General features: G+C 45.9%; 5 protein-coding genes and 3 long non-coding RNA genes across 10 annotated transcripts; 3 read left to right on the forward strand and 5 right to left on the reverse strand.

The window, feature by feature from the left end:
- The first annotated feature begins 5,063 nt into the window (after nt 1-5,063).
- On the forward strand, nt 5,064-7,468 carry LOC150053732 (uncharacterized). 2 transcript variants are annotated; one of them, XR_016537894.1, is made up of 4 exons: nt 5,064-5,249; nt 5,505-5,649; nt 6,239-6,254; nt 7,120-7,468. It is a non-coding gene; the product is annotated as an uncharacterized LOC150053732 (long non-coding RNA). The 2 variants fall into 2 exon arrangements; XR_016537895.1 differs by lacking the exon at nt 6,239-6,254.
- Nucleotides 7,469-10,183: 2,715 nt separating this feature from the next.
- Cuzd1 (CUB and zona pellucida like domains 1) lies at nt 10,184-19,943 on the forward strand. The gene is made up of 9 exons (XM_090345506.1): nt 10,184-10,265; nt 11,727-11,877; nt 12,638-12,852; nt 14,376-14,526; nt 15,127-15,344; nt 15,815-15,987; nt 16,841-17,232; nt 18,661-18,929; nt 19,632-19,943. Exons 1-9 carry the CDS (start codon nt 10,184-10,186, stop codon nt 19,799-19,801), a joined length of 1,821 nt encoding a protein of 606 aa, XP_090201632.1. The 3' UTR covers nt 19,802-19,943.
- Nucleotides 19,944-22,643: 2,700 nt separating this feature from the next.
- Nucleotides 22,644-183,101, reverse strand: LOC150053734 (scavenger receptor cysteine-rich domain-containing protein DMBT1-like). Its single transcript, XM_090345507.1, has 45 exons — nt 183,041-183,101; nt 178,606-178,950; nt 178,411-178,433; nt 176,334-176,694; nt 175,231-175,260; nt 174,493-174,528; nt 173,528-173,884; nt 171,719-172,042; nt 171,309-171,338; nt 170,380-170,409; nt 167,727-167,880; nt 167,271-167,473; nt 166,033-166,182; nt 165,010-165,033; nt 83,297-83,350; nt 81,250-81,315; nt 78,920-78,988; nt 77,803-78,120; nt 75,693-75,767; nt 75,134-75,246; nt 74,819-75,092; nt 74,252-74,569; nt 73,867-73,896; nt 71,611-71,665; nt 71,156-71,346; nt 70,100-70,129; nt 66,198-66,515; nt 64,703-64,732; nt 64,120-64,266; nt 63,949-64,077; nt 58,359-58,676; nt 55,260-55,413; nt 52,325-52,542; nt 51,461-51,674; nt 50,618-50,650; nt 40,599-40,816; nt 39,446-39,757; nt 36,161-36,472; nt 35,500-35,523; nt 30,600-31,382; nt 28,259-28,573; nt 26,573-26,605; nt 25,847-26,022; nt 25,177-25,559; nt 22,644-22,935 (listed from the first exon to the last, which is right to left on the reverse strand). The coding sequence occupies exons 1-45, from the start codon at nt 183,099-183,101 to the stop codon at nt 22,644-22,646; spliced, it is 8,130 nt and encodes a 2,709-aa protein (XP_090201633.1).
- On the reverse strand, nt 31,420-33,910 carry LOC150053735 (uncharacterized). Its single transcript, XR_016537784.1, has 4 exons — nt 33,873-33,910; nt 32,115-32,147; nt 31,906-31,950; nt 31,420-31,646 (listed from the first exon to the last, which is right to left on the reverse strand). It is a non-coding gene; the product is annotated as an uncharacterized LOC150053735 (long non-coding RNA).
- C15H10orf120 (chromosome 15 C10orf120 homolog) lies at nt 105,203-106,888 on the forward strand. The gene is made up of 3 exons (XM_090345686.1): nt 105,203-105,449; nt 105,576-105,651; nt 106,127-106,888. The coding sequence occupies exons 1-3, from the start codon at nt 105,250-105,252 to the stop codon at nt 106,820-106,822; spliced, it is 972 nt and encodes a 323-aa protein (XP_090201812.1). The 5' UTR covers nt 105,203-105,249; the 3' UTR covers nt 106,823-106,888.
- On the reverse strand, nt 118,261-122,585 carry LOC150053737 (uncharacterized). Its single transcript, XR_016537785.1, has 3 exons — nt 122,462-122,585; nt 120,471-120,660; nt 118,261-118,450 (listed from the first exon to the last, which is right to left on the reverse strand). It is a non-coding gene; the product is annotated as an uncharacterized LOC150053737 (long non-coding RNA).
- Nucleotides 152,789-164,692, reverse strand: LOC150053738 (scavenger receptor cysteine-rich domain-containing protein DMBT1-like). Its single transcript, XM_090346817.1, has 7 exons — nt 164,650-164,692; nt 163,623-163,773; nt 161,741-161,949; nt 160,778-160,962; nt 157,795-158,183; nt 154,856-155,131; nt 152,789-152,954 (listed from the first exon to the last, which is right to left on the reverse strand). The coding sequence occupies exons 1-7, from the start codon at nt 164,690-164,692 to the stop codon at nt 152,789-152,791; spliced, it is 1,419 nt and encodes a 472-aa protein (XP_090202943.1).
- A 36,509-nt stretch (nt 183,102-219,610) lies between the features above and the next one.
- On the reverse strand, nt 219,611-267,625 carry Htra1 (HtrA serine peptidase 1). Of its 2 annotated transcripts, XM_090345687.1 has the most exons (10): nt 267,033-267,625; nt 242,411-242,510; nt 241,511-241,715; nt 227,502-227,696; nt 226,629-226,661; nt 225,045-225,159; nt 224,407-224,433; nt 223,201-223,258; nt 221,502-221,597; nt 219,611-220,324 (listed from the first exon to the last, which is right to left on the reverse strand). In XM_090345687.1, the coding sequence occupies exons 1-10, from the start codon at nt 267,607-267,609 to the stop codon at nt 220,156-220,158; spliced, it is 1,575 nt and encodes a 524-aa protein (XP_090201813.1). In that variant the 5' UTR covers nt 267,610-267,625; the 3' UTR covers nt 219,611-220,155. The 2 variants fall into 2 exon arrangements, with proteins under 2 accessions (XP_090201813.1, XP_090201814.1); XM_090345688.1 differs by lacking the exon at nt 224,407-224,433 and having other exon boundaries at nt 267,033-267,624.
- Between the last annotated feature and the right edge of the window lie 13,860 nt (nt 267,626-281,485).

Here is a 281,485-nt window from a genome sequence, read left to right on the forward strand (position 1 = left end):
CATCAGGCCTTGTCTTACATGTGCAGTGCAATGCTACATTACCCACCTTCACCCAGGTACGCCTTTTGACTTATACACACATGTCTTCTTTGTGCTTTTGGAGAAGGAAAGAGGTGTAAGTAGGCAAGATCACACTACTTATGATATAAATAAATGCAGGGCAATTATTCCACATGTGATAGATTACTCTCCACCAGTGAAGAAAATTTCAACACTGGCAATCAATTTGTGAGTGAGTGTTATAAAGGTAACACATTCTCTTTTGAAGTTACTGCTAATAAAGCAGTCACACAGCTGTTGTATTCCCACACAAATCTATGTCTAGCTGGAATTGACCAGTTTCCATGGAGGCCAGCAGGAAACATTTGCCAGATGGTTTTGACAGATTAAAAGTGTCAAGGACAGCTAGTCCTCAATATTGCCCAGCCGTTTGGCAAGATAGAGAGACCATGTTTTTCATGCTTACTGTGTTTCAGGAGAGAGAGAGAGCAAAAGTGTAGGAAGAGAGGACATGATGCCAGTTCTTTATTCCAGGCAGATTGACACATCATTCAGGAAAGTCAAAGATAATTTGAGTCATAGTAGGCACAATGGCCATACTTTATTCTTAAGTTTTCCATCCACATAGTCGTCGTCGTCGTCGTCGTCATCATCTTCATCATCATCATTTCTGTTGTGAGCAGCAGCAGCAGCACATTCTCCAGTGGTGATGTCTGTTTACATACTCATTCGATAAAAGTGGCCTCTGACCAAGTGTGGCTTCAAGGTTAGAAGAATATGATTTACCAACTGAATGCCAGTTTTCAGAAAGTGTAGACCCACAGTCCGCTAGACACTATGGTGAGGGAGCCTGACTTACCCCCTTTTCCTTCAGAGGGGAAGAGTTTTGAGTGGACATTTCCTGTGGGCCAGGAGTATGGCAGGTTCTTCCTGTTCAGAACATTATGAACCTTACCACAGAAGGATGTGGCCCTTTATAACTCCATTTTATAGACCAGAACACAGAAGGTGCCATTTTTGATTTTCATGCTTCAGTTTTTGTATCAGTCACACAGGCTTTTGTGCCCTATTTCCTTGCAACTCAGAATATTAAGATGTTGGAGGTAGTAAGGTCATTTAGTTAGATACTAATGACTTTATACATAGTAATGTATAAAATATCTTTAATGTATAAAATATAGATCACAATTTACTGCTCTGAGTTACTGCTCATTCTGAGAGGGGCTTGGTGAATTGTTACCACAATGACAAAGTTCAGATGGGAGTAATTTTCCATACCATATGCTAACACCTAATGGATTCTAAGTCCTTGTGATTTTGAGGAACCCACAGTTCCTGTCTTCTTGGAACCCATGAACACCTTGGAGAAAAAGTAACCTTTTGATATATAAAACCACAGACAATTAACTAGAGCAACTGAGCAATCAAGGGCAGGAACACTGGGAGAGGGCTTGGCACACTTAGCTTCTTAACAGTGACATGAAGCTATTAAGGCATGGCCCTCTGAGTGTCACTGATTCAATAAGAAGGAATTTAAAATTTGGAACAAAGGAAACCTTTTAGAGAGAGATAATGGGAGAAACACAAAACTCATGGTTATTTCAAATCAGAACACAGGGTTCAGTGAGTTTCAGTAGGTTTCTGTACTCAGTGTCTAGTCAACAAAGGAGAACACAAGTCAGAATTTGGATAAACAGATTTTCATATAGCTATATCAATGTGTATGAATTCATAAGAAAAGCAATGGGGAGAGGCAGGAATCAGTGGTGATTTTTACAAAAGTGGTGACATTGAAGCCTCATTCACAAGGTTAGAAGATGAGTAGACAAGGGAGGAGAGAGCCTGGGAGAACCATCTAACTAAAGCTCAGAAGCAGAAAAATGATGAATGCAGTGTACAGAAAGATGGGGGAGATGATGAGCTGGAAAGAGGATGTTGCGATTATATTGGGATTTATGTGGGAAAGCATCTTATATTTGGTGAGGCACTCATTCTCAGATCTGGACAAAGTTTTAGGGCTGCTTGACACAATGCAGTGGCCACTAAACATTATGTATTTTTTTAATCCACATATAGAGTTTTCTTTTTTGGCAATATGTACTTTCTTTATTCTAAGGACACTGAAACCAAGGGACATTGCATATAAAACAAGTAGAGAGTAAGTCTACTAGCTGGGGACTTTGGGATCCAAGGAATGCCTTGTTGGTGAGTTTTCTGGGTAATATTTTTGCTTTCTACTCCTAGATTTAGAGCTCACAATTCTTGCAACCTGGAAATACTGAGGGTGTCAGGTGAGAATATCTAAATAAAATCATACTTTGTCTAACAAAAGTATGGACCAGGATATGGACAAACTAGCAACACAGAAAACTTGTAGACAATATCTGTAGCAGTTCATCCAACCAATACAGGAAATCCTGGGGTACTCCGGTTATCCTACCATCAAAGATGAGAGCTTGGCCCTCCACTCTTAAAACTGTACAGAGGTATTAGATTACCCCTCCATTCTGAGGTAGTGTGAGAGAAGACTGAATACAGCCAAAAGTCAACACTAGGTAGTATTCTTCTCCCAATTCCTGTAGTGTCATTGGACACCACATGGGGAGTCTAGATACCCAATCTAATGCTGTGGTGATGAGCTACACTTCCACATACTCGGGGGATGGGATAGGGTGGCATCAGAAGAGGCCTGGTGGGAAATGGCAACATTAGTGTGTCCCTGCAGTAACAAGGCATCTGTACAGTAGTCTTCAGAAAACAGACTGGTGGTGGCTTCTGCTCCTGAAACTCAATCATTCTCTTTTTTCATCTTTCTATCCCCTTTTGCTGGTGGTTGTTGGTTTTCAGTTTGCTCAGCTTTGCTTCTTGCTGTGAGCATAAGAGTGACGACTCACAAGCTCTTTACACATTGGAGCAGAAACAGAAAGACTTGTGTTCATGAGGTCTATACATTCTTTTCTTTTTCCTCTTCCTTAATTTGGGTATTCTGTCCGGGACCTTCTGAGACTCACAGTTTTATTTTCTTCTGTCTGCTCACATCTGCTGCTCAGTCTCGCTAGGGAATCATTTTAATTAGCTACATTATTTTTCTTTTTAATAGACTTTGCCCTCACTGATAATCTCTACAAGGAGATAATAAGATAATCTTACTCTTTTTTTTTTTTTTGGTCAGTCATGGGCTTCAACTATGGGTTTGTGCTGTCCCTGAGCTTTTCAGCTCAAGGTTATTACTCTACCACTTGAGCCACAGCGCCAATTCTTGTTTTCTGGTGGTTAATTGGAGATAAGAGTTTCACAGACTTTTGTGCCTGGGCTGGCTTTGAATAGAGATCCTCAGATCTCCTGAGTAGTCAAGATTACAGGCGTGAGCCACTGTGCCCAGTAGCAGCTGGTTTCTTACTCTTTTAGCTCTTTAGAAAAGCTTTAAAAATATTTGAAATGTTTGTATTTCTCAGGAAAAGTTTTTGTTGTTTCCTATGACTTTTGTGAGTTATACTTTTTTGTTTATAGTTTTCCTGTTTTTTTTTTTGAGGGGGCAGATTAGACATTTAAAATAATATAACATGGCATCTTTGGAAACAGATTCCTTCATCTTCCAGGGATTGACTGTTGTTTCTGCTTCTTTAGAATCGTGTTAGTTTGTTGATTGACTTCCCTCAACTATTTCAGTAATGTCTATATTCTTTGTAGCATGTAGATACTGAAAATTTTGATTTGTGGCAGTAAACAAAGCTATCCTTAAATTCTTGGAAAAAATAAATATACTATTCTTTACTGAGGGCTCTGTGGGTATGTGAAGTGTGCCTCAACACTCTGCTAACCGTTTATCTTCTTGCTTTAAGAAGAGTCTCAAGATAAGCTAGAGGTGAGAGCTTAGCGCTATCTCACTTCTGAGCACGATTATAACTCCAGTCAGGCCTATAGGCTTACATGTATGTGGTTTTCTACACTTCCGGGAATTTGTCAGCTTTTCAAAATCCAAGTTTTGGGGAATTGGGGACATATTTCCTCAGCTATTCCTTCCAGCTTTTGACAAGTCTACCATTTACCCCAAATGTCCTCCACCTTTGACAGCCAGGGTGTTAAAATAACTGCTCCACTTGTTTCCACCGAAGCTCCTGAAGACATGAATTATTGTACTGGATGATCTCCAAATACAAGTGAGGTCTTCCAGGGAACGAATAGACAGTTCAGATACTTTGAAATTCTGCATCTCTGGTGGTGGCTGCTCTGGAATGTGAGCAGTTATTTTTAAGGCTACAATGGAGCTGAAGGGCAAACAAGTGGTACAGAAGCACAAAACTTGCTATATACCCTGATGCCTGGTTGCCTTCCTTGAAGAAATGCTGCTTAGGTGCTGCTAAGTTCCAAAGTTCTGGAAAGGTCTGATCCTGATTTTTTTTTTGGTTTGGTGAATTTTTCATTGTTTTTATGAAGAGACTTTTCAGAATGTACTATTTCTGTCGATATCTCTTCTGGTGCTCTCAATTAAGTCTTGACCAAAACATCCAGGAAATTTTTTTTTAAAAAACCTGTGATAATTAAATTCCTTCATGGCTGTTCAAATGTCTTGAAATCATGGAAATCCAGCCCAAACTGGTGTCCTTATAAGTAGCTTTTGAATTATTCATTTTAGCCACAAAGTATGATCTGGTGCCAGATGAATCTGTATTCGAATTCTCTTAAATACTTTTATATTATTTCACCATTCGGCTATAATGCTAAGTCTTAAATATTATTGACCTTACAATTGACATTTAAAGTATCGAAGTGGTTTTAGGTATCAGCCTCACCACACTACTGCCATTTCGTTTTATAGAAACTCCAAATTTGCTTTTCTTGAGCTGTCAAACCTTGTTTTGTTTTTGTTTTTGTTTGTTTTTTGCTTTTGAAGGACAAAAATATCTGAAAAGGGAAGACTGGAAATTACATGACTTATAGCAGCATTTGGGAATTCCTGTTTCTATTGGTGCTAAGATATCTGAGAATGGAATTCAGAACTCCATGAAACAGGGTTGCTGTCTGAGGAGCTGATGTCACACAGCATGTGTCGTGGCTAGAAAGATGCTAGAAGCTTAGGGTCTATCTGTTCCACCAGCTCAGTTGGAAGAGTGTATGAGATTGAGTTCTTCAACCTTTTCATCTTAATGAATAAGATTTTGTGTCTCAAAGGTCTGGGAAATTCCTGATATGTAATTACTATTTTTTAAACCCTCAGCCTTCAACTAGCAATGAAGACTGAGAAGGAAGTAAGTATGTGTTGGCAGTCAGATTGTTTCTTTACTCACCGGTCTCTTTTTCTTCCTATACAGTCAGAGAGTTAAAGAAATTGGTTATTCCAAATTGGATTTCCTGGGAGTATTTATGAACTTAGAATGCAAATGGGTGATTTTGAGTAGAAGAACTGAAAACTATGTTTCCCAGAAATATGCCTCAAGAATGAAATGTGTTGGCTGATTCTGTTTCCTTGGGACAATAACGTGTCAAACCAGTCATTTCCATAGGAGACTTCAGAGACTGATGAGGTATGCAGCAAGGGACTATTCTGAATGTGGGCATAGTTCAGGAGGCCCAGGCATCTGGAAATCAAGTCACTACCTCCAGTGAAGACCTGTTCATAATTTAAGTGTGCATCACCACCTGTGACAAGTAAGAATCCTTTCCATTTTCTGTCTTCATCTCCTGATCTCTGGATTTCCTAGAGAAATCTTTTTATTTTTTATTTTTGACTGGTCCTGGGGCTTGAACTCTGGGCCTGGGTGCTGTCCCTGGGCCTCTTTGTGCTTGCAGCTAGTTCTCTACCACTTGAGTCACAGTGCCACTTCTAGCTTTTTCCGAGTAGTTTGAACTGTGTTCCTCAAATCTTCAGCCTCCTGAGTAGCTAGGATTATAAGTGTGAGCCACCAGCACCCAGCTTGAGAAATCTTTTTTTTTTTTTCAAATCTGAGAACCCATTTGCCTCCCTTGGCCACTTTAGCCCTCTTTGGGAAGAGTGTTTCATGTGTTCCATGGATGAGGATCCATGTGTGGGGTTCCTTCCTCCTCCACTGAGGAAGCTTGTGGAGGCTGTTACTAGCTGTGTGGGGAGGGAGGCCACCTTCCCTGTTGAATGCTCTTCTCTGCCCAGGTATGAGTAGGCATATGGACCTCCGGATGGTGATGATTATCGTCATTGGTGGTGGGATCCTGGCAGCCATGCTGCTGCTGATAAGCGTTATCTTCTGCCTTTACTTCAAAGTATCCAAGACCATCAAGTGAGTCACATGGATAAGAGTGCAAAAACCTTGTCACATGGGAGTCTGGGGCTGTTGACTTGAGCAGACACATTCCTGATCCAAGTGGCCACATCACGGGGAAGTGCAGACTCACGGGCTGGCATGGGAAGCCAAGGCATTTTCTTTGCCTGCATGCCATGTGTGTCAACATTGCTTTGCTGTCAAACTCACTGGCTTTCAAGTGCTTGGCATCCCCTTCCCTAAACTCCCAGTCCTAGTGCATCCTGCCCCCCAAAGAATCTGTGGGGGATGCTGTGGGAATGAGCTCTGCCTCCTTTTCACACAGGGCAACCAGGACCTCTCACTTGAGTCAGTTCTTAGGATGTTCCCTCATTCATTGCCGTGGCCTTGGGAACAGTGAGGTAGACCAGTAGGACAGAGGCTCCACCCAGGACAGGTGGCAAGGGATTGTGGGTGATGCTTGAGTTTGTGGAGGAAAGCTTTAACTATGGGAGAAACTGGATGTTGGCAGCAGTGGTGTCTTGGGTGTAAGGAAGTTGGATGGTGGGTGGACCCCAGAGCCTGCACACAGTTAACTGCAGCATATTTCCCATCATTCCTCTATTTGAGGCTGGGCAGTGGCCAGTTGGGAAATCCTGGTTTACAATTCATACTCCCTTACTTTGTAATCTGATCTTACCTGCCTCGAAATTATAGGGAAAAAAATGAGATGAGAGAGGAAGTTGGCATCTGGCAGACAGCTTGACACTAAGGATGGTATCACAGGGGAATGAATAGCTTCAGCCCCGAAGGGCTCAGCTAGCCTTGATAATTAGAAGAAAAACAATGCAAAGAAAAAAAAGTTCTAAGCTCCTGCTCTTTCTCTCTTGTGTCTTTTCTTAAGATGTGCAGAGGAATGTGGTGTTATACCTGTATCCTGTATCAATTCAGCCAAGGTTACCCAGTCAAGGGTGTTCCCAGGCACCTTTGTCTCCACGGACTCTCCTTATCATGCCGTCAAGTGCTGTGATAAGTACAGCGCATATACAGGAGTGGGCAGAGTGCAGCCTTGCCTTTGCAACTCTAACGAAGGAATCTGACATGAGAATGGTGGGCAGAAAAACTTCCAAGAGCACCATTTCTTTCTCAGGACAACGTTTTCTTATTCCACTCAATTTCTATGGTGTCTAATTTATGCTGCTTACTATACATACTTTAAATATGCAATGTTGAAAGTTGTCTTCTTTTTCAGTGTATCTGTTTCATATACTCCTTATTTAAATCTATGTATTGCCTGCTATAAGACTCAAGGAAACAATCATGTAATATTTTACATATAAGAGAGAGGGGGAGAAGAGAGAGAGAGATAGTAGGGGAGTGAGGCAGCTAACACCTTTCTACCGCCAGGAAATATGAATGGATCTCAGGGCTTTTCCAGTTTTAACTACAACTAAACATGCAAAACTGGAATGGTGTGTGTGGCTGTTCTGAGAATCTGGTCGCTCTCAACCCAGCTTGTCCAATGACCTAATAGGGACACAGTACGAACAGCTAAACCTGGCACCTCTGGCTTCCATTGTCTAACTTGTATAGTGAGGAACTTTCAACCTAAGCCTAAGGCTCAGATTCCCTGAGTATCCCATAGAATATGCCTGTTGGACACATCTGTTCTTTCTGTCAGGCCCTCTCTTGGAGCCCATTTCTAATAACAAATAAATATCCCAGCTCTGTCACAGATACTTATGGGTGGCATAGATATCCATAATAAAACAGAAATTAATTAGTAGCAAGCGTGAGAAAACAATTGTAGGAAGCAATGGTGTGACATCTTAGGTATGGAGAAGTCAATGCTGTGACGTTAAATTTAGAAGGAGGCCATCTAATGGCTGATGTCCTGGACAGAGCACTGTCTGGAGCCCTTAGGATGTTCGTGATGGAAAGGCATATGGTGTTGGTAAGGGTTTACCACCCTGCAGGAATCACCTTTGGGTGGAATAGCATTTCCTTGGACAGCATACCCTGCCCCAGTGAGCCTGAAGAAGCCAAGTCAGACCTGCATCGTCTCAGGAGACACTTGAGGTAAATGGTGAGGGTAGGGAGATGGGACAGAACACGTGCAGGGCTTTAGATCCCATTTAGAGTCCATTTGGGCTTTCACTGGGAGAGGTCTCTTGGCTTGTAGTTAAGATGAGGCCATCATAAAAAGCCAGGAAGACACAAAGGGAGAAAGTCTGCCAACCCCACAGCAGCCCACAAGTTGTAGTCAGCAGTTGGAGGCTCACCTCTTTCCTGACTGGATCTCCACTTCCCTGACTCCACTCAGGGGTGACCATGACGTCGCCCCATCCCTGGTGATCGGGGATTGTGGAGGTTAGGAGCTCCTGGAGGCGGGGTAAGGATGAGGAACACACTGTGGCTACATCTCACAGTAAGCAGCCCTTAGTGATAAGAAGGGTGCCCAGCCCCTATCTGTGTCCTCCCTTATGGCCACCCTCATACCAGCTCCCTGCCTCTGTCACTAGACTAACACCCAACAGAGCAGCCCGGGCCTTACAAGTGGCCAAGCTCTGCACAAGTGCTGCTTCCTGGTGTCACCTCAGTGCCAGGCACACCTGGGCCAGTTACCTCCCTTTTCTCTGAGGTCACATCCTCGGCCACCCTGGTCATGCCTCCTTCAGACTGTGGGAGGTTCCCGGCTCTCGGGTCAGGTCCACATCAGGTGTGGACACTCCGCCTCCCACCCCCTTTCTACTAAATTCTAGCCCTACCAAGGGTCAGCCCTCTCCATGGACCTCACTGCAGGACTGCCCAGCAGTTTGCTTTCTTCCTAATAAACCAGGTGGCGGTTTTCTTTGGGTGAACCTGGCATTCTGGGGGCTACTTTGCCACTGTAGCATTTGTTGGGGCCTTGTCTGGTTAGTAGGCCAACTAGGAATAGATCTCTGGGTCACAAAGACTGTGGCTCCCTCGGCAGCCTGCATAAGGGGGCCTTAAAAGGGGGTTCTTTAAATGTACAGCAGCCAGAACAACCTAGAAGGATGGAGGGTGATCAGGAGACAAATAACCCATTCCCATGTCCATAGATCCGGAATGAGTCTTCAAACATGGACCAGGCAGGAGAATCCCCGCCAAAAAGGTCCCTAAGACCTTTCCTCTGTGTCTTTGCTCAGATTTCTTCCCAAGATGCCTTTTCCTCATCTATAATACTCTGTCCTCCCTCCCCCAAGACAGCCACTCTGTCCAAGCTTCCAAGTTGAATGTGAAGTAATTTGTTGGTTATTGTCTTTATTCCCACATAGGGTTACCCGCCCCCCAAAACCAGAGCAGGGTCTGTGTGTCTCTGAGGGATGTCAGGATTCCCAAATGAATGGCGAGTATGCAGTCCCCTCCTTACAAGCTCTTACTCTTCCAGTCTTACCTTGGGCACTGAACTGTGCGCTCAGGGCTGAGGGACTCTAATCCACCTGCTTCTGCCTCTGCAGGCAGACTTATCCAGAGATCCTACAGGGATGCCTTATTCTATCTTTCCTCCTCATTATCTGGTCTCTCTTTCCCCTTCAAGCTTAGCTCCCTACAGGCATCTGAGAGGCTCAGGTGGGCACAGAGTTTACCCAGATGCCACACCATCTCCTGACTTGCTGAGCTTCAGATCCCTGAGCTGCTGCTCCTCTTGAGGAAGAGCTGTGATGCCCTCAGGGGTCACGAATGCCACATCACTCGTGCTCTGCACAGATAGGCCAAGACTCAGGGAGGAGCTGAGCTAGGCCTACCTGCAGTCCTTCCAGGAAGGAGCAGGGGAATGCTGGCAGTGACACAGTCACAGCTGCTCTGTTCTCATGGACACCCACCCTTGTGTGGCCAACCTGACACGTTTCCCTAGGGGTGGCCAGGAAACTTATAAAGCCAGTAGTTACGAAATCCAGGGAAGTATAAAAGCGGAGGGTACTCGGGGTTTGCTTCCTACAAAGATGGAGCGCTTCAGAAGGCTCAGCCTCGTGGTGGTCTTAATTTCCCTCAGTTTGGCAGAGGTGAATTCGACTGAAGTGGAAGGTAAGCACCCAGAACCAGGCTTCTCAACCCAGGCAGGGAAGACTTCCCTTCACCAAACCTCTTCCAGAAATTCCCCAGTTGGCCCCAGAAAAGAGAACAATTCTGGTGATGTTGACTGCTCATCATCGAGGATGATAATGGTGATGGTGGTAATAAAGATGCCTGCATGCCAAGCACAGTATCACCAAGATCCCACGTGGTCCCAGCTGCTTCTGAACAGCCTTTGGTAGCAAACATTATTTAATTTACTCTAATATTCTTGGTGGGATTTTTGGCTTAGAACCAGTATTTTTCAGGCATACTTGAAATAGAAAAGGCATACTGAATTTTACCTGGCAATTATACTACTAGGACTTTTCAGGAAAGGATCCTGAAAGTGTAGAAATTATTCGTATACATATGTGGATATGTATGTAATTTAAAATTAGCCAACAAAAATTTTCCATGATTGGCTTTTTTAGGCAAATCTGTGAGAAAAGAACATTCTTCAGCAAGGTTTAAAAAATATTGATCATTAACAAATGATTAGAAGGAATATGCATTAAATGGAAAACATTAAAAATAATATGAAAATATTTTTGTCTAAAATATATGTGTGGAATTATTTTTGCAATCTGAATGAAGATGAGAAAATGGAAGCATTAATTCTGTGTAGACAGTATTTCAGGATAATACTTTTCTTCTTTGTCTTTGAGCTCTGATGTTTTCCAAATAAGCATTTGAATAGTTATTGTTAGATAAACACAAGTAGAAGGCTATTGTTTTATACACACACACACACACACACACACACACACACATACACACGCACACACACACACACACACACATTCAGCTGCAAATGAAAAAGAAAACAAAACTCTGTATAATTGCAGCTTTCTTTTTTCCTTTTTTTTTTCTTTGTTGGTTATGGACTTGAACTCTGGGCCTGGGTGCTGTCCCTGAGCTCTTTAGCTCAAAGCTACTGCCATACCCCTTTCGCCACAGCACCACTTCTGGTTTTCTGGTGATCAATTGGACAAAAGAGTCTCATGGCCTTTAGTGTCTGGGCTGGCTTTGAACTGGGATTCTCTGATCTCAGCCTCCTGAGTAGCTAGGATTACAGGTGTGAGCCAGTAGCGCCTGGCTAACTCTTGCTTCCCTTTACTTCACACTGTCATTGGAACTGAGGGCCATACACTTGCTAGGCAAGTGCTCTGTCACTTCAGTCTTGCTCCCCTGATCTGTAACTGGATTTTTAAAAATCACTAGATCTCTGGAAAAGTGTGTGTGTGTGTGTGTACCATATTTGGAGAAATTACAAGTATTTCCCCCCAAAGGCTTTAAGAAAGTGAGACCTGTTGCTTGTGGTTTGTTTTGCACACTCTGAAGGATATCATGTGCACACAGTAGAGACACAGACACTGCTGGAGAAGGCAAGTACTGCTCACTTCCTCAGTGCTGTGTGTGGTCTCTTATCAGACAGGTCAAGTTGCACGGCCAGTCTGGATGGGAGCAACATAGGAGAGTCTCACAAGTCCCTGGTCCTGCAACTCAGTGCCAAGGAAAACTGCATCTGGACAATTCTCAGACCGGAAAACAAGAACATCAGACTCATCTTTTCCCACGTCCAGTGAGTAGAGGCTTCAGGATTTTTGGAGGATGCTTGACTTCTGGCCACCTAGGGGGTGTTGGGGGCGAGGCCACTGTGGAAAGAATTCTGACATTACTGGAGATGGGGGTTATCCTGATGAGGATGATGTCTTCTAGTTTCTGATCATGTTCACGATGACGATGATAAGATGGCTGATAGTTTCTGAAATGGCCACCACGGTGATGATGGTGATGGTGATAACGAAGGTAACGGTGATGATACTAATGAGATGATAGTGACGGGAGTTACGACACTGGGGATGAGGATGACAATGGTTCATGATGACAGTGATGAAGATGATTGCTGGCAATAGAGGGCCATCGTCACTGAGGATGGTAACAGTGATGGTGATAAAGATACCTACATGCCCAGCACAGGATCACCAGAGTTCTGCGTGATCACTGAGCTGCTTCTGAACAGCCTTTGATATCCAATGTTTGTGGTGATCAGTTGGAACTTAGAGCTCAGTGGTGTACCCTGTGGGGAGCAGGAGTGACTGATGTGTGTGAGTCCTGGCGCCAGGCCCCTCAGCAGTGACTTCACAGGGGGTGTGGAAATAAGTTCACCTCTCTGAGGCCATGCAGCTTGTAGGCTGATGTTGACGATGGCGGGGAGGGCGAGCTTGGAGAGGTTTAAAGGGAAGCTGGTGCACTCACTTGACACAGTGTGCTAAAATGAGCTATGTGAAACCCACTTTTCTAGTGGCTCTTATCTAGCCACGAGTGTGTTCTATCCACAGGCTGGATCCAGAAGGAACGTGTGAAAATGAGAACATTAAAGTCTTTGATGGAAACTCTACCACTGACCCTCTGCTAGGTCAGGTCTGCAGTAAGAAGGACTTCATTCCTGTCTTTGAGTCAAAATCCAATTCATTGACAGTTCAAATAGTCACCGACTCAACAACAACCCCAAGAACTGTCTTTATTTCCTACTACTTCTTCGATTCCGGTCTGAGTAAGTTGCCGTTGATGTATCCTTTTACCATTCTTCCTGTGCTTACAAGTTGGTACTCACTCCTGCCTGGGTTATTGTGGTATTGAGTCTGAATCTGTTCACTCAGAGACCTCTCTGTTTGACAGAAGAGCAGTACTCTAGTGTGAGTGTGCATAAATCACAGCTGTGGGCCTCAATGGTGAGATTCTGATTTCTTTGTTCTGGCAAGCCCATGACTTTTCTGGTGGAAATTCTGAAGGAGCCCAGAAATTTTCCTCCCTTACCAGCTCCCTGTTGAGGCAGGTGGCTGAAGCTCATTGGGTTGAAGGATGCTCTGTTAAAGATCAAAGCAAAAACTCCATGTTTAGCCTGCTTACCAATAAGTCCATGACCTTTTGCAAGGCCAGGATGACTAAATAGAGGGTTGGTGCCATCAGACATTCTATTCTTTGCATGGCATGCCCAAGCATTGGTGATAATCCACTCTCCTGAGTAGAAACACTAGCTGGTTCCCAGCCAGGGATCAGCCTAGGCCAAATTCTGTGCTACAATTAGTACATTGTACTCTCATGTAACCTCTAGTAATGTCAGCCATTAGTGTCTATCTTAAGGAGGATTCATTGGGTTTGGATTGGGCAGTTGGACTTTTATGGGTATCAGGTTCCGGGGTGGTTCCAACTACTACTTTTCATATGTCAGATGTTACACCATTCCACATAATCTGCACCTACATTTTATTGTACCCCCAAATCAATGCCATGAACTCCAGTGAGCACTTCACAGGAAACGCTTCACTCTGGTTCTTTTCAAGGCCAGAAGTGATCCCAACACAACTTCTGAACGCATTGGTTTCTCGGTGCCACTTCACTCTTAAGTGAAGCACTCATGCTCTTCTAAACTACACCTAGGCCAGCTTTTTACATCTGCCATCTCACACCTACCTGATAGACATCATTTATCCAGCCTATTTAAACCATTTTATGCTTCTACAAAAAGCCCAGCTCCTCTACTTTACTTTGCCCATTGCTTGAATCTGCATTCACTACAGCATAGATGTACCCAAGATGCTTTTTCTGAAGATTGTATCTGAGCTTTGTTTCACATAAAAACATGACTAGAGGAAGTGGAGGAAGTGGTAACAAAGAATTTGATGCTAGAGCCAGAAGGGCATCAGGGAAGAAAAGGCAGACTGAAACAGCAGGTCGTGTTCTCATGGATGATGCAACTGGACAGCTAGGTGGAAGCTGAGTAAGTAGGAGCCTCTAGTACTGGTCTGGAGAGTTGACCTTGTCCTCTATGCAGGAGTAAAAGGTCTACACCTGGGGCAGTTCACTTGAGTTCAGTTCATCTGGCAGCAGCATCCCTCTCTGCCCTGTACTAATGACCGAAAGTCAAGTGGTAGGGAAGGATGGAGTTCACTGTGCTACTCAGAGGCGAGTGAGAGATGCAAAATCAGTGATGTGTTATGACCCAAGTGCAACAGCGAAATTATAAGAAATCTGCATTTTGACTCCGGGTCCTCAGGCACCTCCATATCTTTGCAGCGCTTCCTGACTGTGGTGGTTTCTTGGACACATTACAAGGATCCTTCACAAGCCCTAATTACCCAAAACCACACCCGGAACTGGCTTATTGTGTATGGCACATACAAGTAGAGGAAGGTTACAGGATAAAATTAAACTTCGAAGAGATTTTGTAAGTACTATGATCCACTTCTTTGGGGAAAGAAAATCCAGTGAACTCACATGGCAGTTAGGAGACCCAACTTGGGAAGGAGAAATAGCCACATGTCACCTCCATGTGTGAGCACTCTCCAGAGAAGTGATGCAGACAAGGAAAACATGTAGCAATGCTCTTGCCCTGAAATAAGTTGACTATTTTTCTAAAGGTTCAGCTGGGAGCTAGTGACTCATGCGTGCTTCCCTAGCTCCTTAGGAGACTGAGAACAGAGGATCGAGTTTTTTAGCCTGCCTTAGCAAAAAAGTCCACAAGACTCCATCTCCAATTTAGCAACAAAATGCTAGATAGGAAATTTAGCTCAAGTGGTAGAACACTAGATAGTTAAAAGAAAAAAAAAGGAATGTAAGAGCAAGAGGCCTTGATTTCAAGCCTTGATCCCAAAGCAAAAAACAAAATCAAGCCAAAATTCTAAGGTCCCATCCAGAACTAAAAACACCCTAGGCTTGTCATTATCACTTGACATGCCATTAAAAGGAAAAAAATCCTAATGGGAAGACAGTCACATAAAATTGAATTGATTGGAAAAATCTTTTTCATAGAGATCTTTATTTGTAGCCTAGAAGTAGATGAAGAGTGCAGATTTGATTTTGTCGCCATCTACGATGGCTCCTCCACCACCTCTGGGTTGATCGGACAAGTCTGTGGCCGAGGGAAGCCCACCTTCGAATCTTCCTCGGATGCCTTGACAGTTGTCTTATCTACCGACTATGCCAATTCTTACCGGGGCTTTTCTGCTTCCTACACTTCAATTTATACAGAAATCATCAACACTAGTGAGTTACCCTTTATACTTCTTGGCAAGTTTGAGCTTTCTGAAGAGAGCAAACATAGAAACTGCTCCGTAACGCTAAGTCAATCTGTGCCTATCTCTGTGATTGTAAGCCTGTCACCTATACTTGGAATATAGTGATAACCTAGGCCTTGAGAATTAGTTCTGTACATCGCTTAATACAAGAGGAGACGGGTGGCTTTGTTAACTTCGAAAAAGTTTCTGCAAAACACAGGGATTATTTTTCTTAATGCCTTTGGCAAACATACAACTGAAACTGTTGGATTTACAGATTCTAACTTCAAACAAGGGAGCAGTGAACATGGCAAACAATGTTTCAACTGCCGGTGATCTAGGCTTCTAAGATCACTTAGGGCAAGAAAGGTTTTCGTGTGCACAGGGAAATCTTTAATAGCCAAATTCTTAGCTTGCCCAGAGTCATGTGTCTCCTTTCCACTTTTGTTTTCCTGACAGCATCTTTAATTTGTGCCTCTGACAAGATGAGAGTTTTCATAAGCAAATCCTACTTAGAGTCATTTAACTATCATGAAGATAACTTACAACTAAATGATCCAACTTGCCGGCCAGAGGTGTCAAATGTTGTGGAGTTTTCTATCCCGCTTGATGGATGTGGTACAATTAAAAAGGTACAGTGAGACTCTGCCAGCTGAGTTCTATCAGATGCCAATGCATGCTGGTTATGCATGAGTGTCACTGGCCCTCAGTGGCTGAATGAACAGTTTAGCACCTGTGGACATATACAAATGCACACTTATTCACACACCAATGCTGAATCGTCTCTGTTATTGCAGGGTAAGTGGAGAGTAGCTATTATTTCCACTAGGTAAAGACTTCTGAAGACCATTGGAGAACATCTGGACGTGTATATTTTGTGGGTTTACTAGTCTACCAGGAACACTTGTGCAGAAAATATTTGTAATCCCATATTTAGTAAAAGTAGAACTGGATTTTAAAGTTCTTCTTTCCCAGATCGGCCCTGGGAAATTCTAGTGTGTGTCCTACAAGAACTTCAGGTTGGGAAGGTAAAGATCTTGAATAGTATTTCTAGAATGTATGGAACAAATTACAGATTTACAGTATAGTTCTTTTTCTTTTTCCTGATTTTTTGTCTTTAATGGGAAAGATGATCTTTTTTCTTTTTCTTTCTTTTTTTTTGGGGGGGGGGTTAGTCATGGAACTTGTACTTTGGGTCTGGGTGCTGACCCTGAGCTCTTCAGCTCATAGTCATAGCACCACTTCCGGTTTTCTGGTGGTTAATTGGAGATAGGAATCTCGTGGACTTTTTGTGCCCAGGCTGGCTTTGAAATTCCATCCTCAGATCTCAGCCTCCTGAGCAGCTAGGATTACAGGTGTGAGCCACCGCACTGCCGGCTAGGTGGTTCTTTAATGCAAGTGCCTATCTGGGAAAGATCTTTAAAATCCAGTTTTACTTTACTAAATATGGGATTATAAACATTTGAATTCCATCTGTTTTTGTAGGTTGAAGACCATTCAGTTACATATACCAATACCATTACCTTTACTACATCACCAATCTCTGCCGTGATCACTCGCCAGAAACATCTCCAGATTATTGTGAAGTGTGAAATGGAATATAATTCCACTGTCGAGGTGATGTACATTACTGAAGATGATATAATACAATCTCAAAATGCACTGGGCAAATATAACATAAGCATGTCTCTCTTTGAGTCCAATTCATTTGAAAACCCTATTCTCGACTCTCCCTATTATGTGGATTTGAATCAAACTCTTTTTGTTCAAGTGGGGCTTCATGCCTCAGATCCAGACTTGGTGGTGTTTTTGGATACATGCCGAGCCGCTCCCACAGCTGACTTCGCATCTCCAAACTATGACTTAATCAAGAGTGGGTATGTATTGATGTCATATCTTCCTTCTTGCCAGGAATTATTTTAATAAAGTAGTATGTTCATATATATTTGTGTATAAAATTTTCCTTATGCTGTTACCAAGGAATTTTATTAAATTTATGTTGTTTCATATATACTATATATTAGTTAGAAATAATTTAATAATAATATATGTAGACATACTCCATATCCTCTAGGACTTTAAGTGTATTTACAAAATGTTTGATGGTAGAAAACAAATTTATTTATTTTTGTCAAGGAGGCTCTATTTGTGTTTTTGATACTTGTATATTTTGATTATTTACAATAGAAATTTGTATGTAGGCTGTCTTTAGAAATAATGTTACCTGGAAAATAGATGTAACAGTTTTTTTTCTGGTCCTGGGACTTGAACTCTGGGCCTAGATGCTGTTCCTGAGCTTTTTTGCTCAAGACTCTATCACTTGAGCCACAGTGCCATTCTCAGCCCTTTCTGAGTAGTTTATTGGAGAGAAGAGTCTCACAGATTTTCCTGCCTGGGCTGGCTTTGAACCATAATGCTTAGATCTCAGCCTCTTGAGTAGCTAGGATTACAGGCACGAACCAGTGGTGCCTGGCTGGTAGCTGCCGACTTCCTCTTCTTCCTCTTCCTCTCCTCCTTCCTCTCTTCCTCCTCCTCCTCCTCCTCCTTCTTTGATTTATCATGGGACTTGAATTCTAGGCCTTGAGCTCTTCAGCTCAAGGCTTGCACTCTGCGACTTTGAGCCACAGCGCCACTTCCAGTTTTCTGGTGGTTAACTGGAGATAAGAGTCTCATAGATGTTTGTGCCCAGGATTGTTTTGAACCATGATTCTCGGATCTCAGCCTCCTGAATAGCTAGGATTATAGGTATGAGCCACCAGCGCCTGGCTCTGGCTTGTATCATTTTTTTCCAGTCCTGGAGTTTGTACTCAGGGCCTGAGCACTATCCTTGGGCTTTCTCAAGGCTAGCACTCTGCCACTTGAGCCTCAGCACCACTTCCTGCTTTTTTTCTATGTATATGATACCGTGGAATTGAACCTGGGTCTTCATGAATGCTAGGCAAGCACTCTACCACTAGGCCAAACTCCTGGCCCCATGATTCATAGCATTCTTAAAAGGAAAAGTATAAAGTTCCTCTTTGAAAGGAAAAGTTTACTTGTTTTCCTCATAAGCGAATGGGGTTTTTAGCCAAATCAGCCACCTTTATACATTAACGATAAACATGTAAGGAAAAGGTAGTTGAGTACTTGTATTGAGGTATTGATTTTTCATTAGTTTATATGTAATTTTAGAGCTAGAAGTACCTTCCCCAGGAATCTTTCCATAGATTTAGTTCACTACAGTCTGGCTTCACAATTTAGTTAGACTTAGTTCACAACTTGGACCCTTGTGCATCTTCTGAATATGTTCATGAATTCTGTTGTAGATGTAGTCGAGATGACACTTGTGAGGTGTATCCCTTATTTGGACACTATGGAAGATTCCAGTTTAATGCCTTTAAATTCTTGCAGAGTCTGAGCTCTGTGTATCTGCAGTGCAAAGTTTTGATATGTGATAGCAACGATCCTAATTCTCGCTGCCATCAAGGTTGTGTCTCTAGAAAGAAACGAGACATTTCTTCCTACAAATGGAAGACTGATTCCATCATAGGACCCATCCGTGTGAAAAGGGATCGAAGTGGAAGTGGAAATTCAGGTAACAGAAAAGCTGTTTCATGATCTAAGAATGCTTCATGGTGTGAAAAATGCCACTCAAACCGAGTTCTTCTCAATGTACACTCCAGAGAGTCAGAGCAGAACTTCTAACAAATTAAGTGATGAATAGAACAAATGTTCAGTTCCATTAGTTGATAACACATATGCCACACCTGGTAGAAGCATATGAGACACTGGTAACACCATCATTCCTATGGCTGTTGAATATAAGTGTATTTTTCTCATTTTTACATCTTTCTTTTACCTTAACTCTTTATGATATACATGACATAACTGAAAAAAACCACCTGAAAGAAATAAAAATTAAACATAAATATAAACCAGTTCAAATATTTGGTAGTCATTCCTCTTTGATGGATTGGAACTATACATTATGCATTAACTCATGCATCAGATTCATATAGTAGATAAAGGTGGGTTTTTTTTGGCCAGTCATGGGGCTTGAACTCAGGGCCTGGGCGCTATTTAGCCTTTGCTCAAGGCTAGAGCTCTGCCACTTGAGCCACAGCACTACTTCCAGTTTTTGCTGAATATATGGTCCCGAGGAATTGAACCCAGGGCTTTATGCATGCTAGGTGAGCACTCTTCCACTAGGTTAGGTTCCCAGCCCTAGATAAAGATATTATAAAAGTTACTAACATTGCATACTGCTAATATCTGCAAAATTTATATTCAATTACAGGGCTTCTGCATCAAACCCATGCAGAAACTCCTCACCAGCCTTTCAGTGGTCTGCACCTGTTTTCATTCGTAGTTCTTGCTATGAATGTCATAATTATGACTACGATCACACTGAGGCATTTTGTGAATCGGCGAATGGACTACAAATACGAGAAGCTGCAGCGCTACTAACAACAGCTCCTTGCTTAAGACGGCACCTTATTCTATGCTACAAAGGTTAGGAACAAACTAGGAAGGACCTGAAACAGTAACACAGACAAATTGGATTGTTAGCTCTCCTGTTAGGAACTAAAGGCATTGTATGAATCCAAAACTTGTTGGCTTTGGTTGCATAAAACATTTGAAACAAATATTAGATGGAAAGAAAAAGGCTTTTCTCTTTTTTAAAGAAAAGCAGTCTTTAGTGCTTTATTGTGTATCTATAATCTCATCTACCTGGGAGATCAAGGCAGTAGAACTGAGGAACTGAAGCAAACCTAGGTAAAAAGTTAGCAAACTATCTGAAGAGGCAAAATAAAAACAAAAAGGCTGAAGATGTAGCTTGAGTGGTAGAATGCTTGTCTACCAAGTGCAAGGCTGTAGGGTTAATCATTGTGACCGACCCCCCCCCAGTTCTTCAAAGTTATATGCTTTTATTATTTATATGCTAAGTAAAGCATGTAAATACAAAACATAAACAGTTAGTGGGAAATGCACTACCTCCTGAAGCACCAAAAGCTGCCATTGGATACTGAAGTGAGGAGAGCACACCAGCCTCTCTGCTCATAAGCATTTCTGATGCTCCAGCTCCGAGAAGAGCTTCAGAAGGAACAAGCCAACTGCACGAGGCTGTCAGACAGTTACCAGGTTCATGAAATGTATTTCTTCTCTTCTTTACTGTGAAGCAGAACAAAAACGGTTAGACTCTAAGTTGATCTGAGTTCTCAGCCGACAACTCCATCTGGCCTCCTAATATAAATTGAAATAGGCAATCACGGGAATGCTTATATCTATATCTATACATATAGATAGATAGATAGATATAGATGTTATAGATGTCTATAGATAGACCAATAGATCTATTTCTATAGGTATTTTTACATATCTATCTCTATATGTATATGTATTTTCTCTCTCTATATGACTCTAGCAATAGATTGGTATCTGTAGCTCTCTCTATAGAGATATCTATAGGCATCTATAGTCATATTTCTTCTTCTCTCCCTCTTTCCCTCAGTCCTTCTTTCCCTCTCCTCTTCCCTGCCCTCCTCCTCCCTCTCTTCCTCCACTCTGGTTCTCCTACCTCAGGGGAAGCTGATGAGCTAGGAAGAAGCTGCAGTGAATGGGCCTGCACTGCTAGACTGTTGTCTGGGGAGTCCTGGGGCTGGGCTGGCTTCTCAGCATTGGGGCATGATGCTCAGAGCTTTATGGACCTCTGTGGCCCAGTCCCTGGATGATTTTGGCTGCCAAAATTGTGGCCATGAATTCTGACAAGAACGCGGTCTTGAGCTGAGCGGGTTCCAAGGGAGCTGTGGCTCTGGTAGTGACAGCCACTCACACCCCAGCAGCCAGGGAGGGCGGACTCCCCTGAGGGGCATCTGGGGTCACCCCAGAACACACACTATTTTTACTTACTGGCCACCCAGGGGATATGCACAGTTAGTCAGTAGATGATCTTTTGAAAGAAATAACTCCAGGTGTCCATAATTATTTAGAAAAATCCTTTAATTCTTTGAAGCATTTGAGTGAAATAGATGTCCAATGTCAGCGTCACCGTTTCGGTGGCTGAAGATGAAGCTACTCAGGGACAGATCATTACCACTGGTTTAGAACATTCCATTCATCAAGCCAGCCACTTGTCACATTTCACCACGTTCTAAGTATGCTCATATGTACATGCATACATGCATGTGTTCATGCTTGTGCTTACGTATACATGCATTATACATATACATGTATGCTTATACATAGAACTTCATACAAACAAATCTTAGCATCCTATATTTTTTAGATCAAAGCAGTTATTGAGGAAGGGTATGCGTGCCATGAAATGGAGATGTTTTTAGAAGAAATACCCTCTTGGAATCATTAGTTACAGAGTTTCACTTCTTAGAACCTCAGGGTTACCTCCCAGTTTCTGTCTTCCTCTTTCCTTCACTGCTTGGCAGTACTGTAGTTTCATCTCCTACATGCTGTTTATTGACAAAGACCACAAGAAATTCTTGAAGATGGGGATTCACTTTAGATATTGCTACTGGATATGTTGACAATTGAAAATATCTGACAACTTTGAGGATAGTGAGGCCTCTTCCTGTTGAGTTAATATGCTTCTTTTCCAGAACAATGACAGATCATACAGATCTGCCTTTGTTTGCTTTTCAGATTTCTTACCAAATTCTCAGGTCTCCTGGCTGCTTTGAGACTGGGACTTGGCTGCTCAGATAGCCAGCAAGCTCCTTAGTTTTTACCATGAATTTTGGCTTCTCAATTGCAAGCTTAAACCCAAATTCAAAAATATCAGGCCCTCTGAAGCCATGAAAGCTTGTTTTGATGTATCTGTGACTGTATGACTTAACTGTCTTGTTCTTAGAGTTTAAAGAGAAATGAGCAATGGCTCCCCAACAGACACTAAAGTTTATGTTTATTATTATTGCAAGATCTGGAAATTCTCACAATGCCAGAGGGACAGAAAAGCGTACGCACTTATTAGCATCTGGATAATAAGATAACAACTTAGACACAAGAATAATTAAATTGACTATGGATTTGAGGGAGACAGTCCTACTTTTTCTAACATCTTACTGAAAGACAGTGATCAAATTCTTAAAGTAAGGAATTAGAAAATTAGCATTTTTACCTAAAATGAGAGTAACTACTTTAAAAACTCAGTAATCAGAAGACTTAGTGACAAACTTCAGAAAAGAAAGCTTGGCAGCTTTAGCTGAATAACTTCTGATTTATCAGTCATTAGTTCCCTGAAAGAAATAGATTTGGGTTCCTAATTTCTACCAGATTACATGACAGCTGGAAAACCTCATACAAGGGCCTTGCTGAAACCAGAAGCTCTGGGGACCTCCAGAGGCCCCACCATCTGGAAATGCTCGGTATGCTCCTCTTCGGCCTCCACAGGGCCTGCACCTCTCCTGCTCCGCTCTGTGCAGCCTCGAGAACATCTAGAAGAGTAGTCCCCTTCTCTGCACACGGCAATCTTACACTGCAGATAGACCACTTCGTAGGTGTTGAGAATGCTGAAGGCATTGAACTTGAACTGGGCCGCGTTCTTCTTGGTGGAGTGGAGGTTAGCATAGGTATTGTCTTTGATGCATCTAATGGGGAGAAAATCCCCAAACAATTAAGTATGGCATGAATCACTGAAGCCCAGAAAATGAGGCTTGGCACAAATGTATCATTTTCAATGGTACTGTACCTACTACTCACTGTTTCTTCAACAGGAACTACTAGAACTATCATTCTAGTATGACTATGAGTGGAAACCCCTTATTCCTGGCTTTAAATTGAAGAGGACTGTAAAATACAATGAGAAAAAATTAAAAAAGGTTTTAGCTAGAACTCTTGCCTTCAGAAGGCTGACCCCTTTGTACCAAAAAAAAAAGGTTATATATAGTGGTTCTCTTATGTATTGGTAGACTGAGATTATTTAAAATATGTGTTATAAACCCCAAGGAAACTTCTGAAAAACTTGGAAGAAGATGTGTAAATGGTTCATAAAGAGGGGACACAATAGAATCATGTAAATGCTCAATTATAAGCAGAAAAGGTTGTGGAGATGAAACAAAGTAAATATGTAATGAGTAGATGGTGGGTTTTCATCAGCCTTTATGAACAATCACTTTAAACAGGAATAGTCTAAATATACTATTTTAAAGACAAAAAAAGAGTCGCTAACAATGTGGGAACTATAGGTTGTCAATACAACTTTCTTTTTAAATATAAAGGCACAGAGAGAGCAAGGGGATGGAAAATGATGTACCATCTTAATATGAACCAGATGAGAGTTGCAGATTGCTTTATTAACTTGCTCACTACAAACCTCAGCAACAAATAATTCTCAGGATCAAAGAGGGACATTGTATACGAATAAAGAGGTAACTCTTCCAAGAAAGATAATCCTTAACCAAGATATGGACTAAACTAATCTACTATGATGATCCTGATGACGTAGACCCCTAAAAACCAGACCACCAAAGTGCTTGACAGAGGAGACATAGGCGGAAACTTGACAGGAGGAGACACAGTCAGGTGTGAAGTGCACCACTCGACCCCCCGAACTAGTTGACATTCATGAACCAGTACACCCAACCACAGCAGAAAGCACTTATTCCTCCAGCCCACACAGGATAACATTGGACCACCAGACACATTGGAACAAAAGAACCCTCTTCACAAAAAATACACTCTCATGTACCAATGAGATTACACTAGGACCCAATGATGGAAATAGTTCCCAAATGTTTAGAAAGCAAACAATGCACCTTTCAAGGAATTTGTGGATAAGAGTAATCTCAAGAAAAGTTCTGAAATATTTTTGAACTAAGTGTACGTGAAGGTGCAAGGAATCAGAATTGTGGGATGCAACAAAGGGAAAATTTCAACACGATCCTAATGTATTAGAGAAGAGAGAATGCCAAGGTAATCTAACTCTTAAAGGTAAAGAAGAAGCCTAAAGCAAGCTGAAAAAAAGTGCTGGCTGTTAAATTTGGGCACTAAATTGAACTTCTTGCCTTAAGATGTCCAGAAAAGTGATTGACAGGGAAGAGTTGTTTTATTTCCCCTCTGCTATGGGATACAATTCAGTGACTGCTTGTCTGTGCACCTCTCATTCCATCAGTGGCAGCTGCCATCATGCACCTTCAAGTGGACCTTCTTAAAAACTTTATATTTAGAATGCCTACTTGTAGAAGTGAACAGCTTTTATAGATCACTAGAACAATTCAGTTCTTTTCTCTCTGCAAACATTTGTAACAGGTTAGGAATAATAGATAAAAAATGTTATACATTACAAAACAGTAGCCTGTGACTACCTGTACATTTACTGTGCACTTTAAGGAAAAGAACTTGATAGTGTGCTATACTTGCACTGCAGATAACATACTTTTATTCTATCATACAAAACTGACTAGTGGTAGTGCTTGAACTTATAAATGATCATTAAATGGGATTCATGTGGAACCTTTGTACACAGTTCCAATTTAGGATTTCACATTTAGAAACTACAAGTTTCCTAAGGCATTTCATGAAAACCTCACAGAAAGGTCTTACACTGATAGCTCATGCCTGTAATCCTGGATACTCAGGAAGCTGAGGTCTGAGGATCATGGCTTCATGCAACCCAGGCAGGAATGTCTTGTCTGTGAAACTCTTATCTCCAATTAACCACCAGAAAGCCAGAAGTGTCCCTGTGGCTCAAAGTGGTAGAGAGCTAGTCTTGAGCAAAAGCTCAGGCACAGGTCCAGGCCCAGCGTTCAAGCCCCAGTATGGGGATGTTGGGGGGAGGGGGTGGAAGAAAAGTTAACAGCAGGCTAGGAAGGGCCTTCTATTTTCCTTACCCTTGTCGGATCAGGTCATATGTGTTGGTTGTAAAATCACTGGGATCAGGAGAAGCCACACAGGTGTCCACAAAGAGCCTCAGGTTGGGGTTTGAGCTCTGGAGCGTGGCCTCGAGGAAGACCTCTTCTCCCTGGCTGGCATAATAAGGTGGTATGCCCTTCCCCTGCAGGGGTGCAGGCGATTGGATGAATGAAATGGACACTTCATAGCCAGCATCCTCTGCCTGGGAGCCAGTTCCATGAATAATTTCCACAGTGGATGGGCCATCCACTCTGCAGGTCAGCTTCAGCTGGGGCACCTTGTGTCTCACAATGACTCGGCCAGGGTGACCCCGCACACGGCCTCTGATGGAGTTGGAGTAGCTGAGGGAGCCTTGATGTTCCTGTGAGGATGAGGGCAACACTGGTGGCCAGAGTTTTTTTCCTACCCTGCTTAGCACCAGCTTGTTGTTGAAGGCCCTAGCCAGGCTTTGGTAGTAATTCCCCAAAGGAAGGAAAGTTCTAGACACATGAGTGAGCTACTCTAGATCTTACCAGACTCAGAAACAAGCTCATAGCTTGTGGCCTGCCTTGGTTCCTACAAGGTGTTCAGTGGGTAGTTGAGTTTTCTCCCTCCCAGCCCCACCATAGCCTCCATCCATAGGGTGCCACTTGCTAGTCAGTGTCTTACCTGCTGGGCAGTACCACAGCGGCCATAGGGAATGTTAAAGATCAGGTAGCGTCCAGTGACTCGGGGACGACACGCGTTATCATTTAAGTGAAGATCCCAGGAGGAGTAGCCCAGTCTTCGGAGATAGCCTCGATCAACGACAGCTTGGAAGAGGTGAGGTAAGCAGGAGAGCTGGGCTGCAGGATAGGGAGAGTGGGGCGAGCATTATGAAGAGAAGCCAGTGTCCTGCGCACAGGTTAGGGAATGGGTCTATGTTCACCATCTACATAAAAGCAGTGCTCGATGCTAAGTCTGGCTCCACTCTCTTCACTCTACACCCAAGACTTGACTTCAGTGGACGCTATTTTAGCATCCTCCTTTTCCACAAAGCCTCTGAAGTCTCAGGCTATCCCCAACATACACTCCGTGGGCTGCGAGGTAGAGCTTTGTCCAAGGATTTAAAGGACATTTCATTTCTCATGTTGGAAACACCCATACCCAAACATATGTGTATCTGAACCTTTGGATGGAAGCCAGAAAAGGAGTGAAGACAAAGATGAAAAGAGCCTAGGCACAAATAATCTTTTTTTCCCTAATCTTCTAAAAGCCCAGTATGTGGGAACATGAGAGCTCCCAGCAGGTTCCCTTCAAAGTCTGTTTGTGTGGTGTCTTTTGTATTCCCCACTTGTCTGTTTTTAGCTTCCCACTTCCAGTAAGCTGTGTCCCAGGCAGGAAAGGTGACATTACCATTGTCCTTGGGTACAACAGGGTCAGTTGGACCTGTGGAAGGGTAAACATAAAAAATAAGTCAGTGCTGATAGACCCCTGGAAGCTGGAGACACACCGGGGGCAGACAAACCATCAGAGCTGGAGAACTGTTGCCTGATGGCACCCCAGAGTGTGCAAAGACCTGGGGCCTCCTGGGGGAGCTGCTGGCTAGCTGCATGCTAGCAACATGGCAGGATTGGCTGAAGCAAGAGAGGAAAAATCCAGGGCTTCAGAGTCAGAAAATGCCATCCTATGTGTGAGATCTTGGCTGATGTCCCTTTCCATGCTCATGGCAGGCTTGACACCTCAGGCTGGGATCAGAAAAGACTGCGGCTACAGAGGGTTTCTCAGGCTCAAAATGAAGACAGGGCTTCCAGCTCAGCCCAGGAAACGTGCGGATCAGAGTTCCCCAACTTCTTCAGACACCACAGGCCGTTTGGTCCTTTGGACCCAGAATTGGCTAACAGAAACTTCTTACTGTGCCTTCTTGGACCATGTTGTCTAAGACTAGAAAAAGAAATTTCACTGAATATGGGTACCTGCCCACACTAGGAATGGCTGGAATGGTGGGCAGACAGTGAAAGTGAAGGAGAGTGAACTTGCAGAAGTCAGAATACCAAGAAGGATGTAACAAAATGGAGTCCAGGAAAGGGACAGGTCACGCCTGGCTGGAAAGGACACACACTTATCTGGAGGAAGGTGGGCTGCTTTGTTGATTTCTGAGGGTTGGGTAAAGGTGAGGCAGGGTCCCCCAGGGTGGGTACCTTGGTTATCTCCTCTGAGGTAGAAAGGGAACCTGACAAGTTGTAATGATGGAAAAGAAGCCAGTCTTATGCACTTAACCATTTCAACATTTACGTTTTCTTTGGCTTCATCATCCCTTACCTACATTTCAGAATAAATATTTCACCGAATTGGGATTAGATAAAATGCATGAACAAACTCTTACTTGGGGGGCATTTCTAGTTCTCCATACTAGAACATTATTATTCTATTTTCCATTATAGGGCTCAAGCCAGGATTGGCAAAAACAAAACAAAACAAAACAAAAAACAAACAAACGAAAAACTCAGCCTGGGTAGGAAAGTCCACGGAACTCTTATCTCCAATTAGCCACCTGGAAACCAGAAGTAGAGCTGTGACTCCACAGTGGTAGGTAGAACACTAGCTTTGAGCAAAACAAAACAAAACAAAACAAAAGCTTATGACAGTGCCCAGGCCCCGAGTTCACGCCCAGTGATCGACAAGAAAAACCCACATCACACCATTCTTTATAAAGATGGACAGTTACTGTCTGTCCAGAAAGGGTCATGGGGCTTGATCTCTGGCGTGGGTGCTGTCCCTGAGCTCTTCAGCTTAAGGCTACCACCCTACCCTTGAGCCAAGCCCCACTTCCTGTTTTCTAGAGGTTCATGGAGATAAGAGTCTTAGGTCCTTTTGTGCCAGGCTGGCTTTGAACCTTGATCCTCAGATCTCAGCCTCCTGAGTAGCTAGGATGACAGGCGTGAGCCACCGCGCCCCGGCAGGCAGGCTATCATTATCTGTCAATGATCATCTTACAAATTATTCTCTATCCCGTTATACTAGCATCAGTCAAGACAGGAAAAGCCCACTGTTCTCCGATGGAGGACTGGCCTGCTGGTGGAAGCAGCGAGCGGCTCGTACCTGCGCAGACCACACTGGCATCCTCGTGGTGCTCACAGTTGTGCCGCGTCCACCCGGGGTGCGCGCAGCGCTCCAGCGCGGCCTCGGAGCCGGAGCAGCGCACGTCGTCCAGCAGGATGCGTCCAGCGCCGGGGCCGAAGTGCGCGCGGCCCGGGGCGCGCAGGGCGCGGCCGCAGCCCAGGAGGCGGCACACCACGCGGGCGTTCCTGATGCCCCAGTGGTCGTCGCACACGGTGCCCCACTCGCCCTGGTAGCGCACCTCCAGCCGGCCCTCGCAGCGACTCCGGCCGCCCACCAGGCGCAGCGGCCGCCGGTCTGCAAGCGAAGCGTCACAAGGTCACCGCCAGGGCTTCTCCACCTGGACACCTGCGCTGGCTGGGGTCACTTCCTATTTGCAGCAGGAAAACCCACTCTGGACGGGGTCCTGTTTCTGACTTTGCTTTTCTCACTGCCTGTTACAGCAGGAAAAAAAAATCACACTGGATTGGATCTCATGTCTGATTGTGATTTTTCCACTCTCTTGGTCACACTCCAGGCACTGCACTGATTCCTCATGAAATTACTTTTATTCTTGATGAATGATGACCAATATTTCCACTATCACAATGCTGTCACAGCTGGTGGCTCACACCTGTAATCTGAATTACTCAGGAGGCTGAGATCTGAGTATGGCATTTCGTAACCAGCTCTGCACAAGGAAAGTCCTTGAGCCTCTCATCTTCAGTTAATCACAGAAAAATCCAGAAGTGGCCAGTGGTGCTGTGTCTCAAGTGGTAGAGAGCTAGCCTTGGACAAACGGAGCTCAGGGACGGCACTTAGGCCAAATTCAAGCCCCAGGACCAGCAAACAAAACAAAGAAAATGATATTACATAACCTATCTATTCCACTTCTGCATAATACAAACATGGCCACAGAAAGATTTGCATATGGCACCATTCTCCACAATAGCCCCAATAAATTATAGTATATGATTACAATGGAGCATTACTAAGCAAAAAGAAGGACTGCATTACCAACCCAGGAAGGCAGTGGAAAAATGAGGGTTGGAGGTAGGAAGAGAGGGAGGAAGAGAGGGAGAGGAAGAGAGAAGGTAAAAGGAAGAGAGACCACACAAAATACAAGGGAGAAGAAAGCATAAAAGTTTAGTTCCATTGAACCAAAATATATTTTTATATTTCTATAGTAACTAGGACTTGAGAAAAAAGAAAATAAATAAAATAGAAGAAAGCACCAGAGCTGTGTTCTAGGGATTTGGAAGGATCACAAAAATGGATTCATCCACACAGCCTGGTTGATGAAAGGACTTCAGGATGGGAGTTGGCACAGCTGGTTTTGCCTCAGCTTAGCTCTGTGACCCTGGACAAATGACTTCTTCTCTAGGACGCATTGTACTTCAGTACAAGGATGGTGGTTCAGGTCTCTGCTCCTCTAGTGGAGCCCATGACTGGCAGAATTGGCAACACCTGAGACCCTGCCACAAATGCAGAGTTCAGATCTTACCCAGAGCCAGTGTTCCTGCATTTACCATGTTCTCCAGGCATTTTACATGGCTGAAGACATCTGGTCAAGTCTAGGTCATCTTTGTGCTCCCTCTAGCTCTGTGTGTGAGGCTTGCTCATCCTGTGTATTCTGTCCCCAGCATCATCTGCCTTCAGTGTGTTCAGTTTCACAACTAGTCACTGGGAAAGTGGCCTGGAATATTCTAGAATCTACACGACCACAGAAAGAGGAGGATATACCTGGTGAAGGCTTCTCCATTGACGCAGAAGTTGGATCTGCAAATGGAGAAGAATGTTTGGTTTAAACAAGTACATGGTGGAAAACAGAACTGCAGATTAGTAGAATTGAGCCTCACAGTCCAGTTCTTCTCGTGTGTGTGTGTGTGTGTGTGTGTGTGTGTGTGTGTGTGTGTGTTCTGGTGTGCTGGCTGGGTGGTAAGACATAACGCACACAGCAAGTAGGTGGTAAAGTGTGGACTCTCAGCCCTCCCTTGAGCACATCTGTGATCCAGACCAGAGCAGCAAGCAGAAAGCCTCGCAGCTGGGACAGCACTATGTCCATGTCTATGATTAATCTACACCGACGTCTACATCTAGGCTTCTGCCTATGTCTCTGTCTGTGTCTATAGTCTACATTGTGTCTATGTGTATGTCTATGTCTGTGGCTGAGTAAAGGGATTTGTGAGTTCCATCCCTGTGAAAAGGATGCGGATCTTCCTTTGAACACTGGGATTTGTATCATAGGCAAAGTATTCTGCATCCAAGTTTATTTGCCAAGTAGAGAGAGGAAGCATAGTTGACTGTGTTTCACTTAATAAATATGGCAGGCAGAAAACATTACCAGAGGGACTGTCCTCTTCTGCTGAGGAACTTTCCCCTTTTTCTTTTGCTGCTGAGGCATTGTCCTCATCCCCTTCTGCTGAGGTTTTGTCTTCCTCCTCTTTTACTGCAATATTGTTCTCTTCTGTTGAAGTGTTTTCCTCTTCTGCAGAAGCATTGTCGTTTTCTGCTGGAGTGTTTTTCTCTTCTGCTGAGGTATTGTCCTCTTCTGCAGAAACCATTTCCTCTTCAGCTGAGGTATTGTCCCTGTCGTCCTCTTCCACTGAGGCATTTCCCTCTTCTGCTGAGGCATTTCCCTCTTCTGCTGAGTTGTTTTCCTCTTCTGCTAAGGCATTTTCCTCTTCCGCTGAGACATTTCCCTCTTCCACTGAGACATTTCCCTCTTCTGCTGAGACATTTCCCTCTTCCGCTGAGACATTTTCCTCTTCCGCTGAGACATTTCCCTCTTCCACTGAGACATTTCCCTCTTCTGCTGAGACATTTCCCTCTTCCACTGAGACATTTCCCTCTTCTGCTGAGACCTTTTCCTCTTCTGCTGAGACATTTTCCTCTTCCACTGAGACATTTCCCTCTTCTGCTGAGACATTTCCCTCTTCTGCTGAGACATTTCCCTCTTCTGCTGAGACCTTTTCCTCTTCTGCTGAGACATTTCCCTCTTCTGCTGAGACCTTTTCCTCTTCTGCTGAGACATTTCCCTCTTCTGCTGAGACCTTTTCCTCTTCCACTGAGACCTTTTCCTCTTCCGCTGAGACCTTTTCCTCTTCTGCTGAGACATTTCCCTCTTCTGCTGAGACATTTCCCTCTTCCGCTGAGACATTTCCCTCTTCTGCTGAGGTATTTTCCTCATCCTCTTCTGTGAAATCATTTTCCTCTTCTGCCAAAATGTTTTTCTCTCTTGCTGAAGTATTTCCCTTTTCGGTGGAAGTATTTTCCTTTTTTCCTGAAGTATTTTTCTCTTCTGCTGAGTTGTTGTCCTTGTCCTCTTCTGCTGAAGCATTTTTCTTTCCTGCTGAGGTATTTTCCTCTTCTGTTAAGGATGAAGGTGCATCTAGGTATAAATCGAGAGATTGAGGATATTTGAAATTAAAGAGAAGATTTAGTGGGATAGCTTAGAGATACATTTCTTGGCCAGTGTGTGTGAGGCTCTGGTTAATATCCAACACCACAAAAAGAAATAAGCTAGGTGCCACTGGTCATGTCTTTTCATTGGTTTCTACTCCATGATCTACCCAATCATTAATTAGGTTCATTTTCTACAGAGAATACAACAAGCTCATCTCGTTAAACAGCACCAAGAGAGACTGTACCTGTTGGAGGTGTTGCCTCTGCTGAAGTTGATCTAGGATGTTGATCTACATACAAAGAGAAAAAGTGACTTAAAAATCAGGAGGGACTCCCAGATTGCTATATTTTTTTTAAACCAAGACTGTCGGGGCAAAGTTACATTGCAACAGCCTAGCTTTATATAGGATACCCCAAGAAGAGTTATGCAAGGGGATGGCAGATAGAGCTCTACCTGATATGGAGGTCACTGTGGTGGAGATGGAAGCTGTAGGTGGACAGAAATGACAATGCAGGAATTAGTCACGTCAGACTCATGTCCCTCTATGTGCACAGAGGGCTTCAGGTTGGCAGCATAGATTAGTATGCCTTCCCCCTCTCCAGCCACCTTCAGATCCTCTACTGCTCCAGGCATGCTCCCCACTCCTCAAATTTCCACTCCTGTCCCGCCCTTTCCTTTTTCACCTGAGGCACAGATTACTTGTCTACAGGGAAAGAGCAGCTGGCTAAGTTTCTCAGTCGTACAGTGCTGTTCTAACAATGATTCTGAATGGAGACTGGCTTTCCCAGACTTCCTCCTCCTTTCAGCTGGGCGGGAGCCAATGATTTGGCGAAGGGTCATCCCTGAGGTGGGAACTTTCTCTAGATGGCCTGAGAGTAAGAGGTATGGCTTTGAATTAAGCGTAGCCCTCTGAACCAGCTTTACTGGTAATAAATGCCACATTTTAGTGTTTACGGTAATGACATTTTCCCTAATTGCGTTAGCACCCGAGTGAGGGAAAGCACTCTCTTTATTGCTCCTTACCCAAGCACTCTTCACATTCTTTCTTAATTTGAAGTAAATGTTTTTATAGCTAAAGCATAAAATATTGCAGCTTGTTTAATGTGATAAGTGCATCTTTACTGAAAATATGCCTTGGTGGGGAATCTATAAAAAAGATTATTAACAGATAAATTAAAATTTTGATGAAAGAACAAATAATCAAATTTTCAACAGTATTTATTTCAGGATCTAAATACGATAACAATCTGTGATATAAAATTAATAGCTAAAGACATAAACTTAAATACATTCTTTTCAGATGGAAAATTAAAACAATTGAATATATAAATATATTCATACTTCAAACACTGAGAAAGATTTCCATAATTTAATAAAATTTCTGTAGGTATTCTTTCATATAAAATTGAACAACAATAATGAGAAAGAGAAACAATTTGTACTGTTTCTCATTTCACCAAATTGATTTTACCAACAGAGAAGACATTTGAAAAAAATACTTTCCCTTGTGCTTTACAAGGAAGCATGGCCATTCACACTTTTATTTCAGATCTTCAGCTTTTATGTTGTGATATACCAGTTCTTCACAGTTTGAAGAACCTTCTTATATGAGCTCTTGCAAACTAACTATGGGATGTCAGGACACCCTATATGTCCTGAAAACATTGGTAGAATTAGGTGAAACTCTTCACACTCTAATTTGTCAAGCTTTTGACAGTAAAGTAGGAACTTGATCATTTCTACTGGTATTACTCAAAGTCTATCTGTCCTGTTGTTTAGGTTAATGTTTTCCTCTAACTGCCTTTGCATGGATCTAGCACATGGCTGAATATCAGGTGAGTGTAAAGAGGTCATTGAAAGCTGTGGTTTTGATGTCTCCCTATGCAGGCACTACTACTTGATGGGCAATACTTCTTAGTCTCCATGAGAAACTCCTAGAGTAGGAATAAGGAACTATGCTTGACCACCAGCTGGTCTGTGTATGGCTTAAGTTTTCTTTTTTTCCCTTCTGGCCCATGCATTTAGCTGGACCACCCAGAACTCATTCATCATCAGAGAATCCAGAGATGGCACTCATGAGTCAAACCAGCATAAACATGTTAAAACAGAATTTTACAATATAACTAAAAAAATCAGAGATTTGACCAATTTATCTAATAGGTTCACTGGTGATTAGAATAATCTGTAGCAAGCATATTCAATTTAAATTACCTGTTGAAGTTGTTTTGGCAACATTCAAAGGGTCTAGAAATCAGAAAACACAGTGGTTAACCTTACCAAATGGCAAACAAATACAGCGTTATGATTAACTTTGTTTTGTTTTCTGTTGTTTCATGTCTTTCTTTCTTTTTTCCCATATATTTTTATTCTTTCTTTTTTTTAATGAACACATCTGATCACCCATTCCTGGGTGCCAGGTACTGACCTGATGCTGAAATGAAAAGTCAATAGACCCACATAAGGTTGCTGTGCTCACAAAGAGAAACCAACATGCAGGAAAGACAGCTGAGAAGGAGTGACCTCGCACAGAAAGGTAACATTGCGGTGGTTCTGCTCCCAGAATGGTTTCACTGCCTGTCCATCTTACATTGCTTAAGAACAAAGGTTGAAACCATTGCCAAACCAACTGCTTCAGGGGGCAGCCAGGGCTGTCTTGCGTGCTGGCACCCTGCCTGGTCAGCAGCAGGTCCCAGAAGTCTACATGAACCTCCCAGGTGCTGTCGTGATGGATCTCCACCTCCCCTTCATATCAGCTCTTCCCACGGGCCAGCCTTACCACTGGCAGATCTGCAAGAGCCAAGGACTACCTCGGCTTGAGAAGGGCTCTTTCAGGATTCAGAGACAGCACAGCTAGCTGTGAAATGCCACCACTGTGAGCTAGCAAATACTTGTCCAGATGGGAATGTGCTAAGATGGAAGCCTTCTGTAGGCAGAAAATGCACATGGCTGCTTTCTGTACCTGCGATTTAGTGAGATGCTATGTTGGCCTCTGCACTGGGCGGATCCATCAGAGAATGAAAGACAGTGTCACCTTTGTGAGAGATACTTAAAAAAAAACCGTTTACCCTGCTCAGGATGTCTTCTTTCATGTCTTATTTTTTTTTTCTCATAAAATTGCAACACAATAATGCTAAATGCTTGGAGTTCAGGCTTTGTTTTCCTAAGTCGGGTCTATCAATGAACCTGATGAGTTTTTCAGAATGAAATTAGTTTTGTAAACATTTATTTGAGAATGATGGTGGTGGGGAGAGGTTGACAAAGTCAAACTGAGGAAGTATGGCTTGAAGCCTGCTGCAAGGAAGTGAGGTCACACAAGGAAGTGAGGTCTCTTGAACCCAGAGAAGAGGAAGTTCCTCAGTGTCTGAGCACTCAAGATTGGAGCTGCCTCATGAGGTCTCCTTTCCAGGGGCCTACAAGAGCAGCTGGGTGCAAGGAAGGTTCCTGCAGGAATGGGAACCAGCCTGGCCTTTTACCTTCTCTAAGAATGCTTCATGGCTGGCCGGGAGTTTGGCCTAGTGATAGAGTGTTTGCCTAGTATGCACGAAGACCTGGGTTCGATTCCTCGTACCATTACATAGAAAAAAGCCAGAAGTGGTGCTGTGGCTCAAGTGCTAGAGCACTAGCCTTGAGAAAGTCCAAGGACAGTGCTCAGGCCCTGAGTTCAAGGCCCATCACTGGCAAAAAAAAAAAAAACAAAAAAAACCACGAAAAAACAAGGAATGCTTCAGGGCATTTTCAAGGAGAGTTAAAACTTGCAAGAGAGACCCAACGTGGGAGCCCTGTACTAATACTAGTCACCAGGTAAAAAAAAATGACAGAGATTCAAACTCAAACTTACCTGGACGTTCAGCAGTTACAGAATCTGTGGGGAGAAAGGAAATGGGAGGGTGGTAGGTATCAGAAATTGTAATGGCACACTACTTAAAAGAACGTGTTGTGAAATATGTCTCAAGTAAGGTGGGTGTAAAGACAATTGTTCTTAAGCATCAAGGGTTGAAATATCTGGGGTGAGTTCTTCTATCTGCTTAAAAGCTCCTATATATGATTCTGTCAGAATTTGGCTTAGCAAGTAAACCGATAGCAACAAGAGAATAGCAATATTTATGTGCATTTTGCGTTCGTCAGACATTGATCAACCGCGCAACATGGATTGTCTTGTTTATTCTTTCCAGGAACACTGTAAGGGAAGGTCTAGTATTTTCTTTCTTTCTTTCTTTCTTTTTTACAAGTGATAAACCTCTGTAGAGCCCACCATTGAATAGGATCACCCCACAAGTGTGTGGAAATCTATCTATCTATCTATCTATCTATCTATCTATCTATCTATCTATTTATCTATCTATGCATACACACATTTCCTTTTCAGACTTGGAACAGAAATCTGCTGCCATGGCCATGGTGAAAGGCTCAAGGTAGGGAGCCATGTCCAGACTCCTACGACACATTTTGGGCTTAGCTGGGACAGCTCCATATCTGGTCCTGGATAGACACTTACTCACCTGCACAGATGACCCCAGCGTCCTCCTGGTGCCCACAGTTGTGGGAGAGCCAGCCGCTGTGAGGACACAGCCCCAGGAAAGACTCGCTGCCCATGCAGCTGACATCGTCCAGGAGGATTTTTCCTGACCCAGGGCTGAAGCTGGCCCCTGGGAGGGCAGACAAAGCCGGCCCACAGCCGAGCTGTCTGCAGACCACATGAGCATCCTCAATGGACCAGCCGTCGTCGCACACGGTACCCCAGGTGTTGTCATAGTAGACCTCTACTCGGCCCTCACAGCTGCTCACTCCATCCATCAGCCGCACACTCAGACCTTGGGCGGACATTCCAAAACACAGTTGCTTTGAGATAATCGCCAGAGGTCACCAGAAAAGCCTATATTTCAGGGGACTTGTGTACTAGTAGCCAAGGATGGAAACAACCACTTCCCCCAGTGTCCATTTCATTTCTTACTTTTGTCTTGGGAACCACTTGAAATGTTGCAAATATTTATAACTGCTATTTTTTTAAAGAACAATTGTTCGTTAATCAAGTGGACTAATGACCTGCATCACTGCACAGGTGTCTGTTCTCTGCGGGTGGTGAAGTCTTTATTTTCTGACACTCATTGAGTTTGTTCTATTTTTCATGAGAAGCTAGCAGATACACACATATGTATGTAAATATGTGTGCCTGTGTGTATAAGTACACATGTTAATCAAGAGATAACAGTAGTTCCCACCTATGTTGTTTCCCAGATCCAGTATGGTGGATGCATAATGGTAAGGGGGGGTCACTGCATGTGACACCCGCATTCAAAGGACAGTGTGTCCCAAGGAAGTAGAAGCTTCTTGAGGGGGACTGGGTGGAGATTGGGGGTCAGAAGGATACTCAGTCTTCTTAGGTGCCAACTACCCAACCAGCCTCCTTGTATCTTGTAGCCTTTTTTTCCCTCCCACTTTCCAGCCCTAGATTTTCTGGGTAGTTCCAGACAATCCCTGCCCTTGCCACTGCAGGGCAGCTGAGGCAGACTTCTTCCCACAGAAATGCTGCGTCTATCTAAACTCACAAGGGGAAGGCAGCCAAAGAGACAGCAGGTTACCTGTGGACGGTGGTACCTCAGCCGGCTTCAGAAAAGATGCTAAGGGTAACAGAAAGCAAAAGAAGAAAATCAGACTGTCTGAAGATTTATACAACATCTTGGTTAAGTGTCAGATATATTCAACTCTCAGTCAATCGTCAGTGGCATGTATACCTTCTAGAAGCTGTGCAGACACTTTCTGGTTCTAAATCAGATTCCCTTCTAGTATCCTGTTCCTGTACGGGAGTCCCTTTTTATTCCCCCAATTTGTCTTTGTATAGCAAACAGGGATCAACTTTATAAGCGCAAGAAAACTAAGGTTGGGCATTGATAAAGTTTTATTGTTTTATTTCCCCTAAGTCTTTTCATATATTGGTCTTTACTCTTTGAAGATTTGTGGTGGGAAAACATTTCAACCAAACTTGAAATGCAACAACCTTGGGACCAGAGCCAGGACCAGACTCACAGGTGATGTTCTCTGTTTCATCCTTCTTAATTCTGCATACCAGAAAAATCTCTGTAGAGATAAATCTTCGCAGTGGTCTGGCTTTGGACCAGTCAGAAGTGATAGCTGGTGTCTGTAGTATGCTGCATCATACAGCTAGCTCTGCTCTAGCCACACAGTACAGAAGCAGACAACAGTGCCCAATACAGCCATAGCAGGCAAACTCTTCCACTCTCAGCCTCATCCAGAGAAAAATACTAAGTTGCAAAGTGACTCCAAGACTTGCTGGAGTCCTAACAGCTGGGAAATGATGAAGATGGCATTTGACTTCTAGACCACTACAGTACTGGATGGATGATTCTGCCAAGGCCAGTTACAGACAAGCCATTCAAAGAACAACTGAAATTACCTGAAGTTGCATAATTCACAGCAGCTGATGGTGTTGAATGAGGCAGAGAGGCTATGAAAGACACAAGAAGTGTGGTAAGTCATCTCTTTTCATTCGTAAGCCTGAGAAGTACACTTGCTTATTCAAAGCACATTGTATTATTTGGGAAAGCTCAGACTCGATGTACCTCACCTGGGCATCTAAGAATGGCTCTGAGTTACTATGGCAACAGCCACCTCATATCCTTGACTTATGAGGCCATTTCTGTCTTGTTACTGGACACTCTACTGTGGTCATTGTCATCACCTTGTTCAAAGCACTTATCTTGCCAGTTGGTTTGGTTTTATGATTCTCTTTTTGTGTGTCTCTGTCTCTGTGTGTGTCTCTCTGTTTTTCTCTCTCTGTGTAGGTCTTTCTTCCTCAGTAAATGTTGATTTGTAAAAGGCAGAGCCACATTTGTCTCAAGGCTATAGACAAATAACCTAAGCTCAAGGAGGGAGGTGAGGTAGCAGAGTCAGGTAAGGTCCTCCAGTTGGGGACAGAAGAGATTCACAGCTGTCGCTTGCTGGTCCAGGCTTTTGTGACCCACCTCTGACAGCTAAAGACCTGGTTCCAAGGGTCTTAGCTCTATAAGCCTCTGCTCTATTCTCTGATGTCATATGTAGCCTGTAGATTCAGTTTCTGTGTTACTTAGAATATAATTTTGTTCTTTGACTTCTCTTTTGTCTTCTCAGAACCAATTCATCCTATCCCGTCTAGCTGATAAACTGGTCGACCTCTTTCCAGTCAGGCCTAGTAGGATGCAGAAATAGATAGGGACTTTTGACCATAACACTTGAATTTATTTGCAGAAATTCACTTGAGTTAAGGCCCAGTAAGAGCCTTGGATGTGGATCTGGGCTCTTGGCTTTCTTGTAGGAAAGTTCTCTGGTTATACCTGTACTCTTGGAGTGAATGGAGGGGAGACTCATCACTGATAATTGGAGAGAGTGTATCTTCTGTCTTAAGACTTGCATATTTGTTGCTTTAAAAATTTTAAATGTGCATTTAGTTCTAAATGAGAATGTTTTCAGATACGCGTGGGTGTGAATTGATCGAACTGAGTTCACTGCTATTTTAAAAGCATTTTGAACAGGGTTGTTTGTTTTCAAGTATTGTCTGCTTGTGGCCCTGGCCCTGAACTTAGGATGGCAATGCATGAAGAAGGAAGTATGAGATTGGCACCGTGGGTGGAGGGGGGGTGGTTGTGAGAACCTGATGGCAGAAGTGTGAGATGTAAGGGCCCGGGGCCCCTCCTAGATCCCATCTCCCATCTCCATGTGCACTTGGGCAGGAGGCTCCCCAAGTGAGAAGAAGATCACGAGCCCACCCTTCCCAGCTCCCCCTGGCCCACCTGAGCAGATGACGCTGGCATCTTCATGGTGGCCACAGTTGTGGGAGAACCAGCCCCCATGCAGACATTGCCACAGCCTGGCTTCTGTCCTCACACACTCCACATCGTCCAGGGCGATGGGGCCCACGCCTCGCTCAAAATGTGCCTGTCCAAGGGCCGCCACAGCCGCGCCACAGCCCAGCTGCCTGCACACCACCTGGGCGTCCTGCAGGTCCCAGCCATCATCACACACGCTGCCCCAGCTGCCGTTGAAGTGCAGCTCCACGCGGCCCTCACACTGGTGGCCGCCATTGGTCAGCCTGAGGGCCACAGCTAAAAGGCAGACATGGAGTCACCCCCGTGGGGCTACCCCTGGTCATGGGCTTAGAACACAACAGGGCATGAACCTCGCTGGGCCACCACCACACACCCAATCCCACCTGGAGTGGGGCCTGTGGGCTAAACCTAGCTGTGAAGCATTCAGAGTGTGCTCTCTCATGGCAATGAGTGGAGGGGAGGTTGCTTTGAAATGTGCTTTCCCACACTGCACTAGTAGAGTTCGAAGACTGTGTAAGGTGGCAGTCACCATGCATGGCACAACACTTTTATTTCTGTGGCAGTGTAAGGGACTGAACCCAGGACCTCATGTCTGCTAGGCAGGTAGGTGCTTTACTACTTGAGCCATACCTCCAGCTCCCTTTTGCATTAGTTATGGGTAGTCTTGCCTTATGCCCATACCACCAGGCTGCAGTCCTTCTGCTTTTGTTTCCCCATGTCACTGTGAAAGGTAGGCCTGTACCATCATGCTTAGCAATTGAGATGGAGTCTCACATACTTTTATGCTCAGGCTGCTTTCAAATCAGGACCTCCTGATCTCCACTTCTCAAGTACCTAGGCTTATAGGACTGAGCCACCACTCCTGGCTGGAACCGCAGTCTTTAACACCATTGTGAATGAAACACAGGCCTGGCCAAATCCCTGGTCTCAGTCTAGTGTGTTTCAACTCTAGTCTCAGATGGATGTATGCCAGGCCAGGGCGATGCTCCACCAGTTTCTCCAAATCAAAGCTTCCCAAAAAGCCCAGAAAACCCCTTTTGATCCCTAGTGCCCATGGATCTAAGTGGCCACCCTGATCTATCATCATTGTGGGGGTGCAGACGGCTGAAGCACCTACCTGTGTCATTTTCATCCTGTATCAGAGCTTCATAAGAGGCATGGAAGCCAATGCTGGTGACAATTTCATCGCTATGGAACACCACGGTCATGCGGTTTGATGAGGAAGTAAACGGGGGGGTGGTTCCGGAGCAAAACCGTCCCAGTGAAAAAGATGCACCTTGTGGGCCATCAAAGATTTCAATGAAGTCGTAGGGACAGCCATAGAAATGTTCCATTCTGTGAAGGGAAATGGTGCCATTTAAACCCAGACCATTGGAGTCTTTTCCTTCAGGAAGCAATTGCTCAGATGAACCCAAGGAGAGCTGGGGAAAAGCTGCCAGAAACCAACCTCTCTTCTCACAGGTTGAAGGAAGTGGTCCCTCTCTATTTCTCTTTTTAAATTCTTTAACGTTGTGTATCAAAGGTATTTTATGGATATACATACATGCACATGGAATAGAATTTTAATGGCACCGATAGTTCATAGTAAAAAGTAAAGTGGGAGTGGGCTCTACCATTGTTCAATATCCACAGGGTATGTGACAGCTAAGGCTGTACCAGAGTTAGTCAACTGACCCACAAGGGATGGACAGCTCGATGGTATCTATTACTACTATGTAAAATAGCTATGTCCTGCCATGGCTGTCCTCAGTGCACATGAAACTTTATCTGTAGACAAGACTCCTGGGGCTGGAAATGCTGGATTAAGTGATCTGCACATGTAAAGTTTGCACCAACATTTCAATGAACTTCTAAGCCTTCCTTACCATTTTTGTTTTTGTTTTTGTGCCTGTTCTGAGGTTTGAACTCAGGGTTTAAGTGTTGTCTCTGAGCTATTTTACTTCTAGCTTTTTAGTGGTTAGCTGGATATAAGAGTCTTATGGACTTTCTTACCTAGGCTGGTTTTGAACTGCTATCCTCAGATCCCAGTCTTGTCTGAGTAGCTAAGATTACAGGTGAGAGAAATGGATGCCAAGACTGTAAATATGGAAATTTGTTTTTTTCCTCTTTTTTCATATATTTTTATTGTAATTAATAGAAGGCTTACATTATATTCACCAGATGGTACATTACTTCACATACATTGATACCCTTTCTCATGTCTTGGTCCCCATTTCCCTCCTACCACCCCTGCCCCTCATCTTGTTTTTCCCCCTTCCCTATCCTATTTCAAATAACCAAACAAGCATGTATATAATATATCAGATAACAAGGTAAAATACTGTAACAATATGAGATAACCAAAGGACATCAAAAGAGATGAGAGATAACATAGTACATTAAGTACAACAAGCACTCATTATATGGCTTTTGTTTCTATATCCTGGAGGTCTTTTCATTTAGTGTCATACTATATGGCCTTATGTATCCAGGTTTTGTTCTATTGTAAATCTCCACTAGGACAGCCCAAGGTTTCTACTGATTATGACAAATGAGGGAAACCATTGAGCCTATGTTCCTTTGAGTCTGACTTACTTCACTTAATATGATTTTTTTCTAAGTCTTTCCAGGAAATTTGATTTTTGAAAGGGGTGAGGAGGGAGTTAAGAATGAGGTAAAACAAAACTGGTGTGCATGACAGAGGGAAGGTGATAGTATCAGCAGGAGCTACTCACTTGACCACTTCAAATGTAAGTCTGATGTGAGCTCTTTTGTCCACTTGAATGTCCCAGGCACACACGACATTTGTGGGATATTTTTTGGGATACCAAGGACTGGAGAAAGAGCCAGAACTGTTTGTGAGCAAACCACCACAGTGGAAATCTCCATCTGTAAGAAAGTGAAGCAACATCATCAGAAGAAGATGCCAACTTGAGTGGTTTCTGTTTGTTTGCTTTGTTTTTAAGTGGGATACAATGAGAACAGGGGGAAAACAAGCCAGGCGTGGTGATCTGTGTCTGTAATCCCAGGACATGGGAGGCTGGGAAAGGAGGATCATGAGTTGGAGGCCAGCCTGGGCTTCACAGTGAAACTCTGTCTCATAAAAGCAAAATGAAACTACAAGGAATCAAAGCAACATAGGCTATGTAGTAAAACCCTGTCTTAAAACCCATCCAACAGGTGGGAAGATGGCCCCGAGACAATAGGGACGCTGCCTAGCTCTCTCTCACAAAAAGAGAGAACCAGGGAGTCCCACGAATCAATTACCTTAAGAAATCCACAACAACAAACTCAAGAAGCAATGGAGAAAGACTCAAACCGGAAAAGAAATCCAGATAAAGCTCACATCTAACTTTCTCAAAGAATTCGGAACGCGAGGACCCCTCCCCCACGGCACCATCTCTGAGCCAAGAAAAGAGCTGCGGAGGGGGCGGCGGAGGGAGCCGGAACTTAACTCAGACCCCTCCACCCCGCCTGAGAGGAGCAGGAGCAGGGGGACAAGGAATTTAGAATCCTGTCCCTTCTCTCAACAGCCCCCACCCCCAGGCCAATGACTGGAGATTGACAGGCGGGCGGCGCCAAGACCCAGCACCCCACCAGGGGAGGCGGGGGTGTCCCAGCTCCCACCCGCCCACCTGGTTCCTCTCCCAGGCCACTGGGTCTGGAGAGTAGGGAGCCCTGCCTTACAACAGCGAGTGGGGTGTACGGGACAATAGGAGCCAGCATCTGTCCCCCTCAAATCTTGAGCCGGGCATTCTCCAGCTCGGAATCCTGAGCAAGACAGCACCGAGGGGCCCCCCACAGTCACAGACTCTCTGACAAAGCAGCAGGGAACTGGAGGGCCGACCAGCAGCCAAGCTTGCCTTCTGAGAATCAGAAAGGCGGGGCTCCACCCTTGGAGCGTACGTCCACAGCTGGGCTCCCACCCCTGGGAACAGAGCAGACAGCTGCAGGTCCTGCTGAGAGCCCCTGAAAACTCCCAAACCCCAGACACTTGGCCGGAGACCCACCCCTAGAAACAGCACAGGAAAACCAACCATCCGCCCTGCACGCTGAGACTGAAGCCCGCAGATCCATCCCACGGACCACTGTGAGGCCACTGGCTGGGCTGAGAGCTAGTTGTGCAGCAGCACACAGCCTCTGGGAATCGACAAACACCTACAAAAACTGCAAACTCTGACATAGTCAGCAGAGGAATCAATTTGGCTGAGAACCACAGGTATTCACATAGTCCCAGAACCACGGTTCCAATCCAAGCAAAGACCGCTACCTACTGACCACCTAGTGAACTACAACAACAGTTCTCGATGCCTAGGAGAGCTCAAAGAAGAATCACGACATACATAAATAATCAAAGTCCCATGCAAAGCCCAAAAGGCAACAAGAGCGAAGGGACGAGAGAGATGTCACCATCCCAAGAAATGATACCTGAAGAGACACGAAACATGACCGTATTCAAGGAGATGATTGTGAACATGACTAAAGAGATTAAAACAGAACTCCAAAAACAATTCCAGGAACATAAGCAGGAACTCACCAAAGAGCTCCTCGAATTCAAAAGAGAAATGGAAGAAAAGATTAATACCCTCAGAGCAGACATGATCAGCTCAGTGTCCACACTTCAAGCAAAAATGGAGGCATTAAGCAGCAGATTGACGGAGATGGAGAATAGAACATCAGGAACGGAAGACAAAACCCAAGAGCTGGAACAGAGAATCGCCACTTTGGAAAAATCAGTCAGAATCCACCAGAGAGAGCTCCAGGAACTGGCAGATGCAGCAAAGAAATCTAATCTTTGTATAATAGGGATTGAGGAGGGGGCCGAATTCCAGGACAAAGGTATGCAACCTTTATTCACCAAAATCATAGCAGAGAACTTCCCCAACCTCAAAAGGGAAAATACTCACATTATTGAAGGTTTCAGGACCCCACGCAGGCAAGATCCTAGAAGGAACTCATCTAGACATATCATAGTAAAGACATTAGACCCAAATACCAAGGAATTGATCTTAAATGCTGCAAAAACAAAGAAGGAGCTATATTATAATGGGAAGAACATTCGAATTATAGCAGATCTCTCCACGCAAACCCTAAATGCAAGAAAAGCTTGGAAAAACATCATTGATGTCCTGAAGACCAACAACTGCCAACCCAGACTGATATATCCAGCAAAACTAGCATTTACATTTGAGGGAGAAACAAGAATATTTCACTCCAAAGAGAAGCTTTATGAATACGTGTACACTAAACCAGCATTACAAAGAATACTAATTAATCGAGAACAAATTGTAGAACATCAAGAACCCCATCAAGAAGCAAACATCTATAATTCACTAAACACAAAAGGGGAAAAAGAGGGTGGTGGGTGGGGGGAGGGTAATGGGTACCAAGACATGTGAAAGGGTATCAATGTATGTGAATTAATGCACCTTCTATCTGGCAAATATCATGTAACCCTTTTATTAATTACAATAAAAAATTTAAAAAAACCTTTGGTAAATTTAAAAAAAAGGAGAAAAAGAGAAAGAAACTTAGAAGTAAAAATAAATAACAACAATGGGCACTGACCACTTCTCCATAATCTCCCTAAATGTGAACGGACTGAACAATCCAATCAAAAGACACAGAGCAGCAGGCTGGATTAAGAAACACCACCCATCATATGTTGCCTCCAAGAGACATACCTCACTGCCAAAGACAGAAACAAATTCCAAGTGAAAGGATGGAAACAAATTTTCCACTCCAATGCACCATGCAAAAAAGCAGGAGTAGCAATCTTAATCTCCGATAAAATTAACTTCTCAGTAAAATCAGTACATAAAGATAGAGACGGCCATTTATATTAGTAAAGGGTACAATCCATGCCCATAATATTACAGTTATAAACATCTACTCCCTCAACACGGGAGCACCCAAATTCATCAAACAAACTCTTTTAGAATTACAGAACAAGATAGACTCAAACACAATCATTGTCGGTGACCTCAACACTCCACTCTCAACAAAAGTTAAGCAAAGACACCATCGACTTAAATGACACCATAGCCCAGCTGGGCTTAACAGATATACACAGAGTCTTCCACCCAACGGCGAAACTTTTTACATTTTTCTCAGCAGCACATGGAGCACACTCCAAAATAGATCATATAATAGTTCATACAGAAAACTTAAGCAGATACAAGAGGTCTGATATAATCCCATGCATCCTATCAGACCACAGTGGAGTCAGACTAATTCTGAACAATGCAGTCAAAGTCAAAAAACATTCAATCACATGGAAACTGAACAACACACTTCTGAATAACCCCTGGGTAACAGATCAGATCAGAAATGAAATTAAAAACTTCCTTGAATGTAATGACAATCAAGAAACATCACAAAGGAACTTATGGGACACAGCAAAGGCTGTTCTAAGAGGCAAATTTATCACACTACGAGCGCATATTAAAAAGACAGAAGAAGAGCACATAAATAACCTTAAAAAAAACTGAAACACCTAGAGGAGCAAGAAAAAGTTAATTCTAAAACAGCTAGAAGGACAGAAATAACAAAAATAAAATCAGAAATTTCAGAGATTGAAATAAGATCTATTATACAAAAAATTGATAAATCAAAAAGTTGGTTCTTTGAAAGAGTCAACAAAATTGACAGACCCTTGGCAAGACTAATCATAAAAAGGAAAGGGGAGACTCAAATAAACAAGATTAGAGACCCCACGGGAACAATCACAACTGATTCCCAAGAAATCCAGTCCATAATGAATAGGTACTACCAGGGCCTATATTCAAAGAAACAAGAAAATCTAGTAGAAATGGATGATTTCTTAAATAAATATAGGCTACCCACACTGAACAACAATGAGGTAAACAAATTGAACAGACCAATTTCTTACAATGAAATTGTGGAAGCAATCAGGGAAATGCCAACCAAAAAAAACCCAGGTCCAGATGGTTTCACTGTGGAATTCTACAAGACATTTAAAGATGAAATAACACCTATACTCTTGAAACTCTTCTGAGAAATACAAACAGAAGGAGCAATACCAAACTCATTTTATGAAGCTAATATTACTCTCATCCCCAAACCAGGGAAAGACCCAACAAAAAAAGAAAACTACAGACCTATCTCTCTAATGAACACAGATGCAAAACTCCTCAATAAAATATTAGCCAACAGAATCCAGAAACAAATTAAAAAAATCATACACTATGATCAAGTGGGCTTCATCCCACAAATGCAAGGCTGGTTTAACATTCGCAAATCAATCAATGTAATACATCATATCAATAGAGCTAAGGATAAGAATCATATGATAATTTCTCTGGACGCGGAGAAGGCATTTGACAAAAGGCAACATCCATTCATGTTGAAAGCACTAGAAAAAAAAGGAATAAGAGGTACATTCCTCAAAATAGTGAAAGCCATATATGAAAAACCTACAGCCAGTATTATACTAAACGGTGAAAGACTGGAACCATTCACCTTAAAATCAGGAACTAGACAGGGATGCCCACTCTCTCCACTTCTCTTCAATATAGTGCTGGAACCCTTAGCCAGAGCAATAAGGCAAGAAAAGGACATCAAAGGGATCCACATAGGGAAAGAAGAAATTAAACTATCCCTATTTGCAGACGACATGATCCTCTACTTGAGTGACCCAACAAACTCCACTCCCAAACTACTAGAATTAATAAACCACTTTAGCAAAGTGGCAGGATACAAAAATCAACCTTCAGAAGTCAGTAGCCTTCTTGTACACCAACAATACACAAACAGAAGGCCAAATCAAGAAAATGATCCCATTCGCAATAGCCCCCAAAAGAATAAAATACTTAGGAATATACTTAACCAAAGAAGTAAAGGAATTATTCAATGAAAGTTATAAAAACCTAACGAAAGAAATTAAAGAGGACACTAGGAAATGGAAAGACATCCCATGCTCATGGCTAGGGAGAACCAACATAGTGAAAATGGCTATACTGCCAAAACTGATATACAAATTCAATGCAATCCCCATCAAAATCCCAAAGACATTCTTTATGGAAATTGAAGATATAATCCAAAGATTCATATGGAACAAGAAAAGGCCTAGAATGCCAAAACAATTCTAGGCAAAAAGAGCAATGCTGGTGGTATTACAATACCAGACTTCAAGCTCTACTATAGAGCTATAGTAACAAAAACTGCTTGGTACTGGCACAAAAACAGACCAGAAGATCAGTGGAACAGAATAGAAGACCCAGAAATAGAACCATACAACTATAGGCAACTTGTATTTGACAAAGGAGCCAAAGATATACAATGGAACAAACACAGTCTATTCAATTATTGGTGCTGGCAAAAGTGGGCAGCCACATGCAGAAAACTAAAAATTGACCCTAGCCTTTTGCCATGCACAAGCATTAACTCAAAGTGGATCAAAGACCTCAACGTCAGACCGAAAATCCTGAAACTGCTACATGATAATGTAGGAGAGACACTGGAACTCATAGGCACACGCAACAGATTCCTGTACAGAATCCCAGGGTCACAACAGATTGGAGAGAGACTCGATAAATGGGACTACCTAAAAATAAAAAGTTTCTGTACAGATAAAAACATAGTAGCAAAAGTAGAGAGACAGGAAACCAACTGGGAAAAGATATTCACCAACAATACATCTGACAAATGCTTGATATCCAGTATGTACAGGGAACTCAAGAAACTAATCCCCCGAAAACCCAATAAACCATTCACTAAATGGGCAAGGGAACTAAAGAGAGACCTATCAGAAGAAGAGATTAAAATGGCAGAAAAACATATGAGAAAATGTTCATCATCTATGGTCATAAAGGAAATGCAAATAAAAACAACCCTAAGATACCATCTTACCCCAACAAGAATGGCCAAGATTTTGAACTCAGACAATGACAGTTGCTGGCAGGGTTGTGGAGAAAAAGGAACCCTACTGCACTGCTGGTGGGATTGTAAACTAGTTCAGCCACTCTGGAAAGCAGTGTGAAGGTTCCTTAAAGAACTGAAAATTGACCTTCCCTACGATCCCGCCATACCACTTCTGGGCATCTATCCTGAACAGCATGACCCAGGATATGATAAGGACGCCTGCTCAGCTATGTTCATCTCTGCACTATTCACAATAGCCAGGCGATGGAAACAATCCAGATGCCCTACTGCAGATGAATGGATACAGAAAATGTGGTATATATACACAATGGAATTCTACATAGCCAACAGACAAGATAAAATAATGGCATTCACAGGGAAGTGGATGAATCTAGAGTGAATCATGCTGAGAGAGACAAGTCAAGACCAAAGGAACAAAAGGCACATGGTATCCTTAATATGTGGTTATTAAATCCAAAGTGTACAAGAGCGAGGACTCAATAACTGCATACCCAAAGCAATGGACGTGGTAATGGAAATACAAACATAACTATACAGACAAAAAAACCTATGCCTCCAAAGTTCCTCTGTCAGGCTTCCCCTACAGTTCTCTGAATATTATCCCTAGGATTTTGGTAGCTACTCAGTAGAATTCCAAAACGTTTCAGTTTGGAGTCACTCAATTCCAAATTGCTGCCTGCTCCAATGCATTTATTTAGTTATCTTTACCAGACAGGTTCTCTACTACTTGCACCATGCACCCAATCCCTTCTGCTTGAACTATTTTCTGAATAGGGTCTCTTGATGCCCAGGCAGTCCCGGACCATGGTTCTCTTATTTATGCCTCCCAGATAGCTGGAATGTCAGGTTCATACCAATGTGACCTGATTATTGGTTGAGATGGGAATCTTGCAGATTTTTCACCATGGAAAAGATCTCCAGATATTTGCCTCCTGAGTAGCTGAGATTATAGGCACTGTGCTCAGCTTTAAAATTTAGCATGCCAAAATGTATCTTCTTTTTTGTGTGGGTCATGGGGCTTGAACTTGGCCTGGACACTGTCCCTGAGCTCTTCAGCTCAAGGCTACTGCCCTATCCCTGGGCCTGGGCACTGCTCCTGAGCTCTTCAGCTCAAGGCTACCACCCTACCCTGAGCCAAGCCCCACTTCCCATTTTCTAGAGGTTAATTGGAGATAAGAGTCTCAGGTCCTTTTGTGCCCGAGCTGGCTTTGAACCTTGATCCTCAGATCTCAGCCTCCTGAGTAGCTAGGATTACAGGCACAAGCCACTGCACCAAACCCAAAATTTACCTTCTACCAGACACAAATCTTAGCTGAAATCAAGACCAAGATTACTTAAATTATCCAATTGTAGCTGAAATATTGGGTATATATACACATCCATCTAGATTTAGAAATAGCTAAATGCAAAGTAAAGCACTTGCAAGACCAGAGGAACAGTGGGTACAAAGCTGAAGTACCTTACAATGATATTGTCATCTGAGAAGCCTATGAAAATGCAGAGAGAAAAGCAAAGTATCACGAGCAAAGACTTTTATGTGGAACACTCATTGAAAATACTTAGGAACTTGGAGCCAAGAACTGGTGGCTTCAGCCTGTCATCCTCAAGAGACTACTCAGGAGACTGAGATCTGAGGATTGTGGTTTGAAGCCATCCCTGCTGAGAAGACAAATCTGTGAGACCCTTATCTCCAAGTAACCAGCAAAATGGCAGAAGTGGAGATGTGGCTCAGGTGGTAGAGCACCAACCTTGAGTGAAAAAGCCAGCGTAAGAGCATGAGGCTCTGTGTTCAAGCTCTAACACCAGCACAAAAGTAAAATAAGAAAAATAGAATAGAATAGAATATTCAGGAATGTGTATCTCAAAAGCAGTGATTTTTCTGTGCCCATGAACAGCGGTGAGTGTGATTTCTCACTCTCACTTGGACATTTACATCCCACTTAGGGGTGTGTGTGTGTGTGTGCAGGTGATACATCAGACTACTTTTGTTGAAGGTGACCTTGAGACATCTACATTCTTTCTCTCTCTGGTATCTCACAGCGTAACCCCACTGGTCCTCTCTTTACAGCAGACATGACTTGGGGAGGCCCCTCGCTGAGAGATCACATTTCATGCGAATCTGAATCCCTTTTCTTTTCCACCTCTCTCACTTTCACCTTGGTAGCCCCTCAGCCCCATGGCATGGCCAACCTCATGGGGCTGCCCATACATCAGAGACCTGGCAAATTCAATGAATTATAGGCTGAACAGTACCTGTCGGTCCTCTGCTTGGCCTGGCATCGATACCTATTCAGACAGGGGAGACAATGAGGGGCAGGTAGTGTAAGATGGCCGCATCATTCAAAACATTCATTCTGGCATTTCTTCTACATCAGTGATATTCTACTGGGATCCCTAGAGAAACTAGTATCAAAACTCCTCAAAGCTGGTGAGAGTTCAGTGCCTTCTGAGTAAGTGTGCACACATTTTTCTTAGAGGCTCAAATGGAGCACCTCGCTTATCTGCGTTTTCTCAGTTACTGAGATGACTGAGCTCTTGAACAGAGTTGAGCTCAGCAAGGCGAGACTTTCAGAGTGCATGTGATCTTGGATCTTCCTTCAAGTCACCATACTACTGGCTGACATTATTAGAGGTTACGAAGATTAAATGAGAATGCAGATACACTGGTTGCAGCGCAGAATTTGGCCTGGGGTCAACACTGGCTGGGAACCAGCAACTGTTTCTAACTCAGGAGAATGAACTGTCACTAATGCCTGAGCATGCCACACAAAGAATACAATGTCTGTTGGTCCTAACCCTCGACTAATCAAAAGCTTTTCAGGTGTGACCTTGAGCATTTTATACACGCCACAACTGAAGAGAAAGAAAATGAACCCCTAAAGGTGTTGACCTAAACCGTGCTTGCCGCCCAGAGCTTGTTGCTGACTATCTGTTGGCATGGAGGCAGTGGGTGGGAAGCCTGTCTTCCTCTCCGGGGATCTCTGCCCACAGTGCTCACCTGAGCAGATGGCGCTGGCATCCTCATGGTGCCCGCAGTTGTGGGAGAACCACCCGTTGTGCGTGCATTGCCACACACGTGCTTCATTCCCTGTGCACCTCACATCATCTAGCAGGATGTGGCCAGTTCCGCCATCGAAGTAACTCTGAGTCGGGGCCGACATGGCTTCACCACAGCCAAGCTGCTCACACACTACCTTGGCGTCTTCCAGGTCCCAGCTGTCATCACAGACAGTGCCCCAGGTGCCATTGTAGAACACTTCCACGCGGCCCTCACACCTGTGGCTACCATTCACCAGCCGCAGGGCCACACCTAGGGGGCAGCGAAATGGATTTCTCAGTATGTGGAGCAGTCTTCAAACTCCAGAACTCTCTCCAGGTTGAAAATGTATGTTTGGATTTGTTGGGCCCTAGGTAGAATAGCCCGGTGTCCTGAGTTCCTGCTGAATATTAATGCCTGTTATTTATTTTAGAGTCCTTTTCAACTCTCAAACGTATCCCCATTGGTAGCAACTTCATGTCATTCTAGGAATAAGGAAACGAGTGCTCGGAATTGCTTCCTGTACCTGCTGCAGAACCCAAGAGGTTTGTATGGGTTCTGGAGAGTTTGTACTGAATTCAACCAGGAGCTTATGGGCTGGTAGTAGTAGTTAGAGATGATTTTCTACCTGAACATTTCTTAAAATTGGTTTGCCTTTCCTTTGTGGGAGAAGGCCCTTAATCAGGTTCTCTACCAACACATAATAGACAAGGCAAGACAGGTGAGGTCAGTTTTCTCTCTCCTCAGTGATGACAGAGGGCGGCGGTGGATGGCAGAACAGGAGTGTGAATTGGAGCTGAGAAGTCAAGTGTCAGTATGGGATGACATAAGAGCGGGACAAGTCAGGTGAGATTTATAATCTTTCTCCTAAAGGAGAACATACACTACATATTTCCTTCCGGGGAACGTGTGAGAATACCCACCACTCTGCCTTTCATCTTGCTGAATGGTGTTGTACAGAGCATAAAACCCCGTGTTGGTGATCACAGCGTCACTTCTGAACACTGCAGTCATGATGTTGGAGGAAGAGAGAAAGGTGAGCCCGCTTCCAGCACATATTCTTCCCAGGGAGCGCGAGGCAGCTGGCCGGCCGTCAAACACCTCCACAAAGTCGTACGGGCACCCATAGATGTCCTCCAGTCTGAGAAAACGAAGACAGCATCAGCTTTTCCAGAGGAATCTGAGCAGTAACCCTGCCAGCCCCTTCCACCCTCACCTCCACTCGTGGATCCACCTACCAGTCTCTTGTCTCTGGCTGGTGTGCCTTCCCCAGGGCTGCCCGTCTTCCAGATTCTTTCCCAGCTTGTCTAGTGTGTCAACCTCTCACCTTGAACCCTGACCTTCTCCCACCCACTTCTGTTCTACCTTGAGTGTAACTCTGGGTCTAGATGGGATGACCCTAACCTCGACAGTCAGTCTGTGCTAACCTACAGCTATGCCAGCTACGACTAGCCTCTCCTTTGCTTAAACAAAGCATGGTCATTTCCAATATATTACCTTCATAGCAGCTTAACACTATCTAAAATTGCCCCTTGGGTTAAGGTTTTATTTAAGTATCATTTGTTCTTCCAGATGATTGTAAGCCACATTCCCACACTGGAGCCCACAGAATGGGGGGAAGGGATCAACAGTAAATGTAGGAGACACAGTAATGGTCACCTGCCAGGACAAAATGTTAGGTACGGACGTTTGTACCTAACAGGAAGTAGCCTTTGATGCCCACATGATAACATCTCACCCCGTAAAATATACTCACTCGGTGGACATCATTACATTTGCACACCAACTAAATACTGGATTTGGAAGTTTACTATACAGAACATATTTATTCCAATGTGTGTGTGGGGTGAGAGGAGGGAAGAAGCCACCTACTTAAAAAGAATCCATTTTTAATTGTTAAGAGAAAGTGAATGATAAGATTTGTATGCAGGGCACAATAGTCAGTGGAATTAAAAAGGAGATCAGCCCTAAAGAATCCTGAAGCAGACAAGCCAGGTGGGTGGTGTAAGTGACCTCAGCCCTGCTTAACTTCAAACATAAACAAATGCATTTGTAGTAAAGGAAATAGAAATGCAGCTGCACCAGAAGCCGCCAACAAGACACACAGAGACAGGCAGGCAGGCATGTCTTCCCTCTGTGTGCCCTGTAATGCGCTTTCCTTGGAAGGCAGCCCTGGCCACTGGCCACTAGATGGCAGTGGCGCTCTCCAGTTGTGACAATTAAAAAAACACCTCCAGATCTAGCTAAAAGCCCCATAAGATGGCATAATTAATCACTCCCAGTTGAGAACTACTCTATATATCAAATACATTTTATGTTCTAGGAATCAAAAAGCAAATATCAATAGATCCGGATTTTTAAAAAAACATCACCTCCATTCTATTCAGCAAGTATTCTATGTCCAGGCAAGTCCTTTACTTGCACACGTCAAAACTATCAAAAGAATTTATGCTGGAATATCAACCATTAGATTACAGATGTGGGTCAAACAGCTATTTGGGATAGCTATTTTCCATAACTAATAGACTAGTACTCTGTGTCCCAAAACATTAGAACTGTCACCAACATAGATTTGAAGTATATGGTACCAAAATTCTCATATATATATATATATACATATTCTCACACGAATGAATATTTTTATACTACTCTCCCTGAATTTTTCAGTATATTTTGCTCAGAAAACAGTTTTCCCCTAATACTAGGTTATGTCCTCTTTATCTAAATAGAATTTAGTCACCATAAAATTAGCTGGATCTACCCCCACTCCACTGTCCACTCTTTGTATATATAGCCACGCAGACCCTCGACCACGCTGTGGCCAATACACACAGATGGAAAGCAGGAAAGAGGTTTGGGACACACTGTGAGACAAATGCAAGGAGACCATATGACCCGGATTTGACCTAACAGAGAAAGATGAAACTGGGATTAACCTTACCAGGGAAAGCATCCTTCCCCCATGAAAGGTTACTCATGTGCATGTAGTTGTGTATGAATATATGCAAGTGTATACAATTGGTACTCTATCTGCAGGATTTAAATCTGAGGATTCAAACAACTGCGGATCCAGAATACTAAAGTGCAGAATATGTGCAGATTTTTCTTGCCATCACCTAAATAATATACCAACTATTTACAATGGATTAGGAATTGTAAGTAATCTAAGGTGATTCAAAATATACAAGATGTGTATAGATTCTCCAAAACTACTGTCATATTGCCTATAGGAGACGTGTGCAGCTGTAAATCTGGCAGCTGAGATGGGACCTAAAACCAACCTGCGCTGCATACCAAGGGCTGGTTGTGTATACATGCTTATTTACACACACACAGATAGGATGAACACATTTGAAAACAGTTGATGGTTAGAGAAAGGTTTAGAAGTACAAGAGATGGTGAGAGGAATATGAAGAAACCCTGTCATTTGTAGCAGACAATCCAGTTAGTAATATGCTAAACTTCCTGAAGGGATAGGAGCAAGATATGATTTGTGTAGCACCCAAGGGAAGGATACAGTAAGTATGAGGAAGGGCAGATGTGCACTGAACTGGAAGAAGCTTGTGTCTCTGATGGTGATGGCTGGGGGAATAGGAACGAGGCCACGGGGCGGGGGGGGGGGCAGTGGTCGCTCTAGCTACCGCTCCATGGCTGTCTGGCATCTGTTTGTTTGTTGGCTGGTCTCTCATTGAATATGAGGTTAGCTAAATGTCTGAAAGATTATTATAGCTCAGATGACCAGACCAGTTCTCAGTGGGAATGCATAAGGATTTGTCCAATTGAAAGCTAGCGTGTTTGAGGAGAGCACAGTTCAAATCCAGACTGGCTATTAGACAGGCGAAAGTCAAAGCTGCTTACTGCACAGTGGGGATTGTCAGCTCTATGTGCAACGCCTCGGCCACGTGTATCACCCAGACACACTCCACATCAGTGGGGTAGTTGGTAGGGTACCAGGGGCTGGAGAAGGAGCCCGAGAGACTGGAGATGACTCCTCCGCAGGTGTCACTTCCTTCTGTGGAAGCAGAGGAGACACCCGTGGTTGGTTTCAGTTGTAGAATCAAGAATTTGAAGCCCACGAGTGGACTCACAAAATGAAAAGGGAATGTGCTGTTTTGGGGCTCACTGTGGCTTCGTGATTATACTTTTAAGCAGCAGGGGGGAAGGTGAGATACATACCACCAGCAGGCAAGACTCTAAGATTGATTGTGGGTACCACTGGAAATCAGATTAATAAACATATGTATGTGGCATGTGTGGGTATCTAGGCTGTGCTTCTTTAATACTCCCTTTAGGTTACTGTCATAAAAGCCAGCTGAGCTCAGATGCAGGCAAACCACCCACTGGTGAGCATTCTACCCCAATAATGCCCTCTCCTCACGGCAGACAGGATGGGTGGAAGTCCACACAGCTTCTGTGAATTATCAGAATCATTCTGCACAACACTTTACAAGGCCGATCTTTCAAGGAAGAGTTACCTTGTGGCACAGGATCTTGAGAAACAGTAGCTGCAAAAATCAAAACAAAAAAAAAATCAGTTGGCAGGTTAGCATCATGAGATCCTTCTGCATTGTGCTGGGCGAGCACCTTACTACTCTGGAGTTTGGCTAAATGGTGTGGACCCACACCTTTCTCCTTTCTTCCAGGTCTGGGATGGAGACTCTCCCTTCCTTTTAGCAGATACCACCCACCCCACCTTGCCATATCACAAAGTGTACAGCTACGTCATTTCTTTTTTCTCACATGTTTTCTCCTACCACGCCAAGAGCTGTCCTAAGACCGAGCGGCCAGTCACCCAGGAATTACCCACAGTGACATCACGGGCTCTTGAAAATGCCACTGTGTCTTTAGAAATGTTTCAAGTATTGGGGCTGAGAGTTTGGCCTAGTGGTAGAGAGCTTGCCTAGCATGCACGAAGACCTGAGTTGGATTCCTCAGTACCACATACATAGAAAAAAAAAAGCCGGAAGTGGTGCTGTGGCTCAAGTGGTAGAGCTCTAGCCTTGAGAAAGCTTAACGACAGTGTTCAGGCCCTGAGTTTAAGGCACATGACTGGCAAAAAAGAGAAATGTTTCAAGTGTCAAAATCCAGAAGATAAGAAACTGGAAAGCTTATGGGCCAAGATGGGGAGGGGTAGGTTGGCCAAGATTTCTCCCCGAGAAAGACAGGCATCAATGGGGAGACCCCAGTGGGTATTCATGTCCCTTCCTTGTCCTTCCACGGGTCCTGTTGGCTCTGATTTCTATGTAGAACATACTTCAACATTCACTAATTTATATCCTCAATATCAACCACATGGCCGGCCCAAGGCAAGGTAGTTTTGAAAACTTGTTCATGGCAATACTGGAACTAGCTTGGATTTTATACAAAAGGCTTAATGGGGAAGGAATTTGAAGCAGACAGCCAGATGGCTTTAGATTTGCCCTAATCCCATTGTCTGTTCCTTGGCCAGAAGCAGAGCCACGAAGGAGTTAGACACTCTTCACTTGCCCATCCTTGCCAATTTCCTTTAAGGAGCAATTTTTCTTCTGTTAAAGTGCTTAATATTCAGTACTTCCCTGGGATAACTAAACTGTAAGAGTCTTATTTTTTTAAATCTTCTGTGTGTACCTAAGTGGACATGTCATCTTCTGCCAATAAGTGGGATTACTGACTAGTGGTTAGAGAGAGAGACCGTCACAAATGGCTCCATTTCCCCATACCTCGTCTTATCCCATGACCTTCTTCAGCTAGCCATGCAGCTATGACTCTGATAAAGGGATATTATAGCTGGGTATCAGTGGCTCACACTTGTAATCCTAGCTCCTCAGGAGGTTGAGATCTGAGGAGCAAAGTTCAAAGCAGCCTGGACAGAAAAGTCCCCATAAGACGCTTATCTCCAATTTACCACTCAAAACCAGAAGTGCAGCTGTGCCTCAATATGGTAGAGTGGTAGCTTTGAGCAAAAATAGAGCTCGGGGATGGCACCAGGCCCTGAGTTCAAGCCCCATGACCAAAAGAGGTGTGTGTGTTGGGGGGGGAGTGTGGCTATTACAACAGAGAGAAATGAAAAGTGATTTCCAAAGTCTTTCTGAATGCCAGGAAGACTTGGGCACACCGTTACTTCATGAACTGAAAGCCAAGCCTCCCTCCTCTGCCTTTGATCAAGCTAGAAGCAATTCTTCACTGGAGGAAGAGGAGAGCTAGAGGAATTCGAAGGATGCTTGGCTGCTTGGTAAATCCAGAGACAAGGTCCTGTGTACTTCCTCTCCCCTCTGGGCTAATATATAATTTGTAGATTCCAGTGAAAAACGAAAATGTGAAACGATTGCCTAATTCTACTTGGGAAAGGTGATTCTCAACCTGTGGCTGAGCTGATGTGCTTACCTTTGCCAGCATGCTGGGAATCTCAGAGGGAGCTTAAAATATCATGATTGACTAGCAAAGATTCTCACGTGACTTGTGAGGAGCATCCCTGGCCCTGAGGACTTCAAAATTCCCTGAGTGATTCTCGTGTGCAGGCCTGGCCATGGCCCCTGGTGATTAGGTGAGAACACAGGTCGTATTTCTCTTTAACTTTGCAGAAATGGAAATTCAATGTCACACTTACGTGGGGGTATCTCCCAGTTCCCAGCATCTACAGGCAGGAAAAAGAAGTAAATTCAGAGACTCTAACAAATGAAGACAAAGAAATGGTGGCTTTCTGGCATGAGAAGCTCTTAAGCAGTCAGGCTTGGGGTTTTATAAGCAAGCACAGGGACATGACTTTCCCCTGCAGGAAGCTGATGAACAAGTGACCCTGGTATGTTTGTATGTGAGCAGCCAGCCAGGCTTTCAATGTCCTGTGGCTACTTGACTAAATGGACATTCATCTGTTAGCAACTGACTTTAGACTCCCTGGCCCTGCTTAGTGCATGACCTCCATCCATCTCTAAGATGCTTCGCCGAAGGATGGGAGGAGGGTAGGAGAGGAGGGGATACCTGAGCAGATAACGCCAGCATCCTCATGGTGGCCGCAGTTGTGGTCTGACCAGCTAGAGCTGGGGCACTGCCCAAGGTGGCTCTCACTTCCGGAACACTGAATGTTGTCCAGGAAGATGGGTCCAGAGCCTGGGCCAAAGGAGGCTCTTCCCGGAGCAGCAATGGCGTGTCCACAGCCGAGCTGTCTGCACACAACTGCAGCTTCGTTCAGGTCCCAGAGGTCATCACACACCGTGCCCCACGTCCCCTGATGGAGGATCTCCACACGACCTGAGCACTGGCTATGGCCGCCTGCCAGCCGCAGTGCTGGTTCACTTCCTAACAGAGAAGGAATTGGTATGTGACTTTGAGAAGTTCTGTGTAGAAAGTAACATCTCCCATGCTGGGTCTAAGACAAACACAAGGGAAACCTTTAAAATGGTTCCATTTTAGGCTCAAGCATGCTAGAGAAAGAGAGAGAGAGAGAGTGGGCTTGAATCCCAGGATTACTGTTCCCTGGTTATGTAATATTTGACAACTTATTTTGTCCCCCACTCCTCAGTGTTCCTCATCTATAAAATGGGAACTCTAGCATCCGCCAGTGAGCATGAGAATAAGCACAGCCCAGCAACCAGCATGTCGTGGTTACTGCCAATCTTGTGGTTATTAGGGAAATAGATTCCCAGCCACTTCTTTTGGATGAGTCTGATATATGTGTAGACTTAATCCCTGCAGGGCCTCAGACCACAGACCTAACTATGATTTCATGCAACCCAATGAAAATGCCTCTCCCTGAGTCAAAGGGCCATGGGCAGTTAAAATTACATACTATCTTCTGGAGATACTCAGGGATAGGATCCCCTTTGCATGCCTGCAGGCTCTGCTACTGGAGCCTCCTTTCTGTTGTTCCAACATGTCCAGCTCTTTCCCCATGAAGACCTTTATATGTTGTTTCTGAAATGTCCTTGGAATTTCTCACATGGCTCCTCCCCAGGGAGCCCCTCCTTTCCCACCAGCTCCACTGTAGCCCTTTCCCCAGGGAGCTCCACATGTCATCCTGCATACCCGGGATACAGGATGTCCCGAATAGTAAATAACCTCAGCTGTTTCTTAGCCTTCGTCTTTGTCCTCGTATCCACATCCACACCAGAAAGTGCATGGCATGGGATTATACTGCTTGCTTTGTGTTCTTACACTCCCTGGAGCCTGGCTTGAGCCAATGAATGTCTAGATTTGTAAACTTGGAGCTGACATAGCTTCCCCAAGATAGGATCTCAGACATCCCTCTGAGTGTCATATAAAGGGGAACCTTAATTAGAAACAAAATCACTCAAACTTCATCTAAGGTCAAGACTAGAAGTCCCATAATTTGCCAGCAATGTGCTTACCAGGTGAAAACTGAGCCTGGCTTTACAATGACTGTCTATAGTCAAGAAAACTCTCATTTGGATGGGTCTTGGATAGGTCTAAGAGCCAGTCTATGAAGAGTGTGAAATGGGCCACAAGTGGAGGGCAGCAGAGTCTCCTGAGTGTTGGGCCACTCCATTTCAGCACTCTGGACAGCTCTCAAGATGCCTGCTAGAGCAGATAGCTCTCAAGACTGTAGACAGAAGCTGATGATTATTACCTTATTGCAACTTGTCACATGGTTCCACCAGTGAGAAAATCTAGCAGCTTTGAATCAGGGCTGATAGAGCTTTGTGTGGGGATCTTTTAAACCGGAATCTCTGGCCTCTGCATATGGGGGAATCTCCCTTGTTAACTATCTTCTATATTTGATGCTTCATACCTGTCGCCCCTTCTCCCAGTGGAATCGCGTTAAACAGAGCATAAAAGCCAGTGTTGGTTATCATGTAATCACTTCGGAATACCACTGTCATGATATTTGAAGAGGAGAAAAACATAACAGCTGCCGGCGTACAGAACTTCCCCATGGAGAGCGAGGCAATCCTGGGGCCATCAAAGATCTCTACTGAGTCATAAGGACATCCAAGGATGTCTTCCAGACTGGGAGGAAAGAAAGCAGGGGTGTGGTTAGTGGCAGGTTACAGATTGGTAATCATTGAACCTGAGTATTTGGATTACAGTTTAAATTGCATACTAATACAGAAATTTTAATTAACTTTTTCAGAGGGTGCTTCATCTTTGCTTGAGTGAAGATGATGGTAACAACTGCGAGACAGAAAGTTTGAAATCATTAATGTTTTTGGCCAATCACAATGTGCCCAAGGTTTAGTTAACAAAGGCATTATGGTTTAGGAGCTTGGTTTGCTTGCTTGCTTGCCCACCTGGGGCTAGCCCCATGGCGTGGGGTTAGTCATAACAGAAAAATAATTTGGTGCCCAGCCAAGGCCAGTTTAGCATGGAATCCCACTGTCTTGGTCTGCTGTAACATGATGTGTGTCATGTACAACAAGAAGGGATTTTTGTAAATTTACTCATAGAATTATATGTGCAAAAATATCATAATGAAGTTGATTTTTAAAACAAGTCTTAGATAAGAAGAGATAATCAGCTTTACTAATGAAGACTCAAATTCTCATATTGATGAACAGACATTGGACAGACCAGTGTGGGCTATCCTGGAGCATCTAAGTTTCTTTCTTTCTTTCTTTCTTTCTTTCTTTCTTTCTTTCTTTCTTTCTTTCTTTCATCATCTACGTTTCTTTCTCAGAGTCTCTTCCCCCTCATCTCCAAGGGGGATGGCAAGCACATCTATGACATTAATAATAAGACCTAGCATAAAAGCATGTACTCAGAGTTTGAACATATTGTATACAAAAAATGAAAGTAAAGACATGGCAGTACCTTTGGTATCGCTATTCTCTTCTTTTCAGAGATGAAGCCTATGACTCTTCTGTCCCTTTTCACTTTGTGGAATATTTAGAACATGCAAAACGCAAGGCTGGAATAGTTGTCTAATGTGGGAAGTTGTCTAATGTCTAATATAGGGAAGTCTCTTATTAGTCATTTAAAACTTAGATTAGAAAAAAAACTAAAGTGTAAGAGGACAGATATTAAGACTCAGTGTACCACAGAGACAAATGTGTTGAGTACTTCTGTGATGTTTTAGGGAAAATAGCCAAAAGAAAAGCTATCAAATAGGCTGGTTGTCAACCCAGACTATGAAATTCTAAATTCTTCTATTTTGACCTTTAAATGTTTCCCACTAGAAAATGAACCTTTATAATAATTTTGAAAATGAGTAACTTATTTAGATAAAACCTTCTAAAAATTGCTTTCTTACTTCAAACTTGGAATCGTGAGTTCTATATGAAATTTTTTGTTCACATGGATTTCCCAAACACACTGGATGTCTGTTGGGTAGTTTTCTGGATACCGTGGACTAGAAAATAACCCAGAAAGACTAGAAATGACTCCTCCACAAGAACTGCCTTTTCCTGAAACAACATGGAAAAAAGAACATTAGTTGGTCATTTGTATGACTATAGGAATGATGGTTCATGGCCAGTGGTTAAGCTTGCTGGGAGAAACAAAGAGTAGATCTACATAAAGATTGTGAAGGATGGACAAAGAAGACAGGGAATGCATTCAGAGTTCAGGAGGTGTGGGAAGCAAGAGGTTCTACAACAACCCTACAGATTGATGAGTCAGAGACAAAGAGAAAGCCATGCACCATTGTGGGAAGTTATAACCGGGACTTTCCCTAAGAGCTTGTCCATCTTTTTTCCCTGTGTAGGTCATGCTTCTTTTAACCCATTATGTTCAGATGGAAACTAGCAGGTTTGGGGATTTATAAGGGTTAAAATAAGGTAACAGCAAAACTGAATCCTTTCACATTAGCAAAAATAAATGTACACATGTACAGCTCAGGCAGATGAAAGCAGGCCACAAATTCCTGGGTATGCTTCCTGTTACCAGATAGAGTCTAAGCTTACTCATTTAAGAATAACTGGGCTCTGTGACTGGTTTGAACAAGACAGCAGATGCAGTGCTGTGCTTCAAAGGACAGGTGGGTTTTAATTCCTGTCTTTGAGCCATTCTGGCTTGCTAGGATAGCCCTACACTGCCTTATTGGACTGAAGTCTGCTGCCCTGTTGAAGGAGCTACATAAAGGGATCCTGAGGCCACCAGAAAAGGGGGACAGCCCAGGTGTGAGCCCATCCTCTCAGCTGTCCCCATGAAGCAACCAAGTATGAGCTCTGCTCATGACTGGTGTAGAAGACTCTCACCCAAATTCCTGACCCATTAAACACTGCATCTGTCTAAATGGCCACAAATGGATTTGGATAGCCACTGATCACAAGACATTGTTTTCCACATTTCTCTATAATCCACCCAATTTCCACACAATGAGAAAACTAGGAATGAGCCTTCCTTTGATTATCTGACAGTGAGATACAGCTCCCATCCATCCAGAAGATTATGTGAAGCAGCAAAACCTTGTCAGTGTACCAAACAATGAACTTCAGTAGGGTAGTAGGCATAGGAAATACATTTTTGACTTATGATACTTTTAAGCTTGCCAGTGGGTTTATTTAGACATGACTAAATTATAAGTTGAAGAATAGCTCAGAACACGAAGTGCTCAGAACAGTACTTAGCTCTTAGTATTTATAAACATTTGCTGCTATCATTATTCTTACTGTTATTATTATTGGAAAGCTTCCTAGAAAAAAAATAGGGAGATACCTGGAGGTGTGGATGGCAGTGAGTCTTCCATAGCTGTATACACAAAGAAAGACAACAGGTTACTGTCCTTAATAAGGCCAAAAGGTAGAAGAGAAGATACTCGATGATAAGGTGCGTGGGGTGGGGTATAAAAAGGACAGACTCTTGCCTTACTGAGTATGGGAGTTAGATTACTAGAACTTCCGTCCCTTGCAGCCCTTCCCTAACAGGATGACGAAAGGAGCTGTCTCGTGGCTACTCCACACAAAGTCTCTGAATGATTTGTTAAGCGGAAACTTCTCGAGCCCCTTTCCAAACAATTTAGTCCTAGTGTCTAAGGCGAAGCTCTGAAATCTCATTTGTGGTGTCTCAGGTGGTACTGGTTCCTACTGCATCAAGATGACAGGGCATATGTCTGCATCCAGGGCCTGGCCCCAAGGGTATGCCTTGTGAATGAGTGAAGGATGAGGAGCGGATGAATTAAACGGTAGGAAGAAGAAAGGAAGGAAGGGAGGGAGGGAGGGGGGAGGGAGGGAGGGAGGGAGGGAGGGAGGGAGGGAAAGAAGATTCTACTCACGAAAAATGATTTCAAAATATCTTCAGTGATAACATCTAACATTCCATTCATTCTATTCTTTTTATTTTATTATCCGTCCTATCTATTCTTTTATTTTTATTTATTTATTTATTGGTTGTGGTCTTGAACTCTGGGCTTGGGTGTTGTCCCTGAGCTTTTCAGCTCAAGGCTAGAGCTTTACCCCTTGGGCCACAGCACCACTTCGAGTTTTCTGGTGGCTAACTGGATTTTGGTGCCCAGGGTGGCTTTGAACCGCAATCCTCAGTTCTCAGCATCCTGAGTTGGTAGGGTTACAGGCGTCCATCACCAGTGCCTGATTATTCTTTTATTTTATTGGAATTAGGGTTGAACTCAGGGCTACATCGGGGATTGGGGATTTTTGTCTAAGAGAATTGCAAATACCTGAGCAGATGACACTGGCATCCTCATGGTGGCCACAGTTGTGCTCCGACCAGCCTGAGTGCACACACTGGCCCAGGTACTGCTCTATCCCGGAACACTGGAAGTTGTCCAGGAAGATGTCCCCAGAACCTGGGCCAAAGTAGGCCTCACCAGGACCAGAAATAGCCCTACCACAGCCCAGCTGGCGGCACACAACCTCAGCTTCATTTAGGTCCCAGAGGTCATCACACACGGTGCCCCAGACCCCACGGTGAAGGACTTCTACACGACCTGAGCACCGGCCAGGGCCATCCACCAGCCGCAGCTCTGGCCAGTCACCTGCAGACAAAGAAGTGGCATGTGAGCACTCACAAAGACCAGTCTGGGGCCCAGCAGGCCAGGCTCAGAGGTTGACTCACTTTTCTTATGGGCTTCTGAGCTGCAGCTTGTGGGAGCTGCAGAACATTTAATTTCATTTCAAAAGTACATATCCATTGTTTCCAGTGTTAGGAAACAGCTACATACCAAGGAGCCCATCTTTTCTAGTAAAAATATACACATTGGTGTGATGCATTATCCTAGGCATGTAATGTCAGGATTACATATGAAAAATTAAAAGTCATTCTAGTAAGACATTGTAACAGCATCTCAGCAGTGTAAACATTTCTGTACTTTGGACAGGGAGTGAACTCAGAAGTATAAGAATAAAACAGCTCCCAGACAAAGTCAAGTACTGCTGATAGTTGATTTCCACCAGTGCAAGGCTGTAACTCACCATGAGTATTCATCTGAGATTCTTTATCATCTGTCAATGGGAAAAAGTCAATATGTCAGCATTTCACGGAATCCATGAGTTTAATACTTACAGATGACATTTATTTATATCCTTATACATGTTTATTAATCCAGTATGGGAGGCATTATTCCTTTGAAGTAACAAGGCACATCAGAATTAGCTATAGATACAAAAGTAAGCTTCTCTGTGGTTGTTGGCTTACCACTATGTGGTAAGAAAATGGCAGATGAAAGTGTACATCTGACTTAAATTTTCATTTTGTAGTGAATAAGTTTCAGTCTGGGGGTCTTCAGGGGTATCTCAAATCAGACAACTATCTTCTGCAATGCTGAAACTTGGAAACAACATAGGCTGATGAATTTGAGCCTAGGTTATAGGTGTCACACACAATATGAGACCACATGTGTTTGCGTGTGTGTGTACATATACAAATAGATATGTGCATATATATTATTTGTTTCTATTTCCTGGAGTCCATTTTGATAAAATACTATTTCATATGATCAGATACACATAGGTATTGTCCCATTGTGTTCCTTTCCTATGAGTATCTTCCTATTTGCATATTTTTTGAGACAAGTTTTTACTAGGTAGTCTGGGATGCCTTTAAATGCCTGATCCTCCAGTTTCAGCTTTCCAAAACATGAACCTCCATGCCTGACAAAGATAATAGTTTGTTAAAAATGTTTTAAATTAGTAGGCCTGGGAATACCACAGAGTTTCTGCTCACATGGACAGTCCTATGTGGTGAACGCCACTGAAAGCCATGTCAGAGATTGTGATTGTTAATTTACCAAAAGGTATCTTATTATGAGTGTTAGAATAAATTTCCAAGAGGTCATCAACTTATTGACAGCTGTTTGCCAATAAGTATTATAAAGATACTGTCACAAGGCAATTAAAATAATTCATTTTAGTTGACAGATTTCCTTACATTATGATTGAGTGAGGAAAATAGTAGTAAGAATGATCAAATATGCATCCTCACTGTTAGGTACTATATGAGTCCTTTGAAAAAGACATATTTACTGCTGTCAGCAATCTTGCAAAGCACCACCTCGTCTCCCAACTGTATGAAGGATAATATGGAGACTCTGAGAAGGCAAGTGCAACTCAGATACAGTTGGAATGTTCACACCAACTGTGAGCTTGCCTCAGACTTTACTACATTCCCTTCCTCCATCAATGAGTATCTTTATTATTAGCTGCTGAACAACTAATCAACCATGTCCTCTGCATGCTTCATTAAAGCATGAATAGCTTTAGTAATTCTTGCTACCAATATAAGAAAACCAGAGGTTTTATCCAGGAGGCTGTAGTTAAAACTGTTTAACCAAGCTGGAAGAAGTATGGTAAAACTCAAGTGTTACATGTCTGAGGATTCTGTCCTTGTCCCTGGCTTGATTCAGGATGCAAGCAGGTGGTCTTGGCCATTCCAGCACTAGTAATGACGCTCAAAGAGAGGAGAGGGTACCTGAGCAGATGACTCCGGCATCCTCGTGGTGACCACAGTTGTGTTCCATCCAGCCTGAGTGGGCACACTGGCCCAGGAAGCGCTCCACTCCAGCACACTGAAGGTTATCCAGGAAGATGTCTCCAGAGCCTTCACCGAAGTAGGCCTTCCCAAGAGCAGACAGGGCCCGACCACAGCCCAGCTGGCGGCACACCACCTCAGCTTCATTCAGGTCCCACAGGTCATCGCACACAGTGCCCCAGGCCCCCTGGTGGAGGACCTCCACACGACCTGAGCACCGACTGGAGCTGCCCACCAGCTGCAGCTCTGGCCAATCCCCTGCAGACAGAGACCTGGTGACTTTGATCATTTGGGAGCACGGCACTCTTCCAGGAGCTGGCTGGGCCATATCCTCCTATACTACTATTCAAGAGAGAGAACCCAGTACTCTTAATCACTGGAAGTTAGTTAACTTCTAGCTGGAATCTGCTAATTCATTAGCATTGCCAATAATGGATAGCCTATTCACCAACTACTTTGTAAGAGGTATTTGGCCCATCTGTTTCAACTAAATGCAGAGAAAATGTAATTTGCAATGCTTTGTGATTTTTGTAAAGCGTATCTGTGTGCATACATTGATAACCCAGTGGGATAAACAGCAGAGGACTGTTGTGCCAATCTTATCCATGAGGGACCTGAAAGTTGGAGGAGCGAAGTGATCCACTCCAATTCCCACACCTGGTAACTGGCAAATCTATACTTCCGCCCTTGGAGACCAGAAGTCCTGTTTTTCTTTGTCAGTTTATCCTCTTAAGGATGCCACAGACAGAAGGTCCTTAAAGTTTGAATGGCCATTAAAGCGTGGGTGGATTCAAAAAGAACTGTGAAGTTTTCTACATATGCAGTAGGTACAACTACAGTGCCACGAGGAAGGGACATTTGATACATGGATGGGTGCATTTCTGGGCTTACTTGGTTTTATTGTTACGGGGCTGGACATTGTTGTTGGAATGGCTGTGGAGAAAAAAAAATCTTGTATAAGAAAGGAGGACATGTCCATACTGCCAAAGGAAGCTTACAAATTTAATGCACTATCCCAATGTCATTCCTTATGGAGACAGAAAAAAACAATTTTAACATTGCTATGGAAAGAAAACTCCTCAAATAGCCAATGCAATTCTAGGCACAACAAATAAAACAAAAAGCAACATTGGTGGTGTTATAATAGATTTCAAGTTATACTATAGAGCTGTAATAACAAAACCAAAAACTCCAGCTTATTGCCATCATGGAAACAGATCCAAAGACCATAGGGGCAGATTAGAAGAACCAGAAATGAACTCATACATGTACAGCCAACTGATGTTTGACAAAGGAGCCCCCAATATACACTGGATAATGGATAGTATGGAGATCTAGATCTCCGCATGCAGAAGACTGAAGCTAAACTTGTGCCATCTTTCACCCTGTCCCAATGTCAATTCAAAGACCTTAAGGTAAGACCTAAAATCCCTGAAATTACCACAGGAAGAAGCAAAGGAAGCACTACAGCTTATTGGCAGAGCCAAGAACTTCCTGAACAGAATTTCAGTGACTCAGAAATAAGAGAATCAACAAATGGGATTGCATCTGCATACTGAAGGAAATTGTCACTAGGCTAAAAAGGACTCAGGTAGTATGGGAAAATATCTCTGCCAATAAAACATTTGACAAGGATCTAATAAGTATATTATGCAAGGAGCTTAAAAAGCTGAAATCCCAGGGCTGAGTGTGGCCTAGTGGTAGAGTGCTTGCTTAGCATGCATGAAGCCCTAGATTTGATTCCCTGGTACCATATACACAGAAAAAGCCTGAAGTGGCACTGTGGCTCAAGTGGTAGAGTGCTAGCCTTAAGAAAGCCCAAGGACAGTGCCCATGCCCCGAGTTCAAGCCCTAGGACTGGCATAAAAAAGCTCAAATCCACCCCCCCCCAAATCAGTAACACAGACAACAAGTGGGAAAAAAAGTAAAATAGATGCTTGTCAGAGAAAGATCAAATGGCCAATAAATAGATGAAGAAACATTGAATATCACTGGCCTGAAGAAAATGGAAATGAAAACATCATTGAGATTCCACTTCACTCCAGTCAAAATGACCATCATCAGGAATCTAAACAGTAACAGACACTGGTGAGGATTCACAGAAGAAGGAACCCTATTATACTGCTGGTGGGGATGCAAATTAGTGCAACCACTATGGAAATCAGTATGATGATTCCTCAGTTAACCAAGCAGAGAACTACTCTGTGATCTAGCCATACCACTCCTGAACACCTCCAAAAGATTGAACGACAGGATACAATAAAGCCATGTCCATGTTCATTGCAGCACTATTCCCAATAGCAAAATGATGGAGACCGCCCAGATGCCCTACAATGGATGAATGGATTCATAAAATGTGACATATATTATATATGTATAATGTCATTATATATTATATGTTATATATTATTGTTTAATTCACATCATATATTTTATATATAGTATGATATCATATATGATGATAAATACTACAATTAATGATATCACACTAATATATGATATAATATATAATATGTGTAATATATCTATTTATACATAATGAAATTTTATTCAGCTAACAGGAAGAAAACAATTGTGTCATTTTCAGGAAATGGATGGATTTGAAAAACAAATCATACTGGGTTAAAGCAAGCTAGGCCCAGAAAGACAAAAGGTGTATATTCTCTCTCTTATGTGAATCACAGCCCCAAAATACAACCTCTCAGAAAATATACCTATGCATACATGACCAAGGCATATACATTACTCTATATGCAAGTATGAAACTCCAGTGTCAACCTTTTGAATAATTAAGTTTCAAAATATGAGTATCAGAAAATTGTTGCTCTCAGTGGGAAATGGGTGTATGAATGGATGGATACAGTCATAGTACTCAATGTGTACATGTGAAAAAGGAGGTGGGAAACAATATGACTGCTTGGGGAAGGGATGAGAGGAAGGACGAGGACAATGATGGAAGGGACAGCCCTGATCAAGATGCTCTGTATTCATAATGGACATGTTGACAAATAGTAAATAGTGCAATCCTTTTGTACAACCAGGGGTAGATTTTAAAAATACTGAAAAGTAAAATGAGGAAGAAGTGAGGGTCGGGGCAAGTTGAATGTTAGTTTTCTGAGATGCATTTTCACTCAATTTCCAGATGTTAGCTGATTCTTTCTCCCCCTCATCTGTGTGGTAAGTAACATCCACAATCAAGGATTAGCATGTGAGTCTTGTTTCTTAGGAATGTGTGGGCCAATGGAAGTGCTGTTCCACTTTTCTGACCAGTCACTAAAAATACAAGATGATCTAAATTTCCTCATCTGTGAAAATTCAAACATTCACAATCTTTCAGCAGAAAAAAAGGTGTGTTTATGCTTACTTCTGCTTTCTTATTCTCCCAAGATGTGGAATAAATGATTAGACATATTTCATTGTCTTTGATAAAACAAGGAATTATAGGTTATTTGAAATTGGATAGGGAAGGGGGGAAATCAAGATAAGCGGGGGGGGGAGTGGAGGGTGGGAGGGGAAAGGGGACCATGTCATGAGAAAGGGTGTCAATGTTTGTGAAGTTATCACCTTCTATCTGGTGAATATAATTAACCCTTCTATTAATCGCAATAAAATATTTAAAAATTAAAAAAACAAGGAATTATAAATTCAAATAGACAGTCATTAACAAACAGAAACCTGGTTATTGGTAGGCATATTGGTTCCAATGTAAGTGCATTGTACTTGTGCAAAGACCATGCCAATAGTCTCTCAGATATAGTAGTTGGTATGGGGAGAAAGAGTAAACACACCAGGAATGGGGACAGGTGAAGGAGAATTGAGCAACAACATGAAAATTGACTCACCAGTCAGACTTGGAGTAGAGAACACCATCCCTGCAAATACGAGGAAATCATATCAGCGGCTGGTAACAATTACAGTGATTTTCCAAATCCACTTTGTGATTCAGAGTCATCTCTGTATCCCCATCTTGCTCAGTGAATTACCTTGGTGTTTACCAAACACACTAGAGATCATTTTGAATAAATGAAAGACAGCAGTAATTCTATGAACTCTGTCTTTCCATCTTGTTGGTTAGAAGTATAGGGCTTCCAATAAATATTGAAGCTCTTAAGCTTCAGCTTTTCCATCTGGTAAAGGGGAAAAACCATTGGTCTGCATCCGGATAACATATTCAGGGAACTTTGAACTTCTGCCTGGCATATAGCAGACATTCAATGCACATCATGTGTTATTTTGAGTATTTGGATAATGTAACGTACTGTTCTTAGTTAATACTGTCCTTGACCTCAGGTGCCTGCCCCATTTCTCTACCACAGCCTACCAGGCCATGAATTGATAGCCAGCACTGGTTTCTCCTGAGGTTTTTCTTAGTTCTTGTAATCTATATTACTGCCCCTCTTTCCTTCTGATGTCTTTTGCTAAGATGCATTTGTATGCTAACTTAGCAAATGCTGATGTATCTTGTTCCACTGGCTTTCTTCGGTTTAGTGCATTCTACATATCCTCTGGCTGTACCATCTGCATTTCTAGAACTCTGCTTTGTTCAGGATTCTCTCAACTGGGAGCACACATTCTCCTTGTACACACTCTAAATACCACCCTGGACTGGGTTCAATATAAAAATCTGGCAAGCTGATTACAATGAGGTGTTTATATAAAACTAAAAAGCCCATGATAAAGCTGCCAATTGCTAGCACAAGAGTATACCATGCCTCTGCTATGTGATTCCTTGCATCATTGAATGAAATCATGACAACACGCCTAGAAGTAAGGTGCACCTACTTTCCCCATTATATAAGGAGGAACTCAAGGCCAGGAAAGGTCAAGTCATTTGTTTAAGGTCACATGAGGATAGTCAGGGAACATTGCACAACTGAGACTCCTTGCCACCCTCTTACCTTTGGCTGAAGAATAATAGTAAGCCATGAAAACTTTCCCTATGTTGTTGAAGCTTCGGAAGTACACAAGGGTCATTGAGTTGGCGGAGGATGAGAAGGTGAGGTAGTAGCCAGAGCAGATCCTCCCCAGGGACTTCGTGGAGGAGGGGGGGCCATCCAGGATTTCAAAGTATTCATTGGTGCAGTCAAGGCTGGAAAAGCAAACACCCACCAGGCAAGGAGATGTGCTGAGAATGGATATATTTCCAGACTATGAGGGTGCTGGAGAGAGGGAGAGAGACCAGGAGGATCCTGTACCTTTTTCCTTTCCTCTCTGAGACCTACTGACCTACAGTGCAATCTGGACTGAGACAGCCAAGAGGAAGGTGCAGGAAGAGGTTTGCCGCCTGGATCCCAGGGGCAGTGGAGGCCTCAGGGCACCACAGCTCGTGACAAGACCAGACTAATCAAGGTACTTTTCCATAGGTGGTTGTTGTGGCTGCTGTTGTTCTAGGAGGTGGTAGTGAGTGACTGGAATAATGCAGGACAAGCTGATGAGTCTGGACCTGGCAGTGTGAGCTCACTCCAGGATTCGAACAAATCATGGAGGTGCTCGGCAGCCAGCCCCTCAGAGGGCAGCGGGCTCCGCTGTGTTCAGGAGCCACAGTGCTCTTTTAATTAAGCAAGATGGAAGAGTGAAAAGTAAGGTGGGTCTTCCCTAGGGTCTCTCTCTCTCTCTCTCTCTCTCTCTCTCTCTCTCTCTCTCTCTCTCTCTCTCTCTCTCTCTCTCTCTCTCTCTCTCTCTCTCTCTCTCTCTCTCTCTCTCTCTCTCTCTCTGTCTCTCTCTCTGTCTCTCTCTCTGTCTCTCGTGCATGCACACACACACACAGTCCCATCCAAAGCCTATAAGGTGAGTTTCTTTTTAATTAAAATGTCATGGAGATATAAAAATGAATTGTACTTCTATTTATGACCAACGAATGTGCAGAAATAAAACTACAAGCATCATTTATATTCAACAACTGTCACACAGAGACAGGTAATGATTCCTATGTGGAAGTTTAACAAAATGTACAGGATTAGTGTATCAATAGCTAACACAAAAAAGGTAATATTAGATGCTAGGTAGGATGTGGAGAAACTGGCTCTCCACGTTGCTGGAATGGTCATGTGGAATGGTCATGACTTTGGGAAACAGCTAAGTGTATACCCAATAGCACAATGATATCCTCAGGCCTTTATCCCTGAGAAAGGAAAGTGAGTACAGACTATCTTCAGGAGACACAGAGCGGCGCTTTGTGTCTGGGTGTTAATGGAAGAGTTGTGTCTGGACTGTGGCAGTGTTCGTGTACATCTACAAATGGTATACATTCATACACACTCACATATAAATAAGACCATAGGATTATTGGAGGAAATTGCATAAACTCTGTAGTGTAGCTATTAGCACCATACCAATGTCACCATCCTGGATTTGATATTATTTTCCAGCTATTGGCATGCCACCATGGGGGAAGTTCAGTGAGGGCAACCAGCACTCTATATAGCTCTTTCAATTGCCTATGTGTGCATAGTTATTTCTGAATAAAAAGTTGGGCATGCATTAAGGATTGCTTTGCTTATAAGAATCAACCAGTGGGTTAGAGTTTTAAACCATACTGCTTATGTAAATAATATTTTTGCCAGTCCTGGGACTTGAACTCAGGGCCTGAGCACTGTCCTTGGGCTTTCTCAAGGCTAGAGCTCTACTACTTGAGCCACAGCACCATTTTAGGCTTTTTTCCCCCTATGTATGTGGTACTGAAGAATTGAAAGTGCGCGCTAGGCAAGCACTCTATCACTCAGTCAAACTCCTGGTCCCAAATATGTAAGTAATTTAATTCACACTTACTTAAGATGGGGAAACGCCAGCAGTATGTGATCAGATTCATTTGCCTTGATTTCCCACACACAGGTTATGTTGTCATGCATTTCATTTTTTGGGGGGTTCCTAATTGCGCCAGATGAGTTGGTGATAATTCCTCCACACTGAGGTTTTTCTAAATGCAGAGAACAGTTTAGAATTTCAGATTTTTCTTTGTTCTGGCTACTACTTTTATAATTCACATGTTTTTCCTAAAGACATTTACTAGTGATCATTCTGTGAGTATCTTTTGGAATTTAGTATGGGTACAAACTAGTCTATACAGTATTACAAATGTGGAATTGTGGGAAGAACACGTATGATGTTCCTGTGTCTTTGGAGACTTCTAGCATTGACACAATCTTGTTAGAAAGGACTGGCAATCTGTTGGCCAGAATCTATCCCTGATCGCTCCCTAGTGAGTAAAATCTTACTTCAGTTTTCCCAATTTAATTTTCCCCACTTAGACTCTCAGCGTGTGTGGCTCAACATCAGTTGTCATTTCTTAAAGTGATGTGCTCATAGATCTACTCCACTGACTAGTTGCCATTGCACTGGAAGCGCCCTTAAAAATTTCGCATTTTTAACTTCCTCTTACTCAGCCATCGCTCACTGTCTACGCAAACCGAAGAACTGACACAACAAAAATGCTAGGGAGAGGTCTGAGAAAATTGAAGATCAGGTTCCTGTTTGTTCCAGGCACAGTGGTGATGGTGGAGAGGTAGCAAGCAAGGCTGGGCCTTGCTCAGCTACTCCATTTGGAGAACAAGACGCAGAGTGTTCTGCCTGAGGCATCCATAAACCACGCCCATTCATGTCGCCCCCCTACCTTGGGGGATGTCCACTGTATAGTCCGCATCTGCAATGTGAGAAATGAAAGCGGCCTCTGTGAGTAACAGGTTTTTTTGGGGGGGGGATGGTGAGACTTGAACTCTGGGCCTCGGTGCTGTCCCTGAGCTCTTCAGCTCAAGGCTACCACCCTCCCCCTTGAGCCACAGGGCCGCTTATGGTTTCCTAGTGACTGGAGATAAGAGTCTCATGGACTTTAGTGCCCGGGCTGGCTTTGAACCATGAGCCTCAGATCTCAGCCTCCCGAGTAGCTAGGATGACAAGCGTGAGCCATTGTACCCGGCTGAGAGAGTGACAGGCTTTGCAGGGCTGTGGGACCGGAGGAGCAGAACCCAGCTCTGCCCGGGATGCGGGCAGGGCTTTACCTGAACAGATCACACTGGCGTCTTCGCCGTGATCACAGTTGTGGGAGAACAAGCCGATGTGGGCACACTCCTCCAGGTGCTCCTCAAGTCCCTTGCAATGCACGTTGTCCAGGACAATCTTTCCAGAGCCCTCCCCAAAGTGGGCTTCCCCAAGGGCAGAAATGGCCCAGCCACACCCCAGCTGCCTGCAGATGATGTTGGCTTGTGGAAGGTCCCAGAGGTCGTCGCACACCGTCCCCCAGGCTCCTTGGTAAAAAAGCTCCACACGACCTGCACAGCGCACATGGGAGCCCACCAGCCGCACAGGCGCCAGGCTTCCTGCGAAGAACAGGGGGACGGATGAGAGAGGGCTTGTCGCGTCTGCTGATGACGGCCGGCCTGGCTTTGAACTGCTCTTGATTACAGAGCTCGTGCCATTCCTCCAGCATGTCTGCTCTAAGAAGCCTATGATGTCTTCCTCGTCCGCAGACAATGTTGAGACACTGGCCTATAATGAACTGATTCGAGAAGTGGAAACGTGTCCTCCCTGACTTTGCTCTTTGCAAGGTGGCATTGAAGCCCTCCCACTAAGCAGCTGGGCTTCTTTTCTCACTCGTTGATGCAGGGCTGGGGACCTTTGGACCATGTTGACGGTGACAGTAAGGCCGACATACTGTACAGCTCTCTTCTGTGAGGATGCGTGAGGCCGCTCACACTGCAGTTCTTTCCCTAGGGCCTCTGACAGCATTGCATGGATGAACGTAAGCTCATCTACTGGGTGCTGAAGGATCTGTCTCTCAGGCAACAATGCTAGAACTGCCAGGCAGGACACGGAGGCCCTCTTAGGCCAAACACTCTTCAACTACGGATGCGATAAAGGCAACTAAACGGTACGGAGCTGACCACGCCCTCTTTGGTGTAACTAGGGCCTGCAGCATCTGCTGGCACTTCTGCAACCAGGATCGCCTCAGCCCGGGGCAGTGACAGCTGCTTTCTGTTCTTCTTTAGCTGCACCACTAGATGAAGGGAATTCGTTTCTAAAACTCTAAGATCCTACCTGAGGCTGAATGTCCTTAAGTATTATTCATTCCTGACCACTTGAACCGCTTTTCTCTTCCAAGACTGTGTGGCTATCGGCCCTAGATTCTACTCTGTCCATGTATCCTTTAGGGGATCTACTTGTCTGTTTTCATTTGCCCATATCCTCATACTTCAGATCCTGGATTAGACTTTGTTTCTTCCTGCCTGACAGGTTGGTTCTGGAAGGAGACCCTCTCTGGGCACCCAAAGCACCTGCACTTCCTGTTCACTGCTTTTCACGCTGCCGTAGGCCCTACGCGACTTGGCTCACGAGAGGTCTGCTTTGTTCACTGCCTGTCTTTAATAACCCATGTTCATTCAGCCAAGGTTGTCAAAGGAACTAACCATTCCTAAGTTATAACACACAAAGATGCAGCCCTACCTGGCGGTGTGGTAGAAGGTGAGTGTTCAGCAGCTGATATCACAGAAGATGTGGGATGCAGGTTCTCTTGGGGTTCTGATGGTAAAATGAAATACAGTCATCAGGGAATTGTCATGAGAGAGGTGATGCTATCTACCTACCTTAAGGGTTTAGAAGGAAAAATGATGCCCCTGAATTCTGAAACTAGTGAGTTCATATTCTTAGGATCTTTATTTATGGTAGAGCATGATATTATTGCTTGCTGACAAACTAATGTACGCAACAAGTTCTGTCTCACGGGTTAAGTGACTCTCTGTAACTTGCTGTACGAGGGGCCTTGTGCCTTCACATGTCACTATTATGACTTTACCTGAACAAATTGGAGACACTCACACAGCTAATCTACAGAGAGAATGGGCCAACTATGAAATGGATGAGGAAACCTTGCCACAGTCATGGAAATGGTCATACAACTTTGCACAGTTACCAACGTTCACCAAACCTTTAGGACTTAAGAGTTTGGCATGAGGTAGACACTTTTTTAGTCTGCAAATCTAGGAGGCTACCTCCTGGCAAGCCCACAAGACAAGTCTTTCTCTCTTGGTAGAGTTGACAATTGTATTATTCGAGTTGCAAAGATGGTACATATTCCTCTTAGAAAAATTGGATAAAGTAAGCAGAAACAATACGATAAATTCTTATAAGCCTACCAAGCAAGATAACCTCCACAGTCACTGTGGTGTTCAGCCTTGTTGACCAGTGTGGGCGTTCACTCAAGCACATGCTGATGTTCACTGACTCAAAGATTCACAAACTAAGCTGCTGGTCTGATGTACCCAAGAATTAGCTACTTAATAGTGAGATATAAATACTGATTTTTGAGGAAATTCCTTCCTATTTATCCCATGCCAAAATGATTCTTGTATGTCTCAAAACATATAGTTTATAGGGGAGGGAAATGGGGACCAAAACATGAGAAAGAGTATCAATGTGTGTGAATTAATGCACCTTCTATCTGGCAAAAATCATGTAACCCTTCTATTAATTACAATAAAAATATATGAAAAACATATAGTTTATTTTACCTAGTGGTATTCTGGAGAAGTTATGCCTATATGGGTTTGAAAGCTAGTTTCAGCAACATACAGAGAAAGCAAGCAAGCACACCAGTATCGCCTACCAGATAGCGTAGTCTCAAGCATGCGTAGTCACTAACAACTTGGTCCTAAATCAAGAGGTTCTAAATCCCTCTCTATTTGTGAAAACACGGAATTTAGGGCCTCTCCTCAAAGTGTCAGGTTCAGGATGACTCTAAGATTCAAGAGTTCTCTACATCTTAACAAGTACCTGAAAAATTACCCTGTATATACTAGAGCTTAGAATTCCTGAGATGTGCTTTGGGGGTTTTACCCCTGCCTTCCTTAAGGTATGAGTCATTAATGCTATGTCATATTTAATAAGGCCTGGAGGACTGCTTCAACCCTCAACAACAGGGGACAGAAATGGTCATAGAGGATGATTTCAACCACCCTGGTGGGCCTGCCTCTAACCTAACCATGACAATCAGCTCCTGGACCAGAGAACCTGCTGGTATCTCGTGACACTGAGTTGTCCTAGTCATCTTTCTCTATTGGCACCCAGAAAGTTTAGGGTCCTGTGAGAAGGTCTGTGGTAAGACTATAGATGGTATCCTGATTGGATATGGATTTAGAAGCGGGAGTAGGGAGGGCAGATAAAGAAAGAATGGAGGTGTTGAATACCATCAAAATATTCTGTACACACCTGTACAATAGAACAATGCCTGTGGAGAACACCGAGGATACAGTTTCACAAAGTACTGCCTTTGGGAAATTCAAGCAAACAGCATGCAAGATAACTAGGCAGAAGAGAAGGAGGTGTACCTAGTCTTCCGTCAAGGTTCATTGACATTGTCCATAATTACTTTATTCGGGTAACCAAGGAACGTTATCTTCTTGCTGGAGAAGTGATTAAAGACCTGCAACTCGCAGTTAAAGGAGAGCATCTACCCTATCCACTCCCGGGTATTAGGGCCTCTGTGGCACACATTGCGTATGGGGGCCCGAGAGCTACGTTTCTGTCATGAGCTCAGGACATTCAGTCGGCCGCCCACCTGCACAGATGACGCCCGCGTCCTCCAGGTGTCCGCAGTTGGGCTCAGCCTGGTCCTCATGCTTGCACTGCCCCAGGTGCCTCTCGCTGCCCACACACTGCACATCATCCAGCAGGACCTTCCCAGAGCCTGCTCCAAAGCGGGCCCCTGTGGGGGCAGCCACCGCCCGGCCACACTGCAGCTGGCGGCACACAACAGTGGCCTCGGCAAGGTCCCAGAGGTCGTCGCACACTGTCCCCCACGCGTCCTGGAAGAGGACCTCCACACGACCTGAGCACTTCCCTGTGCCGTTCACCAGCCTCACCTCCATCCAGGCTTCTGTGGACACAAAGAAGGAGACACTGAGGCTTTGGCCTCCGTCTGTTGGCAGAGAGATTTTCTTCAGTCTTTGGACTAATGGGGTCATGACTTGAGTTTACAGAGATGCTGGCCAGGGAGCAGCAAGTCTATGCGTCACCAACAAGAAGCAAGCATACTCAACTTTACATGGTGAATATTGAAGTATGTCACAACCTGTTTGGTAAGATTTCTACAATGACCAATGTGTTTCAAAATATCACATTTTTTGTGTAATATTTTTGGTTGCTATCAGTATTTGGAGCTGTTATTCTAATAAAACCATTAAATGCCCACTACCTCTCTGTCTGTCTGTCTGTCTGTCTGTCTGTATCTCTGTCTGTCTCTTCTCTTCTCCTCTTCCTCTCTCTGTCTGTCTCTCTCTCTGTCTCTCTCTCTGTCTCTCTCTCTCTGTCTGTCTCTGTCTGTCTCTCTCTCTCTCTCTCTCTCTCTCTCTCTCTCTCTCTCTCTCTCTCTCTCTCTCTATCCCATGTTCTTGCCTTTAATCCAGCTCAATTATTCTCCTACCTCAGCTTCTCAAGTTTTGGTTTGAAGACATGAGCACCACATCCAGCAGTGGACTGCTGTGAGAAATATGGCAAATAGGCCCTCCTCCCCCTCCTCCCCATCCTCCCCCTCCTCCCCCTCTTCCCCCTCCTCCCCCTCCTTCTTCTCCTCCCTCTCTGGTTATTGCAGGGTATGACTCCTGTGAGCATCTCAAAGTGTGCTTGATCCAGGTCAGAAATGTAGCTCCTTTCCTTCATTTTCAGACAGGACTTACCTGCCATCGTGAAGGTGGAAGGAAGCTGGACTCGCCTCGCAGAGGGCAGGGTGGCTGTCAGTCCATCACCTGTGAGCCAGAACATATGGACATTCCCCATTGGCAAATACTCCCAAAACCCACAAAGAAAAGGAAACTGTGAAACCAATAAGAATCTGAAAGGTCCCAGCAAGCATTTTCTGCTAAATCTTTTTCTCTTTAGAGGCAAATGTGCAGAAGAACACTCCCTCCTCCCCGCCCCCACCCCATTCTTCAGACCCCCAGCAGAAGCGAATAATCTATTTGTGTGGAGATTAGCTCTCTGTTTCTGCATGCTCAAATGCCTGTTTAACAGAAGCTGCCATGTTTGGGGCACCATGCCTATTCTTTCATAGGCACGTCTCAGAATTCCCCACATATAGATATTACATCCAGTTAATTGACCAGACCTCGATTCCAAGTCTGTTTGTGAATGTGTGCAGGGTCTGTGTCACCTGGGTACTATGACATTCACATTGGACTTCTAGCCACTGCCTTTTCTCTTTGGTCTTATTTAAAAAACTCCGATGAAACATTAAACTATCCTAGGGTTCTTGACTATGGGAGCAGTTTGTACAAAGTGGTTGTTGAGTATGGGGCAGGTAAAAATCCAGGTCACTAATTCAAACTTTTTATCTGGGGGAAGAGGGTTCTCTTGTTTCAGAGGTGACTGCAGTTTGACCTGCAGAATTGCCCTGAATATATAAAAATATTTAAGTTGTTTTACCAGTTGGTCAGGCAAACCATCTTCTGTCTGATGTAGTAACCAGATCTTACCTGCCTCTCTTTCTTGGATCATCTTTGCACCCATTTAAGGAAACGTGCATTACTGTGGTCTTGACAAAAGCACACAGAAGAAAGAACCTCCCCCATGTCCTACTGCCCCTTCTACCATCTTTTAGAATGCCCTGCCTTTGTTTCTTGCTTCTAGAGCCCCTTGCAAATCTGTGATAAGAAACGGAGCTCATAATGAAGCTGCCAAAAATCTTCTGTCTTTTGTTGTTATTGTTGTTGTTTCACAGTAGGGTCTAACTATGTAATAGAGACTTGCCTTAAACTCAGGATTGTCCTGTCTCTGCCTCCTGAGTGCTGGAGTTATAGATGTCTGCCACCCTATCCAGCTAAGAAAAAGACTTTAAAGAACTCCAACTGATGAAATAGGTGTCGTGTTCCTCAAACGTCTCATCTCCACTCTTGTTGACTTCCTGATCCTGCTTAGTTCAGTGCCCCTGGGTATGACGAGGGACGGCTAATACACTTTCAGAAAATGGCCACCCTAATCCATAGGGCCCAAAGACTTGAACGACCTGGGTGCATGTGTACCAAAGTGTCATCGTCAGGTTTTCTGTCAGGGATGGGGGCCGGTAGACTATCAGCTCCTGATAAGAAAAGAAAAAACCTTAGCAATTACAACACGACAAAGGAGCCAGTAACTTCTGAGAAAGCTGATTGAAAGTGAAAACAGCTAACTGGAAAGTTGAAAGGAAACAGGAGAGAATCTGAAAGACTTGGTCAAGCAATCTGTTTCTTCAATAAAAGATGAAAGCGTAATCAATGAAAGAAAAGATGCCAATTAAATTTCATTGCGAGTTTTTCAATACGCTCTTCAAAAATATGGGTATTTCTTCACTGTTAACATGAAAAGACAGACTGGAAAAAATGTTGCAAAGTATATGTATGATAAGTACTTATAACTATAATGTTTAAATAACCATACAACATATACAATAGAGTTTAAAAAAGAATAAAAAAATTGAATGAGTATAAAAGTACATAGAGAAATGCTTAGCAATACTGGTATTTAGAAAAATACAGGAGCAAAAGTTAAACAAATTCAGTAGTGGTATTCACCAGGCACTATGTTGAAAATAAACTATACAACCCGTGGATGGAGGCAAGAAGGAAAAGTGAAGAAAGAGGTGACATTATCCAAAAAATTACTCTTTACCTGACTTATGTAACAGTAAGCCCTCTGTATATCACCTTTATAACAACAATAAAAAGTTTATAGAAAAGAATGAAGAAGGAAAAAGAAAAATACAGACTGAAGCCATAAAGAGGCATCATACGTTGGAAACAAATTCAATGCCCATCAAATTATATACAGATAAAGGAAATCTGGTGCATCCATGCAGGGCAACTGCTTAGCCAGAAAAAGGAATGATCTATACATGGAATTGTGCTGGGAAAAAGATCTGAATATAAAATGTTGTGTATTGATTATATTATATAATATTCTAAAAAACACAACTCTACAGACTGATCCCTGGGGTTCACAAGGAGTTGGTGGGTTTGTAGAAAAAGCTGCTTACCTGGGGATCTGAGCTTCGGCAAATTGGCTCTGCGGCTGGCAGATACTGAGTCAGCCATGGGTAGACCTAGAAAGACACAGGAATAGAGATCAGACTTGGAAATCTCTTCTGAGACTGTCTTGGGCTATATCTACAGAGGTCTCTGTTAGCAGCTGACCATGGGCCATCAGTTCAGTCACACTTAAACCAGAACCTCTTGGACTGACCGCACAGTCATAGCGAACTGCTGGGCTTCTTCTTTAACTTCATCGTTGCCATTAATTAACTAAACAATGTAAATGTACTTCTGTATGGAAGTTTCACTGGAATCTATTGATTCATAGATTTTTTTTCCCCCAGAAATAGAGCTTTACTGGACTTAATAGATTTGAAGCATTGCAGATTGTTGTTTTTTGAAGGAGATAATCAAGCATTTTTCTCTTTAGCTTCCAAATGAAACGAAGACTTGGATTGTTTTGCCAAATGATTTGCCTATAAAATTCAGCCAAAGATACTGAGGAGGATGGATTCAAGTTCAGAAGGCTGACAGACCCTCCTAAGTGTCTTTCTTCCCTTTTAATTCTGAATTAATGTAGCAGTAACATGAGTTACTAAGAACTGAACAAAAAAAAAACTCCTGAAAAAATCATGCACTCTGAAAGATGCTGATTGTCCTTGGTCATTCTGCATGACAGTGCAGAACCTAGCTAAGTGTTCCAGCTGAGCTCATCTCCCTGACAAAGAGGCTAATAGCAAATTCGCCAATCTTACCTGATAAGATGGTAACTTTTTTGTTCTCTGTATAAATATTTGTTAGAAGTATCTGACTTTATTAGTTTGCTAAAAAGTTATCTTTGAATAAGGAGAATTGTGCAAATAGGATGCTGGCATCTTCCAGGGTATTCCTGCCTGCTGGCCTTGGGTTGGGGGATTTGCCATCATGACTCCGTGTCTGGAAGGATTATTCTTGGCTATTATAATTTGGAGCTGCAGTGTCCCCCAAAGGCAGATGAGTGACTGCAGCAGTGTTTGGAGGTGGGCTTTGGGAAACTGATGGGGTCATGAGAGCATTGTGGGGTAACTAGCTGGAAAAGTAGAACTCTGTGATTTTACCCGGGAAGAGTAACCTTCTCACCCCTTACCCTCTTTATCTGTCCATCCTTCTTTCTCTTTCTTGCTGTTTCCTGAAAATCATAGGGTAAACAGATTGACTCTATTGTATGGTCTTCCTCACCAAAGCACAGAAACTACAGAGCCAGAACTTGGGATCATGAACCAAAATGAATATTTCTACTCTTTTGTGTGCATGTGCATGTGCATGTGTGTGTGTGCGTGCGCGAGTGCGTGTGTGTGTGTGTGTGTGTGTGTGTGTGTGTGTGTGTTTGTGTGTGCTGATCCTGGGGCTTGAACTCAGGGCCCGGGCACTGTTCCTGAGCCTTTTCTTTTGTTTTGTTTGGTTTGGATTTGCTCAATGCTAACACTCTACCACTTGAGCCACAGCTCCACATGCGGCTTTCTTGGTGACTAACTGGAGATAAGAACCTCATGGACTTTCTTGCCTATCTGGCTTTGAAGTGCGATCCTCAGATCTCACCTCCTAAATAGCTAGGATTACAGGTCTGGGCCATCTGGGCCCAACTGTATTTCCTACTCAAATGTTGCTTTTCTCAGGTAGTGTTTGCCATGTCAGTAGAAAGCTGACTGATTAACACATTGGCCAAGCCTGAAGCTGCACCCAAAGGGCCCAAATGCCCTTTCCACCCATGCACCATTTGCATGTCCTTCCATTCATTCCATGAATATTTATTCAGTGCCCGTCATGCTCCGAGTGTAATGAGGAGCATCAATCAAGGCTACAGCAATGAGCACAACGGAGGAAACCTTGGCTTTTGGTGTGCAAGTCTGGCAGCAAAAGGTCATATTGAGCCTCACACATTCTCCCTACATTGTTAAGCAATGACTTTACCCTTCATCCCGAATATCAACTCTTCTCTGAGTGTTAAAGTGTAGCACATACAAGACATCACACCTAGCTTTTGTTGTTTTAACTCAAAGCACACTGACTTACCTGAGGACTTTGTCTGGTGGTTAACCTCTTCTGAGTCGGTGGAAGTTGAGAGAGCTAATGGAGAAACAATACAATGGAAGTTACTCCTGTGTTTACTATTGGATAGAAAGAGAAGGACGTGTCTTCTTCTGGAGACCAATTCAATACCTTTACACAATGGAGATGCTTAAAAGGAAGCAGCAGCTTTTAAAAAGTATTCCAAACACAAAAAACCATCATCGCCTGCCATTTTCAATGCAACATCTGGAGTAAGTAAATGCACAGAGACAGACAGCAAGCTGTCTGAATGGGTGGAAGTCAGAATACAATTGAGGCAGCAATACACACAACAACTCCTTGACTTAGATGTAAGGAGACATAGTTAGGGTCACAGAATGGGAGGCAGTGAAGAGGTCCAATCCTACCTTCTGGAGTCATTCTAAACATCACATTGCCAAGAGAGTGTAGTTTGCCACTCAGACGTCCAATCTACTCTTATTTTGTCATTTAGAAATGAGAACTGAGTGTTTTAGTGGGTTTTCTCACTATGTTTGAAAGTGAGCATAAGAATGTGAGCTGAGAACAAGTCAGGAGGTCTTCATTTGTCCAATATTTACTTGAGTTTTTCTTTCATTTAATAAGCCTGAAGTACCCAGCCTGTAAGATTAACCAGAAAGAAAAGGAAAATCACCACATGGTTCAAGCAGAAAACCCTATTGGGGGAGGGAGACAGAAACTACGGGCCACACAAGATGGAGGTGGTGCCAAGACTGAGTCGAAGGAGAAAGAAAAAGAGGAGGAGGGGGCCTGGTGTGGACCTGGATCACATAGGGAGAGGCCAGAGGCGGGACCACAGTGAACGCAGAAGCAATCTCAAAACCTAGGAACTCTCTCACTGTCCAAGGGAGGCTGACCAGGGCCGCTCAGGAAATGACCCCAGTGGATGAGAAGTGACCTCAGAGCCTGACTCACAGTCAGGTGATTAGCAGACAGGTGTTTCTGGTTCCAGGCAGGTGAAGAGGAAGCAGGGAGGTCTGTGGTCACTGCAGACCTAACACAGCCAAGAGGAGCAAGCAAACATTTTGGGATTCTGATAATTTTCCTTTCTCAGACACATACATGCATACATACACACACACACACACACACACACACACACACACACACACACACACACACACACCTATTTCCCTCTTATTCTTTGCATATGTAAAGGATGCAACATGAAAAGTCTTGAATGACTGTTTTGTTTTTTGGTAAAATCAGAGAGTCAGTGTTGATATAAGGGTTGACCCTGTGAAATACAAACCACGTAAGGTCCATTTTCTTCTCTCCAATTAACCCTATCTTAAGCACTATGGGTGCTTAGTAACAGCAGCAGTGAGCTCAGGAGCAGAGGTGCTTGGGTCTTACCTGAGGTGGTTGAATGCACAGCAGTCCGGGGCGAGAGCGGAGCTGAGCCAGCAACAGGGAGGACTGCAATAAAGAAACACGTGCTAATGGTTCACAACTTCTCAAAGCACTCCATGGTGCATAGCTATTTAGGGGCACGCTGGGATTTTGCAAGATACAATATTGTCTTAACTCCAAAGTAACCACTACATACATAAGTGTTAGAAAATTTATCCCACCTCTTTGTCACCAATTTTCACCTTCTCCCTTATTTTCTCCCAGTTTTTCTCCTCCTGACTTCCCCTCCACCCAAAGTTTTAAAGTTCATTTCCAAAATAATGTCTAGTGGGGATTACTGTTGACTTGGTTAACCCTTTAGCTCACCATTTCTGTGCTTTCCCTTCCCCTCCCCAAGTCAGATAACATACAAGACAAAGAATACAGAAATCCAAAAACAGTGACAAAAAACAGAAGAGGAAGAAGAGGAAGAAGAAGAAGAAGAAGAAGAAGAAGAAGAAGAAGAAGAAGAAGAAGAAGAAGAAGAAGAAGAAGAAGAAGAAGAGAAAGAAGAAGAAGAAGAAGAAGAAGAAGAAGAAGAAGAAGAAGAAGAAGAAGAAGAAGAAGAACAAGAAGAACAAGAAGAAGAGGAGGAGGAGGAGGAGGAGGAGGAGGAGGAGGAGGAGGAGGAAGAAGAAGAAGAAGAAGAAGAAGAAGAAGAAGAAGAAGAAGAAGAAGAAGAAGAAGAAGAGGAGGAGGAGGAGGAGGAGGAGGAGGAGGAAGAGGAGGAGGAGGAGGAAGAGGAGGAGGAGGAAGAAGAAGAAGAAGAAGAGGAGGAGGAGGAGGAGGAGGAGGAGGAGGAGGAGGAGGAGGAAAAGTACTACAAACAATACAATAAAAAACCCCTATTTCAATTTCTTGGAGTTCATTTCAAAAAGCATCGTTTCATATGATCATATGTGCATAACTACAGGGAGTCCTTATGATCCCCTCCAAAGAGTGTCCTCCTTTGAGCTTATTGTCTGAATGTTTAGAATACTGTTTAGCTTATCATATCCAAGTGTACTTTTTGTCTTTTACTGTCCGTTGGGTTTACTCGTAAATATATAGGCACATTATAATTATTACATATGAGGGAAACATTGCAACCTATGTTTCTTTGGGTCTGGCTTACTTTGTTTAATATAATTTTTCTCAACTCTTTCCATTTCCTTATAAGTGTCAGAGCTGTTTTTCAAGAGCTCTCAGAATGAAGGTAGCCTGACTCACCCCTTGCTGGTGTCTAAGTGAAAACCACTTTGGATCTCTCACCTCCAGAATTGTAAGGCAATAACTCTATGTTGTTTAAGCCAGTAGGTTATGTTGTTTGGAATAGCAGCAATGGGTTATCATATAATACCATATATTATGTGTGAGTGAATGGTTCTTCCTCTAAAGAAAATCCAAAAACATGTTATTTACAAAAATTGTCAGTTTGAATATTTTCAAAGCTGGTCAAATAAAAGCTTAAGGACAACTATGAAAGCCACGTTCAAAATGAAGGTCAATATTATCTTTCAAGGGAAGTCTCCTTCCCCTCCCCCTCCTCCTCTTCCTCCTTTTTCTCCTTCTTTTATGTCCTCCTCCTTTTTCTTTTCTTTCGCCCTCTTAAGCCAATAGTTAATCTATTGTAGCAAGACCCTGGAAATCATTTCCATCAAAGTCACTTATTATGGATAGGTTATGAAAAATCACCCAGAGAACTAGCTCATCATTCACTGTCATCTACTTCTCTCCTGAATTTGGATGGAGAAGAAGAATATTATACTGAATGCCACTGGCCCAGGAAAAGAACAGAATTAAAATGCAAAGTATGATTCAAATCACTGTCATAATCATAATGTCAAAAAATCATGTCAGGGCCAGGAGTTTGGCCTAGTAGTAAGAATGCTTGCCTAGCATGCACAAAGAACCAGGTTCAATTCCTCAGTATCAGATACATAGAAAAAGCTGGACACGGTGCTGTGGCTCAAGTGGCAGAGTGCTAGCCTTCAGAAAAGCCCAAGGACAGTGCTCAGGCCCCGAGTTCAAGCCCCACAACTAGCAAGAAAAAAAAAAAAGGAAATCATGTCATATCAAGGAGAAGATAACAAAAAGGTTTTTCTTACCAGATAATATGGTTACCAAACTTCCATCACCTATTAGTACAAATAAATTGAAATATTTCTTATTAACTTATAATTAATTAATAACCTTTAGATAACCTGCTTAATAGTTCTCAAAAAAAACCTAAATGTGAATTACAAAAAGTGAAAGCCTCTAGGATTTTTTTTTTTGTGATCATGGGGCTTGAATTCTGGGCCCGGGTACTGGGTATTCTCTCTGAGCTTTTCAGCTCAAGGCTACCGCCCTACCCCTGGAGCCATAGCACCACTTCCTATTTTCTTGAAGTTAACTGCAGATAAGAGCCTTATAGTTTCTAGTGCCTGGGCTGGCTTTGAGCCTCCATCCTCAGATCTCAACATTCTGAGTAGTTAAGATTATAGGCGTGAGCCACCCTGCCCAGCTAGGCCCTAGAATTGAACAAGCTGTCGTGACTTGATTGTTTGGAAGACACATTAGGCAATATTGGTTTTTGGGAATGCCACATAATGACAGCAAGCCAGTCACCAGAAGAATCGGAGGCCATCTACTTGGTTAGACAGTCCATTCATAACTGGGCCCCACTATGTACAGAATACGTAACTGGTTCTCCCTTCAAAATTTAACCCAGTAACATCAATGAAAAACAAAATTGTCTTTAAACTAAAAGGTAATATTTATACCCCATAAAGACCACTTGTACTTCAGCAGGAAATAACTTCCTACCTTGGGGCATTGGCAGTGATTCTTCAGCATTCTCTGCCAGGAGAGGGGTGGAGAGTTTGGTGACAAACCATGAAAGAGTTAGAACATGAAATGTTAGAACATGGCAGTCAGGGTTACAGCCCTTTCCCAGCTGCCCTGAGTCTCACAGAGTGCAAAAGGACAGTTACTAGACTATCATACCAGCAATAGAAACTACTAATGTTTTTCCTCAATATGGAGGTAGGAATTATGCTTTTTTTTACCAGTTCCTGGGCTTGAACTCAGGGCCTGAGCACTGTCCTTGGATTTTCTCAAGGCTAGAGCTCTACCACCTGAGCCTCAGCACTACTTCTGGTTATTTTCTATGTATGTGGCACCGAAGAATCAAACCTGGGTCTTCATGCATGCTAGGCAAGCACTCTACCACTAGGACAAACTCCCAACCTAGCAATTATGCTTTTAAAAGCATTTTCACTGGAAAAATGGAAATAACAACACCAGGGAATAACCAAAATATTTATGATTGAAATGAAAAAGAAGCTCATTATTTAGAAGGAAGAAAGTGACTCCACAGCGTTTTGTTCTTAATGGCTGGATTACCTTAATGGCTCAGGACTACAGAAATGGCCACTGAAATAAGACAACCAAATCCCTTCCAATACTGTTCCTCTGTTATCTTCCAACAACTTGTGTTGGGATTGAAAATGTCATCCATAAAACAGAAGCGTGAACTTACCTGATGTAGCCAGTGAGTCATCAGTCTCTGTTAACAGGTAGGAAAAGAGAAGATTTTTTTAAGAAAAGGGTAGTTGCTAAAGACTCTCCTGTCACAAGTGAATTTTAAAATGACAAATTATAGCTCTCAGAAATAAAAATTTTGACTCTCTGGCTTAGTTTAGTTGTCTTCAATTGACCATCAAATGTATAAATAATAATATAATTAGCACACTGTGTCTAATGACCCATGTTCAATCTAATTGTGACTATGCTGTCCCCAATGGACTAACTCCATAGCACTCTCAAATAGGAGGAAAATAGTCATTTTACTCACAGAATAATTCAGTGGATCGCAGGAGCTTTATAGAGCACATGTATTTTGATGGAATTTTAATTACAGAAGGAATAATAACATGAAAAAACATCCATCAAGAACATAGATAGACACACAATACCCTCAATGATTATACTTCTTGACTAGGTTTAAGGAGCTAACTTATTACTTTAGTATTTATTATGTAGGTCTTTCTGTTTGAATGTAGCCGGTGTGAGAGCACTGCCCCAGGGGGGGCCTCGGTCCCAGAGCATGGCACATCATTCAGAAGAATGGAGCCACAGCCCTGGCCAAAGTAGGCCTCTCCAGGGCCAGAGATGGCTGTCACCCTGTCCAGCTGCGGGCACATGACTTGTGTATCCATCTTGTCCACACACCATCACACACTATGCCCCACATGCCTTCAAAATACACCTCCACTGAGCCAGAACACCTTCTGGAACCTTCCACCAGCTGCATAACAAGCCGCTCTTCGGGAGAAAGGCAGCTGAACTCCAACCTGCGTTGGTGAAAGGAGCCACCTTCCCCACCATCCTTCCCATCACTGCAAACGCCATCTGTGTTCTCATCATGGAGACAGGCCCCTTCGAGTGACACTGTTTAAGATTCATGATTACTTTGTAGGGTATTGTGGTTTCATTTTTACCAAGGTGAGAACCAGATAACACACTTATGGGGGACAGAATGGAACCCTGTCAGTTCTTCATGGAGACCCCTTATTTTGAATGGAATTATCCACGGATCAGTGTATTTGACCCTGTGATGGGACATCACAGGAGATTCTTTTTCAGAAGCACTGGACCCCTCCCCACTTACTCTGGCAATATCAAACTCTGGGCACATTGAGATTTTAGCCTAAGAACTTAAATTCTTGAATAACTATCATTGCATTACTGTTGATGCCAAATCCAGGGTACTGGAGAAAAAAAATACCCAGAGCATATACACAGTGCCTTATTTCCAAACCCCTGCTTACCCTGGCCTGTCACCTGGAACCAAGTATTTATACCTCTTAGTACTTGGCTAAGTTTACCACTGAGTTCCCATCTTGGCTCATCTGCAAATACAAATCAAGTGCCTAGCGTGCAAGGAGCACTCGGGCAATGGAAATATTCACCTCCCGTTTATAAACCAGAAATTAGGTTGATGACAATTACAGATTCTCAAGCCTGTGGGTGAATCTGGCTCCTGTGGCCCTCACACAATCGCTGTTCATATCTCTGGGGAGGTTGGTCTCTGGGGAGGCTCTCATATCCTCTTCCACCCCAATTTATCAATGTGTGAGAAGTAATGCACCTACTACCTGGCGAATGTAACTGTGACCCCTCTCTGTGTTATCCCGACAATAAAAAAAAAAATATCCCAGCAGAGGGTTGGTGTGTTCCCTGAGGTTGTTCCTGGAAGATCGTGCTGGGTTATTCATAAGCCTCTTGTGCAATCAGCAAGAGCCAGAAAAAGCCTGTTGGGCTATTTTATGTCACTAATCCTAGTTTTCCTGGAAGCTCAAGAACACTGGCACACACACACACACACACACACACACACACACACACACACACACGCACACTGGAAAGCTTCAGGGTGGAAGACCCACCCAGGTGTAGCCAAAGGGTGACAAAGGTGACAGGGACAAAGGAGGAGTCTGGGAGCCAGGAGAAAAAATAGTCCCATTGATATCTGAGACTTACAAACGGTGACTCCAAAATCCATTGTGACTCTCAAATATCCTTAGATTTGCAGTAACTGGGGAAATGATCTCATAATCCTCTTATTTTTATTTTGGGAGGGTCTTCTGGGTGGAGATTAGTCAAGGGTGTAATATTTTTACTTATTGCTGCTCATTCTTTAACTTAGCCTGTTTATGAAGGCCTTTTATTTTGCTGAGGGTCCTGAGTCCTGAGGCCACAGTAGGGGCCTGTGTCCCCAGCATGGCAAACAGCTCTGATATTTGGTAATAAGTTGGAAAATTTGGGTCCTAAGCCATTTTCACTTCCCAAGGCCTAGGGTAGGGAACGGAGAAGGCAGAGTTCAGTGGGGCTCCTGGATGGGTCCATGGGTGACTGCTGTACCAACAGCAACCTTCTCAAAGGCAGCCTGGCACAGCACAAACTCGGTGTCTCTTTTTCCTACAGTGAAACAAATATGATAGATTCAATCTGGAATTCTCTTAGAGATTTCCAAATATTGTCATGCATGAGAACTCCCATCAGTTTCCAAGTGCAGATGATACTGTTTAGAGGACTGACTTGCATAGCATAAAGGACCTGGCAGAAAAAACTCAATTGAAAGTTTTGTTGAAGTATCAAAAGGGAAAACATCTTGGTTCCTTGGAGAGTGGAGCTCCAATGGAAAAATGTTATGTTCTAAATATGAGAATCTATGTTTTTATTACCTCCTATTTTATGACACACATTCTATCTTTTACAGCGTCTACCATTGTATTTGATAGTGACTTTACATTTTCTATGCCAGAATCATTTTCCTAAGTATTTTACTAACACCATTTCATTAATGCCCCTTTAATAACTCTATGCATTATACTCTTTCTTTATACTCTTTATATGAGAGGTTATTGAAGCAGGAAGATCAAAAACATATTTAAGTTCTGGAGGCAGAAAGAATCCAGTCAAGGCTAGAATTTTCCAGTTCTTATGGCCCTAATGCCCACATTCCCAGGCATAAACCTTATAGGACAACATGCAATCAAGAAACACAACTCAGAAACCCAAAGGATTCAGGAATCATTAAATCTCTAACACCCTAGTATATCCTGATAACTGTGTTTAGATATTGGACATCAATGAATCTGAAAAAATACTTGAAAATATTAAAAAAAAGAATTTGAGCATTAACTTTATACTCAACCATGATTCTGTGGCTCTTTTCCAGTTGGTAAGGATTATATTCAAGGTGTTGGTAGGCCAAAAGTTTTCCCAAATTTTTATGAGAGTGAAAAATGGGGGAAAAATAACTAATTGGGGACCTCACATTTTTTTTTTTACCAAAAGCCACGAAATAATGACAACATAAATAAAATTATGTTGGTATTTTAAATTTGTTTAGCTCCAAAGTAAATTAAAACTTCCTTAAGAGGACTAGATGTATGATACACATTAAGAGCAAGAATATGAAAAGGACCAATCTGCTTTTATAGAAAGATATATGTTTGGATAAGACAGCTTCATAAATCAAGTCCAGATAATTCTATGACATGCCAAATATGTTAAGCTAAGATTATTTTACAGTACATTTTTTGGCTCCATTCAGCAACAATAAAGAACCCATGTCTTTAATTCAACAACCCTAGTGCTGAATATCAAAATATAATTTACAAGACAAATACTAGTTTAAAATCCTTATTAGATTATTTAAAGCTGAACATTGCATTGTTGTCCATTTCTATCCAATAGCCTACACAAAGAGCTATACATTGGCTAGTACTTTATTTAAAGAAAACAGATCTTACAGAAAATATCTGACCCCATTTTCATACAATCGATTGTGATGATGCATGGTTTGGTTACCCCAGCAATGCCTCATCAGAGTCTGGGGCCCATTAAACAGGGAGTTTAAAGTATCCCTTTGTCCACCTTCCCTTTCCAACTGACACAAGGCATGCACAAAACAGCCCTGGGACACTGGCGGCTGCCTACCTGCTTCAGGGAGCAAAGCAGCTTGGAAGAGCAGTAGCCAAAGGAGGCAGGCATGGCAGCCCATATTTGGGAGGCCTTCCTGACACCTGCCAGCTTGGAGTTCCAGCTTTATACACTCTCTGGGCTTCCCAGCTGGGGGGAGGCGTGGCCCTAGAAATCTGGTGCTTTGCACAGGCTTGGATTGGCAGACATCCAGAGCAGGGGACAACTGATTTCCTTGTCTGTTTCATATATATTTGAGATAGAGAAAGATTTCCCCTGCTATAGGTCTTTTGTGGAAGCTGTTGGAAGATGAAATCAGAAAGAAGAAACGTTAAACAGTGTGCTAGTACCTGGTTAGGCAGATGAGGCTCTGAGGCTCCTTGGAGGTGAGAGGACACTGGGTGCTCTGTTTCCAGTGGAAGACATGGTTTCCTGTAGCATGTGATGGAAATCTGCTAATCGTTTCATGGCTACATGCCCTCAGTGGGGGAACCCCCGGTTCCTAGCTGTTGGCTCTGGTTCACACTGCCATCTGTGATATACCTGTCCTGTAGTCTTGTCCTGTCCTCAAACACAATCCTCCCTCCTCACTGGTGCTCGCTGTGTTGCTGGTGTCCCTGTGTGATCCCGAGTTAGTATAGTTCTAGTTTCTTTCTTCAGCCTCTATGTCCTATCACCCTACCCTTTGCCTTTCTTCTCCTTACCCTCATGGGAAACTCTAACTCCAAGCTTCTCAAGGTCTCAAGGGATCAGAGGGACATATAATCTCTTATTTCAGAACCCACAGTTCCCAAATTATCTCAGTGTTCATGCCTATGAACATTAGAGACCGGGCAAAATAACCCTTTTATTTCTATCCTGCATGCTGCCCACCTTCTGATACTTTAGAGAACCAAATGAGATTTCTTCCCAGTATTTCCTATTCTGTGTCTTTCAACACATTGAGTCCATCATATGATGTTTGTACTCTATGATATTTTCCAGAGATAGTAAAAGGAAAGAGGAGAAGGAAAAAAAGGCCATGTCATCTTATTACATAATGAAAGAGACACATCTTTCAAGCGGACACCATCACGTTAGTGAAATGCGGAAATGCTCTAACATCAGCCAAATCTCTGAGGGCAGATTCTCTTGTTAAATTAGCATTTGGCACTTCTGCTCTCTCACACTGGAACAGTATAGGTCTCAGAGGGTCACTGTCAATAATTAAAAAGCATGTTTGAACAACACACAGGAGAAAACCAGCAAGATAAATGATATCTGATGCTCTGTTATTAAGAACAACTGCCCTCCTGAGAGGACATGGAACTATTTGCAGTGTAATGTATACAAGATATTTAAGATTGTTTTACTATAGTAAGCACTGAGACATTGAATTGAGTCTTGGATTGTCCAACTACCAATAATAGAGTTTGAAAAGGTTGCACGCTTGATCTCTCCTGCTTTGATTGATGGCCTGAGGCTTTCATTAAGACCCAGGTTCCTCCAGGATTCTGTGGAAGGCATTCAGAGTCCCGTGAGGAACTCAAGCTCTCAGCTGACACCTGTCTATCAAGATGACAGTGTAGTAGCTGCGTCTTCAAGAGATAGGCAGGTGTAGTTTCTAGGATGTAACCACTCTAGATAAACACAGGTTTAGGTAAGCAGGAAGGACACAAGGGCCATGTTGGAAGACTCAGCAGAGCACCGGGACTGCTTACTGCTATGGAAATTAGGGGAGAAATCTTCCCCACCAGCCATAACCTCTTTCTTTTCCTTCCTCCTTCTTTCCCTTCAACAAATACCATATACCAACCTTGTTCTGGGCACTGGGGCTGCATCAGTAAACATACAATATCCCTGCCATGAGACAGTTCTGCATTCGAGTGATCCAGACAGGTAACACTGTGCAGGGGCCCGTTACTGATGGGAAGTACTTTGGAGCAGGAGCCGGGGAGGCTTCTGTGGACAGTGGATGTTTGAGCAAGGACGTCTGGATGAAGTCCCTAAGAGAAATTTTGAATCTTTTACGGGTACCAAGACATGTGAAAGGGTATCAATGTATGTGAATTAATGCACCTTCTATCTAGCAAATATCATGTAACCCTTTTACTAATTACAATAAAAAATAATTTTTTGCCAGTCCTGGCTTGAGCTCAGGACCTGGGCACTGTCCTTGGACTTTCTCAAGGCTAGAACTCTGCCACTTGAGCCTCAGCACCACTTCTGGCTATTTCTATGTATGTGGTACCGAGGAATCGAACCTGGGTCTTTATGCATGCTAGGCAAGCACTGTATGTATGTGGTACCGAGGAATCGAACCTGGGTCTTTATGCATGCTAGGCAAGCATTCTACCACAAGGCCAAACTCCTGGCCCTGAGTGAATCTTTTAAAAGAGCATGGTGAGCAACAAAGTAGATTTGGCCCAGACAGTATAATGGTGCCCACATTCTAACTGCACCCCAGGCCAAGTCAGGCTAGGGCCCAGGATGCCACTGTACCATTGTAGGCTAATGAATCAGAAAAAGATATGGGGCAAAGAAAGGGAAGGGTAGAAAACAAGATGATTGGGAGGGGGTGGGGGGAGGAAAATGGGGGAAAAACATGAGAAGGGTATCAGTGTGTGAGAAGTTATGCATCTACTATCTGGTGAATGTAACTATAACCCCTCTATAAATTACAACAAAAGTATATATTAAAGTCTGAAAAAATATATGGGACAAGGAAAAAATTGCTGCCACATTTGCATGCCTACAACTCCAGCTAACCAGGAGGTAGGCACAAGAGGACCTTGCTTGGAGACCAGGCCTGGGCAAAAGTATGAAACCTCTGAAGAACAGACTAAAAGGAAAACAACTTAGGGACTGATTCAAGAGGTAGCGCATTTGATTAACCCTGAGTTCCATCCCCACTAATGGAAGAAGAAGAAGAAGAAGAAGAAGAAGAAGGAGGAGGAGGAGGAGGAGGAGGAGGAGGAGGAGGAGGAGGAGGAGGAGGAGGAGGAGGAGGGGAAGAGAAAGAAGAAGAAGAAGAAGAAGAAGAAGAAGAAGAAGAAGAAGAAGAAGAGGAGGAGGAGGAGGAGGAGGAGGAGGAGGAGGAGGAGGAGGAGGAGGAGGAGGAGGAGACGAAGAAGAAGAAGAAGAAGAAGAAGAAGAAGAAGAAGGAGGAGGAGGAGGAGGAGGAGGAGGAGGAGGAGGGGGAGGAGGAGGAGGAAACAAAGCTAGAGGAGGCCTCCAGGGAGCAAAGCCGGCAAGTTCTAATATTCTCTGTAGTACTGATCACACTAAGTGTTCATTTTAATGGAACGTTGAAGCAGCTCCAATGTTCTCTCTTTCCGCATTAGGAGAAGCTGGGAAGGACATGAGTTGCGTCTTTAAGCTGTGAAGAGTACTGACATATATATTAATTTCACCATTAGAAACCTGAGCTTTGCTTACATTTTCTCTTGCCTCCTTCACGCATGCACTGGCACATGCTGCACCTCACTCAGCCCACTGTTTCCTCTGCAGAACCAGGGTGATGATTCCAGAACCACCCAAGACAGCATATGCCGTTAGAAATGCTGCCTGAAGTCCTCCCAGGACAAAATTTTCTCTATCTTTTTCATCAGAATGATTAAATATTATAAGGGACACAGGTTTAAAAACAATGAGATTGTGACTTGAACATTAGTGGCTCACGCCTGTAAACCTAGCTGAGATCTGAGGATCATGGTTCAAATTTAGGCTGGGCAGTTAAGTTCATGAGACTCTTATCGCTATCCAACCACCAAAAAGTCAGAAGTAGAACTGTGGCTCAAGTGAAAAGAGTGCTAGCTAGCCTTGAGCAAAAAAAACTCAGGGACAGTGCTCAGGTCCTGAGTTTAAGCCCAAGATTGGAACCAAAATAAATAAAGGAATTGAATTCCATCAAAAAACCAATGACATATTTAAAAACTTTTATATAAGAGCATGATTAAAATAATATACATTCACTAATAAAACCATGCAAACCACATGAAAAATTTGCAGGAGCAAATAAAACGAGTGCTCACAATCCAGGCGTTATTAGTGTAGATCCTTTAAAGTTGACTTTCTAGGCATGCACACCTTTTCTTGCTAATTATCTAGGCACTAGTATTCATTTCACACACTATAGATGGTGGTATGGTTACAGGCCTCTTTCCAAAGTTTTTATTATAGCACAACAAACTGCCAGTTTAAATGTTCTTTGAAACTGTGATTCTGGATAGCTGTATATTTCATTTCTGAGTGTCCTTAATTTTCCCCACCCTTTTTGTTATTATTGACTGCTGACACCATTCTCGGTAAGTGACTAAGGTAAATGCATTTAAACCCATAGCTGGGTTGTCTAAGGCTCAACAAGTGTTTCCAAATTGTCTTTGCTGCATTCTTTGGCCTGTGCCTACCCCCAGACCGCTTTCTCTCCTTTGTCCCTCTTCTTCTACATTCTTCTTCTGCCTCTGCTGGGGCCTGTGGCTCTTGAGGAGCAGATTGTGTTCTGTGTTGGTGGAGGATGGGGCAAGATCTCCGCAGGCACAAGCTGCTCTTGAAAAATGATAAGAATGAGCAGGAAATTCCCACTTTCCGGTTACTTACCATATGCAGAAACAATTGAGCCTTTCACTGGAATGGAATGCAGTTGGTTATATTATGTTGAGGTTTGAAGAAATCAAGACTTCTTGCTCTTTATAAGTGTTCACACGTTTCATAGGTTTCAGAGAAAAGTCCCATTTGTGCCGGTAAGTTTGTGCTTAACTTGTAAAACTTGACTAGTGATTCTAGAAGTTACATCCAGAAGCCAGTTTGGTAGGATGGAGTCCTAAGGGCACTGTGGCCTCATGTTACCCCGTGATACTAAGAGATAACAGCATGGCTCATGATCACTGGGCACTCCTGGACGGCTGATGTTTACGAAGGACTCCCCCGTCCCCATACACTGTGATCTACATACAAATTTCCGAACTCTGCCAGCACGCTAAGAGGGGTGGACGCTGTGTGGTAGGTCTGGGGATTTAAGAAAATAACTTGACAGAGGGCTGGTTTATCACTGTTTCCCTGGTGCCTACATCAGTGAGGCTCAGTTAATCCTGCTGAATTTGTAGAGGAACTAGAACTCTGGCTCAAGTGATGGAGGGCCAGACTTAACCAAAAATTCTAAATGAGAGTGTGAGGCCCTGAGCTTAAACCCCAGTACTGGTGTGCACACGTGTGCACGCGCGTACACACACACACACACACACACACACACACACACACACCCCAAAATAATGTGTAGAAATTCCCACAACCAGAGAGCAGTGCAGAAACATTTTAACCTAGAGACCCCTCAACTCCACAGAGTAAGTGGAAGGTAAATGTTCCAGATGACTTATATTCTCTGTACGCTTTAAATACCTAATTGTACTAGGAATGATGATAGTAGGTGTGATTAATTTGTTGCAAGGGAATAATGACAAGAAGGGCACTGTGTACAGTCTTGTATATTTCCAGTCTGAAGTTGGTGGAGTGCACAGTTACAGAACCATCTGGGAGGAAGGACTAACTACCTGTGCCGATTATTGATGGACGTTCTGACCAAGCCAATCCAATGTTCTACAAAATGAGGCCAGCCTGGTTGGGAAGCACAGGGTAACTCCATTTCAGGAGGCAAGTGTTTAAAGACTAGCTCTGTCTTTATTGGTTTTTTTCAATAACGTATTAAAATTTTTAACCCTCTCAGGACAAAAGATGACTTTGAAATACTCTATTTCTCTCATATAAGTTAACAAATGGATAATTTTATGAACATGAAATGTGGGCCTCCTGGGAATTTTAAACTTTCATTACTTGACATAGCAGCAAAATTGGATAGACACATCTAATAGATCCAATGACCAATTGGTAAAGTAACAGTGAAAGCAAGCTGAACTCCTAAATTGTTACTTTAATACAGTGATCTCCTGTGACAATCTTGATAAATCTCCAAATTCAGCCCTTACAGCAAAAGCTGTAAGGACTACAAGGCCTTGGGGCTGAGACTGAAAGGGTGGGATATAGTAGGGAGTAGGCAATGAGCCAAGCAGACACTATAGGGTTTGCTCTACAGATAGAGCACTCTCTCCCATTCTCTCTCCTCTCCTCCTCCTCCTCCTCCTCTTCCTTTCCTCCTCCTCCTCCTCCTCCTCCTCCTCCTCCTCCTCCTCCTCCTCCTTCTTCTTCTTCTTCTTCTTCTTCTTCTTCTTCTTCTTCTTCTTCTTCTCTCTCTCTCTTTCTCTCTCTCTTTCTCTTTCTCTCTCTCTCTCTCTCTCTCTCTCTCTCTCTCTCTCTCTCTCTCTCTCTCTCTCTCTCTCTCTCTCTCTCTCTCTCTCTCTCCTATCTTCCTATGGCTATTAAAAATGTTGACAAAACAATTGCTACCAAAAGAATTGTTGGACTCTTGAATGAAAAAGAGGCAGAGTGCTGCCCAATCCACATAAGAGTTCTGTGGACCATTTCTGCTTCCTGGCATTAACCAAACAGGGATTTCCTCAGAACACTATTGCAAGGCACATAACTGACCTCTCATGAAAATGCACTTTTGGGGCCAGGAACATGGCCCAGTGGTAGAGTGCTCACTTAGTATGCACAAAACCCTGGGTTCAATTCCCCAGTACTACATACACAGAATTCAGAATTCAAGCCCCAGGACTAGCAAAAAAAGGAAGGAAGGAAGGAAGGAAGGAAGGAAGGAAGGAAGGAAGGAAGGAAGGAAGGAAGGGAGGAAGGAAGGAAGGAAGGAAGGGAGAAAGAAAATGCACTCTCTTTGGAGCTAGATCTCCAATGAAATCTACTGTAATTCCCTCCTTTCCACTCATGTGAGCACTAGTATTCTTTGGAGAGGGCTTGCCAACCAGGGTTTTAAGATAAGATGGTGTCAGGTTTGCATATCATAACCCAGCTGATATTTTCCTGCATGCTCAATTAGGTTCAGCCTTCTTGGAAAACATAACTCTATCTGTAGGTGAACTCCTGAGGGGAGAGGGGGCAGTCTGTGGAGAAAGTTCAGAGACAGGTTAGGTCTTTGTATGGGCCTTTTATGGTCAGTGATATACCCAGGGCCTTCAGAAGTGACTCACCCCGTGTGTGGAACAGATTCGCTTGGGAAGCTGCACAGGGTCGCTCCACTTCCACATGGAGATCATAGCGCAACTCCATGCTGAAAGAAATAGATAAGGAGGGTGGGGTGGCTGGGAGGATACACCCTGAATTTTATGAAACGTGTAGAAGGTTCTCTACTCCAAGAATCATGGAGATCACAGAAAAAGGAGGAGGTGGATCATGATTTGATTCCTGCCTTTGGGGCCGATATTTAATTATTACAGATCACAGAGGGTTCATTGGAACAGATTACAGATCTTTCTACTGATGGACAAGGAGTGACCAAGGGCAGCTGTGACCCCCCCAGGAGCTCCAGTCCCTTCCATGACCCACATCTCCCCAACAGAAAGCATAAAGGCAGCACAGCCTCTGCTCCCTCCTGTACTAGGCTCCAATATTTCTTATGGCACCTGTTGCTATTGTGATAGATAAGGAAAGATGTCACCAGTTTGTTAGCAGATATGACTTCTATGAACTTTTGTCTTGTTTTATGAGTTTACATTTAAAAGAGTTAATGTTTGTACAGCTCATAAACTGGTACCTGCTTGTAGTAAATATTTAATAAATTCTAGTTATTGTGATTATTAATTTTAGTGATGTTCTTTATTTCAAACTAAGCCTGTCATTTAAGGGTGAGGGCAGTAGGAGCTGCTAAACCTTTGGCTATCCTTGCAGGAATCTCCTCCTTATATTCCATTTAAATCTTCTTATCAGACCAATCGGCGTCGCTCAGTCATCACACCATTTCCTGGGGAATCAAACCTCAGATTATATTGAGATTGGTAGGGATCTGTTTTGTTTTAATTTCTCTAATTTAAAATTCTGTGACCTTGGGCAAATCATTGGAACTTCCACTTAGTACACTGGTTTCTTTGTCTGCCAAAGGCTACAATCAGATCTGCTGGGGGAGATTGAGAGTTAGCTCTGACACAGTTACTGAGAGGGGCAGGGCCTGGTTTCAGTGCAGGCTCACTGGTGACCAGGGGCTGACCTTCCCTTCCCTTGCATTACCCAGGCAGTAACAGCTTCTCTAGTTTTTTCTCCCTAGTCGTCTTCACCTTCCAGAATCTTCTACAGATTTTGATGAGATCATCTGAAACACAGATCCTGTAAATGCAACACTGTTCTAATTTGCAATGCTTTCTTGCATAGGAGATGGGGTGTGGGAGACTTACTCTCTTTGGAAAAGTCTTTCTTCTTGTAAACTGATTTTAATACAGTATTCCTCATCATTTCTTCTCCGCTATGTCTTAAGCCTCTTCTCCCTTTATCTTTCCAAAGCTCTCATAAGACTTATAGCAACCTGAACCCAGAATAAACACCTTCTTTGGGCAGGTGGCGGGAAGAGGCCAGATGGGACAAGAGGGAGTGCCTTCTATCCTTCTTGATTTATGCATAGACTTTGCAATGACTGCTGTGTGGGAAGGAACATTCCAAGTACAAGAAGAATATCCGCTCCCCAGTCTCCTGCCTGGTCTGGTTGTGGTGGGACCAACAGAATCATATCTGGCTTGCCTGGCGCCATCTTTGTACAAGGCTGATTCAGGAAGTTGTTGCTTAAAGATAAGGGAAACCACAGTCAACACCCTTCCTCCATAATCTGATGGCGTCTCAGAACGGTGTCAGCCTACAGAAAGTTAAGAGGCTCTATAGCTATGTGTGTGGGAAAACCCAGGACCTCTACAAGCTTAGGTCAGTACTTCTGTCTTCATGGGAAAAGGACAGGTTTCATAAGCATGGATCTAGAGGTCCCTCTCAAAATGACAGGGGGATAACGAATTAACCTACTTACTCTGACCCAGGAAGCCAAGGAACAAAAGTATCACTTTAAAATGAAAATTTTTTTAAAAAAAATCAGCAGAGACATAAACAATACTAATAGATGCTTGAGAATTAACTGTAAAATGGCATAAGGGATTTTATGAGGTAATAGAAATATCTAAAATTGAAATATGATGCCAGTTGGATGACTGGTAAATTTCACTCATTAACTGCTTAAATTAGCGAACTTCATGGCTTGTAAAGTCTGCCTTAATAAAGTTGATTTTAAAAAAATGAGAGTATTCAGCTTGCCACTTCCTTCCTTAGTTATGCAGGACTGACTGTCCTCTAGGAGATCGCCTACCAGTCTTCTGAAGCCTTCCGTCTCTGGCAGCCTCTTTTCTCCTAGCCCTTTCCTCCACTTCCACTTCTCTCCACCCCCATTCCACCTGCAAACCAAATTGCTTCCAGTTCCCCAAACTCAGCTCTCTCTCCAGAGTTCTCATCCTTCATACCTACCAATTCCTCCTTAACAAGTGTGTGTGTGTGTGTGTGTGTGTGTGTAAAAGGATGTGGCTGGATTAGTAAAAACAGCTCACAGGAAGACAGAATTGACAGGCAGATCAGATTTACCCCCAGAACTTGGTTTCTCTTTATTCTTTTTCTGTTCTGCTTTAATCTGCTTTAATAAGAGCTACCCACACTGACTATTCTGTAAACAGAATATGTGTAAACAGAAGATTGGGATCCTTTCCTGCACCATTAGTAGCTTCCTGTCTGTGCCCCACTTTGGGGGGTAAAAATGCAAGAGGGAAAGTAACAAGTGGATTGAACTGGTTTGATCCTGATATCGGTGCCATGCTCAAGCAGAACAAGGAGACAAGATTGTGTCCCTTGGGGAGTTATTCTGTTCAGCACACTGATTAAAGAACCCTACACCTGGAACCTGACTGAGGAGTGCAAATAACTTCACAAGACCCTACCCTTACCCCATACCCATTGTTACCCCCTGAGGGTTACTGTGAAAATGCAGAAAACTTGGCAGAGTGGACAAAAGGCTCAACAAGTGGCCATGGGTTGGTGGGTTGGTGAGCGACAACTCTCCCCATAGCCATCATTAAGACAAAGGAACCCTTCGGGTAGTGACTGGCAGAAGCTCAGCTTTTGGGGTCTGATTCATTATCCCAAGACAAAGAAAACTTCTGCTGAGGCACAGTAACTGGTGGGAAGAGGCCTGATTTCCTAAGCAGGCTCCAAGAATGACAGAGTGCTTTCTGCTCACAGAACCTCATGAGAACAGACCAGATCCAGACCACATCGACGAATGCACAGGATTGGGTGTCCCTGGTCCAGAGCCATCGCTGACCATGGAACACTGCACTGGGCTGTCCATGGTAAAGCCAGGAGCTAGAGGGGACACAGAGATGAGAAAAGCACATACATTTTGCTGCAGAAGACATACATTCTTTTCTTTTATCTCTTATGTTGTCACTTTTTTCCTTTGTATTTTTCATGTATCTCGCTTAAAAACGATGCTACTGGATATTTATTCTGTCTTCTTTTTTGTTGACATCAGCAATCCCAAAGATGGGAAGGACAATGACATGGAAGAGGTCACACATACTAAGCTCACATGAAAGATTATAATAACAAGTATCAGTGACAGATGACAATAGAAACGCCCCATGAGACCAAAGAAAAGGCAAGCAAATATATGAATTTTGCTTTTGAAGCCCATCAAACAAAAATCTAAATGAAAAAAATTCAAATAAACATCTTTGTCAACTCATAATATATAAATGAAAAGCAAAAATAGCTTAAAGAAGACACAACAAGCATCTAATTGAAATAAGTAAGTCAATGTAGGACATAAAAGAGAACTCAGTCTAGAAACAGAAATCCTAAAAAAAAAAAAGTATCAAACTGAAACTTCAAAGCTTTTCTATGGTAAGCTTTTCCCTTTTCCATTTACATCAAAAGACATGAAAAATCCAGTTGAAAGCCCATCCAATACAGTAGATCAAATGCAAGACAGGGCTTCAGAGTTCAAAAAAGTAAGTAGATACAACTGGAAAATCAGAAGGCAAAGAGAATGAAAAAATAAGAAAGCCTACAAGAGCTACAGGACTCCACTAACACCAAAATTACAAATCTAGGCATAGCAGAGAGATAAGAGGTGATAGTTAAAGGGATGTGTCCCTTCAATTAGGTAATAGCACAAAGCTTCCCAGACAGTGAGAGATATACCCATCCACGCACAGAAGACCAGAAGAGGACCTCTGCATCACAGAGCTACAATACTAACAATGGAGAACATGGGAAGATATTGGAACCAGTAAGAAAGAAATACCAAGTCACCCATGCAGGTAACTCCAAAACACTAGTCAGTTTCTCAACAGGATCCTTAAAAGAAAGATCTGAAGTATTCAGAATGCTGAAAGTAAATAAGTTCCCATCTAGACGTAACAAAACAAAACAAAACAAGAAAACCCCCCAACCTTCTACAACAAAAGAACCAAAGCAATTTGTAACTATTAAACATTTGGAGTGTTCTCCAAATCAGAACTAAGATGCAACAAATGGGAAATCCAATGCTGCAATATGGCAGTCATTTTCTTCACTGCTTCCGGGTTTCCTTCTGCTCTCCAGGCTCATAGCCGGTGAGGAAACTACTTTTTTCTGGACAGGAGGGAATATCACTTCTGTATTTCAGATGGTTGCCTGGGTTTGAATCCCTGGCAATATCTAAACATTTCTATTGAGGGTTTCTGACAGAATCAAAGAAGTTGCAGGAACAGTATATGTCAAAGACTCCATGCGGTCCTTTGCCATGAGCTGCTCGTTCGTTTTTTCAGTTCATTTTTTTCCAAGTATTTAATACATTCAGGTAGTTTTAAATTCAGGCCATATAACAATATATGAGATGAAGGTCACTTGTCTTCCACTTCTTTATCTGCCAATTTCTTTTTCAGGCAACTGCAAGAGTTTCTGCAACTGAAAGTGTAGACACATTCTTTTCCATTTGTATTTTTCCCAATGTAGTCTTCCATTCTATGCAATATTTCACATATAGCTAACCAAAACTCTGTCCAAATCACCATCACCAGATAATTTTTGGTTGTTTGTTTTGTCTTTGTGCAGCTAGTGAGGCTTAATCTCGGGATCTGGGTGCTGTCTCTGAACTTTCTGCTCGAGGATAGCACTCTATCACTTGAGCCACAGTTCTACTTCTACCTTTTTTCGTGCTTAATTAGATAAGACTCTTGTCTTACCAACTTTCCTGCTTGGGCTGGCTTTGACCTGTGATTCCCCAGACCTCAGCCTTCTAGCTTGTAGCTAGAATACAGGCGTGAGCCACCCACCCCAACATTCACCACCACCACCATGAGCTTGCCATCGTTATCCAAATGAGGTTACATTAGCTAAATTTTACATCTTTGACTTTGTAACTGTCATTGAGCCTACACACACACACACACACACACACACACACACACACACACACACACACACTGCATATATATTGCCAAATTAGTTTTCACAGATGTTGGGTCAAATCCATCCCAACCAACAACATTCCTCAACTCACCTCTGACCTGAGACTCAGGAAACACCTAGCTGAGTCTGACCCCAAGACCAATGCTAAGCAACTACATAGGAAGGAGTGAGATGCCAGTGGCACTGGTTTTTAATGGAGAGAGGATTCTGGTACATGATACTGAACGTGCTATGAGAAATGACAGAGAGTTGGTTTATTCGGTAAGGAGGTGTTCCGAGGAGGCAGAAATCTCAAGCTGGGCTCCGATTGGCAAGCAGATGGGCAAGGAGAAGACAGGTACTCCAGATATAGCTGTAGTTGATTCCAAAGCTACAGATAAAGCAGCACTCAAGGTAAGGTTGAAGAGAAAAGGGCCTGCCAGAAAGAGAGATTTTAGGTGGCTGAAAACTCTTTTCGTTTGTCCTGTAAGAACTGAGCACTCAGATCACTTCCCAGCCTCCCTCTCTGCCTAGCTCTTCCTCTAGACCCAACCTATCAGAGTGTGGTACAGGTGCCAACTTCACCCCAAGAGACACTGGAGGCCCAAAACGCAGACCTCACAATAGTTTCCAGACAGACAGCTTGTGATGCAGTCAGTGCTCATGAGTGCCCTTTGAGATCCCATTAAACTATCTTGGGAACAAACTCCAAGTATCAACACCTCCTGTGCCAGAGTATGACCAGAGAGTTGGGGAAAGGCTGTCAGGGAATGGTGACATCAAGAGCTGGGTACCTGAAGGCCCAGGAAAGGACCACTACAGGGGGAATATCAAGTATGAATAGAAAATTGGACAGAAATTTCAGTGTCATCTGTTTGCCCTCATATGAAGAGCTCCCGTCTTGCCAAGATAACCTGTGTCTTGTGTCACCAATGAGGTGAGTGCAATCTGGGCTTCTGGTCCATGTAGGGCCATTCCATATGAGTTTCTCACTCCAAAATGGAAAAGTAGAAAGATTTTTGTCCAGAATTCTAAACTACCTACTCTCCTTTCTGCTTTCCAGGATATGGACTAATTTCTCCAGATCAGACCCACGCATTGCCTTTGGGAAATACTCCCCTTTGGAAAAAGAGATTCAAGTAAGTTTACACATACATAGGGCCCTCTGAAGCTTGCCAGTTAAACTAGAGGAAGCCCCAGGTTTAAATCCACCTTACAAAACAGTCTTAACAGTGAGCTCAAACTGGCCAATTCTAATGGTGGATTCCACACTCACACAGAAAAATATTCTCATTTAAAAGTTCTGGTTAGAATAAAGCATAAATGATAATGGGTGATACAATGACCTTGTTATTTTTTGAGCTATTCTTTTCTTGCACTTGTTACATTCACATGCATGGTCAGACAGTATGTCTGTCAGGTCAATAAAATTCAAGTTCATAGGAGATAAGACAGAAGTCAGGATTTGAACACAGGATTTTATGACTTTCAAGGTCTGTCCTCTTTCCCACTACCAGAGACTCAAACACTCTCAGCAAAGGAAAGAGAACAAGCCTGTAGCATAACTACCTGGCCCAGGGTAGTAAGATTTTTAACAATCTTGTTTGTTGTCAGCGTCTAGGCGGTGTTCACACAGTAGCCGCAAGAAGGCTTTTGGCTGGTAAAGAGTATGAAGAACGGAGCATAATGAAGAAAATGCAGTCCATATCTTCAGAGTTCAACCAAGTGACAGAATGTAAAGAACTCTCCTCTCCTTGCATTATGTGCAAACCTATAGAAAAAATATGGACAGCAAAGGTGATCATACCTGCAGAAGAATGTAAAATGCCTGAGCGAGAGAAAGCCAACGTCAGCAAGCACATAGAAAGGATGCAACTGGCACGGACCCAACAAAATGAGAAAGACAGGGTATACTTTGAAAAGTTCAGAAACTCTACAATTCCATCTGGAGCAGGCCTGGGCCTTCTGGCCTCCTCTTCCAGGGAAGAGGAGAATCACTACTACAAAGATTACTCTCATAATGCCAAGCAGGGGGAGAAGGAGCAGGCAGAATGCAAACCCGTAGAAAGAAGAGAAATAAAAGTAGATGTCACTTTTAAGTCAGAAGAACCAAAAAAGCGCATAAAATTCCATCGAAATGATTGCAAGCCATTCCTCAAAAAGAAAAAAGAACGGTGCATCACAGGCCAAACAAATCGAAATCTCTTCCCCTTAGCTGATTTCCCTGGAGATCTGCTGCTCATGCGGCAAGGTTTCATAGCTCAGGGATTCACCCCCGGACATGTCACCAAAACTTACCAACCGAGGTAAGAGAGTGCCTGCAAAGAACATTACATAAGAGTGCTTTGGATCCATATTAAAAAAGGGGAAAAAAAAGATTTGTTTCCTCCAAGTGTCTTGACCTTTATTTCTTTGGGGGCAGTGTGGCTCATTCTCCTTCCTCCTCTGTCTTCTTTGGGGGTTTAGCTTCCTCTGCTCTAGCTCCGGTGGTTTTCAGAGTGAGCCTTCATTGAAAAGGCTTCCTGGTTTCTGGCAACTCTTGGTTCTCAGCTCCCACTCTCACCAACAGCTCAGGCCTCCTCGATCTCACCTGTTCCCACTGAGAGTAGGCCTCTGTCTCCTCTTTCTCCTTGGATATAGTATCTATTATTAATTTCTATAAAACCAATCACCCCAAAGGAAGGGGCTTAAAAAAACAAACAAACAACAACAAAAAAAACCTTTACATGGGCTTGTGATTCTGCGGGTAGGAATTTAGGCAGGCCCAGTGCTGGGGCCTCCGCGGGTCTGCAGAGCTTCACATGCGCGAGCACCACCTGCAGGTCAGCTGGTATATCTTCCTGTGGGAGCCATTAGTCCTCTCCTGGTCAGTAGAGATGCCTGGACCACTCATTTCCTTTCTGCAGCCGGCTGGCCCAGGCTGGTTCACAGAAGGTAACAGAAAGCATTCAAGACTTGCTGAAACTGAGGCTCGGTGAGGTATGTCAGACACATAGGTGGACATCCTTCTGTCTTTCCACAATGTTACCATTTCTGGAATAACCATAAATTCACAAGACACATCCATCTCACTGGTGTGAATTTGTCAAATGCTGCTGGTTTTGCTTGCTAGCCATGAGCCAGAAAATGGCTTTTGTCTGGATCTTAATTACTAATGTTGCCTCTCCATCATGACTTCATAATAAGAAGGAAGATGCAGATAGCTAAGGAAGTGTTGAAGTGGCTTTAGGGCTCAAGTAAGTGTTGGCAGTGAGATCCTGACATGAGGGCTCTGATGTGGTGATGACAAGGGCTCTGAAACAGCTTGCTGTATGTCATCAAGAGCCTGGGCTGTGGCTGTGACAGACAGCTCTGGGTGAACCTCCTTCATTAAGGGACAAGCTGTGCAATCTCAGCTGCGTCCTAGACATGACTCAGCTGAAGATTCCTTAAATGAAGGTTAGGCCTACCTCACAGAGATGTTAGTGAATGAGATCATTCCAGGGAAATCAGGAGTGGATAGTGAAGCATGCAGTTTAATAAGAGCAAGGTGTGTAATACCTCACAGGCCTACGTCAAGATCACCTCTAGCAGTCATTGCTTTCAATATTCACAGTTACCTCTTAGTCAAAACCACCTCCATCCATCACATAAACTAAAGTAAGTTATTTCTCCAAGAACTCCCATAACTCACAACTCTACCCAATAGCCCATGTTGTCGTTTTTTTTAAGTCAAGTAAAATTATTATGAATTGTGCGTTTCTGAAATTCAAATCTTCAGTACCTCAAAATGTAAACTTCTTTTTTTGCCAGTCCTGGGCTTGAGTTCAGAGCCTGAGAAGTGTCCTTGAGTTTTCTCAAGTCTATAGCTCTACCACTTGAGCCTCAGCACCACTTCTGGCTTTTTTCTATATATGTGGTGCCGAGGAATCGAACCTGGGTCTTTGTGCCGCTAGGCAAGCACTCTACCACTAGGCCAAACTCCCAGCCCTCTTTTTTTCTTTTTGAAATAAGACTCATATAAGGGCACTGAAGTTAAAACCAGGTTGTGACAATGAACCCAAATTATATATTGTGGCCCCCAAAATATTTACCATTGTAACAAAGGATTTCTTCCCATGTGTAGTCAACTTGAAAGTAGGCAGATTGAGTTATATTGATTTTGTGTAGAAATATAGATATAAAGCTAACTGTTGGGGTGTTCACCTGAGCCATTACCGCTCTTTAGAATAGCATTACTGTTCTAGATGCAATCGTACTGCATTATATGGGCCACCTATCTGTTGGGCCAGCCATGTCAGACAAGAGCTGTTATGTAGGTTCACTGAAACACTGAACTTGCATCTCATTGAGAAGAGATGCTTCCCAAAGGTGCCACAGATGTGTTCCTGTAGAAAGAGGCTGGACATGAGCTGAAGAACATTTGGTTTTTTAAAATTAATTAATTAATTAATGTGGGTCATGGGGCTTGAACTCTGGGGCCTGCGTGCTGTCCCTGAGCTCTTCAGCTCAGGGCTCTGCCCTATCCCTGGGCCTGGGCATTGTCCCTGAGCTCTTCAGCACAAGGCTACCGCCCTATCCTGGAGCCACAGCTTCACTTCCATTTTCTAGTGGTTAATTGGAGATAAGAGTCTCAAGTTCTTTAGTGCCCAGGCTGGCTCTGAACTGCAATCCTCAGATCTCAGCCTCCTCAGCCACCTTGCTGGCTCTGAAGAACAATTGTTAAAAGCCATCCATTTCTAAGTAGAATGTTTGAATATTAGACATCTAAGACATTTCAATTCTGTGCTCAAAGAAGTAAAAAACAAAGTGCATTCAATTGTTTTTCTTCTCCATAAATATTGAAGAAAATTTTCTTTTTACATAGTAGAAACTTAATACACTGTAGCCAATAAGTATCATAAGCAAAGCAGAAGTGAAGATTTTAATGGAAGGTTGACTACATATATAATCATGAACACTGGCTTGACGAGACTGTTCCACTTCCTAATCTGTACATTTAAGAGATAAACACTAACAATGTACACATTTTAAATATCTGTCCCTTTTCAGAGCCGTTTTAAAGAACTCAGACATGCATACCGTGTGATTTGTTTTTGTTTTGGTGTGTGTGTGTGTGTGTGTGTGTGTGTGTGTGTGTGTGTGTGTGTGTGTGTGTTACTAAGGATGAAATTCCAGGCACGGTACATGCTAAGAGCTTCATGATAACTTTCTGTGAAGCCCTTGGCTCTGACTTGGTGATAGTAAGACTTCCAAATCAAGGAACCAAATTCTGACTTAGCTAAAGGACTATTTTTATTTGAGTGGATGAGAGCAACAAGTGGGAAGCTCTAGTCACAGGACTGGTGACTATCTGGAGGTCAGGAGAGTGAAGCTTTCCTGGAAGGTTTTCCAGGGAGGAGGGCAGAGGCTGAAGAACTGAGGTGAGGAAAGGGTGAGCAGGTTGTGTCCTCAGATGTTTTCAGGAATGTGCTTCCCCACAGTCAGCTGATTTCTAGAAGAATTTTCATGGGCATTCCTCCACTTATTGGTGTTGCTCTGAGATGTGAAGCAGGATTCAGGAATCCACAGGGAGGGAGGCAGCCTCACTAAAGCTTAGTTAGGCCAGTTCATTCTGGGAACCTAAAATGCTGATCATTTAAGAGGAAAAAAACAGAGGTGGTGTGTTTGAGACTATGTCTAGGTTGCTGTAGAAAAAAACCAGGAAGAGTGGGGAGTAAACATCTTGGTCTTCTAGAAGCCACAGGGAAGCCTGGCTTTTCATGATGAGCCATTCCTTGGAACACAAATGAAGGGTAGATTTCCTTCCCCCTCCGGTCCCTCAACATTAACAGGGCTCAGGGAAGGGGTTCAGTATTGTCAATACGACTGTGTCTACCATAGAGGTGTTCTAGGATCAATCATACTCTATTTTGCACAGAACTCATCATAAGAAAAATAAACATGGTAAAGTCAACTCTATTGCAAGGCGACTTCTTGCCTCCAGTCACGTCTTTGTGCTGTCCTTGTCCCTATGGTGATGGCACTCTCATTTCGCTTTCTCGTGATGGAGCTGCCGTCAGCTTTGCAGAAGACTCGGTGCATTCAGAGGAGGCTCTGCCTTCCTATAACACAGATTATGAAGAGGCACCGCATCCTTCCCTGCATTCCAACTTCTGATGCTAGATAGGGGCGTGCAGGGGCTGAGGGACTCGCCAGGTGGAGGGTAGAGGGCATTGGAATGGACCTTGAAAACTACAAAGGATGTTGAGTTGTTACAGCCGTTGGTATTTTGGGGGCCATGAATGTGCCCCCCTCACACATATTTCTCCCTGTGAGCCATACAGACTGCAACCCCAAGGCACGTAAGGAGCTAGAAAGGTTAAAATAATAATAACAAACTTACATTTTCTCCTGGCAAGTAAAGACATTGCCACTGAAAAGTGACCTACATAGAAAAATGACATGAAGCTGGAGTTAATGACAAGTCAGGCAGAGGGTAGACAATGAGCTCACTGTGGAGAGGACGTGGAGTACAGAAGACTGGAGCTGAACAGAGAAGAGGAGACACTGAATGAGACTGAGTCTGCCAGCACCCAAGCACTGGCTCCATCCCTACTTCCATTTCCTTTCTCTGATTCAATTCAAAGTACAATGTCCCCACCACAACTGGACCCACAATCAAAAAACTCAGTTCCTTTCATGCTAGCCTGTCTCTTCCTGTTAGGTCTGTAATAGCACGACTGATCAGTTGAATGGTGAGGTAAATTGAATGCAATTTCTTGTTCAGAGACCAGAACCATGTCATTGATAAAAATCTTACCCCTGATGAAAATTTCATCTGAATTAAAGAGTTGGAGCCATATGGCCTGGATTCAAACATACGGCATCACTCAGTTGCTATGCATCGTGTGCTAACACTGTGACATGACCTGGAAGGCAACAACTCAGCCTTGAAGATGGCCTCGGAATATAATCCTTCACTTAAAGAGGGCTCCGTCACAGTGAGTCTTCCCCTTCACCCTGGTGCAACCATACACCCATCTCAAATTACGAATGCTGTACATGTTCTGAATGTTGTGTACATGTTCTGACTTTAATAATAAATGCTTATGAGGAAAACGAGATAACGCCAGATGAAAGGATTCACTTAAAGTTACACAGGTATCAAGAACAGAATGGGCCAGTTATCTTGTTGGGATCTGCGTGTGGAGTCAGGCTGACCTTGCACCTGTACTCCTGATGAGAGCTAAGCACACAAGGAGATGAGCTGTCGTGAAAAACAACTTGTACCATGATAAATGACGCCATGCTCACAAACCTTGAGCTGCGTCAACAGTGTTGTAAACTTTCTGGCTTTATCACTTCTTGCTGGACTGTTATGTCTGACACTTGCTTGTTCTTTCGTATGAAAGTAACCCCTGGATGTTTTCTGTTTCTAAGATAGTATATAAGACTGGAACCAAAAATAAACGGGGCTGCAGTCTTAAGCTGCAGTCCTAAGATGCAGTCTAGGCTAAAGTCTTAGGCTGCAGTCTTGAGCTGCAGACCTCCGACCCCATCTGTTTCTTGTCTTCTTTTTCTCACCCTCACTCCCTAAATGAGGAATCCTGCATGGCTGTCAGCTGGTTCTGGCAGTGTCTTGTTGATGAGAGTATGACCAGAGGTTAACCAGTTCCCAGAAGGTGCCAGTGTACTACCAGAAGAGATGAATCTGTTGGTCACAACTTACTACTGAGCCTCCAGAGATCTTTGGGAACTTCAGACATCTGTCCCGCTCTAAGTAAGTCCCACATTATCAGGCACTGTTAGCCGTTTCAACGGGGCAGTCTTCCTTCCTGATAGAACTGAAGAGGCTAAGGAAACCAGCATTGGTTAGTCTTCTGAAAATATCTCAGCAGGTTCCAGATGACGATGGAAGCTCTAACACAAAGCTTCAGTTAAGCTGAAGAAGGGCCAGTGGCTTGTGCCTGTAATCCTAGCTCATCAGGAGGCTGAGATCTAAGAATCATGGCTCAAAAGCCAGCTTGGGCGGGAAAGTCCATGAAACGCTTGCCTCCAATGAACCATAGAAAAAGCCACACGTGCAGGAGCTGTAGCTCAAGTGGTAGAATGCTGGCTTTGAGCAAAAGAACCTCGAGGATAGTGCCCAGGCTCTGAGTTCAAGCCCCAGGACCAGCAAACAACAAAAAAAGGAGACGGAGAAGGAAGAAAAATCCATTTTGCTTCACATATGGTTTACAGAAAACAAATGTTTCAATGTGTTTAAAGAGACGAATGACAAACAAGGCTGAGCACGATATAGATGGAGTTTGTCCCAGCACCACATAGCACAGGATGAAGGTGTCAATAGGACGTCCTCCCGCCATCCCGACCTGCCTGAACCCCATAGAAGTATACATCAAAGGAAGAAGGTGGATGACTGGGCACTCTGGAGTACTTGATGGTCACACAGTTGGTAGAGGAATAGAATTTCAGATATAGACCTTCACAATACTTCCCCAAAGACCGAGACCCTGGAGGTCCATCCAGGAGTTCCACTTCCTCATTTGCACAGGTGAGGCTGTGGGGAAGGAGAAAGAGAAATCCACATGTGGAATTGTCCTCCCTCCAGTCTGCAGTCTCCCTTCACCAGTGATCATGAAAGTCTTGCAAGGCATCGCCAAGAACTTCAAGTTTATGTAAGAGACAGAAACACTGAAGATTTTCCTTCAGGGAGGGAAATAGAGGTAGACTGCAATAGCTGCCTGGGGTGGAGGCATGGAAGGGGATGGGAAGAGGCCAAGATGGACAACTTCCTGGTAGAGTTAGCACCACCAGCAAACGTACTCACACCCTCAGCACTCACTTGAGAGATGGAATTGCCATTGCAATATGTTGACCAGGCTTCACCTCAATGACCCAGACACAGTGTGTTCTTGGCCCAATGTAATTGCCGATCCTTCCCTCATTTTCCCTGATGACGCCCCCACAGTCCCTGTATCCTGCAACAAAAGAAGAATGTGGGGATCATTCTAAACCAGTGTCAGGCTTCACCATTCCTGAACTCCAGCACTGTCATTCTCATAACGTTTTATCAATCAGGCTGGGAACAGGAAGTTGAAACCAACATACCATGTCTACCTGATAGTATCTTCCTATAACAGATTTCAGAAATATCAGGCAGTCATCCTTCCCAGAAAGAATTAACCTGTCAGACAGATGAGAATCCCTCTCACCCTCCAGCCTGAGGAAGGGCCGTACCAGACTGATCAGGAATGCCTCCTGTTCCATGACTGAGATTAAAGATGGAAAAGAAAAGCTCCTTCTGCAGGGATTGTTCTCATGGGGGTGGCTTCATATGTTGAAGAGCAGGTCTTTTCACGGGAAGTTATTTATTGCTTTGCAACCAGAATGCACTTCTCTATGAGTGAGGTGACAGAGAGGGAAAGGTGATATTGCCCATATTTACCTCTTGTTCTCTTTGGTGAATCGTCTTTGTCTGAAAAGATATCAAAACAGAAAAAGCTAAATGAGAAATAAAGGTAGTAAGGGGAAGGCATCAGGTGGGACAGGGAGCTCAGTGTGGAGAGGAGGCTGAGTGCAAAGGACGGTAGCGGAGCATCAGTGAGCTGGCATCACTGCCCCCATCCCAGGGAACAACCCTGGGCTACAGTGAGAAGGCCTGGCTCTCAGTATCCCAGCACTGACTCATTCCTTGTTTTCTTCTTCTTGCTTTTATTCCACTCAAAGCACAGTATCCCTGTGGTGGAGCCAGAGTTACAAAATTCACCTCTCATTTTGTGCATGGCATTCACACTTTGAATACTAAAAGCTCATTGTCTCAGGACAAGTGAAGAAATTGAGTCTTTTTCACTGTGGCTAGCCTGTCACTTTCAATCAACTCTGTCATGACACCAATGACCTATTCAATCTTGAATTAACTTAAGTAAATGCTCTTATCCAGAAGTGTGAACTATCCCATTGTAATCTCACCATTGATAAGAACTTCACCAGAATTAAAATAAAGCCTCCTTTAGCTGCCTCAATCCCTGGTCTTCCCAAGGCTGCTCAAGGCCCGTGCTGTACAACAGGAGTCTCCCCTCAGCTGAAATGTCTGTCAGCTATTCTCAAGAAAGTATGGGGCTGAGAGTTTGGCCTAGTGGTTGAGTGTTTGCCTAGCAACTGTGAAGACCCAGGTTCGATTCCTCGGTATCACATACATAGAAAAAGCCAGAAGAGGTGCTGTGGCTCAAGTGGTAGAGTGCTAGTTAGCCTTCAGAAAGCCCAAGGACAGTGCTCAGGCCCTGAGTTCAAGCTCCAAGACTGGCAAAAACAAAAAAAGGTAAAAATATGCTTTTCCAAATATCATACCTGAAGTACACATCTGTGATTTGTTTGTTAGGTTCTGCATCTTATCAGCAAGGCCACACATCTATTATCTCTTCTGATAGACACCTTAGGAGATGAGAGCAGCCCGCCTCAACAATCGCTAGCTAAAGAAACCTCATATCATTACCATTATTATTCATTATTGTTCCATATTTGACAGAGAAATTACAAGATATGGCCAAACACACACACACACACACACACACACACACACACACACACACACACACACACAGAGAGAGACTTTTATTACCTTTTGGCAACAAACTCTGAGCTTACTTATCCTGCGTTTAACAACATTAGGGACCTGGCCCTGGCCCCAAAGAGGGCCAGTGAGTTCCCTCTTCTGGGCATCATCACTCTGATAGGGACTTCTGTTTATAGCTCCTTCTCACATCAATGCAGCTAGCACCTGACAAAACTCTGTGGTAGTCTCTGAGGCCTGCCAGAGGCCTGGACTCCTCTCTCCTCCTGGGATTCCCACCCTGACATGTCTCTGTCACTGCCCTCAGTCCCACTGCTCAGAACAGCCTGGGGGAACTTCTTAGCCAATCTTAACTCAGGCTTTCCCTGGCTCACTCAAATCTCCCAACCCACCCAATCTTAACCTAAGCCCTTTGAGCAACAAGGAGGCCCTCAGAACACATGTCACAATCAATCCCAGAATATGTTTAAAAATCACCATGGTGTCAGCCCAGTGACATAGGCATTCATCTCTTTGTTCCTAACACCTTTAGCACTAAGAGATATGTGAGACATTTTATATGGAGCAAGAATCTTGTACCCCGTCTAATCTGATGTTTCTTTGTGAGTCCCGAACAAATGACAACGATTCCTCAGGTTGACTAGGGCGCTGAGAGCCCTGGGCAGAGGCCCAGGAGTCATGCATTACCTGCACAGGTCAGCAACACCCAGGCAAGAGCTGCGAAGGCTGTGGACACCCTCATTCTGGACAGCCTGGCTCCTGTGGCTGGGAGAGCTCAGCCCTGCTGCTGTGGCTATAAGGAGACTCTCCTGAAACGTGATCCCTCCCTCCCTGCCTGGAGACACATTGGCCAAGTGGCAGGAAGGAGAGCCTGCCTGGCCACTTGGGTTCTGTAGAAAGATCTGTGACAAGTCACATTTACCATCCTCAGCCAGGCTCCAAGTCTTCTGTCACTGAAATCGGAAAGAATGACCAGTTGTTCCTTCTCCTTTCCACTCCAACCACAGCAATCAGAGGAAGAATCATTGGTTAAATGTAAGCCAATATAATCTCCTGTTTAAGGATCTCTCTGGCCTTGGCTAAGTTTATAGCATTTCTCTTCTGTGCCCATCAGAATACTCACCACACCTAGGAGGTGAAGAGGCCAGAGACAGGTAAACAACTGAGATCAAGACATCAAGACACTTCTCATAGCCAGCAGGCATTTATAGCAGAACCAGAGTGAGGTCCTGACTGTGTAATCTCTTCACAGTCTCTCTGAAGGCCACTCTAGAGCAATGCCACGGAAATGAGCTCTGCTGCTGCTCAGTGTTTGAGTGGAAACAAGAGCGTGGCAGTGGGAGCAGTTACTGGAGGAATGTCCAGATGGAAGAATGTGTAGATTTATCATACTAGTACCTATATGACTCATTTCCACGGTCATCACTGTTTCAAGACAAACGGCAGGACATATCCTGTGACTCAGTTCCTCAAAAGCGTCTACACAGAGCTAGCTCCCTTCTGGCCCACCATGCCACTACTTATCCTCACAAGAATTCCAAACACATGTGTACACACAGACTTGTCCATGAATGTCCACAGTAGCTTTCTTACAGAAGCTTCAAGTGGAATGAACCCAGATGTCCATCTAAAGATGAGTAAATAAAATGTGGTATTGAAACTGGGGTCCAAACTTTTCTGTGCGAGAGAGGTATGCCTAATGATTAAACAGTCCTGGTCAAAATATGGCCTAACTGATCAATATTTCAGGAATTACAGAGAACTTGTCAACACTGGTCCAAATACGTAGGTCCTTGTTGCCTACTGGCTTTGTCCTGAGGATGCTCTATTGTTCTCGGGGTCCCTTGTCACAAAGATTAGCCTCATTACTGCCAGCCTCCCCAGGGATTGCAAAATGACTATCGAGAGAACCATAGAGCAGAGTCACAGACAAATAGGAAGCAGAGATGTCAAACGCTTTTTTCCTGCCCATAGTTAATTTGTGAATTCAAGGCAGCTTTCAAGCACCTCTTGTAGTAAGTTGGTCCTTACAACAGAATATTGTTCGGTCCTAGTAGCACAACCTACAATCCCAAGAGAAGGCTACTTATTCCTATTTTCTTTGTGTCTAGACTTTACGAAGACTCACAGGAAGGAACATTCTAAGTACAGGAAGGATGCCCATTCCTAAGTCTCCTGCCTCGTCTGGTTGTGGTGGGACCAACAGAATCAGGTCTGGCTTGCCTGGCGCCATCTTCATGCTAGGCTGATTCAGGAAGTTGTTGCTTAAAGATAAGGATAACCACAGTCAACACCTTTCCTCATTAATCTGATCAAGTCTCTGGACTGTGTCAGCCTACAGAAAGTTAAGAGGCTCTGTAGCTTGTTGTCCAGGAAACTAAGAGCCTGTGAACACAGGTATTTTGTCAGCCATGGGCTCGGTTTGGAGGTACTTTGTGGGAGGTGGGTGGGTCTCGGGAGCATGCATTTACAGGTCCCTCTCGAGATTACAGGACAACAACACAATACCCAGCTCTGCTGCAGGAAGCCAGAGCATAAGGATAACATTTTTAAATGAAGACAAGTCTTCTAGCTTTTCATTTTCAGAATTTCAAATTTGTCTCTTATTTCAGAATTTCAGTATCATTATTACATTTTTCATAGTCTGCTTTGTCTTCTTATTTCGTTAAGCTTTTCATCTGAATGTTCTTGGGATTCATTTATGTCATCTTTCTTCATTTTTTTTGGTGGGGGGGGTGCAGGTCATGGGGCTTGGACTCTGGGCCTGGGTACTGTCTTTGAGCTCTTCTGCTCAAGGCTACCACCCTGCCCCTTGAGCCACAGATTCACTTCCCATTTTCTAGTGATTTCTTGGTGATAAGAATCTCATGTTCTTAGTGCAAGGGCTGGCTTTGAACCATGATCCTCAGATTTCAGCCTCCTGAACAGCTAGAATTACAGGTGTGAGCCACCTCACCTGGCTGCATTCTTATAATGTGGATCTTATTTTGCTCTTCTCATAGCTTTTTTAAGGGAGTTGTGCATATAGAAAATTCATTTTTGTTTTGTTTTGTTTCATTCACTTTGGTGTTAAGGCTAAAATCCCAGCCTGCACATGCCAGAGACTTCTTGATCACTCTGCGATATGCCCGTATATATGAAGACGTCCAAGTAAAGAAAACAAATTTTGACTTAGCTAAGGAAATTTTTTATTTTATTTGAGAGGTTGGTAGGCACAAGTAGAAAATTCTAGTCATGGGACCAGGGGAAAAGGGATCTTGTTTTCTAGGGAGGAGCTCAGAGGCTGCAGGAACTCAGGCATGGAGTGAGCAGTCTGTCTTCAGAAGTTTTCGGAAATGCGCTTTCCCATGCCAGATCACCATCAGAAGCATTCCCAAAGGATGTCTCTGCTTTTCACTGTTGCCCTGAGGGATGAATCAGAGCTTAGAGTCTTAAAGGAAGCTTAACTAAAGCTTAAATAGGCCAATTAATTCTAAGACCATAGAATCCTATCTTTTAAGAGGAAAAAAATAGAGGGTGTATATGGGAGATTGTCTTAGATCGTTCTAGGAAATGGAGATATCATCCCCATCTTCTCAAGGATAACTTGAGAAGGATAACTTTTTGTGGCGAGCCATTCCAAAAGAACACAAAGAGAGGGAGGATTTCCTTCTTACTCCTGTTTCCCAATATCACAGTGCTCATATGAAGTGTAATATTGCCAGTATGAATATGTCTACCATAGAGGTGTTACAGGATCAACTCTACTTTGTATGCCACTCAGCTCTGAGTAACACCTAGCTAAGCTCAAGACAAGTTAACAACATTAGAAGACAACATCCCCCATTCAGTCGCATCTTTGTGCTAGCCTGTCCTGCCTTCAATACTCTTATTTCTTTTCCTGACAAAGGAACCATCCTGGGCTGTGCAGACTCCAAGAGGCCTCATCTCCTGGGACAGTCTATGTAGAGATATCTTATTTCCCTGCCTTGTGAGGCTAGGCAGATGGAAGGCTGCAGAAGGCTCCCTGGGGCTATTAGAGTGGTGGTGGGGGGATGTAGTTAGAATGGAGCTTTGAAACGTTGGACTGGAAAGGGGGATATAGAGTTTGTGAAGGCTGCTTCAGTCGCCACATTGTTTTGGGCTATGTGTGAGTCGCTAGTACATGCATCTCCTCGCGCCATTTAAATTCCTACTCAAATGCACACAAGGAGACAAAAACGATGAAATAATACTGTCACACTTACCCTTTCTCCTGGCAGGTAAACGAATTGAAGCTGAGACATTGCCTGCATGGAAGCTGAAGTTACTAATGGGTCAGGGGCATGTGGTGCTCACTGAGTTCACTTTGCAGAAGAGCCTGAATGCAAAGGGAGAGGAGGGGCCGGGAGTTTGGCCTAATGGTAGACTGCTTGCCTAGCATGCACGAAGACCGGGGTTTGATTCCTCGGTACCACATACATAGAAAAAAGCCAGAAGTGGATCTGAGGCTCAAGTGATAGAGCTCTAGCCTTGAGAAAGTCCAAGGACAGTGCTCAGGCCCTGAGCTCAAGCCCAGACCTGGCAAAAAAATGTACATATATATATTATCAAGTTAATGTTGGAACAAACTGAATACAATGCTGTAGTGAGAAGATATTCTGGGACCCAATTGCAATACTTGAGATGCTCCAAATGGATGCCTATACAGCCCATGAGTGAGATGCCAGCCTGGCTCTTCCTCATTCTCCATTACGAAGAATTATGGTTTAAGACCCAGGTGACCCTGTGTCTGACACTTAATACTTAGTAATTGTGTGGCCATGAGAAAGTCAATTACTCTTTCTAAGCCTGTTCTTCCTCTGTATGAAGACAATTCCAACCATATAGGGATCTTTTCTCCTTCCTTTAGTCTCTCATCTCTGTATCTCTGTCTCTGTCTCTTCGTCTATCTCTCTCCTTTCCGTCTCTCTCTACAGGTTTTGGCTGTGACCTTCCCACCTATGTTTGCTGTGTAGCTGTGATTACAGGTATGTGGTCCACAACTTGCAATGTGGATAGAGCTCTTTTCACATTTCTTTTTGAGAAATAATCACTATCAAAAAGTCCTAACATATTGGTTACAGTGCCACACAATATTCATTCTCTGCCCCATTTCATGTATAAATGCATGGATATATTCAAATATGATGTTATAAGACAACTAAAGGTAAAGGATTTTATATTGTGAGGATCATATGTCCATCATCTAGGTTAAAGGAGTAACTATTTAATAAACTACCTAACCCCAAGCCCTATTATATTGAAAGGCTAGGCCAAGACTTTTCAATACAATAAGAGGACATGTGTATGTTTCTAGAGAAGATCACAGGATCACACTGAATCTTCTAAACCCAGTGGTGGCTCACTGGAACATTTCTACAAGGAGGGGAAGACAACATTAGCAGAAAGCCCTCCCCTACCTACCTTTTGAAGAAAGAGGGAAATAGGCATCGATGAGGGTAGGGTAGGAGAATAGGTGGCATTTTTGATGTATGAGATAGTTAAATGTTTGGAAAATGGTTTATACACAAAAGAGATGTCTTGACAAATTTTCCAAAGATGAAACCATGTAAAAAGTTTGTCGGATGCTTCCTTTTCACTCCCACAGGTGAGACTGTTGGGATGAAAGAAAAGGCACATGTGAACATTTAGAATCGTGTTCCCCTTGGCCTCAACTAATGCCTGGAAATCATGCCATACAGCTTTGCTTGCAGATAAGAAAGGGCCAGGGAAGAAATCTCCCCATTCTTCTCTAGAGAGCCATCCTGGACTCTCTCCCTACCCTATTACTCTTGACAATTTACCGGGGCTGTGACCCCTCACAGGTTCCACGGTGTTAATGATCCATGAAGCTCTGTCTATGCCTCTGATTCCCACACACACGGGGATGTAAATTTTTAAGACTAAACTCCACATAAGGTCTCCAGGAACATTGAACAGTGGTACGTTTCCTTGTTTATGGCCTCAGTGAGAGGTTGAAAAGAAACCTGGATAGGACTGAGTCATTGGTGGCTTCTCCTTTCCGTTGGCAGATGAGGCATAAAGGGAAACAGTGTGGTCCAGGCACCACAACTCTGGGCAGAAGAGAGAGAACAAGAGGTATCCATCCCTTGATAGACATAGGTGCTCTCAGACCCAGGAGGTCTCGTTACTTCTTTCCACACTCTGCTCTCTCATCATAATCCTTTTGCCTCTGTCTTTATGTACCCACCTCCAAGTTTTATGCTTAGAAAGTCAGAACCTCACATGGAGATGACAGGATAAGTGGGAATCCCCAGCCCTGGGGAATATGTGTAGCCTTTATGCTAGATATGCTCTTGACCAAGGCTGGTTCCTCTTCAGTGCTAAAGATAGATTGAAAAGCACAGAGACCAATAGAGGGGCAATTTCATAATAGTTCATACTGTGACATTGGGTGAAAAAGGAAATGCCTACTTCTTTAGTCTATAACTTCTCATAAATCTCCTCTTATGTGCACAAACCTGGTTTTCCCTATGACAAGAGTTTTTCTGTTTTCAGAATTCCTGTGTCAAAACTTAGTAGCAGAAGCAGCTTTGCTCTGGATTTAACAGCTCTAAGCTTTTCGTTTCCACCCACAGAACACTTCCGTAGCCTAAAAGTTGGTTTTATTCCTGCCCTCAGTCTGGAGGAGCAGGGGTCCTTTGCCACAATTCACACCACTGTAGTCTAGTACTGTGAGCTGTACTTAGCTCTGGTCTGGAGCAGCAGGTATGTCCCATGTTAAAATGGTGAACATGTGTGGCATGCAGTAGTGAACTGAGTAACTCTCCCTTGGTTCCATAACTGCATTCCCTTCCCTGCCTGCCTGCCTTTTTTCCTTTTCTTCTTCCTTCTGTTCACACTCCCTTCCCTTCTTCCTTTCCCTCCCTCCTTCATTTTCTTCCATCCTCACTCCTTCTTATTCTCCTTTCTTCCCACTTCCCTCTTCATTCAAGAATTAATCCTTGAATCCCATGGGGGAATCTGATCACATATTCTGTTACAGAGAAATGATTATTGTTAAATGAAATAACACAAACGGCCTATATATTGCTTCATTCTATTTCTATGCAATATCCACAACAGGCAAATCCCTGAAGTGGAAAGCAGGGTAGACATTGCCAAGGAATGGGGAGAAGGGAGAGCAGGGATGATTCTCTAAGTTACTGGTGTTCTTCTGGGGAGATGAAAACATTCTGAAACTAGAAAGAAGTACTAGACGCGTGGCATTACTAAGATAATGAATGCCATTACATTATACAATTGCATTTTATATGTATTTCAAGTGCTTAAAAATAAGATTATATGTTTGATACTCACAGAGTCCATATGGAGAGTGAACTGAAATGCCAAGGAGAAATCCTCTCTCAACAACTACAAGGTCAACAAACAAACCCACAATGACCCACACTCACCTGTGGATGGGAAATGCCAGGACGTCCCCTGATGGTTTCCGATGGACATTCCAGACACAGATGATTCTGGGGCCAAAGGAACTGAGGTACCTGCCTGAATAATGGGTGAGGTGGTCACCGCAGTCACTGGGCCCTGCAGACAGAGAAGAGCATGTGGGGGGAGGAGAGGGGACTAGAATGATACTAGCCCATTCCTCGTGGACGTTCCAAGACCAACTTAGTTCCTGTTTGAAAAGTGCAAGGCCTAAACCTGGCATTTAATAATCATGAAGTCAATCACTTAAAGTGTTCACATCATGAGGCAACCTCCCTTCTCCACTCCAGTCACATCCCCGATCTGCCTGCAATGCTCCCATTCCACCCTCTACTCCAGGTGTCCAGGTGTTCAGGGGAGGTTCTGACCGCCTACGACCCTGGCTGCATGAAGGGGTGCTGCTTCTCCTGTCTCCTGAGACTCAGAGGGTGCCAGGCACTCCCAGGGCATGGAGGAGCTACGAGTGGAGTGGGGAGAGGAGAAGAACTGGGGGAGGATCCCTAAGAGGTAGTACAGGGGGGTGTGGGGTGGTGAAGGCTGAGATGCTCGAGTTATTTTTGACCTTGAAAATAACCCAGGAACCTAAATGGCCAGCTGAGTCATTGGGACTCTGATTGCAAAACACATATTCACGAATCCAGGAAAAGGTGAAATTATTTTGACCATGCTTACCTTTGTTCTTTCTTGATGTTTCAATGTCCCCTGAAAATGCACCAAGGGAGAAAAATAAAATGAAAATGGGAAGTTACTAATGCATAAAGGCTTGAAAATGAAAAGTGGATGCCATACGGAAGAGAAGACAGAGGGAACTGAGCAGAGCAGAAGTACTATCGTCCCTGTTGCTAGGACTCTCACAGAGAGAAGACGTGTCCCTCTGTGGAACGTCCAATTTAACCCCTACTTCCTTTTTTGTACACAAACAAAAATCCACTTAGTTAAAATATAATCTTCCCAGTTTGAGATACAGGCAGAAAAATGAGCTCTAACCAAGATGGCCTAATTTGGAAATAATTTATCTGAAATATGTATAATTTTCAGTACTTGGCATCCTGTGTCCCAGGAAACCCATTCTATCCTAGACAAAGCAGGAATTTGATTATCCTAATTCTGTCTTGAATATTTTATGGTGAAATGAACAATCAATTTAATGTTATAGTAAATTCATTTGAAGAGAAATCTTCATTTGAGGAGAAATGGATATCCAAAATCTATAGAGGTTTCACTATTACCAAGAACTGTGCTAAGCACATGGGTTCCAAGAGCTCAGGTTGTAAAGACATAGCATCCTGCCAAGTGCCTGTGGCTCACGCCTGTAATCTTAGTTACTCGGGAGGCTGAGATCTGAGGACTGAAGTTCAAAGCCAGCTCAGGCATGGAAGTCTGTGAGACTCTTATCTCCAATTAATCACCAGAAAACTAGAAGTGGTGCAGTGGCTCAAAGTGGTGGAATGCTAGCCTGGAGCTGAAGAGCTCAGAGACAGTGCCCAGGCCCAGGGTTTAAACCCCAAGACTCACAACCAACAACAACAACAACAAAAGACACAGTATCTCGTGACTACCTGGACACTGCCCGACATGGGTGTTTCTCTTCCTAGGTGTTGCAGAGAACTGAACACAGCTCTGGCCAAAGTCTTTATCCACCTTAGAACTACATGGCTTGAAGTCATTTACCCTCCCTCTGCTTCTCAGAATTCTCATCTGTAAAGTGAGTACCATAATGCTAAAAGATGAAATTAGCAGCCTATCTTAAATATTTAATATAGTAGCTTGAGTACCCTAACTGCTAAAGGGAGTCATGTGCTTGTTACAATTACTTACTACCTGTTTAGTGTTACCGGGTTGTACCTTCAATTTATCAGCAAGGAAACTGGATGTTTGCTTGTTGGTTTCCTGTGTTTCTAGGTAACCTAGGCTGGCTTTAAATTTGTAATCTGGTTCAGAATTCCCTAGTGCTGGGATTATAGGTGAGCATTACCACATCTTGCACAAGAAACAAAGTTTCAAAAACATAACTATTTCTGTCTGCACTTGGCAACTCCATACCAGACCAAGGCTCTAACTCCTATTGTTTTGACTTCTCTGATATACATTGCTTGTATTTGATGGGATCCACTGCAATCACACAGCGTAAACACTCTAAAAAGACACTGGGACTTAAGTGCTGCACACTCGAAGGCTCATCTCCCTCCCATCAGCCATAGCCACAGGACAGTGCATTTATGCGAAGAACTGGAGCAGCAATCCTAAGGTTTCTACGAAATGTCTTGCAGCTTTAGATGGTTAGTTATTCTCTAAGCAACTATGTTCACAGACTCAAAGGAAAGCAAGGGGACTGAAAAGGATCCTGCAGCCCATCTACCTGGGGAGTTACCATAAGCATATGCACTGAAGAGTGTAGCTTGGTGTCCGGGATTGCTGGAGTATGAAACAGTGATGCGATTAGACAGATGTCTATAGTTGAAAGACATGTTTTGGCACACTCTTGCAAAGGACTTGTCCTCGAAAGGACAGTTCAGAAGTTCCATGAACTCGCTGCCACAGGTGAGGTTGTGGGACCTGAGGAAAAGGCGGAGTCACTCACTCACTGTCCATAGTCAAGGACGCAGATAGAATGAGCCTTACTTGAGAAGGAACGCTGGTATGGATGAAGGAAGGAAAGGCCACCAGCTCTTCTGACACACTCAGAATGCACCAAGGACCTCCTCAACCCCGGAAAGTCTCCCCAGAACCAGGCTGCATTGATTTCCAGGTGTCCCAGGATCCTGGTTCCAACCCTGCAGTTTCAATCCTAGGAATTAAAGGTGTCTGGGACCCCACAAGTATCAGAATGCATCCAACCCGATGAGGTGCAGATTCCACAGCAGGTAAGGGGACTCGGACTTAGTCCTTGGTTCCCTCCCTTCCTACCTGCCTCTCCTCTGAAAGGTGAGGCAGAAGATGGTACGGCTTGACACACTTCTAGCCTATGCTTGGCCATTTTGACCCAGGGCAGAGGAGAGGAGGTCCCAGCTCCTCTAGCAAAAGAGCATTCGTACATGGGGGACACTCAGTTCTGAGGTTCCCACATGCCCCTTCTCCCCATACTTTTCAATGATTGAGCTTTTACTCTACCTCCCCAGTCCCTGCTCTCCTCACATGCAGGGGATGGGGCTGTCGTTCTTGGTAGAACAAGACATTCCAAGGATGTGTCACTCGGACACTCACAGTTCCCTTTACACTCGTACTGCCCTGCTGGCTTTAGTCCTTCCTCAGAAGCAAAGACAGTAAGAGCCCGTCAGTGTGTGGAAAGTGGAAATATTCAGAATGGTCTATCCCACAAAGACCTGGAGAAGTGGTAATACGGGAAATGCCCAACTCTTCCACCCTGTGGGCCTTTACTCAACCTCATTGGAATCTCTTACCCCACCTCGATCAACTGCAACACCTTCACTTTTAGAACACCTGGGTGGGAGCCGGCTGGGTTGAGAGCCTGAACCCTGTATTTGGGCAGCCTCTCCAAAGATGACTTTAGCTCACAGAGTACTTATCTAATCTGTTGTGGGTCTCAACCCCAGACGCTCTGGAAAATGGGGCAGTGGGGATTAGGGACAACGATTCTGTCATCTGTGACCCCCCCCCCCACCGTTCTTTTCTGCTCAGCTTATAGAACTGATAGGAGAAGCATGGTTTCCCTACAAAAATCTCAGAACAGACTGATGGATGCACTGGGAATGTTGCCTACAGTTGTATCATTTTATCTATGTATTCAATCACTCACGTTAAAAAAATTCCTTAGCTTTAAAGTTAGAGCTTTTCTTCTGGTGGACACATAAATAACCTTAAGCAATGGTAAGTTTTGGGGTTTGAATTACATGTAGAGACTTCCAAGGGGAGGGAGGGAGGGAGGGGGGAGGGAGGGAGGGAGGGGGGAGGGAGGGAGGGAGGGAGGGAGGGAGGGAGGGAGAGAGAGAGAGAGAGAGAGAGAGAGAGAGAGAGAGAGAGAGAGAAAGAGAGCAACAAGGCACATGCATGTGGTAGGAACTGAAAGACACATTCAGACAGAGGAGATCGAATAGAAGGAACTGCTAAACCATCTCTCTCAGAGAGGTTAGTTACTCTCCCTCTGCTCCCAAACGATGCCCATGTCACCAATGAGGACACTAAGAAGCAGACAGAGGGAGAGTAAGGTCCCCTCCCACAGTGGGGCACAATTTGAAATAGCTTTCATCCAATCATGAAAGGTACTTCAAAGCCATACTAAACGACTGGAGGATTTTCAGTGCAAACTGATTCCGACTCTGTTTAAATGCTGGCTGTGAGTGATGGGAAGAGGCCGGTGTGGACTGTTCCTGGAGCTAGAGCAATGTCTGTGAGGAGAACTCCCAACCTTGGCACTCACATGAAGAAAGGCAAAGCCAGCAAGCCCTGCTGAGTTGGCTTTATGAGGATGCTCCACACAGAGGGAACTGTTCCTGAGCGAGGTGAACCAGCCTGAGGGGTCTGTGGAGAGGCTGTCACATTCACCTGGATCTGCAAACAGAAGGAGAGGCACTCCAGGACAGCTCCAGGTCCGGGACGGGCCTAATTCCCTTGTTTATTCTTCTCACATCTCGGTCCTTGGGAACTACCCGCAGCATAGAGAATCTAAGTCTGATGATGCCACAGACTTGTGCTCTTATGTTTCATTCTTCTCAGAGACATTGAAGGGATTCTACTTGAGCTTTGAAGCCAAGTTCACCACTGATCATTGGAAAATAGAAGTGATATAAAAGCTCGAACTTGAAACATCATGTATTTTCTCAGCAGGACCAGACAGCAGAACAGGAAGCCAGCAGCAACACGTCATTGATGTTTCCTGGCTTTCTCTTCCTAGGACAGACCAAAGGTAGGACAATGGACTTGTTTTGCCTCCATTGAGGCCAAACCCTTCTGCAAATGAGCCTCTACCTCTTGGTAAGGACACACCAGAAAGTTATCATTACTGTCAGGGATGCTCTCTGAGTCCAGATTTCATGATGAGAATGGAAATAACAATTTCAATAGGAGATGCTCTAGGAGCAGCTATGTTCACATTTGTACAGATGTCTACAGTAGCTCACACATCCTAAATACTTGATAAGAGAGTTTACCAGGCCCTGCAAGATAAGGAAGCCTCCCTTTCCTCCATGGAGCATGCACTCTCCCTGCCTTTAATGCTTTCTTGCCGGGTGCATCCTCCTGTGACAGAGGCTTTGTTAAAGCACTGGGTCTCCATCCTGCCTATTGTGTGTGACTGGAAACCAGGGAGAGCGGAGAGAACTCCCTGTGGCCATGTGGCTTTAGGTAGTAAAGAAGGCACTCAGGAAAGGGGGTGTGGAAGGGGTGTTAGGGGTTCTGATGGTAAGGAAATATCAAAGTGTTTTGATCAAGGTTTGTCTCTCTCAGGTACATATGCAACTCTGTGAGCCACTGAGAATTCACATGTTCTCGGCATGATGGGAGGATACGAAAGGGACAGCCAACAGCCCCAGAGTCCCAGGCCCTCCCAATTAATTAATTAAAATAAATAAAATAAATAGGCATACAAGCCTGAGTTTGTCCTTGGAGCTACAGATGGTCATATATAAAATGAGTATTCAAAAAGAGACTATGCCTTGGAATTTATCCAAGGATTACAAACCAGGATCCAGTAAAGCCACAAGCACAACTGTGTTTGGTTGTATTCATCACAGCCAAGGTATAGAATCAGCTCTGATGCCCCGCAATGGATGAATGGCTCAAGGATATGTAATACACACACACACACACACACACACACACACACACACAATGGTGAATTTTACTCATCAATTAGAAAGAATGATCTCGTGCAAAGAAATGGAAAACCCTGGAAAATAGTGTTAAGTGAAGTAAGTCAGACCCAGAGAGAGCAATAGTGTAATCCCTTAGAAAGGCAAAGTCAAACTTCAACAAAATATACACTAGAGAATCAGATACTGGAAAGGGATGGGGTGGGATTATGGGGAGAGGGGCTGACAAATGAAGACAAGAAGGGAGGGGTGAGTACAGTCAAGAATGCAGTGTGTATTCTATAAAATTAAGAGAAGTGAGGGAAGGGATGGATTGGGAGAGATGGACGAGAATATTGAGAAGGGTAACATTGGTCAAGATGCCTTGTTCTCATAAACTACTTCATCGAATGGCAACTCCTTTGTATAACTACTTAAAGATAATAGACATTAATAATTGGGGGTTAGGGGGACAACAGAAGCTAGCATGTCACCCTGTGCATTTTCCTCAGCTATTCTGAAGGTTGAAGAAGGAAAATCACAAACTGTAGGCCAGACTCGAAAACAGAGCAAGGATTCTATTCTGTTAGATGATCGAAAATAATTATTAATTGGACTGTATGTAAATATCCACACATGTTCACCCACATAAGACTCAAAAAGTCGAAACCAGGGAAATTCTTGATCTTGGTCTTCTCCTTAACTACTTCCGCTGGATTTCCCACATTCATCTTCTGGGCCACACTCCTCATTAGAGCCTCTGGCCACAGTACATAGTTCATTCAAACAGATGGTAAGGGATTTTTTAAATCTTATGAAGCACTTACATCTCAAAAAGCCTGTTTTCAAAATATCCTGAGTGGCCTGGCCCTCAGTCATTCATAAGAAATATTTTGTCATATATCATCTTGAATCTGGGGCTATTTCTGGAATTGATGAGAATGTGGCTTACTAATTCAAAGTTCTGGAATAGCTCATGTTAATAGGTGTTTCATTGGAAATGGTCTCTGTGGTGTTACCATTTCAGTTATCCAAAATTCTACAATCCTCAAGACAGCCTCCTAGATTAGAAGACAAGGATACAATCACAGTCAAGAGTATCATGTCAGCAAGGTACTGGTGGCTCACACCTGTAATCCTAGCTACTCAGGAGGCTGAGCTCTGAGGATTGTGGTTCAAAGCCAGTCCATGTAAGAAAGTCTGCAAGACTTATCTCCAATGAACTACTCAGAAATGGTGCTGTGGCTCAAGTAGTAGAGCGCTAGCCTTGAGCAAAGATACTCAGGGACAGAGCCCAGACCCAGAGTTCAAGCCACAGGATCAGGAAAAAATAAAAGAGATTACCATGTCACTTTGGACCCCACCACTAATGTCATGCTTGCAGTATGGGAAGGGTCACAGGTGAGAAGAAATTTGGCATGATTTAGTAAATCATCTCCCAAGAAAAGGTATTTACCAGCTATGAAAAGTTGCTTTGAGTAAACATGAAATACAAAAAAAAGGACCCTGGCATGGGAGGTGAGTCTGACAGGAACGAAGGTTGTGTCCAGGTAGAAAGCCGGTGGGAGTAAAGGCGGGATGCTGCTGGATTCCAGAATCTACAGTGTGGTACACTCAGCACAGAGGCCAGGGAGAAGAGTAAGAGGAGAGCCAAGTTCGAAAGACTAGATGATGAAGGATTTACAAGACAGCGCCAAGAGCTTAAATTTTATCCGAAAGACATGGAAGAGTACATGGAACAGCGTCCTTCGGGGAGAAACACAGGTGGATTGGAACAGGCCTGTGATGAAGGTTTGTAAGGTGAACAGGAAAAGGTCAACATGGCCTGGACTCTTACACAGGTGTCACAGCACCCTTTGCAAACATACAACCTTGGTACTCACTTGAGGGCGGGAATTTCTACTGCAATACAGTGATCCAGCTTCACTTGAATGGTCCACACACAATTTGGTTTTGGTCCAATATAGTTTAAGATCTTCCCCTCATTTACTCTGAGTAAGCCCCCACAGTTACCACGTCCTGAAACAAGAGAAGAATCTAGCCCATGGGGCTTGAGAGCCTTCTAAAGCAGACACAGGCTGTGCTGTCCACTGGCCTCATAGAGCCCATCCTGCTAACTTTCTATTGACACTGAGCTTCCCCGGGAATGACCTTACAAGACCAGCTTTTGATAGCCTTTTCAGAGATTTACCGGATCCCCCCGAGCCCCTTTAACATACTGCTTGTGTCTGAATGGTTGGAAATAGACAAAATAAATAGCTCCTCACAAGATAGCCCTTTCCATCAATCCCATTACCAGACCGTGAACACAAAGTCAACATAAACATCCCATATTTCTGCCTCCCTGATGGTATTTCACAGGACAGGTTTGAGAGATAGCAAATGAGAACCATACCTCATCCAAATACAAGAAGGAGTTCTCCTAACCATCCCATTCAGGGCTGCCACAGACTTCTATATGGAGTCTGAGGCTAAAAATGTTTTCTTCCCCTAGGATACTTCTGGATGGTGGTCACTCATATTTGATAAGAACTTTCGGTACTGTCTCTGACCACTGAGATGTAAGTCAACCATGGAATGCCACTGTCATGAGGCAGTGTCCCTTCCCAACTCCTGCCCTGTGCTCATGCTTTCTGTCCCACTTTCAGTGCCTTCATGTCTGAAATGGAGGATGGAGCCAAGTTCATCTCTCAAGACTATTCGATTTCAGAGGAGCGACAGGCTGTGGGAAGAGGTGCCTTTCCCAGCTCTTGAGGCTAGGCTGAAGAGAGGACGTAGGGAAATTCCTGGGGCTACATACTGATCGCCAGGGATGAGGAGATGACCCAGGAGCTCTGGATTACTTAGCTATTTAGAAAGGATTTAAGCAGTCAAAACTCATTCTACCTTTTTTGGACAAGAGTCTATCATATCTACCTCATTCACCCCCACCCCCAAAGAGACAGCATTATATCCTTGGATCAGAGTTTTCTCACTGAACTACCTGCCCTCCAACTTGGATATACCTAGTATCAGGATGACAGGAGGGAAAGTGAAAATGATCGTGTTTACCTCTTGTCCTTTTTGGTGGCTCATTTTTATCTGAAAAAAAATACCAACACAGAAAAATAAAATGAGAACTTGAAGTTATTGAGCATAGAGCTGGAGCACTGAACAGCAGGCTCACTGTGGAGAAGAACCTGAAGCCAGAGGAGTGGAACTGAGTCGAGAGGAGGTGGGGTGACTTTCCACACCCCTTTCAGAGATGCCAAGCTCACAGAGGAAAGCAGGCTTATCCCTGTATCCACGCCAAAGACAATGTCCCCATGCTAGTGCCATCGTCAGAAAATTCCAATTCAGATTTGCCATGATATTCTCTTATTCTGAGACTTGAACTATCTTTTTTTGAGCATGAAAATAAATCTTTGTTTTCAGTCATTACCCAGCAATAAAGGTTCACAGTTTAGCTCTTGATACAAAGTGAACTAAGAGGCAAATTCACATCCATCAGATAGAAGTAATGGACCAAATATTTCAAGTTTAAGTTACCTTCAAGCTTGCAGCATACCAAATACTGCTGTGTGTTCTCTGGTGACGATGGCTGACAGCTAATACAACTTGTTTTTTAATAGATAATTTCTAAAAGATTCCTAGATATCAAGGGGTTTGTAAATATGTTACATGTTCAGAAATGAAGTAGATACTGATTTAAGAGTACATATGCTGCAATCTCAGATGGAGTCAACAGCACATATGGACTAAATTCATACTTGCCTCTGAGTAGTAAGTATGTCTGCAGATTATAAATAGACAATAGCACCAGTGTAGGACATGCTGAACATCATATGTTCATCCCTGTAAAGAGAGCACGAGCAGGAAGCACTTCCACTACCACCTACCTTTTTTAAATGCATAGTAATGTAATTCAAAAAAGTGGGTGGATGCTTTGGGTCTCTGGAATATCTGATGGCCAGATGGTTGGTTGTGGATCTGGATTTCAGATTAAGGCCTTCACAATATTTCCCCAAAGGATCTGATCCCGGAGGTCCATCAAAAAGTTCTAAATTCTCCTTATTACAGGTCAAGCTGTGGAGAAAGGTGAAAGCAGGAGTAAATATTTGGGATTGTACACCCTCTTCTCTGTGGTATTCTCCTACCAGTGATCTAAAACTGAATCCTGTAGGGTGCTGGTGGCTCATGCCTGGAATCCTAGCACCCCAGCGATTCAGGAGGCTGAGATCTAAGGATGGTAGTTTGAAGACAGGCTGGATAAGAAAGACAATGAGACTCTTATCTCCAATTAACCACTCTGGGACTCCAGCATGAGGAATGAAGTCTGATAGGGATAAACAAAGCATGTAGAAAGCATGGTGTGAACAAAAGCAGGAGGCTGCTGCATTGAAAAGAGTTGAGAATCAGCGTGCAATGCGCTCAGCCCAGACACAGGGGCCAGAGAAGTGGGAAGAAGAGAGTGTGGGCCAAATACCAGATCAGAAGACTTGAAAAGCATCACCAAGAGTTCGATTTTATCCAAAAGACAGGTCCACTGAAAAGTTTCCCTCAGGGAGGAAAACAGAGTGAGCATATAACAGGAGCCTGGGATGGACAACTGGGAGATGAATGAGAAGAGATCAAGATGGAGGCCTGAGGAGCCACAGAACCATCCACACATGAATGGCTCAGGACTCACTTGAGGTCAGCAATTGCTACCGAAATACGATGATCCTGCTTCACTTCGATGGTCCAGACACACTCCATCTTTGTTCCATTATAGTTTAAGATCTTTCCCTCACGTTCCCTGATGGTTCCCCCACAGTCATTGTACACTGCAATGTAAGAAGAGAAACACAGGGCTCCAGAGCTTTCTAAACCCACAACGGGAGTCTGCTCCTAACTTCCTTTCACCAAGAACAGCACAGCATCCATAGTCCTGTCTGATTCCCCTGGAAGGTGGGTTTTGGTGCCCATTTAAAGATTTGTGGGGTGCCCGTAAACTTTACCAAGTACTATTGTGGGTGAATGGTTGGAAATGGATTAAATGAGCAGCTCTGCCTTGGATACTCATTTTCATAGATCCTATTGCCTGACTGAGAACAAAAAGTGTCTCTCTGTCTCTGTCTCTGTCTCTGTGTCTCTCTCTCTGTCTCACACACACATACACACACACACACACACACACACACACACACACACACACACACACACACACACCATTTCTGCCTCCCTAGCACAGGTTTGAGGAATACTAAATATTACTAAATATGCCATTCTCCCCTACACAGGACTAACCTTTCAACAAATGAGAATCTTGCTCATCCTAGTTCTAGAGCAGGGCTCTACAAACCCACTCAGGGATTCCTCAGGCTCCAACATTGAGGAAAGGGATGAAAAGGGCTCCTTCCTCTGGGACTGTTTGGGACAGGATGGCTGCATACTTAAGATCTTCTCTGTGCTGTCCCTGCTCACCAAGGTGTAAGTCAATCCTCATGCTCATGGCATGAGGCATAGGGCAGAGTCTCTTCCCAGCTTCAGCCCTCAGTCACTCTCTGTATCTCTCACCCTTCCCTTCTCTCATATCTGAATGGGGGTTAACTCAAGTTCCCCCAAACTATGGGCTTTCACAGGAGGCTCCAGCCTCCTTCCAGGCCCTGGAAAGAGATGGCTCATTGCCCTGGCTCTAGAGCTGGCAGATGAGAGGATTCAAGGGAAACTGTGAGACTTTGTATTAACTCCAGTGCCAAAGGGAAGGCTTGGGAGGCTCATGTTACATAAATAACATCAGGAGCTAGACTGTTGGGAGTTTGATTTTCCTTCCCACTTTTCCTTTTAGTTTATTTTTTGTTTAAGTATTAGACAAATGGTTTTGTTTATGGCATGATGTATACTGATCAATACCACCCCTTTAAACATTTGCCTCCATCTCCCCCAACTTAACCGAACTTAAAATGTATTCTCACCTATTTTGAATAAGAACATATGCCTCACCTACCCCCCAGAAAAAGAATGGGAAGGGGAGATGGGGGGGCCCATTTACCTGCTGTCATATTTGATGAATCAACATCTAGAAAAAACAAAAAAGAAAATGAGTTGAGGTTATAGAACTCATGACAGAACACATGACAATGAGCTCACTGTGGAGAGGAACCCCACTGCAAAGCATGAGAACTGAGCACCAGGAAAGGGCATCATGCTCCCATTCCTTTCAGAAACCCTGGCACCATGGAGGGGAGAAAGCCTGGCACAGTCACCAAGAACCAGCCCATTCCCCATTTTCTCCTCCTGCCTGGGAATCCATTCAAGTCCCAGTGTGCCCACACGACTGGTCCACAGACACAAAATTCAGCCCTCAGGATTGCTGGTGACGATCACACTTTCAGCTCTGCATCGCCTTTGTCTCAGAATTCCTTTAGTCCTGGACCAACCAGAACACTCCTCCCTTTCACTCTTGACTGCTCATTTCTCTCTGTAAATTTGGTAATGACATCAGTGACCAATTTGAAGTGGAACTAAGTAAATAAAACTTCCTGATCAAAGACATAAATAATCTCAATTGAGAATAACTTTGTCATCAATAAAAACTTCACTGGAGTTAAACACTTGGTGCCAAAAGACCTGAGTCCAGTCCTGAATCTGCACTTGGCTGATGCAGAACAGCAGCTCACAGGAAGCTGAATGCCAGGCTGTTCCTGAGACCACCCTGGAGCACAGCCCTGGTGGTGACAGATGGCTGCATGGCGGTGTGTGCCTCCTGGTGAGTTATTTCAAGGTGACTGCTCCGCTGAAGCCTGAGTAAGTCAGGTCTGGGAACTCCCAACAGCACCAGCTTCTGTGTCTATGCAATGGTCACCCTGGCATATTATGAATATAGTGCATGGGCTAAGGATGTCTCATCTGATTTTTGACAATAATAAATGATGCTTTATCTGATCCTCTCCCCAACCTATAAAATGGGAAAACAATGGTAGGAAGAGAGGAGAAGACTCACCTGAAGCCACATCTGGTGTATCAGGAGCAGAATGGACCAGATGCTTAGTAAAAGATTCCTTTTTGTCTGGAGATTATCTGACCCTTTGTAATAAAACATGCTATCTGAAGAAATTTGTTGACCACAGCACATTATTCTATCTTTCAGGGATCTCTTAGAGATCCCTGCCCCCACCAAGTGTCACACACCTGTGTACTAAAGCCATAGCAAGGGCACAAGGACTCTGAATGGGCTACATAGTAAGGCCAGAGAGTCAAAAACCCAGCATTGCACACAGGTACAGTTGCCTAACATGTACACAGGAAGGTTTGCATAGGATAAGAGAACGAGCAGGAAGCCTTTCCACCCACACACCTACCTCCTTTAAACGTATGGAAATAGACTTCAAAGAAAGAAGGGGGATGCCTTAGTTTTCTGGAATATTTAATGGTCAGGCAGTTGATGCTGGATCTGAATTTCACATCAGAGCCTTCACAATACTTCCCCAAATAATCTGACTTTAGATGTCCATCAAAAATGTCTAACACCTCCTTATCACAGGTGAAGCTGTGGAGCAGAGGAAAAGCAAGTCAGCATTTGGAATTGTCTGCGCTCTTCTCTATAGTCTTGTTCCATCAGTGATCTAAAACCAAATCCCTACAGCCTTGCTATAAGAGCACAGACACAACAAGTCCACCATAAAACAAGTCTACCATTTCTTCCAGGATGAAGACAGTCACTTCCCACCTTAATCATCTCTTCAGAAAGTATTTTTGCTACCAGGACAAGAAGAGTTCTAATTTTCATGAATTCCAGTGGGTACCAATCTTTCACTTCTCCTCCTTACCCAGGCAGAGCACACTCAGTGCTTCCTGGGGAAGAGCTGGAGTGTGTCTCTTGTCTATCAATAAACAATAAGCATCCTCTCAGGATCCACACGACATTTTTTTAGTTTGGCTGCACCTGCATTTTGGAGCTAAGGACAGTCAGCCTCAAAATCAGTTTTCAAAATAGACAAAGGGCACCGGGCCGGGCAGCCCCGACCGCCACAGAAACCAGCATAGGACCGGGCCAGCAGGCGGCAGAAGCCAGACGCAGGAACCAGCGCAGACCAGAACAGCAAGCAGCGGAACCCAGACATGGACCACAAGCGGCGGCGGAGATCCGAGGGGAGTGAACGAATCTCCAACACCGTAGAGCACCGACAGCCAAACACAGAGGAGTGAGTAGCCCAGCGGGTAGCCCAGCGTGACCTCAAACCCATCGGGAAAGCAGAGCTGGTGCAAAGCTATAGAACTTAACTCAGACCCCTCCACCCTGCCTGAGAAAGACTGGCAAGTGCAGGGGAGCAAGGAATTTAGAATCCTGTCCCTTCCCTCAACAGCCCCCTCCGCCAGGCCATTGACTGGAGACTGACAGGCGGGCGGGCGCTAAGACCCAGCGCCCAACCAAAGGGGGCAGAGGTGTCCCAGCCCCCACCCGTCCAACAGGTCCCTCCCCCAGGTCATTGACTGGAGACTGACAGGCGGGCAGGCACTAAGACCCAGCACCCCACCAAAGGGAAGAGAGGTGTCCCAGCCCCCACCCGTCCAACAGGTCCCTCCCCCAGGTCATTGACTGGAGACTGACAAGCGGGCGGGCACTAAGACCCAGCACCTCACCAAAGGGAGTAAAGGTGTCCCAGCTCACCCGCCCAACAGGTTCCTCTCCCAGGCCACTGGGTTTGGAGAGTGGGGGGAGCTGAGACCCTGCCTTCCAACAGCGGGTGGGTGTACGGGAGTCTAGGAGCCAGCATCTGTCCCCCTCAAATCTTGAGCCAGGCACCCTCCAGCTGGGAATCCCCAGCAAGACAGCACCAAGAGGCCCCCCACAGTCACAGACTCCTGGCCAAAGTGGCGGAAACATAGCAGGGAATTGAAGGGCAGACCAGTAGCCGAGCTCACCTTCTGAGAATAAGAAAGGTGAGGCTCCGCCCTTGGAGTCCATGTCCTCGGCTGAGCCCCCCCCTGGGAACAGAGTGGACATCAGCTGGCCTACCTGAGAGTCCCTGGAAACTCCTGACCCCAGACCCTTGGCCAGGGGCCCTCCCCTGGAAGCAGCGCCCATCCGCCCAGCGTGCTGAGACTGAAGCACGCAGATCCAACCCACGGCCTACTGTGAGGCCACTGGTTGGGCTGAGAGCTAGTCGTGCAGCAGCACACAGCCTCTGGGAACAGGTCGAACACCCGCAAAAACTGCAAACTCTGACCCAGTCAACAGAGGAATCAATTTGGCCGAGAACCACAGGTTTAACACAGATTCCCAGAACCACCGGTCCCAATTCAAGTAAAGACCGCTACCTACTGACCACAGAGCGAACTACAACAACAGTTCTCGATGCCTAGGAGAGAACAAAGAAGAATCAGGACATACATAAATAATCAAAGTCCCATGCAAAGCCCAAAAGAAACAAGAGCGAAGGGACGAGAGAGGTGTCACCATCTCAAGAAATGACACCTGAAGAGACACAAAACATGACCTTATTCAAGGAGATGATTGTGGACATGACTAAAGAGATTAAAACAGAACTCCAAAAACAATTCCAGGAACATAAGCAGGAAATCACCAAAGAGCTCCTCGAATTCAAAAGAGAAATGGAAGAAAAGATTAATACCCTCAGAGCAGACATGATCAGCTCAGCATCCACACTTAAAGCAAAAATGGAGGCATTAAGCAACAGATTGACTGAGATGGAGAATAGAACATCAGGAACGGAAGATAAAACACAAGAGCTGGAACAGAGAATCACCACCCTGGAAAAATCAGTCAGAATCCACTAGAGAGAGCTCCAGGAACTGGCAGATGCAGCAAAGAAGTCTAATCTTCGCATAATAGGGATTGAGGAGGGCGCAGAATTTCAGGACAAAGGAATGCAGCCCCTATTCACCAAAATCATAGCAGAGAACTTCCCCAACCTCAAAAGGGAAAATACTCACATTATTGAAGGTTTCAGGACTCCAAACAGGCAAGATCCTAGAAGGAACTCATCCAGACATATCATAGTAAAGACACTAGACCCCAATACCAAGGAATTGATCTTAAATGCTGCAAAAACAAAGAAAGAGCTATAATACAATGGGAAAAAATTTGAATTACAGCAGATCTCTCCACGCAAACCCAAAATGCAAGAAAAGCTTGGAAAAACATCATTGATGTCCTGAAGACCAACAACTGCCAACCCAGACTGATATATCCAGCAAAACTAGCATCTACATTTGAGGGAGAAACAAGAATATTTCACTCCAAGGAGAAGCTTTATGAATATGTGCACACTAAACCAGCGTTACAAAAAATACTAATTAATCGAGAACAAATTGTAGAACATCAAGAACCCCCATCAAGAAGCAAATATCTATAATTCACTAAACACAAAAGGGGGAAAAAAGAGAGAGAAAGAAACTTAGAAGTAAAAATAAATAACGACAATGGACACTGACCACTTCTCCATAATTTCCCTAAATGTGAACGGGCTGAACAATCCAATCAAAAGACACAGAGCAGCAAACTGGATTAAGAAACACCACCCATCCATATGTTGCCTCCAAGAGACCCACCTCACTGCCAAAGACAGAAACAAATTCCAAGTGAAAGGATGGAAATGAATTTTCCACTCCATTGCACCATGCAAAAAAGCAGGAGTAGCAATCTTAATCTCCGACAAAATTAACTTCTCAGTAAAATCAGTACATAAAGATAGAGACAGCCATTATATATTAGTAAAGGGTACAATCCATGCCCATAATATTACAGTTATAAACATTTATTCCCCCAACACGGGAGCACCCAAATTCGTCAAAATAGACAAAGGGACTGAGTGTGTCACTCTACAGCTGTAACTCAGCTAGCTGGAGAAGAATCACAAATTAGAGGCAATCCTGGACAATAGAGTGAGGCCCCTGTTTAATTAATTCATTCATGCATATAGGTTAATGTTCATAACTGTTCATCCTGCTGAAGCTTGAGTAATAGAGACACAAGAAATGCCCAAATTAGTCATCCAGGATCTCTCCAGTATTTCTCCTCAGTGCCCCATCCTCATCTCCTGGGTGGGAAGCTATAATGAATACTTCAGTCAACCCCATTACAAGTCTTTTTTTCCCTTCCCCTGAGGCCTATGTTCACCACATACCTGGATACAGAGGGAACTTGGACACACATTTTCTCATGTGACATCTTCTATCTTGGGCTGTTTATAAGGATGGCAATGTGGCTTCTTTGTTTAGAAGAACACATAAGAATTATGTGTGTTATCATAGGCTACACTGGAACTTGTTTCTGTGGTATTATCTTTCATGCAAAAGAAATGCTCCACCAGCATCAAATAGTAATAATGATAATAATAAAGACAAAAAATATTCTTCAAATATTCTTCAAATATTCCTCAGCTAGGAGACATGGACAGAGACATAGATGAGAATACCATGACACTTTAGACTCAATGGTGTCTTACCTGTGGCAGAGCAATGGATTGCAGGTGAGAGGAAGATATGCACTTTGTTCAACAGACAATTTCACAGGCAAAGGTGCATATCTGTTTCAGGTAGTCATGTCAAACAAAGCATGAAATACAACCACCAGAGTACCCTGGCATGGACAGCACAGTCCAACAAGGGTGATATCCTAGAAGAGAGCATGATGGGAGCAAAGGCAAGTAGCTGCTGGATTGCAGTGTGGACAATACACAGTGTGCTATGAAGCCAGAGAGAATTAATAGAAGAAAGCTGAGGTTAAAGCCCCAGATCGTGAAGGACATGCCACGCCTCCCTGAGAGCTTAATGAGCTATTCTTATCCAAAAGAATAGTTCCCATTAGAGAGAGAAACAGAGTTGGACTGTAATGGATGCCTGTGATGGAGGCTTCCCAGAGGAATGGGAGGAGGCCAAAACGGAGCCCTCCTGAGCAACCCCGTGCCATCAGCAAGCATACAACCTTGGTACTCACTTGAGCCTAGGAGTTACTGCTGAGATACGGTGATCCTGCTTCGCTTCGATGATCCAGATACAGTTTCTTCTTGGCCCCTTGTAGTTTACAATCCTTCCTTCATTCGCTTTGATCAAACCCCCACAGTCATTATAGACTACAACAAAAGAAGAGGAACCTAGAATTCCAGAACGTTCTAAACCAGCGGCAGGCTGTGTCATCCCCACATCCAGTCATTGTCCATCTTCCTTACCCCCTCTCATCAAGAACAATAAAATATTGATGATAGGTATACTTGATGGGCTTTTTCTAGCCTTTTCAAAGATTTAAAGGAGACTCAGGGCCCTTTTTAAGTACCTGTAATCCTAGCTACTCAGGAGGCTGAGATTTGAGGGTCACGGTTCAAAGTCAGCTCTGGCAGAAAAGTCTATGACACTCTTATCGTCAGTAAACTACTCAGAAAATGCCAGAAATGGTGCTGTGGCTCAAGCGGTAGAGTGATAGCTTTGAGCACAAAGAGGCTCAGGGACAGTGCCAAGGCTCTGAGTTCAAGCCTCAGCACTGGTAAAACAGACAACAATAACAACAAAAACCAAAAAGAACTATGTTTGGCTGGTTGGAGAATAAATGAAATAAGTATCCCTGTCTTGAACCCCCTTTTTCATCAGATCAGTCGTATTGCCTGACTGTAAGAAGAAGGTCAAGCACACCATTTCTGCCTTCCTAATGGTATTTTCTATTTCTTTTTCTTTTCTCTTCCTTCTTTCTTTTTCTTCCTTCCTTGTGTTTGTTTTTGTTGTTGTTGTTATTTGTCAGTTCTAGGACTTGACCTCAAGGCTAGTGCTCTACCACTTGAACCACAGCACCACTTTGGCTTTTTTGGAGTAGTTTATTAGAGATAAGAGTTTCATAGACTGTTATGCCCAGGCTGGCTTTGAACCTCACATCTTGGCCTCCTGAGTAGCTAGGACCATAGGCTTGAGGCTTTTTTTTCCCTTTTCCTTTTTTTTAATTTTTTCCCAGTCCCAGGACTTGAACTTGGGGCTTGAGCACTGTCCTTGGGCTTTCTTAAGGCTAGAGCTCTACAACTTGAGCCATTCCACCACTTCTGGCTTTTTCTATGTATATGGTACTGAGGAATCAAACCCTGGTCTTTGTGTCTTCTAGGCCACGCTCCCAGCTCCTTAATGATATTTTCTAAAGACATTTTTGAAAAATAGTAAATAGGCCAGCCTCCTGCCCGCAGAGAGGACTATAACCTGTCAAGTGAGAATTCTCCCCACCCCATCCCCAAGTCCTGGAGAAGGGTCTAGCAGCCTACTCATAGATGTCTTATTCTCCAGCACTAAGGTTGAAGATGAAAATAGCCTCTTGTAGATGGGATGGTTTTATACTCAAGATCTTTCCTGCACTTTCCCTACCCTCTAAAAGCATACGTAATCATGGAATAGCAGCATCCCTCCCAAGTGTGCCTCCAGGCTCCTTCTCCTGGTTCCTCCCCTCCAATGCTCTTATGTCCAACATGATCCATTGTGATTCCCTCAACACTTCAGACTCTGGGATGTCGGAGGCGGCTCCATCTTCCCATGACATCTGCTCTGTACAGAGATACCTCCTATCCCTGCCTTGGAACTGATGCAGCTTGAAGGCTGCAAGAGGATGCCATCCTTTGTGTTAGTAGGAAAATAGTGATTTTTAGACTTCAGTACGTTTGCAGGTACAGAAACACCATGCTCTTTTCATCAAGAATTGTCTCTACTACAAACCTTGTCTACCAGAGCCCACCAAAAAATACATCATCTCTGGGTGAAGCATGCTAGATGATGAGATTATAATGTCATCATTTACCTTTTGGGTTTTGGGGTGATCTGCCTCTGGCTGAAAGAAAACAAAACTCAGTATGGGAAGCTGAAGCACTGCAGATGAAGTCCGGGTCAACAAGCTCACTATGAGGGGAACCTCTGTGCAAAGGACTGAGGCTGAGCGGATAGCAGAGATGACACCCCTCACCCCACGTCTCCAGCGATCCTCGGCCCACAGAGACCTGGTGCTGGTACTATCCCTCACAGACATCAAAAGCTGCTCAGGCTGTTTGTTTGTTTATTCTCTCAGTCTCTTGTCTCTCTGTGTGTCTGTCTCTGTCTCTGCCTCTCTCTGTCTCTTTCTGTCTCTGTCTCTGTCTCTCCCCATCCCTCTCTTTGTCTCCCCTCCCCCCCACCCTGGTCTCTCTCCTTATCTCCCTCCCTCCCATACCTCTGGAGTTTCTGTCAGCTCTTCTCTAGAAAATAAAATCAGAACTCAAGTGCAAATGCATAATGTGACTTTCACATTATGCAACCTGTCAGGAGAGGATTCACCTGTGCCATCTATCACCTCTGATCTACATTCTTTAGCCCAGGCCTTGAAGCATAGAGAACAGGTTGCCCTCCATGCTCACCAGCTATGTGAACCTCCAAGGTGAACTTTCCCCATGAACACCTGCAGCTGGCCCTGGGGAGACGCACGGCCCCTAGGCTCGCATCATCACCATTGGGGGATTAGTAGTCTATATGTGGAGATCAGAAAGAGGTGCAAGATAAGGCGAAGTTCATAGCACTTTTTAGCTTTTTGTTCTCAAATGACAGCTAGCCAGTCTTCCTACCCTTAAAACCACCTGCAGGGCCCAGACCTCAAAACAAGCAAGTGACTCTGCTCTTCTGGGTATTCTGACCTGGATGGAAGCTTCTGATTATTGGTGCTATGGCCATAGCTATAACCAGCAGCTAAAAAGCCCTGGGGAGAGGCAGAGCCAAGGGGCTCTGCATGCCCCTCCAGAGGCCTCAGACTCGCCCTGTGATTCCCACTCCAAAATATGGCTATTGCACCTATACTGTAAATTCTGGCACCACCACTCATCTCAGTGAGACTCAGGTTAGCCAGGCTTCATCCAGCTTAACTTCCCTACCCTCCATCACTCACCCACACAACATTAACATAAATTTCTTGGGCAACAAGGAGGCCCTCAGAACATATGTTAAGATGGGATCTCATGAACCAAAAATATGCTTTAAAATCACCATGAGTGAGTCCCAAACCAATAACGATTCCTTGGGTTGACTAGGGGGCTCATAGCCCCTGGGTGGAGGCCCAGGAGTCATGCATTACCTGCACAGGTCAGCAACACCCACACAAGCTGCGAAGGCTGTGGACACCCTCATTCTGGACAGCCTGGCTCCCACAGCTGGGAGAGCTCAGCCCTGCTGCTGTGGCTATAAAGAGACTCTCCTGAAATGCGATCCCTCCCTCCCTGCGTGGAGACACATTGGCCAAGTGGCAGGAAGGAGGGCCTGCCTGGCCACTTGGGTTTCCTACAGGTAGGTGTGTGAAGTGTGATTATGTACCAACTCGCATTTATCATCCTCAGTCAGATCTAGGTCCTCTGTCACCAAGATTGGAAACAATGGCCAGTGGTTTCCTTTCCTTTTTACCTCTACTCCAGCATTCTTAGTGGGACACAATATGAGCCATCTCTTTTGTGGGGATCTCTCCTGCCTTGGTTAACTTATACCACTTCCCCCTCTACTTGTTTCAGAAGTCTCACAACACCTGGAAGTCGTGAAGCAGGCCAGGAACAGGCAAGCACCTGAGATCAAGACATCAGGATGTTTGTCCACAGTCACCACACACCAGTGGTAGAACCTGGTTCCTGCTCTCTTGACTGTCCAGTCCCTCCACGAGACCCTTGAAGGCCACTCAAACACCAATGCAACAGAAATACGCTCTGCTGATGCTCAAAGTCTAGAAGAAAACCATGGAGCAGCACAAAGGGCCGGCAGGTACCTTGGGAATGGGATTGTCCAGATACACGGATATGTATCATGATTATAATGAGCCACAATTCAGAGACATGTTGTTCCTTGCTATAACTTAGGGTTAGATGTTTCTAGCATCAAGTGGGTAGAGGCCAGAATTGCTGCTTAATAAAACATGCTACAATGTGCAGGAAGTCATCCAGCTCAAGAATCCCAGTAGGCCCAAGTTTGGGAAATAGTACTTTGTGAAACTTCAAAAATGTAAAGACATTGGTGAGTCAAGGTAGATGTACACTAAGCTCCCAGGTCTCTACTGAGGGTCATGATCATCAACACGACCATCAAGAGAACATGACCACCCATCTTCCTGTACACTTACCAACTATGGATGTTACAAACAAATTTTAAATAATTTGATCAAATATGCATAAAATAGTCCTTAACTCTTTTTGCCAGTCCTGGGCCTTGAACTCAGGGCCTGAGCACTGGGCTTTCCTCAAGGCTAGCACTCTACTACTTGAGCCACAGCACCATTTCCAGGGTTTTTTTTGTGTATGTAGTACTGAGGAATCAAACCCAGGGCTTTGTGCACTCTACTGCTAGGCCACACTCCTGCCCCTCCTCAACTCTTTTGAAAGGCACTCTGTTTCCATTTCTAGTGGAGTTGGCATCTTTTTGATGCCCCCTGTGACTCTGCAGCCCTTTTGTGAAATGTCAGTCCCATCTTCTGACCCATTTCCAATTGCAGTGCTCTTTCCTGGATTGAAGAAGCCTCTTTTGTCCTTTCCAAACCATAACTTCCTCTACAAAGGGCTCTAATGGGTTCACAGTGTGCTTCAGCAGAACAGGGTGAATGTCTGCATGCTGTTATATGGTCACTGACACCGTTCTGAAAAATGGAGGCTGAAGCAACGTTGGAAGGTTTTCTCACTGCTCAGCATTCAGTGCTGATACTGTTTTACTGTTTAACCCCCAGTAATGTGCCATACTTCCTCTCATTTCCCCCTCCACCTTTGAATCCAGAGTCTCTCACCAAACTAAAGCTCTCACCTCCTCCCTGCCCCTAGGGTGGAAAAATAGGAAGAAGATGAAGGTTTCCCAAATGGGAACCAAGTACTTGTGCCCACATTGTTGAGTCCTTACTTGGGATTCAGACATGCATCTTCCCTGTGACTACACCCCGCCATGGCTGTAGCTTCCAAGAGAGAAGGAAGAGATAGGAATGTGGTATCACTGTCCGCTTGGCAGAAAGATCTGGATTAACTCTGGTTTATAAGAATCTTTGGCTGCTTGGCCATGTTTAGCTTCTGAACTAGATCCCCACATCTCACCCTCCTATGCTCATCTGTCTTGCAGACAGATCTTTCCTCTGCTGCTCTGAAAAGCTTTACACAAGTTCTACACTTTGTCCAGCCATCTGTATTGGAACTATCAGGCTGGTTTCCATCTATACCAGTTCTGGGCTGCCCTCAACCCCCTCATCGTGTCTTTATTTTACTTCACAAGGAAGAGCTCCAGGGCCCAGGCAGTCTTTTGTAAGCAGCCTGTTAGCCAATGCGCAGTAGGGAAAATATCCCTGCTCTGGGAAGTGACCTGAGGGTCCTGGAGAGGGGATGCAAATGGAGACCAGAAGCCTCCTCCTCCACCGCTGATGCAAACACGAGCGAGCGTAGGAAGCATATTGGAACAATGAAGTCAAAGAACGGCCTGATGCAGAGGAAGAACCAGATGTTCCCACCTGCCCGCTCCCTACTCAGAGTGAAGCCGATTCTCAGAGCAGACAGCAAGAAGGGTGAGGAGACTCCACGACCACCAATGATATCAGATCTGAAGCCTCAGCATTTCCAGCTACAGGGACCCATCCCTATCTTTGTTGACTGAGCCAGTTTTTGAGACCTGAAGCAACTGAAAAGATGCTTTTGCTTGGCCTGCAAATTAACTACAAGGTGAATACTCCCCCAGCCCCAGTCCACAGCCATCCCTAGCAGCAGGGCTCTGCTCTGACCATTCCCTTCAGTAGTCACTTTACAATCTCCCTGAGCTCCACCAGCAGGGTCAACAGGTAAGTGCCTCATGACAAAAGGCAAACTCCTCCTCAGACAATACTTTCCTCATACCGTCTTGCAGTGACCATACACCAGGCCTCCAGAGATGGTGACCTGAGGCTGTCTTAACGGTGCCTGCTTTTCTCATCCCATCCTCAAGTCTCCTATTTAACCCACAAGCAGTGTCAGTACCTCATCCACCCAGAAGAGAGCTGACCACGTACTGAAGAGCTGTCTTCCTGTGGGTGCCATATAACACATCTCCTTTCGCTGTCCTTTACCCTGCCTCTTCACTGGCATAGGGGAGGTGAGTGGCAGAACCTAACCTGAGGACTCCTGGAGTTGGGGCCTGAGGTCTAAAAACCTGCTTTCAACCGCTGCAAGTTCCCATAAATATGGACAATAAAGTGCCTTCCCCTTATGGAGGTGAAGAGAAATGCAAAGTCCATCAAGCGTTGGTGTTAATGCTCCCCATTCTCTGAGATGGAGCCTTTCACTGAGGATGGATAAACAGCTTCCTGCTTCTACCCCAAACCACAGACCCCTGGGATCAACATGTGAACAGCATTTCAGGGAGTCTCACAGGAGGATCTCACAAGGTGAAAGTTTCAGCAAGAAATTATTTTTGTATAACAGGGTTGACAGTGTAGAGAGAAATGAAGAGAGAGAGAGAGACAGAGACAGAGAGAGACAGAGACAGAGAGACAGACAGAGAGACAGACAGAGACAGGGACAGATTTTCTGCAGATTTCCTCCCCTTGCAGGAAAGGGGAGTTAGAGACTCAAAATGGCAGCTGTTACCTGCTGCCTTTATTGTTTCTAAGCATGGGAAATACACATGGCCACGTCATCTAAGGACTCTTGACCACCTGGCAATAGTTCTAGGTGGCCAAAGATGGATACTGCTTATTATGCTCAAATACGGAGATGTATCTGGGCCTACCTTGAGAGTAAGTGCACTTTAAAGCTTCCTTCTCTCAGAGAAGCTTCTCATTGACTCCACCCATTTACAGAGTTGCCAGCTTTTTCCTATTTCAAAGGGGAGAGTAATTTTATATAGCTATCCCTTTTAACTCTCCCTGTACCAGTAACTTAGCATTTAAATGGAAGGAAGCATAACTGCTTTGTTAGTTGCTTTCTGGTTTTAACTTCAGAGTCTGACCCATTTTCATATTCATTAAAAATAATATAATTTACCAACCTGTACTGCCTCAAGCAGATCCTTCCTTTTCAGCGAGAATACTCAGACTCCTCTGTGGGTAAGTTGATCATCTGGTGTCACTTCTGTTTTCATTTTGTATCATCAGAGAGATGAAACATGGTTTAACATGCACATGAATCCCAAAAACATTCTTGAATGCTCATGCCATTTCAGTTATGCCTGTTCCTTACCGTTTGGTAAGTGTTCTTCCCAATGAGTAATATAATAGTAATATTACTGTTAAGTGTTAGTGGGTGGGAACGCAGGCAGCTGGGGAGTTGAGGGCTTATACAAGCCATCGGCAGCAAGTTAAGCTAGTACATGAAGATCGTGCCTGACAAGAAACATGGGAAAAAGTGCTATGGAAAGGAACAAGGATATAGAATGATATGTGGGGAAAGTATTAAATGAAGGGGATCAGGGAACGTATGGCCAATGAGGCTTTCAGATGGCCAGATAAGCTGATAAATCTAGGCCACAAATTGGAACTAGTGGATCCAAAAGAATGAAGAAGCCATGAAAAACAGGCATTCAGAGAATTTATGGTCTATACAACTTACTAATGTCAGGATAAACATAACCTTCTTGGCAGCATCAAAATAAGGACAGACAGCTATAAAAGAATGAGGAAATAGAGCTTGTAGAGTAAGGACAAGAGGACAGACTCTAAATATTTGCCTCTATGACCCCATATGAAAAGAAAAGGATCTCCACCAATCAAAGAGAAGCCCACAAAAGGAGACCCACAGTCAGAGGAAAGCTTAAGAAATTTGCCAGATAAAACACATCGGGTGGGCCAGGGGTTTGGCCTAGTGGTAGAGTGCTTGCCTAGCATGCATGAAGACCCGGGTTCAATTCCTTGGTACCACATACATAGAAAAACCCAGAAATAGTGTCGTGGCTCAAGTGGCAAAATGCTAGCCTTGAGGAAAAAGACCAAGGACAGTGCTCAGGCCCCAGACTGGCAAAACAAAAAAGCATTGGGTGATGCCTTCAGGCCACCTAAGAACCTCCCCTGTCTTCTGAGGCCTTTCATTCCTCCATCGTTTCAGACACAGACTAGACTCACACCACACGGCATCATTGCCTTGAAATTGTTTTCAGTCACATCTGTGCACAATGCATCTCACCCTCCTTTTGGGATTGGGTCACCTATTTTTGACATAGAGAATGTGAGATGTTCTGCATTTGTTTTCAAAACCATGGTGATATTCAAGCTCTTCTAATATTTAAAAAATTATCAGCCACCTATATTTTCATCGTAATGTGTACCTGGTTTATAACTATAAGAAGGTGTTCTCTCTGCCAAGAGAACAGCCCCTCCCCCTACCCCTTCACCTGCCTGGAATCGCCCGACTGCTAATCACCTGACTGTGAGGCAGCAAAGGATCCCTGGTTCTGAGGTCACTTCCTCATCTGCTGCAGTCCCACACAAGATGGAGGTGTTCAGAGACAGAGGGGAAGGAGAAAGCAAAAGAGAGTAAGACAGGGGCACTCGTGTTGAGATAACATAAGGAAAGGCAAGAGGTAGGACCTCAGTGCTCTCAGAGCCTGGAACCTTCTCATGGTCCCAGGGAAGCTTGACCAGGGTGGTCCAGGAAGACTTCACCAGATGAGGAAGTGACCTCAGAACCTGGGATATTTTGCTGCCTCACAGTCAGGTGATCACCAGTCAGGTGATTGCAGGCAGGTGAAGAGGAAGGAGGAGGGGCTGTTCTCCTGGCAGACCTAACAGTAACTTTAGATTTCTATTCCTCAAAGACAAAAGTCAAACTGATTTCTACATTCCCTTTACTTCTCTACCACCTGTAAGTGTGGGACTGTAGATTGTAGACATCCCTATTCCAGTTCTCGAAGTGTTTACAACTCACTTATTTTCCCACTTAAGATTTTGCTCAAGGATGGAAGGTACGTCAGCAAGATGGCAGAATAGAGCATTCCTAGCTCTCATGTCCCCATACAATAACTTGGCAATTATCAAGAAAAACATATGCCTTTATAGGAACTTCAAATACTCAATAGGAGATTGTTACACATTAATGGAGCCCAAGACAAAGGAAATCCACTTTGAAAAGTCAGATTGTGGGGCATTTTGACTAAGTTGGTGGCCCACCACCACAGTCTAAGCACCATTACCAAAAACACAGCTTCATGTCCCTGTAGAACCAGCACAGTCTGCAAAAACCACAATCCTGGATCCTGCCTCTTCTGTCCATGTGTCCAGAAAGAGCCAAAACTATACACATCCAATAATAACAGGCTCATCAAGCATAGGATAAATTTCAGACAAGAATAGAGCATTGTACCTAGAAGTAACACTACTTGAGTGCAGCTTTAGAAGTACTCTCTTCTGTCTTCCACCTGCTAAATAAACCACCTTGTAGAAACTGGAAGAGGAGACCAAACCACAAATCATAGGCATTGAAGAAGGAGAAGAAATGCAAGCTAAAGGCATAGAAAAACACATTCAATAAAACACTAGAAATTTCCCAGTCCTGAGAAAGAACCAGGAATTTGGATTCAGGATACTCAACAGCCAAAACCAAAAAAGAAGACATTCTAAGACACATCATAGTTAAAATATTTAAGTGTTCACAAGAAGGAACGGATATTGAAAGTGTCAAGTCACATACAGATTTCTCAGCAGAAACCTTAAAAAGGGGTACTGTTTGATCCGTTTGAAGTACTGAAAGTAAACTATTGTCAACTTAGATTAAGATGTCATTCATAACTGAGGAGCAAATAAAAATCTAAAGCAATTCATTATATCCAGCACTATAAAACAAGCACTACAGAAATGACTCAAAATAATCCTGCACAAAGAAGAAGATGATAAACAAGCATGAAAATCAGGAAGGAAATAAATCCCACAAGATGAACAAAGATGAGGAAGATAAATAAGCATGAAAATCAGGAAGGAAATAAATCCCACAAAATAAGGAACCAAATAGAAAGAATCAAACACTACAAAAAGAATACAGCGTTTGATGCTACAACTAAAACGAAAACATACAGGATCGTATATACAGATACATGTTGGTAATTGTAAGTGGGGTAGGACTGGGTGAACAGTTGTCAGATACATCTATAAACAATGATAACAAAATAAAATTCACCAAAACCTATTGAATAGGAGGGGTAGGGGGAATGAGAGCAGATAAGGAAGGTCTCAGCCAGATTAATGTATTTGTGAAGTACCAAGGAAAGACAATGCTTAAAAATGGTTTCCCTCTGGCCACCTTGTGCTAGCAATGTGATGGCAGTGTGCATAGACTCAGGACCAGGTGGGCATCATTCGGTAGTAGATGGTGTTCCACCAGACAGACATGCTGTACATAGCTATCCCCATGACTCCCCACATGGATGTGCTATGTGTAAATATCTCTGGGACTCCCTGTTGTACAGAGAAATCTGCATGTATTCCTAACCATCCCACAAACTTTGTTTGAAGGTATTTTCTAAATTGTATCACACCAGATTCATATGCTCTAGTCCCCAACTCAATACCTCACATTACAATTGCATTTGGAGAGAATTTTTAAGAGGGGACTAACATGAGATATCAGGGTGGACCTCAAACCAACAGGACATGTGTCTTGCCCAGAGATTGGGACACAGATAGCCATAGAAGAAAGACAGGAAAATGCAGTCTATTAGGCAACTTAAGAAACCTCTGGGAAAAACACCCTGCTGACACCTTGATCTTAAATATTAATTCTCCAGAATTGTGAGAAAATAAATTTGTGATGAACAAGCTATCCATTCTGGATGTTATGGTAGACATTCAACACATATACCAACACACACACACACACACACACACACACACACACACACACACACACACACACACACACACACACACACACACGAGAGAGAGAGAGAGAGAGAGAGAGAGAGAGAGAGAGAGAGAGAGAGAGAGAGAGAAAGAGAGAGAGAGACTTACATGCTTTTGAAACTTCCTTTTGTGAACAACTATAAGTACCTACAAGACTACTCAAGCAGTGAATGGCTGCAGTATCCCCTAGCTTCCAAGAGTAGGATGGCAGGAGAGTGCTGGAGAGAGACACTGTTCTTCATGGAAAGGGCCGGAAGACAAGCTCTGTCCAGAAATAGGACACAACTCAGAAGAGGTACCATATGCCCATATGTCTTAACGTTGTCTTCCTTCCTAGGGCACCATGTCTGAGTGTCTGTCATTGCTCTAAAGGCTTTGCCTAGCAGAGTCCCTAGTATCCACCTCTACTCAGACTCAACCTGGGCCGTGCTTACATTTCATAATACTGCTATTGATTTGGGGGCAGGCTTGCCGCACAAGGTAATTGCCCAAGATTTCCTCAATGGCACCTGCCTGGGAGGGAAAAGGTTACTATGGACATTGAAGGCTAGGAAAATGGAGATCTGTAAGAAAGTCCCAGAACCCTTAGCTGCTCTGCCCCATTAGATGGGTTCAGGAGCCTACTCTATATCCCACAGAACTTGTGACTTCTTGCCACAGCTGGTGGTGGACAGTTCTGACCAGAGCTAGCAGCTGTGGCTGAGTCTCGTGTGAATTCCTTGTCACTTTGTCCTGTGGTCTTCCTGGAGGCCCTCTCAGGTCTTGTAAATTCAAGTCATACATCTGAGGGTAGGCTCATGCTAGTAGCCTCCTCTTAGGGTACTGAGCTGGACTGGCAGGGCAGACATTGAATGAAAGCTCTCATTTCCACAGTGCTGAACTCTGAATGGAGTGGGGCAGGCGCTGAGGTCCTCTTCTTCTCATTTCCTTCAAATTCACTACATTCCTGGAACTCAACCCATTCCTTTCCCTTTCCCGATATCCCTGGTCACCTGTCAATCCACTTCTCTCTAGAGAGAAGTATGGCCCTGTATGACCCTGTATGGCTCTTCGTGTCCTGGGGGCCCCAAGAAGTTTGTGCCCTTTCCTAAAGCTCTGGACGTGGAGGAAGATGAAGACACCTAAAGGAATACACATAAACTTCTGTCATTTTAAGTCACACTCACTTCTTTAGTATCAATGAACTTGACTTTTAAATGATGGGGTTAGCTAGCATTCTTGTCTTTCTCTAACCTAGGGAGAACTGAACCATGCCAAGGATACTGGGAAGATATGCTGCCCATTCATTCCCTAGAGGGTTCTAGAAGCCACAGAGAAGAACACACACACCCCTTATCATTCTTGCTTTACATCTCACCCTTGCTGTGTGCTTAATGTGAGGGGATCCAGTTTGTAGGTAAGCCTCTGGAAGCAATGACCGAAGATTCTTTAGTTTTCCCTTTCTTTAGTTTGTATTTCAGTTAAAGAAACTAAGTTATAAAAGATCGGAAAGGTTGCCACACTTAGAAAAAGCTCTGCCACTACTGTTTGGTTCATAGTTGTACCTGGGGTTGCAGATACCAGCTCCACATACCTCTGGCCATTTTCCAGCCTTGACGCTGTAGATTTGGGGAAAACATAGGCCTACACCTTTCTTTACTGTCACCTCAACCCACACCACTGCACATTTGTGCCAAGTTGGGATACAGCAGGTTTCTGAGCTTTGCACCTCATGTTTTCCATCTTCCCCTGGGCACAGGAAGCCAATGTCTGAGTATGTTCTCCTGGTTTTACATCTTGGTAATTGGAGAATAGTTGCTTGTGGTATGTGTCCTCCTTCCCAGAGTGAAAGCTGCCATGCCTAGGACCACAACCAGGAACACCCCTGCAGAGATGGCAGCACGGTGGGCACTCCCCTGAGAGGTAGCTGGCTTCTCTGTGGTTGCCACTGCCGGGCTTGAGGAGGGGAGTGAAATTACAGAGTTGGAACCTGAAGAAAAGGGGAGAAGGACAAGAAAGGGCAACGGCCTCCATCAGAACTGTTACAAAGATAAAAAGAAATGTGGGGGAGCCCTGGAGGCATATTTCAAATGGTGGTAGAGTACTAGCCATGAAGGGAACAAAACAGACAAACAAGAGAGAGTGCAAGGCCCTGAGATCAAGGCCCAGTACTAGCACAAAAGGAAGGAAAGAAGAAAGGAAGGAAGATAGACAGAAGGAAGGAAGGAAGGAAGGAAGGAAGGAAGGAAGGAAGGAAGGAAGGAAGGAAGAAAGAGAGAGAGAGAGAGACAAAGAAAGGAAGGAAGGAAGGAAGGAAGGAAGGAAGGAAGGAAGGAAGGAAGGAAGAAAGAAAGAGAGAGAGAGAGAGACAAAGAAAGGAAGGAAGGAAGGAAGGAAGGAAGGAAGAAAGAAAGAAAGAAAGAAAGAAAGAAAGAAAGAAAGAAAGAAAGAAAGAAAGAAAGGAGGGAGGGAGAGAGGGAGAGAAGAGACAAGGAGAAAGGAAGGAAGCAAGCACAGAAAGAGGGAGGGAGGGAAGTGACAGAAACTCAAGCCCTATCCCAAGGAACAGCTGCAGGCTAGAGAGATTTTATTTTGGATTATCTTCCTAGCCAGGGGAAACCAAGAAACAGCTTGTGAGAAGGGACTCATAGCTGAACTTTGACAGAAAAACTCTGGTCAGCAGAGTTGGAGAAGAGAAAGACAGCACATCGAAGTCCACTGGGAGTGGGTTCAAGAGTCTCGGGCAAAGCTGGGATCTCAGTTTTTATCTTAGCCACTTGGGGGGCAGAGATCGGGAAGATTCAAGGCCAGCCAGGAAGCAAAGTCTGAGAGATTCCATCTTAACCAATACAAAATGGAGCACGGTCACACACACCTATCCACCCAGCCATGAGGAAAGCATACATGGGAGGACTGTAGTCCAGACTGTCCCAGATACAAAGGCAAGACCCTCTTTGGAAAGTATTGAAAGACGAAAGGTCTGGGGACATGGTTCAAGTGGTAGACCTTGAGTTGCTTATTCTGATCATATCTTAACCCAGTGGAGTTCAAGCTCCTCAAGGACAGGAAATTCCAGTTTACTTACTTGCTTCCTGGCCTAGCATAGGTCTTTGATATAGATGCACTGAATGAAGAAAGAGTACAATCAGCTGGTCATAAAGACCAGTCAGATACAGGGTTTGTGCTCCCAGTACCATGGCAACCATATCAGCTGAATCATCCCCCATTTCAACCAGAGATTCTGGGCATGCTATTATGAATCCTCCCTTGCCCATAGCCGCAGCCTAATGGCACTACAGAAGCCAGCTCCTTGCTCTAGATGGGGAAATAAAATGGCTTCAGAATGAATCCATACTGCCTGCATCCACCCCACAGCCCACCCAGAGCCCAAGGACAAAAAGCCTGGCATTTGAGTTTGCCATCGGTATAACCGTGAGGAATAATAATGCCATAATGATGTGGACATAGGTGACAAAGACAACAGTAATAAAAACTACCATTCACCAAGCACCAGGCAAGGGCCAAGGCAGTTGAATTCACATTACTTTATTTGAACCTCTGAACAGCCCTAAGAGATAAGCATTAGCATTTGTACTCTATAGAAAAAAAAAGTGTGGGTTTGGGGAGTTGTGCACGCACAGGATAAAAGTATCCAGTCCACCAGCCTTCCAGATCAGACTCTCACTCATTCCCTACAACACAGGGTGTCCCAAGACCTTGAGCTTTGGGGGAAAGTACTCGATGAGGCAATGCCTGACTCAGGTACTCAGTTTCGAACATGACACCTATAGAAACATTCCCAAGTCCTCTGGAGTCATGGGCCTGGGTGCTAACGGGCAGTGGGTTCTGAAGGTGACCGCTTACTCAGGCTCTTCTTTTCAAGGGGGCCCTGCAATTGGATGGGGCCCAGGACGACGTCCACCTTCTCTTGGTAGGAGCTCACATCCCTCTTGGATCTCACTATGCAGCCTCGGTAGCAGCGGGAAGAGTAATCATACGCTCTGCACACCACCAGCTTACACTGCAGGTACACTGAGGGGAACCGGTTCAGGAAGTGGAAGGAATTGAATTTAAAGCGGGCGACACGTGGTGACGAGGAGGAGTAGGTCTGGTAGGTTGCATCCCGTACGCACCTGGACAGAATGAAAAGAAACCCATTAGCTCTCGCCATAGCGCTGGACGTATCACGACTCAGGCCTGGAACACTGCAGCCCACCCTGTAGGTTTGCAGATGGACGGACAACTGGCCCATAGCTCATGATGGCTTGATGCCTAATCCTTCCATGACTATGTGCCTGATACCCAGGTAATCAGAGGAGTTGGGAGAGTGGTTCCAACCAGGAACACATCAACAGCCCAGACAGGACAGCCATGGACAGACCTGCCCTTTCCTGGCTGTAGGACCAGGCAAGGTGGCTTCTGTGTAGCTACCAAGCACTCTTGATGCTCCCACACAGCCTGGGCCTCCTTCTTCCAAGGCCCCCCTGAGCTACACAGGCCTGCATCCTCTGGGATCCCACTCCAGTCCCAGGCACCTCTTCCTTCTCGCAGGTGCATGAGAAAACAACAAGGAGTTGTACCGAGAAGTGCATGGGCAAGCACCTCGGTGCCATAACCTGGCTGCCTGCATGCATTTACGATGAGCAGAGAGGGGGAGAGAGACAGGAGCCAAGGGAAGCTAGTCTGAAGCTTTAGGACAGGAATGCTTTGTGGCCGTCCAGAAGCAGGACTCTGGGTCTGCTCACCTTCCTCCTCCCAGAGTTTCCCTCTGCCTCCACCTTCACTCACTCCACCTCACTGCTCCCAAACACCCAGATTGCTTCCCCCACTCCACCCCCTTGGGCCTTTCTTAGCAGCTGAAGTAAGAGAGAAAATACCCATAAAGTTTAAAGATGGGGTAGTTGTGAAATAAGTCAGGGTATTCCAGAAGCTCCCTGGCCATAGCTGAATTTTCCATGAAATCCCACCAGTCGGGCATACGATTCAGGCCAGGGAAGCATAGTACAGAGAAGGGAGGGAGAGAGAGATGGGCGTCTCTCTATTTCTCTCCCTCTCCAGAGCACCTACATTCTGTTAGAGTGTGTCCATGCCCTTCTGTTTATCTGTTTGATTTTTGTCTGTTTGTCTGTTTTCTTACTTACTTGATAAAGTTCTGCCAAAGAAAGGGGGAGAGAGAGAGAGAGAGAGAGAGAGAGAGAGAGAGAGAGAGAGAGAGAGAGAGAGAGAGAGAGAGAGAGAGAGAAGGAGGGAGGGCCAGGAAGAAAAACAAAGGAGAAGGGAGGTGAAAGGAAAGAGAGGCTAAAGAAGGGAATAAAAATACAAGCTGTGGGCTGGGTCTGTGCTTAGTGGTAGAGTGCATGCATGCCCTGGGTTCGATTCCTTAGTACCACACAAACAGAAAAAGCTGGAAGTGGCGTTGTAGCTCAAGTGGTAGAGCGTAAGCCTTGAGCACAGAGAGGTTCAGGGACAAAGCCTAGGCCCTGAGTTCAAGTCCTAGTACTGACACAAAAAATACAAGCTGTAGAACGCAACAGGATAAAATAAAGAGATTGTGTGGGCAGGACCTGGGAAGGGAATGTTCAACGCCTGATTCCATCTCAGGGGCCTCCAGCGGATGTGGGTGAGGACTGGCACAGCCAGTGAAGCTTCTGTGCTCCAGGTCCAGTTGCACACTGCCCAGAGGGCTCCCCCTTCTCCCAGAAAATTACGTCATTACCATGGACCTCCTTTGGCAGAGAACCAAATCATTCACTCACTTCTGCTCATTGAAGTCACCTCACATCCATTAAATATCACCTAATTACTGAGTTAGAGTGGGGGGAGAGGGTCTTGGTGGGCTTTTTCCCCATCTTTGTATCTGAGGATGCCTGCACACTGAATCCAGTGTGGTAACTGTAAGCAAGATGAGCCTGATAACCACTTCTTAAGCTGGAAAAATATTCAGACTGTGCATAAGAAGAGATGCTGCCTTTAGCATTTTGGAGACACATGAAACTGAATCCCCAACTGTAATTCCTAGCAGCATCGTTGCCCTGTCACTATAATTTCTCTTAGGAGGCAGTGGCTGCAAAAGGTATAGAGGATCATCCTGCAAACCAAATAGTGCTGTGCCACCCAGCGGCAGAGACTGAACACACAGCACCTCAGGCCTGTAAGGGTCGGATGAGGCCTCGGTAGATGCTTCATCCAAGGAAGCTGGAACAGGGGAGAGCAGTTCCTTGGACTGAACACCACGAGGCTGTCCTCTGCAGCTCCTGAACCTGACAGGAGAGCTTCCATTCCCAGCCTCCTGCTGCCTCCAATGCCACAGTCCTATGGGCCACTGGCTGGACGCTTTGGGTCCCCCTGTGCTCAGAGATCATCTTCTTCTCTTCCTTTAATCCACCCAACAGCCTGGAAGATGGAGGTGACACTACCCATCGTTGATGGGTGAGAAAACTAGCTAGAGAGGTAAGTCGTTCAATTGGTCTGTTCCTAAGCCAATGCTTCTTCCTCTTCACTAATGTCTTGTATGGCTAGTATTTGGTCACCTGGGATCCAGTTCTCACTTACAGCCAACCCCTGTGAATGGTCACTCCCCACACGGTAACTAGAGGTGATCCGTAACACAGCATGAAAGTGCACCAAAAGACACACACCAGAGATTATCACTATCTGCACAGAGGCGTCTAGCCGAAGCTTGAACTCCTAGGAACTCAGTAAACCAAACCTCTGGATTTTTCAAACCCTTGGGAGCTAACTTGTGTGTGAGTTATCAGACAACAGTCTAAATCTGTCCCCTGGGGATAGTCCTTACCCACTCCGGATGAGATCATAAGTCAAAGTCGTGAAGTCATGTAAGTATGGCGAAGCCACACAGGTGTCCACAAACAAGGCTAGGGAGGCATCCGAGTGGATGATTTCAGCCTGAAGGTACAAATTCTGGTCCAGGTCCACCAAGTATGGGCTGCTGGTTACAGGACGTGAGAAGGAGGAGGACGTATAGAAGGAAATGTTCACGTTATAATCACCATACTGGACTTCCTTGATCTCGACCGTGTCGTTTGTAATGTAGATGGTGTTGACCCAGGTATTCCGGAGCATTCTGCAGCTGATGTGAAGGTTGAGGTCCTTTCTCCTTTTGATGATGCCATTGGTCACGGCCGCTCTGAGGAAGTTGGAGTAGCTGATGGTGTCATTGTCGACCTAGGTGAAGCAGCGGGGAGAGAGCTGAGTCAAGCAAACATCACCTGCTAAGGGAATCTCATTGCCGATTTGGGTTGGAATGAGAGAGAAATGTCTCAGCAAGAGTCAAACTGACCCATAACCATCCTGGGGTAGCACCTGCCCATTCCCATGTCCACCATTAACCTGAGCTGAATGTCAGCAGAACAAGCTATACCCCTCTCCCCACATACCCATCCTCCTCCATCACTAGCTTCTTTCTCTATTACCTGAGGGGGCCACTATCATGGGGCCAGTGGTTGCTTTTCCTTGAGGCAAGTTGTGTGTGCCCAGAGGGTCCCTAGGCCTGCCATGTCACTAGCTGAGTTTGGATTCCATGGCTCAGGGCTAGAACAGAATGTTCTGTTTTGTTCTTACTATTGCTAGAGATCTAAAGAGTTGATAATTCACACGTGAGAGGAGTTCTGATAAGAGCAGGGTTGGTTGATGTGTGTGTTGACTAAAGACTACTGATGTGAGGTGTTTGGCACTGGGCTGGAGCTGGAGAGACCCCAAGTTATAAGTGACGCTTATAACTTTCCCAGAGGTGAAATCTCTTCTCTTGTCTGTCCTCTCCTTATTTTACCCCAGTTGGACTGGAATCCTGGGCAGGGTCCTCTGGGCTGGCGGACGGTGCCAGTGCCAGCACTCAACACCCAGGTGTGAGGAAGACGCAGAGGAGTGAACTCTATGCTCTCCACACACTCACAGGAGGCACATTTCTTTTTTCACTTTAAAGCCTCATCTTCAAATTTTATAACTAAGTAGCAAACTATGAGTTTTGTAAACTTCTTACGTTTTCAAAGACAAGCTCAAGTGCTTCCAAGGCCTGGAGTTTAGCCCAGTACCTCCAAAAACATTCTGTCCGCTCGGTAGATTACATGGCGTGATTCGTGTGTGCTTTGCCCTGCAGGTAAGTCGGCCTGGCCCTTTGGAAGGAGCTCTGAGGTATACCAGTGTAAGAGCTGGGTGACCCCATAGCCACTCAGACTCTCAGACACAGGCATTCATATCAAGGGGGGCCCCTGTGGTGTGTTCGATGAATGGCCCTTCCTTTCTTGGTGTGAACTGTGGGTCAAAGGAGAGGAAATTAGTTTGCTACGTAACGAGCAGCTTTGCCTTAGCTCCTGGCACATGGCACACGTTTGGTGGTACAATAGCCACCTAAGCCGGGGACCACCTACGTGTACACAGATGAGTATTTCATGATGTGTATGCCCACCACTCTAAGGGGGGGGGGGGGAATTGCTGGCCCCTGTCCTGTTCCTCACACAAAAATCTCACAAGCATCATTTCAGCAGCAGGCAAAACTTCAGAACTTAGAATGGCTAATTTAAAACAAATTTATATAAAATTTAAATCACTTCAGTACCACAGGATTAAACAAAACATTTGCATTACTCAACCAGCTCCTGCCCTTGGAGGTTATCTCCTCCAGCATGGCAGCCAGTAACCACTGACTCGCTTCTTTTTTTTTTTAAACATTATACATCTATTCTCTATTTCTAAATGTTATACAATTAATCTAAAACATGCCCTCTTCCATATCTGGCACCTTTTACTCAGCATAATGTTTCCGAGTCTCCAATTCTAGCATCAGTCTTGTCCCTTTAGGGCGAAGTGGCAACTCCCCCACACTTGTCCCCTCATTCTCTCCATTTTCGAAATGGGAACAACAATAGGAGAATACTTGGTAAGAATTCAGAGGTTATGACATGAATTAGTCACAGCATCTGCTACTTCTAAGATGACTGAGAGGTATCCTGGGGTGTGGGACACTTGATACCAAAAATCTGTGAAGTTTCAGTAAACCAGGATGGTTGGTCACTCTAGATGGTGGCAAATCAGTAAATGGCAGCTGCCAAGATGAATTAATTGTGAAGATGATGAAGGTGCAGACCTCCTCCAAGGCTTAGCAATGAGTTTGCATGGCCAGAATTTTTTTTCCCTTTTTATTTTTTGGTCTGTTGTGGAACTTGAACTCTGGGCCTGGGTGCCCTGAGCTCTTCAGCTCAAGGCTCGCGCTCTTTTCCTTGAGCAACAGCACCACTTCTAGTTTTCTGGTGGCTAATTGGAGTCTTATAGACTTTTGTGCCTGAGCTGGCTTTGAACTGTGACTCTCAGATCTCAGCCTCCTGAGTAGCTAGGATTACAGGCATGAGCCACCAGCACTTGGCTACAGCCAGATTTTGGGGGTAAATTTTTGGAAAATAATATATACCAGGATTAGATGGTTTACTGAAATCTTTATTGCTCTCACCCACCCTCTATATCCAAACTGCATAACCTTCAAATCCTACAAAACCTGCAGCTATCCCTGGGAATAGCTCTTATTTGAGCACATGAGTGCCAACCTGCCAGGTGTCCTCTCTTCTGGTGGAGAAACCGCCTCCTCCTCTCCCTTCCTTTCCTCCCTCCTATTTGGGGATGGATATAGCAAAAGACTTCTACCTTCCTTTGCTTGCTTTTACTCTGATGGTACCACAGGCCTAACTCCCAGATCCCCAGTATTTGAGAAACACAAAATCTATCACTGTAAGAAAGTAGGGAAATAGAGCAGGCAGCTCCCAGCTTACCTGCTTGAAGGTGCCGCAGCCTGAGTAGGGAATGGTGAATATCACTTGGGTGAGTGTTATCTGGGGCTGACACCGGTAGCTCCCATTCCACCAGGGAATGACAAGATCTCTGGCTGAGTAGCCCAGAGACTGGAGGTAACTCCTGCTCACACTGGCTTGCATGTAATCCGGCAGACAAGTCAGACCTGACAGACAAGAGCATGGGAGACACTGTCAGCAGCCCCCAAGTCCCACAAGGCCTACCAGACTCTTCCCATATCAGGATCACAGGTCAAGATGGCTGAGAGAATGATCAGCCAGGAGATGCATGCCTGCAATTTATGTCACTGAAGCCCTCCATGAGCCCTGTGGTTCCAGTCAGTCCCACTGTCATGAATGCCTGAGAAAGACACATGGACTTAGGAGTTCTCTGATGAACAATTGGAGTAAACTATTTTGCCAAGTGGTAGCATTTATCCATAAAGCAAAATAACTCTACGATGAAATTGTGGACGTGTCATGTAACTACAGAGAAAGTCAATACTTGAAATCCTGACTACCTAAGACTTGGCGGTCGCCTTTCTCTCTTTGGCCAATGTGCACACCGTTCCACATAGCATCTCTGCGGGAAGTGGTTGTGATCAGCTCTGTTTCTCTTCTGATAGAAGCCCAATGCTTTAGACCTCAGAATATGGCTAGTGTCTCACAGGCCATAAAGGTTCAAGCCAGATGAGCACCTGGGTTTTTGGCACCTATTTCTCACTATCTGTGAAGAACATCATCTCACACACAAAAAAGCCAACACACCACCCATCGGCCAGTGCTGGCCCTTGACCTAGTGTGGGGCATGGAGTTCTCAAAAAGAAACCAAGCACTGGATCCCTCATGAGGCTGCTGGATTTCACAACTACAAGACTGGTGGGCAGAAGCAGGCACCCAGTGATATCCCCACTGCTAACCAAGCGTTTTGACCAGGCAACTTACTGGTGCTGTCATTGGATCTGAAGGAGTAGTAGTTAGCCTGGAACCCTCGCCGGGTGACGCTGCCATCTGTGATGAAGCGCACCGACAAGAAGTTTGATGATGAGGTGAACGACCTCAGAGACCCGTCACAAACCCGACCAATGATAGGGGAAGTGTGATGGGGACCATCAAAAACTTCAATGTAATCGTAGTTGCAGCCATTTTCAAGCCTAAAGAGAGAGAACGCACCGTTGAGCTCTGCTTTGTGCAGAATGTATTGGATCTCAAGGAGGGGGCTCAGATGCAAAGTTCATCACTGAACAAAGTAGATGATTGACCTCCTTCAGTCAAGGGTCTCCTCTCACATCACTACCATGCTTGCAACTTGGTCCTGACTTTTGAGGTCACACATCTAAAACCTGTCATCCCTCTCCTTAACAGCTCTTTAAATTAAAAAAAAAGCAATTAAAGAGCTTATGTCATGACTAAGACTACTTTTTTTCCCATAAAGAACCATGTTTTTCGTAGGACAAAATAAATATCCATGAGTTTGTAGTGATAGATAGAAATGAATAATTGAATAAATAAACATTACACAAGTCAAATAACCTTTCTGAAACTCTGTTTTCTTATTTACAAAGGTGAAACAGTCTGGTCCATGCAGATGGAAGAGATGTCTTATGAGCCTCAGATGAGATAAGCTATGGAAATGTGCTTTATGAATGTTACGTGTTAGTAGGGTGACAGTTAAAGAACCAGCCTTTATGAGGTGGCCTTTGTCCTCGGGCTCTCAGGAACTTTAAATTCAGTCTTTGTACTGTAGTCACAAATTACAAATAATCTTCGACAAAGCCTAAGATAAATTACTAAGGCAGAGAGTTCCTTGATCACAACAAATGCAATCCAGAGAAATTATTTTGCTCAGTGATGATTGTTGAAAAAGGCATGGAACCCCCTTGTCTCCTAGAAAATACCAGTACCACTTCAAGGCCACCAGGCTGCCCTCTCTGTGGATAAACCACATATACTTTTAGGGATGTTTCCTGGGCTCTGAGGCAGTGATTTCCACCTGTAGGTGGACAAGGAATGCTACCCCACAATCTGCATCAGTGGTGTCCACACCTCAGCCCTAGAACTCACAGGAAGAAAAAGGAGGAAGCAGGTAGAAAAAGAGATGCACAAAACCTGAAGCTTTTGCCAGGATTATTTATATTAGAAACCTAAAAACATCTCCACTCCTAATCATAATCCCCCCCCCTTTCATGCATTTTCTCATTCTCTGGTGATTATTCCCAATAATCAATGAGAAGATTTTACTCTTTGTTTTCAAGCTCAAGAAAGTTGGCTGGCTTCTCATGGCCACATAGTAAATGAGCGATAGATCTGGAACTTTTTTGACTAGAGCCTTGCTCACTCTGGCCTCCGGTCAACAATCTGCCACTCCTCCCCTCCAATGGGCTGCTGCTGTACTAGGACAAAAACTGAAGCTGTAAGTTAAAATGTCACCTAGATCAACACCTTCCCTGAATTTCTAGGCATCATGCACACTCTTTCTAAATATTTTCTTTCTTTTTTTCTTCCGCCAGTCCTGGGGCTTGAACTTAGGGCCTGACCACTGTCCTTGGGCTTTCTCAAAGCTAGCACTCTACCACAGAGCCACTTTCAGCTTTTTCTATGTATGTGATCCCAAGATATCAAACCCAGGGCTTCGTGCATGTTAGGCAGGCACTCTACCATTTGAGCCACAACATCACTTCTGGCTTTTTCTTTGTATGTAGTACTGAGGAACCGAACTCAGGGCTTTGTGCATGCTAGGCAGGCACTCTGCCACCAGGCTATGCTCCTGGCTTCTTTCTAAATATCGTCTCCAGGATTTGCAAGGCATGCCACCCTCCCCACGCACTGGACGTCTCTGAAGTTCACAGTCACAAGGTGGTTGCTTGGCACTTGAATATCCCACACACATCGGGCACTGTTGGGATAATTCTCAGGGTAGAACGGGCTGGAAAAGTATCCTGATGGCTGGGACAAGACGCCTCCGCAGGAATAATTTGCTGCCAGAAGAAGATGGAAAAGCTATGATCCTTAGGTACAGTGTACAGTCATTTGGGGAGCGGGGGGGTGTGGGTAAGAACCCAACGACAAGTGATTAGACACCCTCCCTCCTGGGGGGTGGGCTGTGCCGAGAGGAGCTACCATCAGGCCCATCTTCCCCAGAAAAGGAGAAGTGTATGTGGAGCAGGAGGCGGGGAGGAGGAGGGCATCTCTGCTGCAGATTTTTCAGGGACTAAGAACTTACAGTTAGGGTTGTCCGTGGTGGAAATAGGTGCTGTTGACAAAGAAAAAGAAGCACAATCAGTTGTCTGGCATCCTTGACATTTGAGCACAAGTTTGTCTGTGCCGGGCATTGTGCCAATCTGGTGCTTACAACAAGGGGCTGAACCCAGGTTCAGAGGTTAGGACAACATGTCATGAATTTTCATGAGGCTGAGCTGGAGGAATGACAAGGGAAGGATGGGCTTCTGACCCAGACTCTATGGAGGAGAGAAGGCAGGTAACAAGGGTGGAGGGGTGCTGGTAAAGAAAGAGGAAGGGCCGCTCCAGACAAAAGGGCCCTCAGATGACAGGCATGGGGGCTCTTGTGCCAGTGGCAAGGAGGCACTGGACACAGGGAAGGACTCATGGGAGGCCCTGCAGCCCTGGAACACTTGCGAGTTTCTTCTTCCCCCAGTGCCATGAGCTTCTGTTCACTTCTTCCCATAATGCTCTGGGTGCCCACTCAACCAGTGGAAGAGCCGGCCATGCACACAGAAGCCATCCAGCAATGAGCCAAAGCCCAGGGGAGGAGCCCCATCCTACAAACGCGTCCTTTGTGAGGGCTCCACTGAACCCCTATTTGAAGCTCCTCTCCTAATGGGAATTCTCCTTACTTCCTTTCAAGGCTGAGGCCTCCTCTGCCTCCAGCTCTGCCATAGAGCCAGACTTCTTGGCCTGCCTCCACTGGACAGGGTCTGGTGTTGGGGGTAGATGGATCAGGAAGGCCTCACCAGAAGCAGCCTCTCCTAGGGCTCACTAGATCCAAATCCTGGTCGGCCAGGCCACTGAAGGACTAAGATGGACAAACTGTTCTATGGCTGAGAGAAAGGCCGGCACATAGGTGAGGAGTGGGGGCAATGCCACAGGCCAGGGAAAGCATGATAGGCAAGCTATTCAGGGAATGGATCCTAGAAGTCTCACAGTACCCAAAAAGATTAGGCATGAGGCATGAGATAGAAATTATAGGCACTTACGTGTTGTTGATACAGGCGGGTGTTCTAAAATGAGAAAGAAGAAAAGCATAGGTCACGGAAACAGAGCCTTACAGGAGCAGCCAGAATGAAGCAAGTCACACTAGGCCCCATTGATGAGTGAACCTGAGCTATTCTGCTCCAAAGAAAGCTGTCTCTGCTCACCCCATCTTTTTGGGGGGCTCATTAGCATCCCAGAAAAGGTTACAACCATCATTTTCTCTTTTTTTTTTTTTTTTTGCCAGTTCTGGGCTTGAGCTCAGGGCCTGAGCACTGTCCTTGGACTTTCTTAAGGCTAGAGCTCTACCACTTGAGCCTCAGCACCACTTCCGGCTTTTTTCTATGTATGTGGTACCAAGGAATTGAACCCCGGTCTTTGTGCATGCTAGGCAAGCACTTTAACCACTAGGCCAAACTCCCGGCCCCACTCTTTCTCTTTGATCTCAAATCATCCCAGTACTGTGCCATGCTGCTGTCCTGATTATAAAATCCCATCACTACCACCACTTAATAAACAAGAAGTTAAATCATGGTTAAAAGTCACAGAGCAACCAGGCGCCAGTGGCACAGGCCTGTAATCCTAGCTACTCAGGAGGCTGAGATCTTAGGATCATAGTTCAAAGCCAGCCCAGGCAGGAAAATCTATGAGGCTCTTATCTCCAATTAAGCACAGAAAAGGTGGGAAGTGGTGCTATGTTTCAATGGTAGAGGGCTAGCCTTGAGCAAAAGGAGCTCAGATACAGCACGTATGCCCAGATTTCAAACCCACCCTCCCCCACCGCCAGCCCTGGAAAAAAAGACATTTGTCCAGGTTTTTGCCTAGTGCAATGGTCCCTAGATCTCTGGCTCTAAGTGGCAAAGACGAAGTGAGTTTTGCATGGTCTTCTGGGGAGCACAAGCCAATGGGCAGGCTAGAAAGTCCCGGTCCACTCCCCACTAGAGTGCAGACTGTAGATCACTGGTCTTAAGCATTCACTTTATGGCAGGCCACAGGTGAAATGGGCCTTCCAAAATATCACACCATACCTGTACAGATGACACTGGCGTCTTCACTGTGGCCACAGTTATGAGAGAACCAGTCTTGGCTCCGGCACTGCCACAGAGTGGATTCCGTTCCCAAGCAATCGACATCGTCCAGAGTGATGGGGCCAGAGCCCTGGCCAAAATAGGCATTCGCTGGGGCCGACAAGGCAGTTCCACACCCGAGCTGTCTGCACACCACCTGTGCATCCCAAATGGACCAGGAGTCATCACATACTGTGCCCCAGCGGCCATTATGGTAAATTTCCACACGCCCAGCACATCCAAAGGAAGAGTTGTTTTGAACCAGTCTCAATCTGGCATCTAAAGGACATACAGGGTAAAACATCATAACACAAGTTTCAAAGGCCAAATAATCCATGAGACTTTCCCCAGCCCCAAGGCAATGGAAACAGTGTAACACCAGAATAGAAGTGTGGGATGAGGTTCACTGAGTGAAGGTGGGAAAGGGCTCAGATATCACAGGAGCTGGCCTCGCCTCACCAGGAGATGGAGAGAAGCTACTGTGGTTTCTTGGTGTTTGTTCTGGGGGTTTGAACCCCGGGCTTGGAGCTCTTACATGGTTTTTGGGCCCAAGGCTGGCAATGCTGACACCTGACCTACAAGTCCACTTTGGGCTTTTTGCTGGTTAATTGAAGATAATAGTTTCATGGACTTTTCTGCTTGGGCTAACTTAGAACTGTGATTCTCAGGGGTAGGGAGTTTGGCCTAGTGGTTAAAGTGCTTGCCTAGCATGCACGAAGACCCGGGTTCGATTCCTTGGTACCACATAAATAGAAAAAAGCCGGAAGTGGTGCTGAGGCTCAAGTGGTAGAGCTCTAGCCTTGAGAAAGTCCAAGGACAGTGCTCAGGCCCTGAGCTGAAGCCCAGGACTGGCAAAAAAAAAAGAACTGTGACTCTCAGATTGCAGTCTCCTGACTAGCTAGAATTACAGGCATGAGCCAGAGGTGCCCTGTGAAGAGTTGTTTTAACAAGTAACAAGAGGTTTAGGGGGTAGACTCAAAGTCAAGTATATCCCTTATTCAGAATATCTGCTGCCTTGGCCAGGTCTCTGTCTCCTGAAACTCACAAGGAGAAGCTATGAGATGGAAGAAGCTCAAGCTCCCAGGAATTAGCTGTGAGACAGAAACGTGCAAGGCACAGCCAAGACCCTTCTTGTGGGTCTCTTCCAGGAACCACACTGCATTTACACACCATACTGGTTGGACTAAGCTTTTGCTTACCTCTTGGGAAGGAGTTATACCAGGCAGAAAAGCCAGTGCTTTGGACACTGTGGTCACTTCGGAATCGAACAGTCATGAAGTTGCTGGAAGATGTAAATATCAGCTCGCTGCCATTACAGATCTTTCCTAGCAAATTACTGTTGCTTATTGATCCATCATAGATTTCAACATAGTCATAATAGCAGATACTGTGTAACTCCAGCCTATAAAGAAAATATGGACCCAAGTCAACAATGATATTCCTCCTGCTTTTTTATTTTTGCCATGGTGAGCTATTGAGTTCATTTTCTAGGTCTTCCTCCATCAGACTGAAGGACTTCCCTGCAAGTTTCTCATAGAAAACATCACCAAAATTTACCCAGAGCACAAGAGAGTCACAAGCACCCAGGCCCAGAACCAGCCTAAACCACCCAGTGTGCTAAGGGGAGCTTCCTTTCCTTGGTGACTGGCTGTTACCTCAGATCAGAGAAGTGCAGGTTGATGCGATAACCAGAACTGACTTGGATTTCCCACACGCAATAGGCATTGTTGGGGTAATACGAAGGGTAGAATGGACTGGAGAATGCCCCACTGGTATTGAATAAGAAGCCTCCACAGGTTGGAGGATATGCTGTAGAGAAGAGAAAGAGAAAATGTTTCTCTGTATCTTGAGGTGCTTCATGATAAGCAGTTGTCATCCAGGTGAGCATCTCCACCTTTCCGCCTTCCACACACTAGAACGTGACTTAATTATAAATTACACACAAGACTTTTATTCTGAAATTGGTAATTATTTAATAAAACTATGATATAGCCATACACTGTTTCAAGGACACTGTGGGGAGAGGGAACGAGAAAACTATCTGACTGCTGCCCAGAAAAAGGACTCAAGTAGTAGAGTGGGCCTGCCTAGAAAGTATGAGGCCCCAAGTCCCAAACACATTCCTGTCTAACAACAAAATCAAAAAGATATAGGAGACTTATCTATCAATATAGTTTCCATCACCGGTCATTTATAATGAAATATAAGCCATCGGTTAAATAATTAATGGCACAGCCACAATAGAATGACATAGGTTTTTTTTTGTCAGTTATGGGGCTTGAACTCTGGATCTGGGCATTGTCCCTAAGCTCTTCCTCTCAAGGCTACCGCACTGAGCCACGGCGCCACTTCCAAGATATAGATATGTGTAGATAATGGTGAGGGAAGAAGATGTGATGGCACCCAAGATTAGCTACATCATGTGTTTTCAGAGCAATAGAAGGCAGACTGTGAATGTGTGCAGAGCCATGTAATCATGGATAAAAGGAAATGTTTATGCTCCATCTCTGTTCTTTCTCCCAAAACCTTGGAGACACTTTAAAATCCTTCAAGTCACAAAATACTTATGGCACTGAAAAAAAATACTTATGGTACTGAAAAAAAATACTTATGGCAGTGATTTAGTGAAGAAATAGCAGAATGGCCTGTCTCCGTACAGGACAGATGGGGAGGGGATGGGCATGAGACTTAGCATAGAACCGTGGGCATGCCAAGGGTAGGTGGTCTTGCGCACTGAGCTAGGATGGGAGAGGGTCATCTTTATGGTTGGCCAGGCTTAGGGATAAGAAATGAAGATATGATACTTACTTGGAGTGACTGGAGTTGTTGTATCCCACCAATCTAGAAGGAAAATGGAGAGGATTTGGGATTTTTACGGACTGATTCTTGGCTCCGGGAGTATTGCGTCCATAGACCTATTAAGTGCTTCACACTCTGTGGGGTGGCTGGTGCCCACCGGCACTCCCAGCCCTTGGAATATGGAGGCAGGAGGATTGGATCAGGAGTTTAGGACCACCTTAGGGAGCCCCAGAAAGCCCTCATTCCAAAACCAAGTCCTTTTTCTAACTACAGAACTTCTCAGGAGCGTCCAGTGACAGTGAATGGCCTGGATTACCATTTATAGCACATCCCATCATTTTCAGAGTGGCACAGAGCAATACTTCTCTGTGTGCTTGCTTGCTCACATTGTGCCTGTTCTGGGATTTGAAGTTATGGATTTATACTCTTGCTTGGCTTTTTTGCCTGGCAAGCAAGAGACCTTGAATTCAAACTCTAGTACCACTAAAAGAGAGAGGATGAGGGAAGAGGCAAAAAGGAGAAGGAGGGGGCCAATTAGAGACCACTCAAGATTTACCATGTAAGATGGAATCTTTATCCTGGTGGGACATTAACTTGGGGCAAATAACTACAATCTTTGTCCTCATGTGCAAAAGCAAGCTGATGGTTAAGACTTCCCCCAAAGTAAAGAGTGGGCATAAGAGAAGCATAAGGAGAAAGTCAGTCTTGGATCTTTGGTTCCAAGCTGTACTTAGAGCATTGACCCAATGATAAATGTCCTGCAAAAGCGAGCTGACCAATTCCTTTCTAGCTCAGACTTTTGACTTTGGCTCCTTGAAAACAAAAGCCTCCTGATTCAAAGACCTCCTGCAGCACATTGCAACTGGTGAGTGAAGGGAACCATTATGTGAACCCCCCCTGCAGCCTCAGCACTTCCCCTCAGACCCGACAATTGGAGGGCGAACGAGATTGCTTTGGCTTCTTCCAAATAAACTTATCACCAATTGTTGGATCCAACGAAGATAGAGGAGAGAACAAAGCCGGGTTAGAAGGGAGGAATGTGAATCACAGCTGAGTCCACTGACATATGGCTGGGATCATGGACAGGGACTTGGAGAAGAACAGTGGTCATTAACCCACATTCTAGAATATATCTAGCATCAGGTCTACAGAGGGCAAATGTAATTCTCTCCAGAAGGAGGGACCTAAGTCCCCTCCCGTATGGCTTTTGGCCTAGACAATGCTTTCCAGCTGAAATGGCACAACACAGCTCCCCCTTCTGCCACCATGAGCACTGGGTAGGTGCACTTTAGCACAAGTCAGGAACTGAAACTTCCTTATCCCACGGGAACAGGCAGGAGGATGAACATGGGACAGATTTAGTATGTGCCCTTCTGTACTTGAAGGAGGATGTGGAAGGTTTGGAGGCAGTCAGACTGTTCCACAGTCTCCTCCTACAGCAAGGAGTTGAAGCTGTAAAGCATTTCAGGAGAGGGGAACACACAGGAGTCAAGTTACAGTAGAACTTACTTGGAGTTGGTATCGAATCCGTCACAACATCTACAAGAAAGAGAAGGCCAGATAAGATGCATTACACCCAAAGAGGCAAAGCAAGGGCACAAGGGAAGGCTCTGAGTAGGTCAAGCAATCGTCTCGGCTCCTGCCTCAGAGTGACCCATCCACACTCCCAGAGAACGCTCCTTATGACAGGGCCATGCTAGCTGAGAATTTTGAGTTCTGCTCCTGTCATTTGAGAACAAAAGCCTCCTGATTCAAAGACCTCCTGCAGCACATTGCAACTGGTAAGTGAAGGGAACCCTTATGTGAACCCCCCTGCAGCCTCAGCACTTCCCCTCAGACCCTTCGATTAGAGGGCGCATGAGATTGCTTTGGCTTCTTCCAAATATACTTACCACCAATTGTTGGATCCCACCAAGCTAGAGGAGAGAACAAAGCCAGGTTAGAAGGGAGGAATGTGAATCCCAGTTGAGTCCACTGACATATGGCTGGGATCATGGACAGGGACTTGGAGAAGAACAGTGGTCATCAACCCACGTTACAGAATATATCTAGTACCAGGTCTACAGAGGGCAAATGTAATTCTCTCCAGAAGGAGGGACCTTTAGTTAAAGGACCACTTAGTCCCCTTCCATATGGCTTTTGGCCTAGACAATGCTTTCCAGCAGAAATGGGGCAACACAGCTCCTCCTTCTACCACCAAGAGCACTGGGTAGGTGCTGTTTAGCACAAGTCAGGAACTGAAACTTCCTTATCCCACGGGAACAGGCAGGAGGATGAAAATGGGACAGATTCAGTATGTGCCCTTCTGTACTTGGAGGATGTGGAAGGTTTGGAGGCAGCCACACTGTTCCACAGTCTCCTCCTACAGCCACCAGTTGAAGCTATAAAGCATTTCAGGAGAGGGGAACACATAGAATTTAAGTTACAGTAGAACTTACTTGGAGCTGGTGACGACTGCGGCTGGGCATCTGTGAGAAAGAAAAGCCAAATAAGATGCATTACACCCAAAGAGGCAAAGCGAGGGCACAAGGGAAGGCTCTGAGTAGGTCAAGCAATCGGCTCGGCTCCTGCTTCAGAGTGACCCATCCTCACTCCCAGAGAATGCTCCTTATGACAGGGCCATGCCACTCCCCAGGGGACGCTAGAGTCTAGGACATAGGCTCCTGAGACTCAAGCCAGCTATGTGCGTGCACACACCTGTCTGTCTACCCTTAACACTTCTACTGCGCAGACCCTTGCCTTGGAGGCCCAAAGTGAATGGTTCCAGAATAAAGTCCTAGGAGTAGGGAAAGGTGACCTGGTCAAATCGATTCTTAGGGAGGGAGAACCAGCAGTCTGGGGGGCTCACCTGAGCAGATGACTCCAGCGTCCTCCTGGTGTCCGCAGTTGTGGGACAGCCAGCCCCGGTGGTTGCAGTTCCACAGGTAGGACTCGTATCCTGAGCAGGCCACATCATCCAAGACAATGGCTCCTGAGCCCTGACCAAACCGGGCATTTCCTGGAGCTAATACAGCATAACCACAGCCCAGCTGCCTGCAGACCACGTTGGCATCATTGATGTCCCAGCTGTCATCACACACGGTGCCCCAGGACCCCTGGTACAGGATCTCCACACGGCCCTGACACCGGTCTCCTCCACCCACAAGCCTCAGCGCCAAGCTGGAATCAGCACCTGGAGAGACACAGGGTTTCTACTTCATCTGGATCTGTGCTCATCGACAGGGTCGGGAAGCTGGCCTGCCACCGAGTCCCTCCCTGCTCTTTCAGCCAGGACAAAGGCTACTGGGAAATGGACAGAACTGACGTCCCTGTGGGCTGTCCCTGAGCAGGCTCTCATCCATGCCATGAGAGCCCTGCTAGAGAAAGGCCCGCCCTCCACCGCTTCCTATCTGGATGGTCCTCTTCTCAGACATCTTTTGCTCCTCCGTCTGCTGCCCTTGCCTCTCTGTCCCTCTGACACATCCGCTCACATCTGACACATGCCACAAATGCCCCAGAGAGCAAACTAGAGAAGAACTACATTCACTGACCATGGCAAGGTCAAGGAAGGTGCCACCTGGTACTTGACCATGTTACTGCATATTTATCTCATGATGCCCGGCAGAAACGGAGGAAATCCAAGAGAGAAAGAAAGATGAGCCATCTGCATGCCTGGCATACAGCAGTACATGGCATGTGTGGATCTTCATGCTGGCATCCTGGTGCTTATGAGCCAGGTAAGTGAGGGAAAGGAGGCCCTAACATGACACAGAGCCACAGAGATATGACAAATAACCACTGCAGGACAAGGGAAATACCCTCGGTCCCAGACAAAGAATGTCACTAGTTCCCAGCCAGAAGAGGAGGAAGATCACATCACAAATCTTCCTCAGGACTAGACATAAAATCATTTAAATGTGATTCTCACCAGATGGGCATGGGTGGACAATACATGTTTGTTTCATTAAAAGGACCCGACAGCACTCAGGTTTTATCACGAGCCTACCTGGGAGTGACTGAAGCTAATCTCCCATTGGAGTCAAGGTTCAGGTATTGAAGGCACAGAAACCAGATGAACATCAGCAAAGACCTGTGGTGGCCCAAGCCCCCCCTCCATACAGGGGTCCCCAGTAGCATGGGGGTAAGTGTCCACTGTGATCACTTTAGGGTCCAAATATTTGCTTCTCCTTTCACACTGAATGAAATGACATGGCTCTTGTAGTCTCAGAGCTCGCCTGAGGAATCTTCTACCATGAAAGGCAGCTTGCTGATGCCTGAGGTGCAGGCCACCCCACCATCTGCCATCTGCCCTCCTGAAATCATCTCATTACCTGGAGGAAGGAAGCATCCTTTACCTCCTTCTTTAAAGACTTGACTTAGTGAAAAGGAAGAATGAGAAACAAAGACTTTCAATGTGAGGACAATAACCTATCAAATACCTATACCCAGGGACCCAGGTCCCAAATGGTCCTTCTCAGCTCTGAGCCTGGATGGGAACCTCGAGGGTTCCATCTCTCGATACCCAGCCCACAGGGCCTCTGCTAAGGAGTCAGTAGCAGCAGCATACTGCAAAGCAAGCACCCATAGGAAGCAATGGAGCAGGGTGGGGACTGATGGAAAGCTGTTCCCAGGGCTGGGGGTGGGGGGGGAACGGGGACTAGAGAACTTGGAGGCCCACCTGTGCAGACGACACCTGCGTCCTCATGGTGTCCGCAGTTGTGAGAGAGTAAGCCTTGGTGCGGGCAGTTCCACAGGAAGGGTTCACTTCCCGAGCAGCGGACCTCATCCAGCACAATGGGTCCCGAGCCCTGACCGAACTGGGCACTTCCTGTGGCCGCTCTGGCCGAACCACAGCCCAGCTGTCTGCAGACCACGTTGGCATCACTGGTGTCCCAATTGTCATCACACACGGTGCCCCAGGACCCCTGGTACAGGATCTCCACCCGGCCTTCACACCGGCTGCTCCCGTTCACCAGCCTCGCTTCCAATGCAGTATCTGGAGGGACACAGACAACTCCATCCATCTCTCCTTCGACTGCAAGTATGAATGCCAGGCTCCTCACAAGGTGTCTTAGGAAGGGACAGGGTCACCCAAGCACAGCACCCAGCCCCTGTGAAGATGCCCACTGCAGAGAGACCAGCAGGGAGGCCTGCTCTTCCCAGGACTGAGGATGTGCAAGTGACAGGAGACATCATTGGCCTCAGAGGAGGTGACCAGACTACACAGGACAATATCCAGGCTGGCCAAAAAATGAATGCACTCCACGGTGACAGAGGACAGTCCAGACCACCTTCATGCTCAGATGCTGTCTGCACCTCCACAGTACTGCCCAGCAAGGTGACCGTGCTGGCAGGCCTCGTCTACCCACTGAGTCTAAAAAAACTAGCACTTAGCAGTACTGGTGACCATTTCAGGATCTGTCCTGATTACCTGCATGAGACTCTTCTCCCATTTCCTGATCAGAACCTCTAGACTCAGTCCACCACCACTTCTCCCACCCAACAGCAGATCACCGGCTCTGCCTGCCTTTTAGCCACTGAGCCAACAGAGACAGTGCTAAGACAGTGACTCCCTCAATCACAGAGCTGAATGTTCTCCAGAAGAGGAGACTGGGCCCAAGCCTTGTCAAAATGATGCTTTACCTGTTGACGCCAAAGGCGTGGTGAAAGGCCAGGTTTCTGAAATAGGCAACAAGAAGAAAAGGTAAAATTAGACAAAGTGAGGGAAGGAGAATATCGAATGCTCCCCCCACCACACAAGACTCAACAATTCCACGTGTGGCATGTGCCACAGGCTCCATGGTTGTGGGCCCCAGCTTCCAACCCAAGACCTTATCCGTAGGACAAAAGCCCTGCTGGGGATAGGACTGACTGTCACCTGCTCATCCTAGGATATGTTTCTCAGTGAGGGAAACTCTGTCTGCTCATCTGCTGACCCATGTACTGACAGGTACATGTGACACCACTGTACGCGCCTGGGTGCCCAGTACCAGGAGAGCAGGGTGTAGAGTTTAGGAGAATCCATGCATTGGTAACTAGACTCAACCTCTCACAAGCACACAGGGCCTTGCGTCTTGATGCAGGAGTGTCCCCGTGAAGTCTGGGAGGTTTCCAGACGTGAGGGACATGGGCATCTGGCCCATATTAACGTGGTGCTTACAGGCCAGAGCTGAGCAGCATCACTTCCCAGCTGGGCCACGTCAGCCTGGAACCTGAAAGGACCAAGGCTCATGGAATAAGGGACTCAGTTTCTTAAGCTGAAAACATCACCAACTCGAACCCTATCTAACTACCTGCTGCAGACATAGAAGGGTTGAGAATTCTAACTGTGACAGTGGGTGGAAGAGCATAAACATCTTGAGTCAGGACACTGGCACTCACCTGGTGGAACGGTGGTCTGGGTGTGGGAAGCTATGAGAAAGAGAAGGAGGGTTAGATTCACACACACACGTGACTACCTGGAATAACAGACATGAGTACTTTCCAGCTGAGCTAATGTCCGGCACATTCCCAAGCAAGTGCCAGCCCAGTGAGCTCCTAATCCCTGAAGCCTTTCAGGGAGCAACCCTGTCCCCCCAGCCATGTCCTGCAGCTATGTGCTTGAAGGTCACCCTCCAGAGGCAAGAAAGACACAGCCACACATGGGACAGGCCACCACAGCCTTTGCATGGGTACACAAAAAGCCAGGGTTTTTTGTTTTTTAACAGTTCTGTGTTGAATGCAGGGCCTGAGCACTATCCTTGGGCTTTCTCAAGGTTACCACTTGAGCCACAGCACCACTTCTGGCTTTTTTCTATGTATGTGGTACCAAGAAATCGAACCTGGGTCTTCATGCATGCTAGGCAAGCACTCTACCACTAGGCCAACCTCCTGGCCCACAAAAAGCCATTTTAAACCATGAGTCATTAAAGAGACACTGACGGATCCTGGAATTGAGATGAATCTGGGATCCAGCATGGATTCTAGCAATTATCCCTGCAGCCAGCTCCAGCACGGTTTGCCTTAACTGGTTCATCTTACCTCCATCACACCACTCCCACTCCCTTGTGACCTCTGAACTTTTCCCACAAAGGACTGCAGCCCAGAGAGGGGAGGCTTTACCAACTGCATCCCTAAGAGGCCACCCTAGGAGAGGATCCCAGGACCCTGAAGAGAGCCAGCTCCTTGCTCCTCAGCTATGGCATGGCTTACTGCTTCTGCCCAAAGGATACTGGACCTGTGCTTTTCCATGGTGTTTAATGACTGGGAAAGCAACATGGGTACTGTTTGCAGAAGCCAAAATGTACCAGAACACCATGGCTAAGCAGCCTGGATAGTATGTCTGGGGTAGCTGGGTAAAAGCTACTATGAGAGGTTGAGTGAAAATGGTATTTCCCTGAAGATTCATGATGCAAAAATGGGGCGATCAAATTCTATTCCGAGAATGTAATCACCTTGATGAAGATCTCCTCTGAAGAGGAAGACCTAGTAGGTCTGGGGCTCACCTGAGCAGACGACTCCAGCGTCCTCCTGGTGTCCGCAGTTGTGGGACAGCCAGCCCCGGTGGTTGCAATTCCACAGGTAGGACTCGTATCCTGAGCAGGCCACATCATCCAAGACAATGGCTCCTGAGCCCTGACCAAACGGGGCACTTCCTGGAGCTGACACAGCATAACCACAGCCCAGCTGCCTGCAGACCACGTTGGCATCATTGATGTCCCAGTTGTCATCACACACGGTGCCCCAGGACCCCTGGTACAGGATCTCCACACGGCCCTGACACCGGTCTCCTCCACCTGCAAGCCTCAGCGCCACATTATAATCTGGTTGTGGAAAGGACACAGAGAGAACATTTATCATATTATCCTGTTTTCTTTGCCTAACTTGTGCAGTTGGTATGTAGCCAAGCGTGTTCCTCCCACGTTCAATATAGATAGTGTGCTCCTTCCCCAGGGCCTCCAGAACCCTATCCTCACCCCAGGACCAATTCAGGATGCCCACCACCTCCAGGCTTTCATCACTGAGATCGTCTTGACTCTAACCACTGCCATGTCCCAGGCTGACCTACCCTGGATAGCAGAAAAGTCTCCCTGCCCAGCCTCTGCCTTGCAATCAAGGTCTTAAGTACAGATAGATCAGAGCACCAGATTCCTCCCTCAACATCAGTCAGATGTTGAGACTCGACCTTCCGTGAATCCATAAACCAATGACAGGGACACGATGAAGGGGGAGATTATTAGGGGGAGGTTGTTTTAGCCTCATCCTATCCTCTGCAAAGGCTCCTCCTGCACCTTCTGCCTCTGCTTTGGGTAAAGATGAGCCTATGGTCACAGGACATGGGCCGTGAGCCTACAGGGATCCCACACAATGAACTTTACCTTCCGACGTTGAAATGGGTGGTGTTTCTGAGGTGGCTTCTGCAAAGTGGATAAAAGAAAGAAGTTATTGGATGTTGGCCCTCTCTGCTGAGTGGTAGCGGCTCTGTTCCCTTAGCTCAGGAGCAAGGGGTGGGAGCACATGCCCTGTGATTGCTAAGATGCTGGCATTGTAACTTGTGAAATCTAACACTGCTCCCGCTGTCACTTTATCTTCAAGAGCGTATTTTGCCCCTGTCTCCACCTTCTACTTGCTCTGAATCTAATCTCCATTTAAAACTAGAATCACCTCACCCTAGTGAGGAGAAGAGACTCCAAATGACACCTGCCTGTTTCTATAACAGATACACACTCTCAAATGACAAGGATTTGTCATCCTTGAGACATCCCAAAGAAAAGGGCCACAACCAGGAAAGAAAGGTCATTTCTAGAAATGCATTCCGGGATGCCCACACAACCGGATGGCACAAAATGGCTGCTTGGAATCTGGTGAGCCTTTGGGGCATGCGCTTCTAGGGAAGGTTGGACTGTCTTAGTCACGTCCTCATGTGGGGTAGGCACACAGTGCAGGCCATATCGCAGATGGCCAGGAAACAGTTTAGCTAGAAACTCCTTTCTGGAGGACACTCAACAGACTAGCGTCTTGGGAAATCTTTCTGCGCATTGAAAGATGCCTTGGCGTTTGAACCCAGCACCATGTGCGCTGATAAGAAAGGCAACCGTAAGCCTGGTGCAGTGGCTCACACCTGTAATCCTAGCTCCTCAGAAGGCTGAGTGCCAGCCCAGGCACTAAAGTCACGAGACTCTTATCACCAATTAACCACCAGAAAACTGGAAACGGGAAGGGTAGGGTGGTAACCTTGAGCTGAAGCACTCAGGGACAGCACTCAGGCCCAGAGTTCAAGTCCCACGATTGACAAACAAAAAAGAAAAAGGAAAGGCAGTCTTGAGGGTCACTGAATTACGTGGGGAGAATTTAGTGTCTTTTGCTTCTCCTTCATTCCCCACGAAGAGGACATCCTAGCCCGCCTCCATTTGAATTTGGTGCTCATTTAGCATGGTGAGAACCAGAAGTTTCCCCGTCCTCTCCCACCTTTGCAAAAGGAGAGGCTGCTGCAAAAGCCAAGGATGCTTGCTTGTGACACCACCCATCCGAGCCCAGGAAGCAATGGCATTGCAAACTCCGAGGGAAACTGAGGCCGTGGACAACGGGCGAGTCTCTAGACCTCTCTGAACCTCCGTGTCTTTGTGAAAAGCATCAGGCCCTGTTTTATAGCATCGAATAAAGCAAGACTCGCAGCAGAGCAAGTGAACCATGCAGTGTGCAAGCACGCGGGTACTCACAGACACATGCAGTGTTGCTTTGGAGTGCACATGAAATTGTGAGAGGCCACAGACACACTACCTGAGCACACGACTCCGGCGTCCTCCCTGTGGCCACATTCGTGGTTGTACCAGCCATCATGGTGGCAGCTTGACAGGTAGGGCTCCCATCCCGAGCAGTACACAGCGCCCAGGAGGATATTCCCTGAGCCCTGACCAAAGTGAGCCCCTCCCAGGGCCGATATGGCATGGCCACAGCCCAGCTGCCGACAGGCCACGTCCGCATCCTGTGTGTCCCAGGTGTCGTCACACACGGTGCCCCAGTGGCCTTGGTACAGGACCTCCACACGGCCCTGACACCGGTCACCGCCATCCACCAGCCTCAGCGGCAAACCTGCATTGACACAGCGGGAGGCCTTGGTCGCTGCCCCCCTGCCCTGTGGCTTCTCTGGGTGGTGGCTACATGTCCCTGCACCCTCCTTTCTCCTTCCTCCCTAGGCGGTGTCCTCTGATTCTCCCTCTTAGGACCTTAAAGACAGCTCTCTTCCCCTTCTTCTTGCTCTCCAACAACTGCCCCAGAGAACCTCATGCCCTCTAGAACCTTGAGGACAAGAGGTCCCCCAGAGCCACCTGTCTAGCTCTCTGTGACTTTAGCAACCATCTCTCATCACAAAAACTGCCTTCAGCTTCCCCACAATGCTGCCAGGGGGCACTGTGGTTCAATCTTGCACGCGTGTACCACCAACCTTTTTACTAAAAGTAAGTTTTTGTGACAAAACAAACCAAAAAAAAAAAAAGTTTGAGCAAGGGGCTTAGAGGTGTTCAATCACTTTAGATATAGCATTTAAACTATATATACAGGGCTGACAGAGAGGCTCAAGCAATAGGGCACCTGTCTATGGAGTACTAGGCCCTGAGCTTATTTAAAAAAAGAGAAATAAGTGTCTACACATAGTTGTTATTACTTCTTTAAAAAGTATTAGCAAAACAGTGCTCCCATGACTACACTGAGAATATAAGTTCTCACTCAGTACTGTCCCAGACGGGGGGGGGGGGGGGGGTGGCGGCGGGAGAGGGCAGCTCCCAGTGTGTCTTCATGTGTGGATTTACAAAATTATAAAAAGCTGCCTCCATATCAAGCTCTCCCCAGGAAGAGAGTCCCAAGCCCCTTTATTTGAATGATGTACTTGATTTTCCTCTGTACTGAAAATTGAGGCAAGGCAAAACAAAATTGAAGAACATAATTCTATTGCCAAATGATCCATTCATGTTATGTAGCTGGAGGAAATTTCTGACAACTATCTATTTCTAGGAAGGACACACATGACACCTTTATGCAGGCCTTATGTCATTTGCTAAGGTTCAGTGAGGCAACATTTACTTTCTGGAAAGATTTTAATGGGTTTCATCATGACATCCGGATTTATTCTCAAGTTATAAATAACTGCATCGGGCAAAAAATAAATAAATTATCAACGAAAGCAGTTTTTTTCAAAATACGTACCAGTTAGGAAATCTGAATCAGTGCTTGCAAAGGAAGCAGAGAAAAATCAGACACGCATCCTGACAAAAACCCTACTTGTGAAGCAAGGTACTTGATCCTGACACAGAGATACACAATGAAATGTGAGCAGCAACCAGCATTGAGATAGAAGAAAAAAGAAAAAAACAGCAAAGGAGCTCGTGGAAACAAGCATACAGGTCATGGCTGCGGGGTGGGGGGAGAGTAGAAGGGACCTAGGGGGTCCCAGATGCCAGGCTGCAGACAGACTCGGTGAAGCCTCAGGCTTTCTCCACATTCCACAGCATTCGGCAGCTACAAAACATGAGATCCAAACTGCCCAGTGCGTGATTGATTGCCCAGTTAAGACAGGATCAAGAAAGGAGAATAGTCCTGAAGGAAAGTAGCCGCCCACGTGGCCTGTTAAGTGACTCAGAAGCCTCCACTACCCAACACTATCCACGTTAAACTATCTGCCCAGTGCTACAGGACCCTGCGTTCAGTACTCTCCTTCAAGGCACTGATGTCAGCTGCATCTCTAGTTAAACTGCAGGAAGGCTAAGAACACGAGGCTGAGCAATGTGCCAGGAATGCATTCAGAAACAACAGCTACCGTCTCAGTTTGCAAAACAGTGACCTTGAAGAAATGACACCCAAGGAAGCGAAATTTTAAAAATTGGAACCATTTTTGGATTTAAAGAAGAGCAATGATGCTACAGAGACTTCCCACACACCCCTGAGCCGGTCTCCCCTCTTCATTCTCACAGCCTGAGGTCATCCTCACAACTAACAAGCCAGCTGTGGCCTATTCCTATCCATGAAACTATAAGCTTTATTTAGAGTCTCCAGCTTCTCCTTTTCCAGAAGCCAGTCTAAGAGCCACAGTGTGTTTAGGAGAGCGCATATGGATAAAACATTAGGAAAATGCCTACAATAGGAACACTGGCTTTTCCAAGGCTCCTGTTATGAGCCAGACCCTACCTGGGTGACCTTACTCCCTCACAACCCTGCGCAGAGCAGGACATATGACCTCCTTACAAACAAGTAAACTGAGGCTCGCAGTGCCGCCCCCGCCCCCACAGCTGACCAGTGGCAGAGACAAAGACAAATGCTAAGATGGCTGCCCAGCATAGCCAACTTCTCCAGAGCTAAGATCTCCTGTGCTGAGCTGGTCATCTCTCTGCCTCCTGCCAGGGGAAGGGAGGACTGACTGCCATAAGTGCTTCCCCACAGCCAGGGAGCTTTGTTCTGAATTCACATCAGGCCTTAGCTGATTAGGAGCCATTATCTTGGAACAAGCCACAAACCTGCTGGGCCCTGGTGTCCCTATCCAAAAGAGGGAAAGGACAGTGCCAGGGTTTGTGGTTATGACTGAGAGGAAAGACACACTTGGCAGTGAACCCCCATCCAGTACACTGGCTAGCAAGTGGCTATGCATCAAGCACATATACCTTAGGAAAATGACAAATTCTCTCAGTCCCAGAGCACTGTTGCCTTTGTCCCTGTGTGAACAAGAACCCGACAGTCTGCCCCTTGCTCTCCAGAGCTACAGGACCCCAGGTCACTGTTGCTGAGCCAGAGCAAGGCTGTCCCAGCAAGAAAAATTGGAACTGGGGCCCTGCCACCTACACAATCTCCGGGACTTGCCCTCCCCACACTGCCCAGCGGAACCCCAAGCCCAGGCCTCGTGGTGTCCTCCCAGCCTGCATGTGAATACTGCCTGCAGCAAGTGGACCCGAGGCCTTGATCTGGACATGCTGCTTTCACAAAAGCCATCTCCTTAATGCACCTAAAACTTCAAAGCACCCCGTAGAGAAGGATAGTTCTGAAAGTGCTGTGGAAATTTGACAATTTTTACCTTTCTTTCCTGAAATTCATGAATCTAACAAAAAAAATGATGTCAAGTGGAGGATAGGGAGCTGAAAGGAAGAACGAGAGAGAAGAAAGATGGGAGGGAGAAGGAAGAAGGTAAAAAATGAGAAAAGGAAGAGGGGGAGAGAGGGAAGAACATAGACGAGAGAGAAGTGAGGGGAGAGAAGGTACAGGGCAGAGAGACAGACAAAGAGACAGAAAGAACTAACAGAGAGACCAGAGAGGTGGAAAGAGATAGGAGGAGGCAGAGAGGAGGAGATTCAAAGAGAAACAGACAAACCTGAAGGGAGAGGGAGACAGAAAGATAGAGGTTGAAAGGAAGACAGAAAGACAGATGGGCCGAGTCAGACAGCAATAGTAATTCAGAGAATGAAAGGAAAAAAAGACCAGAGATACAGACAGACAGACTGAAACACGAGAGTGACAGGCAGATCGCCTTGCTCACTTAGGACTTCTGTAAAGTGACACTGAGAGTCACCGATCACAGTGATTTGCCAGTGTTCTTGCAATGTTTATCATCTGACGCTGAGAACACAAAGCCATGCTAGAGTGACTGCGTTGCCTGCCGCTTGTCTGAGCAGTGACTGGCTGATGTAGACTTGTAATTGAAATGCATTCCTGTCTATGTCCGTTACTTCACCTAACTTTGTTCAGCAAGTACTGCTTCTGCTGACATACCTGCAGGCAAAGGCACATGAGGAGCACCTTTTCCTGTTTCTTACTGAGAGTCCTAAATTGGAATTCCAGTGGGAATCATTCCCTATTTTTGTAGCATTCAATCCAACCCTGTGCTGAGCCCATTCTGCTAAACTTTAGGGTTTTCTTTGTCTTACATCTACAGCTTTCCTGAACCTTAGGAGATTTTTCTCACCCCTAGCAGGTCATTTCTTTCACTGAAAGGCTCACTAAGAGTGCTGAGGTGATGATGAGCTTGTTCTTAGTATAGCCAGAAACCAAACCAAAACAAAACAAAAAGATACAGTCCTTCTAAACACTTACAAGAATTCACAATGATCACAAGAAAACTCCTTCAAAAAAACTACCAGAGAGACAGGCAAACACCAAGGAGCAAAATGATCTGACCTGCCAAACCTGGGTTTGCAGGGGTCCAGGTAAAGAACAGAATGATTAGATGTAATACCTGAAGAGAGAACTTGACCCCATACAAGACATGTTGCAAGGATGACGGTGGAGAGCCCCATTTTGCTGGTTCCTCTCACTTGGGATGGAAATTCCTTGCCATTTATATGCATCCAGGCAAAAGAAGGCGTGTCCTCCGGTGGTAGATTTCTATTGCTGCCATAAATCAATATGAAGGAAGTAAGGGACTTCGTTAATCTGTGAGAACAATTGGGGTGTGTTTGATTGATTGTCCTATGAACCATTTGGCTATTGCCCAATGCAGAGACATTCGCGATACAATTTCCAACTTCCTTCTAGGCAAACCTGGAAGGTTCCCGCGGCTCCCCAAAAATGGGCTTGATTTTACTTTTGGAGAGTTGGGATTGTCTTGTGGAGAGCAGCATGTGGGCTGCTGGGCAGACAGGAAGCCCGATGCCAAGGGAGAGAGCATCTCTTTATTTATTCGATTTATTGTCAGGGCCTTCTCTAAGTGGCCTTTGAGGGCCTATCTAGCCACCGAAGAATGAGAATGGCGTTACTAAGCAGAGGAGAAGGCATGAGAGACAGTTGCACAGAGACCATGGGCCTTCACTGACTTCATGAGGTATGCCACTAACTTCCGGCTTTCACATTAATCTAGGAGCTGGGAAACACATGATCGCACATGGAACCTCCAACCACCTCACGTGTCTTTGACTTCTTGCCCTTGGCATTCACGTTGTAGGACACTGATTGCTTGGCAAACCCACCAAACTTGTCTCCCTTCCCCCCGCCCCCCCAGCTTTGAAATACAATTATCATCTTACTCTTTGAGATTGCTTCCAGGCACTGATAGCCACTCACACTCTATGGAGATGGTGGCCTGTCAGTTGTCTGTACCATGTCACTCTCTATGGTGGAATGGGTTGCAGTGTTATCTGCACTTCCTGTCCTGGGAGAAGAGCCCTACCTCTTAGTGGAAACAGTGAGCCTAGCAATCTGTCACACCTGAGCTCCCTCACCATGCACGGCACTGTTCACCCATGGTCTTTGTGCTTCATTCTAGGACACTACACACCCTTCCTTCGGATCTTACGTGGGTACCAAGTACATTTCCTGGGTGCCAGTCCCAGGCTAAGGACTGCACCATTCATCTCTTCCTTTAACCATTGGGCTCCAGATGAGGGCTGCAGTAGAAAGCCAAAATGGCACAACCCCCAGTTGTGGCATGCTTCCAGACTGGATGGCATAGTCTAGAAGAAATAGCTGAGTAGTGAGATGCACTTCGGGTTGAGATAGGAATTGTGAAGGAACTAAGCACTGCGTAGGGATGGCCATGGTGAGGAGGGCTGGTTACACAGAGCAGTGAGAATTGGAGGCTTACGCAACTTGGTGTGATCACACAGCTAGACATGAGACAGACACAGCTCCCCTGGAAGGGTGATTGCAAAACCTAGTATTTTTTTCAGTGACTCTTGATTCATCTCCCTACCCTCAGTGACTGTTTCTCTTCAGATGGTGGACCTTGAGCTTGAGTCCCCTCTACCGACGCACACCCTGCTATCTTGCTATTTAAAGACATATCCAAGTGGAATGGGGAGAGAAAGAAAACTCTCCAGGGCATTGGAACAAATACAGACTTGCTTGAACAAGCCCTACAAGTCGGGTGAGGGAGACTATTTTGAAAGGCAACCCTAGGTCTAGACAAATATAGAGTCCTTCTGCAACTTGTGACCCTGGGTATACATTTGGGAAGGGCTGGCCCCAGCCCCACTCTATGCCCTCCTTGGCCTCCCTCTCCCACCTTCAGGTCCCAAGGGCTGTCCATCCCTTCCTCATCCTCAGTCCTCATCCTCCCAACATGAGTTTGCAATTCTTTCCCACTAAGGCACATGAGGTGGTGAAGCCCCTTTCCCCGCCTCTCCAAGAGGGTACTGTGGCCAAGTGGAAATGTCCAAAGGAGGGAAGGGAGCTATGGTTGGAATCTGGGACAGCTGCTCCATGAGAAGCCTCCTGGAGGATGGCAGAGAACCTTCAGATCCAGTCACCGCAGGGCAATCAGATCCGGTCATGTTAATTATACTCCCCAGACAGTAATTGGTGAACCAGGAAACCAATTCATCACTGACAATAGCAGTGTATTTTGGCTCCAGAATTAGTCTGAGAAACCAAATTACATATCAATAGTTTGGTTGGGAGCAAAGAATGAGAACAAGGAAACTGAGTGGTATCCAAAAGCAACACTTACCAAGATAAGAGCCATGATCCTTCCTTGTGCAGTTTCTGTTCTGTTCTAGACACCTCTAAATATTTGTCCTCATGATTGTCCTTTCCCCAAATCCTGGACACTTGGCTGCTAGCAGCCAAGATACACTGGAGAGTTGAATGGACTAGCTCCAAACCAAAGAACATATGAGCCTAGGGCAAAGTGGGATTTGCTATCTGTGCTGAGTTAAGAAACAGAGTCAATTCTTCTCCAGAAATCTGTGTCTGCACAGAGGACGCTCCACTGAGTGCCTCCCTCTCTTCTTCCATCTTCACCTGTGATTAGAGAGACTAGGGGGGAGGATGAACAGGACGCAAAGATACCAGTAGCGTGCATGACAGTCTAGAAGGACAGAACCCACTGGACAAGGTCAAGGATACCCTGAACCAGATCTATCCTTAGCCTAAAAAATGGCTGCACCAGGGGCCCGGAGTTTGGCCTAGTGGTAGAGTGCTTGCCTAGCATGCACGAAGACCGGGTTTCGATTCCTTGGTACCACATGCATAGAAAAAGCCAGAAGTGGTGTTGAGGCTCAAGTGGTAGAGTTCTAGCCTTGAGAAAGTCCAAGCACAGGGCTCAGGCCCTGAGCTCAAGCCCAGGACTGGCAAAAAAAAAAAAATGACTGCACCAAACCTAGATATATAAGGCCATATAGTATGACGCTAAATGAAAGGAAACAAAAGCCATATAATGAGTGGCTGTTGCCCTTAATGTACTGTGTTATCTCTCATCAATTTTGCTGTCCCTTGGTTATCTCATATTGTTACAGTATTTCACCTTGTTATCTGATATATTGTATATATGTTTATTTGGTTATTTGAAATATGATAAGGGGGGAAAATAAGATGAGGGGTGGAAGTGGGGGGGAGGGAAATGGGGACCAAGACATGAGAAAGGGTATCAATGTTTGTGAAGTAATGCACCTTCTATCTGGTGAATATACTGTAACCCTTCTATTAATTACAATAAAAAATATATGAAAAAATGGCTGCACCATTCTTGGTGGTGGGAATGGGCTGGTGGGAGGAGGCATGTTTGAAAACCACAGCAGGATTGCCTGGAATTGAATGAAATGTAGGGGAACAGGTATCATTAAAAAGCAGATGAAGGAACCAGAATAAATGAGCCTATAATTGGCTCACGCCTCTAACTCAAGCTACTCAGGAGGCTGAGATCTGTGAATTACAGTTCAAAGCCAGCCCAGTTAGGAAGGCCCATGAGACTTTATCTCCAAGCAACCACTAGAAAAACACATGTAGATGTGTGGCTCAAAGTGCTGGAGCACTAGCCTTGAGCACAAAAGCTCAGGGATAGTGCCTGGGCCCTAAGTTCAAAGCCTACGATCAGCACCCAAAAAAAATAAAAAATAACGAATGAAATAAGCAGAAGGACGTCCATGTGCCCTGATGCTATGGGAGACCCCATAGCACTGCTTCTCTCTGGGGAACCAGGTTGTACCAGGAGTTCCAGCTCAGGGCATCCATTCACTTGTGCACTGAAGATCTGGTCCTCAAAGCTCTGACTAGGGGAAGCTGAGAGCTCATTAGAAATACAGAACCTGAGTGGTGAGGTGCAAGCTGACCAAGTACGCGTCAGCAAGCTCTGCAGGGATGGCAAGGTCTGCTCACCGTGGGGCCCATCTAGCCTGAGAAACTCATAAGGAGGGCTGGGATGTAGCTCAGCAGCAAAGCACTTGCCTAGCGAGTGTAACATCCTGGGTTCGAGCCCCAGTACCAAAAAAGAAAAGACAAAAGAATATACAGTTAAAAAGGGAGGTGGGCGAGAGTTTGGCCTAGTGGTAGAGTGCTTGCCTAGCATGCACAAAGACCCAAGTTTGATTCCTCGGTACCACATACATAGAAAAAAACGCTGGAAGTGGTGCTGAGGCTCAAGTGGTAGAGCTCTAGCCTTGAGGAAGTCCAAGGACAGTACTCAGGCCCTGAGCTCAAGCCCAGGACTGGGGAAAAAAAAAACTGTAAGTAGCCTGGCTCTGAGCACATCTGGACACGCCATCCCAGTGAAGTGCAGTAGTCCCTGAATTACAGGAATCCCAGCCGAGGAGACTGAAAAGATGATACTAATGTAGCTGGAAGTGCAATCTCAGGGCTCCCTGACAAAATCAGGGACAAGGGGACACAGTGGCAAGAATGGCCCATAGCCATGGTGTGATTCAGTGCCACCACAGATGACCAACCTCCCAGAAGGCAGGCTGGCGTCAGGGCAGCGAGAATCTTCCTGGCTCCACCCTGGTCCTCCCCTGGCCTCCTCCTGCTCTTCTTCTGATACCCCCATTCCCATGGCTTCAGTGATGTTTGATCCATCACGGATCCCAAGCCTCTCCACCCATCCTTGCTGACCACCCCCACCCAGGACAAACTTCAGATGCGAGAGTTAGCCTGGAGGGGAGGGGCAGTGCTAGATTGCTGCTGGGATTGGACCACAAATAAGAAGGGTCCATGCCCACTCTGCTGCAATGAGTGTGGCAGGCAGCCACACTCAGTCCCTGCAGGTAGAATGGAGAAAGCAGAACTCGGAGACCTCAAGACTTAGGGTCTAGGCAGACTGAGGGTGTAACAGAAGAGGACAGCACTGAGTCTGGGTCAGTGGCTGAGGGTGGAGGGAGAAAGGAGCTGTACAGAAGCACCAGGGAAATGAGGCAGAGGAGGTGTAGGTCACTCACCAAACACATAGTGGGTCTAGGGCAGGAAAGGGCAGGGCCTGGGCTGTGATGGACAGGGACCCAGGGCAGGAAAGGGCGGGGCCTGGGCCATGATGGACAGGGGCCCAGCAAGCTGCAGTCTTGTTAATGGCCAGGAATGGGATGTGGCCATAGACATAAAGCTGAAGAAAGTAAAAGGCAGTGGGCATGGGCCAAAAAACTGAGCGGCTCTTCTGAACTCCATGCGTTAGGCATCAATTTTCAAGGACATTTCATCTCTAAAGCCAAGACAAGACTGCCATTTTTAATTGGGATCAGTGAAGAGATTGTAAAAGTCCATTTTCATCACCACAGTCATCTAAACGAATGGACACCTAAACAAAACAGATACGAGTGAAGTGAGCTGTCAAGGCCAGGCCTTGGGGAGAAGAGACTTCATGCTCTGGTGCAGCCCCAGACCAGTTCCTCTTCATCTGTGCAGGTGTCTGTAGAAGGGGATGGAGGCCGTTAGGAGCATTCCCAGCCCTGAAATGTCAACAAGGGCGCCAGGACGAGCCTTCCCCTTGTCAGCCTGCCCCGGCCCTTGCCCTCATGCCCCCTCTCTCACCTCACCTCTCACCTCAGGGAGAATCCCTTGGGTTGGGAGGTGTGTGGTCCCCACTTCCCAGGCTATCCCTTGCGCACATCTGGTCTCTGACTGTCCCGCCGACTGGCTCACCGTCCCGCTGCTTCTGACTTCCCGCAGGGCCAGCCTTCCTTCTCTTGAGGTCTGGCACATTCTGCACACCTCCTTTTCTCATCTTGATGAGTAGCACACAACTTCCAAGCCAGGGAAATCATTGGGGCTGGCGGGGAGCAGGAAGTCGTATGAGAGCAAGTGGGAGAATTCTGGGGTTGGAGGGTGGGGTGGGGTCCTGCACAAGGCACCTGCCAAGCCAGGTGCTGTCCAGAGGGAGCACCATCTCCACCATCTTCTGTCCTTCGGAGGACAGAAGCAGTGACTCTGGGCTGGCAGCAGGGGGGCCCAAAGGACCCTAGCACCCAAAGGTGAATGGGTGCAATATCTCCTGTCCACATTGCTACAGAGCCTACCGTGGTCCCAAGGCAAACTGTGGGGCTTCTGCAAACCCAGAGCCTCCTCCTCCTCCCCCACTCTGTGATCCAGAATGAGTTAGTTCACTCTGGGCTTCATGCAATGGCTCAGATTTTCTCGCCACCAGCTACTACGTCAGCCTATGTTGTCAGGCTTGGCAGGTGGCATTAAATACCACAATACACACTGTCACTCCAGGGACATGGGAACAAAGGAAGAATTTTACATGTGTATAGGGCAATGATAAGTATGCGATACTCAGCCAAACCAAAGACAACCAGAGTATCACTAAGCTAAAGGCAGCAGAGCCATAATGGGGCTCTTATACACGGCCAGTGAAGGGGAAAGCACAGTGGACGGCTTCCACAGCCCTCCTTGACACTCAGACTACTTCCTGGGGGTGGGAACCTCTTTTCATTTGTATTTCCTTCTTCCTCATCACAGCGCCAGTCCTGGGAGACAGCGCCCAGCTGTGTATGGTGGTTCAGTGTGTGTGCATGCGCGTGTGTGTGAATGCGCATGTGTGTGATTATGCTTGCCTGTGTGCACGTGGTGGGGGGAAACTTGGTTGTACTTAGGTGTAATGCCTATGAGAGGCCCAAGTAGTGCACGTATGCAGGTCCGTGTATAGGCATGAGGCTCTGTGTATGTACGTTTGAGTGTGGTTGCATGCTTCCCATGTGTGTGGATGTACTTGGGCGAATGCCTGTTTGTCTGCTGCCGGGCTAGGGGTTTAATGGGACTACAGGAGCCCTGGGTGCAGGGAGTTGGGCCCAGGAGGGTGAGAGCAGCCTGGTGGCCAGAGCCTCTCCCCAGGGCCGGAGAGCCATGCCCTCCACTTCTTCACAGGTCCCTCCCAGGTCAGGCGTCCTGGGTGCAGCCGGGGGCTCTGGATTGGGAAACCGGAGCCTGACATGGCAACAATCACAACATCAGGAGGCTTTTAGACACTTTTGTCCGACAAGAAGAGTCTTCCCCCCTCTCAACCGTGGCCTCACACTCAGAACGTGAATTCTTTCCTCTGCCTCCCACCATGATCTCTGTCCTCTCCACAGCAGTAGGACGCGCAGGCATGCTCACTCTCCTCGTGCCGCCTCTAGCTCTGCAGCCAGGCTGGCTGCTACACACTCCCTTCCCCGGTCCTGCTTTATCCCCAGCTCTGCACATTCAGCAAGGCCCCCCACAGCAGCCCAGGGGGCCATGTGAGCGCCAGCAGCTCTTCACACTGCACTTCAGAGCTCTGTCCAGGCAAGAAAACGGTATGACCACCACTTGAGACCCTGCAGCTCCAACAGGGAACGTAAGACGGTAGTTACTAAGTCAGAAGAGTGGGGTGAGGTCAGACCCAAGCCATGCCTATCTGACTCAGATCCTCTACGGGAAGCTCTTTTCATTTGCATTTCCTTCTTCCTCATCACAGCTCCGGGCGTGGGAGACAGCACCTGGGTGTGTAGGGTGGCTCAGGGTGTGTGCATGTATGTGTGCGTGTGTGCATACGTGTGTGTGATTACGCTTACCTATATGCACGTGTATGGGGGCACTGCTGCCTGAAGCTGAGATTCTCTGACTGGTATTTTTGTTTGATCCTTGCTTGCTTCTTCGCGCCCTACCTTGTTCCAAAATAATGATGCCAACTTCAAAAACAGACACAATGCAATAGCAAAGAGCGAAATGGCTAGGAAGATCCCATACATAGAAAAATAATAGCAGACTAGAAAGGGGAAGCCAAGGGAGAATTAAAACGTAAAATTGAGATGTAGCATAAGGCCCTCCAGTAGCGATCAAGTTGACTTTGGAGTGCCAGCTCCTGAGCAGCCAAAGCCACATGGAGAGGTCACTCTGGTAGGGACTTTTGCTTTAAAACTGTCCTCACAGCCCTCGAGTGACAAAGAGAGAAGTGGGGGTTGAGTGGCTGCTTGTCTTTTCACATCTCACTTCTACTTGGACTTACAATCGCTTTTGTCCTGAGTCCTAGCACACAAGCCTCCCAGCAGCAGCCTTGCCCATTTCCAACCAGTGCCATCTGTCACAATCAACAAGGCCATCATCTGGGGTCCCCGTCCCTCTTCCTGCTCCTCCTCCCTGCTGGCAGCACTGGGCCACATCCTCACCAGGGATAGACCCCTGGAGTTTCCCACCTAGCCCCACCTAACACGGTTGGGAGAAGGCTCCTGAGAGCTTTAGTTGCCTCTCCATTCAAAACACAAGGGAGGGAGGAGGGGGAGCAGCAGGGGGCAGGCCTGGAGTTTGGCCTAGTGGTAGACTGCTTGCCTAGCATGCACGAAGACCTGGGTTTGATTCCTCGGTACCACATACATAGAAAAAGCTGGAAGTGGCGCTGTGGCTCACGTGGTAGAGCTCTAGCTTTGAGAAAGACCAGACACAGTGCTCAGGCTCTGAGTTCAGGTAAGTTCAGTTCCCAGGACTGGCAAAAAATAAAAATAAAAAAGCTGTGTATGGGGGGTTAACTGCTTCAGAGGTAGAAAGGACTTAGCCTATACAAAATATTCACATCATAGTCTCCCTCAGACTGGCTGTAAGACCTGTTAGCTTAATAACCAGAGAGGGGGGAGAAGGGAGGCAGAAGAAATGACACATTTAAAGGTATCTCTGAGGGTATCTGTAGGATTGGGAAAGATGGAGGAGAATAAAGGAAGGGCAACACTGATCAACATGTACTGATAATCTGACTTTGTGTGAATACGTAAATATTTTTAAGTCATTCCCAACTGCAGAGGCATAAAAAAATGGAACAAAGCCGTCTGTGGCAGAATCCACATAATAGGATGTAGAAGAAGGGGCTGCGTTCCTGGTGTTTCTTCCCAGCCCAAGAAAAGAATTTACAGTCCACCTAACCAATGTTTCCGTGAAAGATTAATACTTTGCCCAGTGTCCCAGATAAGGGCTTCCCAAACACCTGCTTCCTCCTCACAGCTCTGCAGCGCCTGTCACTCAGCAGCTCTGAGATTAAGCTCTGCCACTCAAGTAGCAGCTATAAAGAAAGCTGGCAAACAAGTGAAGATAAGATAGACGCAAAAAGGGCCAGATTTTTTGACATTGAGTTCCTGGTTGGTGCAAGCATTACCTTCTCTCTCTTTGCCTGTGACCCAAAGGGTAGGAAGGACTCTGCCAGTGATGAGGGAGACAAGAGGTTGCCTTCTAGAAGCTGCCCGGACTGAACCAAAGAAACATACACGGGGGGGTGGGGTTTCCATTCAAGTCCACCTTATTCCTCTATGGTGAGATCTATGGTGGCAGGCCAACAAGGTGGCACAGCACTGATTCCAAACTCAGAGGCCTCTAAGCTGGGCTGGATGAAGAGCTACCAGGGGATTCTTGGCCTCAATATCTCCCAGATTCAGACACACCAAGCTTAATACTGGGCCTAGAGATGTTTTCTTCAAATTCTCATATGATTTGTGTGCGTAAGCTTGAGTGCGTGCATGCAAGTGTGTGTGTGTGTGTGTAGTACTGAGAATCAAACCCAGGTCCTCATACATGCTAGAAAGGTACCCTACTACAGATCTATAACTTCAGCTCTAATTTGCTAAAATAGATACAATTCTGAGATGACGTACATCCTTGAACACAGGCTGAGAGAACTCTGGAGTCTCAAACATACCCACATGGCAGAAAACTGGGAAAGAAATTCAGATCCATGCAACACCAGATCCATTTGGGAACACAATTGTCTCTCCTTTATCCATGGCTTTGTTTTCCAAGATCTCAGTTACTCATGGTCAACCAAGGCCTCCAGAAATAGTAAATGGAAAATTCCAAGAATAATGAATTCCAGTCTACAGTGGCTCATTGTTCAGAGATGCATGATGAAATCTCACACTCCCTTGCTCCATCCTGCCTAGAATGTGAGTGATCCCACCACATGTCCTATCCATGCTGCCTGTCTCCGCCACATGTCGTATCCACGCTGCCTGTGTGGCCTTCCCCACTGGCCACTTCACAGCCCCCTCCATTGGCAGACTGACTGCCTTGGTATCATAGGACTTGTGTTGAAGTGCTCTTATGGAGGAGCCTAAGGCTACATTACAATGGCTAAGCTGTTACCTTCCTTCTTCTCACAAAGGAGCTCCGCCATCTCATTACCAAGGACAAGAAGTACAAGCTAGATGTTGAGAGAGGGAGGGAGGGAGGAAGGGAAGCAGGGAAGGGAGAGGGAAAGAGAGAGGGGGGGAGGGAGAGACAGAAGAGGCTACCATTATCTAGAAAATGGTGATGGGTTTTGAACTGTTGCTAGTGTAAATATTTTTATTTAAAAGGTAAAGCTGAATTACACCAGGCCTCCTGTGCCATATCCTGGCTCCTGGCTCTCCTCAAGTCCACATAGTGTTACACTTCAACTCTCCATTGGGGTTGATCTAGATTGTTGGTTTATGTTTCTGCTCTTTCTTCCTCTCCTGTTGTCACGGCTCAGTTTTCTAACTGTTAAATGTATTCGCAGGGCTGCAGGTCTTTGTGACAGGAGTCTGCCTGCAGACGCCAGCTTTCTAATAAAGACGCCCAATTCAACCTCTCAAAAAATAGAAGCTAAAAGCAGAATCATCATCGGGATATGATTTGTCTGTGAGGCTCCAGCTGAGTGTTACTCGCCAAGGGGCTCTGTGGAAGTCCAGGCTCTGGGGACTCGGATGGGGCTCAGTCGGCCTCAGAGGATGTTGTCTAGGTGATCTTTGACATTTCTGGGAGATGCCCCCAAATCTTAGAAGCATCCCACCATGCATTCGCCACAGCAGCAGCAGCAGCAGGCAGTTGAAAATGGGAGATCATTTGGGTCATCTAGTACCTTTCCTGCTTAGATTTTTAAATCACTGCCACAAGTCATCAAAATTTAGTTTCCATCATTTTAAACTTCAGAATGGGAAAAAAATCCATTTTGAAAAAGAAAAGGGACAAAAATCTCTCATTTTATTTAAAAGAGTATCAAGATAAAGTTTCACTTTGCATTTTCTGTTTAACAAAAAGTGTTAAGGATAATCATTTGAGGGCTGGTAGTTCATGCCTATAATCATAGCTACTTTGAAGGCTGAGATCTGAGAGTCAAGATTCAAAGCCAGTCTGGGCAGAAAAGTCCATGAGACTCTTATTTCCAATTAGCCACTAAAAAGTTGAATGTGGATCTTGAATAAGTTGTAAGATGGTGGGTAGCTTTCCGTGACATACAGACATAGCCTGTTCCCAGAGGATTCTAGGTCATGAAGCACCCCTACAAAGCTCTTATTCACACTTGACTTTACACCACAGAACTGTACCTGAAACTTCATGTATGATACTGTATGAATGAAACCCTGTCCTTCAGGAGAAAGGACATGAAAGAGATTCATCAGGCCTCTTGTTATAATGCTGTTCCAGATATCTGTGGTTGAAAAAGAGTTCAACCAGGCTTCTCCTGCATCCAACTTGCTCACAGAAAACTTTAAGCTTCTCTTTCCACTTTTGCTGAAAACATAGAACTTAAAAAGGTAACTAGGTTGGCCTTAAAATCTTTAAGCCAGTCTTAAATCACAGGAAGGTGCAAGCCCCTTCCTGCACTGTCCAGAGCTCCTCTGTCTGCTTGCAAACTGGTAAACTTGAAGTTAAAGTGAAGTCTCCTTGAATTATGGGATCCAAGATTTAACCAGATGTCTATGAACGTGCAAGTGCAGCTATTGCCATTCCCCAAAGACAGAGCTTCAGAGAGGACAAACCCTATGCCCAAATTCAAGTGAGTGAGTCCCCATGCCATCTTCCAGCCTCTGAAAACAGTGGGCCATGGTAGGGCTGCTGTGACCCCCAAGAGAAGACCTGCTATGGGGCTCCAGTTTCTTGTCCTTTGCACCCATTCCACGGAGGACACGTGATGGAAAATGGAAGATGAGGTCATTCAGGGCCACCCTGGGGAAGGGGTGACTTGCTCTTCCTTTTCGCTGGCCCCTGAGAGGTCATCAGCACCTTCTTGTGTTCCGGAAGGAAGACAGAGCAAAAGGTTGAGGGCCTGTTGATGGGTGCCCACTGCAGCCCCATCCCATCCCAGAAAAGCTGGCACAAGGTAGGGTTCTCTCAGATCTCTTTGTGTGGCAGTGAGCGTGGCCAGGGCTTCAGAGGTGTGGTGGACAGCTTCCTGTTCTTGCTGCCAGTGTGGGTTGCTCAACTCCCCTTGGCTGTCCTCAGCCCCAAAGCCCTCAGCCACTCCCGGAGCTCTTTATTCCATTCTGCGTGGTCTCCATCTTATCCAACCCTCTTTCCCATCCAAATCTCCTTTGTATTGGACGTGCTCTTCTGGAACCAAGGTAGCAGGTTTCCTCATCTTTCCTCTGCCTGGCTGTCTTCCAGGACTTTCTTCTTTACTCACTCTCCTCCTTAATCCATGTTTGGCTGCCTCACTTAGAATTGAGACAAGGTATTGCTGAGATGCCTGGGGCTTCTTGTCCTGGCCTAGCTGCCAGGCCTAAGGTCTCCTTATGCCATTGGCATCTGCCTCACTCCAGCCTAGTTTCTTTCCTGTTGGCATCAAGCTAGAGCAAGGAGGCCTTTCTGGTGTCTCTTTCACAGCTTTCCTGTGCCTCTCCCACTCTGTTTTCTTTCCCTTCAGGGTATGTTGAGAATGTGACAGCCATCTGTTAGCACAAGCTTGTGCAATACCACTTACAGCTCCAAGATGTGCATTTAGATGCTCTTGTGTTCGGGTGTTTGCTGAGAGCCTGCAGATCTCAGCTGCCTCCATCTCAGGATCTCTGGACAAGAAGGGACTTGCTAAGAAGCCAATTTATCCATCCCCCAGTCTGGAGGTTTAAATGTCTCTCCCGGCTACCCCAGAAGGTAAAACCTAGCCATTGCAAGACATTCAAGAAATGAGGCTCCACGTCTGGCTTAATTTACTTGGCATAATGTCCATCCATCATTCCATTCATCATGCAGGGCTTCTCTTATAAGTACTATTCCATTACGTAAGGGTACCACATTTTGTTGATCTACTTGTCTATTGAAGGACACCCAGGCTGTTTGAAAATCTGGGCTCTTGTGAATGAGCTTGTAATGAACAAGTGAGTATAGATATCTTTATAAGGTAGTAATGTCATCTCCTGTAGGTTATATGCCCAGAAGAGGGATTACTGGGTTATATACTGATTCTATTTTTAATTGCCTTAGAGATCGCCACTGTATTCCATAATGGCTAAACTAGAGGGAACCGGAGTTGCTTTCCTCCATGCACTTACTAGTGCATTGCTTTAACCTGCCTCTTAGATAAGACCAGCACGGGGAGAAAAATATTGCATGAGTTCAGTTAGAGGTGGAATGGAAAAGAAAAAAAGAATCCCAGCATGGTAATACAAGGCTATAATCCCAGCACTCAGGAGGCTGTGGCAGAAGGATACATAAGAAAACCTGTCTCAAAAGAAACAAAACAAAGCAAAGCAAAAATAAATAAAGTAAAAACAAATCATAGGTACTACTGTCATTTGGGAAAGAGAAAAAATGGAGAGATGTAAAGGATATAAGATAGCAGATACAAAGCATGAATGAGTTTAGAGGCCACATGACATGTGGTCCAGAGCTGACAACTTTGTGTTGTATTTGGGGGTTTTCATTAGAAAGGTACAATTCACCTGCTCTGTCTCCATGTCTTACCATGGTAGCCATTTTACTGTCCACATGTATTCCATAATATGTTGTAAACTCAAATATACAGAATACAATATATTTAAAGAAAACAGCTTATAGACTAGTTTTCCATTACTCTTACTCACCATTTTTCACAGGAAACAAAGTAAAATAGGTACAAGCATGGAATCACTTCCTCAAAGGCAGATGAGAAAGCACTCCATTCCCTTTTTCCCCACACTATCAAGGGCAAAGTAGGAGATTTTATCTCTTCCTGGAGGCCTGCAGGGACAGGAAACCATGGGCACAGTCTTACTCCTGCCTGGCTGAGACACCCCTGCCAGTGAACTGCCTCTGCTGCTGCCCTGAGCGTGGGCACCAAGCTTGGAGAACTGAGTCTCGGAGATTCCAGGGGAAACATGTATTAAATTCAGCCTGTCATCAGGATGTTTTTCAAAATTCATTTCTACTTGATACTTTGGCAGTAGCATCACTCGGGTATGACGGTTTACCTCCTGAGTAGTGTTTCTTCTCCTTGCTGTAAATGGACCAAACCTATGAATTTTTAAGAATAGTTCTTCCCTGATTTTAATAAACCTGTCTTCAATCACATTCCAGCTTCAACTTTCTATTCCAGAATCCCTTCATTTTTTTTCAGACATTGATGTATCCATATGGAATTTTTTTCGCCATGCACAGGCCCAGCAATGATTACAGTGATTAAAAATCCTCTCTCCTGTGCCCCTGTCCTATGAATCTTAGTGGCATTCGAGTGGCATTCGAGCTTTTGGATAGCTTTGTTGCTTTCTTCATCCTCTTACACTGCAGATTGGAGAAATGCTGCCTTTAGCAGTTAGACCATATGTCAACATGTCTGTTGCTACACAGACCTCTTCTGTTTCTATCCAAAAAACTTGGGAAAAGAATTTCATTGGCCCAGTTAAGTCACATGTTTACCTTTGAGCCGATCAACAAAGGCCAATTGTGGGTCTCCAAGACCATGGCAACCTCCAGTCAAATACTTGAGGCAGCTTCCTGAAGCAAGAGGAAAGCTGTTCTCAGAGGAATTGAAGACAAATCACTCAAAACAACAGATATGCACAATCAGGTATCCATAAGTCTCACCCACAATTTTAGTTCATTTTTAACATAGTGTCTAGTTAGTACTAACTGCTACATTTGTTCCCCCTCTTCCCATCATTTCTGTACCCCTCCTTACCTTCCCAAAGATGGATAAATGAGCAAACATACTTTTTAAGAGAAGTAGAATATCCACTTGCTAGGAGGGAAAAACCAGGAGAGAGAGAGACAAGGGATAACACTGTCCAAACAGAAATGCGCTCTTTACCTGACTTACGTAATTATAACTCCTCTGTAAATCACATTTATAATGACAATAAAAAATTGTAAGAAAAGAAGATTCACTTATATTTTTAACTCAAGCTACATATCTATGGATATATATCTATGGATATATATACATATGTATGTCTCCAGTCTATAAAAGTCATGATTAAAACAAAATGAGAGAGAAAGATTAGAAAGAGAATACCATACACACACTAAACAAATGCTGGCAAAGAAAATTAATTTTAATTAGATACATCATATTATTGTGGTAAAAATCAAGACATTTTAAAGGGAATGGTATAAAATAATGAAAAAACGTTCTATCAAATTCAACTTCATCTATCAGAATACTTTTGAAACATATTAAGCAAAAACTGATCTGATTTACTTAGAGAGATTAAAACTACTACTAAGGATTTTTGCCCAGATACTATGGATCAAGTGGGCACAAAGTTGTTAAGAATACAGAGAGGTTGTCATATGTTAAAGGGAACGAAACATGATAAAAAATCTAACCACTGATGCAATTTCAGGCAAATTATACAAGGCTAGCACTTTGAAACCCTGATTTCTACATCCCACCTTGCAAATGTCTTATCACTCTGACAAGCATTTACCCAGCCATAGCATGACCGACAACTGATAGCTACTAGGACATGAGAAGGTAGCCTGAAGTACAGACATACTTTAGAAAACCCAGCCAAGGGTGATTGCTTCATCAGCTTGGAAAACGGTAGCAAGCCATGAAGAGGTCACGAGCACCCTTGTGTGTCAGTCCCAGGACTTGGTCATCACCTGGACACTCTTCCTAGGGCAGGGGTTTTCATCTAGAGTGTTTACAGGAACTTGGGGAATAAAAGACTAAAAGACAATCCTAGGGATTACAACAATGAGCAGGGTGTGGTGATACACTTCTACAATCCCAGTACCTAGAAGCCAGCCTGAGCAACATAGCAAGTTCAACGCCAACCTGGGTTACAACGAGAGCCTCAGACCATCCTAGATTATATACAGATTGGATCTGAGATCTTGCCTTTAAAACAGAAAGAACAAGATCAACAGAATGTCCATGGTGTGTATGAAGCATGCGATGAACGGAATATTCTCCTGGCCGTTTCCTACCACCCCTCTCACCAGGGACGGTTATTGTCCTGACTGCTCACACACCTCATCCACATCTTGCCCCGATTCCATTGCACCCAGGTTTAAACATCTTAACTCTTCCTGTGAAAAGAAGAACACAGACCTCACAGCCTCCCTTCAAATGCCCACATCGTGTGATAAGCCCACAAACAACAGCATGTCTTTCATTATAATTTTTTTTGTGGGGTTATGGGGCTTGAACTCTGGGCCTGGGTGCTGTCCCTGAGCTCTTCAGCTCAAGGCTACCACCCTGCCCCTGGAGCCACAGCACCATTTCCCATTTTCTAGTGATTAATTGGAGATAAGAGTCTCAGATTCCTTAGTGCCCCGGCTGACTTGGACCCTTGACCCTCAGATCTCAGCCTCCTGAGTAGCTTGGATTACAGGCGTGAGCCACTGGGCCCAACCATTATGATTTTTTTTTATGTTATTTTAGGTGCTGGATCAAACCTATTAGCCCTCTTGAAAAGACTTCGTGACATTGAGATGCCAGGGCCCCACACTTGAGAACCTCAGTGCAGCGTCTCCCACCTCTCAATCCTTCCTAGCACTCTCTAGCATCTGATTACTGTTTTAGTGTTAGGAGAAACAATGAATCACTAATCTAATATTCATGGTTCAATATCGGATCATTCGTTCAACAGAACTCATTTAGTGTCTACTCCATGTGAGGGCCTTGGCCAGGTACTTGGAATGGAAATGAATAAAATAAGGCCCTGTCCTTAGAGGATTTAGGGTGCAATTCAAAGGAGAGCTATATACCGGCAATAACACTTGGGTGCAATAAGGCGCTGTGGAGGGGATGGAGGGCACCTAGGAAGGCTCCTGGCTGGAGGAAGGAATGGCAAGCACAGCGTCAAGTCAAAGGTAACACCTGGTCAGCTCGTGAGAGGAGAGCAGGCAGAGAGGGTAGGGGGACACCACTGAGGCTGACATGTGCAAATTTTTCCTCTGGCCCTCAAGAGAAAAACACCCATTTCTTGGCGCAAGAAAAGGCAGAAAGAAGATGAAGTCTTAGTCCTTGGAGGAATTTCTGAGGAAAAAGAAATGGATTCTCCATTCATCAAGAGAAGAGAATGGGAAGTAATTTGTGCTGAGCGTCCAGAGAGAGGAGATCTCACATGCACACTGAAGGCATCACTTATCTCCTCCAGAGCCTCCAGTGGGTGTCTGTGGAGCTTAAACTCCCAGTTCTGCAGAGCTCAGCCTCCTATGGCCTCCCTACAGAGACAAGTGGCTTCTGAGACCATCAGTCTAGTCTAGCAGAGTGCATTCAAAACCCCCTACTGGCTGGGCACTGGTGTTTCACACCTGTAATCCTAGCTACTCAGGAGGCTGAGATCTGAGGATCACAGTTCAAAGCCAGCCTGAGCACTAAAGTCCATGAGACTCTCATCTCCAATTAACCACCAGAAAACTAGAAGTGGCACTGTGGCTCAAGTGGTAGAATGATAGCCTTGAGCTAAATAGCTCAGGAACAGCACTCAGACCCAGAGTTCAAGTCCCATGACCAAACACCTCCCCCCCCCCCGCCAAAAAAAAACCCAACAAAACAAACAAACAAAAAAAAACCTACTGCCTCCTCTCCCAACCCCGGACCAGTACTATTGGGGCCATTGCCAAAATACATCCCGACCTGTTGGCTCATGACAAGTCCAGACACTTCACTGTGGTCTGTTCAAAGAGGAGAACCCAAATTTCCAAGCCCTGTCAAGATAACCTTGCCTTTGTTTATAATTGAATCCAACCCACCCATGAACTAAGTTTCATCTACTATCAGGCTCCAGACCTGAGGCACCCATGGGGAGAAAGGAACCACAAACATGAACAAAACACTTACAATCCTCTTTGGAAAGAAACGAGGATGTATTTTGTGTGGCTAATAACAGTCTTAAATACTGGAAGCAAACATGATGATGATGATGATGATGATGATGATGATGATTTACAGTATTCTCAGAACCCAGGGCCTCAGGCATGTTAAATAAGTGTTCTACCACGGAGCTACAGCCTAGATCAAATGTGTCTAAAGATCAGATTGGAACAGGGCTATAACAAATACCAAGGCTGCCACTGCCCAAGAATAAAGACTGACATCAGGCCTGGTGTGTTATATGCAGTGTCCTCATGACAATTCTATGAAGCTGATTTTGTTGGTCCATTTTGCAAATTAACTAGAACTGGGAAATTTTTACTCAGTGGCATATAGCTAATAACCATGTGGTCGAACCAAAGCTTGAGCTCAATGCTCATGGTCTGTCTGTCTCCATAGCCCTTGCTGCTTCCCACAGCTTCCTGCAAAGAGCCTTGGCTCTGCTGTAAGGTGTATGCAGTCCTGCATTCATTTTATCTATACTATTTATTATCTATTCATTCTCACATGAAACATCGCCCAAGTTCTTAATAGAGGGAATGCATTTTAATTCTGGAATGACCATGGGACAAATGCAATGTGGACCAGTGAAAGAATTAAAAGGAGTCTTTAACTACCATTTCCCTCATGGGGAGCCGTTCCTCAATTCCTCCTTGTCCTAACACAAATCGTTGCAAGTACGTTCACCTGGTAAGCCTCTCCTTTCTGGGAACTACTATGCCATGCTTCTCAGGAGTGGATATTGAGGACTTGTGGTTGTATATGGAAACTGGAGGGGAGCTGAAGAACCCCCCCTGGTGAGCCTTGAGTAAAGTATGGGCCCTCACAAGCCAGTGGTGACTCCACCAACCTGGATGGAGATACAAGATGTTTCCCCACCATAGAAGAGTGAGGGAACCACCACTGCTGAATCTGCAAAGATCCAAAGGTCCTCTATACTCCTAACTCCACAGTTAACAGTGTGATGTCCTCTGATCCTGATCATCTTCTAGTCCTGACAGTGATACCTATCAACCTAACTTCCTGTCACCTGAATTTCTCATGCCATCCCCCAAATCAGATAGGGAAGCAACCATTTGGTTCCCCCCTTTTGCCAGGCAGGACCAACCATCCACTCCTAACAGGAAGCGACTATAGACCAGCAGCCACATGCACCTCTTTTAGAATTAAAAGGGACCAGAGTGGTTACAACAGAGAAATGAGGCAGGACAGATAGATGAGGATAGATAGATTTCAACAAATATCAAAAAGTTAGGGTCAGAAGTTAAATCCCGGAAGTAACCTGAAAATATTTTTATGTTGAGTTGGATGATTAGGAGACATAGGAAAGACTATCTAAATCTTCCTTTTTGAAATAGTAAACATTCAAAAACTCTTCCTAATGGGGAAAAGCAGAATAAAAAAAAATATCTGGCAAAAGTGAATCCTCAAGGTCACCTTGGATTAAGCCTCACCTATCTCACCCACGCAGAACTATCTAGCCTGGCACGATCTCCTGTTTCCACACAGCTCAGAAAACATAATAGCTGCAGATCCGAACCTCTATTTTGTATCTTTTACTCCCATTTCCCACATGGAAAGCAAGAAATGTTTCTCTTTTTCTATTTCTCATACTTTAACTCTGTTTAATCCTTGCTAAAACTTCCAGAGAAACAAAAATAAAGAAAGAAATGATAAAAGTTCATGCGGATTGACCTTCCTTTTTAATGTCAGATTTTAAGACACTATTTTCCAGTCAATTTATTCACATGTTGCATCCAGTACTCTAGATGTAGAACTTCCTTCAGAGTTGCCTAACACTAACTAAAGGAGCTGATTTCCTCTGCATAAAATGAGCATGAAAAATTGTACCAGTTTCCGATGACATATTGTTTATCTTTGCTTTAACCTCTACCTGCTGTGCTACTTGGTGTAAAATTAAGTTGTTAAGAAATAATTATAGATAGCTACTCCTGATTTTAAAATGTGTTTTTCCAAGTAACTCATCTCATGGATAAATAAATGGTAGAACCTAAAAAAAAAATGTACCAGTTTCCCAGCATCCTGCGTGGGGACATACCTAATACCCATCATTTGCAGTTAATCATTTGCAGAATTGCTTCACAGCTTAAACAATGCCAGTAATATACAACATAAAAACAACCGGCCAGAAAAAATCATTTCCATTGCTTCATTACATTATAAAACACTGCTGATATGGGGGATTATAGAGTACTTGGGTTGGGGAAAAAGGCCTTGTGCAAGAGTCTCTTTATTATCGTGGATATCTCTGAGTCCCAAAAGTTTTCTAGGCAAAGTTCAGCACTAGCTACTTTCCCAACGTCTGCTTTTAAGAGCCACACACTCTCAGGTAGTATACCAAGAGTTGCATAAGGCTTGATATAATGTGTTAAAACAAAAGGATAATAAATTTTAATTTCCTGGAATTGATCTATAATGGAAGTGTCATAAACTGCCTTCCCTCATTACTGCTAATAGCTGTTAATAGAGGGCAATTATGAGATATTTTTTATCCAGACTGATCTGTGCTCTAGAAAATTAATAAGAAAATTAACCATAACAGCCAGTTGGTTTGGCTTGGGTACGCTATGTCCTTAAGTCCCTACACATCACGCTTAATTAGATAAGCTTATAGAATTGCAAAGATTGTTAATATTTTGAAAAACTTGTATGTATGTGTATGTGCATGCACATGTGCCATTACTGGAAATTAAACTCATGGCCTATGCTTTTGCTTGGCTTTTGCACTCAAGGCTGGCACTCTACCACTTGAACCATACCTGCACTTCCAGTTTTAAGCTGGCAAATTGAGGATAATAGTATAGGTAATTTGTCTGCCTGGACTGGCCGTAAACTGTGCTCCTCAGATCTCAGCCTCCTGACTAGCTAAGATTATAAGCATGAGCAATGGCATCCCATTCTTTTGAAAAAGTTGTGCAATGAAGAGAAGTCATTCTATTCTCAAACCTTAGCGGACATGACAATCAAGGGGTCTGGATCAGCTTACGGCTCTTACATATGCTCCCATAATTCTGCTTCGTGAGAATCTTGGGCTAAAGAGTCTTGTGGCTGGCCCATCCAGAGTCAGGGCGCTTTCCCTGGCACACTGGCACAGTGACCCCAGGCCCACTCACACCTTCGTATCTGGATCAGTGATTTTACTGGACCCACCCCTAGCCTTTCACTTTCCTCTGCAGAGCCAACAACTGCAATAGAACAATTAAAAAGCCATTTCAACACAGGAAAGTGACTAATTCATTCATCAATTTTAAAAGCAGGAATCAGAGACTATAATTTACACAGGCCAGAATGATGAGAGCTGTTCACCAAGCCCCTCAACGTCCCAGAACACCAGACCCACCTCACTTCTTGACCTCTACAGAATTCTCCACACATACATACAAACGTCTATGTAATACATACACAATAAAATGAGCATGAGAAATTACACCAATTTCCTATCATTCCACTTGGAGACCTATCTAGTAGCCATCATTATACTGCAGTTAATCATTTGCAGAATTGCTTCACAGCTTAAACAATGCCAGTAATATACAGCACAAAAACAACCTGCCAGAAAAAAATCATTTCCATTGCTTCATTACACAATAAAATAACCATATCGCTGATATGGGGATTATATATGTTATATATTATCATATGTATACTAATATATGTATATGAATAAAATGTATATGTACAGAGATGAGAGAGAAGGTATCACTGTGTAGTTCAGGGAATCCTTGGACTCACAATTCTTCTACCTCCATTTCTCAAGTGCTAGGATTACAGCTGTGTGATACTCTACCAAGTTATACTCTCTATCTTATTCTTTCCTCCAGCCTCCCATAAACTCTGCATTCCCAGTGCTCCAGCTGCCTGCCCTTCTTCTATGCTTGATCATTTTATGTGAAATTATGTCTGGGAATATATTGTTGGTGCTACCATTCGTTTTTAAATGAAGGCATTCCAATTTCTAGTTGTGTTTCAAAAGTTTAGCACTTTTACTTGTTTTATAATATCACATTTTTTATCTCTTTGTGTGATGAGAACCTTTGATCACTGACTAATTACTACCCACCATTTTGTGTGCAAGATTTGGGGGCTTGGAATTCTAGAAATACATTCAGACATGTTTTCTCAAGAGCAGAAAGTATGTTTTGTTCTTACCTGTGTTGCCTTCCATAAAAGTAGCGTATACAGCCAGGCATAGTGGCTCATACCTGTAATCCTAGCTACTCAGGAAGCTGAGATCTGAGGAAGGGGGTTCAAAGCCAGCCCAGGTACTAAAGTCCTTGAGACTCCTTATCTCCAATTAACCACTAGAAAACCGGAAGTGGCACTGTAGGTCAAGGAGTAGGTCATTGCCTGGTGCTGAAGAGCTCAGGGACAGCACCCACGCCCAGAGTTGGCTGCCAGATTGGCAAGACTTTCGTCTTGGCTGGGTAAAGAATCATAGCACAGGCTGTTTGAGTTCTCTATAGTTCCAGTGACAAGTAAACCCAAATTGAGAGGCATAACACCACGTAAAACTTTTATTTGACAGTTCTGACAGGTAGAAGCACAAAATGGATCTTAAATACAAGGTGCTGGGCAGAGCTGTGTCCTTTCTGGAGTCTCTGGAAGAGACTTTTTTTTTTGCCTTTTTTAGAAGTGATATTTTCTCCTTGGCTCATGGTCTTTTCCTCTATCATCAAAAGCCCCATTACTCTAAAACAGCTTCTGTGGCCACATCTCTTCTCTCCTTCTGAACTTCCTGTCTCCTCCCTACAATTACATTGGACCCATCAGACAATCCAGAAAAATCCACACTCTTTATGTCCACAGTTCACTCACACCGGCAAAGTCACTTTTGCCATATGAAATAATAAATTCACAAGTATTCTGAATTCAGATGAGGACATATTGGGAGTATTTTTCAGCCTACTCTTCAGACAAGCACAGAGCTAGAAGCCCAGAAAACAGGACTAGAAGGAAAGAATCCCCTTGAGATAATGTCACAGGGGCTAACTTTCTGGAAGACAAACTTGTTGGATAGGCCATGGAGCATAAATCAAATATGGTCACATTTTGAAGTCATTGAGTCCTTATATTATAGATTAATATAGCATCTGTCCCATGGGTTAGTAACAAGATTAGGTAATGTATGTAAAGGGCCCAAACATGTAGTGGCTTATACATAGCACAGAAAGGTGTTGGAGAAACCAGAGATGATGTCAGAGATGGCACAAAAAGCTCATTTCAGATGATTCCAATTGAGGCTGACATGACACAGTGAATGAGAGGTTGCCAGTGGAAAATACAGTGTCCTGAGACTGACCACAAAAACACTGGGAGGTGCCAATATTTTTCCCAGAAATGACAACTTCCACATCTAGAGGTCAAGGTCTCTTGACAAATTACTTGTCCATTTCCATTCAGAACATAAAAGAAGTGAGGGGAGGGGGCCATCAAGCCAACGGAAATGTTCTGGTTCTAATCAAGAAGTGGTTTCCAGGCAACCTAGCACCAAACTGAGTTTCTTTTAAAACACTGGACTATATTTGTGAGAAAAATAAATCTGCTGGGGACTGATGGTACCCATTGCAGAGGTGGGTGACTGTCTGGACTATGCTACCCTGTACCCGCCAAGCTGGTGAGTCTGGGATTCCCTGCTTCTATTGGCTGAATATCTATATTCTCCCTAGAGTTCATAGGCTGAAAGTCAATCCTTAATATGATGCTAATGGGATGCTGTTGGGAGGTGATTGGGTCCTAATTCTTCACAGCTTAACACCAATAATGTAAGGCACAACAATCACTTACCACAAAGTTTTGTTTCCATAAAAGGTAGTGGAATTAATGCCCTTATTAAAGGGACTTTGGAGTGATCTCTCACACAAGGACACAGTGAAGAGACGGTCATCTGTGAACCAAGAAGAAGGCCTTCCACAGCCATGAAATCTTCCAGTGCCTTGATCCTGGACACCAGGACTGCTAGAGGTGGGACATGAAGGGGTAACATCATCTTTCTACCAGTTGGCTACAGTTAATGGAATGGGGTGCGAACATCAGTACACTTCCTGAAGCCTGGGATTGGAACACACTCCTGGTTGCATAACTTGAAAGATCAGGTACAAGCACAAGTGTCTCCCAGCCGGGAGCTGATTTCCTTCTTCCTGGCACAGAAGCAGTGGTGGAGCAGTGTCCCTGTTAAGTCCAGACTGACTATTTTAACAGGATGGTAACTTGGGCCTTTCTTGGACTTCTGATTGAGTTTCCCCTTTGGCTCCCACATTTTATTAATTCTGGTGGCCTACCGCCATGTAAGTCGATAGAAATGGCTTAGGAAAGAAACATATTTCAGAAACGGCCCCTTGAGAACACCAGGGTAGAGGCCGCAGGGGAACATGGGAAGCAGATGCAGCTGTGACGTGGATCAGAGCTGGGGTTGGCATATTGCCACGTCTACATGAATCAAAACTTGTGGTTGCAAGAGACAGAAAACTCACCGGAACCACTCAAGTAAAGAAGGGTTCAGCCAGGCTGTGCTGTGCTCCCAAAGGGCCAGGAGGCAGCCAGTCCCCCGGATATGGCTTCCTTGGGATCTCTCCTTCCCCTCAGCTCTGCCTCTTCAGCACTACGGAACTCTCTTCTTGCTCACATGCCTTCCTTTCCTCCCCTTGCTAGGTTTTCTCTGCTCTCCAGCAGCTCTAGGGTTTGTATCTGCTCATTTGAAGAGACTATGCTCTTGAATTTAGAATCTCCTAGGTCCAACTGCAAAAGCCAACCAAAATGCAGGCTTGATAGTGAACTTGATGATAATTTGTGACGTCTTCTCCATCAAATACCTTGAGAGAGTCGGGTCCTGGGGAAGAAGTGGCTGCCAACGTGGCCATCATACTTTCTCAGTGAATTGGCTAAAAGGATAATTCCAAGGAAAGTTGGAACTGTCTTGGAGACTATCTTGGAAAGAACACTAAGCAGTAGGACTTTTTGACTGGAACCCCCCCCTGTTGTCCCCTAACACTGCAATAAAGACTCCAAATTCAGCCTTTTAAGTGGTGGCTTCTCTCTTCTATGACTGGATCTATCACACAATATGTACACTTCTTGTACTTAGGCTGAAAGCTTCTACACTCCAGAACACATATGAGGGTGTCCCGGGCTTGTTTCTGGCATGATTGGCAATCCCACACATTTCAGCCAGACTTAACCCAAGCAGGAACTCACCATCTAATACTAGAAACACCAGTACATTCAGAAGATGAATGGAATGATGGGAGACAAGAACCAGCAGTCTTAGAAGGTTGCTTTCTTAAATGGTGGCTGTTTAGCCCAAAGGACAAAGAAGAGCCAGGTCAGGTACGCAATGGCCTCCTTACATAGATGAGATACTGTGGAGCCAAAGGAGGGTGGACAGGTTTTTGATGTCTCCAGAAGGGATCCCCTGGCTTAAGAGAGAGAATTTACCAGGACACAGATTTTTAACCAAATATAACATTTTCCTTTTGGAAAATGGGAGTCCTGGCTTCTGCAAGTGTCACTCAGGAGTAAATGTGGAGGAAACTGAGTCACATGACTCCTCAAGTTGTCTCGAATCTTTGAAAGAAGTTCCCACTGAGGTAACAGAGTCCCCCACCCTCCCTCCTGTCCAGGGCCAGCAGGAAAGGCTGCCATCACTGGATGTGGAGAAGAGCCTGGGAGCAATGCTTCCTGCACTGACCTCGCATGAGCTGGGGTGTGGAGACATGTGCTCCGGAAGGACTGTTCGATCGCCAGTTACCTTCAGGTGTGCCCGCCGAAGGCTCCACCATGATATCCAATCTTCAGATCAACACGCCAACCCTGTCATTCTAAGGTTCCATTGCTCAGGAAATGGCATATGACATATTCATGTGACAAATGCTGTGGCGAGGTAAACAGACACGAACACATATGTGCATACATACATGCTCATGTGTGCATGCATGTGTGTCTCATCATAGTTGAGCTCAAAAAAACAAAGCTGATCTAGGCATAAATGGCTCCTGCCTGTCATCCTGGCTATTCAAGAAGTTGAGATCTAAGTGTTGTGGTTTAAAGCCAGCCTGGGTAGGAAAATCTGAGACTCTGATCGCTAATTAACCACCTAAAAGCCAGAAGTGGAGCTGTGGTTCGAGTGGCAGAGTGATAGCCTTGAATGAAAATGTTAAAGAGATAGCACCTGGGCCCTGTCATGGCAGCCAGGAAGCAGAGAGAAATAAAGAGGGACCAGGAAAAGCCATACCCTTCCAGGACACATGACCAATGACCTGCTCCCACGGGGCTCCATATCCTATGTCCCTAATTATGAGTCAATCAGTGGACTGAACATGTACGGACCAAAGGATACTTCATACATGAACCACAAGACTGCATCGCTGCACATAAACTATAGAGTCCACACGTGAGCTGCCAAGAAAATCAGTGGAGTTGGGGTGTATGAAAAAGGAGGTGGGTGTGGCTGGCCGAGAAGGGCCCGTGGTGGCAACTGGGCTCTAAGAGTTTGCCCCAGTCCTGACAGTGCAGTCCACAGGGTCCTGAATGACATTTATGCTCCTCCAGCCATGGTCCCTCCCTTCCACAGCCAGGTAGCCCTTGCCCTCTTGGAGTTACATGAGGTCACGTCACCCCCTAGTGGACACATGTCTGCCATCATCACATCGTTTCTCCTTGCTCAGAAATAAGGCTTTGAGGCATTGTAGACCTGGGATGCTATAGGCCTACCTCACTGTGAAAGTCAGTGTTCTCCACAGATACGAAACCAACAGGACATAGAGAAGACTATAGAAATAGTGGGATGGCCACATGTAGTTGCGAAGGCTGAGAATGTCCACCAGGCATGTGAAAGCCGAGGGCCCAGGAAAACAAGGGGTATCATTCCTGTGCATACTTCAGGGCCCAAGAAGCAGCAATACTCATGTCCAAGGACCAGAGACAGACGCCCCTGCTCACGGACAGAAAGGGAGGGAGGGAGACAGGAAGAGAAAGAGGGAAACGGGGAGAGAGAGAGGGAAAGGGGGGAGTGTAAGTGTGCTTTCCCTCAGCTACGCGTCCCCTGATTTTAGTCCCATCAGGATGCAGTGAGTCTGTGATAGGTGATCTTTACTCGGTCTTCTGACTCAAAAATTTACATTTCTTCTAGAAATGCTGTCACACATATACTCAGAAAAAAAAATGTTTTGCCAGTTGTCTGGGCACCCTTTTAGCCCAGTCAAGCTGATGCAAACAATTACTCATCATACCCACAGATAAACAGGAAGGACTGAGACTATTAAATAAACCGTCAAGGGGAGAAGGCCCTGTGTGAGCAGGAACTGGGCTATACCAGGTCCAGCAGCCCAGACACTGCCAGTGGGCCTTGGTGGGATAAAGGAAGGTAGAAAAGTCAGTATGTTAGCAAGGGAGACGTGTTTAGATGGATGAACCAAAGCAAAGACCAAAAAGCACCCTCTTGGAGCTCAGGAGAGAGGAGAGAGCCACATGGAGGAGAAATTCTCTTTTATTTGTCACAAGGCCAGGTCATCGTCTCCTAGCCTGCCATAGGAGGAGCATCTGTGCGCCCTGACGATAGAAGAACTCTGCAAAGCCATCTCGAGTACTGTCTGGCCTCCTTAATCCAGAGCAGAGTGTCTTTCATGAGGACATGTGTTTCTGTCAGGTTTCTGTCAAGGGAGAAAAATGGGGTCAAAGAGCTGGGAATGCAGCATGCAGCCACGTGGGGGCCGCATGGAAGCTGTCAGACACACGTCAGGACATTGCAGTGGGGGTTTTCATCTTTACTGCAGCTTGACTCTGCAGGCTTGCGCCTGCTGGGAGAGTGTTTCCCATTGAGAACTTCTCTACTCTTTACACTAAGACTCCTTCAACCTGGCCACACACTGCCACTGGAGCTCACGGTGGAGTCCTTCTCTAGAGTCCGAGGCTTCACTGGGCACTTATGTGGATCAGTTTTCACTTTCTTCTAATGAGTAATCGTTCTATTGTTTAGTAACCCTTTCGGGTTTGCTGTTAATTGAAGAGGAAGGGCAGACGAAGCCCATAGATCCTATGCACTCCGTCTCTCCCACATCCTGAGTGTGGCTCATTGGTTATAACTGATAAACCTGCATGGATTTTGCACTGTCAGCCAAAGTCCACGGTCCCATGGGGATCATTTTTGGTGTCATGCTACACAGGACTGGTCATTACAAACCATAGGAAATAGTCGTGCTGCTCTGAACGTCCCTTGTGCCCCACTTATTCACCCCCTCCAGACCCTACGACCCCCGGTCTCCTCATTCTTCATCACTTTGTCTTTCCAGACCGTGTGAGCACTGAGACGATCCAGATGGCTTTTTCATATTGGCCTCCTTCACTTAGCAATATGCACTTAAATTTCCTCTACGTCTTTTCATGGCTAGACAGCGCATTTCTTTTTGGCACGGGACACTATTCCATTGTATGGATACCCTAAAGCTCACTTTTCCATTAGGTCCTGATGGTTATCTTAGTAGTTCCTCTCACTGTTGCTCCAACCATCTCTGTGCAGGTTTCTGTGTAAGCATCCATTTTCTGTCCAGAATTGCCTTTAAGCATGTTGTATTCCTTGTGACCTGACTTTTAACTGAAACACATTTTTAAAGTCATTTTCCCTCTCTCCAACCCCTCTCACTGTTGCTCCAACCATCTCTGTGCAGGTTTCTGTGTAAGCATCCATTTTCTGTCCAGAATTGCCTTTAAGCATGTTGTATTCCTTGTGACCTGACTTTTAACTGAAACACATTTTTAAAGTCATTTCCCTCTCTCCAACCCCATCTCCAGAACTGGCGTGGAGCTCTGAGGCTTCAGATTGCTGAGCCAGCTCTCCTGCTGTGTTGACACAGGCACACTTGGCCGCCACACAGAGGACCAGCTGAGGGGTCCTGGAGACATGTGGGCTGGCATCCACTCTGCTCTCACTTCAGTCGCCCTGCATTCTTCCACAGGGAGACTGCCTCTCTAAGCGTCCGCTATCAGAATTCAGTGGGACAGTTGATCTTACGGAATCAGCACAGGGCTAATAATAGTTCCCAGAACAGGAGCAGGAGCCAGGTTAAAAGCAGGAAGTAATCTCTGTCTCTGAGAGAACGTTCTCTTGAAATGACCATCTACTCTGTTCTAGCTTCCTTAGTCTAGTGGCGGCCTACTGTCTTCTACACTGACTTCTTTCCCCAGACTCAGTTACTAGGCCATCTCGGTGGTTAACTAGTGAGGGAAAGGAAAACAAATAGTAAACCAGAAAAACAGCTGGAAAGGGAGACATCTGGATTTTGGGGGCCTGAGAACAGTAGGACCCCTACGCAAATGAGCTCAGCACCCCCTCTTCCTGGGCCCCTGAGCTTGTTCGAAATGCTTAGCATAAGCACGAGGGCAGTACTTCAGCCTGGTTTTGCTTCAGGTTTCATGTCAGGTGTACTGACTCAGCATACAGGGGCACAGAGACGGACAGGACCCATCAAGCTCCCGGAGCCTGGGCAGCTGGGCAGAAGCAGGTGCCCTGACCAGCTCTCCCTTTGTGTCCACAGCAATCTGACCTTTCATGGGATCAACACCTATGAAACACTGTCTTGCATAATCATCTTCACACACCCATCCCAGAACCTTTACTACTCTAGAGATGTCTTCGGGGAATGTCACTGAGCACCACAAGATGGGATCAGGGTTAAGAGACACAGGTCTGGAGCCTGGTTTCCAATATGGCAGCCTGGTCTGGAGGCTGTGAAAGAATACGCACACAGCAGGTTGTCCGAGGGCTGAGGGGGAGATGCTGTGTCAAGGAGTCAGAGGATGAGTTGGAATGCCACCCTAAGCCGAACCAGCCCCGTGAGACATGAGGAACAGAAAGCTGTTTCCATAAAGACCCTTTTCGTTTTGGTCAAAACTGAAAAAATGTATTTGTTGGTGTTTATTCCATTTGATCTTTGCTGGTTCTTGGCAAGGACCCCACACTGAGACAATTGCTTTGAAAAGTTCTAAATAAAACAAGTGCTTAGTGGCAGGAAGCCTCCCCCCCTCCCACCCCTCCACTTGTGGTCCACCCACATTTTGATGGAAGCACCCGAGGGCTGTGTGAGTCCGCCCAGCTGGGCCCCAGACACAGGACATGGAGGGTGGGCAGTCCAGCTTGGCTCTCCCAGAACTAGGCCAGGCACGCTGGAAAGGCCAGGGCCTTCTGCTGTGTGTGTTTCCAACAGGCCCACAGGATTGGACTCCAAGAACTGGAAGCCAGCATCTGGATTCCTTTCTGTAAATGACATCAGTGCTCTGGCAGGTCCCACCCGCCATCTATAAGCTGGAGAGAGAGGAGTCTGCTCACCTGAGACCCTTCTGCATGACTAAATGAGGTATCTAGGAGAGGAGTTGATCTGGACACACAAGATGGTTTGCACCATTTCTTCAAAGACATCCTAAGATGGAAAGGCTTCCAGGTAGACCTGACAATGTGTGCTAAGGTGGGGGCCGGGGGAGGGGGAGAGCAATATGGTGCCAGAATGTTCCCATCTCGTGGGTATTCACACATGGGCAGTTTCTAAGCCTCGTGTAACCATTGTTTTCTTGTTTCTAGAAGCAGATAATCATTATAAAGACAGAAAAGCAGACAAGTGAATATGGACTCTGGTCTGGCCCTACCTCTTTCCACCTCTGGGTGCTTCCATCTCCCCGTGGGCTAAAACCCACTACAGACGGTGACACAGCTCAGCAGTGGTGGAGCAATTATGGGTGATTAGGATATTCTAGATGTTCTTTGGTTCCAGAGACGAGGCACTGTCCTGGAGGCAGCAAAGAAGAGTAAGAACCTTAGTGGATTGGGAAAGCACCCTAAGGGTGATGTGTGAGGTTAGGTGAAGACTGTATGGGAGCTTCTGGGGAAGGATAGGTTTCTAGGTGGCACAAAACTCTTCCGTTTCTTCAGACCCTCCCTTTGCAGCCCTCCAAAAATGGTTTGGCCTCTAGACAGAGGCTGCTCCGGGGTGGGTAGGTACACGTAATCCTCTTTTGAGGTTAAAGCCTTGATGCAGGGAGGGGGCTCCAGAAGGATGCGGAGCCCTTGTGTTCACTGTTGGCACAGGGTGCAGCCGTCAGGGGTTTTAGATCTGCCTAGAATAAAAGGGTGGGTTGTAAATGGCACTGACCTGTGCCTGCACCTCACCCGTCATTTACAGGGCACTCGGTGCCAAGCAGGTGCCAGGTGAGCATGTCTTATGGAAGAAGAAGCAGCAGCACAGAGAGATGAAGATTCCTGTCCCAGTCGTGCAGTTAGAAAAATACATATCTGGGATTTGACTGGAAATGTGAGAAGCGTGCAGACTCAGGAGGTCAGTGGCTACAGCTCTATGATGCTTCCTCACAAACTACCCATGGGCACCATCCTGAGAATGGAGGCACATTTTGGTATGACCTTCCCTAGGCCCTAGGGACCTTCGACTCCCTCTATGTCTGGTATAATCCTCGGCACACTGCCCACTTAGAAGAGTCAAGGGTGGTTCTCTCCTGAGCAGAGAGAATAAGCCAGTGGGGTGCAGGCTACCACACCTGTCAACCTGCACTGGTTGACTCTGACTTCATTCACACCAATTGACTGACACAGACTTTGCAAATGAGTGCAAATGGAAATGATTCCCCAAAGTGAGACACTTTAATGTGCTGAGCCACAGATTCAGAACCAAAGTCTCCTTGAATTCACTTGCTGCTTTCCCCATTTCTAATCATCTTTGGCCACAGGGAAAGCAGGGAAAGGGTCTAAATTTCTGGAAAATCTCCTTATCTAAATAAGGGCAGTTCCTTTCCCAGAAGAAGTGCAAGTGTTAAGGAATGTCAATAAATGGCAAGGAAAGATTAACCCAGAAATGTGAGGGTCAGAGTCCTCTCACACCTAGCCCTACTGGGGGCGGGGTGAGAAACGGTGTGGTTCCAAGAGATTACCTGGAAGGTGAGGTCTGTGTAATGAGACCCCTGCCTCCCTGCAGCTCCACCCCAACCTTCCAGGAACTGTCCCAGAATGCACAGGAACTTTGTCCTAACCGTTTTTCCTAACAATCACTTTAAAACAGTTGGACAGCATCCCCTTTCCCCCCACCCCCCTCAAACTTCCCTCTCCCCTGCTAAGAAGGTATTTAAACTCCAATCATCTGCCCCTTTGAGTTTACTACTGCCTACCTTACTTCCCAGAAAGATGCATGTTAACAAAATATGCATCTATCTTGGTAGAAATCAATGTATTTTAAATAACAATTCATTATAAAATGTTCAATTTACCAGCCTAAAGAAAATACACACACACACACACACACACACACATACACAGTGCGTGCCAGTTCTGGTGCTCTTGATTGGCCTTTTCACTCAAGGCCGGCACTCTACCACTTGATCCATGCCTCGACTTCTAGTATTTTGCTGGTTAATTGGAGACGGAGTCTTACAGAGTCTTCTTTCTGTGGTCCACAGATCTGACTTCTGAGCAGCTAGGATGACAGGTGTGAGCCACCAACACCTGGCAAGTTAACTTTGATAGAGGGAGGTAGGTGTCTCTTTTCAATGTGCATAATCAGGAAGTCAAATTCTGTCCTCTGTCCCAGATCCCAGGAATGTGTGCTCAAGCCAAAGTGATGGGTTTGATGGTTGTCACTGGAATGGAGTAATGTGTACACAAAGTGAGAGGAATAAGGGTGAGTATCACTGCAAGTAACATCGACAGCTCATGTACACACAGTGCTCTGTTTCCAATCACGTGTTTCCAGGCACTTCTGAAGTATGAAACAGAGAAAGCCTGGCTGGCTTCTTCGACTATACAAATACATGTTGATCATTCTTTTAATATTTTTATAAACTAACTCTTGCAGCCATAAGGGTTAGAGAATTCTGTTTGTAAGAACCCCAAGAGGGGTCTTCTGTTTCACTGTATACACGTGTACAGACTTTTAATATTGAGTACAGATTTTTTTTAAGTTGAGAAAACATGGAGAATTTAGCAAGTTGGACGTTTGGTCATCCAAACTAACTGTCAGTAGGTTATATACTGATGTAGAATTTCAACTCTAATATGATGTAAAGGCTTTTTTCTATATAAAGAAGCAATCGTTCCTAATATAAATACACAGTGTAAAAATTGAGCATTTCTCTAGACTGGCTTCATGGAGATTTCTGTAAACTGAATCTTGTATTGAAGACTATTACATCATTATACATTAAAACAAAGCTTTTTCTTTTTTTTTCTTTCTTTTTTCTTTTCTCTTCTTTTTTTTTTTTTTTGCCAGTCTTGGGACTTGAACTCAGGGCCTGGGCACTGTCCTTAGGCTTTCTCAAGGCTTTCTCAAGCCACAGTGCCACTCCCCGCTTTTTCTGTGTATGTGGTACTGAGGAATGGAACCCAGGGCTTCATGCATGCAAAGCAAGCACTCTACCACATTCCTGGCCCGAGTGGAATAAATATCTGCAGGGTTTTAAAACGATGTAAGCAGTGAGAAACCAGTGGCTCATATCATAATCCTAGCCAATCAGGAACCTGAGATTCCACAGGATCATAGTTCGAAGCCAGCCTGAGCAAACAAACACGAGAGATTATTATCTCCAATTAACTACCAAAAAGCTGGAGCGAGGGTGAGGTTCAAGTGGTAGAGCACCAGCCTTGATCCAAAAACCTCACCCTGAGTCTAATGAAGTGGGATAATAGGTCCTCTTCCCTGGAGTTCCTGGGGCTCCATGAGAGACGCGGGTAAAGCGCCCGCTCCGTGCTGGGCGCAGACACGTTGTGGACGAGGCGTGCTGCATCACGTCGACTCCACAGCGGTACCGCTGCTCCCGTCCTCGGCAACACTGCCAGCCTCCCGGGGACCAGCTCCTGGACACAAAGCCCGCTCTCCCTTCACTTCACCAAGCAAGGAGCCCAGTGTGGGGAGATGAGACGGCGCTCTCGGGTGGAGGACAACAAACAGCTCCTCATCCCTGAGCCAATTCTGCCGGGGATAGCAAGCAGCATCGTGTCCTGCCTCATCCATGGAGCTGAGGCCACATCCAGAACACTGCCAAGGTCAGAGTGCCCTTGACTGGGAGTGAGACTGGACACCCCTTCCCTTTCACAGAGTCTTACAGCCCAGTGCTCCAGGCAGCTCCTACAAAGGCCTGTGCTGGCGAGGCAGCCACAGCAGGCAAAGACACCAGAGGGTTCCACCAGGGGGCTGCTCACCAGGCCTTCGTGTCCTGTGGCACCACACACAGGAAGGTGTTGCCCCACTGCAGTGGCATCTTCTAAAATGAGGCCAGCACGCTGCCACTGTCCAAGGCCCTATCCAGCCTAAGGTGCTGCGCCGGTGGGAACACAGGCTACCCATGTCCCTGTAAAAACATGGACTTTCATCTTGTGCCCACAGCTGGCAAAGCTGGCCTCAGAGCTAAAGGAGCTGAGGTGGGAAGCGGCACTGATGAGCCCATGCTTGGCTAGCAGGAAAGATTTTCCCAGGAGACAAAAGAGATGAGGCTGTGAAAGGAACATTCAAGAGGCCCGAGAGGGTCCCGGAGACTAAAACTGAGGAGCTGTGAGCCTGGCTCCAGGGTTGTCTCTGAAGCTATGGAGAGATATCTAAGAAGAGATGAGATGGTCTTAGAGTTAGAGCTCAAAGGGACCGTGGAGCTGGAGCTGGAGCTGGACTAGAGCTGAGTATCTGATCTCTTTATCTAATGAAAGGGATAAATGGGGCTCAATCTCAGAACTGCTCAGAGACTCAGCAAGCTAGTAAATGTTCAGTGCCCCCTGTGATAGCTGACGCACAGAAAGCACCCAACAGAGAACTGTGGCAGCCCAGTGGCAAAACCAGGAGAATTTATATTATCTTTCTGTCATATTCTATACCTGGAATGAGAAATCATTCCACATAAGGAAAACCGAGGCTCAAAGACATTCAGTATTATGTCACTAAAATTACCAAGCACTTATCATGTACACCATAAAGGAACTTAATTTTGCAAATAGCAGAAATTGATATTACTATTACCTTCATTTTATAGATGACAGAACGTGGCACAGAGAGACTAAGCAACCGGTGCAAAGTCACACAGCCAGTGGTGGGCAGACATGGATTTAAATGCAACCCTCTCTGCCTTCAAACACCCTGACTTCTAAGGCTAATTTATGTGCAAAAACCTCCATCCCAGGGCAAAGCAAGCAGAAGAAACAACCATCCTGAGAGATGTCAGGATGCCTTCCAGCACCAGTGAGGGAGTAAGGGATGGACCAGGGCAAGCGGCACACCTGGCCCCAGGGTCCCCAGGAAGCACCAGGACAAGCAGCACCTCCAGGTCCCAAGGCCCCCTGGGCAGGTACAATGCTGCGCTGAGCTGCCGCTCTATCTCCACCACCTCCCCCCAGTCCTGTCAACCCTGGGAGATTCAGTGGCATGTTCAGAGAACTCAGCAGAGGCCCTGGGCTTCCTCCTTCCAGCAGAACCAGCTATGGTCTCTGCCCCCCCCAACCCCCAGCCCCAGGACTACAGGCTGCTGACAGGTGGGCTGGCTCTGACCTCCACACCACCCAGGACTTAGTTCATACCTCTGTGGCCAGGACTCAGCATGGGGCAGGCCCCTCCTTCCTCCCAGCCCCACACTTATCATCTGAGAAAGAACGTGGAAGCCACTCTGCGCAGGATCTTTAAATAGGAGGCAAGGAATGTAAAACAATGCCAAGAATGAAAAGGACCTGCTGGCTCCTTTCTGACTCCAACGTCAGCCAAGCAGAGGACAGGGTTGGCCCCGGGCTGCAACAGGGCCTCAGCTGCTCGAGGCAGGCATTGCTGGAAGGCCTTGCCTCTGCTGCCGGGAGGATGAAGCTCCCGTCTTGGGATTTTCTCCAGGGCAAGCTCCCCCTCTGAGTGCTGACCAGGGCTACACGGCCTTTGATCCTTGGCTCCTACCATCAACAGCCTTGCTCTTCAGGGACCCAGGCCTGTGTGCTTCCAGGCCAACAGGCTGTTTTGCAACAGCCTTCACAGACCTAGCTTTACAAACTCTTGGAAGGTTTTCTTGGAGAGAGCAGTTGGTTCTCTGAGCAGGGTAAGATTGCACTTTGTTGCCTTGTTACAAGACGCTGAGAGATCCCGGCTTCACTCTCCAAGGCTTGAGGCCTAGTTCTTATTTCCAACCAAGGACAAACAAGGTGACTCCGCCTCCGTCCTGTACCTCCTGAGAACTTAGATTGGGCCCATCCTGAGGCTTTGTGGAGACTCCTGACTGGCTGCCTTTCCAAAGAAGACCTGCCTTCTTGGTGGAAGTTCAAGGGAGGGAAGGCTGCATCTGTCCCACTCTGGCCACCACCCTCCATTCTTGGCCCGGTGCCTGGTACACAGCAGAGGACCAGAAAAATCTTTGTTGACTGATTGCATGATCTACGGGACTGAAAGACTCCCCTTAGTTTGAAAAGCTCCAGATGCAAGTAGAACGGTCTCCAGGCCTATTCACAAAGCCAGGGTGACCAAGCAGGGTTGTATAACACTGGCAAATCCCTCGGGATGATTTTGCAATAACTCACACACAATGTGGTTTAATGTGGAGCCCACTGACATCAGAACCATTTCCAAAAGATGGTGAGTGGCTATGAAAAAAAAGAAACACGCTCAAAAGCCAAATATGAAGAAGTACTTTAATAGCTCAAATTCAAAGTCCTCTCGCTCCCCTGCTCTGAAGAGATCCTAAAAGAGGCCACTGGCCACCTTGGAAACCAGTGCTCACCCCCGTGGTCTCCGTGAGTCGACCTCATCTGGGTGCCGACATGGAGAACTTGTCAACAGGCCCAGGACCCTTCCGGTTCCCCGAGGCCTTCCTCTCATCTACGCACCACGTCAGCTGCATTAGTTGGATTAAGACGACAATGCAATTAGGGGAAGAGACAAATGTCGACTGTCTACGCAGGAACGGCCAAGCTGGCGAGAGAAAGCACGCGGCATACATAGGATACAGAGGGCGGAGCTTCTGCCTGCACACCTGCAACTTTACATGTGCTTTGCCTGCAAACTATCGAGAAGGATTCTGGAGGTCAGGGCGTTTCCACCAAGCAGACAAGATGGTGGCGAAGAGTCCCAGGTGTCCCGTGACGCCAGCCCAGAGTCTGCACGCGCCATCCGCTAGACAGTGTTTGAGGGAACATGAAGTCCAGCTCCTGCCTCCGTCTAGGGGTCGATTTCCTCTGGGATCACCGTAATCATAATGTCCTCGTTGCCCCTGCGGACAACCATGTTGAGGGTGTTTTCCTTCTTAATGACATCACTGACATCATTGGCAGACACCACCGACTGTCCGTTGATGCTGATGATGACATCGTTTTCCTTGAGCCCACCGCTGTAACACACAGGGAGACACATTGAGGGTGTTTTCACTCCTCTCACATCATCAAGACAGGTGCAGCTTTTACAACCAAACTGCCCAGAGTAGAGGGGCCCCGGGGTTCGCAGACTGTGGTAGACTCAGTCAAGAGTGACTGAAGCCATCGGTGGGCGGCAATTCCTTTGGAGATATTTTTAGGCCCCATCCTCAAGTGCATCCATGACAGACAGGCCTGTGGCGTGTGTGTGGTCTTAGGACAGTCTGGCCCCAGAGGCGGCACAGATGTACAAGGCACAATCTGCCATGTTGCTGTGACTGAGGCCAACTTGCTTGTAATTGGCCTTGCAGTTCGAAGAACAAGTCTTCTAAGAGTGCTAGGCCATGTCTACTGTTGCTGTAACTTCCTCCTGTCTGTGACAAGGGGCCATCTGCCCAGGAGGACCAGCGTTGCCTGACATAGGGAGATGCAATCTTTCCCCATAAAAGACCAGACAGGAAGTCTGGTCTCTGTCCTTAGCTACAACCCTGCAGCACAAGGCACAGCACAGTCTGAAATGGAAGGGGCATGGCTACGTCCCAATACAACATGTGTGAACACAGGAAATTGCATTTCACAGAATTTTCTCATGTCACAAAGCGCTCTGGTTATTTTGAAGCCTTTTTTTTCAACTATGTAAAAATACAACCACCCTTCTCATCCTGTCAGTCATAGACGAAGCAGGCAGCGCCAGCCCCCAAGGCCTTGCTACCTCACATCCAACATTCCCCTCTGGATATTATGCTAGCCCTAACTGTAAGCTGAGACAATCTTTTGAAGTTCCTTTGATGACAGTTGTGTCATTTGTCTGGAAGCACTGACAGCTGGCCTAACTGCTCACCGATACAGTTAGAGAAGTTTCTGGAAGGAGATGTGTACCCATCACCCCATCTCTGCCCCCTGACTTCCCAGAGACTCCTGAAAACCTGCTATTGCTCAACCTGCCTGATGCCTCTGAGAGAAGCAGAACACACCTTCTACAGAAAAGCCCTTGGTCCAGCCCAGGGCAAGACCTGGCCCACACATGTCCAGCCACATTTTCCAAAGGTGGACCTGCCTCTGTAGGCCAGGATGAAAAGAACACTGCCCCTTCCCCTCCTCACAACACCAGAAGCCACGTGAGCACTAGCAAAAGAGAAGCCGCTTCTCACTCACGCTTCTGCCGGGGTGTCGGGAATGACTTCGATGATGTATGCCCCGGAGAGCACGTCTGGAAAGTCTCGGTGGCGGTCCTTCAGCTCTTTGGCCTTGCTGTTCGGGGGGGGGGGGGGGGGAACACCCTTGTGTTAACAGTAAGTGCCCACGGGTTTTCCTCTGCCAATGCTCAGCTCTCAGTCCCCCCTCACCTCTAATCCGGATTCCATTTTGTAACCACCTGTCTGCTAGATTCTAAGGTCTACTTCTCAACAGCAGGGAAGTCCTCTGGTTGCTATTACTATTTCTCTTATTTACTAATCAATTCATGGTGTTGACCATCGAAAGAACTAAATGGTCTGGAGTCTGGTCCCATCTGCAGCCTTAGGCCTGACACTTGCTACCTGGGTTAGCTTGGACAGTGGCTTCACTCTTCTGTGCCTTCTGTTTCTTTACTGAAAAATGGTGCTAGCAGCAGTGATCTCTGACATGGGCCACTGTGAGGAAGGATCGTACGAGATCCTGGAGGAAGGCTGGCAGGCACGGAGCCAGTACAGCCTCGTGGCTCACCATCCCCGTACCCCTCACCAACACACGCTGGCTGCATGGCACAAACCGAACTGCTGCATCACCCTTCAGGGAAGGCCTGGGCACATGGAGACCATAAACCAGAAAGAAAGCAGGGCAGACAGCCCAGAAAGCTGACCCCACAGTCTCTGTTCCGTCCCTACACCTCCCTCTCTCCTGTGCCAGACAAATAGGGGATGTCACTTTAGTCTTGGCAAATTACCTCCTAGGATGCTAAGAAGAGTTCTCTCTAACTAACATGCATCAAACAGTCTCAGTATTTTGACAACCACCTTAAAATTATTCTAATTAATACAACAATGTATCTGTGGATATGCTCCGCTCTTTACCTCCTGGACTACGACTGTCTTAACCATGTCAGCTGAGTCAGCTCTGAGTCTCCCCTCCTGTCCCTCCTACCCTCTGTTTTTTATCCAGGTCCTGTTCTAGTCCATCATAAGCCTGGCAACCCCAGGTGGCAACTTGGACTGCTTGGGAAAACAAGCCCATCCGTCATCCGTGGCTTGCCCAGCCAGCAGCCTGCCAGGCATTCCTGCAGCCACCTCCCACAGCTCAGCGCATGGGAGGTGGATTCTCCAGGCAGGGCCATGCTGGGGCACTCCTGGAATGTGGTTTCCACAGAAGACGGGGAGAGGGAGACAGGGAGTGAGCGGGAGCTGGCCCCTCCACCACCCAGGCCTGCCTTCAAAGAAAAGAGCACACGCTTCTGGATAGTGAGATGCAGAAGACAGGAGAAAGCAGGAAGAAGAAAGAAGGGGGGGGAGGAGGAGCAGGAGGAAGAAGAGGAGAGAGAAGAGGAGGGAGAAAAGGAAGAGGAGGAGGAAGAAGAGAAGGAGGAGCAGGAGGAGGAGGAGCAGGAGGAGGAGGAGGAGGAGGAGGAGACAGTTACCCAGGTGTTCAGGTTTATGCCTCTCTTCTTCCCCAGGGAGCGTTGATTTTAAGCCAGTGCTAAACTATTGGATGGCAGTGGGCAGTTTTCCTTCAGGGGTGCAGACAACTACCTTGTGATATTCAGAAATACTTAAGTGCCAAGTACACAGGCACACGCGCCTGCACACACGCATGCACACATACATTCATACATGCACATACCCCCACACTCGTGCACACACACACGCGCCTGCTAACCCACCTGGACGTGAGGGACATCATCCGGATACCAATGTACTTCTTCTTGGTGATGGCTTTTCCTGGAGAGAGAACATTGGGAGAGGTCAGCTTAGTAGATGGACAGTGGGGACTCTGGAGCAGGGGGTCCCAGGCCCCAAGCGTGCAGTGTGATAGCAGGGCTGGAGGGGGGCGGGGGTGGCACATGGCAGCTGTGGTTTGGTCCTGGTCTACACAGTGACCTGCTGGGGGACTCGGGGAAAGTTCTATCATCTCCACTAAGGAGTGATCATCCTGCATTCCTCACCAGCTCATCCTGGCCCCTGCTCCTTCCCCAGGCCAGCTCCACTCCCCAAAGATGCCAGAATGGAACCACTTGGCTCTAACTCCACCACTGCCCACCACCCTGGACAGAGCTCCAGCATCTATCTCTCCTGTGGATGAGTGGCAGAGCCTCTCCACTAGCTACCATCTTCAACCCCCTTCCAGCTATCCCCCACTGGCCTCTGGAGCAGCCTTTCCCAAAGACATCAACCACCCCACTCACCTCCCTATTATACAATGAAGGTGCAATCCTGGCCCTGCGTCAGAACCTCCTGTGAGCCTCAACAGGCTTCCCCACCACCCTGGGCAACACACTGCTGCTCTGGGGACACACAAGAATCCCTGAGCTCACTGGCCACCCAATCTACTCCTCCTGTCTGCACTGCTCACCCCACCCCTTCTGCTGGAGCCTTCTCTTGGGTATTTCACAGTTACCATCATCCCCTCTGGTCACTCCCCAGACATCTCTGTCTCCATTCTTCCACTGGACATTACTCTTACTTATCTGATTGTTGCCTCTCCCCTCCCAGGCAGATAAACACCACACCTACCAGGCCCCAAGTAAAGCTGCCCACTGCCTATAAATTAGTACAATTAAAATAATAAAAGAAAGCCTGGGCGCCAGTAGCCTATCATCTTAGCTGTTCAGCAAGCTGAGGACTGTGATTCAGAGCCAGTTCAGACAGACAAATCTGAGAGACTCTTATCGCCAATTAACCAGTAAAAAGCCAGAACTGGAGGTGTGGCTCAAGTAGTAGGGTGCTAGTCATGAACAAAAGAACTAAGTGAGAGTGTAAGACTGTGAGTTCAAGCCCCAGGAGACATCAAGGATGACTTGTTTGTCTCAAAGCAGACAGATAAATTAACATTAGCAGAATGAATGATGATTCTGAATCTGTTTTCTTACCAACCAAATGAAACTGGTAATTCCCATCTGATGAGGAAAAGGAATTCAGTGTTCAAAGAACAGTTAGGTAAAACAATGCACTAAGGTTTGTGCCTGGCACCTATTACATGAGATTTTATATAATTTCCATGATCATAGCACAAAACCTGTGGCCTAATGTCAGAGGCTTATTATGCACAGACCCTTTCAATTTTTGCTAAGAGCCAACTTGTGTATGGTAGAAACTGCCATATTTCCCTTCTGAGTCCCTAAAGGGCCACTGAGCCTCAGGACTGAACCCCTTCTGCAGGGCTCCCCTGGACTGAACCCCTTCTGCAGGGCTCCCCTGGACTGAACCCCTCTGTGGGGCTCCCCTGGACTGAACCCCTTCTGCGGGGCTTCCCTGGACTGAACCCCTTCTGCGGGGCTCCCCTGGACTGAACCCCTTCTGCGGGGCTCCCCTGGACTGAACCCCTTCTGCGGGGCTCCCCTGGACTGAACCCCTTCTGCGGGGCTCCCCTAGACTGAACCCCTTCTGCGGGGATCCCCTGGACTGAACCCCTTCTGCGGGGATCCCCTGGACTGAACCCCTCTGCAGGGCTCCCCTGGACTGAACCCCTTCTGCAGGGATCCCCTGGACTGAACCATGCCTTGCTTACCTTTGGCCTGACGGTCATGAGACTCAGTGAGGAACTTTTTGATCTTGTCAGATGGGATGGCAAAGGAGATGCCTGCAGTCACCTTCAGAGTGTTGATTCCAATCACCTCACCATCCTGAAAAGCAAGGTGGAAATGGCTTAGTAAATCCACAAGGGGGAGAGGCCGGAGTGAATGAAAGAAGTCTTAAAAACTTATGGAGATGGAAATGTCAGCTACCTTAATATGATTATTACATGCTGTTTACTTGCTACACTGTACCCCATAATTCTGTACAATTCAACTGATTAATATAAAAAAATAAGAAATCTGTGGCTATGTCAGAGACCAAAAAGAACTAGCAAGAGGAAGTCCTGGGTAGCAAGAGGAAAGGCACGAAGATGTGGGGCTGGGGCATAGGGAAGCAGCAGAGCCGGCATCAGCCAGCTCAGGAGGACGGAGATCCAGGGGGGAACTATGGATGCATGTACACACAACTCTGAAATCTGCAGCATTTGCTCCTTTCGCAGGGAAATGTCCCCCAGAATCTTCCACCCTTCCTGCCTCTCCTATGTTCAGAGACCTTGGGGTGACAGCAGATAGTGGGAGAAACTGCCACTGGGCTGAAGGGCTTCGCTGCCAGAAACAGGCATCTCCACCATAGCAGCTCCACCAGCAGCCGCCCTGCAGGACTGGGAAAGAGCAAAGGACTGGGCAGGGCATCACGGTGCATTCCCATTTCCCCTGCTGGGGAGAAAAAGCTGCCAAAAGCAGAACGTGTTCCTGGTGCTTTCTCATGGGTGCCGAAATTTTAGTACTTGATACCCAGAGATCCTGCAGGAGGTGCTGGCACCCTCACCCTAGGCCTACTACAGATGGCCCCAAGGCCACCCTCCGTGAATGACTCTCTAGCTGCCCACAGCTCTGACAGTCTGTGATGCAAAAGCTCCCATTTTGTGCTTGCGTATTCAATATTAACTGTAAGTGGTGAACAGGTTGGCTCCTCTCATTCTAGTGGCCATGTGGCACGTGGCTGAGTCAGGCCAGGTCCTTCTGCCCCCCTGGCCACCCCAGGGCACTCAGCACAGCTGAGACTTTCAGCACAAGGCCTATCCATTTCTTCCAGGCTGGAATGGACTGATGTGTATGCGCCTGTAGTCCTGAAACACAACCATGTCCTCCAGTCTAAACTTCAGCGTGCCTTCCTCCTTCCAAAAAAAACCCTCCATTTGTTAAATACGTGACAATTTACAGAGCATGCTTTACAACATGCTTTGGTCAACAAAGCAAAGCCGGGGCCAGGAGTTTGGCCTAGAGGCAGAGTGCTTGCCTAGCATGCACAAAGACTTGGGTTTGATTCCTCGGTACCACATACATAGTAAAAGCTGGAAGTGGTGCTGTGGCTCAAGTGGTAGAGCTCTAGCCTTGAGAAAGTCCAAGGACAGTGCTAAGAAAGACAGAGAGAGAGGGGGGGGAGAAAGAAAGGAAAAGAAAAAGGGGGGAGGAAAGGAAAGGAAAGGAAAGGAAAGGAAAGGAAAGGAAAGGAAAGGAAAGGAAAGGAAAGGAAAGGGAGAAGCAAAACACAGGAACTGAAAAGCCTTACTTACCAGGTTCACTAATGGGCCTCCAGAGTTTCCATACTGAAATTAAACAAAAATGGAAGGTTATAACCATGGTGATTTTAGAACATTTAATCCACATCTGCAGTTCTGCCCAACACCCTGCAGCCCCATTTCCTGACCTAGTTCCTCCTCCTGGAGTGAGGTGGCTGTCTGCTTACTCCAGCATCCCACCATCCACACCCACACCGCCCCTTGGCGAGACTCAGCCTCACTGCTGCTGGGTCCCCCATGATCCGCCCTAATTCCAGACTTCACATTGACCACAAGGTTTCAGACTAAAACCAACAAGAGGGAGCAAGGCTTGGCTTTCTTATGCCTTAGACAGATGTGAGGAGAAAGCCTTGCTCTTCAGAAACACTGAGCCTACAGGGAGAACAAACGCAGAAATGGAAAAACTGATGATGGGGAGATTCCGTTTAGGAAGCGGTGCAGAGCATTCACAGGGAGCCAAGCAGAAGTGGCGGAGACTCTGCTCAGACCGGGACCAAGAGCGGTGGGCGCAGGGCAGAGTTCACGCTTCCTCTGGGCTATGGAACCCCTGGAAAGTGAACTTTCCTCCTGCAGGCAAGGGTGGGCCCTCCGTGGACCCCCCACTTCCTCCACACAGGGCAGGGGAGCCCCGACTCTGTGGACAGGACAGGGAACACCTCCCAGTGCTGCCCGTTGGCAAATCCAAGGTGTCTGCTGCGGGAGTGGTGGTGACTGCTATCCGAGTGCCGGCAGGCTGCCTCCTCTGCTTCAGGGGTTCAAAGGGAACCTTAGACAACACTGTGGAGATCTTGATGTGGCCCCCACTCTAGGCCCAGCTTCCCTGGCATGCGCCTTCCAGTGGTGGGGAGGGGCGGGCGGGTGACTCACGTTGATGATGGCATCCGTCTGGATGTAGTCCATGTCTGAATTGCGGAGCCCAAGCTCTTTGCCGCCTCGCTGCGTGGTGCTCACGATCCCTGTGGTGACTGTGTTTTGGAGGGAGAAGGGGCTTCCGATGGCAACCACAAACTCGCCTGGTCGCAGCTCAGAAGAGCGGCCCAGCAGCAGCACAGGCAGCTTTCCCTGCAAACACGAGGGATGTGGTTACATGCGTTCAGTGTGGACACAGTGGAGGACCACGCCGTGCGTGGACACCTGGAAACCCTGGCCGGGAGAACTGAGCTCATCCTGGCACTCTTTGCTGGGGTCCTGGGAATCCAGTTAACAGGGAGACCACACACCAAGGAATGCTGGGAAAGTGGCAGGAAGCTATGTTCGAGTCTAATTATCATGGAGCATAAACTTGCTCAGGGCAGAGGACAGAGGAAGACGATGTGGACTGAGGATCTAAACCACTGCCTAGAGGGATCTTAGAGAAGGCCCAGGATCAGGGCAGGATCCTGAGTCCCCACAGGCCTTGGGGAGGTCATGGAACCTGCCTCACTTCCCACACGCACACCTTCCCGAGTCCTGGGGAAGTGGGGAGCCCTGCCCAAGGGTCTCTTGCTCTGGGAGCCCTGTACTGAGCCTATGGCAGGGCTGGGAAGGCACGGGGTTGGGGAGAAGGCCTGGAGACCAGATGTGGGCAGTGTATCTCTCACACCCCGAGAAGATGTCCATTCACCACCTCTGCTTCCTGCAGAACCTGGGCCAGGCTGCTGGACTGAGATCCTGCTCAGACCCCTTCTACCCATCTCACTGGTCTATTTTGAGAACCAGGTCCCTTAGGATCTGAGCAGCTCTCTGGACGCTGTGAGTCTGGTATGAGCACCAGCTAAAGCCGGGGTATTGTAACCAGTGTGTGGTTCATGCAAACTCAGTGGGGGGCCAGGGGTTCTCCATCAATTGTGCTGCCCGGGTCAGTGGGTACCACCCGGTAAGGCACAGTTCTACCCTGTGACCCTTCCCCTTTGAGCAAACTTGAGGCCAAAGCCTGTGGCATTCCCCACACAGCCCCAAACTCCATGCAGAGCGCTGGGCCCAGCATGTTTACCCTGGGCCAGGGCCAGCCACCCTGGCCAAGAATGACCTCAGCAATCACTGGGGGGGGGGGGGCGGAGAGGAGGGAGGGGCGGGCAGGAGACTCTGGGCCACTCTGGGGAGGTCTGTCTGCAACAATGCCATTCCTTGACTGGCTGGAGGTCCTATCTTTGAGGTGCAGGGCTGGCTGGCCTTGAGAGGCAGACCAGAGGACGAGTAGCAAAGCTTCGGCCACAGGTCACCCTGGAGGCCAAGAAAGCAGAACTGCAGGGAGAAGTCATTCAGGCTTGGGCCAAGCTGAGCCTCAGCCACAAAGCGGGGGCCTTATCTGAAGGTGTAAGGTAGGACTTGCTGTGGATAATTTAATCAGTACTTAGACTGAACCCTTTCCAGCTCACCCCACACCCCCACTTTACCTCCCAGGAAAAGAGCCAGATGTTGTGAGCTCCATGTCTCAGAGCCCTTAGATGGCAGACACCTAAAGATAACTCTGCCCTCTGCAATTCTGTTCCCTGGGTCTGACTCAGGTCCAGAGGCAAACACTTTGGGCCAAGCTGGGAAGGCAGTGGGAGGGGAGGGGGGAGAGATGGGAGTCTATAAGGGCAGAAGGTGGGGGCCTGGGCATTAACCGCTGTCCTGGGAGAGCCAGGCCTCCAAGGGACACAGCTCATTTCCACCACAGGCCCAGAGCACTCTGGGAACAAGCGTGGCCAAGTGCAGTGAGGTCATCCACTACTCTGGATGACCACACAGGCTTAGGCAAGGTGGACGGTGCCGATGAGAACCCGGAGTGTCTCCAGGAACCATGCCTCACTGGTCTTGCATGGAGCATGGGAGGAACGGGGCCATCCATCACACCCGCAAGCAACACCACCCTTCATGTTGCCTAAAGTTGTTTTTCACTCAAACATGTCAGAGACTGTGAAAGGCAATTGCAAGACAGAGCTAAACAAGGAGACTACACGACAGGGGGCAGAAGAGTGACTTATCACGTAAACCTGGACTTAGGGCAAAGGAATGAACCTGTTGTCTAAAGACAGCAAAGTACCTTTGTGGTGACCTGGATAGACACTCAGGGCACAGTTTTCTCCACTGACAGCTGTGGAAACAGAGGTTCAGAAACAGAATGACTTCTTGTTGACAAGCCACCCGGCTAAGTGAGAGAACAGGCAGGTCCCGTCTTGGACCGGCATCCATAATGCACGAGCCTGGACTCCTAGACTCTAATTACAGACAGAAATCCCTGCGAAGGAGTCAGGTGGTGCCGAGATGTCGAGATGTCGGCCAGGACAGATTTACAGCTCTCCATGAGGTCAAGTGCCTTTGGGGGGCTGTTTGGCCCCTGCTCCCCACAGGTGTGAGCTGGCTACACCAGCCCCAGGCTCTTCAGCTTGTTCAGATCCAAGTGGGTCTCATTCTCCACCGCAATCCTCACTCCAGGCCTGTCTGCTCGGCAGCTACAGCTCTGCTGGCCAAATTCCTGCCCAGTAATTGAGCTTTTAACTCCATTGCTGTCTAGACACATGTACCACAGGGGGTGGGGAAGACAGGGGGAAGATAAAATGCACACATGGCTGCAAGGCACAGCCATGCCCCAGCCTGATCTGCAGATGTGGCCTTACACTTCGAGGTCCCCTCACGCCCTGCCCATCACACTCGGCTTCGTGCAGAGCCCTGCATCCGTCTGCGAGCTCTTCCCGAGCCACCACCCACATCAAAGCCGTCTCCAGGATCCCGGAAGCAGACACTCGGTCTGAGACTCCCTTTGAAGCCATACCAGCCACAGGCCATCTTGAAAGTGAAGACGCCAGCCCTTCTCCTGACAAGCACTTCACACATCTCCCCATCTTGCCAGAGCTTCACAGCTCGCCTAAGAGGGTTCAACATTGATCTTCCCAACAGCTGGGAAGGAGCAGGGGAAGACAGGGGCCGACCCATCCATTGCTCATGGCGTTCTCCCACTGTGTGGAAGGATGGCAAGTCAGGGACACACAAATTATGAGGCAGAAGTGGAGCTCGAGGCTGCACATCAGACAGCAGGAGACCTTGGGTCCCGCCATGAGGGCCGATAGCTCTTGCTTGGCCAAACCCTCCATTGACAAGGTCTTGTACTCTCTTCACTGTCAGTTGTCATGGCCTTCCTCATGCTGGCAGAAACCTGGAGCCTGGAGTTCCAGCAGAAAAGAGGCATCCAGGAGGAAGGTAAGCACTTACCCTGCAGGAGACCCCCGTGGTACCAACTGGTGTCCTTAAACTCAGTAACAGCACCTGCGGGAAACCAAGCTCTACCACTGACCAAGCTGGTATACAGCTTCCCCGGAGAGCTGAGTCAGGCAATCTCACCATGTCACCTCAGCTTTCTTTGACAGTTCTTTCCAGACCATCTGGTTGTTTCCAAACATCTACTAGATGACAATAGTTTAACGAGCAAGATCAAAAAGACACGGGGTCCTTATTAAATCCCTTTGCATACAACCCCCTACGTGGTCAGATGATTTCCTACAAAAGTCTGTAGCACCCAGAGAGAAACGGGTGTCTAGAATTCTCCAGATGGTGATTGGCTGACGGCTGCAGAGAGAGACACAAAAGCCACAAGCCATCCCTAGTTGCGCTTCAGCTCACAGCTCCCTTTGTTGCAACCTCATCTGTTAAAGCTTGGGGAGAAGACCAATAAAACAAATCAATAAAGCCAAACTTAAGAAAAAGCAACTTGTTTTTAATCTAATGAGCCAAGTCAGTTGCTTCTTTGAAAGGTACAAAGTTCTCCTCAGTTACAAAAAAAAAAAAAAAAGAAGAAAAGAAAATATTTTCATTGCTGAGTTTGCAGAACCTACTATATCTGCCAGCTGCTAGCACACGCGTGTTTAATGGCTAGGGCTTCCAGGCTGGCCCCGGTTTGGCTGAAGTTTGCTTCAAAGGCTAGTGTTGCAGCCACTGGCTGCAACTCAACGGAGTGATTCAATGTGCCTTCTGGAAACAGTTATGCTAACCTTTCATTTTCCTTAAAAAAAAAAAATGCAGTGGAAGGAAGGTATGTCCCCACACCCACCATGAAACCTGCATGCCGCCTCCGAAAACCAGAGTGGACGTGGAAGCAAAACGGGGGGCAAGCCAGCTACTAAGGACCCCTGTGCGGGGGGAGAGTGCTCTAGCCTGGCTAAGGAGAGATATATGGAGAACACGCATAGGAGAAAGGCAGAGGAGAGGTGAGGGGATCATGGTCAGATGAATTGAGGCTTTCCTGAGATCCAGTCATAGCATCCCTCTGCAGGGCCCAAGTGCAAAATAAAATAAAATGTAGTAGTTTTTCCCTTTCACACTCAGTCTATCTTGATTTTTTTTTTTTTGGCTAGTGTTACCTTTGAGAATAAAGATTGTATTCCCACCCAGGGCCCACTGCCCTGACTCAGAGTCAATGGGTCCCAAAGGCATTTATATCTTATGCCAGGATACATTAGGTCCTCAGACCCAAGTGGGAGAAGCCTGCCACAGTCCAGAGAACTACAAAACACATGATAGCCTTGTCAGCCCAGGCTCTACACCACACACTACCCTGAGAAGCTGTGAGGTGCTACACAACTCCAGAGCTCCGTGCCCACACTCCTGCCCAGACACAGGAAGAAAGATCTGGAAGGCCAAGAGTCTATGGAGACAGGTGAGGGGGAAGGCCAGGAGCCATGCCAGGGAAAGAGAAGATGAATTGTGCCCAAGCCAAGGCGCCAAACTGAGCACACTCCATCATCTCAATGCATGGTGAGGACAAGACTCAAATTCAAAGATGAAATTAGCACAGGGACCTCAGAATATGGGACCTTTCTGAGACCAGAGCCAGTAATTTTGCAGGTCACACTCCTAGAAAGCCACCTGCCAGGGGGAGAAGGCAATGAACCAAGAGTGAGATGCTTGTGATGCAGATTAGAGAGAATCAGAGATAACAAGGTCAAGAGTATGACCTTGAAAAGGGCTGATACAGCTAGAGCAACTGGACAGGTGAGATCAAGGAGCCAGAAGGCCAGGACAGGAAAGCTGTGCGAACACTGTCACTGAGGCACCCATACATCCAGGCGAAAAGCAGGGTATCCCCAGCGGATGCATCATTACTGTTGTCTAGGAATGGAGCAGAAAAGCAGGATGGATGTGCAGATGGGGATAAAAGAAGTGAGAGAGATCACAGGAGAGAAGAGAGAAAGAACACCCAGATGGCTGTGCAAAAGGAGAAAGAATGCAAAAGCAAATGTGAAAGTTGCCTTCCTCCTCTCTAGTTATGAACACCCATAATATTTAGTCTCCTTTATGATGTATCAAGAAATGCTTGCCATTCCAAATATCCTCCCCCTCTTGTTTAGACCACAAAATGTCAACAGCTGTATACAGGAGCCAAGCAGCCAGTGGCTGTAAATGTGCTGTGGCATCCAGAGGAGGAGAATCATGGTCAAGTGTAACTTTTGTCTTCAGCCCTTTGATCATTCCTTTGTGTCTGCTGACCTCAGCATGGCAGCTGCCTATATTGCTGCTGCTATAGTGTCTAGGCCATGGCAGATGCTCTATAAATATTTATAAAAAATCAATTAAGTGAGAGAATAGAGAGCAAAGAAGCCACCAAGGGACTAGAAGCAAGGTTTGAGTTCTGAAGCACTTGCCTAGCAAGAGTAAGGTCCTGCCTTCAGACTCCAGTACCACCAACCAACAATTCCATCAGAAGCTCAAAAGGGAATGACACTTTGGTTAGCTAAGAACTGGCATTTCAATCAGTCTATCCAGCTAAGCTACAGGTGACCTGGCTTTTCAGTCCTCAGGACCACTTAAGAGCCTAAGTGGACACTATATGCAGGGGAGTTGCTCAGGATATACCATTCTTTTTTTAAAAATGTTTGAAGGGGCCGGGAGTTTGGCCTAGTGGTAGAGTGCTTGTCTAGCATGCATGAAGACCTGGGTTCGATTCCTCGGTACCACATACATAGAAAAAAGCTGGAAGTGGTGCTGAGGCTCAAGTGGTAGAGCTCTAGCCTTGAGAAAGTCCAATGACAGTGCTCAGGCCCTGAGCTCAAGCCCAGGACTGGCAAAAAAAATGTTTGAAAAGATGCTTAACCATTCTATATACATAACTTGAGATGGCCACTGGCAAAGATCATATTATAGTTACATACATAGTCACGACACAAAACAGAGACAGAGGGAGGGTCTAATGTTGTCTGTGAGCTGCTTGGCAGACAGGGAAATACCACATATCTGAAATGTGCCTGGTATCAAGTTCTGACATTTTATGCAACATTATTTATTGACATCCTTCATAGAATAATCAGTCCTTGATTCACCACAAGGTCTTACTCCTTCCTTGTCACAGAAAGAGGTCTGGGTGGTTTTAGGAAGGCAGCTGTGGAAAACTGCAACCTCCTGCCAAGACTGTGAAAGACTTTCATGATACTGAATGCACAAGGCTCTGGAGCATCTCAGAGTATAAGCACGAATTCCAAAGATTCAAGGTCAATTAAAAAACAACATAGCTGGGCGCTGGTGGCTCAGGCCTTTAATCCTAGCTACTCAGGAGGCTGAGATTTGAGGATCTTGGTTCAGAGCCAGCCCAGGCATGCAAGTCCCCCAGTCTCTTATCTCCAATTAATCGCCAAAAAAATGGAAGTGGCGCTGTGGCTCAAGTGGTAGAGCACTAGACTTGAGCTGAAGACCTCAGAGTGTAAGATTCACTCCCCTCCCTCCACCTTCTTCAGAGGCTTCTCCTCAGGCTTTTCCTTGCCTCCTTCACTGTACTTGTCCCCGTATTTTTCCCATTCCACTTTTCTTCCATTCTAAATTTTACATTCTATGACTTTTTCTCATTGTCAGTCTACTATCAACACCTAATGGAATTCAGCTAATGCAGATGCTCAAAAAAATGCATAAAATCAAGTGATGAACAAGGAACAGCTGGAACAGAAAGGCCAGACCTTAAAAGATGCCATAGACTCTTCAAGTTGCAACATAATGAAAACATCTTGGAATTCTAGTGAACTTCTTTCTACCAACATCACAGAGAAGTGGGTAAACATAAGGATTCCCTCTGCTGAATCTGGCAAGAAGACAGCTTCATCTTCAGCAAAAAAAAGCAAATTTCCTCTTAGCACAAAGAATAAATGAAACCCACTTCTCTGTCTCATTCCCCCTTAGTTCCTTAGTCAGATTTTGCCTGACTCAATCTATCTGAGCACACTCTACAGCCACTTCCAGAAACTCCAGGATAAGGTCACTGTATGCCTTGTAATTTGTCTATGTGAAATACCAGAAAGCATTTGTAGACTCCATAGACCACACCATCTCCATTACAATTGTCCAGATCCACTGGGAGAGGATAGAAACATGACTGGGTTTCAATAAAACTCTATTTTTTAAAATACGAAGGGTCAGATTTAGGCTACAGGTTAATTCTATATGCTAATGGGCTGTCACACACTCACTCACATGGAACCCACTGTGTCTCCCCTGGGTAAGGACATCAGGCATCTACAAACTCACTCCCAGTGACCTGGGAACTTCTTTTATCCAAACCATAGATAATATTCTTCATGGAATTCTGTAAAAAGTTCCAAAGAGGGGCCGGGAGTTTGGCCTAGTGGTAGAGTGCTTGCCTAGCATGCATAGCAAGCACAAAGACCCGGGTTCGATTCCTCGATACCACATACATAGAAAAAAGCTGGAAGTGGTGCTGAGGCTCAAGTGGTAGAGCTCCAGCCTTGAGAAAGTCCAAGGACAGTGCTCAAGTCCTGAGCTCAAGCCCAATACTGGCAAAAAAAAAAAGTTTCAAAGAGAAAAAAACACTACCATATTAAGAGAGAGAAAAAAAAAGAGTCAAAGAATTTCCTTAACAATCAACCAAGTTCTTGAAAGGGGGCCAGAGAATACATGGGACTCCTGTTCTGAGTTTGAGGAACCGAAATACTTTCACATGCCAAGAGGAGCTGTACTCAGAACAATGAGAAGCCAGCCCAGGCCCATTAGCCCCTAGGCATAGGTTGGCAGAACAGAAAACAAGCCAGCTCCCATGCCTTTCTGGATTTTCTTTCCTTCCTGCAATATCCATCCTCCCTTCCTAAAACCAGTCCAGTATTAGGTGCCTCAGAACACCCCAGGTCCACAATGTCCACAGCAAATGCAGGGGTGCCCACATTTGCTCAGTTCTGGGAGAGAAAAAGAGCGCACACACACACACACACACACACACACAGACATGTCCAGGGAGCAGGGGAAAAGTATTCAAAATGGAAAAGCAGGGCACTCGGCGCTGAGCCTGCCCCTTGCACTGCCTTCTGGGACCGAATGACAGACTACAGAAGACACTGGGCTGTGTTATCTGAGTTACTTTTGGACACACATGGGTCTTACTCAGCACCGTCTCACAATCAGGTTGTCTGAGGAGAACCGTGTGAGTCACTAACCTCACCCCACCCCCTCCCTGGCCCCCGGCCACCCCAGAGGCTGCTGAGACCCTCCTTACTCAGATAACTCAGAACAGATTCACCAAGCACCCAGCCAAACTCAGAGACCAGGCCTACAGAGGCCTGGCTGGCAAAGGCCCAGTCCTGTCACCACCCCCACCCCCCTACATGACCCTGCTCTGAACTCCATGATCAAGTGTCAGCCCTCTGGGCTGCCAGCAGGCTCAGCAGTAAGAAGAACCCTCTGCAAACAAGGCAGCCTAGTACAGAGAGGCCATACTTCAGCCACTTCAAACAGGTCTAAGAAGCCGCCGGGCCCAAGGTGGCTCGGGGCCCGAAGAAACCACCTCAAGCCTGGACTAGGCAATTTCCAAATATTTACCTCGTGGCAGCATCCGGAAAAGCATCCTCAGAAAGCCTCACAGCCTCCTGAGCAGTGCTGAGCAGCACAGCGCTTGTGTCCACCCAGCCCTAACAGTCAGGGCAGGGCCCGGCCACGGGCCTGTGCAATGGGCAGCTCTGGGCTGCCTCTCCTCACCTGAAAGAGGGAGGAGCAGGAGCACCCCCTGGAGCCTGCCTCACTCCCCCACTCTGCACGGAGTAGTGAGCCCAGATTCCCTCTGAGAAGATGGCCCAAAATTCACACTCACCTGACAGGTGAGACAAATGTGTCCCTCATACTTAAGCAGCAGCAGAGATAAAAGCTGAATCAAAACTACGAATGATTTGGACGCTGATGGCTCACACCTACAATCTTAGCTACTCGGGAGGCTGAGGTATAAAGATTGCTGTTCAAAACCAGCCTGGGCATAGAAAGCCCTGAGACTTATCTCTAACTACCCAAACAAGTCTTCAGTGGCACTGTGGCTCAAGTGGTAGAGTGCTAGCCTCGAACAAAAGCAGCTCAGAGACAGCGCCTAGGCCGAGCTAAAGGCAACATAAAAAATAAACAAATCAAATTTATAAAAATTCAGAAAGACAATAATTATGAAAAAAGAAATGAAGAGGAAAAAATGGTATTGGAATGGGATGGAGCTCACGGTCTCTGGGGTTTGGTCCCTAGGGAAGGTGAAGCTGGGTTCTGGGGCACTGGGAGAAGGAATCTGAGGTCAGAGGTGACTGCAGCCCTGAGGGCTGGGAGGGAGAAGGGGGCAGGTAAGGTGCAAAAGGAAAGAAGCCACATGACACATGGGGAGAGAAGCGCCAAGGCCGTGAGGAGGGGGTGGCTATGGAGTAGGGGTGGATACAGAAGTGAGTTCCCTCCCTCCCTTTACTGGGGTGGTCCAAGTGAAGATCTTTCTAGAAGAGCAGTAGAAGCTCCATAAGAATGCATGTGGAAGGGGAAAGAATGCCAGGCTGAAGAACGGCTGTAACAAAAGTAACTTCCCCTCCCACCTTCTCCAAAGCCTCCCTGCATTCCTGTCCTGAGCTCTGACCTAGAGAAACCAATGGGCCCACTTTTTTTAATATCCCTGTTTCTCTCTAAACTGCTCAGGGAAAAAGAAAAGAAAAGAAACTGCATGAATAAAATGCTGCCATTGGAGGAAAGTTAAAAATATTCTGCACACATAGTGGCTCCCATTAAACACATTTGGAAGTAGTTTGTATCCAAAGCTGAACTCGTTTGCCCTCCAAGCTGCGTTCTATTAAGATGTTTACATGTGACATGTCCTTACTTCTGGTGCTGCTCTTCCCGTGACAACCTCCCACACATCCCCACACACCCACCTCAGGCCCATACTGGCCCCATCCACGGTCCCTGGTTCCAATCCTAGGACCGGAGCACAGAAAGGAGGGTGGCGGGTTTGGAGGGGTGAGTCTGTAGAGGACACTCTCCTGCAAAGGGAAGTGAGCAGCAGACCAGGCAGAGAGCCTGCTCCCCAAGCTTCCTCCTCCCTGGGGGTCTCCACAGCTAGCACACAGGGAGATATAAGGCAGAGTTCAAAAGCCCAGAAGCATCTCTGGCAACTATAAGCCCAGCAGCTTCAAGCCCCTGTGCCCAGAGGACAGGAGGAAGTACAAACCCAGTAACTCTGAAGTTCAGGACTTGGGCTCAGCAGTTATGGCCTTGCTGCAGGGCTGGGCTTTCTGTGGCAACTTCCAGCTGTGACTTCCAGTTCCCAGGAGAGCACGTGCTTACCGACCTGCCATGTGTCCACCCACACGTTGGCTGCAGGTTATGAACCCCAGGACAGAAGGTCTCATCCAGCTATCCGAGCGGGAAGCAGACCTCCAGGTGAAAAGCTGGCTGCAGCTTCCAGCAAAAGGAGGTACAGACAGCAAGTGGACAGTGACAACAGGTGTCCATGGTGCTGGGTCCGGGAAGGACCATGGCAGTGAGTCACGGAGTGATCTGCAAGTGAACTCATTAAACTGTAGAGAATTGGGCCCCGACTGATGAACCACCAAGCCAGTCACAAGGCCTGAGGACACGACAGGCAGCCACATTAGCACTATTCTTAAATGGCTTGGGGAGACTGAGTCTTTCATACAACGATGGCTTCAGGAATGGTTTTTCTCCTTGGAACCCAATTATTGTGGCATCCACCTTCTCTGAGTTGACCTGTGCTATCGTCTGAGAGGATCCAAGCTCACGCCCCACCACTGCCCACCATAGATGGCCCCCCCACTTCCTGTGCACCCACCTGAAAGCCCCAGTCCTTTCAGACTGACTCTCCATGCAAAACACTCATCATCATGATGGAACAAGCCAGGTGCTGGTGGCTCATGTTTATAATCCTAACTATGCAGGAAGCTAAGATCTGAGGATCACAGTTCAAAACCAGCCCAGGCAGGAGAGCCATGAGATTCTTATCTCCAATTAAATACTCAAAATGCTGAAAGTGGAGCTGTAGCACAAGTGGTGGTAGAGCCAGTGGTCTGCCTGGAACAAAGCTAAGGGGGGCACTAAGTTCAAGTCCCAGGACCAAAAAAAGAATGAAGAGAGGAGAGGAGAGGGGAGGGGAGGAGAAGGGAGGGAGGGAGGGAAGGAAGGAGAAAAGGCTGGAAGATATGCCTTTTTTTCCTCCCTATTCCTATCAAGGAAAAAAAAGGAGGCAGTGTAGTGAATGGAAATCAGGCTTTGTGCGAGTGTCTGCTGTGATCTAATTTCCTTTCCTTTCCGATTCCATTCTGAACAGCCACATCAGCTCCATTTCTATTCTCAAGCTCTTTTGCATGGGGCTGGCAGCCCATGTCCAACAGCATGCTGCTGGCAGGCACTGGACTCGCCGGGAGCACGCAGGCAGGTCCAACCCTCTGCCCCTCATCTGCTCAGACCTTCCGCTCTAGGCCTGGGCACGCCAGGGTAACACAGGCTCCAAATCTGAAAAGCCTATCCTGTGGCTGGAGCCACCGCCTGGAATGTGCCTGTACGTGCCAGCACGGAATCACGCTGTGCAGGCAGTGCACACACCCGGCCGGCCAGCACCCTGCAGGCCCGCGCCCCACCTGCAGATGGCCGTGGGCCTCATGCTGGCTGTCCTCCACCGGCTCTGTGAGGCTGCAAGCCCCACAAGTCCCACAAGTGGCCACAGGCTCTGCTATTCCGGCCAGCCTCCTTCCGGTGTCCCCACCACATCTTGGACACCCTTTCTAGCCGTGTCCCTAAAGAAGGGTCAGCCTTCACATGGCTTATTTAAGGTCGAGCTGCCCTATCCCATGCCAATGCCATGGTACATGGGCACTTAAGAGAACTGAGGCCTGGCTGGGTGATCAGGTGGAGCTGTATAGCCTCAAACACATTACTAAATCCTCTGAGCACAGTGTTTTCCTCCATACAATGTAGCTAATGCAGCCATCTTGCAGATTAAGTAACATTAGGGAGGAACTCTAAGCACCAGTGAGTCATACTGGTAGTCCTAGTTACCCAGGAGACTGAGACCTGAAAGAACAAGGTTCAAAGCCAGCCTGGGCAGAACATCCGGTAAGGCTCCATCTCCAATTAGTTAGTAAAAAGCTGAGCTGGAGCTGTGGTTCAAGTGGTAGAGTACCAGTCACGAGCCAGAAGGCTGAGCAAGCTCAAATCCCTAAGTTCAGGCACCAGTATTAGCAGAAAAGAAAAAAAAAAAAGAAGGGAGGGAGAAAAGCTCACCAAATTAATTGTGACCAGAACACACATTTTGAAAACATTTGTCACTAGAAATTCCACAGTGACCTAACAGAAATAACGCCTCACTGAAACCTGACTCAATGCAGGGGCACAGAGCACATACCTATTTCAAGCCTCTCAACTGATTCTTGGCCACATGGCTTCAGAAGGTTAAGGGAACATGGCCGGGGAAAGGGTGAATACTTGAGCCTGTGCTTTTCTGGAAGGTTAGTTGTGAAAGAGCCTGCACTTGGACATCAGCCTGGTGCTGTTTAAAAAGGAAAGAAAGGACCCTCAGCCCTACTGCCCAAAAATGCAGAGCTGTGTCCTCTAATGAGCCTGGGAAGTTTGGCTGCTCCTTCAAGCCCAGCCAGGTTTGGTGATCAGAGACCCCCTTCTAGCTCTCAGTCCACAGTGTGGGCTCCTGACCAGTCACAGGGGTCTGGCTGGGCCCTGTTCTTCCTTCCATCAGAATGTGGGAAATCACAGACCGTGAAGAAAGCAGAAGATGCAGTCTCACTGAGCACGGCACACATCGATTGAAATAAAACTCTGTAATCGATACAAGACAGATCTTCTGCTGATGCTCCATTAAGAGCTAAGAGCTGGATGGAGTTTCAGGCACCAGGACCTTATTAACAAGGAGAGCGAAAATGACTCAGGAATGACATTCAAAGAGAAGGTACCTTCCTCACCCATCTCCCCTTTTTGCGTGCGTAATGCTAGAGATGGAACCCAGGGCTTATCTACTTATCCAACCTAGGCTGGCACTCTGCCACCCAGCTTCAGCCACAAACACGAAAGCAGCGTTCTCAAACAGAGCAATACCCAAACTGAGTTCACTGTAAAAATATTGCTGCTGACCCCTCTTGTAGAAATCAGTCACATACACATTAGCACATCAGGCTCTAAAGGAAAGAAATCCACTGGCTTTGTTTTAATTCAAAGTTCCCAAAGCTTTTGGGGAGAGGGAGGGAGGGAGAAAGGGAAAGAAAATTAGTCCTCCAATAGTTCAGGACACCCAGTTGGATGGCTCATCAAAACCCAGAGCATTCCATTCTCATTATGACATGGCATCCCTGTAGACATGAATAAGAATTTGTAGCAGATGCTTCAGGATGAGGATTGGAGGAAGGCCCTCATGTTGCTTTCTCTTATAAACAGAACACCACTTAGAAACTCTCCAACTGGACAGCCAGCTTCTTCTTGCTGACACCTCCCCGAGCCCATTCCCTCCACACCTGACCAGACTCCTCAGGCCACAGGCCCAGCGGCCTCAGCGTTCACCCTGAGAACCCGGGCACCAGAGACCTCCACTCCCTTGGCCACCTCAGGTCTGGCCGTGAGGTTTTGACTTGGGTGTCTAGGTGCTGCACTCGGCCAAGGTGCTCCTGACTTACCGGGTGGTCAATTTTGATCAATGCGATGTCAGCCTTTTCATCCACATCCTTGATTTTGGCCTCATAGGTGGCTCCGTTCTTCAGCTCAACCTTGACCCGGTGCTTGTTGGTCACCACGTGGGCATTCGTCACGATCAGCCCATCTTCTGACACGATGAAGCCAGACCCACTGGCCACGGGCACCTCCCTCTTGGAGAAAGGAAGCCTGCAAGGCACAGGAGAGCAGTTACTCCCGGCACACCTTCCAGGGAACACTTGGACATACTGAGGAGTTAGTTAGTAGGTGTCTGGGTTATAGATATGGGGGGGCAGGAGGGCGGGAAGGACAATACTGGGATTTTGAGCTCAGTGCCTGGCACTTGCTAAGCAGGTATCCTAGCACTCGAGCCGCTCCTCCCATCCTTTTTAGCTTTAGTTGCAGCTTTTACCCTTCTCAATAAAGTCTCCTGTATCAACCCCAGGACTGGCTTTAGACTGTCATTCTCCTACAAATGCATCCCACAAAGTGAATATGCTGGTTCTGCAAGAGTCACACACATCTAGGGATTGTTGCTTTGCAAACTGGCTCAGATTCAGATAGCTTTAAAACAGCAATACGCCAATTTTGGTTATGTTTTTTTTTTGCAAGACATCAAAAAAAACTCCATTTATGAAATATTCTTTGGGAATCGCTTCAGAGCCAAAGGTTCTTAAAACATTTGAAGGGCCAAGAATGTATTTTAAATAGTCAGATGGAAAAATGTCCTGAGGGAGAAACATTTATCGGGTGGTAGACGTCTATTGAATGACATTTTGACACTTAAATGTGTTTCAAAAATAGCTCCAGTGTTTTTGCTAAGCGGCAACATGTATGGGTGAGAGCCTCACAGGTTACAGAGAAAAAAAGAATGGCTTCTTTACTTGCGGAACAACTCGATGTGAACCACAGCCGGAGCGATCTTCTCTACCACGTCAGCAATGAAGTTATATTTATGACGCAAACTGTTGGGATCTTCCTGCCCTATGAACAAAAGCAAAGAACAACAACAACAAAAATGATTCTGGGCCTTATATAGATTAGATTAGGTTAGATTAGACCATATATTATGTGATATATTTTATATTATATATAATATTATATAGTTTTTAGGGAAATAGTTAACAAAATATGTTCAAGACTTACATACTAAGAGCTTTAAAATGCCATCACAATGAAGTAAAGAGACCCAAATAAACACAGAGAGGTGTCCTATTTGTGGTAGGAAGACTTGCTGCCCATTAGTTTTCAATTTCCCCCAAATGACTCTGTAGTCAGCAGGGTTCCCATGGAAATTTTCAACAGATTATATAGAAACTGGTAACCCTGCTTCTAAAAGTTATGCAGAAAGGGAAAAACCTATCTCAAAACAATTCTCCTGAAAACTGATTTACGCTGTATATAATGAGCATTCATCACAGCAATTTACAGAGATGGCTCTTCTCACTTGGCTCATAAGTGCTTTCACACTCATTTTTAACACAACAAATGGTCCATGAAATATAGCTAACATTCCCTATAACTTTACAAGTTTAAAGCTGCCAGGATTTGATCCCCAGATAATGAATGAATCATGTTCCATCCTTGTAAACAATAATCAAGTACACAACTTCATAAATCTGCTCTCTTTGTTTTAAATTGTATTTATTGTTGGGGTAATGTTTAGGCAGGTTACCATTGCATTCCTCAGGTAGTGGGTACATTACTTTTTGAACATTGATACCCCTTCCCATATTTTTCTCCTACTTTCCCTGGCCCCTCCCCCTCCCAATCATCTTGTTTTTCCCCTTCCCTTCCCCATTTAAAATAAACAAATAAATGTATACAATATACCAGGTAACAGAGTCAGATACACTAACCACATGAGATAAACCGTAAGGGGAAAAAAAGGAGAAAAGAAATAACTTCACATAGTTCATTAAGAACAACAATCACAAAGATAAACCTCTTGTTTAAATGTTGCTTTCTTGAAGCCTGTTAATCTGGGGGTTTACAGAAAATATTTCCTAACTAGAAGTGTGGCTCGAATGGCTGAGTATCTGTCTAGCCCAGGTTTAGGCCCTAGCAGTACCTTAAAAAATAAAGAATCAACCAAGACGGGTGGGAGGTGTGGGGGGAGGGTAATGGGTACCAAGACATGTGAAAGGGTATCAATGTATGTGAATTAATGCACCTTCTATCTGGCAAATACCATGTAACCCTTTTACTAATTACAATAAAAAAAAAAGTTGAAAAACAAAAAAAAAATAAAGAAAGAAAGAATCAATGAGCCAAGGTGTGCTAACTTGAGCCTGTCACCCCAGCTGTGCAGATGATAGAGATAGGAGGATCACAGTCTATATTATCCTGGACAACTGTGCAAGACCTTGTCTGAAAAAAAAATTCTGGCAAAAAAGACAACAGGAACAGTGTTTGCCTAAGAAGCTCAGGGTTCTCCGTCCAAACCATCATCATCATCATCATCATCATCATCATCATCATCATCATCATCAGAGCCCATAGTGAAACACTGGGAAGAAGGTACTCTAGGAAGGCAACTAATAACTATCACATTTTCTCAGGTTCTGTGATGCGTGTGGGTATTTGTCTATCATTTTTGATCATTTCTCTTTCAATCCAAACAATCACTTCATATTTATGGATGTACTTATAATTTTTTGCTCTCAAATAGTCTCTGGACCTGTATAACTCTCAGAGTCCATAAAACTGGCACCTCTGGGGTAGGGGGTCCCCTTTTGTTCTGGGGGAAGGGGTTCTGTTTTCCTTCCCTGGGAATGGGTCCCATCCCTGCTCCCCCCCTCGAGGCTGGCTGGCAGGGTTACGGGACCACAAGGACACACCACAGGATACGTGAGTTACTCGACAGGACTATTAGCCATGGCCGCCAGCCATCAATACTCCACTGCCAACACCGGCTCTGGCAACTCCCAGCTCCTCCCCCTCAGGCCAGCCTGGGCCCTGTCATCCCACCAGCAGAGGCAGTGTCTCAGTTCTCAGCTCTGTCCCTACTTACCCTCTCCCAAAGAGCTTCAGAGATGGGCGGATAGCCAAGCCCAGCATTCCCAAATAGAAGCCACAAGCTCCCAGTGAATGCCACGTGGCTGGAGAGGCCGGCTGGCATCCTAGCACCAAATCCCCATTCTGCTTCCTACAGTCGTAGCACTACAGACAATCGCTGTCCTGGCTGAGCCTCAGTTTACCTTCCTAGAACATGGAGATGGAACAGCTCTTACTCCAGCACCTGGTCAGAGTATTCAACACCTCTACAAGGATCCTCTCACGTTTCTGAAAACTCTTAAGAATCTCACTTTTCCCTCAGTCACCCAAATACTATACCCCACCCCAACGCTCACATCTATTTTTCTGTCCTGCCAGCAATGCTTCATTTTCCTCCTCTACAGCTAATCAAATTGGCAGTAAAATAATACATCAGTAAAAATAACACTAATTATTTATTAGACATTCCCTACGGGCCAAGCACAATGGTGGAAACAGAGGTGACCTCTAATTATTCCTGCAGGCCTGCTTGTTGGATCCTATAGCTAGTCCACGAAAAGACAGAAAAACAGAGGTTAGGGAAAGGAAAGCCCACTGTTCAAAGTATCAGCGTTGACCAGTGACAGAGGCAGAAGGGAGGCCAGGGGCCCCAGATGCAGAGCACGGAGCTTCCTTCCCTTCTGGCAGTTCCCTGCAGCCCGCACCATTGTGAGAATGTGCTCCGGATTCTAGACCAAGAGATCAGGGCCAGGACACAGGATTAACAACCCCATCTCCCCTTCCAGCGAGAACAATCTCACCATCCAATTTCTCAGCAGAGTTGATAAAATAGGGGACCCAGCTAATTTGGAAAACAGAACGCAGTGTATTCGAGGGAAAAGAAATGAATCCTCCTTTATTCACAGGGAACAGTGTGTTCCTCAAATTCAAATCAGTCACAAGAACAGATTGAGCACAGCCTTGGCATTTTAAAGATCTGTCCTATATTCAGGACTGGCTATGGAATTTACAGAGCCAGTGCAAAATGAAAATAAAAATGTTGTTCAAGTCAAGTGCCAGTGGCTCACACCTGCAATCCTAGCTACTCAGGAGGCTGAAATTGAGGACTGTGGTTCAAAATCCGCCTAGGCAAGAAAGCCTGTGTGACTCTCATCTCCAATTAACCATCCAAAAGCCAGAAGTGGAATTGCAGCTCAAGTAGTAAGGTGCTAGCCTTGAGCATAGGACAGTGCCCAAGCCCAGAGTTCAAGCCCTAGGACTGACAGTAAATGAGCAAACAAGTAAATAGATAGTTTTCTTTAAAAATTATTAACTGTTAAGGTACAAGAGAGCTCTAAAATAAGAGGACTCTGCTGACCACAGGACCTTAAGCACAGGTCAGCCCACACAGCCCCTGCCCTCTTTGTTTCAAGATAGGCTGACTTAAAAAAAAACAAATCCAGATTAAGTACTGATCCTGCTGGAGGTTGCCTGGGCTATGCTGAGGGCATAGCTCTAGTCTGGGGGATCCAGGGAACCACTGCTGGTCTCAGGTTCTGACATAGCATCCACCTGCTGAGAAGTAAGGTAGCATCCGAATCCTCAGAGACCTGCAATGCTGGCCAGCACAGGACCAGCCCGGGCATGCAGCCTCACGCTGGAGACTCCTCAGTGTTTCAATGTGGGGAGAGGATGGGGCAAAGAGGCTCAACTGGTGGTTTCTAGGGTCTCTCATGGCTCTCACCTAAGTTCTTCAACACCAAACACTAGCACAGACAGACATTCATACTCGAAAGGCTACAAATATGAGCACAGGCCAATTCCAAGAGGTGCCACGAGTCAGCAACAAGTATGACGGCATGGGGTTGGGGTCTGCTCAGCAGAGGCTGGGGAGGGAGGAGTGGAATAGCTGGCTGGTCTGTGGGGATAGCAGGTCCTCCTCCCTCTCTGACACTGCAGGCTCAGGGACCTGGCCATCAGTAACAAAAGCAATATGGGACTGAAAGGTAAAGACAAAAATGTATTCTGCACAGGTTAGAAATGAAGACCAGTGGGGCACAAGGACCTATTCCACTGCTGAAGGACCAGAAGCCACTTTGAGTATCCGGGGTTCTCGGTAACTGCCTACTGGGACCCTCACAACTGTGAGCCCAAAGTCCTGAAAGAGTTGGGGACAAGTCTCCCCAGTTGCCTGCAGACTCAAGTAAGTAAGGGCTCTCTCACTGGCAAGCAGGGAAGGCAAATCCAGCAAGGCTCAATGGCGGGGGTGGGGGGTGGGGGGGAGGAAACCAGGAGTGATCTTTGGGCAAGGTTTTGGGGTAAGACACTCTGCTCGGCTGTCATCAGCATCTCCCAGCAGCCAGTACCCAGGCAGCTGTCCCAGGTGAGGCCCAGTCTCTGGTGCTCTGTCCTCCAATGGCCTGCAGCAGACCTTGAATGCAGTGACCACCCCTACTGCCATGAGAACACATGCTCCTTTTTGTTCCTAGGCTACCCAAGATCGCATGGATCACTAGCATGGTCAGATGAATAGCAGTTATAAAGAGATGTTAAATAAATCCAGGCCCATAGCCAGATGAGGTGCAGGGAAGGGGGTCAGGGGACATCACTCCACTCCAGGGCCCCTTCTGCAAGGGCACACCTATCTGTCCAGAACCTTCACTGGTGTCCAGGGTGGAGCCAGAGCAGCAGACGCTGGAGCACACGCTCAGACAACTCTTCTGCCTTGTGCTTCTGTTTCCAGCACGGTGCCCAAAGGTCCCTGCACCACCCCCTCCCACACCTCTGACAATGGTGAACACACTAAAGAGACAACAGAGGAAGGAGAAGGAAGAGGATGGAGGTGCCAGTGATATGGCACTGAGAGCCTGGTCTCTGCGTTGCTGGAAGAGAGCAGGAGCCCTGGAATGCCAGTCTTAATGCTGACCACAGGTCTCTGCCTGGGAACTCTGTGTCAGGGTTCAATTTGGGCTCCACCACTCTGGCTGAGCACAGGCACAGGAGGCCCAAGCAGCACACCTGCCTCAGGTATGGGAGGCAGGCCAAGGCAGGACCAGAAGACAGAGGTTTAGCTAATCAGACAGCTGCCAATACACATTCACCGAGTGAAAGCACAGTGACATGATTTTCCCCTGAGCAAAGCTAACTCCCTTTCTGAAGTTCATTGCTAAACTTGACAATGGCCTGAGAAGCACAGGGCAGACAGCCAGCTGAGCTCGGGGGAGGGAAGGGCAGAGGTGGAAAGAGGCGTGAACCACACAGAAACTTGTAGCCTTCCCTCCTCTTCTAGAGAACTTGGAATTCTTCTGACTTGAGTGGTGAGAGAAATCAATCCAAACAAGTTCCTAAAGGCTAATGAGGCAGAAAGCATGAAGGGGATAGAGATCCTGCTTTCCAGAGAGTTTGGAAAGGGGAGAAAATGAAAAATCATAATCCAGTGACTGCAGCAAAGGCGTCTCGCGAGATTCCTTTACTCCATGTGCCTGGTTTGTCGGCGGCATTCTGTCCACCCCACTCCATTAAATTCCAAGAGAGCTTGTCAGCGTCAGCCAGATCAGGCTCTGTGCTGAGCAGGGGCATGGACGCAGCGGAAACAGAAGTGAGACCTTGCACATTCCAGGAAACCAGACCCCCATTTTAACCAGTGCTGCAGCCATGGATCCCGGGGCACAGGGCACAGGGCACAGGGACACTGACAGGCACAGAGGACCCTGAGCAGAGAAGCTTTCTTGAGTCCAGCAGAAAACAAACAAAAAACGCCCAGGACAGACAGAAGCTGAGCCCAGGGCAGCCAGTGGAGGCCTAAAATAACCCTGAAAATGCCATTCGTCATGGGAGCCACTGTTTGCCAATCAAAGGAAGACAAGAAGTAGAAGAGATGTCGGCTCCACAGCCAGGACCCTCAGCACTCCTGTTAAAAGCCACAATTTAGGGCTGGGAGTGTGGCCTAGTGGTAGAGTGATCACCTGGCATGCACAAAGCCCTAGGTTCAATTCCCCAGAACCACATACACAGGAAAAGCCAGAAGTGGTGCTATGGCTAAAATGGCAGAATGTTCAAGCCTTGAGCAAAAAGTGTCCAAGGACAGTGCCCTGAGTTCAACCCCCAGAACTGGTGGGGAAAAAAAGCCACAATTTAGCTGTGCACCAGCAACTCACACCTGCACAATCCTAGCCACTCAGGAGACTGAGATGTGAGGACTGTGGTTCAAAGAAAGCCCAGGTAGGATAGTCTGTGAGATTATTACCAATTAACCACCAAAAAGTACAGATGTGGCTCAAAGTGGTAGTGTGCCAGCCTTGAGTAATAAAGTGCAAGGATAAATCCCAGGCCCTATTCAAGCTGCAGTACTGGCACGTGCACACACACACACACACACACACACACACACACACACACAGTTCACATGTAATAGGTTTTTTAAATAAGATTAAAAATTGAATGATAGCATAAGACACTATCTTCCTGTTTTCCATGTAGAAATAAAGGAAATCCAGGTGGGTTTTGTGTGACCTCTTTCTTTCCTTTTAATGAACAGCGGAGGAAGAGAAGGAGGAGCTGGGAAACCTGACCTTGACTTCCAGCCCACACTGGCACTTGCAAGCTCTGGCAGCCCCTCTTTCCGGTACAGTCTCCCAGACGCTCAGCTCTGAGTGGGAAAAGCTCACTGGATGCCAGACCTCAGACTTTGATGCAGGGGGTGGGGAGGGCAGGGAGGGGTGGTGGTTACTGAGCAATGGTTGCTTGCAGGGCTGGGCCAAGGCTACAGTAGATAGTGTACAACAAGCAGGGGAACCAGATCTTCCCCAGAAGTCAAAAGCTGTCTCCCAGTCAGGCACGGTGGTTCATGCCTGTAATCCTAACTGCTCAGGAGGCTGAGATCGGAGGATCTCAGTTCAAAGCCAGCTCAGGCAATACAAAGCCTAGAGACTGTCATCTCCAATTAATCACTAGAGAATGGAAAGTGGGGCTGTGGCTCAAGGGTAAGGCAGTCACCTTAAGCTGAAGAGCTCAGGGACAGCACTCAAGCCAGAGTTCAAACCCCATAACCCCCCCCCCCCAAAAAAGCTGTGTCTCCCTCCCTCAACCAGGCCACCTTAGAATCAGCTTTGTGGGGACACCTAGGATAGCCCCTAACTGTGCTGTGACTCAAAGGCTCAGCCTAGTTCTGCAGCTTTAGATTTCCTCGGGACAGGTACCTTCCCTAGAACCTTCCTGGGGAGAGGTGCCCCTGTGTCAATGGCAATAAGATGATTGTAATCTTTGTTTGCCAGGTCAAGGTGAATGCTCAGGTCTGGTCAGCGTGTTAGAAGTCTCTAAATTCTCCCAGCAGAACCATCGGCTTGGCCTGGGCAGCTCAGGTTTTCAAAGTCACTTTCCTGCTTTCCCTGCAAGGAGAGGTGTGGTCTTCCGACAAGTACACAATGGAATAGTTTTCTGCCATTAAACAAGAATGACGCACAAACACACAAAAACACACACTCCCTCGTAGATGAAAACATAAAGCTGTGACAAACCGCCACAAAGAAACACCACTGTTTGCCTCTACTTTCAGGAAATATGAGAAAAGGCAAATCCAGAGAGAGGAAGTAGGCTGATGGTCAGCGAGGGCTGCTCAGGGAAGTACCGGGGACTGCTAATTGGTACTGGGTTTCTTTTAAGGACATTATAAAAATGTTACAGAGTTAGTGTTGGTAAATTCATAACTTCATGTACATATGAAAATACTTTAAAATGGTAAATTTTACAGTATGTTAATTATGCCTTGATAAAGTGCATATTTTAAAAAAGGAAAATAAGATCTTTTTTACTTTTTAATGTTAATTAGTGAAATTATTGAATTTCTTTATGTGATTCATATTGTACTTCCCTCTGGGTGTACACAGTATTGGAATAAATATTTTTGACTTCTCAAAACAAAAACAGTCTGGTCTCCACATGCACTCTGGATGGAGCTGGTATTTGGGCCCTGTAGTGAGCCCTGAGCTGGCAAGCAGGAACTCAGGTCCTCAGTTTCATCCTGGCTGTGATCTAGAACCTTCGTGTCCCTTTGTCATCTTGGGTTCCTCACCTAAATCCTGAGTGTGCTCATTCTATCCCAAACACTGGTAATGGTCCCTTTAGCCAGGGCAATCCGACAATGGAGCAGAATGCCTAAGCTGGAGCCATCATCTCCCATCTCCTGAATTTACTCTGAAGGATTGCTCGGAGGAGCGGGGGAGGGGGGGAATGAGGAGGTTGATGGAAGCAAATACTTCTCTAACCCTCTGGAAAACTAATCTGGAAGTATCACACAGGAGCCATAGCAAATCTGCATCCCTCTATCCAGTAACTGCTATTCTTAGAGTCCATCCTCAGAGAAGAAATCAAGATATCAAAATAGTAATGAACAGGGAACTCACACTTCAGTGCTGTTCACAGTAACAACCACAGCCCAAAGGGAAACACACCATGAAACCGCTACTAGAATGATAGAAATGAAACAACCATCAATCTCTTTCTTTTTTATGTGATTAAATTTCATTTCTGACTTTAAAAAAAGACGTGACAAGGTACAGTATCAGATGTGCAAATGCATTTCTCACGATGGCTAAATAGTATGGAGAAAAGAAACTAAAAGAACCTTTATGGTAATTGTTAGGGTCCAGTCCCCCAGTATGAGGGTCCGTGACCAAAGGAACAAGTCTGACACAAAAGCAGAAGTTAAACAGAGTTTTATAAGATGTAAGTTAGAGGGCAACCCTGCCTAATCTTACAGACTACTTTTATAGGCCACTAGCCATGTGGTTGGGCTTGGCCAGACACAGGTGGCCAATGGAATCTCAACATACTTGAGTGACAGCTGGGGCAACCACTGACACCTTTGCTGTTTGAGCTGACCTATCATCTCTGAGGGCTTCTGGCACACTGCTCTGACGACAAAGGAAAGGAAGGGAGTTTCCTGTCAGGCGAAGGGGGTAGGGTAACCACCTGGTTAAGCTGTTCTCCTAATCTGAGCTCTGTCATCAGGGAATTTACAGCCCCCAGCTTGAGTCAAGTACTCCTTTGTCATTAAGATGGGAAATGCCCATAGGGGATGAAAGAGGGGGCTCAAAGGGGTCTCTATTTTAGGGGAAATCAAGAAAGGGGTCCCTTCATTCCCCCCTTGTTTTGGAAAATGAGTCAAATCCTTGACTCTTCCTCTAGCCCCATGTCCTCCTGTCATAAGAGCCATATTGAGTCTGCAGCACTGGCATCTTAACTGCTCCAATTCTCCTTTGTACAAATAATCATTCGGGTGTTAACCATGCAGTGGCCAAAAGCAACCTTAGTAAAACTAGGGATTCTGCAATTGCAGATGTTCAGGATGTCATCATGGAGACCAGCTGGATAAGCTTTTATACGCCATCCTTGGGACCCCTGCTTCTCTCTTGTGCAAATCTCATTTCTATAGCTGCCAGGTTATCTTTCATTACTCCATCATGATTTGCCCAAAGTGACATTCTCAAGATGTCTCCACCTAGGAGTGATGAGTCCAGTAGCTCTTTCCCACTACCCTCACAGTGGTTGGAGTGCTGGGTACCACAGTGCAGGGACACTTGAGTGCCAGGATGTAAGAAACCAGACGATGAACCTGTCCCCCAATCAACCTGTAAGGCCTGGATTGAATCATGGTTAACACTATCAGCTAGTTCAACTTCCCCAAGTTTTAGGGGACGGTCTCCCTCCAATGTGGAGAACTTTACATGTGGAGAGCTCCCATTATTAAGACATGCTTTACAACATGATATATACTAACTTTTCTCTCCTTTCATTTGACCATAGCCCTCATTCACATTTAGCACCTCTCACCCCTAGACTTCTCAGCACAGGGTGGAGAATTCCCTTCACCAAGCCAGAGGCACCAAGATGGCTACAAAAGGCTAGGTGCAGCTTCACTTTATTTATTCTCCCATGACCTAGAGGTCTTTAAACTTAGCACAGATTAGTGACCCAGCACCAAGGGTTTCCAGACCTATCAGGAAGCAGCTGTAGAGTCAGCTGTTGTGGAGTCAGACAGGACGGGATGTGTAGCAGCAGCCTTGTCTGTCTGCAGCTCCAATGGAAAGTCACACCTCCTGCTGAGCTGCCTCCAAATTACTGCAGGCTGGATAAAGAAGCTTAACCTAAGGCCTGACTTTGGCGAATTCTCCCAATGATTTCCTGGTTGCTTTTTAAATGAGGCTAGGATTCTCTAGACAGGTGTAGAAGACTTGAACCTGTAGCCATTCCCCACAAGTGCAGTCTCCACTCTTGCACATCTGTTACTACTCTTTCCCATGCCTTTAATTTATCCTGTCTCACTTTCCAAAAATGACCCTGGTCCCTTCATCTTAAGGGGAGTTGATGGGCGAAAATTCATCTTCTGTAACTGCTTCAAGCTGACTCAGGGCCCCTAAAAAGCTTAGCCTATTTTACCTAGGGGTTGCCAGGATTAGATACCAGGAACAATAATTTGCTCCAAACTAGTGATCCTATACAACATTTAACCACTGCACAAACCTTTTCTTTGGCTACAACAGTGTAGCTTACTTAGCACCCATTTGCAAAGGCATTTTTCTTGATTATCTGGGGAACTTAATCTCTGTGACCCTAACAATGCCTCAGTTACCTATGTAGGCCTATATATAGATCAATGGGGACACAGCCGTAGGTCCACAGACTTCTTTCCTGAATTTGTGGCTGGTGTCAACCCAAAATTCACTCATTAGAGTTTTGAGCAAATATGGGAGGGGGGGAAGATTGTAAACTACCCACTATTTCAGATGACTGGCAAGTTCCTGCCCAGTTATGGAGTAAATGGACATGGACAGTAGTAAGGCATGCTTACAAACTATTTTATGACCTCCCAGCTCGGATTAATTTTGAATGGCCAAGCACAAGTGACTCTAGGATGGTTGCTGGACTTGAACTCAGGGCCTGGGCACTGTCTCTCAAATCTCCAACTCAAGGCTAGCACTCTGCCACTTTGAGCTCCAAAGCAACTCTGCCTCACTAGCACTCTGCTGCTAGCTTAGACACCACAGTCTTACAGGGACTCTACTTTGCCCGGGCTGGCTCAAAACTGCAGTTTTCAGATCAATGAGTCCTACAAAAGGCCACTTTACTCCAATTAAAGCAACAAGGTAGTCAACACAGAAATAGTCTCTAAGCATGATCTTACCTGGAACTTGGTAAGGGCCAAAATTACATTTGAATAAGAATTGCTGTCCTTCGTGGGCCTGCTGGAAATTGCTATAAAAAAAATAGCAATTAAGGGCCAGGAGTTTGGCCTAGTGGTAGAGTGCTTGCCTAGCAGGCACAAAGATCCAGGTTCAATTCCTCGGTACCACATACATAGCAAAAAGCCAGAAGTGGTGCTGAGGCTCAAGTGGTAGAACTCTAGCCTTGAGAAAGTCCAAGGACAGTGCTCAGGCCCTGAGCTCAAGCACAGGACTGGCAAAAAAAAAAAAAAAAATTAGAAATGGGTTTCTGAACAAAATTTGGAAGTGAAGTTGTCCTAAATGTTTGTTTCAGAGAAGAAAAAAGGAAAATTAGGACTACCACAATGATTGCTTAATTGCTATTTTTTTTTTTTTTTTTTTTTTTTTTTTTTTGCCAGTCCTGGGCTTGAGCTCAGGGCCTGAGCACTGTCCTTGGACTTTCTCAAGGCTAGAGCTCTACTGCCGGGGCCAACCGGCAGCAAACCAGGGTTCGCAAATTGGGGTTCCTGAAATAGGGGACAAGGACTAGGAAGAAAAAGAAGAGAGACAGACACACCGGGTCCGGGATGTCCGCAGTCCAGGCAAAGACTGCCGAGACTGCCGCGTTTATTTTCCACTCCCCCTTCTTCCCTCCTCCTCTCCCAGGGAACCTCCAGGTGTTACATTCATATGGTAATTCTCAGGTCATTTACATAGAATAGGGCCAGAAAGCAAGTCAAGGTACAGTTTGATTCCACTCTGGCTCCCAACACTCTACCACTTGAGCCTCAGCACCACTTCCAGCTTTTTTCAATGTATGTGGTACCGAGGAATCGAACCCGGGTCTTCATGCATGCTAGGCAAGCACTTTAACCACTAGGCCAAACTCCCGGCCCCCCATTTCTAATTTTTTAAAACTTTTATTGATATTTGCTTAAACATTTAACACTTTAGCCTTTATTTGCATTTGAAGAACCCTTAAGGGTTTAAGGTACTCCCTTTGCCTCCAGGCCTCCTTTTAGAAGAGGCATTTTTTTCTGCAGTTTAGGTTACTGCCTAGAATTCCATTAACAGTTTAAAATCAAATAAGTTTTTCCTTACAGCAAGAACTACAAACATCATCAGTGCACCAAAAGTCCAGACTGTTTCCTTCCTTTTCTAAAATACATCCAATTGCAAAGTAGCATGAAACCAAATCATAAGGATAAACCTTTAAACATTCCTTTTAAAACCCTTTTTCCCAATTTAATACATTTTAGGGGGTAGTTTAAGAAATACTAATCGCGTCACCCACATTTTACCAGATTATCAGTGTCAGTCTGCAAGGAAAAAGGACGAAGATGGTCCACTCAGTCTATCTGACCAGGATTAGAAGAGCAGCCTTTGTGCCAGCTTATCTTCTTTCACCATGCATGGACCCTCCCTTAGGGCCTTTCCCACCATGGGAACTGACACCTCTCACCCCAGTTCACCTCTCACCCCAAAGATGGTCACACAGGACTATCCTGAGTTTTCCAGGTCCTTTCTCTTGGCATTTGATTACCTAAACAGTTTTAAAAGACAGGCAAAGTTTCTGACATTGATAAACAAATTCACATTTAAATTTTGGATACTTATCTCCAAATTTTAACTCAAGGAAATAAATTCCAAATTCCTTAATGCCTCTGGGCTAAACAGGATACAATGTTTACAATGTAAACAGCTCTAGGCACTACAATACCACATTTTTTTTAAATGCAGATTTCAGAATCTTTAGAAAGATCCTTTTTTTAAGAGGCTCCTCTTTAAAACAATGCAGTAATCCTTTGAGACACTGGAAACATTCAAACCTAATCATTTTCTTGAAGTTTAAACTTAGACTTTCCCAATTGCCTTTGTGTTTCAAGTATAAATTCATCCATTGTTTTATACAGTATGCTGACAATTTAACATGTTCACTCATTCACACACATTCATACTCAAAGACCTTAAAGCGCACAAAATTAATATCAGCCGTATATTTTCCAGAAGTTTGTGTCAAAAGAGTTTTGCCAATTTCACTCTTTAGGTGAGAACCAGGTTTAAAACAAAACTTTTACAAGGCAACTTAGTTGAAATTATTTGGTGGGAATCTTCCAGCGCCAAATTTAGCCCACCTAGAGCATAACTCTAGTCATTTCTTCAATTTTGACTAGGCCATCTCACATAACAGTTTACAGTACCAACTTGAAACCTGGGGGAGCCAAGACTGATGCCTGCGTCCTGCCACCAATTATCTCCAGATTGTCATTTCAGCCAGGTTATTAGGAAAAAGGAAAGTAGACGAGGCATGCAGCTGCCTCGCCTGGCCTCTGCCTGGTCAATCACAGCTGAGGGGGAGGAGCCATATCTGGCCGGAGACTTACTCCCCAGGAATGTCCAAATGGATAGTGACAAAGACACAGGAAACAAGAACCCATTAGGACTGGTACAGATCTCAAGAATGACACAGGACTAGACAAATCACCATAAGGAACCATAAAACAGGGACAGAGAAACAGAGACCTTTAAGTAAACCCCAAATTTTCTCTTTAGAACCTTTAAAATGTTGCAAAACCAAGTCTAGCGGAAGGCCCTCCGTGGATGCCGCTTGGCCCATCTCTTTATATGCACCAAACACAAGACTTTGGGGAGGGACAGATAAGGGAGGGGGGTAGAGTTCTCCATGTCAGGATCCCCTTTCTCTTCCTTTTCTGATTCTGGAGATGTGACCTGCTTTAGAGGGAGAGAAACAGTTTTTGTTAAGCAGGGGAAGGTCCCTTTGATGGTCATCCTGTAAAGAAAGTGGGCCATGCCAGCTGGCAGAACATTTAAGTTTTCCTGGGTAAACTTTGTCACCTGACTGGGCGGCCTTGCCTTGGAAATCCTTAAAATGTTGGAGGATAAGGTTTAGAGGCGCTGCAAGTGCCTTACTCTCTGTATGACCCATTTTCCTAACAGGCAGTGAAAAACACCCAACAAGGGGTAAGACACAGACAGTCAACACACAGACAGCAACCACTGCTAGACAAGGAATCAGCTCTAAGATGCACAAATACTAAGATGAATATAACTGCCGTACAAACACAAAACTACAGCAAACACAATCGTTGTACCTGGGAGACTCTCACTCCCTAATCTCCAGATGTCGTGCCCAGGAGACTCAAACTCCCTAACCTGCAACAGCCCAGAGTTGCCGTGCCCGGAGACCACGCCACGCTCCCTAATCTGCAAGGGCCCGTTTGGAGTGATGGGGTATCCCCACATCCACTCGGGCCCTGGGGAGCTATACTGCATCCAGTTTCTCCCCGGTGGGCCACACCCCTGGAGCTCCCCAACAGAACAGGCCCGGTTTTTCACAAACACAAAGAACAAAAAGTTCCACAAACATAAAGACCAAAGACAAAACTAATGCTCAAGATCTTCCCTCTGGAGGTTTTGCTCAAAATTCTGATGATGGCTCAGGCCTTGTCTTTTGATCCTGGACGAGCCCCTAAATGCTAGGGCTCAGTCCCTCAATATTAGGGTCCATGAGTCTGACACAAAAGCAGAAGTTAAACAGTTTTATAAGATGTGAGTGAAAGGGCCACCTTGCCTAATCTTACAGACTACTTTTATAGGCCACCAGCCATGTGGTTGGGCTTGGCCAGACACAGGTGGCCAATGGAATCTCAACATACTTGAGTGATGGCTGGGGTAACCACTGACACCTTTGCTGGCTGAGCTGACCTATCATCTCCACGGACTTCTGGCACACTGAAGGGGTAGGGTGGGGGAGGGGTTAAACTGTTCTCCTAATCTGAGCTCTGTTATCAGGGAATTTACAGCCTCCAGCTTGAGTCAAGTACTCCTTTGTCATGAAGATGGGAAATGCCCATAAGGGATGGAAGAGGGGGCTCAAAGGGGTCTCTATTTTAGGGAAAATCAAAAAAGGTCCCTTCAGTAATCAGAAAACCCCAGTAGATGCATCCCAAAGAAAACAGAGTTGACACTGAAGTATCTCAGCCCTGATTCATCAGGCATCCACTGTGATCTTCTGCACATTTCCCCACACTGAAAACACTATAATTACCCTCCAAAAGCCTCATACCTCTGGAAGGGAAAAGTCAGTCATCACACAGATGGCTTTGTGGCCATCTAAGCCAAAGAGAGATTTTTTTGGAAAAAAAAAAAAAAAAGGTGGAAAGACACTATTTTTCAAATCTCACAGAAAACAACTCACAGGGGCCTAACTTCTGGCATACACCTAACTGCTCCAACAGGAAGTGGCTGAGCTGGGCGTGTGGGTTCTGTCCTGGGTCCTGGAATGGACTCTACAATGGTCTCCACTGATGAAATGCGTACTTGTGAATCAAGTTCCCTTTAGGTACCTCAGGTGAAGGCAATAGAACCTGCTGGACCTTCTACCTTCCGGAACTCTCCTCACTACAAACGAGCTGGCTGGCTCTGGTGACACACTGGTGTCTCTGGAGGGAGGGAAGAACCATGTTCCACAAAATCCTAGAAGGCATATAAAGGAGGTGCTGACGTGGTTAGAGATGCACTGAGGGAGGCAGGTACAGCTATTCTGCAGAGGATGAAACGACTCGACCCTGGCCAGGGCCCAGTATTCTAGGGGGAAAGGCTTGTAGATAGGAAGTTATCAGCCCCCAACAGATGGAAAGACATCAATGAGTGTGGCTCCTCCTGGCCCATCCCACTTACCTGTTGGCCTGGTTCCAATGAGTGGAACCATAACTGGACTACATTCTTGTTTTGGTCTGGGCCTGGGTACTGTCCCTGAAACTTCAGCTCAGGGCTACCACCCTACCCCTAGATCCATAGCCCCATTTCCTGTTTTCTAGAGGTTAATTGGAGATAAGAGTCTCAGGGTCTTTAGTGCCTGGGCTGGCTTTGAACCGAGATCCTCAGATCTCAGCCTCCTGAGTAGCTAGGATGACAGGCGTGAGCCACCGCTCCTGGCTTGGACTATCTTCTTCACAGCCCCAAAATGTCAAACTGATGGAGAAAGATCAGAGTAGAATCAGCTCAGGCAAATATCAAATCTTCTTACTGAATATCCAACAGGACAAATCCTGAGGAAAAAAACAGTAAACAAAGACCACAACCTGACCAGGAAGGAGCACCTGGCCTCTCTCAGGCAGGCCTAGGAGATGTCTGTGGCTCAACATAATAACTGGGCCGTTGTGTTTGGGACCAAGGTGTTGCCTCTTTGGAGATAATGAGTATGAACTTGGCCTTTGGTTACTCTTAAACACATCAAACTTAGTCATGCTAGCTAAACACTGTCATATCTCAGTGGAACAGAGAACATGCCTACCGTGGTTTGAGTGTGTCCTCGAGGGTTGAAAGTTGGTCCCCAGCTACTACGTTGCCATCTCAGCTACAAGAGAGACTGAGATGGGAAGGATTGCAGTTCCAGGCCAGCCAGGTCAGCAAAGGGGCCAAGCCTCCATACAACTCAACAGAAGCTAAACATGGCAGCATGCATCTGTTCACGTTTCCCAGCCTAACTGGCCCAGGAACACAGCGCCCCACCAGATGTCCCTTACTCTGGTCCAATGAAAAGCAGATGTGACTGCTAAATGCTGAGCTTCCACTCCCCCATATCCACCTGGCAGCCATCTGCCCTGGACAATTCCAACTGGCAAAATCTGTGCCCATCTGTCCCTACCAAGTGGTGACTGCCGCTTCGAACACTGGCACCAAAGAGAGAGCTCTTCTTAGTCATAGGGTGTGAGACACAGTGGGTGAGGCAGTCGAATCTGGCCCAGGACTGTGCGGAAGGGAACAATCCTGGCAGACCTCAGCCACACTCGAAGTGTGGCTCATCCCGCAGGCAGCCCATCAGCTCCTTCTGGTGATCACATTGCACAAGCAATGAGAAAGATGTTCCTAAGGGCAGAAAGATTGCACAAGGCTCTGACTCATTAACACAGAGGCCATTCAAATTCAAAAATTATCAGAAGTTCCAGCCACAACAACATACCCTCAGGGACCACCACGCACCAGGAGATACAAGTCTCTGTCACACAACACATTTATGAAATACACTTACTCAACAGTTTGTCCTAAGAATGCAAATAATAGGGTATTCATGCTCTCCTAAGCAGTGTTTTGGGTTTGTGAGCTTTGACAAGCCTTTTCCTGGGTGATTCCCAGAACACAGAAATCAGACCAGGAATCATTTGATAAAGTCCCAGGGCTCCAATCTACTGGCCCTCTCCTGGGTGTCACAGCCTCCAAGAAACATTAAGGAAATGGCCTGGACTACACTTCCAGCTCAAATACCAGAAGCCACAGCCAGGAGCATCTGTTAAGAGGGTGACAGGGAAGTAGTATCTGACTTAGTGGCAAACCTTCTCCCCTGTGATGTCCCCCTCATCCCTTTCCCAGGGGACAAGGACATCATAGCACCCTGCCCCTGAGCTGACTCTGCTTTTGGCACTGATGATGATGACAAAGGCTATCACTATGATAAGCCATTGGCTATAGAGTGCTAGAAATGCATCAGCACTTCATGACAAGAGGTCTTTCCACCTGCCACATGCCCCACCCCAAGGGTGTGAATATTAGATTTTACTGGTAGGACACTGAGGCTTGGAGAGGAAGTCACATCTGAGAAGTCACCCATCCAGAAAACCTGACAGGCCTAACTCCAGAAGCCCAATATAAAAGGAAGGTATCTTAAGACCTACAAGCACTTTGGGTCAAGGGTCACCAGATCTAGAGATTTTCTGTGTGTGTGTGTGTGTGTGTGTGTGTGTGTGTGTGTGCATGTCTGTGTGTGCATGCAGACATGCATGCTGGCACTGAGGCTTGAACTCAGGATCCCAGTACCAGCCCTTAGCTTTTGCACTCAAGACTGGCACTGTACCATTTGAGCCACTTCCACCTGTTTGGAGATGAGCATCTCACAGACTTTCCTGCCCAGACTAGTTTCAAATCAGGATCGTTTGATCTTAGCCTCCTACGTAGCTAAGATTACAGGCGTGAACCACTTCAGAGAACCCAGAGGCAGAGTGACCCAGGACCCAGGAGGAGCAAAAGTGGCTGTCTTTCATCTGGGCTTATGACATTGTTTAGGGGAGTAGACATATGACCCCATATCCGCCCAGGGACTTTCATAGCCAGGGTAAAGCCAAAGGAAAATGATGGATCTCTAGATAGGCTCCATCAATTTAGTGCCAACCTTGGCTTCAACCATCATAATTTAAAAACAAAAAGGAAGAAAGAAAGAAAAGAAGTAGTCTTGGGGCAGCCAATGCAGCCTTCAGAATAGACACAATGACCTTCAGAATAGATGGAGTGATCTTCGGAGAAGTTTCACTACAGGATCACAGGCTGTCCTGGTCCAGTCCCCTCATTGCTGGGAGAGGGTGGGGGTGGGCTGGTCATCGGGCCAGGTAGCTGCATACACACATACAGGGGCCAGGGCCAGGTGTCAGGGCTCCAGTCCCTCCCCAGCTGGCCTTCCAAGGAACCTTCAACCACTGCCAAGCCTGATTTCTCCTTCACACTAAGCCTGACCAGAGCTATTTATTCACTAGAAATATAAGCTCATGGAAAGTCTGATTTCTGAATCCAAGGCAGGAAATGTGTCCAAGATCACACAGCTCCAAACAGACTCTGAGTTCAGCCGTCCATGCTGAGGCCTCTGGGCCACCACAGTCAATCTATTTACAGCCCTCCCGGATGGGATCAAAGAAATCGATCACTTAGCTTTTGATCCTGTGTACTTAGTAATTTCATGCAACTTTAATATTTTAACTCTTCAGCAAAACCACCAGAAAAGTCTAAGAAGATAATCAACCCGAGTGAGGAAAGTCATATAAACAGCTCTTTAAAGCTCCAAGTGTAGCTGGGCACACACTGGCTCACACCTGTAATCCTACCTACCTGCTCCAGAGGCTAAGACCTGAGGGCCACTGTTCAAGGCCAGCCTGGGTAGGAAAATCTGTCAGATGCTTATGTCCAATTAACCACAAAGGGCGGAAAGTGGAGCTGTGGCTCAAGTGGTAGGGTGCTAGCCTTGAACAAAAAAAAAAGCTCAGGGACAGAGTCCAGTCCAGACCTCAAGCTTTAGCACCCCACCCCACCCCACATTAAAAAAAAAAAAGTCTGTGTGTCTCCAGCTTTCAGATGGCTGAAATTTGCAGACTCACCCTTCCAACCCTGCCCTAAGAGAAGGCCTGGTCCCGAGACACTTATTTTTTAAGTGACAGAAGATGGATTTGAACTGTCACTAGTGGAAATGACTCTTGGCAAGAATAGAACTTGACAAACAACAATGTAACCCATGGCTAATGAATGACTGACTGTCTCCAGGGGGTTAAATATGAACTCCCTGGAGACAGGGACTTTGAATTATCCTTCACACATCCCCAGAGTGCAGCAGGGACTTAACTAGCAATGATTACTTGCCTGAATCTTGCATTGAAGAACCACCTAGCTCAGGCCTAGCTACTCAGGAGGCTGAGACTCTTAGCTCCAATTAACCTCTAGAAAATGGGAAGTGGGACTTGGCTCAAATGTAGGGTGGTGGCCTTGAGCTGAAGAGCTCAGGGACAACTCCCAGGCCCAGGGGTAGGGCAGCAGCCTTGAGCTGAAGAGCTCAGGGACAGTGCCCAGGCTGAGTGCAAGCCCCATGACCCACAAAAAAAAAAAGAAAAGAACCACCTACATAAGACAGATTTTATAAACAGTCTAAGCCTCCAAAGGTAAACTGTGATCTCCTGTTCTTTAGAGGCTCTGGGAGATTCCAGGACTCAGGGCCACTGGAAACCTCCCGGCAGGCAATGTCTGGGTGTCCTCTGCTGACCTCCGCCTGATCACCAGGCTTGTCAGACCTGTGTCTGGGGCAGCATGGCCTTCCTACAGAGGGAGAAATGGACAAGCGTCCTCCAGCGGGGGCTCCTCTCTGCACCATCTCATGATCCTGGCTGGTCCTGGGGACTATCAGGGCATCTGGAAGGGTTGTGACTTTCTGGAGGGACTAGGGACTCTGGTTTGGAAGCATTTTTACTAGAGTCCCTTCTTCCCTTGTTTTCCGTGACAGGACTGCATAGGATAAGGCAACCTTATCCTGAGATGCCTGTGCTCACCCACCAAACGAGGGCTCAGCTCTGTCCTGCTTGTCTCAAGGCCATCCTCTGCCATCTGGAACACTGTTTATTCCAGGATTAGCTGAGGTTTAGCAGGAGCTGGCTTATAATCTCCGTTGCTGTGTCAACAGCACCAAGTGTGGCTGTGAACAGAGATCTGGAATCAGATGCATGGGTTCAAGTCCTAAAAATGGTGCTGCTCTGTGACCATCTCCCATCTGTTACTGGGGAAGGGCTGACAGCACGAACTCTGGTGGGAGGATCAAAAGAACTGGAACCACGTGCTTGGCATTTGATAAGCGCGAACTCGTAAATCGAGCCCTTACTATTATTATTAGCCTATTTTTCATCACAATTCCTTTTTCTTCCTTCTCTCCTTTTTGAATTTTTTTTTTCTTTGAGTGAAGGTTTACCATGTGCTATGTGGCACAGGCTGGCCTCAAACTTGCAATCCTGTCTCAGTGCTGGTTGGGATCACAGGTGGGCTCCACGAGTTTTTTCATGATCCTGTTCTGCAGAGTGGATGCTGACAGGTGTGTGTTCTCTGGAATACTGTACAGTTTCCAAGCCATGCCTTGCCAGCAGCACTGATTCCTGACATTAAAAACTTCCCTTCATTTCCAAAACATGTTTGGAGACCTTCTGTGACAGCCTCGTGAAACAGTTCATGGAAACAGACAACAAGTGTTATATCACCAATGGTGATACTCCCTCCACCCCAAAGGACACCACAGCTTCATAGTGTGGCCTCTGCCTATGAGACCTCCCTCCTGTAGTAGTCCTACACACACACACACACACACACACACACAGCCCCCTCACCCTCTGTCCAGATTCAGCTCAATTACTCTCAGTTCTCAGTCTGCTTTTCCTCTTCTCTTTAAATAGCATCTCATGAAAGGCCAAAATCTTCACCCTGGAGTCCTCAGAGAGCTGCCATGTCTGTGTACAGGCTGCCCAGAGCCGGAGCTGGAAGGAAAGCCGCTGGTTTCCAGGCCTGGGTCCTGGCAATGCCTCCTCCATCAAGCCAGGCCCTGGCATCAGACCAGGAGTGAGGGACACAGCAAGCAATGCCTTCTGCAGAGCCAGGATGGGACAGCTTCTCTTCTGTTTTCTTTTTGGTCCTGGTCCCGAGGCTTGAAGTCAGGGGCCTCCTACTTTCACTCCGCTTTCTTGCTCTCTACTTAGCACTCTAATCACTTGAATCATGTTTCCAGCATTTTGCTGGTTCACTGGAAATGGAGTCTCACATACCTTTTTGCCCAGGCTTCCGATCACCAACTTCTAGGTCTTAGTCTCCTAATTAGCTATGGTTACAGATACTGAGCCACGGTTCCCAGTTTCCCTATTTCCTCTTCCATCCATCCATCCATCCATCCATCCACACACATACCTATTGAGTAACTTCTAAGTGCCAAGCAGACAGACTCACCAACAGTGTTGGATATGCCGCAGGGCTCGATAAATATTTGTGAACGGAGGAGGGACTGGTAAGACTGGCGCTGCACCCCCACAACACCCTAGTTCTTTTGTGCTGTCCTCGCCCTAACTGGCACATTTGGGGGAGCACTGGAAGCCTGAGGACCAATGAGGAAGCTTATTCCCAAGTATTTGGACTCTGCCAACTCAGACCTTACTCAGTGACTTTAATTCCTTCACTGGCAATAAATTAGACAGTTTACATGGCTCCAGTATCTTAGGACCTCATGCAGCGAGACTACCAACAGCAACAGCTGCCTTTTTTTTTTTGACCAAAATATGCTTTTCTAATGCCCTCACCACACAGAGAGACACCTGAAGGTCCTCCTGCAGCGTTCCACACTTTGCTAGGTTAGTCTGGCATCAGACTTCCTTTAAGCTGTCCTCACTTGAGAACCCCTGCCCACACAACACAGCCCTCCCATCTTCCTGAACCCTGGGACTCAGAGCCGCCAGCCTGGGTAACTCCTGGTTTCCTTCCAAATGTCTCCAGCACCACCTACACAAACACAAGGCCTGGAGGCTGCTGTGCTGTTGTGCCCCACTCTCCACCCACCCCAGCTGGCGGCCCAGGCCCCTTAGGAAGCTTTTTGCTCTACAGCTTTGAAGATAGACCCTGGGCTGGCTCTGAATCCTGGCTGCAATCCCAGTGCCAGTGGCTCATCCCTATCATCTTAGCTATTCAGGAGGTTGAAATCTGAGGATCATGGTTCAAAGCCAGCCCGAGTAAGAAGCCACGAGACTCTTATCTCCAATTAACCACCAAAAAGCTGGAACTGGAAATGTGTCTGAAGTGGTAGAGCACCAGTCCCAGTCACCAAAAATATAAGTGACTCAGTCTCAGTTCTACTTCATGTGAAACGGAGGGAGGCAGAATCTTCCTATCCTAGCCACTCTGAGGGAAACAGGGGAGCTGTTTACCTGTTTGCCTGGCACACAGTCCCAACAGCACCCCAGGTCGGTGTTGAGTAGGAGTGCATCCGGATTGCTTCTCCTCAAAACACCTCCTGTCTAGCTAGGCTGAACCTAAAGGCTGCGTCTGGGCTAAGTTCCCTTGTGAGTATGACGTGATTTCCCCCTCCACACCTCCCCCCATCACCCTGCCACCTTCCTGCTCTGGAGCCAAACTGTTCCAGGTCCTGAATGGTCATGTTGGACCATATTTGGATAGAGAAAAATCTAGGCAGTCCCTTTTGGACTGGGCTGTTCTGTCCCTGTCTCCACCAAGGACGCAGTGCTGGGTCTGTGGCTGAAGCCAATGCTCTGCCAAGCCCTGCCAGCCAGTCCCCACACTGCCAGGCTGGCCGGCGTTGAACTCCTTATTGTTTTTCCACAGAACACCTCTGCCGAGCCAGATTCATCACTCCTGAAGTCCCCAGTGGGCTGGGCGTTTCTCCACTCTCCTTCACCTTCCATCCCCACTTCCCCGCCAGGGAGGACCCCAGGGTACTACAGAGATGCCATGAGGAGGAAGAAATGGCACCTCTCTTCCCAATCCCTAACCTGCCCCTCCTCTGCCTCTTCAAATTTCAAGGTCCAGAGGCACAGGATGAGCTTATTTAAAAAGAGCCCCTTTGTTTTATAAGGCTGGCTCTTGAAACAAAGGAAGACAGGCAGCAAAGCCTCTCTACACCGGTCTCCACCCGGCCACCATCTGGAGAAAGTACGCCTGGCCAGGGTATACCTTTCTCCAAAACGTTACCTTTCCCAGAGAAGAAAATACGTTTGAATTCATCAAAGAAGTAGAAGGAAAAGAATGACAGAAGTTCCTGTAGTCCCAGCGCCAGAATTTCTCTCCTTCCAATGTTTGTTTACACTGCTGTCCGAGCTGTGTTCTGAGGTCGGTCACCGGTCCCGAACCCCCTCCCGGGGCGGCCGTGCAGGACGCGCCAGGGAACCGCAGGCACGCGGAGCCCACTCCCGACCGGCCGGGCGCTACCGAGCCCAACTCCCAGGGACCCGCGGAGCGCTCCCCTCGAGGACCCGGACTCCGCTCCCAGCGAGCGGGTGCTCACGGCTCCCCGCGAACCTTCGCTAGGCTCCCGCCAGGGTCGGGATGGAGAAATCCCGGGCCAGCCTGGGGCGCAGGCCAGGGTCGGGATGGAGAGAGCGGGGCCAGCCTGGGGCGCAGGTCAGGGTCGGGATGGAGAGACCGGGGCCAGCCTGGAGCGCAGGCCAGGGTCAGGATGGAGGGATCCGGGGCCAGCCTGGGGCGCAGACCAGGGTCGGGATGGAGGGATCAGGGGCCAGGCTGGGGCGCAGGCCAGGGTCGGGATGGAGGGATCCGGGGCCAGCCTGGGGCGCAGGTCAGGGTCGGGATGGAGAGACCGGGGCCAGCCTGGAGCGCAGGCCAGGGTCAGGATGGAGGGATCCGGGGCCAGCCTGGGGCGCAGACCAGGGTCGGGATGGAGGGATCAGGGGCCAGCCTGGGGCGCAGACCAGGGTCAGGATGGAGGGATCCGGGGCCAGCCTGGGGCGCAGACCAGGGTCAGGATGGAGGGATCCGGGGCCAGCCTGGGGCGCAGGCCAGGGTCAGGATGGAGGGATCCGGGGCCAGCCTGGGGCGCAGACCAGGGTCGGGATGGAGGGATCCGGGGCCAGCCTGGGGCGCAGGTCAGGGTCGGGGATGGAGAGACCGGGGCCAGCCTGGGGCGCAGGTCAGGGTCGGGATGGAGAGACCGGGGCCAGGCTGGGGCGCAGGTCAGGGAGGGGATGGAAAGGGTAGTCGGGGCTGGCCCGGGACGCAGTACCTTGGCCGCAGGCGCCCCGCTGCAGGACGATGATGGGCGGCTGTCCCAGCTTCTCCGAGCGGCGGCTGGCGGCGCGCAGCTGGCACAGGTTGGCGTAGGTTTTGGCGTCGCTGCCGCACACCGGCTCGCTGCTGGCGCACACGCAGAGGCCGGCCTGGGAGCGCCGCCGCACGGTGGCCGAGGCGGGCACCCCGAAGGGCACCACGCACTGCAGCCCCTCTCCGCACGGCCCCTCCTGCAGGCCGCACGCGGCGCCCTCCGGCGCGCCGCACACCTCGCAGCAGCCGCACGCGTCGCGGACGCGGCCGCCCTCGCAGTCCGTGGGCGGCGGGGCACAGCGCGCCGGCTCGCACCGCTCCGGGCAGCCCGCGAGGGGCCCGGGCGCGGCGGGCGCCGAACGGCCGGCCCAGGACGGCAGCGCCCAGGCGGGCGCCGCGAGCAGCAGCAGGAACAGCAGCCGCGGCGGCGAGAGGAGCGCGGAGCGCGGGGACTGCATGGCGGCTCCGACGGCTGCGGGACGGACGGGGAGCTGGGGAGCGGCGGGTGCGAGTGCGCGCGGCCGCTCGGCCCTGCCCATTGGCCTGGCAACGGCGACGGGCGGCCTTGAGGACGGGCACGGCGCCCGGGGGCGGGGGGCGGCCCGTGGGCGGGCGGGGGGACCGGGACCGCCCGCAGGGTAGGACCTACGCGTCCGGGCCGGAGCCCTGGGGGCGGGGCGGGGCGGGGCCCGGGGCGGGGCGGGGCTGCCAGCGGACCCGAGTCTCCGGGCTCGGCGTCTCGGTCTCTGCGCTCCGCTCCACCGTGTGGACCCCGCCAGCTTTCTCCCCGCTGCGGTTGGGTCCTTAAAACCGAAGACAGCCTGCAAAGGGCAGCGTGCCTCGCCTCGAGCGCCCTGGGCCCCCGCGCAGACGGGTGAGCCACGGGGGACGGGCGAGGGGCGCCATGCACAAAGCCCAGACAGACAGCCGCGGGGAAGTAGTTTTGCTTTGTTCGTTTGTTTGTTTCAGGACAGGGACTTAGGAACCAGTACTTGGGGATGAAATGGGAGAGGAACTTTTTTTTTTTTCTATGTCGACTGTGGGGCTTGAACTCAAGAGCTGGGGCGCTGCCGCGGAGCCTCTTTGTGCTGAAGGCTGGTGCTTCCCGTCTTGTGAGAGGCTAACTGGAGATAAGAGGCTCCAGGTGGCTTTTCTGCCCTGGCTGGCTTTGAACTGGGATCTTCAGATTCGGAATCCTTGAGTAGCTGGGATTACAAGGTGTGTGCCACCAGCGCCAAGCTGGGAGAGGGACTTCTTATGGGTTTGACTTGTTCACCGCTTGTGGTTACCTTGATTATGTGCCAAGCACTTAAAGAGGGGCTTTCACTGCACCTCCTCCCGCTGCTAGATTCCCTTCCCCACCCCGAGCTCCTGTGACCTTCAAGTAGGCTCTGACCCTGAAGTCCTCTGGGGAACTTGGTTCAAGTCCCACCTCTGACCTTTGATTCTGTGACCCCAGGCGCTTTCATGAGGACAATGGCAGTGACCACATGCCACACTGGGTGACCACCGAGGCCCACCTCTGGGTGCTGTGTGCTCTGTGCTCCTTCCAGGTCCATCCTGGCTGAGGGCACTCAGGATGGAGGAGGTGCTATAACCCATGTTCATAGGGGCAAGACACAGAAGAGAGCAGGCCTGCTCAGGAAGGAAGGGGCTGGGAGCCATGCAGGGTATCCTCAGGAGAGGATCAGTGGGAGAGGAGAAACTTGAGGACCACATGGTACCCAGAGACATAACCCAGGAATTCAAAAACCTAATCACACTGTAGTCGGATCAACTCCCAGTTCTGCCAGGGGACCCATCATTAAGAAACAGGCAGCAAGCAGGAGGCATCTGAGGTTAAATCCTAAGTACAACAGATAGAAAGATAGACAGAGGACAGAGAGAGAGAGAGAGAAAGAGAGAGAGAGAGAGAGAGAGAGAGAGAGAGAGAGAGAGAGAGAGAGAGAGAGAGAGAGAGAGAACCCAGCCCTACCTTAGTCCATTTTCTCATACTTGGAGCTGGATATAGAGAAAGAAAAAATGGTTCTTTAGCTCACCATTGTAGGGGCTGAAAGTCCAAAATCAAGCACTGGTTTAGCTTCTTATAACAGCCTTCTGGCTATACCACAGCATGGCAGATAGCATCCTGGTGGAGGCACATTCAGGAGATCATAAGTCAGGTGGCAAACCAGAAAATAAGAGGGATTAAAGGGCTCCCTATCCCCATCCTCCCTACCTTCAAATGTTCCCATACCAGACCCCCAACAACACAGCCCATCCTCTACAATTGATCGTCTTATCTCTCAGGAACTTACCCTCCTCACTTGAGGACTAATAGTGTCTTCTGAAGGTGACACCTCCAGTGACCTGGTCACCTCCTGCCAGGCTGCACCACCTCCTAACATTGCCACACTGGGATGAAGTCACCAGCACATGGACCTTGGAGGACTCACTCAAATTATATCTAGACCATACATAGCACACCCTGAGCAATCCCTTGCTCTGAAAGACATGAAGTCCTACTGGATGTGCAGAGGGTGAGTATTCACAGATCCATGCATGTTACCATGTACGTGACCATTCACATTCACCCATACGCACATGGGGACAGACAGAAACCACCAGGCATCACTGGTCTATGGGGGTCTTCCCTTATGCTCACAGCTTCTTCCTTGTAGATGACACTTCTTTGTTTCCTTCCCTCCCTCCCTCCCTTCCTTCCTTCCTTCCTTCCTTCCTCCCTTCCTTCTTTCCCTCCTTCCTTCCTTCCTTCTTTACAGGGCCTATGCATGCCCCCGAGCCTCTTTGTGCTCAAGGCTAGCTCTCTACTGCTTGAGCTGCAGCGCCATTTCTAGCTTTTTCTGAGTAGTTTATTAGAGATAAGAGTCTCACAGACATTTCTGTCTGGGCTAATTTTGAATCATGATCCTCAGATCTTCAGCTCCTGAGGAACTAGGTTTAAGCCACGAGCACCTAGATGAAAAATGCATTTTTTTTTTTATGTATCATGGAAACTCATTTCTCACTGGGGATTTTTCCAGAGAAAAGGGAGGTAGGTCAAGTTCCCTGCCGTCCTCTGCAGCCCCAATTTGTAGCACTTAAGCTTTTAATTCTGAACACTCATATGTATTTACAAATATTGAATGTTGCTAGGCTGCCAGGAAATCAGGAAATGTGGCTTCTGCATTGGACCCAGCAGAACTCAGCCAACCACTAGGGGCATCCATTCTCCCAAAAAGACAAAAGAGCCAGACTGGTACTAATTTATAGGAGCTAAAACCTGGGGTGCATATGTTCTTCCCCCTAGCAACAGGCATGTACCCCTCCCTCATGTCACCCCAGCATCAGAAGGTCCCTTTGGCACCAGGGACGCTGCAGCCATCATCCCCAGTACCAGTCCCACCTCAGTTTAGTTGGAGAGAAACTTAAGCATCTTCTGTGGACCAGGTGCTTTGCTAGATACTGGAGATAAAGCATTGAGGGAAGGAGCCCAGCCCCTCCAGAGCCCAGCCCTAATATTTCCTGCAGTGATGGAATTGTGCTGACTTTCCTCTGGTTAACTGGAGAACAGAGTGACTCTAGCTTGTATGCCCAGGCTGGCTTTATATCACGATTGTCAGACCTCAGCCTTATGAGTAGCCAGGATTACAGGCCTGAACCACTGGCACCCAGCTATGCTATATTTCAGAATAACTAGAAGACACCCAGAAGTTCCCAATGAATGTTTGAGAAGACAGAAATGTTGTTTATCCTGAGTTTTATCACTACACTGTGTGTGTGTGTGTGTGTGTGTGTGTGTGTGTGTGTGTAATATTGTACCCTGTAGGTATAAATAGTATATGTTAAATGTTCTCTTCGACTGAGAATGGATTACTTCTTGAGGAATGGGGAGGGGAGGTAGGTAGAACAGGGGAAGCAGACCCTTGGAGGCAGTACTCTGAGTCCACCCAGGTAAGGACGCCCTAGACTGAGAAGCATGGGTAGGAGCAGGCAAGCCTGGGCCCCTGGAGCTAGAGAGGCAGCTAAAGGGAGAGGATGCTAGGCCAGGCTGTAAAAAGTCTGGCCTTCCTCCTTCTAGGGAGAAATCTGACAATGGTCCAGTCAGCTATCAACATAGGTTTTATTAGAATCACCTTATCGCCTTGCTTTAGTATGAAGGATGGATTGAAGGGTGGGGGGAGGATTCAGTAATACATAATGTAGATATATTTCAGGCTGAGTAAACTTTGAATTAATCTGAAGACACCATTACTCTAGCCCAACAAGCTACATTTGAGACACTTCATTTCAGTACAACCTCTTCAATACCAGATGTGGACATTTTAATGAAATGTTTTAAAATACTTTGAGAACTTTTAAAGCACTTTAGAAAGTCCTGCCATATCTAATATCTAGTCCACAAAGTTCACAATACCTCAACACCTACTGCAGGCCCAGCTGTTGCTATTTCCCATCAGGCTTTTAAATTCTGTGTATTTTTAAGATCCATCTTGAGATCTTTCATTGGTTTAGACTAACCTTTCTCCTTCATCACTTACATAAGACAGTCTGAGTTTACATTCATTGGCTCCTTTCAACACATATGCTTTTAGAAAATGAAAATTGCATGGGATATGACCAAATTCTTCTCTCTCCGTGATGAAGATCAGATGGACACAGTTCAAACAGAACCCGAGGCAGCAGCCAGAATATGAGAACAGTGATGGCTTGTCGTGTCTGTTACTCAGGGACCACAGAAAAGATGAGCAAGGTCAAGTGTAGGACATGTTGCCATCTGGCAAAATTGTTTCAGCTTTAAATCAAGAATATTATAAGCTAACACTTTAAATGTGCTGTTGAAAAGAAAATATTTGTCTAACTTTTCATTGTCTAACTATAAAGGCACTACAGCGTGCACAAGGCTCCAAATTCCACAAGTATTGAAAGGCACTTACCAAACTCAATTGGCAACACTACGGCGATGCTATGAACCTGACTGACCAAGAGGGCTCAGATTCCTTCTCTACGTGCCTATATTATGTTCTTACACATCCAGCCAGATGTTTCTCTAGAATGCAAACACTATGTGGCTGTGAGACTATAGAGCCATCCATACTACTCTAAAAACTAGGGTGAGAAGTAGCCGACAGCTTCTCTCATCATAGTCCCCAGCTCAGTCCACTGCACAAGAGCACACAGACAGATAAGCCTACTATGGCTCTGCCCACTGCACCCTGCTGCCTGCTTTGTCTGGCATGTAACAGGCCCACTGACAATCTTCACTGATATTCTCCAGCTATGAAAGAATTGGTACCGTGGAAGACTCCAGGCACCCCAGCCTTGTGCGGCCTTCCTGCAAGCACCGCTATCAGGCCTCAGCATGCCTCCGAAAGCCCTGGGAGGCTAATTAAATACACATCACTGAGCTCTGCCCCCAAGTGTTTCTCAACAGGTCTCAAGTTAGGCCTGAGAATGTGTTCCCACATGTTTCCAGTGCTGCTGCCTTCCATCATCTCAGCTGCAAGACATCCCCCCACCCCAGTCACAGCCCCCCTAGCCCCAGAAGAAGGAACAGTGTGCTGGGGGAACGTGGCAGAGATCAGCGACTCTTCCTGCCAAGCTGTCCGACACAGGGTAAGTGTCCTGCCCTAAGTCACACAAAGGCACCCCAGGGGTGGGGCTCTATGGTGCTGGGTGGCTTGAGAAAGACATCCTCTTTCTGGATCTTACAGCCCATGAATGCCAGAGGCAGTAACAAAGATCCGCATGTGTGCTAGAATCATTCATGGGTTTGGGGGGATTTTTGTTATTTGTTTGTTTTTAGCTTTGGGGCTTGAATTCAGGGCCTGGGTGCTGTCTTTGAAGTCGGCAAACTTGATTAAGTTCTATAGATATAATGACTAAATCAGTGCTGAGTTGATTTTTAGTCATGTGACTGGGGTTGCATAAGAGAACAATTTTGGTTTTGGTTTTTTAGGGAAAACCCCACTGAAGCTGTTTGCAGGTAAGGGACCTTCCAGTCTGCAGCTGACTGAGTTGCAAATGTTTCCAAGAAAGAATGGTGTGTGGAGTGTAATAAGGGTTATGAGTTGGGAAATTTGGTCTGGGTTAAGTGGGAGTTTGGCACCATAACTGCAATTTTTTGCTATACCTAAAATTCATTCCAAAAACCTTTTTTTTTTTTTTTTTGCCAGTCATGGGGCTTGAACTCAGGGCCTGGGCATTGTTCTTGGACATTTTTCGCCCAAGGCTAGCACTTTGCCACTTGAGCCACAGTACCACTTCTGGCTTTTTCCTTTGGTGCAGTACCAAGGAATCGAACTCAGGGCTTCCTGCATGCTAGATGAGCACTCTCCCACTAGGCTACACTTCCAGCTCTCAAAACAAATGTTTTAAGAGAAGGACACAATAAGTACTGCCACCAAACTGGATGAAAACTCTAAGGTTGCCAAAAGCCTATGAAAAGATGCAACTCATTAATAGCATATCAAGTAATCAAGACACAAGATCCCTTTTCACATGCATGAAGGTGGCTAGCCTCCAAAGGTCAGCTGACACCAAACATTAGCAAGGCCATGAGATACTGGAACCGGAACTAAGGGCTAGCATAGACAATGGTGTGTGGCTGCTTTGGAAGACAAAATTATGCAGTTCATTTATGACCCAGCACTTCACACCTATGCCTACAAAGAAGAAATGGAAACATACCTACACTTGCACTCAGTTATCCAGAGTAGCATCCTCATAACAACCAGAGGCTGCTAACACCCCAAATGTGCATCAACTAAAGGGTGAGTAAAATGTGGCATATCCACAGGGGAGTACTATTCTGCCATATTATCATACACTCTGGCATGGGTGAATCCTGAAAACACTGCTGAATGCCAGGTACCAAAGAGCATACATCATATGACCCCATTCATGGCAGTGTCCAGAGCAGGGAAATCACACACAGGAAGACTATTTGTTGCTTAGGGCTAGGGGAGTGGGATAAGGGAATAGCTCAAGGTTTGATGCTTTTAAGTTTTTATTTTTTTGACTCAGAGCCTCATATTAATTTGGCTTGCTTGCTTGCTTTGCTGGTGCTCTACCACTTTAGCCCTACCTCCTTTCCAGATTTTTGCTGGCTACTTTAGAGTCTAGTGGACATTTCTACTCAGGCTAGCCTGGAACTATGATCCACAGAGTTCACACTCTTGAGCAGCTAGGAGTACAGGCATGAGCCATCCTCATTCTGCTTGGGGCCTATTCTTGAGACAAAATGTTTGTGATGGTAGTTGTACATATCTGAGAATCCACTAAAAGCTACTATTGTACACCTCCAGTGTGTGGATTGAATGTGACTTGCATTTTCTACCAACAGAGCTGTTGTAAAAATTCTGGAGAGGGTAATGAGCAGCTCTGACTTGAATCTCTGATTTGATAGTTCTACACACACACACACACACACACACACACACACACACACACACGCTGAAGCTCAAATGAGCAGCAGTGAGAACTATGGATGTGTCATTTCTATATAACCATACCATGTGAACACACATTTAAACCATGCAGTTAGTCTGGAGACAAGGTAATGACCTGATGACACTGGGGTTTGAGTGAACTCCTAATCTCACTTATCCAGCCAATCTGTGTCCCAGTGGGCCACTCCATTTTCCTCCATAGCAGGCTGGGTATGCCTGGTGCAAGGTAGCTTGGCAGGGCAGGCTACATAGCCAGATCTGGCCTCATGTTGCCTGGGTTAACTGATGCATACAGCTACAGCCAGAGGCTGCACTGAAGAAACACATTTTTCACTTGATTTTCATTTTAGTTTCTTCTCGTCAGCTGGGTTGCATCGCTGATGGGGCTTTCAGCTGTCAACAGTCTGTGCTCACGGATCTGCTGTGGCATGGTACCAGCAGAGCCTTATTCCTGATGAATCACAGCTATGGTACTTTTCCACTTGGCCAGCCACCACTCTCCCTTCTCCACCCGCCCAGAGAGCCCTGTCACCTTGCATTGCAGAACCTGAACTCTGTCCCCTACTGCCCTTGGGTTCCTATGGGAAGTTGCTAGAGGCTTATACCGGGTCCTGCATTGGCACCCATGTATGAAATTGTCTCTATTCCTTTGAAAAGGATGGTCACTAGTTTGAGAGCTAAGGTCCCTCAGAGCTGCCCCCTCCGCTCTGCTCCCCTCTACATACACACATGCATGTACACACACATGTGTGCAGACATACACACACTTTCTCTCAGGAAGATCTACAGCTTAGAAGGAGAGAGAAATGCCCAAAGCCCCAAGCTTCAGAGGGTCCAAGTTCAGTCACTGCAATCATTCTGACAGAATTCAGAAAACTCTTCCTCATGCCAGAACAAAGGAAATGGGATCCCATTTATACACGACTTATGAAAACATGCACAGTGCTTGTCTTCTTTCTTTTTATTTTTGTTCTAGTACTGGACCTTGAACTCAGGGCCTCGGCACTGTCCTTTAGCTTCTTCATTTAAGGTTAGCACTCTAGCACTGGAGCCACAACTCCACTTCTGGCTTTTGGTGGTTTATTGGAGAGAAGAGTCTTTATAGACTTTCCTGACCAGGTTAGCTTCAACCCATAATGCTCCGAGCTCAGCCTCCTGAATAGCTAGGATTCTAGGCATGACCCATCAGCACCCAGCTAGTCTTGATTCTTTAACAAAACAACGTGCAGACTCAAGCCTATAAGGAAGAAGTAAAGCAAGCCACGGTCTTCCCATTCATGGCCATGCAAGCTTGTCCTGGGCAGACCCTCCTGGGAACAGGGATCCACTCTGAGGCTCCAACTGGCCCACCAGGTTCCCCTGGTCAGATACTCCACATTCACTCTGAGCTCAGACCTGGGCTCCTCCCCCTGATCCATCCCCTCCATCACTGCCTCTCTTGGCTCTCACAGAGTGCTCACCAAGTGCTCAGCACCCCAAATAAAGAAATGGTCCAAACCTGTTTTGCAGCCACTCACCCTGGGGAAATGGCAGCTACTCTGCGACACAGTCAAAGGAGGACCTCCTTTCCTCAGCACATCTGACCATCTGTTTAAAAAGTTTCCACAGCTCTTTATAAAATCTGTTTCAGGGCTGTGTGTTGATGGTTGATGCCTTTAATCCTAGCTATTCGGGAGGCTGAGATTTGAGGTTCATGGATTAGAGCTCATTGCACAGACAAAGCAATGAGCCTCTTATCTCTAATTAACCAGCAGAAAGGTGGAACTGGAGGTGTGGCTCTAGTGGTAGAGCCCCAGCTTTAAACAGAAAAAGCCACATAAGAGCTTAAGGCCCTGTTTTTAAGTCCTAGGATAACACACACACACACACACACACACACACACACACACACACATATATCTTAGTATGCATACCTGGCCTAGTCACTCCTCCTATTTTCCCCAGCAGTACCTGGACTACTTCATAATTTTTTCTTTTTTTTTTTTTTTTGCCAGTTCTGGGCTTGAGCTCAGGGCCTGAGCACTGTCCTTGGACTTTCTCAAGGCTAGAGCTCTACCACTTGAGCCTCAGCACCACTTCCGGCTTTTTTCTATGTATGTGGTACCGAGGAATTGAACCCGGGTCTTCGTGCATGCTAGGCAAGCACTTTAACCACTAGGCCAAACTCCCAGCCCCTATTTCATAATTTTTGACTTCACAAAATATCAATATCATATGACTCAACTCGTGTGTGTGTGTGTGTGTGTGTGTGTGTGTGTGTGTGTGTGTGTTGGTACTGGGGCTTAAACTCAGGGTCTCATGCTCTCCTTTGGGAGGTTTTTTGTTGTTGTTTTTTTTTGGCTCAACACTGGGCACTCTACCATTTGAGCCATCTCGCCACTTCCAACGTTTTGCTGGGTAATTGGAGATAAGATTCTCACAGACTTTTCTGCCTCGCTTCAAACCAGAATCCTCAGACCTCAGCCTCTTGATAGCTAGGATTATGGACATGAGCCAGCAGCATCTGGCTGGTTCAACCTTTGGATGAGCAGCTTGACCAAACCATTTTCTCTGACCAAATAAAATGTGAGCTCAGTCACTTTTTAGCAGTTTTAAGAGTGATTGCATGTTAGACAGTGCATCTTTTCTGTCTGCCATGACTATCAGACATTTCTGAGACAGAAGCTGCTCAATTTGAGTTTTGTTAAGCACAATAATTCTTTCCTGAGTACTGCCACTGACACTTTGTGGAATTCAGTAAGACTGTCCTACTTTTAAGCTTAAGGACAAGAATGAACCATGAGCCAAGCTGTCTTAGGTCAGCACAAAACCATCAATTAATGCTCCATTAAAGCCGGCATGGAGCTGTTTTCATAATCAGAACAGGCCCAGTTTCTAGATGCTAGCTGCTGCCCTTTGGGACCCTCTTGTCACTCTGAGCAGAAGTACGACATCAGTCACAAGACTTTGGGAAGCCAGAGACAACTGGAATTAAATCATGTCCCACCTTTATAGACTTCAAGTTATAGAGGCAGCAGGACACTACTGATGGAAAACTAGCAGAAATGATCACGCAGGAAAGGGACAAATCTGGTTTTTTGAACATTGTGAGGACTTGAGGTCTAGTTTGTAAAAAGAATAGAAACAGGAATGAGAGGGAAATCTCAGAATTAAAAATTATCAATACTGACAAAAGAGCAAATGCCTTAAACAAACAAGAATTTAGAAAGAGAAAGAGATATTTAAAAACAAACAATTGAGAATGCCCTCTGGAAAAATTCTTGAGGCCAACATGATTTTATGGCTGAATTCTTTTAACCTTCAATGGACAGATAATTTCAAGCTATTTCAACTAGAGAGCACATGGAGGGAAATGGAAAACTTTCCAATTCATTTACAAAGCAAGCCCATCCAAACATGAAAACATATCAGAAGAATAGAATCGTGGGATATTATTTATTTGTTTGTTTGTTTGTTTTTATTATTTCTTGACTATAAAAAATGATCTATGAATTAAAACCACTTATATCACTATAGATGATATAGACAAATCCATCTGGTATTATGTTAAATAATAAAATATGAATCACATCCTAGTCATTAAAAGATATATTAGTACAATTTATCATATCATCAACTAATTGGCCAAGGAAACTCTAATCCATTAGCCCGGCCCCAGTTGTTCATGTCTATAATCCCAGCTACTCAGGACTCTGAGATCTGAGGATTGCAGTTCAAATCCAGCCTGGAAAAAAGTCTAAGAGACTCTCATCTCTAATGAACCATCAAAAAGACTGAAGTGGAGCTTTGAGCAAATAAAGCTCAAAGGGACAGCATCCAAACCCTGAGTTCAAGTCCCAGGACCATCACCAAAACCAAAGATTTCATATTCCTTTCTGTGAGGAATTTTATTTTTGGTAAAATAAAGAACTTCCTTAATGTGGTATATATATTTTAAAAAAATACACCAAGGCAACAGGGAGTGCAGAACAAAAGCCGAGCACCAGAGATATTCCTCGTCAAATGTGGATAAAACAAGAAGGCCGAGCACTAGAAATTCATCATCCAATGGAACTAAAACATAAGTTAAAAAAGAAAATGTAAATAAATTATTTTTAAAAACTCAAATAGAGCCATGCACTGGTGGCTCACACCTGAAATCCTAGATATTCAGAAGTTCAGTTCAAAGCCAGCCGGAAAAATCCATGAGACTCTTATCTCCAGTTAACCAGCAAGGCAGCTCAGGTAGTAGAGTATCAGCTTTGAGAGAAGAAGCCAAGCAAGAGAGTTCAAGTCTCTGAGTTCAAGCCCCAGTACTGACACATGTACACACACACACACAAGCGAGAGAACAGCCTATAAATTTCATTAACAAAAACCTACAGGAGTTCTAGGGATATAATTACTAAAGGATGACGCATGAATATGCCTAGACAGAAAAATATTGTATGCATACATGTCTGGAACTTTCTGTGTCCTAGGCTCCTTTCTCCCTGGTGTGTGGAATCCTCTCTCCCCCTGCCATCTCCCCCAGGTGTAGTCTGATTCTGTCTGGAGTGTTTCCCCCCCCCCCGACACACACGCCAGCCTTTTCTGCTTTTTCTTTGCAAAAGCCAAACTAGCTGCTGTCAAGTCCTCTCCACAAACTCACCTGCCCCAGGGCCAGTGGCATATGAGCAGGACTTCCACTCCCTGGGTGCACTTAGAAGGCCTTTGAACCTCTCTCCTCCAGATTGTAGAATAGGTAAGGTACATTGTAAATTGTGTAGCAACCAGCTCCCTAGGGGGGAAGAAAGTTCATTGTAAATGTTACTGATATGTAAGCACAGAGTGTACAAATAATAAAATATAATAGTCACTAAATCTTCTCCTTGCTTTTTGGATGCCCTACAATTGAAGTATGATTTTCCACAATAGTCAAATTACGGAAACAGCTCAGATGCCCTACAGTAGAGGAGTGCCTATTTTTCAAATGTGGTATTTATACACAATGGAATTTTACACAGCCATTAGAAATAATATACTGTTTGTAAGGAAATGGATAGACCTAGAACAAATCATGTTAAGTGAGGTCAACCCGCTTACCTTATATGTGGAAGTTAGATCTAAAATACACCAGGACACGATAAATGACACTGGACTCTAGGCATCCACACACAGTGAAACCAAAGGAGGACACCAAAGACGCAATGCCGATGAATTCCAGAAAATGGAAACAGGAGTTTTATTTTTATCTTTTTTTTTTTGTTTTATTTGTCATCTATCTGTCTTTGGGGGAAAGAGGGACACAGAGATGGAGGGACAAAGGATGAACAAATGCAGCAATGGTTCTCACTAGACACTATGTAAAAAGTGACCTAGACAACTTGTGAATGGATGGGGGTGGGAAGGAAAAACTGGGAATGAAGAAACAGGTCCAAAAGGATATGTTCTCATTACTTATAAAATGTTAGCCCTTCTCTGAATCACTCTTATAATAACAATAGTTTTTTAGAAAGCATGATTTTCTGTTTCTGAATGGTTGGAAAATAAACAATCGTATTTCAGAACACATGAAAATCATGTGAAATTCAAACTCCAGTCCCCAGAAAGAATTGTGTTGGAAAATGACCTTGCTCATTCATTTATGTTTTGTCTATGTTTGCTTTTGCTCTGTCACAGCAGAATTGCTAATTTGTGACAGTGACTACACGGCCCGCAAAGCCCAAAACATTGACTATTTGGCACTTTGCAGAGGAGGTTTGCCAACTTCTCCTCTAGACAATCATCAAAACAATGAATCATGCTCTAATTTGTAGTTTCCAGTGTCCCTGGTATAACTACTCCCACAGTGCCAGTGTGACATTACTGAGTGTGGAAATCGGAAGAGGTGGGCCACAGCTCGTCATCACACACCCGTGTCAGCCAGACGCTCACGGTGACCAATACCTGAGAGAACAGCAGAGAGGAACGAACATTCCTTGTGGCTCAGCAGAGGATTCAGCCCATGATGGGCTGTTCCCACTGCTGGGGGCCTAGACAACACTGAATGTCATGGTGGGAGCCTGTTGTGAAAGACACAGAGCACACGTCATGGAATACAGAAACCAGAGAGAAAGAAGGGACCAGGGCTGGGAGTGTGGCCTAGTGGTAGAGTGTTTGCCTAGCATGCATGAAGCCAGGGTTTGATTCCCGGGTGCATACACCGAAAAAGCTGGAAGTGTGCTGTGGCTCAAGTGGCAGCGCTCTAGCCTTGAGTAAAAAGTGTCCAAGGACAGTGCTCAGACCCTGAGTTCAAGCCCCAGGACTGGCAAAAAGAAAGAAAGAGAGAGAGAGAGAGAGAAAGAGAGAGAGAGAGAGAGAGGCAATGACCAGGTATAACTTGAGTGCGTGTGTGTGTGTGCACGCGTACACACGTGTGTGTATGGGCTTGAGCTTGAGCTCAAGGCTTCACACTCTCATCTGACTTTTTTGATTAAGGCCTGTGTTCTAACACTTGAGCCCTATCTCTACTTCTGGCCTTTTTACTGGTTAGCTGAAGAATCTCAGGGATTTGTATACCTGGGCTGACTTTAAACCTCTGGTCCTCAGATCTCAGCCTTCTGAGTAGTTAGCATTGCAGATGTGACCCACCAGTACCTGGCAAAGGTGTAACCTTTAAAGGCAGGCTCCAGTGACCTACTTTCTCCAGCTAAGCCCCACCTCCTAAAGTGTCAATCACTTCTCACCCTAGTGCCACCTGGGGGGCGGGGCTAAATTTTCAATATAAGAGCCTGTGGGAAACATTTCAGATTTAAATATGACCATACCTTTCAGGAGACAATAGCTCTAAATAACCTCAAGAACACAGTCAATTGTAAAGGTAGTAAAAAAAAAATAGGAAGTAATGAGTATTTCTTACCTTTGCTCTTGATATGATTGATTGTAAATTGATGAATTTAACAATGCGTCTGTTCAACAGCCAACCTACACATTTCCTGAAAGAAAGTTTAACAATTCGCTGTTCCAGGCTAGCATCCCAATGACT

This window comes from Megascapheus bottae, chromosome 15 (genome assembly GCF_031878675.1).
Source record: "Megascapheus bottae isolate mThoBot1 chromosome 15, mThoBot2.hap1, whole genome shotgun sequence".
Taxonomy (NCBI): domain Eukaryota; kingdom Metazoa; phylum Chordata; class Mammalia; order Rodentia; family Geomyidae; genus Megascapheus; species Megascapheus bottae.

Bases quoted from the DNA above. Each gene is read 5' to 3' on its own strand.
- C15H10orf120 (XM_090345686.1), top strand. From the start codon at position 105,250: ATGACCAGAGAGTTGGGGAAAGGCTGTCAGGGAATGGTGACATCAAGA. The intron at 105,450-105,575 runs GTGAGTGCAATC...TCTGCTTTCCAG, and splicing joins TGTCTTGTGTCACCAATGAG to GATATGGACTAATTTCTCCA. The intron at 105,652-106,126 runs GTAAGTTTACAC...GTTTGTTGTCAG, and splicing joins CTTTGGAAAAAGAGATTCAA to CGTCTAGGCGGTGTTCACAC.
- Cuzd1 (XM_090345506.1), top strand. From the start codon at position 10,184: ATGGAGCGCTTCAGAAGGCTCAGCCTCGTGGTGGTCTTAATTTCCCTC. The intron at 14,527-15,126 runs GTAAGTACTATG...CTTTATTTGTAG, and splicing joins TTAAACTTCGAAGAGATTTT to CCTAGAAGTAGATGAAGAGT. The intron at 17,233-18,660 runs GTATGTATTGAT...ATTCTGTTGTAG, and splicing joins TATGACTTAATCAAGAGTGG to ATGTAGTCGAGATGACACTT.
- Htra1 (XM_090345687.1), bottom strand. From the start codon at position 267,609: ATGGGCAGGGCCGAGCGGCCGCGCGCACTCGCACCCGCCGCTCCCCAG. The intron at 225,160-226,628 runs GTAAGTAAGGCT...CTTGCTTTTCAG, and splicing joins GAGGCCCATTAGTGAACCTG to GATGGTGAGGTGATTGGAAT. The intron at 221,598-223,200 runs GTGGGTTAGCAG...CCCCCCGAACAG, and splicing joins ATGATGTCCCTCACGTCCAG to CAAGGCCAAAGAGCTGAAGG.
- LOC150053734 (XM_090345507.1), bottom strand. From the start codon at position 183,101: ATGGGGCTCTCCACCGTCATCCTTGCAACATGTCTTGTATGGGGTCAA. The intron at 64,267-64,702 runs GTGAGTTACAGC...CTTTGTCTGCAG, and splicing joins ATCTCAGATGAATACTCATG to GTGACTGGCCAGAGCTGCGG. The intron at 31,383-35,499 runs GTAAGTTTGAGT...ATGTCTCAGCAG, and splicing joins TGTAACTGCTGAACGTCCAG to AAGAGGGAAATGTCTCAGCA.
- LOC150053738 (XM_090346817.1), bottom strand. From the start codon at position 164,692: ATGGCAGAGCTGGAGGCAGAGGAGGCCTCAGCCTTGAAAGGAA. The intron at 160,963-161,740 runs GTAAGTTGCCTG...CTTGTCTGTCAG, and splicing joins CAGATCCAATGACAGCACCA to GTCTGACTTGTCTGCCGGAT. The intron at 152,955-154,855 runs GTCACCTTCAGA...CCCCTCCTCAAG, and splicing joins AAGAAGAGCCTGAGTAAGCG to CCCGGCAGTGGCAACCACAG.